Source organism: Tetrahymena thermophila, assembly GCF_000189635.1.
Source record: "Tetrahymena thermophila SB210 genomic scaffold scf_8254617, whole genome shotgun sequence".
In the NCBI taxonomy this organism is placed as follows: Eukaryota; Ciliophora; class Oligohymenophorea; order Hymenostomatida; family Tetrahymenidae; genus Tetrahymena; species Tetrahymena thermophila.
Genome location: NW_002476387.1, coordinates 322497 through 606413, shown reverse-complemented (window position 1 = coordinate 606413; position 283917 = coordinate 322497). Strand labels below are relative to the sequence as shown.

The following is a 283917-nucleotide window of genomic DNA, read 5'->3' as shown; positions in this document are numbered from 1 at the left end:
ATTAAAAGTAATCATAATTACCAATTCATCTGGTTAGCAGCTTAGAGACTCTGCTAATAAAATAAGCTTTTTAGTAGATTCTATAACCCTTGGAATTCTCTACTCATCTTGCGGAGTATCCTATTATTTATTAATGAAAAGATATATTATATATACTTTACGGGTTAGAAGCTTAGTGATTACAATTAAATGTAAAGTATGAGGGCTAAATGATATGCTAAATTATTTATTTTTTTACTTTTTATAACTATTTATCCAAGTCCCTATTTATTTAGCCTATTTATAGATTCAATAAAAAAATAAATTAAAATGGAATTTAATTTAGTATTCTATGATTCAAAATAGTTAATTTTACAATGTCTTCATGATAATTTGTAATCAACTCTTTTTGTAGCTACTCTATAATATCAACTGCTTTCTAATTCAGGGAAACATTAAGAGTATTCTGGATGCTAAATTCGCAAGTACTCTTATTTTTTGGCTAAAATAGAGGATTTCTACTTGTTCTATCTTACTTATCTATTACGAAATTTTAAGATGAATGAGTTATTTCAGGCCAGAACTAAATAGGATATTTTAATCAATATAATTACCTAGGCCAGTTAAAGATTAAATAGTGTAAACTTTAATGTTTCTTCTCTTTCTCTACATGTTATTAACCTATTCTTTAGTTGCAAATACTTTTAAAAAATAACTCTTGCTTTGAGAAATATAGATATATATAAATTGAAATAATGTTTCTCAAAATTGCTTTATAATATAAAAACCTAAAAAGTTTATAAGAAATTATAAATGTTACTATTAGCTTTAAAAAGTATGTAGCAGGCTTTTTAATTGAATATTAAAATTATTGATGGTAAATATTTTAAGGTTGATAAAAATTCCTCATAAAAATTTGAATTATTTTTATTCTTGAACTTAATTAAGCTTATTAATGATTTACTAATCAATAATAAACGCCATATTCTTATTAAAAATATCTAGTATCTTTATTATTTTCGAATTTTGATGATAATTAAAAACTATTAAGTCCTCTTTAAAAATTATTAAATCATATAAAAAAACTACTTCTTTTTACATCTATTTTTTAAATTTTATAAATTAAAATTTTAGTTAGCTAATTGATTCAAACTATTTATATAATGAAATATACCTTTCAATAAAATATTAATTTATGTTAACTTCTAACTATAACAAAAATATGAAAAGTGATTCTTTCATCCAATAGGCTCCAACCAATAAAGTAAGACTATCACATAGAATATTTATGGCAACTTTATTTAAACATAAGATTAAAATATCGCTTGTTTCTGATATTATTTTATAATTAAAAATTGCTTTATAGTTTCATAAAAAATATTATGATTCTTTATATTAATATTTCATGTATAATTAAAAAGTAGCCACAAAAAAAATTTAATTTCATACGAAAATTTTATATTTCAATATTTAATGTATCAAGTAATTAATATACTTAACAAATAGCTTCATAAAGTAATATTTTAATTTTATTAATTAAATCTTCTTTTATAATGGCTTCATATGTAAAAAATAGTCGCATGTGGTTTTTTTTTATCAAATAAAATTTAGTTAATGTATTTTTAAGCAAATAATTTTAGATAGTTATATTATTGTGTAAATTCTTATTTAAGACCTAATAGATGTAATTTTTAACTATTTAAATAATAATATAAAACTTCCCAAAAAGATTAATAATGATTAATTAATTTTAAAAAGTAAATTTGAAAAATTTTTAATTGATAAAAATAACTTGTAAGTTGTAAATTTTTTAATATTTTATTTTAATATATCTTTTAAAACAAAAACTTAAAAAGCATATAAATTACAATTTACTCAAAAAAATATAAAACACTATACTATTATGCCATATTATTGAATCTTCATTCATGCCTCCATTGAAGAATGCTAGTTTATGGAGTCTTGAAGATAATTTTATGAATACTCATTTTGATTGGGATATGAGTTATTGTTATTATTTTATAAGTTAGGATTATTATAGTTGCTATTGTTATAAGTGTTGTTATAATACTGGCCATTATTTGGTATGCTTTTATTGTATTGATAATTATTGCTTTGATTAAATCCATTATTGTAATTATTACTCTAATTATAGTTACCATAGGTATCTTGATAATAAGGACTGTAAGTATTTTATTAAGATGGAGAGTATTGATACTTTTGGTTTTTCATTTCTTCTTCTTGTTATTACTACTCAAATTATTAGTTAAGCTTATTTTAAAAGTCTCTGTATTTCTCTTCTTCAGTTCTTCTAATAAATTCTTCATTTTACTTCAATATTCTTTTGTATTGCTCAGATTAAGCGAATTCTTATTATTTAAACTCTAAATCTTGCTAAAGTTCTCTTTAAGCTTTTCTATCTTTTTATATTTGCTCTATTTCTTTTTATAATTTCTTCTCTTCATCTAATTAGTTTTGCAACATAGTATTTCTAAACACCTAGATTTAATCCTCTGCTTCTGCTCTCTTTAAATGAGAAGTAATATCCTTAATTTTACTTCTGTGTTCCTCAAGCTCATATAGCTTTTATCTATTTTCTTATTCTATGATTCTTAACCTTTCTTCTTATCTAGCTTTGTTAGCATCTAGGTCTTTGTCTTAAAGAGTTTTAACTAGTTAATTTTATTGTTAATTTAAAACATCATCCTGCAATTTATAAAGTTGCAAGAATTCTTATTATTTAATTTTTTCATTATCCTCAATTCTTTAGATGCGTCTGTCTCTTTCAATTTCAGCTAATTTTAATTCTCTTTCAAACTCTTCAGCTAAAAGTTGTCCCTTTATCTCTCTTTATTTTGAAACGTCATCCTCAATTTCCCTTTAAAGCTATTTATTTTTAAAATTTTAACAATTTAGATTTTATTTTTTTAAGCAAAAATTATTATTAAATATTTTAATTAAATGAAATTTTCATAAATTTTTTCACAGAATAATTTATTTTTTTATTTTAAATCTAAAGAGAAAATATGCGTTAAAATCAGCTTTTAGCATTTTTATTTAAGCAATTGAAAAATTTATTTTCAAGCTTTTAAAAGCTTTTGATTTTTTTAAAAATTTATTTATTTTTTAAACATTTTTAGATAAAATTTGATAATGTAAAATTTTACAGCTTTTCTTTAAAGAATGTGGTCTTATCTGATGTTCTCTTCCTCGATTTACTAATCAATTTATTGTTCCATTTATTTGTATTTCATATCTAATCTTTTTTGAGCTATCTCTGCTTGCAGAGTTATTGATTAAATATTTTAGTCTTTGGTTTTTGTGTTTAAAACTTCATTGATTCTTCCTGCTGTTTTTAACTCTAAGTTCAAAATAGCTTCTTCCTCCATTTTGGAAGCTATAAACTTATTGTCGTTTGCTCTCTTCTTTTACAATTCTTAATCTATAAAATCTAGATCAGCTTTTCTTGAATTCTCAGCTATTTATATTGCTTTTCTTGATTCTTCTTCTAGTTTTTTCATTTATTGCAATCTTTCTTCTCTTACTTGTCTTTCTGCATCAACTAGTTTTGAGTATCTCATTTCTTATTCATATGTTATAATTTCTCTTCTTTCTCTTTCATGCCTCATTAATGCATCTTATTTTTCTTCATACAGCTTTTCAAGATCATTTAATTATTACTAAAGTGTATTAAGTTCTTTCAAAGTTCTCTTCTTTTCTGTTGCCTTTAATTCTTCTTGTATAATTTATTCTCTTATTTCTTTATGTTAGTCAAGTGAAAACTTTGGGTAAAAGTTAAAAATAGGGTATTGTTCACTAGTTAAAGGAAGATTATCCTAAAGAACAACTGCTTAAGGAATTCTTGGTGGGGTTCTATTGCGGTATTCAAGAGCATCTTAAAGTAAATTTTAAATTCTAATTTAATGATCTTGCTAAAAGAAACGAAGCAGTTATGATCCTGTTGTGAAAGAAATGATATGTCTTTTAAAATATGTAAAGTATGCTACTAGTATATGTAATAATAAATCAGGTTTTTCACTGTGAGCTACTAAGAAATCAATAAAGCAAAGCCAGTCTTCACGCTTTAGGACGTCAGTTAAAACAACTTGTAATGAGCTCCAAATAGTATTGAAGAGCTAAGTGTGAGGTATATTTTGATTAAGCTGAGCGTGAAGTTGAGGTTCATGATACTCCAGCAGTTCCATAAATGCTTTAAGATAGCTAACAGGAGGATTTGGAGCGAATTCAAAGAAAAATTATCCCCACTGAACTAAAAAGCTCAGGATAACTTCAAAACAAAATGCTTCATTTGTTCCTAATAGTTTAACAAAAGGAAAAACAAAAGCTGGCATGTAATCTAATTAAGCAAAGACAGGACAATAGTGTGCAAGGCAAGATAAAATTCTTTGTGTCCTATAGTATAATTTGTCAGATTGTATTGGGAAAGTACTTTTCAAATTTAAGTAGTTTGGATGCAAACCCTTACGTGCTAAGTTATCAAAAGCTTCATAGTTAGAAGGCAGCTTTAACAAGTAATTCCATACAACAACTCTATGCTTTTCAGGAAAGTACCCAAATCTGCTCAAAAATTCTCTCAATTTTTCTCTATCCAAGAAAGAAGATTTTTAATTTTGAATATCATACTAATCCTAGCGTTTTCCATTTACAAAGATCTCTACTTCGGGAGTAGCTCCGCCTACTCTATCAAGCATAATCATATTTGTCTCTCCATTAATTTTTCCTTCATGCTTTTATTTTTTAGAATTTGCATATTTCATTTAATTCTCTTTAGTTTAGTAAAAGAGAGTTTATTTGAGTTCATCTAAATCCATTCTTGTTAGAGTCTATCTGCTAAATGATCCTTTCTTCATCGTGACATCTTATTGATGCCTATTAATTTAAAAAAATTCATTATTCTTTTAACAGGATTTATAAATTAATTGGCTTACTTCTTTTAATTAGCTATCAACTAATGAAAATCATAGACATACTTTTCTCCTAAAGTGCTGATTACAACTAAATATTTAGCATCAATATTTAAATCATAGTCAACTATTCCCTATTTTAATATTGAATTATGATTTTTAAATATTTGTTAATTGTTTAATAATTTGTTTACTTTACGACTAGGCAACTCAAAGCATAATACAATTTCCATATTATTTTCAGCTGAGAGAACATATATTTTTTCATCGCTTCCCAAGAGTGTTAGCAAGCTATTCCTTATAAATTTTATTTTTTTAACAGATTAAATATTATTTGGTAACTCATAGAGTTCAAAATCAAATCCTTATTAGCAGTCCAATCTTCCAATTAAGCAATAATTCGAATCTCCACAAATAGCAATATATACTCCTTCAGCTGAAATATCTAAGTGAGCTTACTTTAATTTCAGACCAATTTCTTCTTTTTTTTCTATTTTCAAAGTGTCTGTATTATGACACTCAACTAATCCATTCTATATTTAATAAAATAATCAATGAGTTTAGCCTACTTAGAATTCGAATTTACTTAAGACAATGTAATAAGGTGTTCACCTGCAGGAGTAAGACAACCTTGAGCGTATCTTGTGTTTTTAACAAAAAATGATTTTCTTCTTTCATATGTATTTATATTCCATATAGTACAGTTATCAGAGCTTACAGAAAGTAGATATCCGCTCATATGATTAACTTGTAGCTCTTTTAAATAAAAGACAAAGGTTAATATCAAAAAATATCTTAAAATTTATAAATAATAAAGTAAATAGAGTTTAATTACTTTTAATCTTAAATGTGTGCCATTTTAATTGCTAGATGAGCTTTCCACCTAAAATAATTAAACAAAATAAATTAAAACAGATTAAATTTTTGTTTAAATTACTAAGAATGCTGTAAATCGAAATTGAACAATCTGCATTTGAAACAGCTAAGTATCCAGTTGGTTTTTCTTATAAAAATAATATTTATTTATAAAGCGATATTCTAAGCTAATAATTAATTACCTATGAATGTCAAATTAGAAGAATCTACTTAAACGTCAACATTAGTGTATCTGTTTTTATCCAGATAAAACAATGTAACATTACCTGCTTAATCTAAGCATCCATATGTTGCTCCTTTTTTTTAAACAAATTTGAATTTAAATCACTATCTCTCTTAATCTCAACTTAATAGTTTTCATACCTTTAGAATCAAACTGTAATTTAAATGAATGCCAATTTCCTTTCTTTAAAGTTTTGAAATTAATCACATCACAAAGCCCATCTTAACCTTTAAAATTTGAAAAAAATATTGAAAACTACTAGCCTTTTTAATTTATATTATTATATCTATTTTGCAATTTGAAAAAAAAGCAAAGCCATTAAGCTATTTTAAAAGTAAATTATATACCTGATTCTTTTTTTGCCTCAAGCTTGCCTGTTCTATTTACTAAAGATAATTTCTGTTGTTAGCTAATCTTCATTTGTTAGTTTATAAGAAAGATTTACTCTAAATAAATGAATGATTTGATAATTTAAAAATAATATCTATCAATTCTAATTGGATATATTTTTTATTTTAATTAAAGACTCTTTTTCAAATAATGATAACGTTTGATCTTTTAGTCATTAATTTTTTTTGCTGACAAAATCAAATTCAAAAATCTGAATGATATTTAATAAGCTATTTCTTATAATTATTATCATTCAGTGAATAAATAAATAAAAATAATTTATAATCAACTTATTTAAAATTACCCTCTTTCAACTATTTCAAATAAATTTAAAATATTTTAATTTTGATTATTTTGATGTGCCAAATAATTTTTTATCAAAAAAATGTTAATTTCAAAAAAAAAATAAAAAATCTACATTTAAAATTTATTATATTTTTTATTAAATGTTTAAGAATAAGTTGAATATCAATGAAAATATTTGACATGCTAAATAACAAATAGAATTTAAATTGATACAAATAAATTATTTACCATTCACAAAAAAATATTTCTGAATTAAAAAATATTTTAGATATGAAATATTTCTAACATTTTAAAAAATCAATTATTTAAGAATGAATCTTGGTGATGATATTTATAATAATAAGATTTTTATGCAATGCTACCTTTAATATATTTAAAGTATGAATATTTCTTAAGCTTTAATTTTATATTATTTTCTTCTGTGTTGTGTATGCATATGAAAATTATAGTATTTTTAAAGCTATTAGTTCATAAAAATCAATTTAAATTTAAATTATTTCATATACATTCAAAGTTAAAATATTTTAAATTTATTCATAAATTAACTTAGAATAAAAAAAAACTAATTAAATAATAATTTTTTACTGAAACTACTTATATAAATTCTGGGTAAAATATTGCTAAAATATAATTTATGGTATATGATTGCAAAATTTTTATACAAATAAGTAATTAATTGATTAAATGAAAATAATTGTTTTAAAATTATAATTTCATTTTTTTGAAAAGAAATGATAATAATTTTTGAATATAAAGTAAGTTAAGTGTCATTCAAATAAAATGATGTCATTGATAATTATACTGATTAATTTTGAAATGATAAGTACTTGTTTAAGTAATACAAAAAATTAGGAAAAAAATTAATCAGAATTACTACTCATTTAGAAATAAATTTTTTAATTACACAGAAATTTGTGAATTATTTTGATTAATTAGTAAAAGTAAAATTGAATCTAGTGTTTTCCAAATTAAAAAACAAAAAAATACCATCGTTTCTAATTTTTTTGAGTAACAACAAACTTTTTACCATCAAACGAATTTTAAATACCAGCTAAGACATGCTATTTTCATTATAAAAATAGTTTGATTTTATAGCAAGTCACATATGATTACGAAATTTAAAGATTATTTACAATATTTGTTGAGATTCTGTTTAGTTTTACTCTTTCTCTTTGCAAATTTCTCATTTCACTGCATATACACAGACAAACAGATAATATTATTAAATAAAAAATTCAAGAAACCAACTAATTAAAGGAAGATTCTCAAATCAAAAATATCTTTGATGAAATTAAAAGTGACTATTTAAAGTTAAAAGAATACAAATATATATATATATATAGATTCAATTCATTTTATACAATAAAATATCTGCTTATCTTGTAATTTTATATACATATTTTCAAAGCTTTAAGAAGCTGTCAACAACAGCGTCAAGAACTCTGTCAAGAGTTTTAATATCAGGCACCTTAACGGATGCACCATACATAGATGCACTTGAGCTATCCTTATACTTTTCTGGATTTTCTGCAACCTATTTATTTTATTATATAAATTTTTATTTATATTTGTGATAAAAAAGATGTTTTTTTACGTCTTTGACGCAGTTCTTCAAATCCTTGATTAATTCCTTTGTACGATTAGCAATACCGTGGTTCATGGAAATTTATATAGCAGGAGGAAGTTAAATACCAGAGAATTTCCATCCTAACTTTGATAAAGCTCCTTCAAGGTGATAAATATTACGCTTAGTTTCTTTCTTGTAAATAATAGCAAGAGAGCAGGTACAAGGATTACCAATAACATCCAACTCTTATAATTCAGGTAATTCTCTTATAGCTTTAACGATAGCTTAAGTAGCAGTAGAAATAGCTTTGGATTTTTCGACATAACTATAGATTAAAGTAAAAATAGATTAATTAAGGTATATATGGATAGATTGAAAGAATTAAAATAAATTAAAATATCTACCCTTCACGTCCATGATACATCATAGCATACCAAGCACCTGCAATAGGAGCACCAGGCTTTGAACCACAAACAGAAGGAGTGGCATAGAAACCACCAGGCCAGTCACTTACAGAGGTGTATGTTTGATGTCTCAATTCCTTAGTTTTGAACATAACCACTGAAATTCCCTTTGGTGCTAAGGCATATTTATGGTGATCACAACTGATAGATGTAACTCCTTTTTTTATTAATTAAAAAATTTAACCATTTCAATTTTTTACAAAATATATTTAATATACCATCAACTGTAAAGTCGAAAGGCTTAATTTAAAGACCATAATCTTTGGCAAAGGCTACAACAAAACCACCAAGACAGCAATCAACGTGAAGTCCAATTTTGTGGGCTTTTGCAATCTTAGCTAAAGCGGGAATATCATCAATTACTCCATAGGGATAGCTTGGAACTGAACCAACAATCTAATAAAATTAAAGAAAATGATCAAAGTTCGCTACTTAAATATTTAATTTATTATTACCATAATAGTGTTTGAGTCAATTCTACTTTCAAGTTACTTGAGGTCAACTTCGGCCTTATCATTGGTACCAACTCTAATACACTTAATTTTGAAGTATTTGCAAGCTTTATTGAATGCAGGGTGAGCAGTTCTAGACATAACTCTATATTAATGATCAAAATTTATTATATTATTTAAAATTCAAACTTAAAATTGAAATTACAAATTGGGTTCTGTGACATTTCTGAACTTAGCGGCATAATTTCTGTGAGCTAAAACAGCCATTAAAATACTTTCAGTACCTCCAGAAGTAGTGTAGCCATAACCATCGTCTGAACCGAACATATTACAAGTCATTTTAATAATTTCTGCTTCCATTTGTCTAGTAGCAGGGAAGATTTCGTAATGCAAAGGGTTGTGATATAAGAAATCCTCTATTTTATAATATTTTGTTTTTTAAATTCATTTATATTTACAATTTATTTATATATTATTACTTGTGAAGTTCTTGATTTCATTTTCGTATTCTGTATCATCGCAGTAACGAGATCCTGATATCTTACCAGTTCCTGAAATTTATTCATCTCTTTAAACCCATTCTTAAATACGCTTTTGCAAAGTTGAAGACTTCATACCCTTTGCTGGTAATTTTGGGCATCTTTTTTCAGTATTCTTGCAGCATGCTTCATAAAATTAGGTTTCAACCTTAGCCAAATCAGCTTCAAGTTTCTTTTTGGCAAAAGGAAGATAAGTAACAAGAAGGTAGAAAATGTAAGCCTTAAAGGATCTTTCTTTATCTTTATTTAAATTAATAAAGATTTAATAATTCATTGAAATGATTAGGTCTTAGTAAATGTTTTTGGTTTAATAATTTAAGACTTTTAATTGACATTTTTTATCTTTAAAAAATAATCGAAAATGAAAACCAAAAAGAATAACTAAATCAATTCTTTTAATATGATTAAATACCTGAAAATATGAACTCTACAAATCTTTAGATAGATTTAACGATTTTGTAAAGAACTAATACTGCGAAGAGACTCAAGACAACTTGGTCAAAAGTATCAAGATGATACTAATTAACTAAATTTTAATATTTTGTTTCGTATTAATGGACAAAAGGGTGGATCATGTTATATATATGAGCCTTGCTTGTATGGTAAAGATCCACATAGTCTTCACATTTCATATCTAAAACGGCCTTAAATCCATTCAAAAGCTTGTTAGGCAAATCTTAAAGGATCTCCATCTCCTAAAATATCTTTTTTTTCTCTACTTTAATACTTTAAGTATATTTATTAACTTATTTTTTATCTGGGAGATAGCTATCTTAATCTCTATTTTAATAGCCACAAGCGATAAGATTTGATGTAATGTTTGTAATTTATCATAAGAAATGTAAAATCACATGAAAAGTATATTAATTTCTGACAACTTGTATAAAGAAAAGATTAAGCTTGAAAAAAAAAATCTTTTGAAAGTAAATTGCATCATTCTTGTTTGGTTTATAAGATTAAATGCTCATATATTTAACTTTAATGCAAAAGTAAAAATCAATAAATTAATATCATACTTTATCAAATATAAATTACATATTATTTTTTTCAATTATAAAAGCTATTTTAAAATTAAATTTCAAATTATTTTATATTGTTTTAAAAAATAAAAATAACATTATAAACACTTTTCAAAGGAATATTCTATCATAATTTTAAATATTTAAAACCAAATAATATTCATCACCACATTATTTGACTAATACAATTTATTTACCTAATTGTAAGAGAAGTAAAAAAAATTAATAATAAAGAATAGTAATAAAATAGTTTAGTGAATAGATTTTTGTTAAAAAGTAAAATTATCTTAATAAAAAATAATTCATAGATATTAAAATGGTAGATTGAAAAGATATTTGTTAAATTAAATATAATTTGAATATCTAATTTCATTAAAATCAAAATAATTAAATTTTTAAAAATAAAAAGATATTTAAAAAAAATAGTTATTGATAATTTTATAAAATTTTGCTATTATTTCTAATTTTAGTTTTTTTTTGCAGATCAGTTAATAATATTGATTTTAATTAGATTATTAAGCAAATCCGATTATTGTTTTAAATTATTTATGAAATATTTAAACTTGTTGTAAAATTTTTTATCTAATTAAAGAAACATTTTATTCAAGTTTATTTTAGAAAATTTTTTTACTGTTTATAGCATCAATTAAAAAAATAAAGATTAAACTAGATTAATTAATATCATTTTTTTATCAGTTTTGCAATTCTTGCTAAATTAAGATTTCTTTTATTTTAATAATATTTATCAAATTACCCTTAAAAATCTAATAAATAAAAACACAAAATTTTAATATAAGCCTTAACTTATAAAAATTTAAGGTATTTTGTTTCTCAAATAGAATTAAGTTCCTATTTTAGATTTTTTTAAATAATATACTTATTGATGCATTCATCTTCTTTTCCATTTATTGATATAATTATAAAAACGCTAAAATTCAAAATACTTTGTTATACTTTCTTAAAAATTTGTTCTAAAAGTAAGAAACTAAACAAATTTAAATCTAATACTTATATTATTTTTATTTATGATAAATAAATGCTTTAATTCACTAAATTGCATCAATAACTATGTTTAAATTACAGTAAGGTAAATTAATTAAGTTGACAGAATCATATTTAAAACAAAATAAATAGAATTAATTCAAGCAATTGTTCTCGTATTTAGTATCTCTTTTTTATTTTTATCAGCTTTTTTTACATTTTCTATTCAGAAAAGAATAAATTTGAATATTTTAACATTTATACATTTAGAAAAAGATAAGCTTAAAAATTTGTATTGGATTGATAAAGATTTTGACAAAACAATAAGAAAAATCAATTTAAAAATTTTAATTATGATTAAAATTAATCATATAAACACTTTAGTGGACTTTTTTTTATAAATACACTCATCTATATTTCCCCAATATATAAATATTTCACCAACTTTTATTTTAAGTTAAAGTACTTTAGGTATATTATAAAGATATTACTTTAAATTTTAAAAAATAATGAAATAACTTAAATAAAATTAATAAAAAATTAACTTTGTTAACATAAAAATTATATATCTATTGTTACTTTTTATAAAATCAAATAATAAATTAAAAATTAATTAATAAACTTTGAAATAAAAATGCAATTTGCAAAAGCCTTTTGTGTAAATAACATTCAAACATTGACAATTATATCTTATGAAGTAGCACAATAGTTTAAAAATAATCATCAACAACCTAATAAAAAATCAAACAAAAACAACTTTATCTCTTAAAAATTAAGGGAAGCTATCCTAATACTTTGATACTTGCCATCAATAAAAAGTAAAAAAAATATTAATTCTTATTTTTTCTCAATTACTTTTGTCTCTAGAATGTTTTTTTGCTTATAACCAAATTTACTGATTTTTAAAATTCTTTATTTTAAAATATTTGAGTTATTATAAGGAAACAAAAATTAATTTTTAGTAATAAATAAAAATAAAATTTTAATGATATTAAATTTTGTAAATAAAATTATCCAATAAAATTCAAATCAAAATTTTTGTTAAATTTCTAATATTTTAAATATTAATTATCTAACTCATTAAAAATTCTTTTTTATTAGGTATTAAAATATTAAATAAAATATATTTGATGTAATCAGAATAATTTAATTATAACAGAAATTCAAAATTTATGTTTTTGAGAGGATCTATAGGTTGTTAAATAAATTTTAAATATTACACTTTTTTTTAAAGTTACAAAATTATATAATTAATTGTAGCTTTAATACCTTTCAATCTATATATATAGCAAAATCTCATGATTTACTTTTTGAAATAAAGTAAATAAAATTAACTATAAGAAATTTATTGCTGATAGTTTATCAAAAAATATTTAGAGCTTTTTTTACAGCTATTTGTTAAATGTGTCATTTGAGTAAAAATTAATCAATTTTAATTTTTTTTTTTATTTATTCAAGCAAATATTAAAATTGAAAATCAAATATTTTAAAATAAAAATATTTTTATAAAAAAAAAAATATAGAAAATAATTTTTAAAATTAAAAATTGAAAAACAGAATTTAGAAACGAAAAAAATTTTATGAACGATATTTAAGTTGCGCATTTTTTAATGAGTTTATTGCTATTAAGATCACAAAGAATTAATGTTTATAATTTATCGTATTTATTTTGAGGATTTAAGATATTGTTCATAGAAAGAAATTTTATAAAAAAGAAAAATAATAATAAATATAATTTATAATAAATACAATCATCAACAAGAAGTATCTTTTTCAATATACAAGCAATCAGAGATCAGATAGAAAAAGAGTAGGACAGGAAGAAAAAATAATAACAAAACTAAATTAAGAAGCTAATAAATTAGTAAAGCAATCAAGGACCCAATTTGATAAAATAGTATTAGAGCAAGCTAAAATATAGATTATAAGATGAGTTTGCCAAATCATATATAATTAGGAGACGACAATTTCTTAAATTTATAAAATTATGGTAGTGATCCTGATTTCTTATACTTCTCCTCATTAAAAGAAACAATCGGAGTATGTGAGAAGTCTATTTAGCATGACGTTAAAGAATTAAATTTGAGCACTCCATTCGAATCTTTAAACCAAACAGTAGAGTTTTCAGAGAGTGCTTTGGAAAAGTTGAGAGAGAAAAGCATCAAATAAATAGATTAGTAAACAAATATATTCACTAAAAGCTTAAAGAATTAAATTTCAGAATACCATTTCAGAAATTCCATATAAATTAACTAAAATCTTAAGAATAAAAGCTAAAATTCTTTTGGATTAGTTGAAGGTAAGTTTTCATTCAATAATTCATTTAGTTTAACATTTTATGTAAAATATTTAAATGAAAAATGGAAACATTTTTTCATTGAATAAAGCTGTGCAATTGATCTTCGAAATTACTTAAAAGTGTGTATTAAAAGTGGAATTCAATATTTGTTTTAATAAAATAAAAGATTTTGACAGTGAAATACAAAAAATCAAAGACTGTGCACTAGATTAGTGGAATTTTAATAAGTTAAAAGGAAACAATCCTAGCAAATGGCCCTTTGATTTAAGTGATTTTATTAAAGACATTAAAAAACAACCATTGCTATCATAGTTTAATGAGCCAGAGTTTTTCAACCAAGAATTTATAAATAAGGTGAAATAGGTAATAAAGTAAAATTTAGCTGTATTGCAATAAAGCTAGGTAGAACAAAAAAATAGAAAGTCTGCTTTAGATTTAATTATAGATTCAACTATTGCTATTTTCTACGTTAATTTCAATAGAGGTAGCTTTGAAGATTTGGTAAGCTTTTATTACTTTTTTTTTAAGTATTACTGAAGTGTACTTTAATCAAGAAAAATCTGCTGTTCAAATCCTTCTTCTGATCAATAAAATTAAAATTTTCCTGATTTTATGTCAAATTGCATAAAACTAAATAAAAATGAAATACCAAATAAATTTTACATACATTTTTAGCTGATTAGGTTATAGAAGGCTTATTATGATAACTTTTTTGTTCATTTTGTCGATTTTTCTCATTTTTTATGTTTAGATTCTAATTTTTCTTAAAAATGAAAGCAGATTAGAACAGAAAAGGCAAAATATAAAAATTAAAATCGTCAGATAATATCTTTAAGCACATATTTTCAATAAAATTAAATTGTCTACTTCTGAGATACTTTAAAAGCTGAAATTAATTAATAACTATTAACTTCACTTTTTAATTTTTAACTACTTAATTTTAATTAAAATTTGATATAAAAATAGATTTAAATTTTAGATATTATTGAGGAGAGTAAACAGCTATTAAATGAAGCTGAATAGGATATTTTTATTTAAAGATTTAGTGCAGTTGTAAATCCATGTTTTGATAAAATTGAGAAACAAATAAAAATGGGAAGTAAATTACATTATATGAGAAATCTATGTGATTAGGGAGGGTTTAAAGTATCTAGTTTTCAATAATTCTATAAATAATCCTTCTTTACAACTTCAATGACAACAGATGGAACTTATTTGTATATTTACATAAGCTCAGCCGATGGTGGCATTTACAAAGTAGGTACGGGAAACAATAATACTATTCCAGGAAAAGTATATGCAAGCTAGTAAGTCAGCAAACAAGAAGAAATATGCTGGACATATTTAAAAGGAAGCTTATATTTAAGAACTTCAACTAAGGAGGTAATGCACTCATTAATTTATTTTTAAAATATTGTTCCTAAATGCCACCTATTAATTAATAATAGCAGTCTGGACTAATAGATATATATAATTGTGATACATTAGAATAAGTAGATACAATTTAGCTAAAAAATGAAGATATATTTGAAGGAGCTTAGTAGCAGTAGCTCAATAAGAACTTCCCTTTATTAAGTGATGGGGATTATCTTTATATAATTGGAAAGAAGATAGTTGTTTAAAACTTGAAAGATACTAAAGCACCAGAAGCCAAAGATTTAATACCAGTTCCACCACCTCCCAATTTGACTTAAATAAATGAGGATAAGAAGAAGGAGAAGATTAAAGCACCAGAATAGCCTTAAGCTGAAGAATAGGCATCCTAAAAATTAGTAAAAAAAATTAAAGCAAAGGCAACAAAAAGTAGTACTTCAGCAGTTACTTAAACTCAGCCTCCAGAAGATAATGAATAAATTCGCATGATAGAATTCTATCTTTACAAGTATGACATAGAGTCTCCTATGATAGAGAAAAAGAAAGAAAAAGTAGAAGAAGAATTTATTTAAATTGATGAATACTAACTTCTTGGAATTTAAGAGTAGTACCAACCTGAATTAAATAAGCAACCATCTTAGGTTTAGTAATAGCAACCACAATAACAGCCTTAAGATTTAAATTAGGAAAAATAACAACCTGAGTAAGAAAAGAATTAGTAGTAGCCAGATTAGAAAAATGAGGAAGAGCAATAAAAGTAAAGCAGTATTTAATTACTTGAGAAAGAAAGTAAGAAAATTGATGTAAATAAAATACAAGAGGAATAAAAGAAAGATGGTAGCAAAACTACAATTCCTTAGACTCCAAGCTCTAAATAAGATGTAAAAAAAGAGTAGAAAAAAACAAAATTTGGAATAATTTAAAAGACTTTATTAGCACAATCAGAAATAGCACAAGAGACATAAAAAAATATCAAAAATACATCTGATATTGTTGTCAAAGAACATTCTATAATACTTCCTTTAAATGTTTCATGTTCTTTGTGGACAATGAATAAGGATTAAATTACTCTTTATAGTGAACAGGGTATTAAAATATTTTCTAAAAACCCAAAAGATATTCATGAAATAGATCCTTAAGCATATTTTAAGTTCATGAACAGTATTAAAAATAACGAGAATTTATCTGAAGCAAATAATTAGTTTCTTAATAAAATATTTTAAGGAGATGAGTAGTCATTAAACAGTTTAAAGGAAAGCAATGACTTTTTAGCTAAATTCAATCATACTATTCGCTTTACATCTAAAGATAAATCAGCTACTATGTATTAGGAAATATAAAAGTCCTTTTAACAAAATATTTAGTAGATGTAGTAGCTTAATGGCTAAGCTTCTTTATAAATTGAAGGCAAAAAGTAAATCATTTAAATTAATAATCAACTTTTATTAAATAATTATTATTAGGTTAAGCATGAAGAAAGAAGAATCGATAAGAAAAGATAGTGGAACATAGCCTTTAGTGGCTACTGCTACTGACAAAAAAGCTTAGAGCAGTTCTGGAAAAAGATTAATGAAAACAACTCTTATAACAAAATTAGATAGTAACAAAAAGATTCATCAAAATAATCCAAGTTATCATGTTTGTTATGATATTAAAAATGGAGTCTATTATGTATTAAATTGGTTACTTAATCCTTATACTAATGTATTCCCTTCTTTAATTACATTAGTGTTTGATCAAAATAAGTACATAGATCAAAAATTACACTCTTATATTGATAAAGTTGACACCTTAAATAACTTTTCTTCAAATATAGCAAGCTAAAGTGAAAATTAAACTTCAAACTCTCATATTTTTGAAGAATTCTCTATTCATTTTATGAAAAAACTTTTAATTTTATAGAGGTATCGCTTAGAATTTCCATGGAAATTAAATAGATGGGATTATACATACGGTTATTCTTTAAGCGAATTAAATTCTAAAAAATCTAATTCAACTGCCAGTTCAAGCGTTATTGCAGCAGAAGAAAAGAAATTATTAAGCAGACAAAAAACAAAGCTATTATAGCGCTTAAATAAACAACTTGAATACTAAAAACCTCTGATATAAAAAGAGAGAGAATAATTAAAAAGCTAGTAGAAGGCTTTAAGAGAAATTCAAAAAATTTATGCCTTTTGTATTAATGGGTCTGTTGAAACATTTAATTATATTTATTAAAAAATAGTTAGCTTTTTAGATTCTTTTGATAAATCTTCAAATTTAGCCTAAAGAAAAGCTATTTTATTACTTACTTCTCTGCTTTACTGGCTAAAGCATTGCTAGCTCTTAACCATCAGAGAGTAATAAATGGATGAAAAATTTTCTCTCTTAATTTAAAAATTCTTTAACTTATTATAAGATTAATAAGTTTCTGTAGATATAAAGCAATTAATGATTACGATTATCTAGGAAAGCTGGAGTTTTTTAACTAAAAATCATTAAAACTAAATAAATATTTTAAATCAAATAAAAAATATTCAAAGCAGCATAAAAGTAAGTTATTAGATTTAACAAAAAAATGAATTTTAAATTATTTAAATTTAATAGGATACAAATTTATCTGATAACCTTAATTGGATTGAAATATTGTATAAGAATTAAGTTGATGTATGCTAATCAATTTTAAAAGACTTCCCTTTAAAAGAATACATGGTTGAATAAATAAAAGAATCAGATGTAGTTGATGAAGTTGACTAGAACACTAATATTAATAATATTTATAGAAGAAACAGATATTTAAAGGTCACTCAAAAAACTTTTTGCGAACCTATTGCCCGTCTCCTTTTCGATGATATCACTTATTGCAAAGAAATTTTGATTTATCATAGCAGCTTTGAAGATTTATATGATCAGCTTTTTGTATATCCTGAAAAATCTCCTAAAACATTAGAAAACTCTTAGTTAGATGCTAAAAAGAAGGAAATTGAAGAAGATGAGGAAGACATCTACATATCTTAAAGTTAAATTGAAAAGCACAAGGAATACAGTTAGACTTTTTGGAAGATGATAGAAGATGAGGCAATAAGCTCATGCTAAATAAGCGATATTACTTTATAATAAAATTTTAAGAGTGGCTTATTATTATGGAAATTAGTAAGATATCTTTTGGAAGAGTTCTAAATATAGCTCTTAAAAATAAAGAATGGCTAAATTGAATGGGAATAAAGATACAAAATTAGCAAAAGGTTCATCAATTTAATTGAAAGTGCATTAGAATGTCTAGCTCAAAATATAAAAAATATCTAAACTGCTGCATCAAAAGACTATCTCAGATAACTTATATAGGAAATTAATGGATGTCTTGCTTTGTACTTACAATTGAGCTTTGCTTCTTCTATTTCTGTTTATCCTAAGAGCATTGATATTTTTTACACACTCAAAAAGATATTTGCTCATATGAAAAAAATTTTGATGGTAGAAAAAGGATCTGTTTAGCAAAATGAAGGCACAACTAATTCAGATTAAAATGACAATTTACCATCCGAATTATGTTTCGCTGAACAGATTTACGCTAATCACTCTGAAGGTCTTGATTAAACTATTGAAAAAGTATTTGAAACAAATCATCCTTACGAGAGAGGCAAAGTAATTTAGTTTGAGCAAAATATGTTCCCTGGCGCTATTGCAATAGCTATCCACTTTGATAAGAGGTGTTAATCCGATGCTAGCAATGATTTCCTACAAATTAGTGGATGGTATGACTACTAAAAAGGCACACAAACAGGATACAATATTTAAAGTAGAGAAGGATTAGGAAAGACATTCAAACTTTCAGGTAAAGCTGTTCCTAAAAGGTAGCTCATTCTTCTAGGAAATACTATTCAAGTGGAGTTCCATTCCTCTGGTCATGCAAAAGACGAAAAATCTCTCAGCAGGTATTTTTTTTTGATTTATTTATTTATTTAATTAATAAAAAAATGATAAAAAAGATGGGGATACAAAATAAGTGCAAGACCTATTTATGGTATGAATAAAAAAATGTGGTCTGAGGAAGAAGCATCTGAAGAGTTTAAAAAAATTATTGACAGATTTGGCAATGAAGATTTACTAACAGAATGGCTTAATACTATGAAATTATGCATTATTTCTATATCTGAAGCAATTAAAAATATTAGTTAGAATTCAATTGTTTCAGCAAAAGAAAAAAATTTGAATAACTTTTTGAAGTTAGCTATTTTAAAAAATGGCTATAGCTCTAAGAACAGAGAAGATTATCTTGTAAGATTTGAAGATTTCTCAACTAATCCAGCTCAAGGTTTATGGGATATCTCAAATGTAGTAGCAACTTAAGGATTTGAACAAGCCCTAGCTATTTTCTAAAAGTTTTAAGTACCTACTACACATGAAAACACACATTCTTCTTTAAAATAAGATTTGTACTTTAAACTCTATAGAGTAAATTAATTTTCAATTAATTTTATCTTTGAATTATTAATTTAATATTTTAGTAATTAAGTGATGACTATGTTGAAAGATGTTTTAAATATAACTTCTGCAAAGAAAAATAAGAATAAAATCAAGATACAGAACCTACTATTGCTTCTATTAACTGGAATGTTTAAGTTACTAACTCAATTTTATCTAGCTACATCAAATAAATTCAGGAAAAGCAAGGAGAATTCTATAATTTTTATTAAGAGGTCAGCTCTAAATTAAAAGATCCTACATAATACACTCATGAAAAGATTAGGTTTGACACTTTATCAATTTACTTATTTATCTATATATTTATTAAATAAACACTTTTAATTTAAATACAAATAGACCTACTTTTAAAAAGGAGTTCAAAGAGCTTTGGTTCTAGTGTGAAGCCTTACTGTTTTTGGCATGTTTGTATCACTGCGGTCTGATTTAGATAGGCCTTTCATAAAGTAAAGAATATATCATAGACCATTTGCAAGGTTTGTAAACTACTCGTAATGAAATTATTGCTAAAATGCTTAATCTAGTCTAGTAAGAGAAAGAATTTTAACACACCATTGAGAGTCTCTATGAGGCTAAAGTAGAATTTGATGATGAATAAAATAAAATACTCTAGGAAAAGAAGGCTTAGTTAGAATAAATAGAAAAAGAAGAGTAGCTAAAGAAAAAATAATAAGAAGAGGCTGCTCAAAAACCAGCTATCTAAAGCAAACCTACTGAGAAAATAGTAAAATAAGGTAAAAAAATTAAATTTATCAGGTAGGGAGCTCCAATATCAAGTTCAAATAAACCAAAATCTTCATAGCCTTAAAAAGAAGTAGGTAATTAGTAAACTAATTAAACATCTGCATCAAACACTGAAAAAAATAATGAAAAAGAATCTTAAAAGCTACAAAATGGAGAAAAAAGAGTACCAAGAAGAGTGGAAAGGATTGAGGATGAAAACGAAGAAGAGAAGGAATAAATAGAAAGCGATGAAGAAATCTAAGAGGATATCGACTTTAATCGTTAGCTCAGAAGAACTGCTTCACGCAAAGTTCTTAATAAGTAAATGAGTTAGAAAGAAGAAGAGTTTTAATTTTAACCAGAACTTGAATCATTCTTATGGGAAAAATTCTAAAAAAGATATGGAGGTGGTAATAATGATGCTCTGAAATAACTTTGTGAATCTCGAAACATTTCTTATGATGAAGATGATATATTAACTACAACAAAAAGAATTTACAATATTTGCAAATAAACCTTAATTAAATTAGTAAAAAGTTAAAAGGATGCAAGCAAAAAGTAAGGTGAATCTTCATTTTAATTGCAAATTTTAGAATAGAGATCTGCGTATGAAATTATTGGAGTTTAAATAGCATAAAAGTGTCTCTTTTTATTGTCTCTTAACTATAAGCAAGCTTATGCTTAAAGTACATCAAGCCAAACAAATCAATCGATTGATGGTAGTGTAACAGATATGATGGATGATTTACCTGATTTAGCTGGAGGATTGTCAAGAGGAGATTCAACTTTCTCTGATTTGGACATAAAGCCAGTTGGAGTTAATAGATCTATATCTTAGCCTATAAATGAAAAAACTATTGATAAAGATAAACTTAGAAGTTTTAGAGCTTGGGTTGATTCTTACTAAAAATGGAAGCAATACAGAAAGTAAGATGAAATACCTGAAATTTTCGAATAAACAGAAGAGTACAATGAACTTTATTCTATCCATAACTATAACCCACTAAAATCAATAGCGTTTTTCCTTTGTTCTAATGTCAAGTGTGATGATATCAAAACAATACTAGATCACTAAGACTATCGTTGCTCAAGAAGAATTGCATCAATTTCTTTGTTAAATTCTGTTTACTCTCTTACCTCAAACACCTGCTTCGAAAGGTAAATAGCTAACTTTAAAAATTATAAAAGTATTGTATAAATTTTATTTTTATTTCAAAAGGTATGTGATAGGCATTGTAAACGATTTACTTGGCTGCGATTTACACTAAGATGTCACTTGTGCAGGTAGAAATCTAAAAGAACTTTACGTAGAAGAGCTAAAAACCAGTTTTACAAAGTCAATTGAGGTTATAAACAAAAAAGTTGAGAAGATGATGAAAATTCGTCTACAAGATATGATAATCCAAGTCTAAAAAGTGAAATTTGAGAATAAAATGAATATTGGTTTAAATGGAATTCTCTAGGAATAGCTGAAAACAATCAACTTAGCATTGGCAGATATTTTGACAATGGTCAGCGGAACCAGCGATTTGCTTTGGAAAATTCGTAGATTAACTTCATAAGGAAACTCTCAATCTTCATCAGCATCAAACAATACTTAGAATAATGACTAATACTGGGCAGGCTTGAATACATTCTTCTCAAATTTACTCAGTGTTGGATTAATTTCTACATCTTTTTCATAAATGTATAATAAATTTGAAGACATAGTGTTATTAGTAAATTATATGAACCATCTAGTTGAAAATATTTTAAATAAAGTAATTCAGTCTGCACCTTACAGATATGTAGAAGTATTGATAGAAGTTATTCACAACCATATTATGAAAGAGTATGGCTTATAAAAGATAGCAGGTGCAGAAGAAAATAAAAAAGAAAACTATGAAATAAATGCTCGTGTTTTCTTAAGAATATTTGACCCAGTAGGGCAGTTAAGACTTTCATTTTTACTTTAGACTCTAGATTATTGTCTTTCAAAGAGATATTCACCAATGAGAGAAAAATAGAAACAAGCAAAGAAGAATGTCACAAGTGACTTGCCAGTTTTTTATGAGCTCACTCAAAGCTTACTTTTCTATGCTTACCAAAGTGAAACACCTGTTTAAGTAAGACTAGTATTAAGGTGTTTAAAGAAACTTTCTCATTTGTTTATTATTAATGATGACTAAGCTAAAAATAATAATATATTATCATCACCATTTAATCCTAAATATTTCTTTTACGAAGTTTAAAACCTTTAAGAGATAAGTGTTCACTGTTCAAAGGAATTAACTTAAAATTACATGCAAATCCTCCAAACAATTCCTAAGCCTGTTTTAAAAAAGACCTATCTTGAATTCAATAAGCCATCAAGCAAAATTTTCCCACTCCATTATATTAATTTGCTGTTTGAAAAAATCGGAAATTATATTCTGAATGAAAAGGGTGAATAAAGTGAGCCTACTTTAAGATAATCTCTAACCAAACTTTTGACAAAAGTTCAAATTTCTAATTAATTTAAGAATAGAAACAGCTCCCTTTATTTGACTTTTAACTCAGAATAAAATAAAAAAAGAGATAAAAATGCTTCTGTTGTTGAAAAGAGTGATAATTCTTCTAATACTTATATTGTTCTTGGATAGCTTAGTGAAGAAGAAGATTTAACATTCTTGCTTAAAGTTCTTTATTATTGGGAAGAACTCTATCCAACCTCTACTTCATTATCTCTTCCAAAAACAGTTGAATCCTATCTAGAACAGAAAAAGATTCTTGATCAAAAAAAGGAGACCCTTTAAAAGGTTTTATTTTTTTATTTTTTAATTTTACATATTTAATTATTATCAATTATCTCTAAAGACTACTGCAGCTAGTTAGAGTCAAACTGAGAAGGTTGATGCTGATGCAAACAGTTCTCATTCTCAAAGACTTCATAAATTAATGGATAAAATATTTATTGCCCTCCCTGAAATTAATGGTATTTCTGAAAAAGAAGAAGAATTACCAGTTGGATGGTAGTTTAACTATATTGGGTTATTCAGTGATCTTACTGTATTTTAAAGTGATACAAAAAGAGGAAAAATCAAAAAGAAAGTTAAATAAGTTTGGTAAAATCTTGGTATAGCTACTTTGATGAAAAAAATGGATCAAGCTGACAAGGATATTAAAGAATTTGAAGAAACTGATACAATTGAAACAAAAATGGAAATAATCAAGGCTAAGAATTTTATCCATCGCATACAAGCTCATCTCAAAGATATTTAGACTATTGCCTCTCTATTTAACATTTTTGGATATGGACCTATGTTTGATTTCCTTCCTTAGGATAAGGCTTAAGAATTAGCATCACTTGTTAATTTTGGTATAAAAAATTAATTAAAGCCTATACCTCTTGATGGAATTAAGGAATAATATAAAAAAATAATTGACCCTAATGATATTTGCCTTCCCCGCGCTGAAAAGAAATCAGTAGTATCAAAAGATCCAGAACCTGAAAAATAGTCACAGATGGTAGTTTAAATTTGTAGCGGATCTATCTTCCCTCAGTATGAAATAGGCATAGATATAATTACTTCTCTTTCTTCCAAAGTAAATTAATCAGTTTAAACTTAACTTATTTAAATATTTTTGTTAATTTAAGGAATCATTTTTCACTGAAGCAAATGCATAAAGTATAATTCAAACTCACTGTAAGGGAGGATAATCAACAAATAATATAGTTAGTGATTTAATTGAATTTTTCAGATATCTTTGTGTAAACGATGAGAACTAGTTTAATTTATAGCAGACTAACCTTAAGTTGAGTCTAGAATCGATTATAACAAAGAACTGGGAATCGGAATTCTCCCCATTAGATAGAAGTGTGATAACAGGTATCCTTAATGTTGTTGGTGGATGGCCACAATCTGTCAGATAAACAGCTAAGTGTATTTTGAATAATGTAGATTACGAATAAGATACTGAATGTGTCTTGTCAGGAGGTATAGGAAGTGGATAGAAGAAATGTAATATTATTTCTACATGCAGCCCAACAGTCGCTGTCTAAACCGTTTAACTTAGAAATATAACTCCTATGTATGAAGAAGAATGGGCTATAGATAAATTTGATTGTTTTTCTGAATTGTTTTAGGCAATTCAAAAGTGTGCCACTTTAATGAATGGAGCTAATATTGGGTAACCCATAAAACAAAAAACACCAGAGCCTAAAAAAGCGGATGAGTAAAAGGATCAAAAAGCAGATGAGTAAAAGGATCAAAAACCATCAGAAGAATCTGAAAAACCTAAATCTGGTAGTGAAGGGGAAAAATAAGAATAAGAAATACCTGATTCTAAAGAGCCAGCTTAAAATTAATAAACTGCAGCCACAGAGACTTCAAAGTAAGAAAGTGAATCACAAATAGCAACAGAAGAAGAGGAAAAAAATATACAATAATAATATTAATGGAGAATTAGAGTAGGATTATTGATGAGATTTTTACTTTAAATTGCAAACAAGCTAGAATGGAATAGAGCAGTTGAGAAAAATTTATTAACCAAGGAACAAGGTCTAAAACTTCTAGAAATCATTGATTCTATGTGCAAGCAAGGATTATCTTAGGAGAAAATGAATTCTATAGCTTGTGAAGAGGAATTTATTAGCTCATGGGAACAATACATTGATAAAAACTAATCTGCTCTCGAATGGATTAAATTCCCTAAAATGTTCAACCGTTCTAAGAAGAAATACACTTTCTTGAAAGATTCTTCTGAAAACTTCCCCTCTTTGAAAAAATTAACATCATCTTAAGCCGCTGATGAAACAGGAGATCTCAGAGACTTCATCTTTTCTCCATCACCTTATATTGAGTAACTTCCATAAGATTAACCTGAAATAAGTGAAAATAAATTACTTAAATATTGGGAAAAATTCGTTATTCCTAAAATTTATGATTTTGTTAAATCAACATTAAAGCCTTATGAGCTTGAAGATTTCTTCGAGCAAATTCGTTATCCTCTACGTAAAGGAGACCAAACTAGAGCTATGAACGTTGCTTATATTATTTGTGAAAAGAACCTACCTTCAGGTGTAGTTCTTCCTGATGCAAATCATGACTGGTCAACTATTTCAATTGAAGATGTGCGTGTTGGATAGTGGCTCTTAGCATCTATTATTAATAAAAAAACTAATTCTTTACTTACTCCTTTCTTTTCTCGCGAAAAATTACTTGCTGGAGGTAATACTAATATCCCAGTTTTGGCTATAGGAATAGATGCTCGTAATTCAGCTGTACTCTGTCTCTACCAAGACCATGATCGTTCTCATCTCATCTCTGTTTGGATTCCTGTAACTTGCCTAAAAAATCCTGAATAGCCTATTCGCCCTCCTGCCTCTAGCTATTCATTAAATTATATAAGCGAGTCTTTCCTTTAATCTATGATTAGAAGTATCACAGTTCTATCAAGATAAGTTCTGCTTTAGTTCTTTTCTTTAGGAACTAACGCGCTTACTTAATTGCCTACAGTTGACGTTCTTGTAAAGGAAAACAATCTATTAAATGATTTAAGATTATCATTTTTGGAAATAATTAGATCCTCCATTATTGAAGAAATAGTAGATGACCCATTATTTGGGTGGATAAAGACTAATGGATCAATTCTTTATCTATAGAGCGATCTTTATAAACAAATTAAATAGTAACATTCACATATCTCGTTTGTTCCTAAGTAAGAAAATGACTAGTTCGCTTAGCTTAGAAGTCATATAAAACATGATACTTCAGCTCACCATGACCATTAGGCCCACTTATATCCATTTAAAAAATTACGTTAGATTCAACACTTCATAGACTGGGCTGGCTTAGAAAATAAAACCACTATCAATTTATTATTTGATTTTATCATGCAAAGCTTCAAACCACAAATAACTTTAATCAATAGATATGTGTAAGATATAAATATAGTTAACTTAGCTTAATCAAACTCTCCAGATGGACAAGTATAGAATTCATCAAATTCAAAACCTTTCCGTCTTTGCTAATTTGAAGGACCTGACTCAGAACAAATTGGTGCAATAATTCTTTCATTCCGTAAAGATGCTTTCCTTGGGGTTTATTCAGGTAAATTTTAAATTTGTTATTTTCATTCTACTAATTATTTAAATTATATAAAGGCCTTAAATTCTTTGAAGATGAGCTGGGAATCAATAAAATTTCATAGTTAAATGCAGGAAAGCAATCTAAAAAAAGTATAGAACCTATGATGTTCAAGGGTCGTGATGTATACTGTAGTTACTATTTCAATAAACACTAGTTATCTCCTTTGGAACAAGATTCAAATTAAAGCACACTTCCCTGCGTAATTTATGGAATTCCAAAAGACTGGAATATGGTATGCTGGTTAATAGATTCTGTTTCAAGCTCTTTGATGAAAAACAAAGATGATAAAGAATCTCTTGAGAAGTTAGGAAAAATAATGACTCTCTTAACAGAAAGCTTCGATTATCTTAAAGGTCCTTGCATAGTTAAATAGCTACTTGCTAAACTTATTATAAGAACTGCTAGAAAGCTTAGATTCTTAGTAAGAAGCTAGATCTATAGTGGAGTTCTCATTCCGAATTCAAATGAATAGATCAAATAACATTGGTAAATACTTGGAGTAAAACAAGAATTTGTTAAGAATAATATTACTAAAGCCAATGAAATCAAATCAAGGTTTAGTTAAGAAACCAATCTTTATTCATCTTTCACACAAGATTATATTGAAATGCTTTAAACTTTAACTGTCCCAATTATTCATTTAAAAGAAGATCTCTTCACCATAAACCCTAAATAGCTATTGTCTGAGAACTAAGATAGCTAAAGTTTACCTAAATGGTTAGAAGTTGGTGCTAATTTACAAATTTTAATGAACTTTTTTGAAGATTAAGGACTCTTATCAAATGAAATTTATAATAAATTTTAAAATATTTAAATGGAGTTCGAGAATTTGTAATAAGAAGGTATTATTATGATTAAAAACTTACCTTCTGAATGGACTATTGAGGAGACACGCTCTCATATCTTATTTGTTTTAGAAAAAAGCAAATTGAGAGTACTAAATCCTAGTTCAGACATATTTGTTCTCTCTGAAGATTAATACAAGCATTTATAATCAAAGTAAAAATAATCTGATGAACTAGAAGTTCCTCAAAGCCAACAATAGACTTAAAACAAATCTTAGAAATTGTGTATAGTTTTAACAGATGGGTCAGCAGTGTTAGACTTAGAAGAAGTAGCTCAAGAAAAGAAAAGAGAGTAAGAAGAAAAGGAAAAGCTTGAAGCATAATAAAATGGTACAGACAAAGAAGCAGAAGGTAATTAAGCTCAACAACCTTAAGCACCAGCACATCCTGAATTCTGGTCATGCGACACCTGTACTTTATAAAATGCATGGGAGTCTTAAATATGTGATGCTTGCGAATCACCTAAACCAGAAAATATTCCCCTTGAAAATGATGATAAAGGTGGCGATGAGAAAAAAGAAAATGAAAATCAACAAGATTAAGAAGCAAACGAAATACCTCTTGATGAAATATTAGAAAATGAGAGGAAGGAAGAAATAGAAAAAGTTAACAAATTCCTTGAAAATATGAAGTCTTTTGTTAATGATTATTATAAGACTAAGAAATAAACCCTAAGTAATTAAATCACTGAGTTAATTAATCAAAAAAAGGAGCTTGAAGAGACATTCAACAAAGAAAAAGAATAATTAGAGTAAGAGATAAAAAAAAAATCTTTGAAGGACTAAAAGAAATAAGAAAAATTAAAATTATTAGAAGAGTCTAAGAAACGTAAGGAAGATAAGAGGAAAAGCAGCTCTAAAAAGCAATCAAAGGATTCTTCTGTCAGCAATACAACTATAGCATCTAATAGTGCTGCAAATAGTAATTTGCAAGATTAAATTACACTTTAATAGTTAGAAGAATAACTGAAAAATGAGGAAACAAAATACACCTCTAAAACTTAAGAGATTGATTAGAAGAAACAACAATTTGACTCAGAAATTTAAGAAATTGAGCAGTTATAAGATAGTTGCTTAACTTTCTAAGGATAAAATTCAGTTATCCTAAACTCATATACATAATTATTAGAGAGATTCTTATGCCTTAGATTCCTTGATGAATCTCAAGTTAAGGTAAAATAATGCGTCCTAAATAAATTTGATTAAAGATGCCAAAATCTTTCAAGTAAATTCCTTGAAGAACTAGCAAGCTAAATGAACATTAGTGAGTATAGAAATCATAAAAATATTCAAAATAAATTTGTTTCTTTGATTTTAGATGGTAAGGCCTTGGAAGCTATAAAGATACTAAGTAAGTTAGGTCTTGATATTCACCTAGATTATGTTGCCCACACTAAGGCAGATCAAAAATTAGTATTACCTGCCTAACTTTTATCATAGCTTGTTTAATTTGTAGAAATCGAAGTTTGCAAGGAAACTAAAATGGTTCTTAAATATAACTCTACTAATATTCGTTTCCATTTATCCTCTTATAATATTTCTGAACATGAAAATCCTATTGGCTACTCATCTGAATCTAGTGTACTCCCATACAAGAAGTTAACAGAACAGCCTCTTGCTGATTTAAGGTAAATAATACTTTTGTTTATTAAATTCAGCAGCTTTTAATTTGTTTTAATTTATTAATTTTATTTTAAAGATTTTCATGGGCACTCTTGAAGTTAATTAACAAGTTTTTGCAAAAGAATGTGTCTCTGCTGAACATGAGTTCAAAGGAAGAACCATTAGATTCACATACTCAATCTCAAAAATACAAAAATGGTGGAAAACTTGATTTGTCTGTTTCTGATTAGCTATCTGAGAATAGATCATTTTGGTTGAGTCCAATTAAAATTGATTTATCCTAAAAGGTATTAAATATGACATCTATCAAGAGAGATTCTGTGCCAAAAGTATAAGTAGAAAGACTTAAGTTATAAAGAGCTTCAGATGCTGCTGCCCAAGCTGCATCTTCTTAAGGATAGAACTAAATGAATGACATATTTTCTCACCATAGCACAAAGACTCAAAACTTCAAAAATATTGTTTCGAGTCATCACAAAGAAGATTTCTTGTTTACAAAGGCATTTGATTAAATTAAAGATTTCTCTGTTACCCTTTTAAGGTAAATTTTATTTGAATAATTAAAATGAAAAGATTTAAATTTACTTTTAAAAAATAAATAGACCTGTAAAACCTACAGGAACAGATCCATTTATTGCCTTCGAAACTATTTTTAAGGGAGAATTAGTTATGGGTGAATCTGGTCCTTATAGATAATTTTTCGCAGATATTTCATCCGAGTTACAACCAAATGTTCTTTCAGCACATCAAAGATAGCTTAATTTATTATTACCATCAACTAATAACCTTTCTAAGCTAGGAGACGCCAGAGATAAGTATGTCGTTAATCCATCAGCTAAGAGCTCATATCAATTGCAATTATTTGAGTTTTTGGGTGTTTTGATGGGTACATGCGTACGCACAGGAACTCATTTAACTCTTGATTTACCTTAAATTTTATGGAAACAATTGGTTGGAGAAGAAATTACTCTTGAAGACCTTGAAGAAGTAGATCGTCCAGTCTTTGATATGATTAAATTTATAGATTCTTGCGAAAAGACAGTGTTTTAAGAGTCATTCTTTGAAACATATACTACAACTTTAAGTGATTTAAGTACTGTAGAATTAAAGAAAAATGGTTCTAAAATAAATGTGACATATGAGGATCGCCAAGATTATATAGCTAGGGTTGTTGAAGCAAAGATTAGAGAAAGTTCACTGTAAATACAAGCCATTAAAAATGGTCTTACACAAATTATTCCTTAATCATTACTTAATACAGTTCGCTCAGCAGATTTAGAAATGTGGGTTTGTGGGCGTAAAAAGGTTGACTTTGATCTACTTAAGCGTCACACAATTTATAGTCCATCAATAAATGAAAATACTCCACACATTAAATACTTGTGGGAGGTTTTGCACGAACTATCTCATACTGAGTCTTTGAGATTTGTCAAATTCTGTTGGGGATAAGAGCGTCTACCTGCAAATGATGAAGAATTTGAGAGAAATTAGATAAGATTTATGATAAAACCTGCTACCTACTAAACTTATTAACCAGATAAAGCTCTTCCAAAGGCTGACACATGTTTCTTCAACTTAGAACTTCCAGCATATACTACAAAATAAGCTTTGAAGACTCAATTACTTATAGCAATAAATACAGATTGCGATTCTATGAACGCAGAAGACCCAATCGCACTAGACCCAGAGCCTAATTATGGAGGAGATCCTGGAAATTACTCATCAGATGAAGAATGTGAATGATTAAAATAAAATAATTCAATTCTACTATTTAACAATAATTTTTTGATATTAATTTAGTTATATATTACTAATATTTACTTTTGTATTTTTATAAATTGTATGATTTTAATTTAATGTTTTATTCAAATCTATAATATTTTATTACTAATTTATTAAATAATTAAGATATCATAGCTTTTTTAGAGAGTATTTTTTTGAAGTCGAAATGAATGAAATATAAAGAGGTTTTTGAATATGATTTAATTAAAATATATTAAAATAGTTTGTTTCCACTCTTTTAAAACTTTTAAAAAATTTTAGCTTTAATATGGAATTTTTTATTTTTTGAGAATAAATTAATTTGAGAAATAAATAGCTAATTAATTGATAACTACTCTTTGTATTATAAATTTTTATCACAAAATATATATTGTTATGAACATATTTAAAATATAATATAATTTGATTGATAATTTAGGAAAACTCAATATATTTAATCTATTTTAACTCTGTTTGGAGAAAAATACTTCTTATTAATTTGAGGAGTAAAATAAATATATTGATTTATTTTTTTTGATTTGCTCTGCATTCTAAGTTCTTCAAGCTATTGCATTTTCATCATTAAATCTTTTTATATGTTTGCTATTTTTTCTTGATGTATTTAATTTTATGGAGATGAAATGAGGCTCTGGTTTTGTGGTATTAGGCTTTATATTTTTTCTTTTTAGCTTTATTCTTTGAGCATATTCACTTTTTTAATTTCTTACTAGCTTTTTTTAGAGCTAATCGCTTAGAGCATTTCTTTTTATTTTTATCTTCTTTGAACCATATCATATACCTCTTTTTCTCTTTATTTCTATCTTATTTAGTATTCATGAGAGGATTTGGCTTCTACATCTTTATATTTCTTTTTTATTTCTTCAAATTGTTTTACATAAAATTCAGTTCTCTAAACAGTAGAGTGGATTCGTTATTTCAATTAACTAAATTCTCTTTCTTTTCTTGCATTCTTGAGTATTTATAATTCCATTTGCTTGCGTTTTTCAATCCTCTAAGTGATTTCTTTATATTCTTCAATATATTTTTACTTTTATTCCATAAGAAGCTTGTACTAATTGTATGAATTTATGTGATCAAGCAATTATTTATCAGTATAGAATTGTAAAACAGAAATATTAGCATCACAGAGAGCCTCTTTTGTTCTTAAACCATTATTACCATACTTTTTCATAAGGTATAGGAAGCTCCTATGGTCCTATTCACTCCAGCCGCAATTAGAACCTCCCAAATCTTCTATCAAACCATCTATTCTCTTAACAAAATCTTTAATTTACTGCATATCTTTTTGATCTTCTTCTATGTTACTTATGTTATTAAGAGATTTATCAAGTAGAGAGATATTTTATTTGCTATTCTACCCTTGAGGACTATAGCTTCTACTTGCTTGATTATTCTATTGTTAAGAATTCAAGTTTATTCTCTAGTGATTTTATCTATAGTTTTCTATTGAGCTCTCTTCGCTTATTTTATTTGGAGAATTACTGTGCTTCCTTGTAGGTTTAGGTGTGTTGTATTAATTTAGATATTGCTGATGAGTTAGCTATTTATTTTTGTTTTTCTGAGGAGAGTAGAAATAATTATTCTTTTATTGATTTTAATATTTATGTTCCATTTCATCTTGTGAATCTTAAAGTTATTGTACTTCTTCAGCATCTACAAATTCACTATTAGCATGATTTAATATGCTATCAATTGCTGCTTTATTATTTTTTTCGCTTCTTGGGGAAACAAAATTTGATTTCCCTTTCGAGTGATTTGAAGCCAAAATATTAGAATTTAGCTTTTAAGTCATTTACTTACTCTCTTCTTCTGGTAATTCAGAGACCTTACTAAGGTATTAATTAGGATTTTCTTTTTTTAATTTATCCTATGTAACAAAAATATCTGCTTAAGTAGGTCTATCATCATTATTTTTATCTAAATCTTCATCTTCTTCTTGATCATCAAAATTTTGATCTTGTTCAATACTTAATTATCTATGTTTTTTTTTCCTTTAATTAGGTGACATACTCTTTTATAATAAAGTATCGTCTTCTTCATTATCTGAACTTGATTTTTTGGATGTATCCTAACCTAACATCATGTCACTTAATCCTTCCTATGATTTGAATTCTTTTCTTTTTCTCTTGCTTTTATTTTTGCTTTTCTTAATATAATCGCTTTCTAGTTTCTTTCTATCATCAATTTATTATGGAGAGGCAGATTAATTTTGACTTTATCTGCTTTGAGGTTGCTAGTAATTTATATCACCATAAGCATCTATATTAAACTAGTTTAATTCATTAATTAATGCTTCTTTTTCTTCTTCAATGAAATTAAAATTTTATCCATGAAAGTTTTTGAAATCATTCTACTTTTCAATTAATTTGGCTGATTCTCCCCTTAAGTAATTCATCATCTTTGGGTTTTACCAATTTTCATCCATTTTTCTTAATATTCTACCCTATTCTCTTTTAATCACTTATATCTAAGTCAGCATTTCATTTTTTTCTAAGTCCCTATTAAAATTATCTTCATTAAATTCTATCTACAACCTCCTAATTATTCCTTTGTACTTTAAGTCCTTCGAATTAAGCTTGAATAAGCTAAAAACATCTTCATCTTCATCAAAGCAAAATATCTATCTTCTTATCTATAGATATTCTTCTCTCCATTCTATTAATAATTTTTAATAAATTAGATTTATGAGAAAAAAAAGAGAAATTTAAAATACTTTCTAGTTTTTTTATCTTAGTAGAATTCATTTATCAATATTTAATGCTAAGATAAAAATTATATTTTATTAATTTATTGCTTCTTAATGATTGGATTAAGTTTTATCTTAATTTTATAATTTTTAATAAGTTCTCTTTACATTCAGAAGATAGAAAGAACAAGATAATAAATATTCACAAAAATTGTTTTTGTTTTAATCAATTAAAAAAAAAATTTTTTAAGCCACTAATAAGTGATTATCAAATAGATTTATTTTTAATATAAATAATATTTAAGCTAAAAAAAAATTTTTTATTTTTAATATTTTAATTTTTTAAAAGGAATTTAAATTTTATTTTATCTAATTTTGTTAATATTGCTAAAATATTTTTGAATTATTTCTATAATATTCAAATATCTTTCTTTAATATTTACTCAAATTTTAATTAAATATCAAACACAATTTTTTAATAAATATTTACAAAAGAATAAGCAAGCAGAATAATTATTGATTAAAGAAAAAAAAAATTGTGAGCAATTAAAATATAAAAAATCAGATTTATTTTTAATAATGAACTGCGCATATCGATTTACTTCAACACTTAAAGAAACTAATTCATCTGGGAATTTGAATTATGATTTTGTCTATAAAACTGACACAAATTCCAATAGAGAAAACTACTCTGTTTTTATTTAAGAGTTATTTGATAAAAAAAACTCTTAAACAGAAAAGCTTAAATCAGAAAGCACTTAGAACAATAACTTTATAGCTGGAATAATTTTATCAAAATCTTTTAAATTTTTATCTGAAAATTTATAGGTTAAGATTATTGAAGAATTTAAAAATAATATTTATACTCTAATAGGCTAACCTGTTGAAGGTTTTATAAACTTAAATAGTTTAATTTTCTAAAAATATTATTCTCTTGAGAATTTAGCTAATGAATATACAGATTAATATCCTTTTTATGAACTAAATAAATAATATATTGATAAATAAATGAAAATGATTAACTTGTTATTTTGTTTTAATGGAAATTTATATGTATCTCAACCAATATTAGGATAATAAAATATTTGGATAATTAAACTTAAAAATAGTAATGAATATAAATAAATATAGGAAACAGATTTAATTTAAATTTCTTAAGTGTGTTACTAAATTAATGTTAACTACAATGATATATAAGAAATAATTCTAAGTGATTCCAACAATGAATGGTGTTAATTAATAAAAGAAAGAGAAAAAGACGTTTTGCATGAAATGGAATGGTTTACAAAAAAAAAAATTCCTAAGTTATATTATCTCAAAATAAAAAAATGATTAGATAGGTATTCATAGAATAAAAAGTATAAAATAAGTTTTTTTATTTTTTATGAATTGTTTTAAACATTTCCAATTATGATTTAAATTAAATTTTTATTTTTTATGTATTTTTTATAATAACATTTTTAAATTAATTTTCTAATAAAATTAATATTCTCATTAAAAATAATTAAAACAAATTTAAAGTTATTAAATAAAAAAATCAACTTTAATTATTCTTTATTGTTAAATAATATTTTTTTGAAGTTATTTCTAATAAAAGAAAATAAAAGTTGGATTATTATATTTATTTTTAATAATAAATCATATTACATACATTTTTCTAATGTTAACCTATTTGAAGATTAATTTATATATAGCTTTCTTAAATTATAATTTAAATTGTAGCCGAATTAACATATTTCTTTAATTGATAATATCAATAATTTTCAAATATATTTTAAAATTTATTTTATGTTTGAATATAACTGTTAATATTAAAAAATTTTTAGAGAAATTCATAAACTATAACATTTCTATGCATGTTGAACAAAATATTATTTAAATAGTTTTATTTACAACTACTGGCTATTCATTCCCATTTCGTTTTATATATTAGAATCAATTCAATACTAAAAAAATTAGTGAATAGATTCTAAATTTTTATATCCAAATTATATTAATCATGGAGCTCTCTTACATTCAAGATACAATTCTTAAACTTATTAGACAAGCTTTTCGAAGTTAAGTTCTGGTTCAGTGTATTAATCGCAAATGAGAGTAAAATAGTCATTACACATAAATCTATTTTTAATAAAATAATTTAATTACACCCAAAGTAGATCTTTATTTAAAACAGTGAATCTTTTTAATTTATTTTTTATGCATAATAATATATAATTATTCCTATTACCTGTTTCCAAGTAAAAGAGAAAGTCTATCTTTTTGAGAATGAGTGAGCTTCCAATTTTTCAAATGAACATTCATTTTAACCTGTAATTATTTTTTATTAAATGATTAAAATCTTTATTTAAAATAATTCTTAGCAGCTATTTAGCAAAGCGCTTTTATAAAAAAAGAATTTTCTTTTCTTAATAATAAATTTTCTTTTTTTCAATGAATAAGGAAGGGAGTTTTTTCACAATTCTTTTAGGAAAAATAATAATTTATACTTTTTTATTCATTGCTGATTCATGGAATTTGGCATCGTTATAATCCTTATAAAAAATGTCAATTCTGGCAACAAATTTTCCATCAGTATCTTTTAAATCATCTTTAATTTGCTACATAGATCTTAATTTATATTCATGAGGATCTCTCAAAGTTTATTTCATATAGTGAGGAATAGCTTCATATTTAGTCAAATGCTTAACAGTAGCTATATATGATTAAAAAATACATTCAAAAAGCTATTTTAACGCTTCAATCTTATTAATTACCTTATCTGCTAAAAAAGAATTTAGAAATATTTGTTGAAATCATGCTTTATATTCTAAACTAATTTATGAATATTGAATTTGATTGTTTGAATATATTTAATAAATTAGAAAGATCTAAGTAATTTTATCTTTATTATTGAAATTAATTAATTTTTAACAAGTCCTTTCACTTTTAATAGAATTATTGTTCCTTTCTTTATTTGTTTGCTAGATTATTTGTTAATATCTCAATTATTTAATTGCCATTTTTTGATATATCTTGTGAAGAGTTAAAATGATATTATACTATACGCTATAAACAAATGTAAATATAAAAATTAAATATATTCTAATATAATTACTAATATATTTTATTAATATTTAAAATTTAATATTATATATATACTCCATTAAAATTTTATTAAAAATTTATAAATATTTTAATCTAATATGTTATCAGTTTTAGGCTAAATCATCTCCTTAAACCACTGTATTATCAGGATAAACTGTTTTCTTATTTATAAGTTTAAATTAATTCATAAAATATTTTAATCTAAATATTTACTGATGTTCCGTCAGGGTATTTAATTGTCTTTATTTTATTAGCATTAATTGTCTCAACTATTCCATTTGGATAAATTAATTTTTCATCACCATTTTATTCATTAATTTTCATAATACCTTCAGGATACCTTTATTAATAAAATTAATAATAATAAAAAATATGAATTATTAGAGCAAAAAAAAAATACCTAATCTGTTTTTATCCATTCTATAGTGTAAGTTCAATTTAATTATTAGAAAATAACACAATCTGTTAAAAATAAAATATATTCATTATTAAATTAGCAATTTCAATAATTTTTTTTACTGTTTATCCTTCTAAAAGTGTAGTCTATGTAGCCTCATTACTGCTGAAGAAATACTACTCTATGTTATTTGGAAATACCTTTTTTATAATAATTATTATAAATATAAATATCAAATAAAGAATATATTTAAATTTATTATTTATTTACTTATTTTATATCTCCAGTTGGAAAAATTACAATTTAGTAGCCATCAATAAAACTTACTTATTTTGTTTTATTTTTATAAATGATCTCTTTAATACCTTTTTCATAAGTGCTTACAACCTTTTATATTAAAAATAATAAAAATTTAAAAGAAATTAATAAATATAAACATATCATGAATTAATTAATTAATTAATTTACAGATCCATCTTTGTTACTTTCTACATGCTAAGCTTTCTTGGTTTAATCTTAAAACTGTTAATATTTAATATAATATTTATTGGTTGAGTATTTAAATTCTGAAATATCAATGTTTTTTCCAATCTCTTCAATTGTGAATTATTTCAGAGATTAATAACGAGATAAGGGAATTTTCTTTATTTAGCTAGGTTTAGTGTTGACAGTAGTACTATTGTTTTTTTCTTATTAAGCATTTTATAGGGTTTGCAAACCATTTGCGGATGATTTCACTTCATTTTTACTTCCAGACGATGGCTACTATCTAGGAATATTCTTTTTTTGCTCTTTTACATCATTTTATTCTTAAGGGAGATTTTATTATTTTTACTCTTCATTTAATTTAGGCGTTTTATAGCTATTGCTTTTTGGATTTATCAAACTTTTAAGTTTACTAGTTTGCTCTTTTAAATTTTCTGATAATTTTTAGCCTTTTTTAGCTGATATTTCACTTTGTTTACCATTTTGTGTTTATTTTAAATCAGTTGTTGTTTACTTTTCTACTTCTTTTTTTGCTTAATTAGACAGCCTTTCTACACTCTCATTTATTTTTTCAGATTACTTTTTTTAAGCGGGAATATTGATGATACTGCTTTTAGGTGATGGTTAACGATTTTTCAAATTTTTTTTCTCTACTTTTCCATTCTGATGGGTTTGCTCTTTTATTCCATTAATTTCTTGTATTTTGTTTTAATCTTAACTTGTACTTTTCCTTTCTTAACTCTTTTCTCTTTCCTATTTTGAATGAATTTAAGTTAAAAAAATTTTAATGTATGAAAATTTACATTTGAAGATTTATCTTGGTCTTCAGAGGGGTCTTCTTTGATAGTTTAAGCTGGACTAACAATGTATTTAAGATCTTCACATTACTCAAGCTGCTTTTTTAAAACATTTAATTCTTTTCTAAGTTTTCTGTTATCTTTGATTGTGTTATTTAATGATAGGTGCAATTCTTCGATTTTCTTTTTAGAATCGAATTAAAGCCTACCTAATTTATCTCTTAAGCTTTTCACTTCTTCTTTATACCTAAGTAGCGATTTCATTGTGCCTTCTTCATCCCTGTCTGCAGATTAATCTTTAGGTTTTTAATTAGCACTAGCTTAAGTTAATTTTTCTTATTAAAGCTTTTTAAGCAAGCGATATTCAGCTTCTATTAACTTTTTTTATTCAGCTTTGTAATCCTCAAACTCAGATCTTTCTTTTTTCATCTTTTCCTCATAATTCTATTTCATTAAATCAAACTTTTTGATATTTTCCTCATAGTTTTACTTAAAAACTCTAGCTTTTTGGTAATTGGCTTAAAACTTTTATATGTAAAAATTTAAATCATCTATTTTGTTATTGACATATTTAGTAATTAGAACTTTTTCTAGTTATTCACTTATTTCTATATTGTCTAATCTCACCTTCTCTCCCCTTATTTCAATAATATTTTACTCCTCTTACTAAATCTTTAAAATATCGTCAGTAGAAATGTCTGTTTTCTTTTCAGAAATCTCCTATAAAATCTCCTCAAATTTTTAGAATTAAAGGCTTTCATCAATTGAATCTTATTTTCTTTTCTTTGAACCTGACTTTTTATTATTCTTGTCTTTGATAGAAACACTTGTAGTTCTACCTCCTTTACCTTCTCCTTACTTTAAAAACCTTTAGGGAGATTCAGTTTTATTTCTTTTTGATGTATTACCCACTGATCCTTCTCTAAACTAAGGAGTATCTCCTCTTTTTTTGGGGGGTTTATCTTATTCTGTATTCAAAAACCTGTCTTCATATTTAAGATTATTTTTTTTCATTTCTTCTTCGATCAGCTCTTCAAAATTTTTTGTTGCACCCATAGAATGTATAGGTTGATCATCGAAATCTCTTAAGCTTTGTCCTTATTCAACTTAAAGAGGATTTTAGTTTGCTTTTAAATTATCTTGATGATACTTTGTATTTATTTGCATATTGTCGTAATTTGTTGCCATATTTTATGTATTTGCCATGTTTTAAGTATTGGCTAAACTGTCTCCCTAATTAGAGCTAAGATTAAAAATTTCATCATAATCTAGCAATCTTCTCTATTTCTAATTCTGCTGTTATTATTCTTGCATTTACTAAATGAGATATTATTGATATCTTTACTATTCTTATTACTTGTATATATTTTTCTCTGCATCTCCTTCCTCAACAGTATTTAATCTTTATCCATTACTATTGATATAATCTTGACTTCTTTCGTTTTTATCAATATTAAGTACTTTGCCTTAATTATAATTGTAGTTATATATTTAATTGTTGCTTGTTGGTGAACCATTTTTCATGTAATTTTAATACTATAATTGCTATTCCAAAGAATTATTTAAATTGATATAATGTGGATTCTGGTAAACATTACTCCCATTTATATTATAATTCATTGGATTTGGAATAAAGTTATTACTTTATTCACCTCCACTTATAGAGCTTACGTTATCTAAACTTTAATTAGCTAAATTCTACCCGTACATTTGCTGTATTTACTGGTAGTAGTTTTAGTTCTTATTTGAAGAAGGTGACTGAATATTCTTTAAATAATAATTCATTTCATTACCTTGAAATTGCTATTGTTTTTATCCACTATGCTAATGCGGTTAATATAAATGAGGATATCTCTGTTATTGATTTACATCTTTTCTTGATGCTTGTTACTGATAATCTTGTGGATCATAGGTGTTTTAAGTATTCAACTGCTAATAGAAATTGTTAATAGACTGCATCTATTGCATAAAATAATTTTATTGCTCTTGTCTATACATTTATTCTATATTGTTTTTAGTACGAGGTGTCATTTAATTTAATTATTTAGGATCTACCATGCCTTTCTCGACAAAAAAATTCATCATATTATTAAACATTTACATCATTTATTAGTCTTATGAAACTAATTATCCAACAAAAAAAATATATTTGTGAGTAAATAAAGTTTTTGAGTAAAATATTACCTACGCTAGCATTACCAGAATTATTTGATTAATGTGAATTACGCTAAATAGGATAATTCTATTAATTCTAATTTAGATTTAATTATATATTTGGTATGTTTGGATTTCCAATTAAATATGGATTTGAAGTAGGAGACTAAAATATAGGTGCTTATTTAAAGGATTGATCATTTTAAGCCTAATTGTTTCTGGCAAAGCCTTATGCTTGGTCTATAAAATCTATTTTCAAGAAAATGCTTTAATTTATTATTAATTTTGAATAATATTTGATACTGTTTTAGCGATAATTAGAGTTCATATATCAACACTAACTAATATATATTATAAAAGCTTTCCTATTTATATTTAAAATCACTGATTATTTTAATATCTTTAAATGAAATTATAATAAATTATTTAATTAGGAATTATCTTTTTATTTTTTACATGATGGCAAACAACTTTCAAGATTCTAATTTGAATTATTATCAATTAACATTAATATTAAATGGTTTATTATAAAATTTACTAAAATAAATCTTCTCTCAGTTAAGCTATTTTAAATACAAAAATTAAAACGATAGATAAATAGATAGATCCATTAATTGATAGAAATATTCAAACAAATAAAGTAAGTATTTATTTATTTGTTCATTAAAATCTTTATAAAAAAATATTTCAAATATTTAATCCAATTTTAAACCTTCTAAATAATAAGAAATTTTTAAATTTAAGTTTGCAAGAATAAAATAATTAGGAGTAGAATTAATTATTTCTATTTCTTTCTTATTTTCTATCTATTTTAATTCAGACTCAATATTTAGCAACAAGATTTCATAAAATAAATAATTTGCAATAAATGTTACTCTTATTTAGGCTCATTAATGAATTAAATCAATTTTAAAATATTTAAACTTCGATGTACTTAAAATGATTACATAAAATAAAATAAAATTAAAATTTTGGCTAAAAAATTACAAAAATTGTTAGTATTATCTAATAGATATTAATTTATTTATTTTCAATTTATTTATTGAATTAAATCATCAATAAATAGCTCATTGATTTTTATACTTATTTGAATATAGATAGATATATTTGATTGATATGAATAATTAATGAATAAACAAACAATTGATTAGAAAAAATTGGATTCTTCTTTTTAATGAAATCATAGCTTAATTAGATACTCATAAAGGTAGAATATAAAAACAAACATTTATTAACATTTTTACTCTATTTTTATTAAATTTAATGATGCTTTTAACTTCCTTTTCTATACCTAACTTGCTACAATGAGTTGTTGTTATTAAGAGATATAAAGCAGGCTTATTACAATTAAATTAGATTGAAATCAGTTTCTAACTTTACTCCCAATTAATTTATCTTTATTATCATTCTCACATGTACTTGCTTCCGAAAAGGTTTCTAGTAATAGCAGGTTGAACCTATTTTTATATAATATATTTTAAAACTCTACAGATAAGTGATTTAATTTATCTATTATTTTTTTTAAGCTAATATCAATAATCATTTCATGACCTAAATTAAATAAACGTGCGTGCTTTGATAATGCTTTTAAAATAATAACTTTTTTATAAATTTAATATTTGTTTACGCAAGCTTCGATGCAAGTAACCCAATCTCTGAGAGGATACATGCAAGACATTTCAGGGTCAGCATTGACGAGAGATTTTAATTTAGCTTCGCATCTACCGAGCTTTTCTTTCCAAGCAGTGCATTAAGGAGCGCATTCCTTGAGTAAAAATTCCTTGGGATCTTCACCTCTTTTGATCCATTCTTGAATTTGGGCTATTAATATGAAAATTTTTCAATTGAGAATTGATTCTTTGACTAATTTTAATTTTATAAATTCTTCAAAATTCTACATACCGTCTGAAACGTTGCTCATCCTTTTTCTTCTTTTCTAATTTATAGATTGTGAATATATATGTATTTTTATTTTAATTTTCCTTTCTCTTTAATTTCTTTTTCTTTTTTTGTATTTTACAAATACTCTTCCTTTCTTTCAAAAGATAATTTTTTACCCTTACTTAAAATCTTTAAAGAGTTAAATGGTAAATTGGATTGCATTTTTCTTTTATTTCAAGATATTTCTTTAAACTTAATATTAAAACCTTTTGATTTTATTATTTATTTGGTTTTTCAATATTGCATGTATCAAAGCAGACCTATAATAACTTAAATGATTTTACAATATGTTCTCTCATAAGTCAGCCATAAACAGCTAAATTATATACTAGACTATGATAAAAATATTCAGATTCTTTAAATTCGTAAAATTAGTTTTATAATCATATCAAAACTTTCTCATACTCTATGCTTTGGTTGAATTTAAATTAATTTACAAGTATTGAACTACAATTAATTTTTTTATATTAGTAAATTTTCAGGTAAATTGTTTTATTCAAATAGTTAAAATGTATTTTATGTGAAAAAGGATATTCAAAAAATTACTGATTTTCTATTCTAAAGAAAAATTCTAGGATATTTAATTCATAATATCCTTTAATTAAAAAAGAAAAGTTGGTCTCAGTCAGAATCTATAATATTAATAATTCTATCGATAAAAATTTTTGATTAATTTAGCTTATTTTTGCAAAAAAAAAACTTAGTAAAATTATTGAAATTTTAAATTTAAAGCATATAAATGATTGAAGAAAAAATGGAAGAATAAAAAGAATTTGTTAAATGTATTGGGCAATTGAATGGTCATACTGATAAGATATGGTCAGTTTCATGGTAATAGAAAAATAGCTTAAAAATAACTAAATTCAAAATTTAATATAATATTTTTAGGCATCCTACTTTAGATATATTTGCAACTTGCAGTAGCGATAAGACCATTAAAATATGGGGATTAAAAGAAAATAGTGAAAATTAGTATGAACTGAAGGTAAAAAATTGGTCTTTTATTATTATGTTAACAAAAGCAATATAATTATTGAAAATATTTGCTGGATAATAAAATCTACATATTTTTTAGATCTAAATAAATTTTTGATTCAAAAATGAAGCCTCGTAAAAATATCAAAAAATTAGATAAACTCAAAGAGATATTCTTAAATTTTCATTTATGAATGCTAAATTTAGCTTTCTACTAAGAGAAATTGATGCAAATTTTTAATAAAATGATTTATTTGTTTTGAAAAACTTTTATTAAATTTATTAAATTAAATATAGTAAACTATCTCTGATACTCATGAGAGAACAATTAGAACATTAGCTTTTTCTCCTGATGGAATGATGCTTGCATGTGGAAGCTTCGATAGCACTATATCTATTTATGCTCTCAATAATGGTTCATTCGAATTTGTGTCAAAATTAGAAGGACACGAACACGAAGTAATAAAATTTACGATTAGAATCTTTTTTAAAAATCCTACTAATACTTTCTCAATATATTTAATCTACAAAAAGGTTAAATGTGTAGCTTGGGATTCTGAAGGTAAGTTTTTAGCATCTTGTTCGAGAGATAAGACCGTTTGGGTTTGGGATTACGAAAATGGCTTTGATTTTTCATGTTACTCTGTTATAGATGCACATACTTAAGATGTTAAGCACGTGAAATGGATTCCAGGTACTAATAATTTAGCAAGTACTTCGTTTGATGATAAGTTAAAATTATGGGAGTAGGAAGATGATGATTGGAAGTGCTCTGCAACCTATTCAAATCATTCTGCTACTGTATGGTGTGTAGAATTTTCCAAAACCGGATAATATATGGCCTCCTGTGGTGACGATAAATAAATTAAAGTTTACAAAAAAAATGAAAATGGAGCTTTTTCCTCCCCTTATATTGTTGAAACTACTATTAAAAATGCCCATGCAAGAACTATTTATAGTTTATCTTTTAGCGAAGATGCAACTTTCCTTGCTTCTGTATATAAATATTTATTTTAATAAAGAATATATATATAATTTTTTATTTTGAATTTAATAGGTAGGTGCTGATAATACATTAAATGTTTATTAAAAAAATATGTATGTAACAACATTTGAAGGTTAAGACAACAATTTATACGAATTACTAGAAAAGAAAGTAAAATTCATATTATAATTTAAATTTGTACTTAATAATTTCAAAAAATAGGTAAATTGCCATTTTGCAGATATAAATTGTGTTGCTTTCCATCCAAGTAAGGATATATTGGTTACTGTAAGTGATGATAGACAAATTAAGCTTTGGTCTGTAGAAATAAACTTATGATTTAACTCAATAAATTCATATATTAATTTGTCTTTAATATATAATAACCTCATAAATGTTAATAATAAAATTATAATAAATTGTTTGTAATAAAATACATTCTTTTTTATTATTCAACTATTTTTGTAAAATAAAAAAGTTTATTTTAAAAATGTTTATTAATTTTTATATTTTACATAATTAAACTCGTTTAAATATTTTTGGATGCTAAATAAAATTATAGAAACTTCAAAATTTATTGAATTCGAATTATGCTATATTTCTATTATAAATTTGGACATATTCTATGACGAGGATTTCATTTAAATCTTAAAACATAATTGACTTTTATTTTAAAATTAATATAAATAACTAAAAATATAAACAAAATTTTATCATAGAGAATGATCTAACCCTTTTATTACATTATGAGGGTAAACAGGATCTTTTTTATATTCTCTTACTTTTTTAAACCCTTCTACATCTTTAAGCAGTTTATTCTCTTTTTGTGTAACTCTACAAAATCCAGATTATGGTCTTTATAAAGCTTAGTTTTTGAGATTAGATGAAAATTTATCAAGTTCTTAAACTATTTCCTTTTATTTGAAATTAATAATAAATAAATAATTATTTATTTGTTGATATAAAAACGCTTACTTTTTCTGTTTAGTTGTGCTCTATAAAATTCTTAGATCTTTATATTTATATATCATCAAAAGAAGATAAAGGTTCCATTATAAACCCTCTTTAAGAATTAGCTGTTTTAGGTCTTATAATTAACTAGTTAACTCTTTCGGGGCTATTTATATTTTTTGTTAATTCTTTAACAGAAGGGTTCTCCTTGAACTTTTTAACTATATTTTCTTACTTAGAGCACATTAGTTTATCAATTGTAGGTATAAGCATACCCTTAAACTCAGGGTAATCAAATACATTTTGAGGTTAGTATTCCTTTTATATATTTATTTAAGATAATAAATAAAATAAATAAATATCTTTGAAATTACTTTCTTTGGAGTAGCTAGTTTTTCACATAATTATTTATCTTTCTCAGAGAGAGGTTTTTCTTTAAGCTTTTAAATGTAAGGATCCATCTTATATTTAGTTGGAAATGCTCCATTATAAGTAGCAGGTGTTTATGCTATTCTAATAATCTTTGTCTTTGTTTTATCATAGCCGTTCTTACCAAATATGCCAATCCTTAAATCTTTTTCAAATTCTAAATTTTTTTAATGTTTTTCCTTGAAGGTACTTCTCAAAATTTCTCCTTGCTGCACATAACAACTTTTTATCATTTCCTTATTTTCATCAATTGATTCAAGCTTCTTTTTGATGTTTTCAATAGCCTAGTTCTCAAATTGAATAACTTTTGGTGTAAATATAATTTTTTAACTTTTTGAGCACTATTAAGTTAGATCGTTCCATTTATTTTCAGCTTATCCATTTAAATATTATCTCCCTTATGATTTAACTTTAGATTTGTTTATTTCAAAGGGACTTAGAGGATTATTAAGCAATATATTTGATTATCTTTCATCGACAATTTAATGACTTTACTACTACAAAAGAGCTATTTCTAACAATTTTTTACTCATCCTTTGCTAGCACTCTTGCTTATTTATAATTATTTTAGATTATTTTAACTATTCCCTTTCTTTCCTATCTTATTATTCTAAATCTTTTGCATGTTTTTCTATTTATTCATTCCTCTCTTTAGAAAGAAACGTTTTATTTTTTTCAATTAACTTCCCATAATCATCCCAAAGGTTTTTTGAAAGACCGCTAAAATATTACGAATCTTTCACTCTAACACTTTTTTAAGATCCATGAACAGCGAATTCAGGTATTATAGACCTTTTGTAATCTGTAGCTGTTTAAGGTCCTACTTTTAATTTCTAATTCATCATGAAAATTGTAATGAAAAATTTAGCTTATTTTACAATTATAATTATAATAAGGATTGATTTAAATTAAATCCTATTTATGCAAATTAATTAAAAAAAGCAAATAACAAATAAGCAATTAAATAATAATCAAATTTACTCATTAAGTAACAGCTTTAAATACCTATTTCATCAAAAATAGTAATTATATAAGCAATTTTTATCAAGAAAACAAAAGTAATAATATAGATTAAAATACATTTTGTAAAACATTTAAATGAAAAACAAACTACTTTTATAATTAAAAATATAACAGGAGATGTTTAAAATTAAGACAATAGATATATAGATAGATAGATTGATGATTATAGAAAGTTAACATAAATCCATATAATAGATAGGTGTAGATGATGAGCAAATTTATCTTTTAATTAGGAAAATTTAATTAAATTATTAATTACTCTATTATTATATTAAGGTATTTGTAGGAAAATAATTAGGATGTTCCATCCAATATCATATCTAATTTAAAAAAGTTAGGGCTTTTCAATGCCATAAATTCACTCAATTTTTGTTTTATGCTTATCTAGTCCCTTAACTAGATAGAAGTAAATTTCTAGCTGGAACTTAATTTGATTAAAGCTTCACTTTATTAGGATTTTATTTATTTTATGATGGATTTTAAACTAAATTTTTTTTATTAAATTGCTATGTGTCAATGGCATCTTCAAATTCATTAAAGTTGTTTGGATTAATTGTGCTATTGTAAATAGCATTTTATATTTAATTGTGCTAATAATTGCTGTTACTATTGTTGAGAGAAAAATTATCATCAGACCCAATATTTGTACTTATTTCATGCTAGTCAAGTAGCTCATTCATTTCCTTAATAAACAAGCTTACACTTCCTTCTGTATTTTAGGATTTTTCTCTCATTTCATTGTTTTCAATCTCTAAATCTTTAAGCTTTTTAGTTTAAAACAGATAAAAAAATGAATATTTTGTTAATTAAAAGTTATTTATTTATATTTTTTATGAATAATTTCAAACGATTTACCTTCTTTTCTAAGATCTTTGTTGATAAAGCCAAATCCTAAGGATTAAGCTTTTTCTGTCTCTTGACTTCAAGTTCTTATTCCAAAGAAGAAATTAATTAGTCTTTTTATTTAATCATAATTAAGTTATCTGTTTCCTTTGACTTAAGAAGATTTATATTAGAGTTTTACTCTTCTTTTTAGTTAACTAAATTTTAAATTTCATCCTCTTTTTATTATAGTATATTAGCAAATTCTTTTTTAATCTTTTCATGCTCAATTTTCAATTTGTTATCATAATTTTTAAGCCTAGATACTAGCATTATTTTCTAAAAACTATTAAACATATTTTGAGTAACTACTTTTTATAATATATTGTTCAGTCTCGTTGTTCTTTTTTCCATTACAAAATATATTAATTTTGCTTGGTGATTATTGTTCACTTTTTTATTTTATAAGGCTATTTGAAGCTATCTAAATGCGAGAGTCTTAAAAGTAGTTTATCTTTTAAAAACATTTAAATTTAAATAAATAATAGTATAATAATTATATTTAATACCTCATATTTACTAAATTAGCGAGTTTATTTAATGAAGATTCTAATTTTATAAACACCAACTGATACTTGGTCATCATTCCTATTGTCTCAAGATGCATAATTTATTGTCTTTATATTTTAAATATTATTTTTTAATATCATTTTCATTAAATTGGAATAATTTACCTGTGATTTTCTTCCTGCTCTCTCATCTGCTACTCTAACTAATTCAGCTAATCCTTTAACTTCATTAAAAACAGATAAGATATTACTCTATGACGAATGTTAATCAAATTATCAAAGCTTGATTAAACTAAATTAAATTACTTAAGGAATATCATTTTAAAGACTCAGCTGATAAAAATTAGCTTAATCCACCTATTAATTCGGACTTGATTCTTAATTGTAGTACTGTTAGTTCTAACTGCTATTATTGGACATTTGTTATTAATCCATTTAAGACAATAAGTTATTGTTGTCTTCATTTTTAATATTTATCCTACATTCATATAAAAAATCAATTTATACTTTTCAAGATTTAAATTATTTATAATGCTAAATCTATGCATAAAAACCATAACTATCTTTTTTTTCATGATAAAGCATTTATAAATTATAAAGCAAATATTTACAATTGCTTGTTGTATTCCATTTTTCCTTATTTTCAAATGATCAACTCGAGCTGCTATCCTTTAGTTAATAACAAAAATTATAAGTTAATAATCAACTTCATACATGTTTCATAAATATTTATAAATAAAATGCCTTCTTTAACTAATGAATACCTAGATAACAAAAGAAATTACTTTTTAAACTTCTTTCTTGTTTAGATTCAAATTTTGTACTTGCCCTTATTTTATGATTATAATTGAGATATTGTTTATTGATTGTATACTAAATTCAAAACTACTTCTTTTGATAATATAATATTAAATTAAATTTTCTGAATAAAGACAATCAATAAACAAGTAAATAAATAAATAGCTTTTTAGAGATTTTTCAATTGTAATGTTTTTTTTTTTAAATTATTGAAATCTTAAATTAAATCTTGATTTTTCAAAAGGGAAACATTGAATTAATAAAAAATTAATTATTTTTTGCTTTGATTTTTTTGCTCACTCTCAATTTATAACTCAAACAAATCAAATGTAGGTGGCCATTAATTATTTCTTAAAAAAAACTGAAAAGAAATAAATAAATAATTCAATACAAAAATTTTAACTAACTTTATGAAATCAAATATTCAACTGACTTAAATAAAAGCCAAACAATTAAATATAAATAGCAAAATAATTTTTTCAAATTGTTTTTAAAATATGTTTTAAAATTATTTTATTTTTCCTTTAATCAAATTAATTTTTTTTTATTTTTCCAAAATTTTTAGTTTTGTTTTAACTTAAATCTACAATTTTAATTATTTTCCAGCTCAAATCATATTTTAGAAATTTGATTTGCTTAAAATTTAAAATATTCAAAAATAAATTATTATATTGCAATTATCTTAAATAATATCAAGTTTAAATTATTTAATAGCTTTGTTAAAAATATCAAATATTTTAAACAGTCATTTTTTTTACAGATTTTTACATGATAAAGCAGCTTTTTGGCAAAAAGTAAGAATATTGGAATTGAAAATTGGGGTAGAAGAATTATAAGTTTGAGGTTTGATGGATTATTTCAAATGATATCTTGTTTTGATTTTGATAATTAAAATCATTAAAATGCAAATGCTCTCCAAGAGAATTAGAAACTCTAAATGATAAAATTTAATTTTAATATATATTTTAAAATATAAAATAATATTGACTATAATTGTATTTTTTGTAATAGTAATGTTCTATTTAGTTAGATAACATCGTACATTTATTCATTTCCCTCTAAATTCAATCTAGAAATTTCTTGCATGATTAAATCATAAACAATTGCTAACAAAAATTAAATATATTAGACAACCACAAATAAGAAAATTAATTAATATTTCTAAGCAAATTATATTTAAAACAAAGGAAAAAAGTAAAGAAGAAAGATTTAATAAATTGAACCTATCAGTATTTTCTTTAAAAACTTGAAGAAGATTAGCAGGGTATAAGAATTCTTCAGAAATTTTATAATTTTTATTAGCGCATTTCAAGGCTTTTAAATGTGGTCTTAACTGTATTATGCCAAATTTTCTATTTTAAATTTTCAAAAATCGTGTGAGGAATAAAAGATTTTTTGGGATGTAATTTTTTGATTGTGAAGAAATAATAAACTAATTCAAAGTTATTAATGTTATCAGTATTGAAATTTTTTAATACATAAGCAAGTTAATAGATTGAGGTGGGAAAACAATAAATCAATCAATCTAACAAATAACTAACTAGCTATAAAATAAATAAATATAATTATATATTAAAAGAGTTAGTCGTTATAATGTCTACTAACTAAATAGTGCGATTGTAATTAAAATAAATATAATATCTTAGTAGATAACTCCCATTCAAAATACGAAATATCCCAAATAGAATAGAGTAATTAGTAGATAACCATTAGTTTTATCTTTATTTTAGAATGATGAAATCCGTCAAAAGCTACTTTACAATTGTAATCAATCTCATCTTTTTTTATATATTTCTAATTAAAATATAAGCTGCGTAATAAGAATAGTAATATAGACTACACATTTATATCTGGGGAAGAAGATACGCTATCAAATACATATTTAAATAATGTTAATTAAATAAATTGCAAACTATTACTTAAGGAGACCTTAATCCGCAAGATATTTTACGAGTACCAGAAAACTAGCTAAATTATCGTTTAATTCATAGAACTTTTTTCATCAGCAAAATAATTTAGAAAATAACTTCTTAGAAGAAAAAATAGAACATTGTCATTAAGTAGCAAATAGAATCATGACTGACTTAGGAACTAAAACCAAATTCACTGAAGGTAGCATTTAAGAGCCTAACCAAGGTAAGATTGGTGGCGAATTCGTTAAGCAATAAAACCCTGCCTTCCTTGACGAAAGACTTAAGTACTTCGATGCCATCTATGCTGAATAGCAATAAATTCTTGCCAAGGCCGAAAAGCCTGAAATTACCGTCACTCTTAAGGATGGCAAGACTATTCCTGGTAAGGCTTTTGAAACTACTCCTTCCCATATTGCAAAGTCAATCTTCAAGAAGGTCCCTGAAAAGTTTGTAGGTGCAAAGATTGTCTACAGCAAGAAATACGAAAGTGAATTGACCAAGATTGGTGAATACGTTGATGCTGAAGCTGAAGAAGTAGCTGAAGAAGGTGGAGATTGCTGCGGTGGCCACGGCGAATAAAAGTTTGAAGTTTACGATCTTGAAAGACCTCTCGAAGGTGACTGTACTCTTGAGCTCATCGACTTCGAATGCCAAGAAGGAAGAGAAGTAATACAAACAAACATTATTTTTGAAAACAATTTAGACACTTTTTCTCCATTCTAAATTAGTATTTTTGAAAGACACAAAAAGCAAATAAAATAAACAAAAATATAAGAAATTATTTAATAATAGCATTTATAAATATGCCCGAAAGCTGGCCTTTCCTAGTTGAACCAGTTTAGTTCAATAAAAAAAATAATTTTAGTTTAGACAAAAAAAAAATTTATTTAACTCAGATAAATAAACAAACAAACAAACATCTACAACAGAATGTTATTAATTTAAAAAAATAAACCAAAAATTAATAATTAATACAATCCTTAAATGATTTCAAAAGATGCTTATTAATTTGACTTTTATTCTCTTTTAATAATTTTAATCTAAATGGGTTTGTTTCTTTGAATTTAACAAAAAATAATGTAAACAAAATATATTTTCGTAAATCCCAAGTAAAATATTTTAATTCAAATTAGTGAAAAGGGCGTTTTAATAACTTCAAAGCTTTCTTTCTTTGAAAATATCTTTTAATTTTTTTGCATCTTTAACCTAAATTTTGCATCACTCTTTAATTTTTAACAGATGCTACGTCACTCACTTAATACTTATTATAGATTTTTACATCTTATTTTCTAAAAATTCTCCTTTTCTTCTTTTTAAATTTTCTTTTAATTATTTGAAAGGTTTTCTGGCACAGCTCTGCTCACATGTTAGGTCAAGCTTTAGAATTAAATTACGGTGTTCACTTATGTATTGGACCTCCTTTGGCTAATGGTTTCTTCTATGATTCTTACATGGGTAACGAAAAGATTTCCCAAGATAACTTTGCTGAAATCGAAAAGACCTTCGCTAAGGTAGCTTCTGAAAAGCAACCCTTCTAAAGAGTTATTTTAACCAAGAAGTAAGCTTTAGAATTATTCAAGCATAACCCCTTCAAGGTTTAATTGATCACCAACAAGATTCCTGATAACGCTATCACCACTGCTTACAAGTGTGGTAAGTTGATCGATTTATGTACTGGTCCTCACTTACCCCACACTGGTTATGTTAAGGCCTTTAAGGTTGAAAAGAACTCTGCTGCTTACTGGCTCGGTAAGAACACTAACGATGGTTTACAAAGAGTTTATGGTATTGCTTTCCCTTCAAAGAAAGAACTCGATGCTCACGTCTTAAGACAAGAAGAACTTGCTAAGAGAGATCACAGAAATATCGGTAAGCAATAAGAATTGTTCACTTTCCACCAATTCTCTCCTGGTTGTGCTTTCTTCTATCCTAATGGTGCTCACATCTACAACAAGTTGATGGAAGTCTTACGTAAATAATACAAAATTAGAGGATACTCTGAGGTTATTACTCCTAACCTCTTCGATGCCTAACTTTGGAAAATCTCTGGTCATTGGGACAAGTATAAAGAAAATATGTTCCTTCTCAAGAATGATAATGAAGAACACGGATTCAAGCCTATGAACTGTCCTGCTCACTGTCTTATGTTCGATTCTATTCAAAGATCTTACAGAGATCTTCCCTTGAGATATGCTGACTTTGGTGTCCTTCACAGAAACGAAGTCCACGGTGCCCTCTCTGGTCTCACCAGAGTTAGACGTTTCTAACAAGATGATGCTCACATCTTCTGTACTATGGATCAAATTATGGTAAATATTGAATTAAACTTACTTGATAAAACAAAAAATAAAAAATATTTTTTTTTATCAAAAATTTTAGGAAGAAATCAAGAATGCTTTAGATTTTATCGATTACATGTACAGCTTATTTGGTTTCAAGTACAGCCTTGCTCTCTCCACCAGACCTGATAACTATATTGGTGAAATCGAAATGTGGGATTAAGCTGAAAATGCTCTTAAGAAAGGTCTTGAAGCTTTTGGAAAACCCTGGGCTATTAAGGCCAAGGATGGTGCTTTCTATGGTCCTAAAATTGATATCTAATTATATGATGCCTTTGACAGAGGTCACTAATGCGGAACCATTCAATTAGATTTCAACTTACCTATCAGATTTAACCTCTAATACAGAGCCCCTGAAAACAAGGATGACATTGAAAAGTAAAGAAAGAAACAAGAATCTACTGAAGAAAGCGTTCCTCTTTCATAAGAAGAAAAGAAAAAATTAGAATAACAAATTTCTGAAGGTGAATCTGCTGACTCTCTTTCTCACAAGAAGTCAAAGAAATCCACTGACTCCTCAGCTTAATCCTAAGCTTCTGGTATTTAAAATTTATAGTTAACAAAATTTTAACAAACTAAATTTAACCAATTTTATAGAAAAGAAATACGTTGTTGCTCCTCATCACTTGAAGCTTGGTTTCTAAAGACCTGTTATCTTGCACAGAGCTGTCATCGGTTCTTTCGAAAGATTCTTGGCTATTTTGTGTGAATAAACTGCTGGTAAGTGGCCTTTCTGGTTATCTCCCAAGCAATTAATTATCTGCCCTATTACTGCTAAGGTTAACGATTTCGCCCAAGATGTTGCTGATCGTTTGAAAGTTGAAGGTTACAAGGTTGCTGTCGACCTTTCTGAAAGCACCATCCAAAAGAAGGTTAGAAACGCTCAATTAGAACAATATAACTACATTGCTGTTGTTGGTGAAGAAGAAAAGAGAGGAGGCTATGTTGATTTAAGAGCCAGAGATACCACCAAGGATCAAGAAAGAATGGTAATTTATTTCTTTTTCCCATTTTAATTTAATATTTAAAAATATTTTTTTGTTTATTTTAGGGTAAATTCACTATTCACTAACTCTTTGCTCTCTTCTAATCCTAAGAACCCCACAAATCTTCAGCTGAAGTCAAGCTTATGGAAAGAATCCAACACATTAATGTAATTAAAATCTCCATCATATTTATATTTAAATAAAAATAAAATATAGGGTAATCCTTAACATGCTGCTCTTGAAGAAGAATTAAAGACCAAGATGTTCTTAGAAGGAGATGGTTTTGCTTTAGGTGCTAGAGATAAAGAAGTTTATGAAAGCCTTAAGAGCTCTCACATTGATAATGTATCTTATCCTAATCTCCACAAGTGGTTCTAATATTTATCAAAGCAAGCTTGATATATAAAAAATTGAATTTATTCATAAAAAATAATAAAATTACTTATTCTTATACCTATATGAAATATATAATGTAGTTCACAATTTAGATTTCTTAATATTTAATTTACACTTTTAACTCTAATTGTTTGTTACTTATTATTCTAATTTATTTTTAATTCTATTTCATGATAATTTATTTTTTGTTGAAAATAAAAGAGTTATCTTGGATTGTTCAAATTTTTAATTAATTTATGTTAATTTTTTAATTATTCATACATGCTAATTTTATTATTTTAATTTATATTTTCATTTTTAAATCTAAAAAATTAATTAAATTTTTATTTTTTTAAATTCCATTTCTGAACAATATAAAATAATTATCAATATGTAAAACAAACAAGTTATTCGATATATTTTATAGTCTTATTCATTCATTTATTTATTTATTTATTCATTTAATCTAAAATATTCTTGATTTTGTCCTTGTTTCATTTTTCCCTTTTTTAAATATTTTTTTTAGAAAAAATATATTTAAATAAAAGAATGTATTAATTTACTTTAACCATGAAGCTACTGAGTCATTGTAAAATATTTTTGATGCAGCTTTTTTGGATTTTGACCAAGTAACTGGAGGTCTTTAGATTATATCTCTTGTATAGAAATACTAAATACCATTAAATATTAATTAAAATAACCCTATGTCAAAGCAAATAGCATATAAGTAAAGGAACGACCAATTCCTATCTTGTGAATAGTTTATTGCTGATAACTCAGGTAGGAAAAACCAAAATAACTTATACATAATTAAAATGACAACCAAAGTAAAAACTATTGCTGCTGCTCTTGGTAAATATTTAGAGATATATCTTGAAGCACTAGATAGTACACATGAAACTATTTACAAGAGAGTAACTAAGCTAAAAACTACATAAAGCTGATTCTATTAAATATTGAAAAATTTTTTAAATTAAATTTTACTAACAAAAATTTTACAGGCATGAGTCTTGATGTAAACCATAAAATAAGCATCGTCTTTGCATAGAAAATTAATGCTCTAAGTGGCCTAATCAAATATCTATCATATCTGATTATGATATTGAGTATCTGGAAGAAATTCTTTAAATATATTATTAATTTAATTTATTTTAAATCATTTAAATTTATTTACCAAGTAGAAAAAGAATAAATTTTTATTGCCACTAAATTCAAAACCCTCATTATCTTTCTTAGCAGTAGGAATTATCATAGCAGTTTGAATAGTTCCTGCAATTGTGGATTTCTTTTTTAATTTTCTAATTGAAGGTATATTTGTATTACTTTAGTAGAAACTAACTAACTAATTTTGTCCTAAAGTACTATTTCTAATCAAATTAGAATCCTTTCTAGAGCGAGGTGAGTTCTAAATTTGTAGTGTATGAATTGAAGATTTATCGTCATATTAAGTGTGCTTGTTATCATCTTTATGAATTTAAGTGTTTTGATGTGTATTTTAAGGTGAATTATTATCTTTAGGAGATATTTCTTGCATGATTATTGTATTTGGTCTTTTTCTTCTTATTTATGATTTTTAAAAGCTATTTTTCATTGGCATATGGGAATTATTTGTTGTAATATTATTCTCTCTATGAATATTTTCAGGAGATGGAGTTTCATTCAAATGTCTCTCATCTTCTTTATCTTCTTATGCTTCTGTTAATATATCTTCTAATTGCTTGCGTTTATAATCTCTATAGAATCCAAAAAAGAAAGCTATCGTTGAATAAATGCTTTATCCTACAAAAATCCAATAAATTATTTTTGATTCTTGATGATAAACTTCAACTGAATCCCAAACTTAGCAGCTTATATCAGTTTCACCTTCAAAAAATTTAATTAATAATTAATTTTATTTAATAATAAAATAATTATAATTACCATTGCAAAGTTTACATCCATAGTAACAGTTTTTACAAATTTTTATGACCTGTTAAGAAGACGAAGAATCTTATGATTATGCAATTGCTGTGCTTTCAAATGTTCCGTCGGGACACTGCTTCAGACATGTTCCTTGATATAAATAAAAATTATTTATACAAGAAAAGCATGTACTAGGATTTGTCTTGTCACATGTAGCACAAGTTGGGTCACATTATAAACATTATCCTTTTAAATCTGATCCAAAATATCCAGTTGGACAAATTTTAACACATGTACCATTGTATAAATACATACCAATAACACATTTTGTGCAACTACTGTTTGTTCCTCCGTTGCAAAGGAAGCAATTTGGGTCACATTATTTACATTAATTAGAAGTAGGATCACCATAATAATTATCAGGACATATTTCTAGACAAATATATCCTAGTTAATATCTCCCATTGCTACAAGAGAAGCACTAATTCTCGAGTGCACCAGTGCAAGTTCCACAAGATTTATGACAAGGGCTACATATATTAGGTTAAGTTACGGGGAAATAACCAGCCTTGCAAGTAGAATAGCATTAACCATTTAATAAATACGTACCATTCGGACAATCTGTACATTAATTAGGTAATGTCCCATAACAATTGAGACAAGATGAGTCGCAAGCAATGCATTTGTGATTAGTTAAATCTGCATAAAATGATTGAGGGCAGTATGAAACGCATGTCAAATCTATGGGATCTAAATATCTATATTTAAATATTAATTATAAATTAAATTAAAGGGGGAAATAAATCAAAATTCGGCTATGTTGCCTAAAAAAATGATTAATTCTAACCAAAAATTTATTTTGAAAAATTATTTAAATTTTTTTAGAAATTACTCTACCTAAATAAAAAAGAATTTACCTGTTTCCTGCGCAAGTTTAACAATTATCTGGCATAGGTCCATAACATGTTTTACATGTTGCTTAGCAAATTTCACATTAATTGGAGTTATTATCCATATAGTATCCATCAAGACAAGTAGGAACACATAAATTATTGTTCAAGTATTTTCCAGATCCACATGATAGACACATATTATTACCTGGACCTGCACATGTTTTGCATGTTGAGTCACAAGGTTTACAGCTTAAACTTAATATATCATTATAATATCCATCTGGGCACTTTAAAAAGCAAGAACCACCATAAAAAAACCTACCTATTATTTTTACAAATATATTTCAATAATTTAATTAATTTTCTTTCTTTAACTTACCATTTTAACATGTCACACAAGCTGTAGATACACTATCAGAGCATTAGGCACAAGTGTAATAACAATTGTTACAAATTTAATTTACATTATCTGGATATGTTCCATCAGGACACTTTAACAAACACTGCCCACTACTTAAATATCTTCCTACATCACATTTAATGCAAGATGTACTGTTACCATCAGTGCATTATAGGCAAGTTGGGTGACAAGGTTTACAAACTAAATTAGATTTATCACCATAAAACTAATTAGGGCAAGTAGGCTTACATTAACCAAGATTATTTAAAAAATTAGGTGCAAAGCATTTTGTGCAGCTTGTACTGTCGCCAGGAGCTTAGCAAGCATAACAAGATGTATCACATTGCTTGCAAGTATAAGTATTTGTATCACCATAAGTACCAATAGCACATTAGCTAACACATGTTGAATTTTATAAAAATCCAGTATTTGCATCACAAGATGTGCATTAATTAGAATTAGGACCATTGCAATTTACACAGAGCATATTGCATGGATCACATGTATTTGTTATTGAATTTGGGAAAAATCTGTTGCTACAAGTAGTCAAGCATTAATTACCATTTTAAAGATAGTAATTTGTTACACAAGTAACACAATTTGTTGCTGTGTTAACACATGTTTAACAGGGTGATTAGCAGGGTGTGCAAACTTAATTTGCAGTATTTCCAAAATATCCTGCCTAAAATAAATTACAAATTTTTATTAAATAAAATTTTTATAATATAAATTTACTGCACATCCTGGGCCACAAGAATTTACAGTAAGAAACATTTTAGGAGGTTCACAAGTAAGGCATTCATTAGCACTAGGGCCTTGACAGGTATAGCATTAAGCATTACAAGGAGAGCACACATTCTTAGAGGCATCATTATAAAATCCAGGTGGGCAATTTAAAAGGCACTAATGTGTTGAAACTAAATAAAATCTACCAGATGAGCAGCTTGTGCATTGGCTACTTGAAGGTCCCGAACAATCAAAGCAGGTAGTATCGCATGGAAGACAGCTAGTTGTTCCAGGATAAAATTAGTCCCCACAATCTACAACACATTAATTTTATTTAAATAAACGAGGAGGAGTTGAACAAGTAACACATTTCAGAGGACCAGCATCACTACACGTCAAACACGTATTATCACAATCAGCACAAACAAGTAAAGGTAATTTAGTTTTGTCTTAATATGAACCATCTGGACATTTATTTAAATAGCACTATGCTCTGTACAAGTAATAATTAGGATCACATTAAATACAGCCATCATAATCAGTACATTTAGTGCAATTATCTACACACTAAAATTTTATATAAAAAATATAAAATAAAAAAACAAAAAATTTTTAAATTAATTTATGTAAATAATTAAAAAATTTTACTTTTGATACTAAAATCATTAGTTCTCTAAACGCATATCCTTCATACCAAGCAGGATCTCCAAAATTGTTTGTTATTGTTAATTTTAAAAATCCATCTTACACAGTTTTAGTTGTATTGGCAGACAACCATCCAATACTTTCACCTTAATCTAATCTTCCACAACCTAAATCTGTACCTCCATTTACTAAAAACGCCTGTTCTTAATTATTTAAGTTAATACTCAACTTTTCTGGCACTCCTCCATTCATTTCATAATTTTCTACTTAAACATATTTCATTTTTACCAAAACAGAACTATGCTTCCATGGTATTGGCCATTAGTTGCTGATTACTACACTTTTACCATAAATTCCAAACCCTGCATAAACTCGAATCCCGTAACAATCGGAATACTAAGCCATATCTGATTAAGGTACTAAACTATATGGATCAAAATAGTTAGCAGTAAATCCATAATTTTCAAATGATATAGAAGAGAAATCAGATTCGAAAAATCCTTTGAATAGATAGTATCCATCTATTAAAAAAAGTAAATATTAAATTTTTTATTCTAAATAATAAAAAAACACAATTTACTCCAATAATTTGAAATCATGTCAACACACACACCATTAATATTATCAGTGAATGAAGGACATTAAGCGATGCAATTACCATTAAATAATCTATTACTCCCTGTACATTTAGTACATTATCTCGGTGTATTTGAGCTGCAAACAGAACAATTTATTTAGCAAGGATCATCAACACATATACTTCCATTAGCCATTTAAGGTGGGGCACAACTTGATACGCAGCTTCCATTTTACATTAGTTAAGATGCAGGACATGTGCAAGTTCCAGCAGATAATGTTTGACCAGAAGCGCAACCAGTACAATTATTTGAATCTGGTCCATTGCATGTTTGGCAAAAAGGATGACAAGTATCTAAGAATATTTATAAATCTGTAATACCAAGCATGCTGCCAGAACCAAGGTTATTTTTAAGAGTTACCGTTAAAGTAGAAGAAGTATGAGTCCGTTTATATTAAACTTTATATATGTGCAAATTTATTAAAATATAAGAAATGATTAAAAAATGAATAAACATAAATAGTAATACCATAAATTTATTAAATAATTTATTCATAAAAAAAAAATAAACATATTTTATCTATTTTTTATTTACAGATATTTAATTAAATTTTATTAATATCTATTTACTTACTTACTAACCTTGGCTTTTTTTTATATAAATTTTTAAATGTAAACTTTTATACCTCTTTCGAATATATCTTAAGTTGATGCATCACCACATATTGCTAAATCCGATCCAGGTGAGTTAAAATTATATGATGCTAAATTTGATCCATCAGCTTAGAAGGTAACAGATCCATTAGGGTTGTCAACGACTAAAAAATCTATTCTAATTTCAAATCTATAATGGCTTGGAAGATTTGTATAGGTCTTTGAAGATGTTTTCTAACTACTACTTAGCATATATACCATTTTATTTGCTTCAATCAGTTATCCTTGACATTGTACTTTATTAGTATAGGTCCAACCAGTTACTGTGTCACCACTATTCAAAAACTCTCTTGCAAATAGCATGTTTTCTGATAAAAAATATTGTAAGAATTCGAAAATTTAGCTAATTAAGTAGAATTATTACTAGAATAGACTTATACTATCTATTAGAGAACAAGTATCAAAGGTAAATAAAATAATTATTTCATCTTTCAGTTGTTCTTTAAAAATTTTAATTTACTTTTAAAAAAATACTTATTTTCTTTTAATAATCAATTTTTTTACTTTTTTTTTACTTTAAAATATTTGCTCAGTAAAGCATAAGCTTATTTTGTATTAATTATTTCTTCTTTTTAACCAAAATTTTTTTCCTCCCTATTAATTTTTGCTTAATTACCCATATTAATAAATATTATATTAAATTGTGGTTAAAATACAATTCAAAATGTTTGTCACAATCTATTTATTGGCCTAAAATTACATAAAAATTGAGATAATAAAATCTCTTAAATTTTACAATTTGTTCTATCAAATTCTTCAAAAGTATTACACAACATAAATTCACTCAATTTTAAACTACAAATAATTGATTATGATGATATATGATTAATATTGAGAAACATAATTTATTAATCATTAAAAATTTTGGTTTTTCCACAAATTTATATTTTTGCAACAAGGAAAGATATTTATTCAAAAAAATTTGTTTTCAATAAATCAAATTAAATAAAATCAATAAATTATAAATAGTTTAATTTAAAACATTTAATGTATTTATATGAATATCAAGTTAATAATTCATAACATATGGAAAAATTGTTGTCATTATCATAATATAACTTTTATTTCATATTTTTATTTAAAAAAATAAATTAATTTTAAATATTAATTTTGTTAAATTAATAATAAAAACCATCTAAAAATAGTTAAAATATATCCATTATATATTATAAATTACTGTTCCTACATTTTAATCAGCTTTTCACTTAGAAGATATAATTTTATATCCATTTTTAATATAATTTGATAATAGTAAAATCAGAAACTTAAAATCTTTTTTATTCTAATATTTAGTTTTGTTTTAAAAGAATAATAATGTAAAATATCTTTATAAGCTCACTAACCAGTTACTAATTTAAGACCCTTTTTTTAATATAAGATCCTAAAATTTAATTTAAAGGTTTAAGCTAGAAATTAAAAATAATATTTTCTAAGCTCAAAATATTAAAAAATATAGATCGATCGATCTATCGATCAATAGATAGATAGATAGATAGATAGATAGATAGAAAGATAGATAGATAGATAGATAGATAGATAGATAGATAGATAGATAGATAGATAGATAGATAGATAGATAGATAGATAGATAGATGGATGGATAGATACTGTAGAAATGTATTAAATCAAATTGTATCAAATTATTTTTTAAATTTACAGTCAGTTATATAAATAATTTTTCAAAAATTAGTACCTCTTTAACTAGATTAAATTATTTACACCTTAATTCAAGCTAAAAATTTGGATTAATATTATTAAAAATTGCTTTAAAACTGAGCATTAAATACTAGATACTAGATTTTCTTATAAAAATATAAAATATAATAATCAAGTTTATTATTCAGTAAACTAAATTAATACTTCATTGATAATAAACTTTTTCAAAACTTTTTTTTATGACTTTTAAATTTTCTTTTAGTTTATAAAAAAATACATTATTCTTGTAAAAATATATTTCATATTGGCAAAATAAATATTCTAGAATAGTGAGAGTTCTTTTCTATATATAGATATGGTTTAACCTCGTTAGGCCTTATATGGTATTTACCCATAGATTTAGAGCTATTTTTTAACCCTTTAGTTTAGTAAAAATTCAAAACTTAGTTTTATAAAAAATATATTACCTTTAAAACAGAGCTTTATCAATAAAAAATATTATTATGAATTCTATTTAAATAATAAATTCATATAAAAATAATATTAATACATGATAACAGCTAATTATCAAAAGTAAAGTAGTTGCTTTAAGAATTTTTTATTTATTTTAAAATATAAAAATGAGATAAATTCTGAAATATGATTGGTTGTTTAACCTTCCTTCCAAAACAAACCGTAATCATGCAAAAAAAACTATATGATCATATCCAAGAGTAGATTTTTTAGGATATAAACTATGACCATCTGTGTATACATGAATTTTCAAGCTTTTATATCCAGGATTTGTTTCTATATTTACTCTAAAGAACTAATGAATGATCTATTCTTTTCTTTGAGTACCTATAGTTTTAAATCTGGAGTCTCTTTTATTATATAGTTATTAGATATACAATTTATTTCGGATCTTATTTTTTTTAAAATTAGAGAAACAGTGTGGTGATATATTTTTTATTTGATCTAATATTAACTATTTATTGTCAAAAAGTACATTTTCCATATAATTAAAAGCAGGGAAAATATTATAGAGTCAAAAATCTTTAGATTTGGAAAGATTAGAGAATGAATATTTAAAATTATTCAAAAAAATACACTTTTTCTTTGTAAATTATAACATGGAATAATGCATACATTAATTTCATGCTTTTAACAATAAAAACTAGATTTTTTACTTTAATTTTTTGTATAACAAACAAAACATTTTTTTAAAGATCCTTTTTATAATGAATATTCTTCACCAATCTCTCTACTTTGTGCTTTAGATAAACTTTATTCGATTGGTAATAGTTCTTATTATTTTTGATTATTTTATAACTCCTCAATTAGTGAGAAAATAAGCCTTTAATTATATTCTAGTAATATTATCCTCTCTTTAGTTTTTTCTATATAAATAATATAGCTATAAAATATTTTTATGAAAAGTAAATTATGTAATATTTTAAATTTCAATTTTTTGACCTTCTATTTTATATGTTATATGTTATATGAAATTATTTAATCCATCAAGTCCCGTCCACACCTTTGGCATATTTTTAATAATGAATTATACTTTAAGGGCAATCAACTTACTTAAATTGTTATAATTTCTTTGTTCTTACTATTTGACCAATTTCATTTGAGCCACAGTTAGAAAATATCTACTTATGATTCTATTTTTTTTACAAATAGTAATTATGAGTTTCTTCACAAAAACTATTATAATACTATTCATCACAATAAATAAAGAAAATGAACCAGTAGGTTCTTTAATTTTGTTCATTTTTTTATCAACTCCACTAGTCTACTTGAATTTATGGTGTATTATTCCTAATTTATTCTATCTGTTATATTTAGACCATGAGAAATCATTATCTTCTCCTAAATCATCTTCAGACTGAGAAGATTGGCTATTTTCTGATAAATGAGAATTAGAATCATTTGATTCTGTTATTAATTGATCCGGAATAAGATCTATCTTCATCGCTGCTATCATTCTCTTTCAAGTAGTATCTTTATTTCTTCATCTTTTTTATATAAATATTTGATAAAATATAGAATTATTTTCTAAAAAACTCGTTTAATTTTGCTAATAATAAATAAGTGAAATCTTATTAATTAAAGGGAATTATGAACCATCGAATATATGAATTTATAGAGCAGGAAAAAAATTATGTATGTATAATATTTTTGACTAATATATGATAACATCCCTTAAAAGTTTGGATCCCCAACTTAAGGGGTTAATTATCTTATTACCAACTCATTGGTTTATAGTAAGCTCTACACATCTCTACATCACAGAAAAATTCCTCTTCTTTCTTTAACAATCTCCACTCTTTTAACTACTCTAAAGTGTATTGATTCGAGTGAGAAATTAATTTTATTTCGTCAATTTCTTTTTATGCTGCCTCTGTTAATCTAATTCTTTCAGCTATTCCTTAAAAGGTCTTTTCTTTTATATTAAAACCTCTTCGTGAGTTTTTTATTGAAATTTATTTTCTTTTATTATTTAATAACTCAATTTCTGTGATTTGAGTGTATTTATTAAAATTTTTAGTATAATATTTTATTTTCTTTTATTATTCAATCCAAATACATTTTAAATTTTATTTCTTCTATTCTTCAAAACTTTTTACCTTCTAATTAAAAACCAATAAAAGAAATTAATATTTCATATAATTCTTGATAGGAAAATATATTATAATTAATATTTTAAAAATACCCCACACAAATATAATTTAGGTAATATATATGGGAATAATTTACTATATTTCTACCACTACCAAAATGTATTATTTTTAATTTGAGAACCATAAATCTTTTTAGAAAGCTAATACTAAATTAATAAGCTAAAGGAGCTGCCATTTATCCAATTTAAATCAATAAGCTACTTCATAAATCTTTTCAAACAAATAATATAACTTATGATGCTTTACTTTTTTCAATTATTTAATTAAAAGTAATTTTTATTTAAGTCTTTTATTCTATTTATAAAAAATAAAGATATTAAAAAAATGACTCATAAATAATTTAATTTTCAAAATTATTGTAATAGATGCTTTAGGTGATTTTTTTAAGTTTACATAAAAATAAATTAAAGAAGTGTTAAGAAATATTAATTCAAGATAATAAGATACTTTAAACATTTTATTTATTTTATTATCAATAAACTTGCCAAAATTATGATATTGTTTTAGATAAAGATAATCATAGAGCTAACAATAATATAGATTAAATTATTCATTCACAAAATTTTATAAAAAAAAATATCAAATAAAACATAATATAATATACTTTTATTAAAATATTTTTATTATTTATTCTCCATATCTTCATCATTTATTTATTATCATTAATTCATTTAAAAGACAAAGACAATTAAACTTTTAGATTTAAGAAAACTGTTCTTTATTTTCAATTATTGTTATTGATTGGTTTAATTTTGACTATTTATATAAATTTGTGCAAAATTAAAATTAAAATAATTTTTTTAAAAGAGTTTAAATTAAAAATAATATTTTAAATTAAGAAAAAAAACCTAAAATCAAAGTAAGAATACTGAAAATAAATAATTAATTAAATAACAAATTAAAAGATTATTATTGTTTTTTTATTCATTTTTACATTTAAAAATATCCCAATTCAAAACTAATAAACTATTTTTACCAAATATCAAGTGTCAAACTTAGGATTTTAGTGCAGTTTACTAAAGTAGAAGCTAAGTCTAATACACTTTTTTCACCAATGGAATATCCACTTTTTAAATATTTAAGAAAGTATAATAAGTTAATAAAAAGTAAAAAAGAAGAAAATATGAAATAATTAGGAATTAATTAATATGTAAAGAAATAGTTAAAAACAAAAAATCATTAGAGAATAAAAAGGTATTAATTATCATAGTACAAAAGTTAATAAATCAAATAAAAAGCTAATAAATGAATAAAAAAGTTAAAAGAGTTTTATTGTTTTAAATTCATTTTTATATTAAAAAATATCTCAATCCAAAAAAAATTGCTTTTACTTGAGATGAAGTGCTAAATGTTAGAGACGGATACACTTTGTTAAAGAATAACTTAAGCATGATACACCATTATGACTAATTTCATTATAACTTTTTAAAAATTTAAGAAAATATAATTATTTTGAAGGAAAAAGTGAAGAAATATTATTAAATCATAATTATTTTATTAATAATCTATAAATTATATGAAATTATAATAAATTAATTAATTAATAATATAAATAAAAGTTTTAAATTAAAAAGTGATTTAAATTTAGTGAAGAGTTAAGAATAATCAGAATAAAAATAAAAAGCTAATAAATAAATAAATTAAAAGTGTTTTATTATTTTAAATTCATTTTTATATTAAACTGTTTTTACTCAAGATTAAGTGTCAAACTTGATAGGTTAGTGCACTTTGCTAAATAAGAACCTAAGCCAGATACTGATTCATCACCAATTTTATTGTAGCTTTTTAAATATTAAAAAAAATAAAATTAATTATATAGAAGAAAAAAATGAACAAAATTATGAAATAATAAGAAACAAATAAAAAATGAGTTAAATTAAAAGAAAAAAGTAAAATTAGAAAAAAAAAGTAAATTAATCAACAAAAAAGCTTTGATTGTTTTAAGTTCATTTTATATTATTAAAAATCACAATCCAAAACAAATAAGCTGTGCTTACTCAAGAAAAAGTTACAAACTTGTGAGATTATAACACTTTGTTAAAGCAGAACCTAAACATAATACAGTTTTATCATCAATTTGATCACCACTTTTAAAAATTTGAAGAAAATATAATTAATTATTTAGAAAAAAATAATGAAGAAAATTATGATATATAGTCTGTAAAGTTGATTATTTCTTATACAACTTTTTCAAATACTTTGAGAATATGTAATAATATACTGTAAAATCTAGTTATCTCCGATTTCGGATATTCGGATTTCCTAAATCCGAAATGTAAAAAAAAGTATGTTTAAAATATAAATATTTATATTTTTTACATTTGTAAAAAGAATAAAATACAATAAGAGTTTTATTGTTTTAAATTCATTTTTATACTAAAAAATATCATAATCAAAAACATATAAACTCTTTTTACCCAATATTAAGTGTCAAATATGAGAGATTAGAGCACTATTCTAAAGCATAACCTAAACTTTAACCTATTGCACCAATTTAATTATACCTTTTTAAATGTTGAAAATAATGTAATTTAATTTGTTATTTACAAGGAAAAATTGAAGAAAAAATGCAAATAAATCAAGTAAAAAAATAAAAAGAAGTTAATTATTTTAAATTCATTTTTATATTAAATAATTTCACAATCCTTAACAAGTAAACTGTTTTTACTTAAGGCCAAGCTTCAAATTTGAGATATTAACGCATTTTGCTAAAGCAGAACATAAGGCCTATGCACCTATTGAACCAATTTCATTTTGACTATTTAATTAAAAAAAAATATTAGTTTGTTAGAAGGAAAAAATTAAATTATAAGAAATTAATCAATTTTTAAATTAAAGCTAAAAATAAAAAATTGAGTTAAATTAAGAGAGAGAAAAAAACAACCAAAATATAAAAGTAAATAAATCAAATAATAGGCTAATAAATAAAATTAAAAGAATTTTATCGTTTTAAATTCACTTTTATATTAAAAAATAAATTAATCCAAAACAAATAAAGTGTATTTACTCAAGATTAAGTGCCAAATTTTAAAGATTAGTGGAGTATGCTAAAGCAGAATGTAAGGCTAATGCACCAGCATCACCAATTTAATTGTTACTTTATTAAATTAGAAAAAAATATAATTAGTTAGCTGTTAAGAAAAGATTATAAAAAATATAAAATAATAGTTATAAAGAAAAAAACAGTTAAATATAAGGGGAAAAATAAAAATCAGAATAATAAATAAATAAAAAGATGATAAATTAATTAAAAGATTTTTATAATATTTTAAATTCATTTTTATATTAAATACATATTTCAATTAAAAGCATAAACTATTTTTACTCAAGGATAAGTGTAAAATTTTAGAGATTACTGAAGTTTGCTAAAGTAGAACTTAAGCTTGATAATCCATTTGGGCCAATATTATTGTAACTATTTAAATATTTAGAAAATATAATTAGTGGCAAGGTAAAAATGAAGAAAAAAATATGAAATCTTAAGAAGTAAATTAATAGTAAAAGCAAAAGTTGAAAATTAAAAAATTATTTAAATTAAGGGAAAAAAAAATTAATTTAAAAATTTTTTAAATAAATAAATTTAAGATTTTTACTCAAGAATAAGTGTCAAATTTAAGAGATTTGTGCAATCCAAAGTAGAACCTAAGCCTAAAACACCTACATTATCGATTTTATTCCAACTTTTAAAGATAAAGTAAATATAATTAGTTATTTTGAGGGATTAAATGAAGAAATATGATGAAATTAACAAATAAGTAAAATCAAAGTTTAAACTTTAAGTCAAATAAAATTAAGAGAAAAATAAGTAAAAGAAAAAAAAAAACATTGTTTTTAACTCACATTTTAAAAAAAATAGCTTATAAAATAAATTCTTTTTACCCTAGATTAAGTGTCAAATTTAAGAGATTAGTACACTTTGCTAAATTAGAACCTAAGCACGAGGCACCAGTGGTACCAATTTTATTCATACTTTTTATATTTGATGAAAATAAAATAAGTTTTTAAAAACTAAAAATGAAGAAAAACAGTGTAATGATAAAATATTATTAATAATCAAAATAAAAGTTGAATATTAAAAAATGAGTAAGAAAATAAAAAAGTATAATCACAATAAAAAAGTATCAGAATACAAAATAAATAAATTATTTTTACCAAAGGTGAAGTGATAAATTTGAGAGATTAGTTATCTTTGCTAAAGCAGAGCCTAAACCTGGTACACCATAATCATCAATTTCATTTTTACTTTTTAAGCACAGAAAAAAATACAATTATGTAACAATTAAGAAAAATATGAAATAATAAGAATAGTTTTTTATCTAATCAAAAGCTGAAAATTAAAAAAATGAGTTAAATTAATGAAGAAAAAAAAAAGCATTGTCAGAATAAAAAAGCAAACAAATGAGATTAAGATCTAAATAAAAAGATTTTTATTATTTTAAATTCATTTTTCAAAAATCAGAATCCAAGTAAGACTAATTAACTATTTTTACCCTAGATTAAGTGTTAAATTTGTGAGATTAGTACACTTTGCCAAATTAGAACATAAGCCTAATACTCCTTCATTATCAATTCGATTCCAGCTTTTTAAATATTGAAGAAATTAAAATAGTTGCTTAGTTAGAAAGAAAAAATGGTGAAAAAAATGAAATGAAATGCAATTAATCAATAAATAAATAATAAAACATAAGTTCAAAATTAAAAATTGAGTTAAATTAAGAGAGAAAAGTATAAACACAATAAAATTAAATAAATAATATAAAAGAATTTTATTATTTTTAACTCATTTTTATATTAAAAAATATCATAATCCAAAACAAATAAACTGTTTTACAAAAGATCAAGATCCAAATTTGAGAGATTAACACACTTTGCTAAAGCAGAACCTAAGCCTGAAGCATCAATTGTACCAATTTAACAGTTACTATTTAAAAATAGAAGAAAAAATAATAAATTTAAAGGTAAAATTAAGAAAAATAAAAATATAAAAAATAAATGTAATCAAAGTGAAAATTGAAAATTAAAAAATGAGTTATATTTAGGGGTAAAAAAATATAATCATCATAAAATAGAAAATAATTCAAAAAAAACATTAGATATATTATGAGTAGCGCAAACTTGGCCACTTAAAATTGTGCATAAATTAGTTGCAGTTGGAGCCATCTACAATCATTCTTTAAATATTAAGGTTAAGTTATATTTAGCCATTTTTAAAAGTTAAAAAAGTTATTAATTTATAGGATTTTTTTAAGAATTCCATTTAAAAAAATTATAAAATTATTACAAATTTTTCAAAAATTAACATGTGCGCTGTTTACAAAATTTAATCCACCGCATTTGTACGCATATTATATATAATTTTCTATGAAAATAAAATATAAAAAAAAACTAATTCATAATTATAAAAGTTGAAAATTAAAAAATAATATCAGAATATAAAAAAATTCAAATAAAAAGCTAATAAATAAATTAAAATATTTTTATTGTTTTAAATTTATATTTTGAAAAAAATATCACAACCAAAACAAATAAACTGTTTTTACTTGAGATTAAGTGTCAAATTTGAGAGATTAGTGCATTTTGTTAAAGTAGAACCTAATCTTAACACATCTTCATCATTAATACTACTTGAACTTTTAAAAATTAAAGAAAATATAATTAGAGAGTAAGATATAAAAAAAGAAAAAATATGAAGTTATAAGAAATAACCAAAAGTTGAAATTAAAAAATAGTTAAAATAATTAAAATGTAAATTATTCTAAGTAAAATTGAGGATAGATGAAAACATTTATTTATAAAACAATATTTTAAAAAATTAGATAAATAATGGTAAACAAAAAAAGATTAATTTACCGAAGATTAATATGGAGAGCTGTATGAGATTAAAGAGAAGAGTTTATTAACTTTTTTAAATAATAAAAATGATATAATATTCGTAATAAAATAAATTATCACATTTTCTAAATTGTCGAAATATTATTTAAATTGTATCATTTATCTTTTTTTTTTCAAGAAAATTGAATATTTATTTATTTATGCAAATTTAATTAATTATAAATATAATAAGAAATTTATTTAATTTTAACTAAAGTTTATTAGGATGAAAAGAGCTAATAAATTCTATTGATAAAATATCAATTAAAAATTTGCTTTCATGAAAAAGATAAAATAAAATGGTTAGATAATTGTAATATTTATTATTTAATTTTGGTAGTAAATCAAATTCTATACTTGTAAATATAATAGGTACCAAAAATTAGTATTGATCTAAAAAATTCAAATAATTAAATACTTAAATCTTTAAAAATATTTTTGGAATAAAATTTTAATCATTACACAGTCACACTGTGCTAGAATCCAATCTATCTATATATATGAAGAATTTAATAAATTTTTTAGTTCTGTATTTATATAATTTATAATATCAATAAAAGAAAATATCTTTTTCAAATTTAAATTAAAACTGATAAAAAATAAGGAGCTAAAAATAAAAATGATGTAAATACAAATAAAATAATTAAAAATTATTGCTAAATCCTGCTTGAAACAGTTTATAAAAACAAAATAATTTCAATTTTTATATGTAAATACTCGAATCAATAGAAAATGAATACCAAATTCAAAATTCTTGCATTCAAGATAGCTAAAAAAATTTTTACTTACATTTTGAAATTTAATTTTGAGAAACTAATAAAATTTGAGAGGGAAAAGCAAATTTTATTTAACAATACTAAATTTTATTGGTTAATGAAATCAATCAATTTATATGGAGAATTAAATATATTTTTTTTAATTGTTTCTAAAATATAAAATAAACTTTAAAAAGAATTAGTGTCTATATATTTATAATTTATTTATTGATTAGTGAATATTCAAACTAAGTTTATATTTTTCTACTATTGAAATATTTAATATCTTATAATAATTTTATTTAGCTCAAAGTTGATTTATCTATATAAGTAAAAGGAAATATATTTCTAATTAATTAAATAAATCTGATAAATAACAAAACACAATATAAAAAAATATAGAAATAAAAATTAATTAAAAAGACGAAAACTCAATCTACATTTATTTATTCACTAATTTAAATTAAACCTGATAAATTACTAGAGCGCTAAATAATATATAAAATATTAAACTAAACAAAATAAAGAGTGAAAATTATACTCTACCGTTTTAAAAAAATGAATTTTTTTATAATATTTCTTACATTTCCACATAAAATATAGGAAGTTCAATATTTAAATTTTTAATAACACTAAATAATTTATTTCATATTATTTCAAAATTAATCATAAAGTAAAATTTATCATATATTTTACAATTTAAATTATTATGAAGAATAACAAATTAATCAAGATACATAAAAATTTAATTAAATTTTTAATTATTTAATAATATTTTTAACAAATTAAAATAAAGATTTTAAAATATTTTTACGATTAAATATAATGTTATTTTTAATACAAGCAAAGAAAAACTAATTTATATGAGTATCTATTAAGAATAATTATAAAATTTATCTCAAATCATTGTCATCTTTTTTCTTTCATTTTTCCCTTTTTTAATTATAAATATTTTTAGAATGAATTTTAAATTAAAAAAACATAATAATTACTTCAACCATTGAGCTACTGAGTCATTGTAAAATATTTTTGATGCAGCCTTTTTGGATTTTGACCAAGTAATTGGAGGTCTTTTAATTATATCCCTTGTATAGAAATATTAAATTCCATTAAATATTAGTTAAAATAACCCTAAATCAAAACTAATTGCATATAAGTAAAGGAAAGACCAATTTCTATCCTGTGAGTAGTTAATTATTGATAGCTCAGGAAGGAAAAACCAAAATAACTTATACATAATTACAATGACAACCAAAGTAAAAAGTATTGCTGCTGCTCTAGGCAAGTTTTTAGAAATAAATCTGGAAAAGCTAGATAATATACATTAAATTATCTAAAGAAGAGTAACTAAACTAAAAACTACATAAAGCTGATTCTATTTAAATTATAAAAATTATTAATTAACTGAATATGAAATATTTTTTTGTTTTTACTGGCATTAGTCTTGATGTAAACCAAAGTATAAGCATTGTTTTTGCATAGAAAATTAATGCTCTAAGAGGTCTGATCAAATATTTATCATATCTGATTAGAATATTGAGTATCTAAAAGAAATTCTTTATTTTATGAAACATTATTAAATTAAATTATTTTAAACAATTAAATTTTATTTACTAAATAGAAAAAGAACAAATTTTTATTGCCACTTATTTCAAAACCTTCTTTTTCCTTTTTATTTTAAGGGATAATCATTGCAGTTTTAACAGTTCCTCCTATGGTAGGTTATCTCTACAATTTTCTGATTGAAGGTATATTTGTATTACTCTGGTAAAAACTAACAAACTAATTAGTTCCTAAAGTACCATTTTTCACTAATTTAGAGTCATTTTTACTAAAAGATTAGCTTTAAAGTTATATTGTATGAATTGAAGATTTATCATCATATAAAGTATGTTTGTTTTCGTCATTATTATATGGAGTATTTTGCTACGTAATTTAAGGTGAATTATTTTCTTAAGGGTTTAGTTCTTGCAATATTATTGTGTTAGGTCTTTTTCTTCTTTATGTTCTTTAGAAGTTATTTTTCATTGGAATATGAGAATTATTTGTTGTTATATTTAAGTTATCCCTCTATCTATTATCAGGAGAAGAAATTTCATTAAATGGTTAAGCATCTTCTCTATCTTCATATGCTTATTCTAATATATCTTCCTATTATTTACATTTGTAATCTCTGTAAAATCCAAAAAAGAAAGCAAAAGTTGAATAAATGCTTTGTCCAACAAAAATCCAATAAATTATTTTGGACTCTTAATAATAAACTTCAACTGTGTCCCAAACTAAACAGCTTTTATCAAGTTCTCCTAAAATTTTATAGATTAAAAATAAAAAATGTAACTTAAAATCAATTTTAAAAAACTAAATACCATTGCAAGTTTTACATCCATAGTAGCAATTCTTGCAAATGTTTATTATTTATTAAGAAGATGAAGGATCTTATGATTATGCAACTGCTGTACTTTCAAATGTTCCTGTTGGGCATTGCTAGAGACATTTGCTTTAATACAAGTAAAAATTATTTATACACGAAAAGCATGTGCTAGGATTTGTCTTGTCACAAGTAGCACAAGTTGGATCACATTACAAGCACTTTCCTTTTAAGTCTGATCCAAAATAACCAGTTGGGCAAATTTTAACACAAGTTCCATTGTACAAATACATACCAATAACACATTTTGTGCAGCTACTATTTGTTCCTCCGTTGCAAAGGAAGCAACTTGAGTGACATTACTTACACTAATTAGAAGTGGATTCACCATAATAGTTATCAGGACACTGTTCTAGACATACATATCCGAGTTGGTATCTTCCACTGTTGCATGAAAAGCATTAATTTTCAAGAGCACCTGTACAAGTTCCACAAGATTTATGGCATGGACTACATATATTAGGTTGAGTTACAGGGAAATAACCAGCCTTACATACAGTATAGCATTTTCCATCTAATAAATATGTACCATTAGGGCATTCTGAGCATTAATCAGATAAAGTTCCATAGCAATTGAGGCAAGATGGGTCACAAGAAATGCATTTGTGATTCGTCAAATCTGCAAAAAAAGATTAAGGACAATATGAAACACATGTTAAATTTATAGGATCTAAATATCTATATGAAAGAAGTTATTAATATTATGTTTATTTAATAGTTTGAAAAAAAAAGTGTAAATTTTTACAAAGTTTAATTAAAAAAATTATTTGTGAAAGAAATTCTCTTATTATCTATAAAATTTACCTATTTCCTGCACATGTTTAACAATTATCAGGAAGGGGACCATAACAAGTTTTGCATGTTGCATAGCAAATTTCGCATTAATTTGAATTATTATCCATGTAGTATCCATCAAGACAAGTAGGAACACAAAAATTATTATTTAAATATTTTCCTGATTTGCATGATAAACACATATTATTACCAGGACCAGCACAAGTTTTACATGTAGAATCACAAACTTTGCAGCTTAAACTCATTATATCATTATAATATCCATCTGGACACTTCAAAAAACAAGAACCACCATAAAAAAACCTACCTATTTAATAAATTTATCAATTAATTGCTAAATGTAACTCCAATTTTAATTTACCATTTTAACACGTCACACAAGCTGTAGATACGCTATCTGTGCATTGTGCACAAGTGTAATAACAATTGTTACAAATTTAATTTACATTATCTGGGTATGTTCCATCAGGGCACTTTAGCAAACACTGCCCACTGCTTAAATATCTTCCAACATCACATTTAGTGCAAGATGTACTGTTACCATCAGTGCATTATAGGCAAGTTGGGTGACAAGGTTTACAAACCAAATTAGATTTATCACCATAAAACTAATTAGGGCAAGTAGGCTTACACTAACCAAGATTATTTAAAAAATTAGGTGCAAAGCATTTTGTGCAGCTTGTACTGTCACCAGGAGCTTAGCAAGCATAGCAAGATGTATCACATTGCTTGCAAGTATAAGTATTTGTATCACCATAAGTACCAATAGCACATTAGCTAACACATGTTGAATTTTATAAAAATCCAGTATTTGCATCACAAGATGTGCATTAATTAGAATTAGGACCATTGCAATTCACACAAAGAACATTGCATGGATCACATGTATTTGTTACTGAGTTAGGGAAGAATCTGTTATTACAGGTAGTTAAACATTTATTACCGTTTTAAAGATAATAATTTGTAACACAAGTTACACAGTTTGTTGCAGTATTTACACATGTTTAACAAGGTGACTAGCAGGGAGTGCAAACTTAATTTGCAGTATTTCCAAAATATCCTGCCTAAAATAAATTTCAAATATTTATTAAATAAAATTTTTATAAAATAAATTTACTGCACATCCAGGGCCACAAGAATTTACAGTAAGAAACATTTTTGGAGGTTCACAAGTAAGGCATTCATTAGCACTAGGACCTTGACAGGTATAGCATTAAGCATTACAAGGAGAGCAAACATTCTTAGAGGCATCATTGTAAAATCCAGGTGGACAATTCAAAAGGCACTAATGCGTTGAAACTAAATAAAATCTACCAGATGAACAACTTGTGCATTGACTACTTGAAGGTCCAGAACAATTAAAGCAAGTGGAATCACATGGTAAACACTTAGTTGTTCCAGGATAAAATTAGTTTCCACAATCTACAACACATTAATTTGATTTAAATAAACGAGGAGGAGTTGAACAAGTAACACATTTCAGAGGCCCAGAGTCACTACATGTCAAACATGTATTATCACAATCAGCACAAACTAGTAAAGGTAATTTGGTTTTGTCTTAATATGAACCATCTGGACATTTATTTGCATAGCATTAAGCTCTGTATAAGTAAAATCCAGGATCACATTAAATACAGCCATCATAATCAGTGCATTTTGTACAGTTGTCAACACACTAGAATAAGTTTAAAATAAAAATTGATAAAATATTTTATTTATGTTTAATTATTGTGAATAATTTTTTTCAAATATAATAGAAGTTATGATAAATTAAAGCTAAAATAAATATTTTAAATAATAAAGAGAAAAATTATTATGATAAATTATTAATCGGCTATTTTACTTTCATTAAATCAAAGATTTACCCTAACGAGAAAATTACAAAATTTTAGATAAAAAAATTACTAAAAGAATTTTTTTACACTTAAAATTTGAAAAAAGTTTTCTGTATTTTGATTAATTTTTTTAAACATTTTAAAATTAAATATAAAGAAAGAAAATAATTAAGATTTAGAAGAAAAAAAATTTATAATTAATATTCTAATTATTTGAAATATCACAAATCATGATATTATTAATGTTGGTGATATTTCAAATGCAGGAAAAATTATATCTTGTATTTAATATAATAAATAATACCTTTGCTACTATAATAGTTAGCTCTCTAAATGCATACCCTTCATACCAAGCAGGGTCTCCAAAATTATTGGTTATTGTTAGTTTCAAAAATCCATCTTATACAGTTTAAGTGGTATTAGCGGTCAACCATCCCATACTTTCACCTTAATCTAATCTACCACAACCTAAATCTGTACCTCCATTTATTAAAAAAGCTTCCTCTTAATCATTTAAGTTAATACTCAATTTTTCTGGTACACCTCCATTAAATTCATAATTCTCGACTTAAACGTATTTCATTTTTACTAAAACAGAACTATGTTTCCATGGTATAGGCCATTAGTTACTTATTTACACATTCTTTCCATAAATTCCAAATCCTGCATAAACTCTAATCCCATAACAATCAGTGTATAATGCCATTTCTGAATCAGGTACAATTCCACTTGGATCAAAATAGTTAGCAGTAAATCCATAATTTTCAAATGAAATGGATGAGAAGTCTGGTTCAAAGAAACCTTTGAACAAATAGTATCCATCTTTTAAATAAAATATCATTTTTAACTAAAATTAAATAAATAAATAAAAATAATTATTTACTCCAATAATTTTAAAGCATATCAATACATACACCATTTATGTTGTCAGTAAATGAAGGGCACTAAGCGATGCAATTCCCATTAAATAATCTATTGCTACCTGAGCATTTAGTGCATTATCTAGGTCCACTTGCGCTACAAGCAGAGCAATTTATTTAACAAGGATCGTCAACACATGTATTTCCACTAGCCATTTAAGGTGGAGCACAACTTGATACGCAACTTCCATTTTACATTAGCTATGATCCAGGACATGTGCAAGTTCCAGCAGATAATGTTTGGCCAGATGCACAGCCAGTGCAATTGTTTTAATCTGGTCCATTACATGACTTGCAAAAAGGATGACAAGTATCTAAGTATAATTATAAATCTGTAATACCAAGCTTACTACCAGAACCGAGGTTATGATTTATAGTAACTGTTAAGGAGGAAGAAGAATGAAGTCTTTTATATTAAACTAAATAAAAAAGAAAAGTTAATTTACTTATCCAATATTTAATAAATAGAAATTTAAAAATTTTTATAAATCAAATTTGTTTAATTTCTATCTAAATTAAGCTTGCTTAATTATTAATATCACCTACTATCTTATTAATAAATACGTATGTTAAAATATGGCAAGCAAATAAAAAATTTATTAATGTATAACCTCTTTCATATGTATCTTTGGTTGATTAATTTCCACAAATAGTCAAAGCTGACCCAGGAGAATAAAAATTATATGACGCTAAGGTTTGTCCATCAACTTAGAAAGATACAGGTCCATAAGGACTATCAACTACTAAAAAATCAATTCTAATTTCAAATCTATAATGATTTGGAAGATTAGTGTATGTCTTTGACGAAGATTTCTAACTACTACTTAGCATATATACCATTTTATTTGCTTCTATAAGTTATCCTTGGCATTGTTCTTTATTTGTATATGTCCAGCCAACTACAGGATCTCCACTATTCAAAAATTCTCTAGCAATTAGTAGATTTTCTGATAAAATAATATTTAAAAGGTTATTATTATTTTATTTAAATTTAAAATAATTACTTGAATAAACATATATGAACTATTACAGGATCCAAATAAGAGTTAGATGAAAAAAGTATTTCATTTTTAACCTTTACTTGATATTATTTCAATTGCCTTTTTAGATATTCGCTATTTTGTGATTTATTAAATTTTCTACTTTGTTTGTTTGTTTGTTATTATTATGAAGTTATTAATCAGTAATCTACACTAATTTTTTTTAGTTATTATAAATACTTTACAATATTTCTTATATTATAAAATCAATTATTATTTATAACTAGTAATTTAATTTAGAAGTTTGAAATTGAGATATCAATACTTTTTAAAAGTTTTGATTGCAGCCATATATTCATTATATATTAAGTTTTTTAAAAAGCGTTAAGTATAATATATTAAATTTTTATAAAGTCTCTTAATATTTCGAAATTTATTACATCATTTAGATTTGCTCAATAAATAACCACAATTTCCCTTATTTAAAATAAGATTTACCTTCAAAAGAGTCTTTGAAATACCATTAGAATTTACATTATACAAAATTCTTATACTTTTTGATTTCACTTCAATTATCAAATTATTCTTCTTTTCTTATCAATTAAAATTCCATTTAATCCTATTTTAAAACTTAATGTATTTATTTACTTAGCTTTCCTCAAAATACCTTAAATAATTTTATTTAATTTTTGATAAAAGCAAAAAAATAAAAAAATGATTTATTATAAAAGTACTCTCTACTAAAATTAGTCTTAATATAAGTTGGTGTTTATTTTAGAAATTAGAGTATATTATCTTTCTTAAAATTTAAACTGCTTATATCTTATTAAAAATCTACAAAAGTCTTTTATCATTTTTATTACAATACCAAAAGCAAGAGTTATTGTAAAATAAATTATAAATAAAAGCAATAAATTAAATATAAATTTTATTTTTATTTATTTATTTTTAAAATATTTTTAGTTTTATAAAAAATACTATTAACAAATTTAAATTTTAATAATTGAGTTTACATAATTTAGTTTTGAAAAATATAGAAATTATTAGCTCTTTTATCTTTTTATCAAAATCAATTTTACATTTTTTAAATTTATATTATATTTAGGTGCTTCATCATTTTTCCCTTTATTTATAAAATTTTCAATTAAAACTACTTTTAAAATATTATCAAACAAATTACTTTAACCATGAAGCAATAGAATCATTATAAAATATTTTTGAAGCAGCTTTTTTAGATTTAGACCAAGTAACTGGAGGCCTTTAGATAATATCTCTAGTATAAAAATACTAAATTCCATTAAATATCAATTAAAATAGCCCAATATCAAAGCAAACAGCAAATAAGTAAAGGAATGACCAATGTCTATCTTGTGAGTAGTTAATTATTGATAATTCTGGAAGGAAAAACCAAAATAGCTTATACAATATTAAAATCACCACTAATGTAAAAACTATTGCAGCTGCTCTTGGTAAATTTTTAGAAACAAATCTAGATGTATTTAATAATATACATGAAACTATCTAGAGCAGAGTCACTAAACTAAAAGTAACATAAAATTCATTCTATTTATTTTTTAAAAAGTAATTTTAATTATTTTTATAAATTTTATTTTATCTTTTTATTACTGGTAATAGTCTTGATGTAAACCAAAGGATGAGCATTGTTTTAGCATAGTAAATTAATGCTCTTAAAGGTCTTATCAGATATTTATCATATCTGATTAATATATTGAATATCTAAAAGAAATTCTATATTTAAAAAAATAAAATTAGAAAATAATTAGAAAATTAAAATAATTTACCAAATAGAAAAAGAATAGATTTTTATTGCCACTAAAATCAAAACCCTTTTTTTCTTTATTAGTTTAAGGAATCACCATTCCAGTTTGAATGGTACCTCCAATGGTAGATTATTTTTTCAATTTTTTGATAGAAGATATATTAGTGTTACTTTAATAGAAGCTAACAAATTAATTAGTCCCTAAAGTATTACTTTTTAATAATTTAGAATCTTTCATAGAACGAGGAGAATTTTAAATTTATAGTGTATGGATAGAAGTTTTATCATCTGATTGAGTGTGCTTATTATCATCTTATTTATAGGGAGTACTTTGAAGAGTAATTTAAGGCGAATTGTTATCTTATGGTATTAATTCTTACAAAACTATAGTATTAGGTCTTTTTCTTCTAGTTTACTATCTTTAGAAGTTGTTTTTCAAAGGCATATGGGAATTGTTTGAAAAAATTGTATTAGTATGATTATCACTATTATTCTTCATTTCATGAGATTGAGTTTCATTTAATGGCTTAGCATCTTCTTTATCATCAGTTGCTTCTGCTAATATATCTTCTAATTACTTACACTTATAGTCTCTATAGAACCCAAAAAAGAAAGCAAATGTTGAATAAATGCTTTATCCTACAAAAATCCAATAAATTATTTTAGATTCTTAATAATAAACTTCAACTGTATCCCAAGCTAAACAACTCTTATCAGTTTCTCCTACAATAATATCAGTTAAAAATTTAGAAAATTATTAAAAGAAAATTATGAAAATGAATTACCATTGCAAAGTTTGCATCCATAATAACAATTTTTACAAATATTTATAACTTGTTAAGAAGATGAAGGATCTTATGTCTATGAAACTGCTGTGCTTTCAAATGTTCCTGTAGGACACTACGAAAGGCATTTACCTTGATATAAATAGTAATTATTGATGCAAGAAAAACAGACGTTAGGGTTTGTCTTATCGCATGTAGCACAAGTTGAATAGCATTACATGCATTTTCCTTTTAAATCTGATCCAAAATAACCCGTAGGACAAATTTTAACACAAGTACCATTATATAAATACATACCAATAACACATTTTGTGCAGCTACTACTTGTCCCCCCATCACAAAGAAAGCAGCTAGAATCACACTACTTACATAAATTAGAAGTAGTATCACCATAATAATTATCAGGGCATTGCTCAAGACAAACGTAACCAAGCTGATATCTACCACTATTACATGAAAAACATTAATTTTCTAGTGCACCTGTACATGTACCACAAGATCTGTGACAAGGACTGCATATATTAGGTTAAGTTACAGGGAAATAACCAGCCTTACATACAGCTATACACTATCCATCTAATAAATATGTGCCATTAGGACATTCTGTACACTAATTAGGTTATGTCCCACTGCAATTAAGGCAAGTTTGGTCACACTAAATACATTTATGATTTGCTAAGTCTGCAAAAAAAGATGAAGGACAATAAGATACACATGTTAAATTTATGGGGTCTAAAAATCTATTTTAATTTAATTTTTTAAGTATCAATGAGTTATTAAATGGAATAAAATTTTCAATCATTCATTAATTATTTATTAAAAGTTTTAAAAACTTTATAATCAAACTTTATTAGGTTAATCAAAATTTTAATTAACATTAATAAAGCTTAAAGTAAAAATATTTCAAAAAGCAAACAAATAAATCATTAAACTGCCTCAAATCTTTTAATATTTACCTATTTCCTGCACAAGTTTTACAGTTATCTGGCATAGGTCCATAACATGTTTTACATGTTGCTTAACAAACTTCGCATTAATTTGAGTTATTATCCATATAGTATCCATCAAGACATGTTGGTACACATAAATTGTTGTTTAAATATTTTCCAGTTCCACAAGATAAACACATGTTGTTTCCTGGACCGGCACATGTTTTACATGATGCATCACATTTTTTACAGCTTAAACTTGTAATTTCATTATAAAATCCATCTGGACACTTCAAAAAGCAAGAACCACCATAAAAAAACCTACCTATTTAAAAAATTTATTTTTAATTTGCAAAATTTAATTTCAATTTTAATTTACCATTTTAGCATGTCACACATGCTGTTGATACACTATCAGTGCACTGGGCACAAGTGTAATAACAATTATTACAAATTTAATTTACATCATCTGGATAAGTTCCATCAGGACATTTTAATAGGCACTACCCACTACTTAAATATCTTCCAACAGCACATTTAGTGCAAGAAGTACTGTTACCATCAGTACATTATAGACAAGTTGGATGGCAAGGCTTACATACCAAATTAGATTTATCACCATAAAATTAATTAGGGCAAGTAGGCTTACACTAACCAAGATTATTTAAAAAATTAGGTGCAAAGCACTTTGTGCAGCTTGTACTATCACCAGGAGCTTAGCAAGCATAACAAGATGTATCACATTGCTTGCAAGTATAAGTATTTGTATCTCCATAAGTACCAATAGCACATTAGCTAACACATGTTGAATTTTACAAAAATCCAGTATTTGCGTCACATGATGTGCATTAATTTGAGTTTGGTCCATTACAATTAACACAGAGTATATTGCATGGATCACATGTATTTGTTATTGAGTTAGGGAAGAATCTGTTATTACAGGTAGTCAAACATTAATTACCGTTTTGAAGATAGTAATTTGTAACACAGGTTACACAGTTTGTTGCAGTACTTACACATGTTTAACATGGTGATTAACAAGGTGTGCAAACTTAATTTGCAGTATTTCCAAAATATCCTGCCTAAGTAAATTAAAAAATATTAGTTGTAAATACAAAATAAATTAAGTTACTGCACATCCTGGGCCACAAGAATGACCAGTTAAAAACATTTTAGGAGGTTCACAAGTGAGACATTCAGTAGCACTTGGGCCTGAGCAAGTGTAGCATTAAGGATTACAAGGAGTACAAACATTTTTAGAGGCATCATTATAAAATCCAGGAGGACAATTCAAAAGACATTGATGTATAGAAACCAAATAAAATCTACCTGTTGAACAACTAGTGCACTAATTACTATTAGGTCCAGAGCAATCAAAACAAGTTTGATCACATGGAAGACATGTGGTTGTCCCTGGATAAAATTAGTCCCCACAATTTACTACACATTGATTTTATTTAAATAAACGTGGAGGAGTTGAACAAGTAACACATTTCTGAGGTCCTGCATCACTGCATGTCAAACATGTATTATCACAATCAGTACAAACAAGTAAAGGTAATTTTGTTTTATCTTAATAGGAACCATCAGGGCACTTATTTAAATAGCACTATGCTCTGTACAGGTAATAATTAGGATCGCATTAAACACAACCGTCGTAATCAGTACATTAAGTGCAATTATCTACACACTAAATTTATTTTTTAAATAAATATTTTATTGATATTGAAATAAATTTTTTTATCATTAATATATTTATAATATTATATTTTAAAGTATACTTAAGTTTATAATTATTGATTAGAATGTGTTTTTAAAGAAAATTAATAGAAAAAATATTAATAAAATTTTTAAATAATGAATAATAGAGCTAAGTTATTAAATTTTGAAAAAGTTGCTAGTTTTAAAACTTAAAATTAAGTTTAAAAACTCAAACCACTTTAAATGGGATAAATATTTTTTAATTTTTCAAAATTTAAAATTAATGAATTTTGAAATCAAAATCAAAAATAATTTAATTTGAGAATGAATAATATTCTGAAAAAGAATATCAAAAGAATTTAAAAAATGGATCAATTAAATTTATATAAATTATGATAATATCAAGATAAATGATCATAAAAAATAAATTCAAATAGGTAAATTTTTTCATTTGTATAAATGAAATAAACAATTTTTCAATTTAAAGAATCACCTAAAATTAGAATTAGGCAGTAAGAATTTTAAAAATTTATTTTTAATTTAATATAGATTAATTAATTAATTACTTTTGATACTATAATCACAAGTTCTCTAAACGCAATTCCTTCATACCAAGTAGGGTTATAAAAATTATTTGTAATTGTAATAGTCAACTATCCATCTTAAACAGTTTTAGTTGTATTAGCCGTTAGCCATCCCAAAGTTTCACCTTAATCTAACCTACCACAACCTAAATCAGTACCACCACTGAGAAGAAAAGCTTACTCTTAGCCATTTAAATTTATACTTAGTCTCTCTAATTAATTAGTATCGTAATTTGTTTCGTAATTCTCTACTTAAACATATTTCATTTTAACTAAAACTGAACTATGTTTCCATGGGATATTCCACTAATTCGATATTTAAACAAATTAACCATAAATACCAAAACCTGAGTATAGTCTTACTCCATAGCAATCAGAGTATGTAGCCATATCAGAGTTAGGTATATCTCCATAGGGATCAAAATAATTGCCTTAAAAACCATAATTTTCAAATGAAATTGATGAAAAATCATCTTCAAAGAATCCTTTGAATAAGTAGTATCCATCTTTAAATAAAAATAATATTTTATACTAAATTTAAGTAATAAAATAAATAATTTACTCCAGTATTATGTAATCATATCAATGCATACCCCATTTATATTGCTTGTATATGAGGGACACTAAACAATGCAATTTCCATTAAATAATCTATAGCTTCCTGAACATTTTGTACATAATCTTGGCCCACTCGAACTACAAGTAGTACAATTTATTTAACAGGGATCATCTATACATATGCTTCCACTAGCCATTTAAGGTGCAGCACAGCTTGATACACAACTTCCATTTTACATTAGTTATGGGTTAGGGCATGTGCAAGTTCCTGCAGATAATGTTTATCCAGGACCACAGCCTGTACAATTATTTGAATCAGGTCCATTACAAGATTTGCAAAAAGGGTGACAAGTATCTAAGAATATTTATAAATCTGTTATCCCAAGCATACTGTTCCAACCGAGATCATGTTAAATAGTCATTGTTAAAGTAGAAGAAGTGTGGGGTTTTTTATATTATACTAAGGAAGAAAAAAAAAAATTATTTTCGTCATTTACTAAACAAATAACACAAAAAATTTTCAAATTAAATAAATATTTGATAAATAACCTCTTTCAAATTTATCTTTGACTAATGGATCACCGCAAATAGACATATCTTTTCCATGTGAATTAAATTAATAAGTTGCTAAATTTTATGAATCAACAAAAAAGGAAACAGGGCCACTAGGGTTGTCAACTACTAAAAAATCGATTCTAACTTCATATCTATAGTGATTTGGAAGATTAGTGTATGTTTTTGAGGACTGTTTTTATCCACTATTAAGCATATATACTAACTTGTTTGCTTCAATAAGTTAACCTTGACATTAAACTTTATTGTTATATGTCCAACCTGTCACTGTATCACCGCTATTTAAAAATTCTCTAACAAATAGCAAGTTTTCTAATAAAAATATTTAACAAATAACTTAAAGCTAGCCTAAAATTTAAAATAATTACTCGACTAGACTTGTATTATCCTAAAAATTGCCCATATTAGAGTTATGAAAAAAATATTATGTGTTTAAAAATTCATATTTCAATTTATTTTTTTTTTCAGAGATTTGATGTTTAATCAATTTTTTATTGTTTTTTTTATTATAAATTATCTATTCAGTAATGGAAAGACTTTTTTTGTAATGATTCAATAATGAGTCAAATCTCCTGTTTGCCTGAGAATTAAATAGGATAAATTATTATTATTTAGAGTAATAAAAATTTTTTGATAAATTAAAAACCCCGCTATTAAAAAATTTTACCTGAATTAATTATTGATTAACATACTTTGAAAGTAAGTAATCATTATATCATTTATTTTTTTTCCAATAAGTCTAACGTTTGGAAATTAATTATAAATAAACACATTTTCCTCAATAAATAGCCATAAAATATTACAATTTTGATCAGACTAAGGTTTAAAAGTGTTTTTAAATTACCATTCAATTTTTTTAAAAAAGGTATTTGCGTAAACAAGAAAAATAATGGTTTAAGATGAAAATGATAAATTGCTAAATTATTGATTTTGATACTTTCAATTCAAAATAATATCTGTACCGTTTATTAATAATGCAAATAAGGTTAAAATATTCATCCTCATTAATATTTTAATGTTATTTTTATTAGGGTCTATTGAGTAAATAAAAAAAATGTGTTATGTATTTTTTTATTCATTGATAAATTTGGTTACAAATTTATTGAAAAATATATCATAATTTATTAAGAGAGATATTAAATCATCAAATTTAGCTCAGATTTACTGTATATTATTAAAATATTTTGAAAAATTTAATCATGATAGCTTTTTTTAAATAATGACAAATGGAAAATAATATTTAAATCCTGATATCGTTAACTAAATAAGATTTAAAAATTTTCAAAAATTGGCAGATTAAAATTATTTATATGTGAATTTGAGTTAAATAACATATAATTGTATTATGTATTTTTTAATTTATTGTAAACGAATATATTACTAAATTATTAAAGAGGTTTTCTTTTATTTATTACAGAAAATTAAAAATTAATAGCTTATAATAAGTTTCAATGTAAATTTGACAAATAAAAGGATATGATATGATTTGTGGGTATTTACTCTATAAAAATTAGTAAAAAAATTAAATTAAAAAATTTTACAACTAAAATTCTTATTATCAATATTCAGCTAATTTTGTTAATAAAATATGATTTGTAATATGAATATTTTAAAAAAAATTAATTATAAGTAATTACAAACTTCATTTAGAATATTTATTAAATTTTAATATATGGAGAGTTAATTTATGATATAAATATTGATAATAGCGTATATTTTCTTCTCAAAAATATTATTAAAAATAAATTTAAAAATATTATAATTTAAATTCTAATTATAAAAATTTTCTAAGTACTATTTAAATGTTTGATTTATACAAGAAAATTGATCAATAGCAATCACTAATTTCATTATAAATATCTCTAATTTTTTTTATCACTAAGCTAAATATACAATTTCAATAAATTTTATAAAGCTATAGAGTAAATTTATGATATTAATATTGATAATTAAAGTCTATCATTTCCTGCTCAAAAAATGATTAAAAAAATAAATTTAAAAATATTATAATAGTAACTAGATTTAAATATAAAATTTATATTTCTACTCTTTATATTTAGGATAAATAAAAATAATCATTACTAAATTCTAAAGTAGTATCTCTTATTTTTTATCAGAAATTAAATTTTATCAGCAAGATAATTAATTTAAGACATAAATATACATAATTTAAAAATATCTTCCTCTAATTAAAAAAGTAATAAAAAAATAAATTTAATAATATTAACTTTCTAAAATTCACTCATATTCTTGTTTGTTTGTTTTAGTGATAATATTAACATTTTATTATATATTTTTAAGATAGATTATTAATAAATAATTCTTTAAAAATCCCTAAATATTTTAATAATAAAATATATTTATTAAAATATAAATCACCTGTTTATTAAAATTATAATATAATATAAATGTATTTAATTTAAGGATATCTTCTTCTACTCAAAAAATTATTAAAACAATAAATAGTAAGTAAAAATAAATTTAAAGATTTTTTATTTTAATCCTTAAAAGAATATCTTAGCTATTTTTTGTAAAAAATTAATATTCCGACTCCCCATATTTTTGTAAATTAAAAAAAAAAAGAAATATTTATTAAAAACCTTAAATTAAATTTAATAAACATTTAATCGGAAGATATTTTTGTCCATTAAAATTGAGTAAAAATAATAATTTTAACTTTAAAAATATTACAATTTAATTAATAAATTAAAAAGTTTATTCAACAAGTCAGAAATAACTTAATTAAAAAATCACTTCATAATTATTTTGTAAAATAAATTTTTAAAATCTTTAAACAGTCTATGACTTCTCAAAAATTATTTTGAGAGCATTAGCTTAAAGCTTACATTAAAAAATAAGAAAAGATACTACCTAATTTATAAAAGATTTATTGAATATGATAAACAAATTCCTATTACAAGCACTTATATTTTTTGGAATAAAATTAAACAAAAATAATTAAGCTATTAGCAAATTATCTTAATAAATATGAAAACAAAATATCTGCTATTAGGAATAGCTATTGTTACTCTTTTTTTAGTTAGCGGAAGCTTACTAGTATATAAAAGAGTAGTAGACGAATAGTATGAAGTAGAATTTTCACAAAGAGCATCTATATTTGCTTGGGCAACTAGATGCTCTATCGATGGCTTATAGAGTTGGACTTGTGGTTAGCCTTGTGAAATAAACAAAGGTGTATAAGATGTAAAAGCTTTCTATAACTCAACTCATCAGATTCAAGGTTATACGGCCTATGACTCCATGGAAAATAATATAATCGTTGCCTTTAGAGCAACAACTACTAACTTAAACTGGTTGTTGGATTTTGATTTCTTTAAAATCAAATACCCAACATGTGTAGGATGTTAAGTTCATAGAGGTTTTTTAATAGCCTGGAGAGATCTTTAAAACTCTGGTAATCACTTGTTTTTCTGTTATTAAAATCAATATATTAGTTAATCAAAGAAATTTTATTTTGATAATAGCAATTACATATTCTCAATCAAAAAATTCATTTAACAATTTGTATTTTCTTTTATCTTACATTTTGAATAAAAGATTTCCTTAATTTAGAAATTTAAGTTAACTTTTTTCAATCACTCACTTTAATTAATATCATTCATTTAAAAACTAAGTTTTGAAATCCACAAGTGATTTGGTTTAGAAATACCCTAATGCAACACTTTCTGTGATTGGCCACTCTCTAGGAGGAGCTCTTGCTATCCTTGGTGCAATTGATATTCATTTAAGTGTCAAAGCAGTTGATTTCGTTTACACTTTTGGTTAGCCAAGAGTCGGAAATAAAGAATTCGCTGCTTTCTTTGATCTCAATATAGGAAACTCTTATAGATTAATACATGATAGAGATCTTGTACCTCACTTACCTCTTCAAAAGTAAGGTTTTTATCATCAAGGAACAGAAGTTTGGTATAATCAAAATTCTACAAGTTATACTGTTTGCGAAAAATACTTAGAAGATAAATCTTGCAGTGATAGGCTTAAGTCATACACTATGGACGACCACGATTTATATTTAGGAAGAGATATTAGCGCAGACTGTAACTGAGTTAAATATGTATTGGCTATGATTTACTTATTAACTACGAATATATAATATAAATTTAATAAAATCCACATAAATCAAATTATATTTATAATAAATTCTATTGTCTATTTTTTAGTTACTTTCATTTTATAAGAAATTTTAACAAAAAAAAACAAATCTTTATAATAAGCTTTTTTCATTTTCATTTAAAATTTGGAATAAAAAATGTATTTTGATAGATTAGAAAGTTTAATAAAAGATTTTTAATTGAGATAATTGTTAGTCGAAATAAAGTTAAGTGCTATTATTATGATTTTTAAAGAAGTGTTTGATTAAATAAATTTCATAGAAGTTAAATACAATAAAGAATGAGTGGTAATTCGTTTAATTTTTGGAAAAATTTATTATTTTTTTTTGCAAGAAATTAAATGATGCAAATTATTTATTTATTTGATCATTTTGATCTTCACGTGAAAATCTTCTTTTAAATTAATATTTCACCAAATAATCTTTTTTACTATTATAAATAAAAAAGATTGCCAAATTTCATTTAAAAATGAATATTAAAGTATCTTCAACAATTATTCTGGCTTCATTGTTGTTTTTAGGAGCAAGCTTATATTGTATAACTTTTTTAAATGTAGACTAATATGATGAGGAATTTGCTTACGAAGCCTCTGGATATGCCCAAGCATCTAGATGCTCATTACAAAATATATAAAACTGGAGCTGTGGAACAGCTTGCTAAATAAATCCAGGTGTAACTGACATTAAAGCCTTTTACAACTCAACTCATCAAATCTAAGGATATACTGCTTATGACTAGAATAAAAATATGATTATAGCTGCTTTCAGACCAACAGTCACCGATTTAAACACCTTAATTGATTTAGACTACTTTTAAATTAAGTATGCTTCTTGTAACGGTTGCGAAGTTCATAGAGGTTTCCTTCTTGCTTGGAAAGATCTTTAAAATTAAGGTGAAATAATTTATTTAGAATTTATTTTTATCTTTTAAAGCTATTAAAATTATTTAAAAATATTGTTGCTTATATTGATTTGTTTAATTTTTAAAAAGTGTAATTTTGGGACTTTTTTTCTATGTTACATTTAATTAAAATTTATATTCATAGAAAAAAGAAAATATTAATAAATTCATATTTAAATAATAGTTTTAACATCAATAAGTGAACTTGCTAATACATACCCAAACGCTAAGGTTGGTGTATTTGGTCATTCTCTTGGTGGTGCTCTCGCTGTTTTGGCATCAATCGATATTAACAATGATGTTAAGCATGTAGATTACTTGTACACTTTTGGATAGCCAAGAGTTGGTAACAAAAAATTTGCTAAGTATTTCAATGAAAGAATAGGAAATATTTATAGATTAATTCATAACAGAGATTTGATCCCTCATGTTCCCTTAAGAGTTATGGGATTTTATCACGAAGGAACTGAAGTTTGGTATGATGAACCAAATACTAGCTATGAAGTGTGTGATTTTGAAAAAGACAACAATAAGTGTAGTGATAAATTACATTCTTTCACCATGAAAGACCACTGTTATTATATGGGCAGAGATATATGTGAAGATTGTTGAAAAATTTTATAATTTATAAATTATTAAATAGATTTTTTAGAATTGACTTATATATATAATTTAAAAAAAACAATCTAAATATTTATAAAAAATAATAGTCCGTCCTTTATATAAAATTATAATTATAAATTGAAATCCAACTTCACTGGTAAAGATTAAAATTTTTAAAATATACTGAATTTTCTAAGTAATCAATTAATAGTCATAAATTTATAATAAAATATGATTTTATAGCAATTATTAATATCTAAAATATTGATTTGATAAATATTATATTTATTGATTTTATAAATAATCATAAATTTGGCTTTGCAGTAAGAAGAGGTAAAATCTCATTTTAAATCTCAGCTACTAGCTCTGGGTTATTTCTATTGTTTCTGTTTTTACTCCAATCTTTTAATTACCTATTTTAAAAAACAAAATAAATTTATTAATATATTTTTAAATTTAAATTACAAGTAAAAATCTTCCTAATCTTCTCTGCCTACAATAACATTTTTAAATATCCCATCAAATTAAAATGATTGTAAATAAGTGGGATATAATTATTTTATTTCTTCTTCGCATGAATTCTTTTTCTTCAAGAATAAATTATATAATTAGCTCCTTGATAATTAAGAATTAAGTTCGTTCATAATCTAAAAATTGTCCTATATTTTTTAATAAAATTTGTGATATTCATCTAAAGAAATTTAATTAATCTTTACCATTAGTTTTTCCATGTAGAATCTTACATAAACCAAATTCATTGCTTTTGAAGCAAGTCTGTAGAGCTTGAAAAAGTGAACTTCGTAAAATTTAGATAAGCAAAAACAATCAGCCAACTCATATCCGAGTTCCAATAATTATCTTTATGATTTAATAACGTTTCTTTCATTTTCAAGGAATATTTTTTCACATAACAATTTTTTTTAAATGATGCTTTTGATAGTTTAAATATACGTTAAGTTTAATAAATAAGACTATTATTTACGAGCACTGAGTTACTTTTAGGAGGGCGATATCGTCGCTTATTTGCTTCTCTGAAAAATTTTGGTATTCTTAAAGTCTTTTTTTTAGTGTGGGCTCATTCATGGCGATATTGAAATAGTGAACTCTATATTTTTCTGTCTATTTTTGAGAAAATTTATAAATAAATAATAATAATAAATTTAATTTTTGATTACATCTAATTCCAAAAGCATGTGTTGCTCATCGAGGAAGCTAATTGTTTATTTGCCAAGATAAGTTAAAGCCATTTCAATTATGTCTTTTTTATAATTATTATTACAAGTAATACGAGTAGTTACTCTTTCATAGAGATTTGGAAATCCTGAGAATCTTTAAAATCCAAAACCTCCACAGCACTCACGAATAGTCTCAATTTATTCCAAAATTTTTTCTTCAGCTCTTCCCCTAAAACCCTTAAAGAATACAATTGACATAGCAAGCTTTCTATCTTTCTATATTTTTATATAATAATATTTACAAATTAAATCAATTAAAATTTAAAATACAATATTGTCTCTAAGCATTAAATAAGAGGATAAGTATCTATTTAAAACAACTGAGTAAATAATGCCAATACTAAGTGCATTTGTAATTCTCTGATTAACAACTTGGAAATCTATAATAGGCTTTTCTTCTCTATTTTATTAATAGCTATTAAATATTTTAAGTTAAAGTCAGTAAATTATGTACTTTTAGTCTTTTGTGTCTTTAAACTAAGTTCTCATTTAAGTGTATTTAATACTTAAATAAACAGCCTTTAACAAATCTTTACAGCTATGAGATAATTAGGCTATTTCTCCTTTTAGAAGAAAGTTAAACAATGCTATGTATTCTTAGCTCTCTAGATGGATAGTTGAAATCTAATAAAAATAATCAAATTAAAATATTTAGATACTTTTTAAAATTAAATCATTTACAATTTAATCTTCAGGTATTTAGTAATTTTAGAAAGCCACTCCAACCTTATAGCTGTCATGAACAGATCTTCCTAGGTATTTAATGTTGACTCCTTATACTGGTTTAAGATTTTTATCTCTAATCTAAACAAGAACTGGCACCACAACTGTTATACCATTTTCTTTAGAAAATTTTGCAAGTACTATAGCATAATTTGAAACGTAACTAAAATTAGCACAATATTTTACTACATTTTCTTTACTATTTAAATAATATTTATTATTAATATAAATGTCTGTTTCTATTTAAAAATCTTTATTTTATATTAAATAAGCTTAATATTTACGTATTTAAAATATATGAACAACTTCTCCTATCATAAGTAAGTTCAGTAGTAATATCCTTTCATTTTTATATTAAAATGATCAATTAATAATCTTTGAAATTGAAAGTATTTACTTTCACATGGGTGGCTTTAAAGTAGCTTTGAGTATGAAATTCGCCCATCAAAACACTCCCAATCTATGAATAAGAAACAAATTCTTTAACTAATTTAAGAGCTTATGCCTATTATGGTTTTTTATCATTTTTCATAATTAAATATTTAAAGTAAGGCAGAAAGACGTTGGTATGAATTTCTAATGGCTATGTGCTTTCAGGTAATAAATCATAAAGAAGGTGAATATCTTCTGCCTTAATGATTCCCTGCTTGATTAATTTTACGACTTACAATAGTTGTTAAGTTTGATATTTAATTTTATCTTCAATTGTCATTGAATAATATTCAGGCTAATCATGTAATTCAGGTATTAAATCAATTATTTCTTTTAGCTAAAGATGTTTTTCGAGCTATTGCTATCCCCCATATATTAAATAACTTAGGGTTTTTATTATTTACTACGCTTCCATTTGTAATAAAAATCTCTAATGTGTTAAATGGTATGATCAAAAAACTTGTATTATATAATCTTTTGTTTTATTAATCTTTATTTATATTTATTAGGATTACATAATCATTAAATATGCATAAAGACTTTGAGCATCAAATATGACGTCAAACTATCAATAATTATTTACAAAAAATCTGATAAACAAATTTTAAAAGATTTAAACTGTATACTTACACACAGTTTAATTTTTATTATTGAGTAATTTCTCATAATAAGTAGAAATAATAAATGAATGAGTAGTGTAGGTTATAGTAATTAGAATTTTCTTAGAATAGAAATATGATTTTATCTAATGATGCATTTTGATAAATCAAAAAAATACTTCTGCCAATTTTTTTATATCCAAGTTTTTATTTTTCATTAATAGGAAACCATTAAATTTTTAAAAAGAATTTGCTTATTAATTCTGATTTTATTGAATTTTATTTGTTTATTATGAATAATTTAAAAATAAATATTACTTTTTATACAAATTAACAAAAGATTTTTAAAACTTATAAACAATAGAACATGCATGAAATGAATCAAAGACCAGTCAGTTTGTTTAAAAAATTTAAACTCGCTTCATATTTATGATAGGAAATGATTCTAATATTTAATTTAATTTAAAAATATCTTCAAACGTTCTTCAATCTCAATTTTTTGTTAGTTTTATGTATGTAAGTATGTAAGTAAGTAGGTTTTAGGGAAGAACTTAGACTATTATCGATTTAAAAAGGAAGGACTTTATTTCATCAATAAGGCAATGACATCAATCAATAAGGAGTTGCTTTTTCAGATTTAATACTTTACATCAAACTTTTAAGTTAAGTAACAAACGGTATTGATTACTTTATTGATGAAATCTAAAGGAGAAAACGCAAAAAACCTGAAAGAAACACCCATCAACCAACCAACCAACCACTAACTAACCAACTAATCACAAGAAAAATCAGGTTTTTTTTTGTAGTATCTAAAGTTGACAACTAAAAGAAATGAGAAAGATAGATTGAAAGCATCTCCAAAACAACGAAAATATTAAGGAGAGGAGTTGTAACGTTATTCTGTTTGATTGACCTAACTACTTATTGATTAACTAACTATAATGAAATATTTAACTAACCAACTAACCAATATCACCAAGTTTCGGATTGCCAAATGTTCTCAAGATAACTGATTTATGACTTTTGTTTAGTGTCTTATGATACTTGATGACTTAAAATTAGTGGTTCAGTTTTTAATTAAATTTGGAAAATTAAAAGGAGTTATCTTTATTCTTCAAAAATTTATTTTTCATGCTTAGACCATTAAAAATAAATTTCATAGATAATATTCGGAGTTTTTATTGTTTATTTACTTGATTATTTTTGGAGAAATAGGTTGAAATGGAAAAGGAAGAGGGGGAAAAAATGAGGAATAGTTCTTTAGCTTGTTCTGTTATTTGTTTATTTGTATTTATTTCATTATAATTTAGTGATATAATGGTTAAATTTTTAGGATTTAAAAGATATTTCTTCTATTATTTCAAAATCACTTTTTTTATCTTTGTTTGTTGAAGTTGTTTTTTTGCTTATTAGAAGAATTAGTATTATTATTAACTTTTTAGTGAATGTTTTAATTATTATAATTTTATTAATTCATTTGATAGCTATTATTTATACTATTATTTTCTGTGCTGCCGAGCTGAATACTAGTTTAAGAGTAAGACTAGTTTAAATTCAGTTAATTATTATTTACTCCAAACTATTCTTGTTTTTTTGGTTAGTGAGGCTCGTTTGCGTATGAAATTTTCAGTCCTTGTGTGTCTTTTTTATCAAATCTGTATCCCTTTTTATAATTTTTAATCATATTTCAATAAGTTTAAACAAATCCTATTAATTACTTGTAAAGTTCTTAATGCTATTGTTGATTAAAGAGCACTTTCAAAGTCGACAAAACAAAAATAAAATTCTCTTCCTGCTTATGTGCGCTTTCTTATTAATCTTACAGCTTAGAATCCAGGGAAAGGCCTAAAAATGTCTAATTTTAAAAATAAAATAAATAAAGTGTAACTATGATATAATTTGAATGTACGTGAAACTTCCCTTTCGTTTGAATCTATAGGTACTCCTAATTTAATTTAATATTAAAAGTTAAATAAAATGAATTATTTAAAAATTAAGAAATTACCATCCACATATAGTGAATTTGTTGCTTCTACAACTTTATTGCAAGTATTGAGTTCTAACTAATTTACTTAGTTTAAAACATTAATTAACTAGTTTGCTACATAGTTATTATTCATGCTGCTGAAAGATTGATTCGTATATTAAGTATGCTACTGAGTTTAAGGAGGTGGTGGAGGTTAAGTTTGTGGAACCTGAATGTGATGCGATTATTAGTTGTAATTTTATTAGTAAAGAATACCACTGTTGCTCTAATTGCTATTCAGTTATTACATTTATGGGAGCTAAGGAGGCTGTTAGTATATTTATTAAGGAGTTTAAATAGAACGAGCTGCACTTAGTGGAGTCTATTGTTATAGATGAGGATTCTAAATAGGATTGATATTAGGAGACAGAAGCATATTTTAGGATGGAGGAGGAGGTGGCTATGACTATGGAATATGTGGTTGCTATTGTTATTACTATTATTGGGGTTATTACTACTATTATTGATATCCTTGTTGATTTATTAAATGCTGATTTTAATGTTGTGGCTGTTGCTGTTAATTATACCTTTTTTATTTATCATAAATTATTTAGATAAATGAAGATAGATTTACAAGAAAAGTTAAAAATACATAGAAGAATTATTTATAACAATTCCAGAATGATGGGGTTATTAATCTAAAATGTGTTAATGAGCAGGAGGCTAAGCCTGTTATGGCTATACTGCCTAAGATGGGTGTTAATGGCCTAGGTGATTCTAGTTAGAGAAAACTGAATTTCTATTTTGGAAATTTAAGAATTAAAATAAAATTAAGCATTTCAAAAGTAAGTATTGATACTATTGGTAGTGATTAGGAGTAAGTGGTTATTGCTATTATTATTGCTATAAGATAGCACCACTATGAGGAGTTTGTTGTTGAGGTTGTTACTGATTCTAAAGTTAACTTTGTGTGTACTGCTAATATTACTGGACTTGTGAATGCTATTAATTCACGAGAGGATCTAATTTTTAAGGTTTAATTAAAATTGTAAGCAGATAGATATTTTTAATATTGTAATAATAAAGTTAAATAAAGAGTAAATTACTTTGGTATTATTACTGGTGATGTTGGTAATCAGCAGCTGAATATTGTTAATTCTAATGAGAAATTGGAAGCTGCTGCGACTGTTATTATTAAGAAGGCTAAGATAAATAAGACATTCCCATCTTTTATTTTTTTAAGTGTTAAAATAAATCGAGTTTGAAAATTAAGATTTTGCTAAAATTTAAATTGCAAAATAGAAGAATTAAAAAGATTAATACATTTATTTGTTAATTTGAAGTGACTAATTGATTAGAATATTAATGGTATTCACCATGATACTGATTTTGATATGAATGTTCTTTATATTCTATACCTATATTTTAAAAGCTTTGTAAATATTTAGATTATCTAAATATTCATACTAATTCTTAGAGATGGATTGGTGATTAAATAACTATTAAATGAGTTTTTAGCTATTTCTGCAGATTCATAATTATTAAATTCATATTCGGCAACTAAGCTAATATATTTATAATAGAAAATAAATAAATCAAATATTTTAATTTAAAAAATTAAGTTTTAATGAATTCAAATGTTTCTCAAAACATAAATTTTAAAACATTCAAATTAATGTTTTACCTATGCTTTTCATTATAAAAAACTCTTGAAGTTAAAAATCCTTTATAATCTCTAAACCGCTCTTTGATTTCTTCTTAGTTTGTAGAATATGGCAAATTGCTAACAATAAGCATTTAGCTCATTTTATGAATATTGATAGATATTTTTCTAAATTCTAAAATATTTATTTATTGCTAAGAATTTTACCTAAGAAAAAATTAATTGTTATTTTAATTAATAAATATTTTTTGGTTTTGTAAGAAAGATTTCTATTTTTCTTTGCTAAATCAATTAATTATTATTATAAAAATAAATAGTTAATGTTAGTTAGTCAATTATTTAGTAGAATCATTCTATTATTTTTATTTAATTACATAATATGAGTATTTCAAATATTTAATCCAATAATTTTTATTTTACTCACAAAATTTTGTTTAAATTTTCTTTTTCTTATAGAAAATCAACATTTTTTATGAGATATATTTTAGTCTAAAATTTAATTAAGCGTTTTGTAACTTTCAATTTATTAGAATTATTAATTTACAGAAAAAAATTATATCTATACTATTTTAAATTTAACTTTAAAATTAATTTAATTTTTAATTTGGATTTAGTAGACTCTTTTTTTTAAATGCTCAAATTAGTAAGAATTTTTATAAATATTAAAACAGCAGCTTAGAAGTTTGGTTAGAATTTGTAGATGCTAGGAAAATAGCCAAGATTAATCATAATGATTCTATTAAAAATAAAAATTCAAATATATCTTTATTTTTTTTTTTGAGATCGGATAGGATCGGAAATGATCTGATATAAATGGATAGAAAGGAAAAAAGGAAAGAATCCGCTAATAATTATCAAAGGATATGTCTTAACGCTATTATTTTGGTTGCCACTTTGATTTAATCTGAGAATGATTAATAGAAGATATTCTTTCTTTGATTAAAAGATTATATAAGGTTTCTAAAATCATTTGTTTAATTAAAGCTGCAAGTATGCATACTTGCAAATTTTGATTGTATTTTTTTTGCTTATATAAATAAGAATCAAACAATAAAATATCAATAAACAAATAAAAAAATAATAATTTTCATCAAGAAGAAAATATAAAAAGTATAGTTAAAAAAGAGAAACAGTACACTAGACAGATTAAATGCAATCCGCTCAATAATAACAACAACAACTTTTAGATTAAAAGAGATTTGATGAACTAGTTTAAGATGCCAAGGATTTCGATCCTGATAAAAAGTTCATGGCTGCTAATGATTTATCCAATGCTCTATCCAATGGCTAATTGAAGGATACAGATTACGACACTGTTGTCAAAATTCTTCTTAATTAGCTTAATGATGACTCTAATGAAGTTCAAGGTACACTTTTCATGAAAATAAATCTATTTATATTTGATTCCATCAAATAAAAATAATACTAATTTCTTAAAAACATAATATTTCTTATTTTACAAAGCTTATAAAATGACTTACATTGATTGATTCATATAAATGATTAATTTATTAAAAATTACTAAATATATGCTATTAATTTCTAACAGGTAACTCAATTAGATGTCTCTCTAAGATCATTAATAAGCTCTAAGAAACTTAAGTCGAAAATGTTTCTAAGACTATGATAGTTAAGGTTATTGAAGATAAAGGAGAATATAGAGATGTTTATGCTACTTGCTTGAAAACTTTGATTAATGGTGTGCCTTCTAACTATGCTAAGGCTGTCTAACCTATCCTTTTACATGCAATTTAAGGTAATAGTTTTGACAAAATATTTGTTTATTAAATTAGTTAATTATTTGATCTTTGTCTGGCAAATAGGAGATATTTCTTTCAGATTTTGAATCATTAAAAACAATAAAATAATATTTATATACTTAAAAAATTGAAAAGGTATGGAACAAAAGCTCAATAATAAGGAATTCGATGTTTAAGAAGAACTATGTGATATTCTCAACAATCTCTTTAAGAAATGGGGTTAGTCTTTAAGCACAACTAATGCTAATGTTAAGAATTTGACAAATATATTAATGAGTAAATACATTTTATGTAGAATAAGTCATAAAAAAATCCGTTTTATTAAATAAAGGCAACATTTCAAAGGGTGAAAGAAATTCTCTTAAGAAGAAATCTTGCAGCTGCTTAGGAAGTTTAGGTCTTATTTTACACAAGGATGACATCGGAAGAGTTGTCAAGGAACTCTTGTAAAATATTAAAAAACCTGATAACCAAAAGCAAATTGTAAAAAAACAAATACTGATACAAAGGATAATAAAAATTTATTCATATATTTCTTATAAAAATAGCAATAGCATTTAAGAGAAAAGCAGATTTATGTTGTCTATGCTTTAAGTGCCATATCCAAAACTGTTGCTAAAAAACTCGGCTCAAATTTGAAGGATTTAATTAACATCATACTCAAAGATATTAACTAGTATGTTGAAGAAGTTGATGACTACGATTTAATCATCACAATCTCTGAAATGTTCGAATCATACTTAAGTATTTTGGAAAGTCTCATTAAGGGATGTCCTGATGAAATCAAGGAATATTTCCCTCAAATAGTTGACCTTTCTTCATAATTGATTAACTATGATCCTAATGGTCAAGCTCGTATCAGCAACGGAGGCGAAATGGAAATAGAAGGTATTCTATTTAAAACTTTATTTAATAATTTATTTTTTTGATGAAATTGATAAAGTATCATTAAATTATTCTCTATTTTAAAGCCACCTTATCATAGTTTATTATATCCATAAATATTACTAAATTTTTCAAGAATTAAAGATGAAAAATAAAATTAAGAACTAAATATAAAAAGCATGATTTGTTGTTTTAATTAATTAATTACATTTGCATTACTAATATCTAAATTAAAATTTATTAATTAAAATATAGATGGAGGTGAAGAAGATGAATACGATTATCTTTCAGATGATCAAGATGGCGATGATTCTTCATGGAGAGTTAGAAGAGCTGCCTTAAATATTATTGAAACTCTTGTTAAGAGTGATAGCGAAATGATTCGTCCTATTTTTGAAAAGTGTGTTTCTTCTCAAAGTGAATAAAGCACCATCGTCTATAGATTAGGAGAAAGAAATGAAAACATCCGTTTTGCTACTTTCTCTTGCCTTTAGACTATCATCCGTGCTATAGTCATTTCAGATGTATCACATGATAAGGGAGATGATGATTTCGATTAAGAATTGAACTCTGGTCCCCAATTAGTTCGTGTTAAATCTGCTGTCAAAGAATTTAACATTTCTGAAATTATTAGTGAAATATTCAACACTCTCACTTTCATTCTTGAAAAGGTAAACAAATTAATATTGCTTATTTATTTAGTTACTTTAAAGGTTAATTGCAAAAACATAAAAAAATAAATTAAAAAATAGGAAAAAAAAGTTACATAAGCTATCTTAACAGGTGCATACAAGTTAATTGAAAGCATTTCAAGAAATTTAAGCAGATAGGTAGTTAGCGATCCTAGCATTTGGCGTTTGGCTTTTGATTTGATTAAAAGAACTATTGAAAACAAGGCCTCTCCCAATGAATTGAAGGTTACTGCTTTTTCAAGTTTACGTAAGCTTTTGAAGAACTACCATGAAAGCAGTGAAATTGCTCATCTTTAAAATGATATTCCCAACATTTTTAAACTTGCCAGTGTAGGTCTTGTTTAAGATTACTTTAAGATTGTTGCAGAATCCTTCCGTTGCTTAAATAGCTTGTTCAACATGATCAACAAATAATTTAACTCTGCTATACCTACATTCAGCGCTAGTATCTAATAAATATTCCCTTAGATTAGCGTTAAGTTAAATAGCTCCGATATCGATTAAGAAATTAAGCAATCAGTTCTCAGCTGCACAACTTCATTACTCGTTAGTCTCCCTCAAACCATTTAAGCCTAACAAATTAAAGATATCATTAATGCTATTTCTGAAAAAATTAAATCTGAAACCAAGAAGATTCCTGTTCTTAAACTTTTAAAGAAAATCCCTCTTTCAGTTCATCCCCATATAACTGCTGATAGCATTAAACTCTTGAATTCATCAGCTGAAAGTATTTGTGATTTGCTTGCTAAGCAAGATCGTTCACTTCGTGTTGCTAGTCTTGAAGCTTTAGACAAGACTTTAGTTCTTTTAAGCGAAAAGAAGTCTCCTCTAAGTGCTAAAGCCAGAGATAACTTCATCGCTTTAGCTTATGATTTCTTAAACGATAAAGATACTTGGGTTGCTTAACTCTATTTATCGGTTCTCAAGAAATCCATTGAAAATGCTCCTCAAAGTCCTCAATATTATACAAAAATTATTGAATCCATTACCAAGTTCTCAAATTCTTCTATTGTTTCCAGTGCTCACTTTAGCTCTCTTTATGAAGTTTTCGCTACCTTATCCAAGCTTAATCTCTCTAACAGAAGCTAAATGATTTAAAATTTGATAGCTACTGGTAGTAAAGATAGCATCAATTCAGTTTCTCGTGCTATTTCTTCTATTATCATTGAGCTTCCTGCTGGAGAACAACAAACTTTCATTAATTAAATCTTTTCAACTGTAATTTTTTTTTTTAAATTTTTGTAATCAAAATTAATATCAAATTAAAAATAAATAGGCCTCTTCTGATAAAGAAGTTGTTTTGAAGAGACAAATATGCTTGGTCACACTTGGTGAAATCGGAAGACATGTAAACTTGTGCTCAGGAAATATCCTCCAAGAAGTTTAAAAGATCTTAAACAATAAATAAAATAACGAAGAAATAAGAACTGCTGCCTCTATTTCTTTGGGTGGTATTGCTATTGGAAACTTAAATATGGTTCTTCCTCAAGTTATCTAAACAATCAACTCAGGTTCTGAAGGCCAATACCTTATGCTTAACTCTTTGAAGTAAATCATTGAGCATTCTCAACAACTTTCATAGAGCATCATCTAAATCATTCCTAACCTCTTCAAAGCAACTGAAAACGGTGATGAATCTCTCTGCAACATTATTTCCTACATCATTGGTAAATAAAATTAATTAATTTATAATATTATCAATATATACTAAATATCTTTTTTGATAACTTTAAACAGGTAAGGTTACTCACTTAAACTTAAAGGAAATGAAACCTCTAATCTTATAAAATTTATCCTCCAAGAACTAAAATACTAAGTACACTACTGCTAGTTCATTTAAGTATTTCTGCTTGAAGACTTTGAAAATTGATAACGATTTACGTGAGTTAGTTTACGCTCTTATGAATAATATCAATGAAAAAGATATCCGCACTCGTACTGCTATTCTTAAATCCTTAAATATGATATCATACAATCTTCCAAATGCTATAATTTAACACATTAATAAAAATGAATTCTTCTTACCAGTAAGAGAAGCTCTCAGATTCACCTAGATAAGAGAAATAGATTTCGGTCCTTTCAAGTAAAAGAATGATGATGGTGAACCTGTACGTAATGCTGCATTCACTCTTCTTGACACTGCTATCGATCATCTCCACTACAGAGGTGTCGAAAATTTCGAAAGAGAAATTCTTGAAGAAGTTCTCTATGAATTTGGTAAAATAATTTGTAAAAGAAAAAACATAAGTATTTATAAATTTTTAAATAAATAGCAAATGAATCATCTGAAGACATTAAAATTCTTCGTTTCTAAATTTGCACAAAGTTTGCTCATAAGGTTCCTCTCAAAGTTACTCCCTTCCTTGATTAAATTTCAGAAGTATTCCTTAATGTTTTGAAACCTTATGCTTCCAAGGCTGATGGTGATCGTGCAGCTGATATGGTTAGAACTGGTTTAATCTGTTGCTTAACTCTCAAATCTATAGCTGAAGATGAATCCAATACTAAATATCTCAACTTCTGGGAGTTAGTTATGAAAACTGAAAAATATAGAAATATTATTAATTCAATGACTAATTGAAACATATTTTTTATTATTCTAAAATACTTTGAATATTTGTCTTATTTTTAATTTTATCTTTTTTTACTCATATAAAATTGAAATTCTAATATGTTCAAATACTTACTTTCAAAAATAAAAATAAATATAATTTTAAATTCATTTAGATATTTAATGTAATAATTATATATATAAAATAAATTAATTTAGTCATTAAAAAAGATTTCTTATTGATTTTATCAAAAATTTCAATAAAATGGTGAAAATTAACTGGGAAGAAAATTAATGAGGATTTATGGTTTTTCTTCATTTATATAAAAATTACATAATTCCTAAATTTGCTAATGTGCTGTATTGCACAAAATATTGAAAATAATGTTTTCTAAATTTAAAAACGCAAATTTATAAATATTCTGTATGAAAAAACTTAAATGCAATTTAATTTTATAGAAAAATTACTTAAAGCGATAATGAATATTAATTCAAACAATATATATAGTAGGCATTAACAACTTTTCAATACATATCATATAAATCATAAATTATTAAGTTTGGGTTGTATTTCATTTCATTTGATAGATGTTTGTAAAAGCTTATTATTTAAAGGCTTGAGGATATTTTTTAATATAACTTATCTTTTAATCCTGAAGGTTCCATCTTTTGTATTAACTTTTGAGTTGAGGCATTTAAAAAAAATCCTTTTTATTCTCTGTCCAATATTATCTATAATAATTTTTCTTTAATTTGATTAGATTCAGATATTTTTACCAATAATTCAGTCTGAATATTTTTAAAATCTATTGCAATTTCTTCGTAAAATAATTCTAAATATTCATAAAATTTGATTTTATTATAGAAAAAGATTTTTTAACTATTTTCAAACTGATCAACGTATCTTAAAAGAGTCAATATTTCATTTTTAAGATTCAATTTATTAAATTTTTGTTCCTCTTTCTAATTTTATATATTTGAATTTTGAAGTTTTAAATAAATAGCAAGCTACACTTTGCTTTCCTAAGTTAGTATATTATTAACTAATTGAATTTGCTCTTCTTTTTTTATTTTGATAATTTTTGTTTTAAATGAAAGTTGGTATATTTTTTTAAAATCAAGAACTAATTGTAATATAGTTAAAATAATAGTTAAATACGTTAATGTTAATTTTACTTAGCTTGAAGAATATTTTTGATGGCCAAATATTTCTTCATAGCCAAAGCTTATTAATATTATACATCTAATAAGTTAACTAAAATAGGTTGATATTTCAAGGTAAATTTTCTTTTTTGATATAACTTCCCTCACTATTAAAAAGTTATTTATTAAAACAAGACCAATAATTTAAAAGAAGTGTTTGCACTTCAATTTTGGATGTTTAATAATTAAAAGACCCATGAATATTAGCATGACAATGAATATCTAATATATAGCTAGATTTGATCCCAAAGGATCCACATAGTAGGTTAAAGTTGCGATGCTTATGTAGTAAGGAAACAGATTATTGAATATATAGAAAGATAATGAAGGTTTCTTTTTTATTTCTAAAAATGCTAAAGTTAAGATTATAGTAATAATATTCAACGCAAAGAACATGTAGCTGACCATCATACATATTTTCAAATATTAGCTTATTTAATTATCTCTAATAATACCTATATAAAAGAAGAAAATAAGCTCTATTAATAACTAAGGTAACACTCTACATATATAAAACTTCCCCAAGTAATCATAATTAGGCATTTTAAATGGATAATATAAAAAACCAACTGAAAATATGTCTAAAATCCACTAGATTCTCTAATTGTTACTAGATATTAGTCTAATTAAACAAACGAGCTTATCTATACCAAAGATAATCAAATATACAATAGAATAAGCAAGCGCACTCTTACTTTTGTTATCTTATAAAATTATTAGTATAGAAACATACGTGCTAAGTAGACTATTTAAATAATATATCAACAAGCTAAAAAAAGCCAATTTTTTTTGACACATTTTAATATTTATTTTTTACTGGAATTTAATCAGTTTTTTCTTTCTTTTTTTAAAATTTATTATAAAAATATTAAACAAATAATACATTGTATATACTTAAAATTAATATTCTTTTGATTAAAAAATTTATTTTCAGTTATATGAAAAAAAAAAACTTAATTTATATGAGAATGATATTTTTTTGGATATTAATTATTTGCTTTTTTAACTCAGCAATATTAATCACAGTTGGAAACGCTTAAGTGCTGTCTTCGAATCGTCAAAAATAATAAGATTATTTTTATATAAAATAAAATTATTAATTTAATAATATTTATTTTTTTAGAGAGCTTGATTTGAAGCCTATTTATTTTTCATTATTTTAGAAAATTTATAGAATTTTTAGAAAATCAGTAATCATAAAAACTAAATAAATATTTTAGATAAAAAACTTTTGAGAGAAATAAAGATATTTGAGAGAAAATTTCCTGAAATCATTTTTATGTTTAAATTAAAATTTAGAATATTCTAATTTATTTGAATTTTATTAAAATTTAATTTACGGAAATTAATGCATTCAAATTGGTAAATATATCTTAAAATAAATATATAAAGGATATTGATATTAATCAAATATATTTTTATATTTTAATTAAGCAACTAAGATAGCTTGATTATATTTTAAGTGAAGAGAGAAATTAAAAGAAAAATAAAGAAAAACATGATATCATATTGGCTAAAGCATTTAAAAAGAAAGTAATTAATAATTTGATTCATCCATCGTTCATTCATTTGGTAAAGCTAACAAACATAATACTAAAAATCTAAAATACAAGATAAATAAGAGTCTATAGATTTTAATTAAAGAAAAAGAAAAGAGAATCTTTAATATAAAGTTAAAGAGTGAGAATTAAGTTTGTAAATAAATAAGTAAGGTCTCCTTTCTGAAAAAATTATTATAGTAGAAATAAAGTATTATTAGCATGCAAGTTTTTATTAATAAAAATCTCAACTTACAATAAGTAAGCCGTCTCTTTAAATTAAGAGCCCATTCCTTTTCTACTTCTGAACAACTCAGAATTAAAAACTTAAATGCTTTGAAGCATGAGTTAAAGAATAACCCACTTTTTGATAGAGCTTTCCCAGAATATAAGGGAAAGAAGCCTGAAACTACTGTTGTCAAAAAGCAAGAAGAATTAGATTTTATTAGATCCTTGGGACTTAAGGAGCGTATTAATAAAAATATTTCTTTAGAAGAGGCTGAACATCAAAACGTAATTTTGATAATTAAAATATTTAATTAAATATCTATCATGATTTATTATTACTACCATTATGTCTCCTTATTTTTAGATCGTTACCTATATACCTTTTATTTGAATAAAAAAATAGTTTAAGCAATTTGTTGAAGGTTTCAGATCACCTAGTGGACCTCTTAAATATATGGATCATGAAGAAAAGTAAAAGGTAATTCAATCAATTTATAGCACTGGTTGATGAATTTGATGCAATTCAGAAAGTCAAAATTAAATTTAATACAATGAAGAATCTTAGTGAAAAATAAAATGGAAAGAAATATATAACAATGAATTATCTGATTTGAGATCAATTGAAATAAATAAAATCTTTTTTTAATATTTGACTAAAAGTAGCAGTTAATATTTATGTTTATTTTAAAATTATTTGTATTAAATAGATCAATTTCTTGATAGATTAAAAGCTTGAAGAGCTTGAAGCTACTGGCCTTACTAGAGAAGAAATTCTTTATGATAATCCAACTGTAAGATATATTTATTTTTAAATTAGAAATAGGATTTTTAAAAAATAAATTTAATCATTTTAATTCATAATAGCACACTGGTCTTCCTCTCAATTAAGATCCTTTCTTCTAATATATTAAAAATAACTATACTGCTAGAGAAGTCCTCCTGAAACCTGGTGAAGAATACACTGTATAAAAAATTATTGACTTAGCTCTTAGATAAGACATAGGTGCTGACCCTTCATAATCTGCAGCTAAACTTAAAAACTAAAAAGTTTATCATGCTTCCAAGATGGGTTTACCTAGCTCAAGAAAGAATCCTAATGCTTTTGACAACACATCTTACTTAGGAGCTACCTCTTCAACTTCTGAACATTATATCAAAGAATTAGTTAGTAATATAAAGTATGTTATTTATTTAGTTAACAATTCTCAACCTAACTATTAAAGGACCTGATAGAAAGAATCACGAAATCCCCTTAACAAAGGCATAAACAAGAAAGTAAAGCATCAGAAAAATCAACTACTTTGATATCCATTGGAGAAATACTGAATTGATTACTCAATTCGTCAATAATTCTGGTTGCATTAAGAATAAGATATAAAACAGATTGACAAGACCTTAATAAAAGAAGATTGCTCGTACAATCAGACTCAGCAGAGAAATGCGTAAGAAAAAGAAAATTAATATAAAAAAATTTGCTGATTAATTGTTCTAATTAAAAAGTTTTGATGCCTTTTAGAGGTTACATCAAGCCTTCAGATAAAAAGAGTTTAACCACTTTGTAAGAAGATGTTGAAAACACCGTTAGAACTGCTATTAATATTGAAACTGGTCATATCTACATTAAGGGTTCTGTAAAAATTAACTATTAATTTATTTTTATATGCTATTTTCTATTAAAATATTAAGTGTTTTTTAATATTATTATTATTAGGTTAATGAATACAGAAACGTTACTAAGGAATTCGAAAATTTAAATGATAACTTTGAGTAAAAATTAATTAACAAATTTAATAAAATTAAAACTCTTTGTATTTTAATATTAGTGCTAAGCGTGCAGAATAGTCTAAAGATTATGTTATTGATGGAAATAGTTAAAAGTTAGAAACCACAGAAGAATTAACTCTTTTAGAAGCTAGAATGCACTCAGCTTAATTAAAGGAGAAACAACTTAAAGATTTGGGTGTGGACACTTAAGCCATCAGAGAAAAATACTAAGCATCTCCCAAAAATCCTCAACTTACTATTGATAATATTTTATCTATCTAGACTAAGTAGTATATTTATCCTCCTGAGTTTGAATAGCTTGATAAGAAAAATCAAGATCAATTCAAGGAATCTTTCTCTAAATTCCAAGTAAAATTTTTATTTTAGGATCTTAAAATTTTATTTATTTATTTGCTTAATATTTTTAATTAGGAAAAAATTAACTAAGTACCAGTTGATAAATTTGCTTCCCTTCTCGTTCATGAAAAGGCCACTGATGCTACTGAAGTAATAAATAATAAAATAATTATTATTATTTTTATTAATTTATTATATAAAAATAGTTCTCAAATAAGATTCAAGAAAGTGATATTAGCTTACAAGAAAGTTTAGAATATGTTAACCAAATCAGATCAAGAGGTGGTCTTAGTACACCTCTTAAGATTTGAGAGGCTAGAAAAAGCTTTGAATTAAAATTTTATCAATTGTATTATTACTAATTATCTATTGTATTATTATTTAAAAATATTTCTATTGAATGTATGTAATTGTATTTATTTTTTTATTTTAAAAGCTCAGCATTTATCAAACTTTTTAAAAATGAGAAACAAAATTAAATTTTTTCCTTATTTAAATTTTAAATATGAAAATTGTTTTGCATTTCCTTTTAAAATTCTTTATTTTTGTATTTAAATTTCATATTTTAAAAATTTAATAAATCTTTTTATCATAAATATGATTTTTTACATCTTTAAATTATTAGCAATTAATATAATAATGTTATGTTTGTGATATTAATTTCACATAAATCAATAACTTTTAATTCTAAAGGCTTTTATGTTTAGGTAATGATTATACTCTTGTTTTTTCTACTATAGAAATTAATAAATGATTTGGGAGGCTTTTTTGTAAATATCTATTTCGAATGAGCTTTCTTAATTTATAAACAATTTTTTACATCTTATATTTACATTTTTAAGCAGCAAAGATATATTATGAAAAAATTTTGTAAAAATTGATCTTTTCTGATTCAAACATATGTTGTTTTCTTTTGAGAATATTTACCACACTTTTAATTGAAATGATATTGTTTGTGATAATGTTATAAATTTTTGTAAAAAAATTAAAAATCTTTTAAAAATTTTTTAATTAAAATCAAAATAGAAGGATATTAATTATTTGTAAACTAGAAGAATAACAATTAGAAACATGAGCCTTAAGATATATAGATATGAAGTTGATGAAGTTGGAAAATACATAAAAAAGTATGTCATACAAAAAATTAGTATAGTTCGTATTTTAGTTTATTATTTTGTTAATTTTATAGCTCTAAGTTAAAGTATTTATGGGATTTCGAAATAAACGGGAGAAGGCATTTAGTCATATTAGAGTACTCAAATTTTTCTTCAAAAAGAAGAATAATGGTTGATGGCTTTTTGAAATACGAAGATGATAAGTAATAAATAATTTGAGTAGAAATTTATTTTTCTAACTTACTATTATAACTAAAAGTGCAAATTCATCAATATTTTAGCATTAGTTCTTTTTAGAATAAAATGATTGCAACATCATACAACAAGGAAATACATATGAATTTAGAATAAACAACAAAGTTTTTTCTCATGAATACAACACATGTAAGAATTACTCAATTATTTTTAGAAAGATGTTAAATTAAGCATTTTTATTTTTATTTTTAGAGAAGTAGAAAAGTTAGTTTAAGTGGGATAACAAAGAGTAAATTTGACTTTAAAATCATAAAAAGAAAAGAAATTTTTTGATAATATTTAATTTATAATTTAATTTTAGTGAATTTGAAGAGTTTAGAATAGATAATGTCGATAAGAATGAATTCCAAAATAAGTAGAATTATTTATTCGATAATATCATTTAATAAAATATTTTAATTTATGAAAACGAAATAGCTAACTTCAACAACAAAAAGTTAAAATGAATTTGAATTTGGGAAAGTCCAGCGTAATTACTTTTCTAAAATTATCAAAATTAATTTCATTTTTAATTAAAGGGCAATAATAACAGCAACTTGAACACTAAAAATACAAGTAATAACAGTAGTGCAAATAATGATTTTAGCAAATTCTCCTTTAGCGATTTCGGAAATAAATCAACAAACAATAGCAATAACAATAGTAATAACAATAACAACAATTCTTTTGGAGCATTTGGAACTTTACCTCAAAAAAATACAAGCAATTCAAATATCAATTTTGATGAGGGCTTTAGCAATTTTGGAGGATCTTAAAAGAAAATTAATGCTACAAATTAAAATGATTAAAAAGGCTTTGATTTCTATTCAAATTAGTCAAATTAAAATGAAAAAAATTCTTAAAATAATTAGAATAGCTCAAATGAATTTAACTTTTTCCCTTCTCAAACAAACATCACTTCAGCTTCTTAAAAAAAAATAGAAATCTCTCCTCCTAAATCATAAGGTTAGATTTAATAGCCTTCCTCTACTTAGGTTTAAACTTAATAAGGTATACTTTTTTATTTAAGGATAGACAATTAATTATTTTTATAAATAACTAAAAATAGCTAAATAATTAAATTTACTTGACATGGATGATGATGAACCAACTACCAATTCTACTAATGTAACAAACTAAGTAGAATAAAAAACTAACTTTGACTTCTTTGCTTAGCCTTAAAATTAAAATATATCCTAACCATAGACTTCAATGCTCCCTTAGAATTAAGTAAATATTTTAAATTATAAAAAATAATATATTTATTTATTTATTTTTATCTAAAATTTAAGACAAGCAACTTATATTAATAAAATATCTAGCAGCAATAACCTTAGTAATTTAATGGATTTAACAATAATTTCTAATAATAGCCTCAATAACAAATTAATACTTAAAACTAACAATACTAATAGTAAGGATTTTACAATAATTAATTTGGATAAAACTATTAGCAATAATAGGCAGCTTACTCTTAATAAGCATAGCAATTTTAATAATTTAACTAATTTTAATAGAATTTCACTGCAACTCAACCCGCATAACAATAATTCTAGTAGCCAAATGTAGCACAATCTAACTAATTTACATAAAATAGTAATAAACAAGCTAATGCTATTGATTTACTGGATTTCTGATGAATAAATGGCGCATGCATGCAAAGAAATATTTCAATCTTAATTAAATTTAGCAAAAATAAATAAGATAAGATATGTAATTTTATGTTTTTATAATTTAATAGCAGTAAAACTAATTTTAAAAATAAATTTTTTCATAGTAAAAGTAAAGCAAGTAAACAAACAAATTTTTGTTATAGTTATCAGATTAAAAATATTACACATTTATTATTATTGTATGGGTAAAAACTTCTTTTTCGCAAATATTAAAACTAATAAAATACTTCGATAAAAACATTAATTTGTTAATTTTCATCGCAAACATAAACAGATGGCTAATATAAAATATTTAGCATAGACAAATTTAAGGTAAGAGAGATAATTAAAGTAAAATTAACAAAATATGAAAATTTCTTGATAAAAAGTTATTATTATAATTATTTGTTTAAATTTGATCTATCAAATTATGAAATGATGATATGTGTTTCAGAAATTTCTATGATTATCACTTCTATTTCATTAAGAACTTTCTGTGAGTGCTAGATGAGATAAACTGTAGATATTCTTTGAATATATAAAATCGAGATATTCCTGATGGTCAATTATTCTCCATACATACATAGAGAAAATCTATTTGATAAATAATTATTAGTAGTCATAGTCTTTACTTTTTTTTTGTATGTATATAAATATTAATCAAGGATAAGCAAAAATCAAAATAATAAAAAAAATTAAATTATATCAAACTAAATAAATCATAAGTCTTAAAAATTAATTTTTACTCTCACAAAAATGTTAGCTTTCAGAAACGCCTTCAAAAAAATAGGATTATTTGCTTAATACGAACAAAGAGGCCTTAACTAAATCCTCAAGATGAGAATGTCAAATTCCGTAGAAGAAGCTAAGAGATAAAAAGAAAATTAAATAGCAGATCTTCTTAAGCAAGAATTGAGTGCAACTTATGTTAAAGTTGAAGATACATCTGTTGGTGGAAGTGCTTGTAATTAGCTTTAATTTATAACTTTTATGAATATTTAAATAATTTAAGCTATGTTGTTTCAGATATTTTATTTAATCAATTCACATTTCAACATTCTATACTTTAAATTAAAAAATTTCATTTTAATCAAAAGGTGGCTAAATGTATAAAATGGTAGTATAATCACCTCTCTTTAATGAAAAATCTAGAGTTGAGTAGCACTAAATGGTTAATAATGTTTTAAGTGATATTTTTAAAGACGTTCACGGCTATAATCTTAAAACATTAGGAGTAGAAGCTAAAAAGTAAGAAGAAGCTAAATAGTGAAACATTATTAATTAAATATTTTATTATTATAAACTAATTATATACAAACAAAAAAACAAATAAATTTGCGTTTTATCTACTTACTGTTATAGTATAATCCAGACAAATTTTAAAATATTGCACAAAATCTATTTAATCTCTATTATATTTATTTAATATAGTGATTTATTTTTTTTGTTGTTGAGTACTCAACCAATCAATTATTATAATATAATTTATTCACATTTCAAATCATTTAATTAGAAAAGTAAAGCAAATAAATTTCTCAACAAATATATTTTTTTTAAAATTTCAAAACTATGCACAAAGAATAAGAGAGAAAAAAAAAGTTAATTAATTTTTTAAACTTACACTTTTGCAAAGCACCTTAAGCTTTAAGTATAATTTAAACCTAAGTTTTAAAATATTTTACTAAAATAATAAAGTAATTATTTGAAAGTCTAAATGTTAATTTCATTCTTAAATTAAAATAAAAAATAAATTAATTAAATAATAAAATTCAAATTTTAAAAACTTCTTTAAATAAAATAAAATTAAAATTATTTCTAAAGTATTTTTTTTACTTTCTTTCAATTAAAAAATATTATTATTATTTAATATTTGTTTTTTATTATGCTTATTATAAATTGAATATAAATAACTTTAGTTAATTTTTAAAAATGATTAAAAATTAAAAATTTGCCTTACAATTTTTTATTCGTTAATTTCCTTTCTAAAATTTATTATGATTTTTTTGCTTTTAATTTTATGCTTAAGATGAAATTTTTTAATTTTAAGACTTATCATATCAATTGAAAGATTCAATTTGGAGTATTTGTTTTAATTTTTTAAAATATAAAAACATAAACAAAAGTAATTTTAATTTACACTTTAAAATTCTAAACAAATTAATCGTTTTTTTTCAAAATTTTTAACTAAAAAAATATACATACACAAGAAATAAATATTTAATTGTTATTTTTTATTCAAAATAATTTATTTATTTATTTATTAATTAACTTTTTTCATCTTTAAAATCATTCGATATTCATTTTTTAAATCTTTTCTTCAGCTTTTTTGATTTCTATTTTTTATCATAATAAATTTTATATTTTTGTTTTTTGGTTTTATTTTATTTTATTACCTTTCTCTTCATCATCTTTTTTAGATTTAGTTGGTCCAACATGGCTAACTTAAACATTTAAAGGAGCTTCTGGTTTTTTCTTTTTATTTTACTCTTCAGTTTTCTTATAATCTTTCATAAACTTCTTTAATTCTTTTTATTACTTTTCTTATTCTTCAGCCATCCTTCTATTGTAGTTTTTAACGAGATCTTTGTATTAAACACTGTAAATATTTTTTTTTAATTTCACTCTTTAATATTAATTAAATTTACTCCATAAATTCTTATTTTGCACTAGCTATTGCTTCTTTTAACTAATCAAATCCTGTCATTTTAAGGGAGCTTACTGCGACAACCTTTCAAATAAAAGCAAATAATTAATGAATTTTAATAAAAGTCTAATACTTACTCTCAATTAGTTATAAAATTCATCCAAACTTAAGACCATAGATTTGCTAAAGGTAGAAAGATATGAATCATAATTTTAAAATTCTTCCTATTTATTTAATAAATATATACTTCTAAATTTATTTTTAAATTGTGAATTACAAGAAGTTTTTAGTAATCTCTAATCCAACCCAAAACTTTTTCTTTATCAGCAGCGTCTTCTTTATTTAAGACTATGATCATTGGAAGCTTCATTTTATAAAATATACTACAGCAGAACATCATATTGCTCATAAAACTGTTTGGATTTTAACATCTAGCTAAATCAAGAACATATAAAAGAACCTATAATTTTATAAAATATTAAAATTTTTTAGATAAATAAATACTTATGCTAGTAAATAATAAAATTTAAATGCCACTCTATCTATAATATTCCCTCTTTAAAATGGTGTTAATAAACAAATTCATTTTTTATATATATTACAGTAGGCATAGATGTAAGGAGAGTTTGAGTAATTATAGAACCTGATGCGCTCCAGGTAAAAACTTCGATTTATCCTGGAGTATCAACTACTACATGCTTAGAAGTATGACTAGTAGCCTCTATATTGTTAATAGTTTCATCAATTTATGCACAAAAGAGATTTAATGCTGTCATAATTGCACCGTTTGGACCAAGTTAATGTTCTTTCATTAATTTTTTATAATCTATTGTTTGTCTAATGTCACCATTTGGAGTATATGGTAAAAATTAAACAGCTGGATCTAAATTTAAAACGTAGGCAGGGTCTTATTGAGAGAATAATAAATACTATACTAAAGACTATTTAATTATTTATAAAGTAAATAAGCTAGCTTTTCAAATTCTACTCTTTTTAAACTATAATTCTAAAATTTATTTTATAAAAATTTTACTCTAACGAATGTTGTTTTTCCACTTCCTGCCATACCTATTGTTAATAAAGAAACTCTCTCAGTGTTAATATTTAATCCTCCTGGTACTTTCTAGGTCTACTCAGTCTAAGGAGTGCTAGTTTGTTGACTTTTTTCTTCTTCCATTTCTAATAAATTTGTTTCTACTAATCTTTTAAAATTGCTAATAATTGAGCTAAATTTTTAATTTTTATAATTTATAATTTTATAGGTATCTATTAGCTACTTATTATAATTACCATCGTAAACTCAAGTAGCAAAAAGATATTTATTTTTAATAAGCTTAGCTAAATGTATAAATAAGTTAATACAAACTATTATTTTTGCAATAATACTAATCTTAGCTTTATATTATTTCTTTTATCTCAAAAAAAATAAATTAATTTTATAATAATAAAAAAAAACAAAAATTTCCAAACTTAAATTGGAAAATAAATTTGTAAAAATAAAATTTTTGTCTTTTATCTAAAAAAATTCTAATTTAATAAGATTCATGATACTGCTTATGATCTAGCTGATCGTATTGAATACATTAGGAATAAATATTTTAATTTTAATTTATTTTACCTATTCTTATTGAATATTATATATAAATAAATTATCAATTGTTAAAAAACAACAACAATTTAAAAATATTAAACACAAAAATGTTAAATAAATATTTTAGAAGAAAAAAATTTTTTGTCAGTCAGTTTTTATTTTTTTAAAGATCCTGGATTTTAAAAGGAAGTATATAAAATACATTTAATTCATAGATCTACAGTAAATTTAATATTGAAGTATTTTAGTTTATATTCATTCAAAATATAAAATTTATTTATCTTTTTTTATTTATTTCATGTTTTTCAGATCTTCCTTCCTCAAAGATTGGATCTCATTTTTAAAACTAAATTTGACTTTTAAGCCTTTCAGTCTCTGATAGACATGTCATCGATAAAAGGACTGTTAGAAGCAACTATGAGTTTCTTACCTTAAAAGACTCCTTCACCTTTAGGAGATTACCAGGGAGCTCTACTTCTATCTCTTTATGCAGTTCTATGTTTTAAAAGGGTTAATATTTTTTAAAATTATAATACCAACTCTATATTGAAATTACATAAATCTCATTCTATTAAGATTTTGAGGAGCACCCTAAGGAACGTGATTAAGAGGAGTGTTGGAAAGATTTGCAGTGTGTTATTTAAGGTAATGGTGTTTCACGAATGCGGAGTTTCCTGTACGGGTAGGGAAATCATCGTATTGGTGAGACAACCAACCGTGCCATCCGACGGGAACTTTATCACCATTAGACCACATTTACATGAAATAATCACTGAATTCAACCCATCTTCTTTGGTTCTTGTCTATTTTATTAAGATAAAATGTTTTAATTATCTTTTTTGCATAAGAGTATATAAATTTATGCCATCTATACTATTATTGTTCTCTCAATAAATATTATAAGATATACAAAAATAAATAATTAAAGATTTTGTAGGCTATTTAGATTTTTATTATATTGTAAATTATTTTCAAAATGTATTTTATATTTTCAATTTTAATAAATATTTTATTCATCCATCATTAATTCAAAAATGCTAGGAGAAACTAATTTTATGTAAAAATTTTATCTAATTTATCTTACGATCAACATCAAAATCTTCATAATATCTATTGCCAAATTCATCTTCTCCAACTTGCTTTGTATATCCATCAGTTCTGTTACCACCAACGTAGTGAGCATGTCTAGAAGCCTTGTGACCTCTAGTCCATGTTTTTATAAAACCTTCTCTTCTTAAATGTACCCAGAACTTAGGGGTTAACATTTGGTTAATTGTCCAAGACCACAAACCCTATATGAAAATAGAATTGCATTAGATTAGATTTTATATCAATTATCAATTTGCATTAATTTCTCTTTCTACTTAAACAAAATAAATATGCTGAATTTAATTCCTTGTCTTCAGTTTTTAATACAAGATCAAAATATTTAATTAGTTTATATTTCTACAAGTTATTTGATATTATCAGAGCTAAAATGATTTTTATAATATCATAAAAGTAAATTCTTATTTCTTAGTGTTAGATCTTTATTACTAATGCATTTGTTTTTTCTAATTTAAAACTAAAAAATTGTCATATTTTTTATAAATTATATAATTTCATCGATGACCCGTAGATGCAGGAATTATTTTTATTAGACATCGCATTAAAATGATTTTATTTTTTAAGAGAAATCTGCAAATGATTGTATCTTAATCTAAAAATATGAAACATACCATTTCTTAACTATTGATTTTGCTGCTTTTTTATCCTAAATTTCTTATTTTAATATAAAATCAATAATAAAAAGACAATCAATCTCTTCTTATCTTTCTTCCTCAAATAAACAATAACACTATTTATTAATTATTTACTATTAATTTTCAATTTTATTTGCTGCATGCATATCTATTTAATATAAAAGAAGAAAAATAATCTGATTTCACATAAAGGCATTTTTTGTTTGAGTTACAAGTCAAGTATTAACAAGTTTGAATACATTCATTCATCTGCTTAAATATTTTAATATTAACAAAAAATAAACCAAAATAAATTATTTTTTTTATCCTATCAATTTTTTCAATAATTATTTTATTTTATTTCAAACATAAAATTTATTTTAAAATTAAATTTTTTAATGAATTTGCTTATTTAAAAGTTAAAGCAATATAAATAAAAATTACTTTTATTTCAATATTTTTAAAATTTTATAAAAAATGCTTATTAATTTGAGTATTTAAGTTTGATCAGCTTAGCATCAAAAAACCATTGCTAAAAATCTATTTTTGTAGGTATTATCACTTAAGGTTGAATATATAAAATTAAATATTTTAATTTAAAAAAACAAACAAATTAAATTAAATAGCATATGGTTATGTAGTATGAATTAAGTAAATTTTATATATTAATTAAGAATCAAACTGACTCTTTAATTTCTGCTAAGATTTTAGTTTTTATCATGAAAATTAAGCAAATGAACAGTAATTTTACATTTAAAATACAAATTTATTACATTATAATCAAATTATTGTGTTTAAATGTGAGCGAGTTTAATTTCTATCAATAAGTGTCTAATTTATCTATTTTAATTTATTAAAAAAACTATGAGCTTCAATTTTTTTTATTTAAATTTAAAATGTTATATTTTATTTTGTTTTACATATTATTTAACATCCTTGAACCATTGTTTGTGTGATGAAACTTCAGATTTAAAACGCTCTACATTTTCTGTCATTTTAGCATATTCTCTTCTTTGTAAAAATCCATTTAGCTTAACAGACATAATTTGCTAGGAGTACTTTGCATCTTTTAATAAAGTTTCTACACGATTAACATCATACTAGTTTTGTTCTTATCTCTGTTGCATCAAACCTTTTACGAAAGGAGTATTTAATCCTTCATATAATTCTTTTAGTTAATGAGGAGGTTTGTTGATTTCTGTGTCTACAAATTAGAATTTATCATAGAGTTAAGGAGTATATTGATGATCATTTTGTTAATCGTCTCCTGTTACATCAAGATAGCTTGATACATCTTGATAATTATTAATCTTAGTCTTAATATCAAGTTCCTAAATTTTATTTTGATTATAATTTAAACTAATAAAATTAAAATTAAAAATTTACATTATTAGGAACTAACTTTAATTCTCTTAATTATTGGTTATTTAATTACTTAAGCTTAACATATTATTCAATCAAACTATCTTCATCCAACCCTAAATTCATGGCTTTATTAAATGCCTTTTCAACTTAAAGCATTTATTCATCTCTTTTTCTCATAAGTTCTTCATTTCTACGAACTGTTTTAACATCTTCATTAAATTTTTACACAAGGTTTTAACTTTGAGTTTGCAAACTCTTAATTTGGAATTCTTTTTCAGCTTCTTTTATGTCTGATAATTTCTTTATCTTTTCTATTTCTTATTTTTATTTCTCCTTTTCTCTTTAAATGTCTACATATACAGTTTTCAAATATATCTTCTAGTATTTAAGCTTTTGTTTTGCTTATTCTATTATTTAGTTTTCACGTTTTATACACTCTGTCCACAATTTACTGTTTGATTTAATAGATTATATTTATTTAATCAAAATTATTTTCCCAAAAAAAAAAAAAACAAATAAAATTAATTACCTCCTCTTTTTATTTTAGTAGAGCTTTTCGTTAGTTAAGGGAAAATTAATTAGGATATTTTAGATATCAGTTAAACTTTGATCTAATAATCCATTAGTTAGATTTTATTACTAAGCTGGTTATTTTTGTTTTTTAATTGATTTGAAATCCTTCTCTTTCTATTTTTATCTTTCCTTTAAATGATTGATAGAATTATTTTTGTTATCAAGTAATTATTAAAGATATTAATACAAATTTGATTAATTTTTGTGAATATTTAACACAAAATTCAATTCATCTTAATCCTTTTGGAATTTTTTGTTTTCTTATTTTAAAATGATAAGTTCTTGTTTTTTGAGATGAATTATATTATTTATTTCTGCTATCTATAATTATGTATCTTACTCAGTTAGATTTTATCTCTCAGTAATATATCTATAATTATTTTTTAATCCTTTTTATTATCTCAACTACTCCTCTAATTAGTTTAGTCTTCTAGAATGCTCAATTTCTAATAGCTTTATTTTTATTTTAAATATGATTAACATAATTAATAGATTTCTAAAATATTTTTCCTGAAAAATGAGAAATTTTAATAAAAATCAAATTAATTCAAAAATAAATATTCATTTTTAGTATATTACTTTTATCTTATGATCACATTCTTTCATAGTAAGTTTTTCAAAATCATAAAGTTTTTATTAATTCATCTGGCTTAGAAATTCAATTTCTTGCTCATTTATTTTTTACTTTTTGAACAGATGTTAATTTAATTCCTGCTAAAATTTATCCAAGTAAATCTAATCTAAATTCTCCTTTTCCTTTAAGAACATATTATCTAGTTACTTTTTCATGTCTAGCTCTCTTTCTGATCTTTCAAGGTAGTATTTTTTTATGAATATCTCCTTTATGTCTATTTGCTTTACTGTTATGTTTATTTTTTGTTTCTATAATTCATCCGCTTCAAGCTGTTTATAAAATTATCAATATTTAAAGTTTAATTAGCTTTTTTTGTTAAAAAATTACTTGTTTTGTCCTCTCAAATTCATTTTCAAAATAGTTTACAGCATCTTATTTATCTGTTTCAAAATCTTTTTCAAGCAAAGCTAATTCTTATTAATGCTTTGCTGAAGCTTATTAAAAAAGAGCAGCTCTATATGCAGAATCAAATTTCTCTTTTAATTAATTTCTCTACTGTGAGTAAATAATCTCATTTTTAGAAATTATTCCTTTTAGATTTTTAATAATTCTTTCATGTTACTCAAGTTTTTTAAAATATTTATCTTTAAAAATATTGTTGAATTCACTCACTTTCAACTCTACTTTGAAATTTTCTTCTTCTTTCCATATTTTTCCAGCTTCATCTAGCTTAGATTACATTTTTCTAAGTTCTTCATCTTCTTTAGCTTGCATTTCGTTTAAAATCTTCTCTCTAATTCTTGTTTTTTCTTTTTGTTGAAGATAGTCAACTCTTTTTCTAGCAACATCAACACTATCAAAATTAGAAAATCTTTACTACTAAATTAAATTATTAAAACTGATCTATTTTTCTCTATAATCTCTTTCATAAAAAGCTAGCTTTTTGTTTAGCTCATTTTCTTTTTCTTCTATGTATGCTTAGATATTTAATTACTCTTCAAACTATAAGCTTTATATGTCTATTTCCACTGTTTCATTCTCATTTTCTTCTTCTTAAAAATCTTAGAAATCTTACGCCTCGATATTAAAATCTCTTTTTACCTGTTATTTGTCTTAGAACAAATCAGATTCATTTTCATTTAGGTTTTCTTCTATCTTTATCAATTTTTTATTCTAAGAATTCTTATCTTTAGAAGCACTCTATGAGGGAATATAATTTATGTTTGGGCTAAATTCTTAATTTCGAATATTTTTGTTGTCAATGTCATCCTAACTTAAGCTTTCCTCTTTACTATAAGTGTAAGTATTATTTTCAGCATCTTCAAATTCTTTGGTTAAATTGTATTCGTTGCTTTTTGAATTATCTGTCTTTTTTTATGATTCTACTGACTGGTATTTCTGACTAGAAGAAAAGTAGTTTTTATCAAAATCCTCTTTTTCTTTATGTTCTATATTTTTAGATTAACTTTTTTAAATATTTTAATTATCAATTTCTTATATTTCTTTTTTGACTTCATTTTTTATTTCCTTAGATTTTTCTAATAAAAATAAATAAATTCAACAAGAACTAAAATAAAAAATAAATACATTGATTTTCTATCATATTAAAATTCTTTCCTTCTAATTTTTAGCTTGATTCCAATATTTTTTAGTCAGATACCTCTAAAATGCTTGGTATGTCTTTTAATGTATTTTTTTTAGATGTACTTTCTTTTTAAGATGTGACTATTTCTTTTGATGGTTTTTTCTCTAAAGGTTTAATAAGAGAAGGAGGTTTCTTATCAGATAATGGATTTAATTTTTATGCATTCAAGTTTTTAGAAATATCCTGCTTCTAAATTTCTTCAAGATTAACCTCTTCTAGTTCTTCAACAATATTATTTTAAAGAATTTTAGATGAACTTTCTTTCTTGGTTAAAGTTTTATCACTATTTAATATTTTAGACTGTGGTTTTTCTGTTACAACTTAACTGGCTGCTTTACTGACTTGTTTGCTTTTATCTTATTAAGCTGAAGGTGGTCTGCTATTTTGGCTTTTAGTATCAAGTATAGAAACCTTTTCATTAGGTAGATTTGATGACTGCTTACTTTTTTTATCTTCTTCTTCTTATTCATCATCGTCAGACTATAAAAAAGCATGCTCATCTTCATCAAAATCATACTCACTTTCTTTCTTTCCTAAATTAATATTAGAAGAAGGTCTACTCTAAGACATTTCTTTTGAAAGTTTTTCATTTAAGGGTTCAAGTGGTGTTAATTTGTTTTTAGTATTCACAGTTTTAGCATTCGTCAAACTTTCAAGGTTATTGCTTTAAGATTAGCTTATTTCTAAAGCACTATTTTGCTTTGACTACAGGTTCTTAGACGTTTACTATCCTACTATGTTATTTAATGAATTTAATTCATTCTTAGTTTTTCCTGTTTGTCCAATCACGCTATTTTTATTACTTGTTATGGCAGAAGAATCCAAGTTACTTATATTCACATTTGTAATTTATTATGATTTCATATTTTATTTTCCAGCATCTGTTTTACCCTCCTCATCGTTATTTGAGTATTGATCGATTAAGTTTTAAAGTTTAGAGCGCTTTTTTGAAGCAGCTGCTGGTGGGTTTTCTCTTTACTTTTTAATTTCCTTTAATCTCTTTGCATCTTAAAACTTCTATTTAAATAATTCATCATTAGGATTTTCTTCAAAAAGTTCTTCTGTTTATCTGCAATAAAAATAAGTTGCATCTTCTCCATCAACTTATGCAAAACACCAACCTTCTGGTAAAGGTGCTATCAATCCCTCTCTTGCTATATCAAAAAATTCTTAATCTTCTTCTAAATTCATTCCTAAAAATTCAGCGTACGCATGTATTTCTTTTGTTTAAAAAAGTTGTGATGAATCTCATTAAAAAATGAGTTATTTTAGTTTGATTGTAAAATTAAATGAACCAGCAATTTTTATAAAAGATTAATTTTTATTGAATACCTTCTTCTGTAGGTTCATAATCAGGGCCCTATTCAACTAAATGAATTCCTTATTGAGCTAATTCATATTCTCTCATAGCCTAATATCTCAAATATTCTTCTTCATTTTCGAATACATATTCGCCTTCCTCATCTTCACCATATCCTTCCTAATCATCCATATCATCATCATCTTCTTATTCATATTCATAGTCATACTAATTCTATTAACCTTTTATTTATTGGTTCATATTTCTTTGCATCTATTGTTATGGTTATTGGTTATTTTACCGTCTCATTTATTTAAAATGTTTTGAATTGTTTAAATTTATTTTTAAAAGATAACTATAAAAAAATGCTAGATGATATTAAAAGGTTATAATTTATTTTTGAATTTAAGCAGTATCTATTATCAATTATTACGTTTGTATAATTTGATATTGTTAATTGCAAAGTTCAAAACAAAACAAAATAAACATTAAATATTTATTGGATACTAATCGTTTAATTTATTTCAAATTTTGAGTGTATTTAAATTTAATTTAAAGGATTTATACACTAGAATATTAAATTAAAATATTTAGCACTCAATTAATTCATTTTATTATTATTATTTTATAAAATAATGAATTAAAACTATTAAGTTTTTCTTGATTAACATATAAAAATTGATTTTTTATAATAATTTCTCATGTTTTATTTTTAAAAGTATTTAAAAATTATTTACTTGATTGCAAAATAATTTTTTTTCTTTTAAATTATTTAAAATTAATGTAGAAAAAAAATCAGAATTGAATATTTATTTATAGAATCTAACAAGCTTTTATTAAATAATTAAATAGATTTGAATAGTTTAAAAAATTTATATCTAACCACAATCATATATTATGTTTTTTTGATATTTTTATTAAATTGTTAAAAGAAAGTTGTAGATAATTTAGATTAAATTAAAAAATGAACAAATAAACTGAAAATTAAGAATAACCCACTATAGCCCAGCAAGTTGAAAAGGCTTTAGATGAAAAAGCACTTCACATTTTAGTAATTTAAGTTATGTTAAGATTTTCTAATCTAAAATTATTTTTAGTTTTTATCAGAAATTAGGTTAAAAAATTATGAAAAAGCTTTATAAATAGCTTAATAAAGTAAAATATTTCTTAAAAAGAGTAAACATTTTATATTAAGAGCAATTTAGTTATTAAAAAAGAACCAAATAATGAGAAAATAAAATAATTTATTGAATTTTTGAAGGAAAACAGCAAAGAATGTAAATTTTCTTTTTAATTTATGATAATATGAATTATTTTTTAGTAAAGGAAATGGAAGAAGAGGAAGAATAAGAAAAATTAGAAAAAAGAGAAGAAGAATTGGAGAATGGAGTAGACTATGATAGTGATGATACCAGTGATGAAGAAGAAGATGACTAATTTGACGATGAGCATAATAAAAGTAATTTTAGTGCAGCCTCTACTAATGTTTCTCTTTCAGTACCTAAAAAAGTAGTCGAAAATAAAGCCTAGATTACTAAAACTGAAATTAAATAAAATTCTTTAAATAAGTCAACTTCTAGCAAAACAATTAGCACTGCATCATCTTCAGCCCTTAATAAAAATTCAACAATTCCTTCTTCAACAAAATCAACAACTTCTTCTAAAACTATCTCAAGCGGTAATACTATTTAAAATAAATAAAGTAGTAGTTCTACATCAAAGACATTAACGAATACCGCTTCAAGTAAAACCTTAACAAAATCTGGTGGAACATCTGCTTCAACATCAACATTAAAAAAATGAAAGAGTTGGTTTCTGAATTTTGATTATAAAATACAATATGTACTTATATATGTGAATAATTTAATAATAAGAATTAACTGTATAATACAATTCAACAAAAGTTTTCAAAATGATTTATCATTTAATTGCTTAAGTTATTTAATCTTGTTTATAAAATATTTATTTTAGTTTTGTTACTATTATTCACTATGTAGGAATTGAGTAAAAATAATGGAAACATTTATAACGAAATAAAGTTTTATATTATTTATATTATGTTTTTAATTGCTAATTTAGTGAAAGAAGTATGATAAAAGCTTACTTATCTTTAGATTTCTATAGGTAGTCAAATATAGCATCTTATACACATAAAATATGAGATAAAAAAAATTCTTAAAAGTTTATTAAAAGAAAATTATTTTATTATAGAGAGGAAAGTAAGTATGTTTAATAATTTATCTACTTGATAAAAATATTTAAAACATAAAAGTAGTTTTCTTATTATTAGATTACATTATTAAAAAAGTTTAAATGATAAAGAGTGATGGATGGATGGATGGATGGATAGGGATAGGTGGATGGTTGGATGAATTATGATATTTTATTTATTTATTTATTTATTTGTTTTTTTTGTTAAGTATTAAAGTAATTTAGAATTTTTAGTCAGTGCTAGTTAATTTAATTATATTAATTAGCAAAATTCTGTTTAGATGGAGAATAGTTAATTTAATCTTTAGTAAAGTTAGTGTTATTATTTGAATTTGCTTGCATATATATTTATCCCTACACTGCTTAAATAGGGAATTATTAAGGCTGCTACACCATACTATTTGCGTTATTCATAAAGAAGTTTGAGTATTACTGCATTTAATTTATGCTTCTAATGTCTGTTTAATTATTGTTATTATTACTATTGTTTGGTGTGTTATAACCTGAGGCAGCTGGAGACATATTTTGCATAATATTAAACAGATTTGTTTAAGGCGATATAGGAGTACCAATTATGCCCATAAGTTATTGCTGCTGTTGCTAAGAAAGGGTAGTACCTGTCTGACTGTTGATTATTCCAGCATTTAAAGTAGGACTATTTCCTTTGTTGTACAGCTAATACTACTGAGGTGAATTGCTTCCAGCTTAGCCTACCATCTAATTTTATAATTAATGAAACATAATTTAAAAAGTAGGTTATGGAGTTTGTTAAGGAGTTTGAACTGGTGTCTATAGCTAAGATGTTGAGCTCTTAATGTTTTATGCATATTATTACAATTGTATTCTGACTTAATTTTTGGTATACTCTTCAAGCAGCTAATGGTCTATTTCTACAAGTTCTTAAGTTTGAGGATTAAAAAAGGCTAAGCTCATGTTGGATACTGCATCGTTTTAATTAATTAAGTCCATAGCATTTCTAATTTTGTAGCTTGAAGGGCTTTCTGTTAATTATTTTTGTTATTAAGACTAAGAGAAAAATTGAGATTATTAGGGTTGTTATTATTGATAAGATTGTTATTACCCCTGCTATTGAGGTTAATTTAAATATGGCTGCATTATTTAAGTTTATACATTTGCAGGATTAGCTGCAATATATCCTCCATTAGCAGAAAATAGCTGAAGTAGGCCTTAATTATGGTGCTATTAAAGAGGTGTATTTTATTAGGAATTACCTGGACTCATAGAGCATTAGCTGATTTGTTCAGCTTCTGTTTTTAAATTTATAAATTTATTAAAATAACTTTCTAAAGTTAATAATCAAAATAAATAAATAAATTCTTACGTGCCAAGAAAGCTTTGTTCAAAGTATTTGGAGAGTAATGTTCTGGATTTACAACCTGATTTGTCAGTTATTAGTTAATATATTGTTAATATTATTATTAGTATTATTACTATTGTTGCTGTTGTTATAATTGTTATTATTACTAGTTAGCAACCACTTCAGAAGAATTTTGTCCTCCATCATTAAATTAAAAAAAGCTTCCTATTTAATTTTAGGATATTTTTTATTAATTAAGCTGATTTTAATCTTCCAAAATCATACTATTTATTTATTATCCAGCTATTTATGTTTAATTTTCTTTTGTTTTTATTTCTTTTTAAACTAAATCTTTAAGCTTATTTTTTTGCTTTTCAATTTTACCTAAAGGAGATTCGCTTTTTTAATTATTATCTTAAGTCTACTAATCCTATTTAATTAAAATTAATTTGAAAACATATTTTTTTGAAATTGCTAAAAGATTTTACTTTAGATTATTCTTCTTCCTTACAATTTAAAGTGAATCCTTGAGAAATCCTTGTCGTATATTTTTTTATTAAGATGTGAATTAAATCGTTTTCTGGCATATTTGATTCAGCTTTTCCTTTAGTTTCTTCTAAATTTTGCTTTTCTTTTTTAATGATACTGTTAAATCTATTTTTTACATTATTCTCAGTTCTATTGCTTTTCAATTCTTTAGAAACGTCAGACCACTTTTTACCTTTCTCTAAAATTAGCTTTAGTAGCTACAAATCTTCTTTATCGTGCCAAGGTCCTCTTTATTTTAATAAAAATTTTTTTATATAAAAAATAGGCACAATTATTATACCTATTGATATTTGGGTCTAAGTGATTATTCCATCTCTCTCTGCACTATTTACCCTACCTAAATACATTTTTTTTAGACCTAGAGTTAAGCTCTTTACTGATTTCACTCCATTTATTACCCTTGTTGCTTGCATTATAATCTCTATATAAAATACAATTTAATATATTTATTCATATTAATCATGTTAAATTAAATTCTTTATATTCTTACTTTATAATAGAAAGCAGTAAAGCATCTTCTTCAGCGCTCCAAGGAATTTATTATAAGTTTAACTTTGATAAAGAAAGCCACTTAAATTTACAACTTTCTGATGTTCTACCTATCATCATTTTAGCAATATCATCCCAAATTTTATCCTCCTATTATATGTAAAAATTTGATTAACCCTCAAATTTACTAATAATCTTTTGATGAGAATGTTTGGTTTAATTTGATTACAGAAGATACATATAAATTAAATATTAAAAGTTAAAATAAATAATAGTTTTACTATATGTCTGCAATCTAAATTTTATAGAACACATGCTTTAATCACTATCCAACATAATATCTTTGTTTCGTTATCATTCCAATTTTTTTTTTATCCTTTTTACGAGCTTGAGCTTTTAGAATAATTTTTAATTTAATTTGTTTAGGTAAAAACCAAAAATAATACTTGTATTTTTATAGCATTCTATTGAATTCAGCTTTCATTTCTTCATCATTTGGCATACTTTTGAAACTGATATTATACTATTCTATCACAGTACTAAGTTGGATATTTGAGGGATCAACTTGCTATGTTAATTTCAGGAAATCGTCAAAGTATTATTTAGCAGTTTCTGGGTTATTAGCTAATTTATAAAAATAAAATCGCATTATCAATAGATGACTTTTATAATTTGTTTATATGTTCATATGTTGAGTTATGAACTTATTTAAGCAATCTTTTGCAGCTAATTAATAGCTATTTTAAAATATTAGATTGCAAAAACATAAATATTTAAATTACTTAAAACTTAAGATTCTCCATCTGAATTACTTCCTGAATCGCAATCATCCAATGCTGATGCAGACACCAAATTGTTGATCTACTACTGTAATTATTATTGCTACTGATGCTATTAATTTTAATGGATAGCAAACATTTACTGTTATCCACTTGGGTCTATCATAAACTGCTATTGCTATTATAATACTATTATATATTTATAACAAAATTGACTATTTCAAAAATCAATTGCTTTTTAAGATAAATAATTTTTTTATTTGAATTTTTGTATTCTCCTTTTTTGAATTGTGTATTACCAATACATGAAAGTTAGTTAATTCATTTGCTAGTTGTAAAAAGTTACTTCATTTACAAATTCAAAACATTTAAATAAATAAGCGAAAAATTACTTGGCATCTAAATGAAGGGATTATTGGGAGCGGGAGCTACCATTTTGAAAGGAATACCTGGATTTATCATAATATTACAAACTTGGTGTTTTATGATATTTTGTAAATCTTATCAAAAAATAGTAAATTTTTGGTAAATTTTAAAGTTTTTTTCTACAAAATTGATTGATCGATTAATTTACTTTCTAATTTAAAGAAATAAGTTATTGTATTCTTTTAATTTTTTACAGCAAATTATTGTTCTTAAGGATTTTTATCATATCAATAACAGATACCATATAAATAAATAAATCAGTCAACTCTTCTACTTCTTTCTTTTTATTACTTTTTTCCCTTTATCATCTTTTAGAATTCATCAATATAAATATCATTAAACGCAGATTACTTGCTTTTATAATTTCTACGCAAATAGCTTCTTATTTTTATCATATCATTTTTATTTTAAAATCTTGGATTTTAGTTTTTGGTGATTGGCTGGCTCTCCCAGTTAAAATTATTTATAATAGTGCTATTTTGTTAAAAAAGAGCTTAATTTTAGTAATAAATTTTCTTCAAATAAAGTGAAATTTCTTTTTAAATTAAAATATTTTTGTTAAGTTTCTATTTTTTTAATTAATTTGAATTTGTAGTTTCATAAAATAAATTATAAATATCACAAATTTTCTTTCCTCAAATAATACTCTTAATCTATTATAAAACAGAAGATCTATAATAACAAACATTAGTTACATATTATTTTAAATATTTTATTTAAAATGATTTTTGTCTTTACTTATCAAATATAATTATAAAAGAAAAAAAGACAAGCAAATATTAAATATCATTTCTTTTATTTTAAGTAAGGTTTATTGTATGTATCTTGAGTGAGTAATATTTCATTTAACCTTGTCTAGAAAGTTATATCACTTTTATTAGGAATTTAATTACTTTTATTTTTACTATTAAAATCTTCTTTGTCTATTAATCCACTGTAATTTGAGTTTATTTATTCTAAGCTTTGCTTCCACAATTCTTAGTTTTCTCTTTTTATATTTTCTAATACTTACTGAAGTTTTCTTTCATACTTTTCTTGCATTTCATTTCTTAATTAATTTATTTCTTCTTCTTTCTTTTAATTATTATTTTGATGATTTTCCTTATCTTATTTTGAATTGACTTTTTCAAATATATTTAAAAGATCATTAATATCTTATTTAAGATTTTTGAATTCTGTCTTATTCATTGTTTTTTCTAAAGTCATTTCTGCCTATAAACTTATAATATTCTCATCGAAAGTAGACTAGAGTGACTATAAAATTAGCATTAATATTTACAAATTCAAAAAATTTTAAAGTGTGCAAAAACTTACTTCAATTGTTTGAATCGTCTGATTTATTATTTTTAAGTTATTTAAAATTGACTCTTCCAATGATTGAATTTTTACCACCATTTCTCCTTTTTTAAGCAAGTTTGAATAAATTAATCATTTTATATTAAAATATTTAAAATTTAATAATTTGATTAAGAAGTAGAAAAAAAGAAAGAAACCTTCGAAATTGCTATTGTATTCGACCAGCTCTTACATTTAATTTTATCTATTTTAATCAGCTGTATTTATATTTTGAGTTAGTTGATCTAGATCAACCTAAAATTAAGTATTTATACTATTTTAGTTTTAAACTATTAAATTTATCTCAGATTATAATTGACTAATAGAATAGCTTGCACCAGTGACATTCTATTCTTGCATTTAATTTATTCTTTCATCAAAAATTTGAATTTAGTCTTTTATTTTTTATGTGTTAATAAGCACTTCCTAAAGTTTATCATCATTATTCTACAGAATCAAATCATTTTACTTTTATGTTTTATCGATTTTATCATTCAAAGTTCCGGTTAAATCTTGTATAGCTTCTTTAATTAATTCTATATCTTTCAATTATTCTTATTCGATTTTGATGCATCTATCTTAAGTTTGTATTTTGACTCCATTTATCTCTTCATCCATTAACTTTATCTCAGATTCAACTTTTTCCTAGAAATTTTTTTATTAGTCTTACAATGCCAAAAGTAAATCAGACCCTAAGTTACTATATTTAGAATCAACGAAATCTATTTTTTGCAATATGGAATTTCTGTTTGTATCGTAGTGAATCAAGTGTGACTTAAACTATTCTGCTAATTTAGTAAACATATCCTTCAATTTATCAAACTTTTTGATAAATTCAGTACCTAAATTAGAGCATTCTTGTTCAGTAAAGATACTCAATTTGGAGCACCTCTGAGCACATTCAGAATTCATGTTTTTAATTTCATCATATACTTCCTTGAACTATTATTCTATTCCATCTTTTAGTTTATTAATATCAGAAACTATATCTTGAGCAATGTCGCTTGTTAAATTTTTTAAGTCTCTAAATTTAAAAAAAATGCATATTAACCAAAAAATAAAAAACAAACTTTGAATTTCGTTACATATCTGAATTTATTCTAGTTTTTATTTCTTGTTGCATCATCTCTGTTATTTTTTCAGTTAGTCCATTTTGATAGTTTTTAAATTGCAAATAGTCCTTAAATAAAAATAAAATATAATCTCAATTATAAATGTAAAAACAAATATTTTACTCTGTTAAACTATTCTTGAATTTTAATAATGTCTTATTTGAGTTTATTTTCTGAATTTATTTAGTTGTTTTCAAACGCTTTGAGTTGCTCCTGCAAGTACTTAAGCTGCTAGTCTTATTGCCCTTAAATTTATAAGAGACCTTCAGAGTTTTTAATTGATTCCTACTTAAGTAGTTGCTCAACATATGCTACCTTTTCTTTTAATTCTTGTTTATCATAATTAACTTTATCAGCCATAATCCTTTATTTTTAGTCAATTGACATTTGAATTTCATCTAGAATTTTGTTTCTTTCCTCTCTTTCTTAGTATAATTTTTAAGATATTTAGCTAAAGTAATTCTCATTCATATCAGTAATATCAGATTTCATTAACTTTAGCTAATTTCTTATCTCTTAGTCTGTTCTGCTATTACTTTCTTCGATATTTCTTATATTTTATTTTTCTTTAACTAGCTCTCTTTAAAGGTTTTGCAAGCCGTTTTCAAAATCTCTAATTCTAATTTTAAGAAAATAATTTACTATAAAATTGAATCTTGATGGATAGATAATTATCACCTTTATGCTGTGACTTCTCCCCATTCACCCATTTGATTTATGTTTTTATCGCCCTTTTCTGCAAGATGAGACACTGCTTTTTCCCCATTCATTATTTTAGATTCCAAAAACCTGATCTTTTCTTCCAGATCTTGCTGAGTTTACTTGAAACTGTTTGACTATCTTTCTTAATTTTCACCTAACCTCACAACTTCCATAAATAATGCTTTTGTTTTTGCTTTTTCTTTGGAAAGATTATTATTTTCCTCTGTTAACTTGTCTTGTATTAATCCTTTCATATTCATTATTTAGTTAGATTCCTTTATATTTTTGTACAACAAAAATAATTTTATAAGCAGCTAAATTATAAAAATACCTCTTTTTGCATATTTCTTATAAAATTTAATATTTCTTTTTGATTTTGATCATTTTGTTACAAGTTCTTTTTTATATCATCATATTGTCTCTAATCAGATTAAATTTTTAGCTCAAGATCCCTTATTTTTTGCTCGTAAGTATTTAACTTTATTTAATTATATAAACAGTAAATAAAATAAATTAAATCGACATCTTATTTTAAATTTTTACTTAAGATTTATTGGCAGTTAAAATTTATTGAATATCAGAATCTTGTAATTGTTATCTTGTTTACAATTTGATTTCCAAACTTTTCACTAAATCATTCATTGTGCCCATGTTCCTTTCTTATCTATAAAGCTTCTCCCTAAGTTCTTGTCTATATAAATTATTCCAAGTTACTTGTTTCATAATTGCATCAAAAATTTGTATTTATAATTTAAGTTACAAAGGAATTTTAAATTTAATTCTTAAAAAAAACTATTTCTTTAAGCTCAATAAACTAAATTATACATATCATTTTCAAGCATGGCTTTTTCTAATAAACTATTATTATCTTTGGATTAAGGTACATGAAAACTCATAGAATTTTTATTCATTCTATCGTTGTCTCCCATTATGCTGTTTTGGTCCAAAGATAAATTATTTGTCCTATCATTTAAGTGCTTTTTGCTTTAACTTCTGGGTCTACGTATAGGTGGATCTTTTGGAATTTCTTCAATCAAAGGACCTCCTAAAATGTCTGTCATTAGTTTACTGTCCAAATTTTTAGGGTATTTTTAAACATACTTAAAAAAATCAAATTTAATAAATTTATAAAGACTAAAATTAAACTAAATTTACAAGCTTTCGTCTGTTATTTACACTATTTTGATTCAGTTTATCATCTTGCAAATTGATGATATTGTGTTAGCCTTAAATTGGTATGTTCCTTGAGCTTCCGATCTATTTATAATACATATTAAAGGAAATGATATTTTTAATCATTAAGTACGTATGGCAAATTTGTATTCATTTATTAATTCATTAGTTAATCTATTTTTTATGTTTATATTTGACTTTAAATTTTATAAATCTACAATTTCAAAAGTGATAAATCTTTTTCTTTTTTTGCACTTTCTAAATTAAAGTTTTTTTAATACATAAATGAAATAAATGGCTATTGATTAAAAAGCAAATATTCTTTAAAAAGATTAAAATAACTAATTATTGGTCATTAAATTCTAAAAGTTTTTGAGCATTCAATAAACAAAAATTCAAATTATATATAATTTTTTATTTATTTTTTTAAGATTTTATTTTATAAAAATATCATTACAATTTATACAATGTAAATAATCATCCAGTCATCAAACAACAAATATATAATTTTTAAAATAAAAATAATTTTTAATGATATGACTTTGGAAATAGGGGATATTGATAGTGTATGGAACATGATTGAGGTTTTAGAGTAATTTAATTAATAAAGATATTCTATTTATTTTATTTTGTTTTAATGTTAAAAATAAATTTATAAAAAAAAATATAAATTCTTTATAAATCTGATAAAAGTTCATAAATTGAAATGTAATATGAGTTGTAAATTTTTTATCATTATTTACTCAAATTCATTTGCTTTTTTTTAAAATTAAAGATTTAATTAGTATTTATCTGATATTTCTAATGAATCAACTCTAAAATTTTATAATTATATTTTAATAAAGATTAGGCTTTAAGCTTCTTGTTAAGTAACTTATATAATGGATTTAAAAAAGTCTATATGTGTATCTTTTCAATTTGAAAATGTTTCAACTGCATAATCTAAGATAGCTAACTCTACATAGTAGTGGAGTAAGAGCAATTAAATTATAATTTAAGCTTGTAAAATATTGAGAATAAGTAATGCCAAAAACTAAAAATGCATGAAATATTTGATATTAAGCCATACACAGATGTAAAATGAAATTTCATAATAAAGAAATTTAAGAAAATAAATAAGTTTATAATATTAGAAGGAAGGAAATAAGAAAATAATTAAATTATTACGATCAATAATATTAAGTAGTAAGATAGAAATCTAATTGGATAGATAGTTGATTAATTGATTGTTCTTATACGAATGAGCAATACAGATGATTAGGAGACTGCTATAATAAAGGCTTTTAATGCAAGCATAGAATTTATTTTAGATAAAGATAAAAAAACAAAGCATAGATTTTAGTAGTTAGTGGATGTTTATAAACAAATCAGGGATGAAGGAGAGCAATAAAATACTAGCAAGGATGAATAAGCAGATAGTCAGAATTAGTAAAATCAACACTCAAGCAACCAGCCAGTTAATTAGTCATAGTTGAATTAGTCAGCTAATAACTCATCAGGAGTGCTTAATATTAACGGAATATCTATGATGAAATTGCAGCATAGAATAATAAAGAATATCAAACTCAATCATATATGGCACTAGTCCTTGAATCAAAATTACAGGGTCGTTTATGAACTGATTTAAGATCATCTTAATAAAATTAATCCAGGCTTTTTTTAAAAGCTAATTAATCAGAATAATTAATGTAGAGATATCCTTTAAACATTAAAGTTACTATATTTTTTCTTTGACAGTTTAGAAAATGTAAATATTCAAGAATTATTGAAAGGAGTCTTTCGCTTGCAAATCATTCAAACCATTTACTGCTGTCTCGATTATTAAAATAAAGAAGAAGCAAGAATTTTAGGTTTTATTCTCCTTTTTAAGATTATTTCTAGCTATGATTTCAATCAGCTATTTAGGCTACAAGAACTATCCGTTCTTACGCTATTCAATTATATAATAGATTTTTAGTCATTTAGCAAACCATACTCTTAAAACTCTATTAAAGATGTCTGCGTTTTTAACAGTCCGAGCAATGGAATGCCTGTTTGGACAAATTATATTAAAGATGTAAGCCACGAAAAATCAGAAAAGCAATATCTAGATGTAATTATGTTGATTCATTAGTTTTAGTTTCAAATTATCTATCAATATTGAACAAGCAATTAAACAAATATTAAGATATTTATCATGCTAAGCATTATCAAAAATTAGGAAAAAAAATTATTTTAGATGAATAATGGATATTGAAATGTTAATTTACACTTTAAATAGGAAAACACATAAAATTTATTTCCAAAACTATGATATTTTTATCTCAAATTTGTAATTACGCAATAGTTTTTTTAATGATTTGCTATATTATTGTAATTTATTGGCTCTCAAAAAATACCACTAATTTTATGATATAGTAGTATTAAGTTGAATCAATAATAAATTATGTTAACGATACCGAAATCAAAATCTAAATTTTATGAAATCTCAATAAGCAATACAATATGAAATTAAAATATATAAAAAACTAAGATAAAAATTTAATATTTTTGTTTTAATTTACTAAAAAATTAAATATTTATTTATTCATTCATTTAAAAATTTACTTTTAATTAGGAAATATGGAAATACATGCAATTGGATGTTAAAAATGTGAGAAAGTGGTTGCTTATATTTTCTTAGACATGGTTTTAACTTTGTTTTGATAAAAGTTACCTTAAATGGTCCGAAGAATATTTTAAGAGATAAGATACTGTTACCAAGCAATATTAAATGATCTATGGTTTATCTACTGATTAAATTTTACTAGACTAAAATACTAAAATAAATTTAACATCAAGCTTTCTTAAATAAATCAACTTTTTCTTTGTTATTCTTAGTAATTATTAGCATTTTTCTGTTACGAAATTAAAAAATTTATTTTGTAAAAATTAGGCACTAATAAGAAGGAAAAGTAAAAAGAAAGAAGAAGCACAGCAGTTATTGCAGATTTAAGACACAAATTACTTAGTGAAAAAGAGTATATGCACTATATAGATCTCCTACACAGCTATTTTGACAAAGAAGAATATTATAAAATAGCAAATGATATAATAAGTACTTTTTCTGATCAAATGGCCAATTTTGGAGATCTTTTTCCTGTTTATTATGAAAATGACAACATTGTCTTAATATCTTCTATTCTAATGAAAATCGAAGAGAGTATAATACATGAGATGACTATCAGACAAAATCATTAGAAAAAGAAATAAAATTTTAAAAAGGAAAATTATTAAGAATCCCATCTTTAAAGTCATACTAAGATTACTCCAAAAAGAGCAGAAATTTACATAAACTGTTTATAAAAGTTAAATCATGATCAAATACGCTCTACTCCTTACTTCAAAACATTCTGCACAAAAGTTATTAAAATAGGAGAGGACTTGTAAAATTTATTTTAATTTAAATGGGATTAAAAATTTTAACTTTATAATAAATAGATTAAATGAATGGATGTAAAATAAAGACTAGGACTAAGAATAAAACTCTAAAGTGCTGATTGACTTGTTTTTCCTCTTGATGAGTTATTAGGAAAGAATCTTTTTAGCATAGCTTGAAAAATCATTCAGAAAAGAAGATTCTCATAAGCTGTTGGAAGAGAATAAGCTAAACAGCGAAGATATCATTCTCTTGAGAGAGAAAATGCATCAAATGTCAATTGAATTATTAAACAGATACAACGTTTTAAAAAATTTAAGTGACTATGTTAAAAATATTGCTTTTAAATTTATTGATACACTCTATTCTTAAGAGAATTTAGATATATTTTAAGGAGAAGTTGTTTATTTAGGAAATGTTTTGAAAAAGGAAAATTAGCCATATTAGTTAGAAAATACTTTACAAATGATTTTAGATGTAATTAAAATAAGGCAAAAACTTTAGAAAGAGTAAAGATAAAGTGAAAGTGTCAACAATTAAATAAATTTACATACAATGGTTGTGAAGGAGAGAAATTTATCTTAATCTCAAAAAAGTTCTGCTTCAATAGAATCAGAAAATAATTCTAATCCTCTATAAAAAATTAATTATTCAAATATAGAGCCTCAATACAAAGAAAAGCAAGATTAAAAAATACTGTAAGGAGTTTTAAAAAATTATCTAAACATGGGAAAATTACTTAATATGGAAGATGTTATTCTACTTGATGAGTATATAGGTAATTACAGTGAGACAAATACAGAAAATAAACAGGAAGGCACAAATCCTAGGAATAATAACCAATAAAACTTGTCCTTTAATAGGAAACGAGATAATTCAAATTAACAAAACCTTCCAAAATCGGATTTTTCAGAGGTTGAACAAAGCGAATAAAATTCTAACAGCAGCTTCGTATTTGTGAATGCAAGCAATGAAAACAGTGAAACTTTATTTGCCTAAAAAAAGAATATTTAATTTAGTGAATAAATCAATAATGTTTTGTAGTAAGAAGGAAATAACTCTGATAGTAATGAAGGGAGCGATTTTTTTCGCTTAGGCAGCTAATTCTTGACAAAATAAGAAATTGATAGAAATATATCAAGGTTCATTCATTCAAAAAAAAGTGAAGCAGAGGAATCTAACGATATATTGGAGGGTGCTTTAAGCTGTTCGAAAGAAGAGTCACTAAATTCTTCTCCAAAGAAAAACAAATCATAGAATTCAAAAGAAAAAGGATAAACTTCTAAAATAAATGATTTGAAAAATCGAAGATCATCTTTGTATTTAAAAGATGAATAACAAAATAAATTAGAGTATCTTGTTATTTAATTCAATAATTTGATGTATAAAATAGATATAATTTGTAATAACTCAAATTTCGTAGATTTATAAAATCAGAACTTATCATGTAAATATACTCAGTAAATAATCTATTGCTTCTTGACTCCTCACTAGAGCTAAAAGCATTCTAATTTCTTAAATACTAGTTAAAGTCAAGCTTCTAGTTCTTTTAATATCTAAAATAAATAAAAACAATCATAAATAATAAGATATCCTCCATCAATAAATACTTTATTTTTTATATTTTACAGTTATTTAAATATACAAAGTAAGTTAGAAACTTATTAGATCTTGTAAGATTTAGGTAACAAGCAATCAAAAATATAAAAATTTGCTACAATCACAAATACAGCTTTTATTATGAAATCCTTTTTTCAAATATACAACAAAGCTCATTCTTAACAAAACGAAACCTTAGGAGAGATAGTTAATCAATGGGAATAACTCTTTAATTATTGTCTTAACGAAGACACAGATCCAATCGTAAATTATCCAATTAAATATAAAAATATAATTAATAATTTATATTATTTAAAAACAGTTTAGCGTGGCAGCAATTGTAGTGAATAAAGATATTTTTTCAACTTATCCTGAATTAATGAAACATCACAGCTTGATTCATAAATTTTTAGAGAAATCAAAGTAAATTTTAGGATATTTGATAGACCCTGTTTCAGCACCTGAAGATTTTAGTTATATGCTAGCTATATTTCTAGCTGGTTAAGATTTTAATACTGCTTGCCATTCTTCTTCATTTATCATTTCGTCTCTTTCTTCTATATTTCCTTCCTCTTCAAATTAACATAGTTAAATACTTCTTTAAAATTATTTGTTGGAATCAACAACTATTTGGAACCATTCTGCAATTAATGATGAATTCAGTAAATAAAGTCGATCAATAGTTATTAGGTCAATAATTATCTTGTTAAAAAATTTGTATTAAATTTAAGAGATAAAGAAAACATCATTTCCACTTATTAATTATTTCATCACTACTCTAGTAAACCACTTTATTTCGCTATTTTAACCTAATATCAATATTGAAACTCTCTTTACAATCGATGTGATATTTCATTTATAATCTCTCTTTTTTACAGTTCTTTTAGATTAGCTCCAAAATCAAGAAATAAAAGTATAAAATTTTTTATTAATTATTTTAAAACTAATTTTTTGAATTATTTTAAAACAGCTGCTTATATGGGATTTCATCTTAAAAAATATTAATTCTTAATACAATTCATGTAAATAAATCTAATACCACTCCATATAATTTATAAACTCGTTCGCTCTTGCTGATTAAATGTCATTAATACAAAAAACTACCATAAACAGGATTATGAGAACTATAACACAAATTTTATAAGAAAAAGTGTAAAAGGATGTATTAGTTTCTAGATAGCTTCTTCATTGTTTGCAGGTAAATTTATTAAATATAAGATTACAATTATAGTAAATTTATTTAATTAAAAGAACTGGATTTTCAATTTTAGATATTTTGAAATTAACTGCAGAAAACATTTTAAAGATGCAAAAAGGTTTTTAGAAAATTTAATTAAGGCTTTACATAATATATCTTAAATTAGTGACTTATAGTATGATGTATAATTCTTTTTGTCATAGTTGATGAAAAATTACCTTGATTAAAGGTAAGATGATATGTTTAGCTTTTAACTTGAAGATTTAGTTGAGCCTTAAAGTGATTTGCTTAGCCTAAAGAGTCGCGAATCTGTTTATCATACTATTAGCTGCCATGAATCAATGAAGCAATAGCAAAAAATAATTTTTGAAATTTCTAAAATAGAAAAAGATGTTCTCAAGTAAAAAACGCATTAAGCAACTTCTTTTGACTGCAGTGCATAGAGCCAATTAAATAACTCAAGCGTTTTAAAAAAGAGTTAACAAAATCAAGGAGTTGTATCATAAATTAAAAAATACATAAAAAAGAACAGTAACCATTAATTTTAAGATATCAGCGAATATATACCTGAATTTATAGAAAACAAGTATTTAAGCTTTTGTTTAGATAGTGAGAAACTTGTTTCTTTTTTACTTGATAGCAAATCCTAAATATATGCAATTATCAGGGACCTTAATGGAAAATTTATTTGGAAAGTAAGAGAAAAATTAGTTGAATCTCCTCTTTAAAAAGCTTTGAGATCAAACGATAAGTTAGATGATAATTAAATAAATCTAAATCAATAATAAAATCATTTTACACAATAAATAAATTTAAACAATCATAATGAATTAGCCTAAAAGTAAAGTAAATCAGAAATTAAAGATAAAAAGCCCTAACCAAATAATTAAAACTTGACTTAATATTTATAAGAAACTCACAAGTCAGAAGGAAGTTTGATACATATGATTAAAAATCCACCTATTAATTGTGAAGAAAAACGTAAAGTAAGTAAAGAAATTCCTAAACAAACTAAAAATGATTAATTATCAAAAATAATTGAATAAATAATCTACTTTATTCACGAACAAATTGTTTAAACTGAAAATGAAGTAATTTATTTTTTTATTTGATAAACATTCCAAAAATTCAATAAAAATTTTGTTAAAAAACCTTTCTATCAAATTAAATAATTAAATTGATTAAAATTGCTCATTGGTTCATATTATTATAACATTTTCAACAATATAATTAGAGCTAATTTGGTGATGATGATGATCAAGAGTAAGAAGAAGAAAATATGCCTAGAAGCCCTTAAAAGAATGGAAACTTTAAGTAAATTAGAAAATTTGTATTTTATTAATTAGTTTGAAATTTTTTTTTTCAGTAAATAATTTACTTTAGCAAATAAACATGACCCAGTTTATCAAGAAACTGTAACAAGAAGTTTAAAGTCTTTCATTTAAGAAGTTCCTTTCATGATAAAAGATAATAATAAATGCAATTTTATAGATCATCAATAGGATTCTTATTTAAACATAATAAGCTAGATTGATTAATATTCAAGTAAATATTTTTTAAAATACTTAACAATTTTACATTTTAAATCTAAAAAATTAGCAAGCGACAAGGTTAAAATTGGGGTCTTATTCATGGGTAAGGACTAAGATAATGAATAATAAATATTATAAGCTTAATGTGGTAGCTAAAGATATGAGAGATTCTTAGAAAATCTAGGTGAAAAAGTGAAATTGAGTGAGCATTAGGGCTTTTTAGGAGGATTAAGTCCAGATAGAGACGGTGAATACACAATATATAATCATTTTTATAACTGTGAGGTAGTTTACCATGTAGTCACTATGATGCCAATAAAAAATAAAGAAGATAAGCAATTTGTATCTAAGAAAAGACATATTGGAAACGATTTTGTAAATATCATCTGGTGTGAAAATATCAGAAAATACTAGTAAAAATAATTTATAAATTTTTATAATTCAATCAAATTAAACATTTATATAGGTAATACATCATACCAAGTTAGCTGACTACAGCATATATAGTAATACACCCTTTGACTAATAATTACTATAGAATTAATCTTATAAGAAAGGATAAAGTAATTTGCTTTTTGAATGAAACTAACCAATAATAAATAATTTTTACTAAACAAATTAAAAATAGTTAGGAGATTTCTTCTTTCCTTGGATAGATAAATCAGTTATTCATGAGTAATTCTTAGATACTTTAGTAAAGATAGTATCTCTTTAAGCAAGTTATTGCGTTCAGCAGTATTGTAAGCATTCATTCATATTTATTTTAACAATTAAACATTAATTTTTTATACCTTTACCAATTTTAGAAGCAAGATATCACCAAAATCTACCTTAAAATATATTACGTCCTTATAAGTCTCGTTAAAGTTTGATATTTTAGATACAAGAACAGCTTTCTATCCCATAAAAAAGCAACATTCCAATTTCAGAATTATTTTCAATAAATTAGCCTTAACCATATATAGGGAATACAAATTAAAATTAAAACTAAAAAAATACTAACTCCATAATACAGAATTAATCTTAAATTAAAGTATCTAGCAATACAAATATCTCAAATAATATTGCTAATCGTTTAAAAATTTGAATAAAATAACACAATAATTTACTTAAAGTTAACAAAAATAAAATAATAAATGAATAAATAAATCAATAACGAAATAAATAATAAAATGTAAAAACCATCTTTCTTTGTCTTCAATCTTACCTATATAATATTAAAATAATTTATCTTGTTTTATGTATTTCAATTTATGTTAAATCTTAATAAAACCTTTGATTTATTTTTGGCAATTTCAATTTTTAAAAATTTAATTTCATTGATATAGTTCTTTTATCAAAATCGTTAAAACTGATTATTCATTCGATTTAAAATTTATTTATTTATATCTATCTATCTTATAATACTAAATATTTCTAAGGAAAGTTCATAAAATTGATTATACTATTTATAAAAATTAATTTAAAGAATAAGTAGATCATTTTAATAAAGATTTTATCATTTTAAAAGTCTTTTTTTTTAATATCCGTTTAAAAGCAATATGCAAATTTCAATTCTTATCTTTATATTTTATAATTTTGGTAAAAACAACATATTAAGATAGATAAATAGATAAAAATTATTTATAATATGGTTGTTAGTAGATTATGAATAGATTATGTTTATTGCAGAAATTAAAAAAAATATTCAAAAATAGCAAGAAAAAACTTAAAAAGATTTAAAATAATACCTTATATGTTTGTTAAATTAATTCAATTCTGATTTTTAAAAATCAATTAAAAGAAATAGAAAAAATATTTGCTTATTGATTAATTAATTAACAGTAATATAATTGGGATAATTAATTATATCATTTATATAAATATATCAATCAATCAATCATTCATACATTATTAATAAGCAAAATCTAATTATTACTACATAAGCATACATAATAAGAAATGGAAGAGCGTGATATTGATAACTTATTTAATTAAATTTAGTAAATAAAGTAGCAGGCATCAACCTTAAATGTAATAAATTACTTTTCTTACAATTGGAATATTCATTCTTCTTTCTAAATTTTGCTAGCATAATTTTTACATTTGCTTAATTAACCACAAATTAATTTATGCATAATATGCTTATCAATCTACTAAATAACATTTTTATAAATTAAAATATATTAGCAATCGGTTGAGAATTCAAAGATCTAAAAAACAAAGCAAATTAGATAACTTAGTAATATGGAGAGCAATGAAAATAATGCTGATCAATTTTCTCTAATGGGTACTCTGAATAATAGTAACTTTTTTTCTAATAACATAGAAAGAGCAAAAGTAAAAAGTAATAATAATTATGGATCAAACAGTGAAATGGAAACACCCTCACTTACTCCTTAATAATCAGGAAATTTAAATTTATAAAATTAACAATAAAATTTCTAATAAATATGGTCTTAATAGCTTTATAATAGTAATATCCCATAAAAATCACCTAACAATTCTGCATTTCACTCTAAATCACCTAGCTCTATTAGTACAACGAATAGGCAACCTAGCTAATCAATACATTACACTCCGAACTAACAACAAGTGACTACTCCATACAATAATAAAAGATAAATGCAGCAATAAGGAAACACTTAGTTATAAAAATAAATTTTAAATTCAAACTCTAAGGATAAGCTTGCAAAAAGAATAGAATTTAACAACTAAAATGATTCATCAATTATTTCTAGTTTAACTCCTCATTCTTATTCTCCAATAAATGCTTCAAGGAGACTTCCGCTAATGAACGACTAAGTTAACCTTCAGTAAAATAATTTTTTGAATCTGCATCAATCCTAATCTTAACAAATTAGTCCACATGTTTAACAATAGTAACAGTTTAAATAACACAACTAGATGCAGTTATAACAAAATTTAAAGATGCAAATTTAGTAGTAGTAATAATAATAATAATAGTAGCAGCAGCCTTTATAATAATATTAATCGTAACCCTCATAATAAAGAGCTAAAATGTTTAACCAAGCTAACATGGTCTAAAATATAAATTAATAATAATAGTAAATAAATTAAAACTAAGCTAAAACACAATAAAAAAAGTAATAGATTCCACAATAATCCCAAATAAATAATCAGCAAATGAGATAAATGCCTTTTTTGTAACAACAACAGTAATTTTAATAGTAACTTTAAAATTAAAGATAAAACCAAATGAGTTTAAAATAGTACCAAGAACAGTACAATTTTGATATGATCGATCCTAATTTAATAAGTAACTAGCATTATTTGAGTGATGGGATACTAGCTACTAATGAAGAAAACGACTACTAATAAGAATAAGATACATTCGAAGACCAAGGATATAATTAAGAAGATGAAATAGAGGAATAAGAAAATATGTATAGTGATTTCTTAACAAATTCGTAATAGAATCAGTTAAGTAGCAGCTACACCTCAAAAAATTAAGACATGAAAAATAATAAAAAACTTTAGTACTAATATTATCTTCAATAATAGCAACAAAACTAACCTGCTGAAATCCTTAGAACTCCTTAAAACAACTAATCATAATTTTAGCAATATATAAAAACTGTCAAGAATAACCCTTCAGTTCGCTCTAATCATCATCACGATTACTAAAGCTTGAATTCATTCAACACTCCTAAAATGTCTAAAGTTCCTTATACTTCTGAAAACCCATTTCCATTTAATTAGTAGATGGGTAACAGTTAGATTATGCCAAATTAAATATCTAATGTCATTCCTTAAAGTAATATGAATTAATATTATTTTGATCAAGGAAAATCAGAAGAAGATTACCCTTAACTCTAAAATCAGTCTCGCTAACAACAAAGTGTGAGTGCTAGAGATAACTCAAGGATAAGGATAACTCCTAATAATTAAGACTCTGATAGCAAATTCGCTCCACCAAGAGCAACTTCAAACAATAAGAACAGTTCAATTCAAAACTTTCAAAGTTAGCCAAACAAGTTAAAAAAAAATATACAAAACTTTTAGAATCAGTACCAACTACTTTAATCTCCAGATTAAGATGACACCGAAGAGGATTTCCTCTCAAATATAACAAATCAACCTTCACCAATTCTACCATAAAACAGCAACCAACTAAACTATTTTCCAAGCAGAGATTAATCGTTTTTAAACTTAGGAAATACAAATCCACAAATTTAGTAGATACAATAAAGCAATAACAATTTTATTCGTAGCAAGTTATAAAGAGATAGAAGCTCTAATCATAGTGTTTCAAGCTAATTGGCGAATTAAAATATTCCATTTTAATAAACTTTTTCATAATATTCTTAAGGTATTTAGCTTTAGCCCTAATATCACTCAGTAGGAGGAGGATCTATATAAGATCAGATGGCAAGCTAAAAGTAAAACTCACACAGGGTGTCCAAATATTCTAGACAGAACCTTGACAGTAGTATCATATCTGCTAGGAAAACTCCATCCAAAAGCTAAGGTCCTAGAAAATGTAATTTATAATCATTTAAAAATATTTTTTTGATGAAGTTTAAAATATTTTTTTAAATATAAACAGCGCCTACTCCTACAAGATAAGCTTACGATCAGCAAGAAGAAGAAAAAATAACACAACTGAAAAAGTAACTGTAAGAGAGCTAAGATTTGGTTTAGAAATTGTAAGATGAATTAAGGTCAACAAAAGAAGAGTTAGAGGATTACAAATTCGCTTTTTAAAAGACTGTTTAAAAATTTAAACAAGTGCAAAAGCACACAGATTAAAAGGGTGTGAAGGCTTAAATAACTTTTTACTAAAAATCTCTGATAAAAGAATAAGTAAAATTAAAAATTAGTTTAAATATTCATATTTAATCTATTTATAATTATAAAAAGAGCTTAAATAAAAACTTAAAAGAAGTTAATATCAATATTAAAAGAAAAATTTTGAAACTAAGGAGTGTAGTTTATGATTAGTACATCAAAGACAGTGAAGAATTTTTATCTCTTCAAGTAAATAAATACATAAATATAGTGTAAATTAAATAATTAATAAACTTTAAAATTAGAATGAGCTTAGATAGTATGAATTGCAGAATGAATTTTTGAGAGATATACTCTAAATTGGATCTTTGAATGATCAAAGATGTGAAAATGTTAATAAGATTCTTGAAAAAGCAGAAGAAGAGATTAACAAAAACTAAGAACCACCTAATTAAGACAAACTAATTGAGAGATAAAGAAACAAGAGATTAATTGAAAGGATTGCATGTGAAGAAGAAAGTCTATCTGATGAAAATGATGAAAATTACATTAAAAGACTTATTAAAAACTAAAAGGAGATAGAAGATCAAAAACGCTAAGAGGATAGCTCTAATTTTAATAATATATTCGGTTTAATTTTGGCCCAAGCAAGCAAACCCACAGACATGAGAGATGAGTACGAAGATAAAAATATGGAGTAAAACTAAAGCTAGTAGGGAAATTTTGCTATACATCCTGTCAGTCCTTCCTAAACATCTTCAGAAGATAAAGGCGAAATTGCAACAAACAGCAGTTTAAATAATAGTTTATCTTCAGATAGTAGTTAAATTTAATTAAATACTTCTTTAAATTCGTAACTTTCAGATGATTCTAAAAAATCTGGAATTAGCTCTACAAGTCTTATAAACTCAACTAGCATTCTAAATTCTTAAAATAAAGTACCTCCAATTAGTTCTCCACAACTAAATCCAGCTAACTAGTAAGCAGGATCTACAAGTATGATTAATAATTCTAGCCTTCTAACATCAACTACCCCTTCAAATAAATTGTCTATCGGTTCAACCAGTCTTGTGTCACCTATAACTACATAAGGTAGTAATTCAAATAACAACCTAGCTAATTCTAACCCTCCTAAGTTATAAACTTCTTTACGAGGAAAAAGTATTTTCAGTGATATAAGTTCTCGTGTAGGTGGAGTATTAGGAAGTAGCACTATTTCACCTTAAAACAGATTAAAGAGCCCTGATCCAATGTAAAGATCAAGCTCATTGCAATAAAAAACTTCCGAAAATGCTGCTGGTTAAAGTAATTTTTCAATCAAAAAAAGCTTAGAATCAACTTAAGACAAATAACCTTAATTATAAAACAATCAAACTACTTAATAATTATAAACATAATAAGAATAACCTAAATAAGCTAATTAGTAATAAGAAACTTAGGTAAAATAGAACCAAGGAGGCGATTCTGACAATATCCCAAAAAATAATAGCTTTGATATTATATAAAATGATAATAGAGAAGAACAAATTGGTAGCAACCAAGATGCATTTACTTTTGAAAATTGTGATGAAGACAACTTCAATATTTTAGATGATAATAACAGTGATGATGATGGTCCTATAAGTGAAGAAGATATTTTAGGTACTAATACAAATCCTTATTATTAACCTTCAAATAACACCTTTAATCCTAATCAACAAGAATAGATAAACAATAATAATTCTACAAAATAAGAGAGTACTTAATCCAATATTATTAATGATTAATAGAATAAACTTCAAAACAAATCATTCATAAATAACTCTAGCTTCTTTACCACTTCTAACGTATTCACAAATAATTCTTAAGTTGATTAAAATACAAATAACGTACCATCTTAAAGTAATAGCATAATAAACAACTCTAATTTATAAGCTACATAAAATTAAATATAAAATTAATAAAACTTATCTTAAAAATAAAGCATAATTAGTAATTAAAGCTTATTTACTCCTGCAAACAATAGCTTTGATACTGCTAATGCCAAAAATAATACAACAAACGCCATAAGCGATCCAGTAAGTACTAATTATAATAATAATAACAACAACAATAATAATAAACCATTGATTGCACAAAGTTCATTTATATCTTCAAGCTCGTTCTTTGGCTCTTCAGGCAATAACTTCGTTCCTTATGGAGGAGCGATATAAAAAAAGAACAAAGATGATGAGAATGTTGTGTTACTTCCAAACTATAAATATGAGCCTTTAAAGAATTAGTAGTATGATAATTAAGATGAAACATAGGAAGTAGAGAAACAAAATAATTAGTAGCAATAATAAAATAAAGAAGAAATAAATTTTGTAATACCATTTAGATGAAATTATACTAATATTATTATAAAATATAATTAATTCTATATATTACTGAAAAATAAAACAAACACACAGCAGCTATGTATTTATATTTACAAACGTTACTTTAAAAATTTATTAAATTATTTGATTTTTCTTTTTAAAATAATTCATAAATTCATGATTTTATTTATTAATTTTATCAGAAATGAAAGGAGAAAATTTAACAATTTAAAAAAATAAAATAGAACGAATCGAGCGAGGTTTTACATTTTTACAAAAATTTAAATTAATTTAAAATTTTTTGTAGCTTTTTTAAAAATCTGTGATTAATTTAATTTTTTTCATGATTAGTTAGTTTCTTAATTACTTTTGAAAGATTTATTTTTCATATAAATCAAAAATTTATTAAAAATCAAATTCAAATTTATGTTTTTTTCCTAAAATTTTTAACAAGTTTGTAAAACTTCAAATTTTAATTTATCTTTCTGAAAATTAATTTTAATATTGAAAAGCGAAAATAAATTGATTTAAGAATTGAAACTTATTGAGGGTAATTGAGTGATTTATGTAATAAATATAATGAATCGATTGATTAAAACATAAAATGAATGAGATAGATAGGATACTTACAATTAAGATATTATATAAAAAATAATCTACTTTAAAAATAATTCAAAAGATCAAAATGTATTTATTTATTATAGTATTTTAATATAAAATTATTAGTGATAATATAGGTTATCATTATAATTATTTTTATTTTTTTATATTATTGGTTAATTAATTAATTAATTCTGTCATTTTATAATTAAAAGCTTCATTTTTTAATATTTATTTATTTATTTGTTTTATTTAAACTTTCAATTTTAAAATATTTTTTATTAATGATTAGTTTGTTTTATTGTTATTAATTATTTTATTATTTATGTTCAGGGCAAAGGATACTCTAGGCAAAACAGAAATTTAGCAGGCTCTTTGAATTCAGCAAGAGAAAATTTACGGATAATTGCTACTAAGTTTTTATTATTGCATAGTAATTAGCCTTTGATTTCTTTGAATTTAGCTTCTATTTCTTTTCTCTTTTGGTCGTAGTCTATTTCTAATTATTCGTGATGATCTTAGACAAAATTCTATTCTTATTCTAGTCTAGACTTTTCAAGGTTATACCATTGTTTTAATTAAGCCATCTGTAGTTATTTTTAATTTTCATACTCTGCAACCTAAATCTGATACTTGTATTAGAACTCATTTGCCTTTTAAAGAAGAGCGTACATATCTTTAGCGCATTTTTTAAGAGAAGACTAATCATAGTGGGATTGGTTGCGAAGCTCTTCACTCCATGGTTAGTCAAATATTTTATTTACTAAATATAGTGCACTTGCAGCTTAGTTTGATGAAGAATACTCAGTCATTTTATACTCAATTAGAGAGAGCTCTAAAAGATATTGTGCACAATAGTATTATACTTCAGTGGATTCATTCAGGTAACTATATCTGTTAAGAAAACGTAAAGGACTGGTGTAAGTTAAATCAAAATTAATTGCTGTGATTAATTCACCCTCCATTTATAATATTTATTCCTTTGTATAGAGACTATCACATATAAACACAAAGTCATTAATCTCAGGTGGATAAATTTCTTCAAATTTACAAGCTATGAACATTGAAGTAGCACCTAGAAGTTGTAATCTATCTTTGGAAATTTACTTTCTTTCAATATATCTGTCGATCAAATTAATAGTCAAATATAGTGTGTCAGGTAAGAGCTTAAATTTGAGATGCACATCAACTATCCAGTCTACCATAATAGCTCTCATTCTAGCAGTTATTTCATCTTACACTTTGTTCATAGTCCCTTTAGCGCAATACGCTTCCTTTTGATAAATAAACCAAAAATATATAAAAATTCATTCTAAAATAAACAAACTTTTGAATAAAATAGTTTTAAAGAAATAATTTATTACTTCGTTGCTACGTAGATAATCAAAAATTGTCCTTGCGTATTAGTAAATAGGATCTTTTTGAAGTGTGTCTTTAGGGAAGGTGTATTCAACTACTTATTTTCTTTCCAAAGACCTGTAAGTGGTTGCATGAGATTGTTGAGAGTTTTCGACATCCATCACATTTTTTTATCTAAAAGTTATATTTTATTGAACTGACTAAGTTAATCCACTAAATCCAGTTGATATTTGATTGAAATTCTCTTTATCGTAAGAAGCTTTGCAAGTATTAGCTTTATAGGTGTTGTTGTTGTTGGAAAATCCATTTGAAGCCGCATGATAATTTTCATCTTACATTTATTAGCTTGCCATACTATTACGAGAATAGAAGTTGCTCTCACATTTTATATTTTGGTTGTCATCACCATTGATGCATTCAAGAGACATGTGACGTTTTAGTTAATTGAAGCAGTTACTTTATTGTTAGCTATTTTATTCTAATTGGTTATTGTTTTAAACGTTTTACTTATCTAATTTAGTATATCCAAGTGGCTTTGCAAAGTTCTAGTTTTGTTGAGACTTGAAATTATTCTTTAAATAAATAAATAAATTATTTAAATTTGTAAAAAAAAATATTTTTTGAATTAAAATGAATTAATTTTACTTGAATATTATTTTATTGTTGCAGTCTTTCTTGGTCAGAAATTGTTGTTTCTTTGGCATAAACGCGCTAACTGTTGGGATTAGCAAGTTTTTATTGATTTTAACCATCATATTCAACATACATATTGTTCTTAGTATGATTAGCGTAGATTTAATTTTCATCTTTATTTTGAACTTACATATAATTCTGCTTTTCTATCTTTGTGTACCCCATAGGTTTTGCATAATTCTGACTTTACTGAATTTTGCAACTATTCTGTAAAACAAAATAAATTTGATTAGTAAATGATTTGGCTTATGATTTTTAATGAAATTTTACTTGCATATTATTTTATGAAAATGTTCTTTCTTGATCGACGTTCGCAATATCTCTACCAAAGACTCTTTAATTATTAACATCAATTAATTTTTATTAATTTTCTCCTTTTAAATTTTGACCATCACATTCTACAGACATGTTACATTTTATTTGATTAAGATTATTTTATTATTGTAAATTATTTTAATCACTCAATTATTTGTTATTGTTGTTGCATGTTTAGGCGTAATTTTATTTCTCAATTTATGAATATCCAGTAGGCTTAGAATAATTCTAGCTCTATTGATTCTTGCTATTATTCTGTAAAATAAAATTGTATTAATAAAATGATTAAATACTTACTCAATTTAAAATAATGTATAAATGTGAAATTTATTTTACTTATATGTTATTTTATGCAAAGGTCCTTTCTTGATCAATATTTATGAGTTCTCTTCCAAAGACTCTTTAGTTATTTACATCAAGAAGCTTTTGTTAATTCTTTAAGTTATTATTAGTGAAACCTACTATTCCTTTTTGATTTTAGTTAGATCCATTCAACAACAGGGTTTATGTAGATGATTCATCCTGCATTGGATACTAGTTTTAATTAAAATTAGAATTTATTGTTGTCCTACTAGTATAGTTTGATAAGGTATTAGCCTGAGACATATCGTAATCAACTTCATCTTATTTCATATTGTCACATGCTTTCTATATTTGCTATTAGCGCAAATAGTTAGCATAGAAGTCTTAAAAATCCATAATTTATCTTGTATAAGAGTTTTATAAATTTGAGCAAGCTGTTTAAAATATATTTGAAAATGGTGGATAAAATGAGAAAGAAAATCCTGACTCCCGATAATCTCTATTATACTTTTTTAAGAGTGTTTTTTTTCTAATTTTTTAATATTTTTTGTTTTCAAAAACAAATCTAATTAGAGAGATAAAAAACCTTCTTTTTCTTTTTCTTAACTTTAAAGATTTTTTATTCGTTGATTTTTAAAATTAAATTTCAAAACAAATCAAAAATAAAATAGAAGTTGATAACCAGAATTTCGTTAAATTGACAACCTTTTAATCTAAGCAAATGTATCTATTATAACTCAGTTTTATTCTAAAAATAAATCCAACATATTCTACTTTAACAATTTTAAAAGTCTATTTTATTTATTTAAAAAAATAAAAGATTTATTAAAAAAATATTAATAAAATTTCATAAACTGAAAATATGTTTTTTATTCATTTTATATTATTTTACTATTTTTTTTTAATAAAAATTTACGAAATTAACTTGTTAATAGATAAATATTAATGGTTTTTAATATAAATGAAAGAAATAAAATAGCAAAAATATTTTATGCAATATATTTTCATAAAATAACTATTGTAAAATAAATTATTTTCAAGATATAAAAAAAAGATAAATGATTTTTAATTTATTTTTTTTAATTTTTAAATACATATTTTTTAATTTTGTCTTAATTTTATTTATTTTTTTCTAAAATTAGAAAATAAAATAATAAATTTAATAATGAGAAATATTTATTTTTTGAATACAAAAATGCATTTTTATAAAAAATTAGTGAATATTTTATGATTAAAAAATATTTTAATTAAATTATTTTTGATAAATAAATTATACATAAATCATTTAGTAGACAGTAAAAATTTACATTTAAAGATACTTACTTAATATAGATAGATATATAAGGCTCAAAGCATAAATTCCATAAAGTTAAATTGAAAATTTTTCATTATATGATTATAAATATCTTAATGAATTTGCTCATTTTTAATATTTAGCAATGAAATGTTTAATATTAATTGCTTTCCGTAAAATGGTGAAACAAAAGTATAAGGATCAGGTCTTTCTAGTTGAAGTTATTTTACCATAAACTCAAATATTCTTTGTTTGTTATAAAATAAGTCTATTATACTTCTAGCTATCAACTCGTAAAGTTCTATGTCTCTTTAACCAAAGAGTGTTTTAACTTCATAAATTTTATCATCATTTGTCATATCATCAATATTTTCTGAGTAAGCTTCAATCTTTAAAACAATAAATATATTAGCTTTAAAATAAACTTAAAATATTTGCTTTTACTATATTTCCTATTTTGTTTGTTTAGGTGATTGTGACATTCACTACGTTTGAAAAAATACTAATGCATACTTAAGTTTCAGGAATTTCAAAAGACTCTACTTTTTAAGAGTCATCTTTTGATGCTTTTTCTACCTTTGAGCTTTAAATTGTAAAAGATGTAGTTTTAATTGGGTTTTTATTTTTAAGATCCATTTCAGCTTTAGATTTTTAGTAGCAACGCAAATCTTTTTTTGATATAATTTAATTTTTTTTTTTAAAGTGAACAAAAATCCTTAAAGATGCTTATAAATTTTCTAAAATCAATAAGTAAAATTAAAGCTAATATTTATAAAATAAAAGAAAATGAATAGATCTGCTTTTAATTATCAGGTTTTAATTAATTTGTAAAAAATATTAATATTTTTTCTTTATTTATTTATAAACACTAAAGAATTTGGGATTTATGGACATATATTATATACATTAGCAACAAGCTTGTTACTATTTTAATATAGTTGATATTGTAACATAGTGTAACTGGATTTGTACAGCATACTCTCTTTTATATATTAGCATTTATAAAAGACTATTATTTATTATTTCTTAATTAAATGCTATTTGGATAGCTTTACTCTTTTCATATTTCAATATGTGCATCAGATATGTCTTCTTACTTTATTTCATTGTGCTAATTCTAAAAAAACAAATAAAAAATTTTTTTAAATATCAAATAAAGATATTAATTAATTACTAATTCTTCATAGTCATCTTGCTCCTCGTCTTCATAGTAATTATTATCTCCGTCTTAATATCCCTTTGATTCTAGAAGAGGATCACTTCCATCTAATAAAAATAAAATAAAATTTTATAATTAATTAATTAAAACCTATTAAATTTACTTTGCTTTGAAGATTAATTAGACTAAAATTAATTGTTATTATCTATTTTTTATAAATGTTAGCTATTTTCTTTCAAATCATTGTGATTTTATGACATCTTAGAGCTAGAAGCTTAATTATAATTATCATTTTTATGCTTAGACGGCTAATCCAAAAATTCTGATTTTTGTTATAGCTTCTAACTATTAGTTTCAGTGTGCTCAAATTAATGAGACTTTTGTTAGAAATCCTAATTATGATCATGTTTATTTTATATACCTGCCTATTCATCTGTGTTATTTTAATTTGCAACTAATTCATCGTGTCTACGCATAGCGTCTCTTTCAGCTTCAGTCAGGTCCTTAAAATCGTCGTCACTCTCTTCATCGTCTTGTTAATTTTTTATATTTCCTTTGTTTTTTAATTTATAGAGATTATCCATGTTTTATTTATTGTATATGCAGTATTGAGGTGGCTCTTAATTAGGCTAAAATATATCAAATATTTTTTAATATTAAAGCTTCTGGAGATCTTCTGAATGAACTATTATGCTTGTAATTATGTAATCTATTTGATCTTTATTTAAGTCAGCCTCACACATAGTGAAAACCTCAATAATTTCTTCCTTTTTGAGATAGCCTCTCTTGTATCCTTTCTCCTTCATAAATCCATTTAAAGGAGCTTTCTTAGCTGTTATAACCTTTTGAAATAGTTTTTAATTATTCACAATATTTTTTAATTAACTTACATCAGTGATATGGTCAAACATTTTTTATGATTCTTCTTAAGTTAGCAATCTATAAGGACCTACTATCTACCTTAAAATACTTTTAATGATGTGATTGCTGCATTTTTTGCTTAAATCTAAAAACATCCAATTTCCAAAGGTATTATTTTCTATACAATATCTAGAAATAAATTCACTCATTTTTTCATCTTTAATATTAAAGGGTTCTCTTTTTATATTTCAAAACAAATGTCAATTAATTAACATTATTTAAATTTAATTACTCTTGAACTATTTTCTTCAAAGTAGGTATATCACTTTCTTCGTCTATGTTAGGGAATATAATTGAGATAATTTCATCCCAATCTAAACCTTAAGATCTAAAACGATAGTTTAGTTCCTCTCCTGTTTCTTTAATTACCTCAAGAGTAACGATTTCTACCCTTTTTTTAGATTCTTTTTTTTCTTAATTTTGTTCCTTCTCTACATGTTTAGCTTTAATATGAGAAGGAAGGGTTCTCTCTTAAAGCTTTTTAGAAGTAAAATCAACAGGATTATCTTATAGCAAATAAGACTCACTTTTTATAAAATACAATTTTTAAATTTAAACAATAATTTATTACATTAAAATAGAAATAATTTGAGTTAAAATTTAATTAATTATCTAAATATAAAATTAATATATGTATTATGTGATTGATAATTTTTACAAAATTTAATAAGAACTAAAATAATAGCTTTTATAAAATATTATGAGTTAGTAAGTTAAAATTTGTTACTTTTTATTCTTTTCAGAAGCTTTAAGTCTTTCTCTCAAATTTTAGTTTAATTTTAATTCTTTTTCTAATTCTTATTTCAACACATTATTCTCATCTTTCTCTTTGTCTAGTAAATCTCTGTACTGTAATTAGGTTTCTTACATTTTTTTTTCTAAATCTCCAATAGTTCTTTGCTTTTGATTGATTTAATCCCTTAAATTCTTATTTTCCTAATTCATTTTGCTTATTAAATTTAATTAATTAATGGTTAAATTATATAAAAAAAAATATAAAAAAGAGCTTCCTTCTCTTGAAAATTATTTCTGAAGAATAAAAAATAATTTAAAAAATAGAATTTAATTTTGAAATAAATAAACTTAATATTGATAACAATAAATAAATACCTATTTTCTTCTCTTTTCTATGAAATATTTTTAGAAAAATTCTTTTAGTTTGGACTTGACTAATATTTATCAATGTCTCCTCTTTATTCATTAAGCTCTTTCTCTTTTTCTTTCAAAATTTTTTTAAGCATTTAGACTTCTTTTTAGTTTTTTCTTTCTACATCCTAGTAAGATTGCTTTATGTATAATTATATTTTGAAAAATGAATTTATTGCTTTCAGAAGAAGAGAAAAAATGTACTTAAAGATGATAATTTTAATCTTCAAGATTTTTAATAGCTTAAGCTAATTCTGCATTTTCTTTTCTTAGCTGTGTTATGAGATTATTTTACTAATAATATTTTTCTTCTACAGCTTTTATTTCTCCATCTGGACTAAAAAATATTATTTTGTTGATATTTTAAAATATATATTTATTGAATTAGTTATTACATGTTTAAATTCATTCTTTGATATAAAGCCTAATCTAAAAGGTGTTTTAATCTTATTGTCTCATCGGAGAATGCTTTTTTTTCAGCTTCAAGCTCTTATATTCTAGTAAATTTAACACTCTTTTTTAATTTATTTATTTCTTCTTACTTAAATTCTAACTCCATTTTGTTTTATTTTAAGTTTTTCTTTAAATTGGCTATAAGATAAGCTTGCTAAAAATAAAAAAAATGCATTAATTAACATTTAAGTGATATATCTAAAAAAATACATCATTTGAATTTTTTGAGAAATGATTTTTATAGGTACCATTTAACTCCATTTCCTCAATTAACCTTTCCATTTTTGCTGTTTCTTTCTTTAGATAAAACATTTATTTAAGAAAAATATGCAAAAAAGCTTACTTCTAAAGCATTTAATCTTGTTTTTAATTTCAAGTTCTCTTATGAAACATCATTTATTTTGCTTTTGAGCTAAAGGGTTTCTTGATAAAGTTTTTCTTTATCATAAAATATCTATTTAGGCAAATGCTTATTATATTCAGTATAACCTAATTCATTTCCGTTATTAAATGAGCTATTGTTGTTGACACTAAGAATATTTTGCAAATTATTATTTTATATACTTTTTTGTTAAATAGCTTTACTTATAATTATTCATAATCGGCTTTTTTGGTACTGATCTATTTGCAGATCCGCTTCTATTACTATGAATATAATAAAAAATATAATCTGTTAATAAAAGTATGTTCCAATAATCTTTTTATATACGTGTATGCAATTTTTGGACTTGGCTTAAACACCCTACTTGATTGAGTTTCAGGATCTTCTACTTCATAATTAGAAGAATACCCTTAAGAAATTTATTATTATGGGTTATATGGTATTGCTCGTTAGCCATATATCTTAGCACTTTATGGTCTCAGCTACTGAGAAGGTACCTATCGATCAGACTTTTGATAAACAAATATAGATAGATATATTAAAAAATAGATAAAATAATTAGAGTACGAGTATCTGGTTGCTAATGATATGTGTCCTCATTATTTTCTATATCTATCTCTAAAAATCAAATACTATAAAATAAATTAATGGTAATTGTTTATTTTTATTTATTGTAAAGTTTTTTGAAAGTTTTAGTTTTTGTATAAAAATTAACTATTCCAATCAATACTTTATTATATTTTGATTAATTTAATGAATACTCATTCACTCTCACTCATATACACACTTATAAATTTTATGCAGAAAAAAAATTACAGTATTTCTCTTGAATTTAATTTTAATTTTACTTACAAAACAAAATACATATGAATTTATTCCGAAAATGAGTGACTATTAGCAAGTAGTTCAGTTTAGCTAAACTAAAATTTACCATTAAATAAAAATATCTATAAGAAGGCTTAGAATTGATATAATTTGATGTAAGCAGTTCCTCTTAACTACTATGGAACCTAAATTTTAAATAGAATAAAAACTATTTTAATTAAAATTCTAATTTATAAAATGTTTTTTGTTTTTTATATTTATTTAAAAAAGAAATTTTAATATATTTTTTTTAATCTTTAAAGCTGATAAAAACAAAATAGATAAAAATATTTTATATAAATAAAAACTATAATTGATTCCTTTAATTAATCTAATAAAGTACTAAATAAATAAAATCTATTAAAAATAAACTTTTAATTAGAATTATTTTTCTAAAGACTAACATTTAAATTCTACTAAAAAAATATTGATATATCAATTAGGTTATTCTAAACCAGCCTCTCTTCTAGCTAATTCTTAGCTAAATTTAAATAGCTATGGGTAGTGGTTATTAATACTAAGAGTTTTTTTGAAATATTCCTCTGCTTCTTCGTCAAATCCTAATTCTTGTATTAATATTCCATATTCATAATACAAATCAGGATTTGAAGGTTCTAACTCTATGGCTTTTTTCATGAACTAAGCAGCTAATTCAGCATTACCATCTTAGTGATGTAATTAAGATAATCTGATTATAATATCTAAGTCATTAGGTGTAATTTCCATGACTTAGTAAGAATACTATATTGCTTCAAATATTTGGCCTTAAGCCTCATAAATTTTACTTATTTTTAAATAAATATCTCTATTATCAGGATCTATATCGCTTGCGTTTTCTAAGTATTAAATAGCCTATTAATATTTTTTTTTAACTACACAAACTTCTGCTAGACCAATATAAAAATATTCAGGTGATAGCATCAGTCCTTCGCTATACATATTCTCTGCCAAATCAAACTAGCCCATTTTTAAATAGCAATTTCCCAAACTTAAATAAAATTTGTAATCTTTTTAAAATTTTTCACCAAATTATTCATAATAAGCAGCTGCTTCTTCATACTTACCATCTTATTCAAGCATATAACCAGTTGCTGATAAAAAATCGAAATCATCTTATAGCTATTTAGGTACTTTACTTAAATATTTGTTTGCTTTATCAAATTTTTTCAGCTCTATGTAAGCCATTGTAATATTTTTATATGCTTTATAATTATTAGGATTATATTCTAAAGCTTTTTTGTAACATTTGATAGCATCTCTTAATTCGTTTTGATCTTCATAAGTAAGGGCCAGCTGGTAATGAGCTTCAGATTTGTCGGATGTTAAATTCAAATACTAATTCAGGTATTAGATTGATTTTGAGTAATTTTTAATTTTACGATAACCTATCCCTAGTTGAAGGTAGCTTTCTGTATGATCAGGATTAAGATTTATGCATTCGTATAACTTCTTAATTCCAAAGTCATATTTTTATTGTTTTAAATCAATTAATCCCAATAAGAAAATAGTTTCAATACTTTATTTATTGTAAGAAATATTTTTATTGAGTAGTTCTACTGCTAAATCAATTTAATTCTACTCTATATAAATCCTAGCTAAATGTGTATAAGCAGAAGAAAAGGTAGGATCTACTTCAATACATTTTTCAAAAAGTGTATGAGCCTCTGTGTAGCATTAATGGTTAAAATAAAGAGTTGCTAAGTTATTTAAAGTAGTTAAATCTCTTTCGTCATGCTATAGAATATCTTTATAGTTTTAAATACACTCTAAAAAATCCAATTTATCATGAATTTCTTCAGAAATTCTAAATTTATTCACCTAAAATAAGCACACCTGCTAATTTTATTTGTAATTAAAAATCTTTGGATACAATATTTTTTAAGCTTTAAAATTTAATGTCTTCTATAAGAATCTGCTAATGATCATTTTAAATTAGTAATTAGAATTATATTATATTATATTTTTTTTTGAGTTATCTTTTTTGTTTTTTGTAAATTTTTGATTTATTTATTTTATTATAATTTATTTGTTTCTATTTATTTTTATTTCAAGTTTAAAAAAGTTAATTAGTTTTATTTAATTGCGTTATACAGTTATCAGATTAGGTTTAGTGATTATGCACTATTCATTAGTAGAAAAAGCGTAGATTATAATTTATTCTTTTCCTTCGTCATTTTCAATATTAAGTAGTAAACCAATAGAAATTTATTCACATTACCATCACAAATGCTATATGATTCCATAGTATTTTTAAAAAGCAATTAATTATTGAAATTACTATGTATGTTTATTAAATTTATTCTAATAAATATTTAGAAAAAAGCTAGAACTTTAATTACAAATGATTTTACACTCTAAAGAGATAAAAATAGAATTGATTTTTAGAATGTTAATTTGTTATTTTGTGTAAATAAAAGTAATCATTAAATAGGTTATAGTTATAGTTGTAAGAAAAAATGCTTTACAAATTAAAATCTTAAAATAAAAATAAAGAGATTATAAAATATATTGTCTTAGAAGTGTCTTTCCAAAAAAAAATAATTTCAATAAAAATTAAATCTTTTATAAACTAAAAAATAAATTAATTTATAAAAAATTTTTATAATCAGTAGTAGTAGTAGTATCAGTTTAAATTTTAGTTTCTCGAAAGAATGCAGAATTTATTATGATAATAATATTACAATTTATATTTAGTAATACAAGTAAGTATGTATTATGGTTTTTAATAAAATCAAATAAGCAGATGTCAAATAAAAATATAATAATTATTATTTTAAACTAACAAATTCGGTATACTAATAAAATATTTAGATTCTAAAAAAAAACTTTGTAGGATAGTTATTAAAATTAAATTTAGCTTCCAATAAAATATGATCTATTATGCTGTCTATTCAAAATAATAAAATTTCATTTTAGTTTAGTTTTACTTCTATGAAAAATAAATTTTTTTAATATTTGTTAAGTATTAATTAAGTATAAAACAAAAGTGTGCTTTCAATTTAATTAATACTAAGAAATTTAACTTTACATTACAACATTTTTTTATTTTAATTGGGTTAGATTTCTCATTTTTATAAAATAAACAAAATGTATTTTGTTTTATTATTAGAATGATAAGGAGCTACAGTTAGTTAATATATTTTTAAATACTATTTTAATAAATAAAACCTTATTTCCTCAATTTCCACAGTAATATTTACTCAATTGAATAAAAAGGAATACAAATTTTTTTTATTATTAAAACTAATTAATTACAATTGCATGTTACATTTGAATGAATCGAGGAATTATAGTATGAAATAATATTCATTTTTAAAATAAATTCTAATTTTAGAATGATAATAAAGTTAAAATAAATCAAATTTATATATTAAAAAATAGATTTTTTAAAATTTTAAATGAAAATATTTTAATAAAAACGAAAAATTTATTTAATGATTTAATAAATATATTATTTAATAGCAAATTCTATTTTTTATTTCAAGTATTATTTTACTTTAAATTATTTTTAGCTAAAAATCTAGTTTATTTTAAAAATAAAAATGAAAAATAATTAACAGATTAAATATTTAAAAGATATTGAATGTTTGGCTGGCTGGTTAAATTGATTGATTTGGTCAATCGATATATATTTACATTTAAAAATTTCTTATGTTTAACAAATTAAAACTTCATTCATTTTAATTTAAATATTCTCTTTTTGCATTATTTTATAAATATTGATCAAATAGATGGATGAATCAATGAATAAATATGAAGAGGATTTATAAATTTCAAAAATAATTCATTTAATTTTTTCTAAATAGGAATATTTATTATTTAACTTATTGAATTCTATCTCATCAAACTATATAGAAAAAAATATAAAACAGAAGTATTAAATAATATTTATTATTTGAATCTGTTCAGTTGAGATTATGAGTAACAATGAAGTATTCAGGCTCAGGAAAGAGCTTGAGCTTATGAAGGAAAAGTATGAGGAAATCAAATAGTAAAATATTGCTCTCGAAGATGCAAATATCAAGCTTAGCAAAGTAATTTAATTCAAATATATTATCTCTCATAATTTTCACTTTAATATTACACATAAAATTAAAAAAATGATAAATCCTCTTTTATTTAATTTAAATTGAATGCTATTTACAGGAGTGCGATGAATTCTAAGAGGCTGCACTTTAAGGTGAGAGAATAAAATAGAAAACAAAAGCCCTTATAGAAGAAGCTGAAAAAAAAGTCAGTGAATTTGAAAAGGCAAAATATGATCAAACAATCCAAGAGCTTAATATACTAAAAAACCAAAACGTTAATTACAACAACCAAATAAAAGCTTATTTGGAAGAAATTAATAGCAAGGACTAGCAAATTTTAAATTTAAGAAGAGAATTGAAAAATTTGAAGAGGAGATAGGAAGGCCCTGAGTTTAATGAAAATAAATGGGAATAAGATTAAAAGGAATAAAATGAAACTGAGAATTCATACAAAAAGAAATTAGAAGCTGAGAGACAAAAGTTCTCACAACTCAGTGAAAAGATGGATAACATCTTGGCTGAAAATAGAGTTTTGAGAAGACTTGCACAAGTCCCTGAGAATTATGGTTTTAACTTGGAAGAAATTAAAATCGCTGAAATGCATCAAATCGAAGATTATAAGGCTTAAAATAGAACCTTAGAAAAACTTAATGAGGAGCTTGAAGCGGAGCGTCTTCAATTGAGAAATAGATTGAGAACTCTCTCTAACCTCTATGATCAACGTCCTAAAGGTGAACGTTATAAAAATCTCACCAAGGAATAATTGTAATTATAAGATTTGGCTTTTATTTATTTTTTAAATTTAAAAAGATTTTCATAGATTATATTTTTGAAATCCAAAATGAAATTATTTAGCAAATTCAACAACAAAATTAAATCAAAATTATAGGGAGAAGTTAGATCAGTATGTAGCAGATCATATTATTAATTAGCTTCCTAATACAAAAATGCATGGAGATTCTTCTAAGATGCACGAAAAGGATATGATTATTAAGGACTTACAAGAAAGACTAAAATAATACGAAAGGGATTCCAACTTTAGAAATGATAGTACATACATGGCTTCTCATATTCCAGCTTCTCACTATGTAAATTAATTGCGTTAATTAAATGGACTTATAAAAAAGAAATGAATTATGATTATTTATCATATTTAATTCAATACTTTTTATGTTATTTGTAAAATAATTCTAATTAAATATTATTGATAGAAAGAAGTTGTTATATTAATATTTTAATTTTGTTTGATTTTTTATGGTTAATTTTTTTTTTTTTTGCATTTTTAAAAGAATGCTGATGATATTAAGAATCTTACATTTTAGAATGAGTAGCTCAAATAGATGCTAGCTAAAGTTAACGAACTACTCGAAGAAATAAAAAAGAATGGAGGAAGATATCCTGCTGATAAGTAGTAACAAGGAAATCCTGAATAAATTGCTAGATTATAAGGAAACTAGTCTAACTTAGCCAGACCACCTTAACCTATGCCTGGATCTTTTGGTGATTGGGAAGATATTTCACAAGTTAAGAGCTTCAAATTCAAACAAATGATACCTGCTGATATCTTTGAGTTGTACTCTGGAGTAGGTTTCGATACAGTTTTGGCTAAATATTAAATTGCATAACTTTAAGTTATGAATTTAGAAAGTATGAAAATGCTTAAAGTAAAGGAAGAAGAATATAAAAATATGGAAATGGAGGTTGAAGAAATGAAAAGACAACTATAAAATTGTCTGCGTGTTTAAGATAATTTATATGAAAAATACTATGAAGAAACAACAAAGTTAAAAGAAAATATTAAAATTTATGACTCGTAATTAGGAGATAAAACTGCGGAAGTTTAAAAATTAAAAGAAGAACTGAATGAATATAAAAAAATGAATGAACTTCATATGAAAAATGATAAAAATTTGTAACTATAAAAAATAGCAGAATTAACACATAAAATTTCAAAATTAGACGTGACTTTAATTAAGTAATTTATTATTTTCGTTATTAAAAATTCTTATTTAAATTTTTAAATTGATAGGATATCAAGAAAGTATTCATGTTTGTAGGACGAATACAACGAGCTCAGTGAGTCATATAAAAATATGAATGTTGACTTTAGAAATAAAGAAGAACAGCTTATATAAAAAATTCATAGTTTATTAGACTGGAAGAAGAAGGCTTCCCATTACCTTAAGGTACTGCTTTAAGAATGTTAAAACTCCGTCTCTAAGTCTAAGCACAACATTTTAAGAAATAAGTTTGAAAAATCATAAGATGATCTTGCCAATATAAAGGAAAAGAATACTGCTCTTCTCTCCTAAATATAAAAATTAAAAAGTAAGATTAATCAATCAAAAACGTATTAATTTTGTATTTATTAATTAATTATTTTAGATTATGAAAGAGAATTAGATGAGAGAAACACTAAGATAAGAATTATGGAAGATGAAATGGTTGAGTTACAACTAGAAACTGAATTAATCAAGAAAATGCTTGAAATGTCAGACTAAAGCTTTAGGAGATATCAGTAAGCAATGCAAAAATTAGTTTAGAAAATGTAACAAAAAAATATTTCTCCTATGCAAGTATTTGCTTAAATTGATGATAATAGAGATGGTGAACTCAATCCATCAGAATTTTAGCTAGCTATGAGAAAACTTAAGGTAGATTTCAGCAATCAAGAGATAGAAATTCTGTTTAGGTATGAGATATTATTAATTTTAATAAATGAAAATTATTGATCTTCCTTTTATAATAATAGATTTATGGACTTCGATGGTAACAACAAAATTGATTTAAAAGAATTTTCAAGAAAAATGAGGAGATAAGGACTAACAATAAGAAAATCATAGGAATAAGTAATTTTCACTTTGTGGGAAAAAATGTAGCAAGCAGGTTTAAGCATTAGTGATGCTTTCTAAGCTTTTGATAAAGATCGCAGCGGTGAAGTTACTAAGGATGAAATGCTAGTTACTCTGCAATCTCTTATTAAAGACATAGAAGCTGATACAGTAGATTATGTTTTTAAGATTGCTGATACTTCTGGAGACGGAAAAATCACATATAGTGAATTCCACGCACTCTTTGAAAATATAATATAAGATGTCATGAGGTAAATAAATAAATTAATGATATTTGAAGAATTAATTTATAACCATTTAATATAAAAATAGATAATAAATATTAATGAATGTAGAGGAGTTGAGCTGGTAAAAGCAATTAGTTTTAAAAATTGATGAAGCTATACATTAGCAAGGCTAATATATTAAAGATTTATACAATTACATTGATAACAGTGGAGATGAAAAAATATCTTTAAAAGAATTTAAAGGTAAAATAAGAATTTATTTGCTTGTTTTAAATTTGAATTTCATGTTTTATTTTAATAAGGCTTATTTGAAAACCTCAAAGTTGATATAAGTGATGAATAAATTAAGTAATTGTTCCGTGATATAGATAATGATAGCAATGGCTACATTGAATACAATGAGCTTTTGAACTACATTAAATAAGCAACAGTTGAGAAAAATAAAATATAAAAAATGAAGAAAATCAGTGATAAAATTAAAGAAATGCAAAAGTAGCATACAAGCTATGATAATGTTGAAAACTAAGATATACAAGCACTACCTAAAGAGGCTCGTCTGGAAATGAAGATAAGTTTAATGGAAATCAAAGAAAAGAACCTTCTTAATAGATGCGACACTTTGATGTATTCTCTCAACTTGTCAAAGAAAGAAAATGCAAGAATTCAACTTCAGTAAATAAAATTTTTAATAAAAATTGAATAATTAAATAAATATTGTATTAAAAGATTAAATGAGAGAGAAGGTGAAATTCTCAGTATTATGAAAAAATACAATGAAGCTCAAAGATTGAATTATAAATATTTAAATATCATTTAAGGAAGTGAAACCAAATTTAGAGCTAAATAAATTCATAATTTAAATAAGAGAGTTCTCAAGGAAAATGTTGAATTGAGAAGCTAAAATAGAATTCTTAAAGATTTGCATGAGTTCTCAAGTAACTAAGTCAAGGATTTATTGATTACCTTAGAGAGAAAGAAATTCGAAACCGAGCATCTACATGAAACAATTAAAGATCTTCAATCTTTATCTGACGAGAAGGCTGTTGTTGGTAAACTTTAACACTCTCTTATGGTTTCAAGGTTTAATTAGGCTTAAACCAATATTAAATACGATAATCTTATCCATGACTATGAAAAGTAATAATATGAAGTGCAAATATTGGAACATGAATTAGCTGAAAGCAAAGATGATGCCATTGAAACTCGTGAAATTTTACGTTAAAAGATTACTGAGTATGAGGACTTAATTACAGATTTAAGATCTAGAATACTTCCAACTATCAACATGAGTAAAATAGATGAAATGTACTCTCGTATTAATGAATTATCATCAATGAAAATGAATTTAGAAATATAAAATAAGAAACTTAGAGATGAAAATCATGAATTAGCTAGTAATAATTTATTTTTTCCATAATCTATCTTTATTTATCTTTTCACTTTTATTTCAGTTAAGTGTGATTATTTCGAAGCTCTTGAATAACAATTCGACACACTCAAAAGAGATCTTTAAAATGAATATCCTGATGAACTCCACTAAAGAATTATAGAATTATCTATGCAGGTTTCTGAATAGAGACTTCTAGAAATGAAGTAAGTTACTTTAAAAACGTTAATTTTAATTTGATTTTAATACAATAATTTAATAGGGCTAAGAGAGACTAAGAATTAGCTAAAGAAAAGGAAGAATATTTCTCAAGAATAACTAGGTAACATTTAGAGCATGTTAAGTAATTAGAAAACGAACTTGAATAAGTCAACAAAAAATTCAATGACAGAGAATAGTTCTGGCGTTAAAAACATTAAGAAGCTATGGAAATGGTTATGAATGACAAAGTGGCTAAAGACAAAGAGGAGGAAACCTTACTAAAATTGAGAAGAGATGCAGGCAAAACAAATAAACTGGTTGGTGTCGTTAGAATGAACAAGGACACACCATAACCAAAGACACCAGGTCAAAAGATTGAAAGTGGAGAGGAAACAGAGGTTATTTCAGAATTAAAACAATAATTGCAATTAGCTAAGGATATTGAAATGAAGTTAAAAGATGAAAACGATAGGTTAAGCAAATAGCTTAAAGAGCTTAATTATTAGATTAAGAGGTAATTTAAAATAGTTATAAAATTTGTTAATAATTTATTTAAAAAATATAATTTAGATCTAATAACGAATATCAACCATCACGTGTCTAATAAGCTTAAATTTTCAATGAAGAAGGAGAAAAATTAGCTTAGGCTGCTTAAAAGACTATAAGCACTCTACAAAGTATAATAGATGATAAAAATCATGAAATAGAAAGAAAAGATTTACTTATTGAAAAGATGAAGAGAGACTATCGTATCGAAAAAGAAAAAGATTCTTAAGAAATTCGCCGTTTGATTGCTTAAATTAATCTTGCACCTAATTCTATTTCAGCACAAAATCCAAGTATGGTTGTTTAAAGCAGCTCCCATTTCAATAATAATTAATATTGGGATGATGTTGGAAATACTTTAGACCAAAAAGATAGACAAATAGAATAGTTGAATAATATGAAGGACAACCTTGAAGTAAAGCAAAAAACATTAGAAGCTAAAATAGTTGAAGTAAAATTATCTATTTACAATACAGAATATTTTATTAAAATTTCTTTAAGCTTGAGTAAAAGATTAGATAATTAGAAGATGAGCTCATTTTAGAAAGAAGAAACAATCAAACACAAGAACTTGAGGCTAAAGTAGCAAGCTTAGACAAACTCTTGAAGAAGAGAGATAAAGATATTTTGGAGATCAAGAGATAACAAACTGATTTAGCAAATGACTATAAGAAGGCAATAGAACAAAATTTGGAAAAGGAAGATTAATATAGAGACAAAGTTTTGTAAGTTAAAAAAGACAATAAAGAGTTAAGCAATAAAGTAGACCAATAAAAGAAAGATAATGAGAAACTTGAATTGGAAATGAAAGAAGCTATAAAAACAATCAGACAATTAAAGCAATAGCTATCATCTACAAGAAGCGATGTCGATTAACTCCAGATATAAGAATCTAAGTCAATCAAGGAATCTTAAAAAGAAAAAATTAAATTAGGAGGAAGGGTAGAATCAGAGAGTTAAAATATTGCTGTGATAGATATGAAAAAGCTTTTAAATAAAGAGAAGGCTGAAAAAGAAAAAGTACTTGAAACTCTTAAAAAGTTAGAAGTTGAAAAGAAAGAACTCTTAGAAAAGATTGAATTTATCAAAAAGCAGGGATTAAAATCTGATGACTTATTTGATGAAGAAAACTTCCTTAAGCCATATAAAAAATCTGATTTCTAAAATGCAGAAGATGTTGCCTTCCAAATAAGAAGATTTGTAAAGGAAAATCCATCATTTAATTTAATCTAAGAATTAAAGAATAGCTAAGAAAAATAAAGTGGAAATATTACAGTTGGAAATTTAAAAAAGCTATTCGATAAATATGATTTAAAGATAAGACAAGAAGATTATAATTTATTGACAAAGCCTGTTTAAGCAACAACCTCCCAAGGAATGAAGTCAACTCTAAGTGGAGACTAGTAGCCTCTGAATATAATTAAATTGTTTTATTTAATTAACAATGTCAATTCAACTGAGATCTAATCAGAGTAGCAAATAGATGTTGACGTTAAAGGTAAAAAAAAATTATCTAAATTATTCAACTTTTTATTAATTAAATTATTTTTATATTTATAGGAAAGGGAGATATTCCTAATATTGACAGAAGCGATGGATTCAAGCCATAAGCTACTAAAGAGAAGTTCGGACCAGCTTCTACTATACAAGCCTCTAATAAAATTTAAGAAGATCTTTAGAAGAGAAATGATATGCTTAAAGCTTAATTAAGCAATATCAAGGATGAAAAAGATAAGATTTAGAAATAATTGAATCTAAAGTCTGAACAATGCAAGTCTCTTGAAACATAACTTAAGAAGTAAATGAATAAAACAGGTTTAGAAATGACTCCTTTACACAGACAAAGTTCTGGACAGAATCAAAGTCAATAAGTAATTTTTTATTTGTTTTTTTATTAAAAAATTTTATAAATTGAATGCTTTTTTATAAAAAATAGGCAGAAGCCGTGAGTGAGCTTAAAGATATGATATTCGAACTTGAAGATGAAAAGAATACTCTAAATCAACATTTAAGAACTAAAGAATTAGAATTAAAGAAAGTCAAAGAAGAAAAGACTAAGTTAGAAGAATAATTAAAGGAGCTTAAGATCCATAACTTAAAATTAAATAATCAAATTGATTCCCTTTCTCAAACTAAGATTCATCCAGATGACTTAAAGCAAAACATTATACTAGAAAAAGATCTTTTAATTAAAGACTTAAAAGACAAGTTAGATAAATAGAGAAGAGAAGAATAAAATCTCATCGATTAATTATATAACATTGAAAGAGATAATAAAGTAATCATTAATAATTAATTATCATTTAATTTATTAAGCAATTATTTTTCTTATAGGAATTAAAATTCGCTAAAGAGCAATTCGATGTTCAAGTGCAAAGACTTAACAGAAGAATAGGAGAACTTGAAGAAAGTAAAAGATCTGGTTCTCTAAACAAATTCCAAGCTGCTGGATAGGGAAATAGCACTCTAAAGAAAGTGCCAAGCAGAAAATGAAAAAAATTTTTCTGAAACTTTTGTTATTCACAATAAAGAAACAAAATAAAATAATAAATTTTTGAAACAACAAAATTAATTAACTCATAAATATAAATACAGCTAATTAATATTTTAAAATACAAAACTGTGTACTTATAAACTTAACTTGTATATTACTTCTGTATGTATGATAGTCAAATCTATATAGAATTAATTTTAACTAGTTAGTCAACCTCGAAATATATTTAAAAAATATATAATTTTAATCAAACTAAAAAAAAAAGCAAACTCTATTCAAAATAAAATTATTTACTTTGGAGATATTAGTCAAGAAACTATTATTAAATATAAGATCAAATTAAAAAAGAAAATAGTTTTTAAAAACTGAAAACAAAAATAAAAATGAACGAAATAAAAAATTATTTAAAGCTTAAAATTAAGTAATTAATTACAAAAATTCTTACTATTAAAATATAAAATAATTTGTTTTGAAATGATTATTTAAAAAATAAACTAAATTCTTTAATACTTAATTAATCAATAATTTAATAATTATCAATTTATTAAATCAAAAAGTATCGCTTTGGTTGGAATTATATTTACAAAGTAATTTCTTAATAGCATTAACATAAAAAGATTGATATTAAATTATTAACTTTTTAAATAGATAGAAAACAATAATTAAAATTTCTTTAAAATTTTTAAATCTATTATAATCTTAGATTAATTAATGTAAAACCATTTTTAATAATTTTTTATTTTTTAGTTGATTGATTATTCCATAATTATGATATGATTAATTAATCTAATGTTTTTTTCCATTATGAATTATATTTCTTTTTAGTGCAATTTGGAAAGCATTCGTAAATATCGGTAAAAATCAGAAGATTTATTTTTTATATGATCTATCAAAGGATAAAGAAGTTTAACAAAATAGAAATGAGTGAATAAATAAATAATTTATTTAGGAGTGAAAGTAAAAAAACAATGAATCAATGACTTAAATGAATTACGCATAGGTAAAATATAGAAAATATTTACAAGATTTATTAAGAATATTTCATTTTTTCTAAATTTTTCATATTAAAGAATCATCGAAATCATCATTTATGGCACGATTAACTATTTTATTTGAAAAAAATATGAAAAATAAAGAGAAAAATCATATGAAAATAATTTTACTATTTGTATTGTACTTAGAGGATTTCTTGATATATTCAGAGTATCTTTCTAAAACTAAATTTAATGATTGCAAGTTATCTAAAATTCATAAAAAACAAATTTGCTTTTAGTTGCTATTAAATTATTGTATATAGTTATTTTTACCAATTTTTTCATTGAACTCTAACTCTTCTTCCATCTTTTAGAGACGGTTAACTTTGGTTTGCTTGGTTTTAATTTTATCAATACCTAGTTGAGATAAAAAATATTTAGCCTTTAATTTTTTGCATTTTTTAATAGTTACCTAATCTTTCAATGTCCATTTTAACGAGGATTTATTATGTTTTTTTTTGATTTATCTAAATAAAATTTGAAGCAATTAATTGATTATTAAGCTCTTAAATTCTTCAAGAATATCTTTTATTTTCATCAAGTATTAAAAAGAGTCTCTAAGCAACTAATTAATTATTCTCAAAATATATAATCATATATTTATAAGAATGATAGAAGAAAGCTGTTCAAACAATACTTTTCTGATCTGTAGCCCATATTTTTCCTGATAACTTAATAGAAAATAATATTTTACTTTCAAAATATTTTTCCAATTTAATTTTTCTTAATATTTAATAATAAATTTGATTAAAAATTAAATTTTATAAAACAAATATTTCTAACCTCATAAAAGAAATTATATGAAATATATCCATCCATTTTATTATTTAAATAATCACAAAAATATTTTGTGAAAATATAAAAAATTTTTGAATTTTTTAATTATTAACAAATATTATTTTTTATAAAAAGTTAATGATTATTTAATGCTAATTTTTTAAATATCCCTCATTAAATTTTTTATTATATGATAATACAAATTAACTTTCACTCAATTCGTTGAATATTATAATCCGAGTCACGAATAAAAATAAATAATGCGTTTTTTTATTATCTTGATTGTAAACCTAATCTTCAGTTTATTTTTTTTGAATTAATTTAACATGAATTTAATTAATATATAAATTGCAGAATATATTCTTATTATAAAAGTTCTAGTTGGTTACAAGAATATTTTTTAATATTAGCTATCTATCAATCTATATGGTATTTTTTATAATAAGAATAAATTAATACAGTAATTAATTAAAGAGTTAAAGAAAGTAAAATCGTAGTAGATTTTTCAAAATTAGACAAAAGCAGAGATGAACATCGAATATCCTAATTTAGAAGACTAAAAGTAGCAACAAGCAATAGTTGCAAAAGAATAATAAAAACAAATAGATGAATACGATATTTTTTTTTAGAAAAATGAAGACACATTTACTATTTAATATGGCATAAAAATTATAAAAGTAGTTTAATATCTGAGCATGATTTTTTCATTATTAGTAATTATAATTTCGATATACATACTAGAATATGGTGGAAGAGGCTGGAGAGGGCATCTCCCTAATTTTATTGAAAATCAATTTCACATTTAGATTTTTTTGTCATCTTTAATTATATTAATAAGTACATTTTAAATAAGAAAACTTGATAAAATACCACTTATGCTTTTTCATACAATCTCATTAATAGTAATTGTATGCTTGATCGTATTATCTTCAGTATCTGCAGGAGTATTTGAGAGTATTATTTCTGTCAATAAGTCTTCTTCCAAGCTAGATTAAACGCTAAAGTGTGAAAATAATTTTAGTTTATTTTGGAGTTAAGATCTTTTAAAAGATTATAATCTAGCCTCTACTTTATTTTGCAGTTCGTAGTGCCCATGTTAAATTTAATTAGAAAATGTAGATTCATTTTAAAAATAATATCCTTTCGCAGTAATTAGTTCTTAGGGATTTAAAAGTCTTCTTTAATGTGATTATGCAATAAAATAGGTCAATTCGCAATCAATATAAACAATTCAATTCTTAGAAAACAACTGGGAATGCTCAAACATTTGCTCCTCTTCAAATTTCTATTTATTTCGCAAGGTATTAATTTTTTTGTTAATTAAAATATAAATTTTCTGAAAAATTCAACTTAATTTAAATTAATTACTTTTTCTGTAAGCATAAAATTATTGTTTAAAATAAAGGTAGATGAATAAAATATTTTGTAAAATGAGAGCTGCTACAATTTGCTTTCTAATAAAATAAATAATTTTTTATATTTAATTTTGATGCCTGGATTATTTTTAGGGATCATCCTACTTGTCGGATGGGTATTTTAACTTTACTCTATTAATGAAATTTAAAAATATACAAACTACTAAAATTTGATTTCTGATGCTTTGAAAACATAAGAATCTCTAACAAATATTTCATTTTAATCACAAAGAAATGTATCTTCATCAAAATCTAAGTCACCTGTGATATAGGATAATGGAGTTCATAATTCCAAGTCTTGTGATATGCTACAATGCAATAATAAGAATCAAATTTAGCTTTTAAATACATTTGAAAAGCAGCAACTTTCTCTAATGAACGAAGAAAAAGTAAATAACATTTACTCTAGAATAATATCACCTAAACCTGTGAACCTTTCAAGTATTATTAAAGACTACAATTAAAAATATTCTAAACAAGATAAAAAATTATAGGATAAATCAAATTAATTTCAACAAGAACTTTATGAAGAGTTTTGAAACATCTTTTAAAATAATAAAATTTTTTGAGCTTTTAAAAATGTATTTGAATAAATAAAATACAAACTAATTATTTTCACTAAAAATATAATGAATGTCAATTTTTTATAAAAAAGTTCATAAAAACTTTTATTGTTGATTGCAACAAAGTTTTATTTATATTTATATAAATCTGTCAGATATATATATCTTTAGAGATTTTCTTAACATTATACTTAATTTTTCATTTTATTTGAGAATTATATTAAAAATAATTAGAAAATTTACTTATTTTTTGATAAAATTAAATAATTAATGTGATGTAATCAAAAAACAACTAAAAATTTAATTTTTATACAATTTCAATCATTTGTTCTCCTTTTTTACATTCTAAGTTATTATTTTAAACATGCAGTTTGACTATAAAAGATTGCTTCCATACTTTCCTAGATTTATGAGAACCTATTATGAAGAAAATTTGTATCTACTTCAAAGAGATATAAAATAATTAGCTTCATTTGGGAGAATAGGAGCAAAGACAATTTTTATAATTTTGACATTTAGCTACTTTGATCAGAATTACTTTAAATTCGGAAATATAAATATGAAAACTCCCAATATTGTAGAATATTTAGTTCTATTTAACAAGAAAATCGCATAAATTTGTTTTTTTTAAATTATTTTAAATACTAAATATAAAATAGATATCAAGAATACATCCTATTCACATAAGTTTTCCAGTATATGACGCTCCTTTACCAAAAGAATTTGATGTAAATTTTGATGAATGTTTGCAAAGAAAAAAAAATAATGTTTTATAAATGATATGAAGGAATTTGAAGAATATAGAGACTTTATTTAAAAATTGAATTATTCTATTAAAGGAAGTACAATAAATTTAGCTTTAAAATACTAAGATGATCCAAAATAAGAAGAAGGAAGACTAGTAGATGAATTTTTGTTTGATAACGAGTATATTCGTGTGAGAGATCTTTCTAGATTTTAAGCTTTAAAATAAATGGTATGTATATTTTTGACTTTGATTTAAAAATCAATTTTTTTTCTAAAATATTATTTTAAAGTAAGTATTGGGTTTTAAGGAAATAAAAAATGAAAATGAGCTAAATATGAGAAAGACTTAATTAAAAAATTTCAAGGCTAAGATCAAGCCATGTGCAGAGTGAGTGAGTGAATAAATTAAATTAATGAGAGACAAATTCTATATAATTTATAATACATTAACTAAGGCAATTGGATTAGTTTTTAGATTTAACTTAATATTATTATAAATATGAATTTCGCATACATGCATATAACTTATTTATAGAATTCATTTTTATCATGATTTATAATATAAATTCAAAATCAACCAACAAAAATTATTTGTATTTAATTCGCTTTGAAATATTTATTGTATTAAGCACACAATTAGTAGAAATTGTTTAAATTAAAATTTATTATTATTTTATTTCTACTTATTTATATAGTCTTGAATAATAATATTTATTTTAATTCCTTACAATAGAGATAAAAAATAAAGAGCTAGTAAATTTTTTACTTGAAAAAATAATTTAAATTCGAATGGTCTTTAATTATAAATAAAAAACCTTTCTATAATTTTTACTACTTAAAATTAATAGGAATCATATAATTTCTTTAATTAATCCGAACTTTGTTACAAATCTTTCTATTTTATAAAACATGAGAAAATCAATTGAAAAATTATAAAAATTAATTAAATTGATTGATGAAGTCGTAAAAATTAGTTTCAATTTTCAATTATAAAAAAGATAATTCGAATTTAATCACAAATATAATAATAATAAATAAATATGAAATATATCTTTTTTTGATAGAAAAGAAGTTACAAAATACTTATTTATAACAAAAATACCATTATATTACTTTATAAAAACATAAATCCTTAATTAAAATGGTTTATTTATTTGTTAATTGTCTAGCTTAATAGAGTAAAATGCTTTAAATTTATTTTTAAAAATATTAAAATTTTGAAAGAACATATTGATAAACGTTAAAATAATTTGTCTCAAATATTTTTGTTTAATAAGAATATGTTACACATATTAAAGTGTGATACTAATTTGTAGTATTTATTTGCCAATATTATTTGGTATTATCAAAAATTAAATTATTTGTGGTGGATATCAAAAATTTTTACATTAACTTTAAGTCTATAATTATCATTCAAATAGTCCATAAAATATTTGATTACTTTATTATTGTAAAAAATATAAGAATCTGATTAAAAAATACAAAATATTACAAAGAAGGAGTTGTTAAATAAATTATCAAAATAAATTTAAGTGCTAAATCCTATTTCAATTATCAATACTGTTTATTATATCTAACTAGAAACTACATACGAGTATAGTTTAAAACATAGATTTTTCGTATGAGCTAAGTTAAATTTGGAGACTATATTACAATTTAGGGCACCCTCTTGGATAAAAATAATACTAATGGAGCTCACTATGGCTATATGTGTACAACGGGGTTTACAAATAACGAAATCTACTTAGAAAAATAATCAAAATCCATATTTGCCAATACCAGTAATTAAGATCAGCAAATCAGCCAAAAGCCAGAAGATAATGTCTTCTCAATCAAGAATTATAGAGAATATGTTTTTTAAATATGGCCCAAGCTCGATTACGATGCCCATAAAAAGTATAGCAAGCTTTTGGAAGAAAAAAACCAAATATAAAAAAAGTTAAAGAGCAGCAAGGATAATATAGACATTAGCGAAGAAGACTAAGAAAGAATGAAGGAGTATTTGAAGTAAAAATTTGCAAAATAAAATCAAACTTGTTTAATTTAAAACAAACATATTTGTTTTCAAATCTAATAATTAAACAAATTTGAATGAAGTATATGAATAATTTTAACATTTTTTTTAAAATAGTGAAGTAAGAGAAAAGATTAAGATTGCGAAAATTGCAAAAGAATCTGAAAAGGCAAATAATCTGAAATAATTGGAATCAGTTAAAGGAAATTTTGTTTGCTATGGTTAGGAAATATTTTTAATGCATGCAGATTCATAGTCTTTTTTAAATGGTCTTTTGCAGGCTTCAGTCAGTGAAAAATCAGCTTTTATGCTGCAAGTTACTAAATTTTTTTAGAGAGGGATGGTTTTTAAATTTCAACCTAAATATAAGCTACGTAAGGAAGGAGAAATTATATAATATAAAGATTAAATATCAATTTTTAATGTGAAATAATAATGTTGGGCTAACTTTGTGCCATCAAATATAACTTAGTAAGATAAGATCATCTAAGGTCCTACTCCTACAAACTACTACTAAAGTATAGACTTTTAAAAATACTAAAATCGTTAAAGGTAAAGACATACTTATTTGTATCTAAGTTTCTCATGATAATTACATTTATAAATCGTTAATTTATGTTTTAGCTTAAACTTTATTCAATTCTTTTCTCTAGAAAAAAATTTTTTAAATTAAACTTCGCTTTAATAGAAAGAGGTTTGCTGATTTTTATCGAACTTTAATTAATAATTAATAGAGTAGAAGTATTTTTGACAAAAGTAAAAGAAGCCTTTTGGCAAATTCATATTCATAGTGACTATATTCAAAATCAGGAGACCAGTATTAAAGGAGGAGATTTAATTTATTTATATCATACTGAATTGCAAGGTGCACTCACTGCAGATATTTCTTATGATAATGTAAATTTTTATTTAATAAAATAACATTTATTGTATTTTACATAAATATTTTTAGAAAAAAGGATATTCAGAAGCATATATTAGAAAGTATTAGGGAGAATATGAATTAGAAAAGTATTCAGTAGCTTCTATTTGGGAAATTGAAAAAGACTCCTGCTTTGATAGAGGTAGCAATATACCTGTGAGCAGTCTTAGTAACCAAGATAAGAAGAGTACCTAATCTTTTAAAATTAGACATTTTTTAACTGGTAAGGTTTTAAGCATACAGCAAGTAAATCAAGGATAATACATTCCCTGCTTGGCTAAAGATGACTTAACTACGCTAGAAAATTCTAGTAAAATCTAGTTTGTATCTACTTAAAATGATGAAAATGAGTAAAAAGCTAAAAAAAATTAAAAGCATTTTAAATTATTTATTAATTAATTAGAATAATGGAGGATAATCACTGCTATCTTATAAAAATCAATGATTAATTTATTTAGGCCAATTCATCCATCCAATATACTGTTTAAAAGCATGAAAAAAATTCTGAGAACAAGTTAAATGTTACTGATTTTAAAGATGTAACTGAAAATATGATTTACAAGCCTATTGATGATAGTGAATTTGAAGTTTATAGAAATGGGCTAACTTGTGTTGATAAGGGAAGCACTGAAGAAAATGCATTTTAAGTAATAAAGTTAACAGAAGAAGAGAAGCAAAATATTTTATATGTAAACTCCTCATTGAATATACTCCATAAGTTTTTATAGAAGTTAAGAAACGTTCCTTACAGAGAACCCTTACCTAAAAAAGTAAATTTTTAAATTGAAATAAATAAAAACAAAAGTAAATCATATTTATCATTATGACTATTAGGAATATATTAAAAAAGTTGGATAAATACTTTCTGATTTAGTTTTATTTGTTGTCAAAACAGAGAGCAAAAATCCTTTGGAATGTGAAGGTATACCCATTCCAAAACGCCAAAAAATAATGAAAGATTATAAATTCATTGAATTACTAGTTGATTTGCTTTATTATCCATTCAAAACAGAGGTTTATAAAATGAAAGAGCTTGATTAGATAGATCCTGATACAGTCAAAATCTTTAAGTTATGCAATGTTTTGATTAATAATTCTATAAAGGAATATAGACCTAATGAAATTTATGCTTCTTAATGGATCAATTTACTCATTTTCTAATCTGAAATGACAGAAGGCTATTGTGATATTGGATCAGAGGTATTTTTTTATATATCTATATTATATTGGTAGATATTTATGATTGTTTAATTTTTTTTAATTTATCTTAAAATATTAGGAAACTCTAACTGAGCTAATTGATAACAATAAAAAAATTTTAGAAACCATCGATGAGGTGACTGTGAATAAATTCTTGTAAATGTTAATGGAGAACTAAAACAAGAAATATGTTAAACTCATAAGGGCACTAATACTCTGCAATGGTCAACCTGTTCATAATTAAGAGTTAATTTCAAATTATTTGCTTAGTGGGATGGACGCTATATCTAACGATGAAGATGAAACAGGACAAGTAAGTTAAAATAAAGTTAGCTAAGTTCTATAGCGTTAAGTGGATATAAACAAACCTTTGATCATTTAAGCAGTGAAGTATATTAATGGAGAAGTTTGGGTTTAGAGCCCTTTTAAAGAAAACTATGGAAAATTTATGCTGCTTTCAAAATTTTAAGTAGTTAATAATAAAGATAAACATCATTTTTAATGGGTTTTATTTATAAAAAGGAAATGTCTACAGAGTCTCAAGAAAATTTAGATAAATTTGAATATTTTTCAGAGATGATAGGAATGTTAAGTGACCTATGTAAATCTAGAAATTATACAGCTATCAATTAGTTGGTCCATGTTTATAAAAGAAGAGTGTGCTTCGAAATAGTTTAAAATAGTCTCTTTGATCCCTACTTAAGAAGAAGCTTCGTCATGCTTATACACACAATGTATTTGGATATTTCAGATTTCAAAAAGTTTTCATTACCTAACAATATAAGAGTTTGGACTGAAATTGAAAAAGCTAAATCAATAGTAAGTGTCTATGATCAATAACAAAACTTAGAAAAGGTTATGGGGTTAAATAGTTTTGTATCACCATTACTTTATGCTTCAAACCATTTGAAAGTATTCTCTATAGAGTATATTATTGGTATCGCAAAATCAAAATACATGAGCTCATTGAAGGAACCAGAAAATCTTTTGACTTACAGCATTCTTTAAATGATTTAAGATCTAGTTGATTTTGGTTTCTTCGATAACAGTGACGAACTCGAGAGTTTGGTGAAGAATATTATTAAAATTTTGGATTCTTCATTAGATGTTGGAAATTAAAATGAAGAAGAAGCTGCAGAAGAAGTAGTGAAATTATTATCTTGCCGCACTACAATTAGTAAAGGAAATATTCCTTAAGCCTTAAAAAAGTTAAATCATATTTAAATTTCAAGGTAATTATTTAGGATTATAAAAAATTTTAGCTATTTTTAAATTTTTATTTTAGGTTTACAGGGAGATACGAGCACACTGAAGATAATCTAATTGTGCACGAATGCAAAACAATCTGTTGTGAAATCTTAAAAAAAGTAATTCTAATCAGAAATGATATGAGAATCACTTAATTTATGAAGAAGTTTAAGAATGAATTTGACTTGATTACTACTTTTAAGCCAATGAATAAAAATTCTAAAAAAAAACCGTCTATGAAACCTTTAGAAATAGAAAATCCTATATAACAATTTTAAAGAAAAAGGAATCCATCTGATACTCCTAATTCTGTAAACTAAAGCCATATACAAGGAGATAAAAGTCCATTGATTAATGAAGTATTTTCTAATTAATTGAAAATTGAAGAAGGAATATAGGATGTTTCTGAATAAGAAAGGAGGTAAATAAGTTAAGCACTAGCTAAAAGATCTTAGGAGATGTTAGATGAAGTAATTAATTAATTAATTTTAATAAAATGATAACAATTTTAGCTACATTTGTTTAAGTTTTAAAAAATTATTTTTAATAAAATAAGATATTCTTTCAGAACACAATTAAATTAAGAGGATGCTTAAAAGTAGATGTAGTTGCTATATTTTAAGATTTAACTCTTTATTAAAATTCAGATTTAGTTAATAATTCTTTTGAGATTCTTAACATGCTATTCACAGAAAGATAAGAAATTTTGAATTTGCTGTAAAATCTATAACTACTAGAAGACCACGAATAAATTCAGAGCTACTTCAGCATGAAGTAAATTTAAGATAATTTGTCTGAATAAGTTGAAAAAAGCGAAAATTGGCTTTTCAAATATGAAGAAGCAAACATAAAAGAAGCTGTGAAGGTAGAGATCAATCTTTAGTAGATTGTTCAAATTTAAGCCTAGAAGTTGCAGGGTTTACCCTTACCTGTGATTGGAATAGAGTAGGGCGAAGATACAGGTCGTTTATTGAATTAAAAATAAGATTACAATTAAGGAATAAGATAAGAAGCAATTAATTTTATAGAATAGCTATTTGAAGAAGATGAGGTAAAAAATTAGTACTCATAGGAACTGATTAGAAACAGCTACTTATATCAATAGATAATAGATTTGCTTAACTATGATGCGAATACCTTCACTCGTAAGCGTTAAGAAGAGGGAATAAATAAGCTTAATTTTAATGATACCTCTGTTTTTATTCGTATTTTACGCTTATGCTATAAAATTTTGGGAAGATTGGTTATTGGAAACAAATAAAATCAAATTTTGCTTACTGATTAAGTAACTGATTTTATTTTTAAGCACATGAAGTATTTACCATAATCATATCCCCATCTTCTTTTAGATCCCTTAATAGAACAGAATTCTCTCCTTATTATGCACGAAGAAATTTGTCGTAAGTTCGTAAAGGAAATCTTTAATTGCATCAATATTTTGAAATCACATAACATATTGAATTTAGTTTCTTGCTATCTAGATATATTGAAGAAAATTCCTTATGTTAACGATATAATTGTAAAAGAAAACTAAACAATTATTATGGATCTTCTAACTAGTAAAGAGAATTAGAATCTTCTCTCTTTTATTAATTTTGATGATCCTTCATACAAATAACTTATACATTCTAGTTAATAATTTTAAAACTTTGTCGATTCAGGCTAAGAAGAAGTAATTTCAATTTACATTTTAAAAATAATTTTTCTATTTATTTTACTCTTTAAAAGATTATTGATGTACCATAAGAATTAGATTACTTTGATAGCTTGCTCAGTTTAATGGCTGCTGTATGTGATTCAAAAAATAATGCCACTGAAAGTAAAGCACAAAGTTACATTTCCCTATACTAATTAAAGGAACTCCTCATTAAATTCAAAAATTGCTTCTACGTTAAGAGAAGTTTATATTTCTTCTTTTTCCACGTATATCTTGACACTGAAAAAGAAATGTCTGATTAACTTCTCGAAATTAAAAAGTTTATCATCTAATCTATTGAAGATGATCTAATTTTAATTACCAATAACTTGGATGTCCAAGATATTTAATTATTGTAATTTATTTCTTTACTTCGAAATATTAATTTTTATAATTTTATATTAGAAACTATAAAGGAAAAATATCTCTTTAGAAAATAAAATTGGAATATATATTTGAATCTCTATTCCTATGTGTCGACACTATTTTATGTAAAAAGCTACTTGATACAAGCTCAGAAAAATAATTTTTAACTCAATTGCTTGAGTCAATTATTAAAGTTTCTTAGCTTTCTGTGCTCAAGCAAACTCATAAAAGAAAATTAAAAGGAATCCTCATTTAGTTAGTTGTAAGAGGATTTACATCAATTTAGAAACTCAAATAGCATAAGTAAATTTTTAACATAATATGTAAAAAAAGGCGATATTGTTTTATTATCAAATAGTATCAATAGCTAAATAATTCCAAATCTACTAGAGGTTCGTTAAACATAAAAAAATTTACAAGATTATTTTTCTACTACGATCTAAATATCTCATGAAAGCACTGTTTAACTTTCATAAAAGCAAGCCACTTTATTAGATGTTATTAAGAAATTGAAAAAATCAGAAATTTTACAAGAAGAAATAAGAAAAGAATTCAAGAATTTTGTTGATTATTTCACAGGTAAATATAAAATATTTATTTTTTATTTTTAAATTAATGCTAAAATAATTATTTAGATATCAAATACATTAGTTTAAAGGCGTTCCAGGGATTATGTACCATAGAGTTTTCAGAACTAACTACAGCTATGATTAAGTTAATGGTTCAAAATAGATTCGTTAATGACTACGACAACACATAAAATGAATTAGAGAAAAAGAGACTTCAAGTTCTTAGGTAAATTATAGAGCTTGAAAACCCAGAAAGTAATGATTCTATTGATTTATGGGACTCACTTGAAGGCTTTGAAGAAGAAATTATAAAAAGATAAAATTAACTAATTCAATAAGGAGTGGCTGAAATGATAGTTGAAGTAATTTTACTTACCTCTTTTTGTTAATATACTAAATACATTTATTTTATTAGATTATTAAAGATCCCCAGGCTTCAAGTGATATAAAAGAAGAAGCTATATTACTAGGTATAGCTTTATTGATTGGTGGAAATGCTAAAACTCAGGATGAATTTCTTAAAGCTTTGTCTAGCGATTCAAATAATTAATTTTTAGGAGTTCTCTACGATATGATTACTAGAGGTTTGCTTCTAATTAAAAAAAATATGTCAAAGCTCAATAAATAAGTTGAATTTAAGCTTATTGAAGAATAAAAGCAAGCTCTTGATTAACAAATTAATTTAAATGATGAAGATTTTGATGATAAATTATCTGACGACGAGGCAGCAGATGTGATGGATAGCTAAGATGATGACGAAGAATCATAAATTCCTTAGAATGTAGAATGCTTATTAATTAATATAATATTTTAATTTATTAAATAAAACATTAAGGTAATTCAAGAAATAAGGAGAATCAGAAGAGTTTATAGATTACTCTAGCTTTTCTGTGAAGGCCACAATAATCAATTCTAGAATCACTTGAGATAGTAGATCATCGATTAACAAGAATCAGGAAAATCCATCGATTTTATTATGAACACAACTATCTTATTTTCAAGTGCAGTTAAATATTTGAATATTCACTGCATAGATCTTATTGATTAGATATTGGATTTCTTAATAGAATCCATATAAGGGCCTTGTGTAGAAAATTAAATAACAATGTGCAGAGGTAAAATAAATGAAACTTGCAAAGACCTCCTTTAAAAATTCCAAGGTAATCAAGAATAAAATAAATAATATTACATTCTCGGTTTTGACACAGAAGAAAATAAGGAAGAGTTAGAGAGTTTGATAAGCAAGTCATTTAAATTACTTTACTCTTTGATTGAAGGTGATCCCTCCAAAGACATACTTCAATAAATGTGCTAAACTTTGGATTTCAATCACTTATTCCAAATCTTAGATGATAAATTTAAGAAGATTTTGTAGCAATTGAATATTTCATTTGTCTAAACATTAAATTTTTCAGATGAAAAAATCAGAAAGATCGTAGATAGATTGGATAGCCATTTTGATGAGGTAAATTTTAAGCTCAAAATAATTTAATAATAAATTTATTTTTTCAAATTTAAAAGAGTCTAGAAGGAGTGTTTGACATTTACCTATTAATTTCAACACTTTCAGATAAAGACGAGAATGTAAAGCAATTGCTTGAAAATCCTCCAGATGAATACGTATCAGCCTTGAAGTTCTTTAAATATAACACAGCTTCAATAGAAGTTGTTTTTAAGAATAATTTGATTAGAGTTTATTTCCCAATTCAGCCTATCTGTAGGCTTTTGAGCAAAAATAGTCGTGCAACTTTAATGGAAGAAATTCCTCGTAGCACAACTAGTGAAAAAATAGAAGGTTTAGTTGAGGCAACAATTGACTTATTTGATGAAATGGAACATCTTGCTTTCTTGAAGAAATAGATTTTTAACTTTTCAAGTAACAGGTTACAAGCACTTATGCTTATATCTTACACTTTTGCTCTTGCTATTAATTTAACAATATTATTTACATATAAACTAACTTTCGAAGAGTTTTAGAAAGCTAAGAACTACATTAATCCTGGAGCTTTAACAACTACTGTAGTTTTTGGAATAATTCAATTTATAACTGTACTAATCATCATTCTTTTCTATATCATTATTCATGGTCCATTAATTATTAAACGCTCTTGGCATGCAATATAAGAAGAAAACGAAGTAAAATGTTATTAAACTTAGAATTTTATTTAAATAAAATCTTTAAAAAAATAGAAATTTAAGAAACCTTAAGAGGAAGAAAGAATTATTGAAGCTAAATACCTAAGTCTAAGAGATGCTGTTAGTGTCTTAATGACAAAAGGTCCAAATGCAGAGGAGTTTTGGAAAAGTGGTAAAAGAGATTTTGGCCACTTTTTTGTTGCATTTTTTTATTACTGGAGAAACTTCTAAACTATGATGCGCTAAGGAAGTTTTATATATTTATTATTCTATGTTATTGTTTCTGCTATGGGTTTATTTGTATCTGACATAACCTATTGTTTATTATTGTTAGATATTATAGCTAGATTCCCTACTCTTCAAAATGTTGTTAAGGCAGTTACAACTAATATTAGACAAATAGGTTTAACAACTCTATTGGGAGCTGTGCTTATTTATATTTATTCTATTTTTGCTTTTTACTTCTCTGATCAAACCTACAAAACTACAGAAGTCTATGGATTAGATGGTGAAAAGGGTGATTAAAATACTTGCACGACGCTCTTCTAGTGCTATTTGTATACATTAAACTAGGTAAATTTAATGAATTCTTAGTTAGTTTTAGAAAGTAAATGCTCTTTTAATTAAAATAGGGTCTTCTTCATGCAGCAGGTATTGGTGAAGCTATTGCTAAGCCTAGTTACGAAGATCCAAGCACATTTATATTTAGATATTTCTTTGACTTAAGTTTCTTCATGATTATTAATATTATGTTCTTAAACTTCATCTTTGGTATCATCATAGACACTTTTGCATGTAATACTTTTATTTATGTTAAAAATAATCATTTTAAGCATCTATTATAAATTTTGATAGAATTAAGAGATGAAAAGCAAAAAAAGGAGGAAGACAAAAATAACGTTTGCTTTATATGTGGCTTATCAAGAAACGAAGTAAATTTCTAAAAAAAGTTCCAAATTATAAACAATATTTTATAAATAAAAGTTTGACAAAGTACCTGGAGGATTTACTATACATATTGAGAAGTAGCATTAACTCTGGTATTATGTATACTATATTTATCACCTAAAATGTAAAGATAGCACTGAATATAATGGTGTTGAGTCTTACATATAAGACTTAGTAATATTATTTAATGATTATTGACAATTTTATTAAATATATATTTTTATTAAATAGCTTAATAAGTAATAAACAACATGGTTCCCATTACTAAAGGCTTTATCACTAAGTAAATCAGAGGATTAAAATTAGGAATCATAAATTGAAAATAAATTTGAGAAACTAAAATCAGGATTAAAGGATGTCACATCTAAAGTAGAAAAGATTTCCTCTAAAAAAATCGAAAAGAAAAAAAATAAATGAAAAATTTAAAAACTCTTTTGATAAAACAAACACAATTATAAATTTTTAAAAATTAATAATTTATATACAATTGTAATTAAATTAACTTAATTATTTTACTACTACTTAAAAATAATTGCTTCATATATGTGAATTTCTAATTTTTATATTTAATTAAAAATAAATTTTATTTTTAAAACTAATATTAAAAAAAATTTTTAATGCTAAAATAATAAATATTTTAAAGCATTTTTGATAAAAAAGAAAAGTTAACAAGTACTTATTCCTGCCTTGATCTGAATTTAATCATTTTTGTTCTTACCAAGATTAGATTTTATTCTGTTTAACTCATTTATTCTTAATTATAAAAAAAAGTATTAATATTTAAATGATAAATTTCGATTATCAATTGATTAAGGAAAAAAAATCCTTTTGTTGTTAAATTTTTAAATTTTTAGAAAAAATTCACAATTTATTTTGATAATAAAATAGAAAATAATTAAAAAAATTAAAAATAGACAAATTTTATTGAATGCTTGATTTATATTTAGGAACAAATATTTTACATTTAAGCATATTTTATGAATAAAACAGTTTATAAATTCATAAGCTTATCCTATAGAAAGCAAAAATTAAAAATTCTGCAAGAAAGATTAAAATGAATTGAAAAATAGTATTAATTTTTGTGAATTTAAAATTATTTAGATTGAAATATTCTAATTTTAAATAAATTAAATTCATTAATTAGAACTCTTTAAATTTCTACTTCATTTATTTATTTTGATTTTGTTTAACTCAATAGAATATATGGGAATCAATTTGATTGATTTCTATTTGTGTCTAATTTGCATATATTAATTTATTTTTTTTTACCAATTAATTAATTATAAATAGTTAAAAATTTTTTATTTTTTAGAGAATATTTGTATTATTCTGTCATAATTCAAGTTTACTATTGTTTTATCTGATTAATTATTTTTTCTTTCTTTTTACAGAATTTAGAAAAGAATAAGGTTAGTAATTAAAGGAAAAAATTAATCAAATATTATACAAATTTTTTATATTCTAAAAATTTCAAATAGTATTTATTTTGAATAGTAAAATGTTAGAGGATATTTTAAGCGGAATTCCGCCAATAACTAGGACTATGTGTGGCATGATACTTCTACTATCAGTCATGACATATACAGAAATAGTTTAACCATACAATCTATACTTTAATTTAAAGCTGATAGTTTTTAAGTTTCAAGTATTTTTTTAGTTTTTAAAATAAGCAACTCTGGAAATAATAGCTAAACTAAAAATAAAAATATAAAATAGGGATGGAGATTATTGACTGACTTATTTTACTTCGGAGAAATGAAGCTCATTACACTCTTTAAGATTACTTTATTGTAAATAAAATTACACAAATTATAAAAATATATTCAAGCAAGATAATCTTAAAAATTTAAGAATCTTGCAATAGCTATAAATTTACAATGACCTTTTAAATTTAAATAGTTGCAGATTTTCAAGCAAATTAGAAGATCAGACATTTAGGGGAAATACAGCAAATTATTGTTACTTTTTATTGATTGGAGTACTACAATTAACAGTAAATTTATCCTTAAAATATTTCTACTAGAATATAAAATATTTAAATTCTTAAATATTAAGGTTATAGCTTCATTATTTGGATTATTTAATTTATCTGGCTCTTTTGAAACAATGATTTTGTATTTATGGTGCAGAAGAAATAAAAATGCAATGTTTCACGTTTTTGGTTTGATACCAATATAAGCTCCTTATTTAGCTTGGTATCTATTTATTATAAATATTTGCTAACTTTTCAATCAAAAAATTTAATCAAAAATTTTAGCTAGTTATTCAACACGTAATTGTTAATTAATAGGTTTTTTATTCTCATGCAGTTATTTTTGAACCAAAGTGTTGTTAGTGATTTAGCAGGAATAGTCGTTGGACATGTATATTATTTCTTCTATGATGTCTATCCTAAGTTACCACTTAGTACTGGTGCTAACATCATGAAGACTCCTCGCTATTTGTAATAATTGAATAATCAAGATTTTTATATTAAATATATTTTTAAATAGTGTTAAGCTTTGCAAGTTGTTAAAAATAACAGACGAAAAGATTCCAGATGATGAAGATGCAAATGAAGAAAATGTAGGTGATGATTATTTTGCCGCAGAAGATATTTAAAATTAAAATGCTTAAGATGAGTTCCTATTTTGATAAAACAAAACACTAAACACAAATAACTTATTACTAATTTCAAATTGAAACATTGATGGAATAAAAACTAAAAATTAAGTAAGATAATCTTAAATATCCTAAAATCGAATTAATAAATAAATAAATAAAAAATTACTTTATAAATATACTAACATTATTTTAATTAAGTATTTATATGTATTTCCCAATTAGTATTAAAGAAAATTATTCTAAAGAATAAATCTGAATCTCTCTTCAGAAAAATAACATCACTAATATTCCAAATTAAGCAATAAAATTACTATAAGGAATTTATTTTTTATCATGCAAATAACATCACTAATATTTTTATTTAAGAAAATCATTATTTTTAATCTTAAATATTTATCAAAATTCAAATAAAATATTTAAAATTAATTTAAAGCAATAAATTGTTAAAAAAGCTATCCAATTAATTTTACAAATCAGAATAATTCTACCAGGTTTAAGAGAAACACTGTAAAGAATAATTTTGAAATAAAATAAAAAATAATTAAAACATCTACTTATGAAAGTAAATATTAAAAAATTTTGTTTTTTCATATTTTTTACTATCTTTAAATCAGCTATTGCAGAATTTTTTAAACTTGAATGAGAAATTAGTAAATATTTAAATAATCTATAGATTTTACATTCCTTACTTTGATAGAATATTTTGGAATATATTATGAGAGATCACTGTTTTAAATAGATAAAAAAATAAAATTGATTTTGTTTTTAATTGTAATTTTAATAAGATTATATCTATTTTAGAATCATACATGAAATAAATTGTCTTTTTATTCAAAAAATACAGTGAGTAACAAATATATATTTGTTTATTTCTGATATTTATTTTATAAATGATTGGATTTAATTAAAAGAACACAGTTGATGTTATTGATAGCAATAAATAAAACATTGGTTTCAATAAAATATCAAATCCATTTGAATTTTATTACAAAAAAGGAAGTCTTCCTTATGATCTATGGAAATTTTAGCAAAGATGTGATTAGTTAGAGGAATTAGGCATTTTATAACCATAAAATGATGGAGATAAAACACAATTAAGATACGAAGATTTAAAATTACCAGAATTAATGCCATACAGGAATCACACTCCTCCTTATTAGAAAGAAAGGTATAAATAGAATATGAAAATGAAATCGCTTGATACAATTTTAAAGTACAAGCGAGAACATGAGAAAGTATCTTCATTTCAAATGAAATAGTATGAAAAACCAATAAGATTTTATAAAGATTATTTTAATGGAGATTCAAAAATAGGAAAACAATAATTAATTCAGCAATCGTATAAAAGTTAACATGACACTCCTAAAAGTTAAATTTAATTCATGAATAATATTCCTAATTATTATGCTTCTAAAGAATCTAGTAGTCCTTTAAAAAATTTACAAGTATCAAGCTTACATTAATATAAAGTAACAGCTAGTGAGAATGAAAATTATATTAATTACAATATTTACAATAATGATTTTCCTTAAGTTGTTAATTCCATCAAAAAATAATATGAAGATTATAAAGAGCTCATTTCAAGTGAACCATCCTTTTTTTAGAGAAGGAATGGTGGAAATTACAAATCTGTACCTCTTGCTGCCTAGCAATATGATCCACCCTCTATTCCTAAAATTGAAGAGCCTTAATTGAAACTTATAGCGCCAATAATGCCTGTATTTGTTCCTATTAATGAAAAATTACCTTAAAATTATATGATAAATATGCCATTAATGCCTAGTCAAGAAACTTAAAATTTTGAAAGTTAACCCACTACTAATAATTCCACAGTTTACACGGATGCTAAAAAATTATAAAATGGTAAATTTGCTAATGGATAAAATTAAAACCGGTTTGTTGAACCTATAGCAAGTAGGTATTCTTAATAAAATAGATTTGAATCTCTAAATAAAAAATACAAACCTGATTTACTGCCAAAAGGAGATAAGGCAGGCTATAACATGAATCCACATTCAACAGCTGTTAACGTTGTATATTAAAAGTAAATAAATAACTAATTAAAATCTATGCAAGAAATAGAGGATAAAAAGTAGAAAGAAGAGCAAAAGAAAATAAGCTAACAATAGCTAGAGGAGTAATATGCTAAAAATCTATCAAGAATATTTAAATGATAATTAATAAGTAACGCAAATGCATACATTATCTTTATGGTTTAGAAAATTAAAATAGAATAACAACAATAACTAAGCTAAAAAAAGTTGTAAAAAAAATAAAATTAATAAAAATGCCAGGACATGCTATATGATATTCATGTTTACTATTAAAATTAAATTGAAAATCAACACTTGTTAAATGAAGTTAAAAATGAGCACACTTTCTCTATCTCTTTAAAACCAAAAAATATAATTAATATAAAAAATTAATCAAATTTAGGTGAAAGAAAATTTAGAAAGAAGAACTATAATTGAGTTGTCGAAATGTGATATCATAAATAGATATTACGCATCATGACTCTCTATTTTATCTTTTAGTTTTTAAGTTTACAAACACTTAAATTTTTAATTGTACTAATATATACCTATTTATTATTAATTAACTTTCTAATATTCTTTTCATTTTTATTTAATATAATTTCAAAACTCATCATCAATCATCATAATTAATTAAAAACAAACAAACAAATAAATAAATAACAATATATTCCTATTTATTTTTTTCTTTAATCAAAACTATAAATCTATATTCATTTCATTCCCACAAAAATCCGTATAAAGAATAATAATATAAAAAATATTATAAACTAACAAATTAAATAAGGATTCATCAATTCCTAATTTATTCTAAAAACCATTTTTAACTTATTTTATAATTCATCTTTGAAATGATTTCCAAGCCTTGGGAAAAGAGAAGTAATTAATTCATTATTTATTTATAAAGCTTCTAAGCAAATCAATATATTTATTCATGAATTATGTAAGCTTGTTTGACTTACTTGTAGAAGTTTGCTAGAAATATTTATTAATTATTTTTATCACTGCGATTTATTTAAATATTTTTGTTAATTTAGGATAAGTAGATTCCAATTTAACAGCTGCTATCCAATCAAACGCTACTAATTTACCTCCTGTACCTGCTGCAGATTAGCTAGCCACTGATACTACATCTGCATTAGTACCAACAAATAATACTCTTGGAACTGACTCAAGTCAATTAGCAACAACTTCTGCAACTAATGGATTAAACTCAAGTTTAGGTACTTCAAGTATGGGAACTATGGGTGGATATGGCATGGGAAGTAGCTACGGAGGAATGGGAAGTAGCTATGGAGGTTATGGAAGCTCTATGTATGGCGGTGGATACGGAAGTAGTATGTATGGTGGCTACGGCAGCAGTATGTATGGAGGATTAGGAAGTAGTATGTACGGAGGAGGCTATGGTAGATATGGCATGGGAATGGGTATGGGAATGGACCCTAATTAATAAGGTTTTATGCAAAACAGTATGATGTTCTTGAATTCTTTTGGTTTTGTAATCTAAGCTATGGGAGAAATAGCACGTACAGTTGAAATGAATGCATAAGGATTAGTTCATCTATTTTAATCAATGTTTAATCTTGGACTTAGAATGAAAGGATGGGGAATAGACTTCTTTTAATTTATGAAAAGAATGTTCAAGAAAGTATATGAAAAGGTTGTAGAATTTGTTCAGTAAAAAGGAAAATTCCTGTTTATGGGAAACTCAAACAATAATGTAAAAATGAGAATGAGATTAGTAAGTACTGCCATAAGAGTTGTTTTAGTTATGTTCATCGTTTCTATGATTCCTCTGCTTAAAAATATGCTTAAATAAGATTCAAATGAAATACTTTTTAACAACATAAAAAACTAAATGTGATTAATCAATCACACTAATGTGATGATTGAAAAGCGAAAGATACTAATTAACACATACATACATGCATTTCAAAAAAGATACTATAATTATTTATAAAATTATATTAAAATTTATCAAAAATATAAAAATTCTTTATTTAGAATAATTCAGCACTCTTATATAAATATATTATATATTATTTATACTTACAATGTAAATAATTAATAATCTTAAATTTGTTAATATTTTATTTTTATATAAAGGACCATAAAATAAATACAATTTTATTTCAATTAAATAAAAAAAGATATACTAGCTTAAATTAGTTTTTTGTTTTATACAGATACAATTCAAAAAAAACATTATTTTTTTATTTATAATTCTAATAATTAGTAACTGATTAAATTTTTTTTTCATTCAAAAGTTTTTGTAATATCATAAATCAGATAAATATATAAAAACTAATTAGAATATTTTATTTATTTTTAACTATTTATTTTCATACTGCTTTTTTTTAATTGGCTTAATTATTATATTATAAAATTAATTAGAATATTTTATTTTACCATATTTTAAAACTATTTATCTTTTTATTTTAATAGTCGTGTAAATGATATACTGCCTAACTCTTGCATTTGTTTAAGCTTAAAATTATTATTTGACATCTCAGGAATAGGTTTCTTTTCTTTTTTTAAATTTATTTAACTTTTTAATAAATATAAAGTTAACATATAATTTTATATGCTTGTAAAGCTATTATTTAAAAAGATATTTAATTTTTATCAAAGAATGCTTTTAATTTTAGGCTTAATTACAAAAAAAAGTTGGATCATTAAAATATTAAGTTTGAAATAGTTGTATCTTTTATAACTTTAAATAATTGCAAACAATAATAAAATTGAATTGTAATTTAAAACTATTATTTTCCAAGCTAGATTTGTAGAATAGAAGATTTTCCAGTAAAAAACATTTGATTTGAGACTTTGTTTAATAAAATCATAACCTTATATGCAAATAAATATTTTTCTAATCTCTAAATTATAAATTTTTAAGATATATATATATATGTATAATGTATCTTATTTTAGAAATTCAAATAAAAAGTTTTAATAACTAATTTTATTAATATTTTATAAGATTTAGAAAACAAAATTAATTACATTGCATTTAAATCATATAAAAATAAGTTAATAAATAAAGTTATTTTCACTCAAGATCACTATCATAATCATCCAAAGGATCTTCTCTCTTTTTCATTATTCTATAAAACTCATTAAAATTTAAACACCCATCTCCATCTCTATCTGCTTCTTCAATCATTTCATATAATTCTTCATCACTAATTTCCTCTCCTATTGTAAATAAATTTATTAGAAAATACTAGTCAAATAACTTTTATATTTACCTATTTCAGAAGCTATTTTTTTAAGATTTTAAAATGAAATTCTACCCTATCTTTCTTCGTCAAACAATTAAAATATTCTTTCAATTTCTTCTTTTGTATCTTTTGAACCCTAATTATTTTTGAATTTAAGTTACATTTAATATTTCTCTAATTTTAAATGATAGGTTTATTTACAAGTTTTGGTGCCATTATATTTGTGAATTCTTAAAAATTAATGCCTTCATTTATATCTTTATTTAATTCCTTATATATCAGAGTAATTTAATCTTTCTTAACATCTAATCCAAATGCTCTCATTATGGCTTTCAACTCTCTCGAATCTATTTCTCCTGAATGTTAGGTATCAAATAAGTTAAATGCTTCCCTAAGTTCATTTAGGGTTTCTTCGTCTAATTACCTAACATTCTTTGTTTTTAAAAACTTCTAAGTGTTTAATATGTTTCCGCTCTTCTTATAATTGTTTATCATTTGTAGTGATTTTTAAATTTGCAATTTTAATTGTTTTTATATTTGAAATTTATTAAATAATTGATTAAATGATTGATTAATAAATTGATAATAAGCACACAAATAAAATTACATAGTTATAATTTGATTTTTGTTAATCAAAATCTTTCCAGTTGATTAATATAAATTCAAAATAATTTAAAAATAAATTCATAATTTAAGTGATTATAAATAATTTGAAATAGCATATCAATTATTATCTAAAATATATTATTCTTTCTTTATTATCTATCATAACTAAAATACATTTATTGCTTTTCTTAATTAACCATAGCTTAAAAAGATTTAATCTCTTATATTATGATCAAATTATGAATTAAATTCTTAATTATCTTACACAATAATATAAATTATATTCAAAAATAATAATAATAATTTAAAATTAATTTAGGTTATTAAGCAAATTTTGGTAATTTATTACATTTAAATTTATTTTTAAATTAAGTAAAACCCTAAAATTTTTATTATTTTGTTTCTTTATTTATAAAATTTTAAATTAACATTTTTAATTTAAATATTTATTGTGTATTTTTGTTTTAAAGCAATATTTTTTTAGCTCCTTCCCACCAATCACTCAGCATAGAAAATTAAATTTAAAAAAAAATAAATTGGAATAGGTTATAAGCTTTAACAATTACCGAGACTATATTTTATTTCTTAATTTTAATTTTTTTAAATTAAAGTTAATTCTTTAAAATAAAATTTTTTTGTAGCTTGGTTAATCTCTATATTTTTTATAATAACTTATCTGTTTTAAAGTATTGATAGCTTTTTGAATATTTTGAATGCTTAAAATTTATATTTAAACCACTTGTAATTCAATAAAACTTTTATTTTTTTTCAACTGAAATAGACTTCATCATTTGTAGATTTAATACTCATGCAATTTTTTACACGTTTGTAAAATATAGGTAATTGTTAGTTTGTACGTATATATGCATAATGAAATAATTTAATGTGTATATAAATTTTGATTATTTTAATACCAGAAATGATAATAAAACAATTAAAGCTGTTTCTACTACAATATGCTCTTTTAATGAATATAAATATTATGCAAAATGCAATATATTGGTTAAAAGAACTTTTATAAAAAAATAATAAATTATAAAAGCTTAAAAATATCTTTTAGCTATCAATTTAATATAAATAAATAAACTTAGCAAATCATTAAAATAAATTATAGATTCTAAATTTTAAAATTTCAAATAAGATAAAATGGTAATCATTTTGCATTCAAATTATATAAGTAGAATCTTATTTTATAAAATTTAATAATATAAAGTCAGGATAATAAGCCATGATGCCAATGAAAACTCTAAATTTGCATGCAAATCATGAAGGAATGATAGTAATATATTTATTATATTTCAAATCATAAAAATGTAGCAAATGCCATTAATCAAATATGAAATTTGCTTTTAATTGATAAGTATATTTTCCAGTAAAAATAAATATATGTAAAATTTATAAAAAAGCACGATGCTTAATACGATTACTACGGAAAGAGATTAGCTACCTGCTCTAATGATGGAAAAATTCATATTTTTGATACTTCTGGTAGAAATGATGGAAATAAAGTTACTATCACTACTGAAAAACACGAAAATCCGTAATAAAAAATCCATTTTAATTTTATTATTAAAGTTAAAATTAAAAAATAGCCATAGTGGTCCCATTTGGAAAATAGCTTGGGCTCACCCTCGTTTCGGAACACTTTTAGCATCTTGCTCATTTGATAAAAGCGTAAAACTATTATTTAATTAAAGGATAACAAGAATTTAAAATATTTAACAGGTCGCTATTCATAGAGATATGCTTTCATAAAGTTAATAAGGAAGTTGGACTAATGTTTGGAAAAAATAATTTGATGGATCTATGAATTATCTTTAATTTAGTCCTTGGGAATGTGGTCTTCACCTCGCTGCTGCATCTTCAAGTAAACAAATATATTAAAAATAAATAAAGCTTATATGCAAACACGTTTATTCAATTTAAATGTAAAAAATATATATAAATAATTAAATGAAAAGGTGGCAAAGTATGTATTATAAGCTAAAGATAAAAAGACAACACTTTCTCCTCTTCTGACTGGTAAGCTCATGATTTAGGTGTTAATAGTTTATCATGGTAACCATACCAACTTAGTGAAGAAATGACTGTATATTTTAGCAAATTTTTTATTATAACAAGGTACATATATTATTCTTAAAAAAAGGTTGATTAAATTGATAAAAGCTTGGTCGTTTTCCCAAAAATAGTAACTGGTAGCTGTGATAAAACATTAAAAGTCTGGAGTATTTCAATTGAAAATGATAAATTAAACTACAAAAAAATAATTGAGTTGAAGGATATCCATTAAGATTGGATTAGAGACGTTGCTTGGTGCCCAGCTATCGGAAATTCTTATGATTTAATTGCAAGTTGCTCAGAAGTAATAAAAAAACTATTTTCAAGTTAATCTGAGTTTTAATTAATTTAAATAGGATTCTAAGGTTGTACTTTGGAAATTGTATCCTAACTAAACTGAAGATGGTTATGATAGAGTTGAACCAACAATTTTAAAAGGTAATTTTGAAGGACCTGTATGGAGATTAAGCTGGTCTCTTACAGGAAATATGTTAGCAGTATCTGCAGCTACTTAAAATAACGATAATTAAGTTGTTGTATATCAAGTAAAAATTATTTTTATCATTTGAATATTTAATTTATTTAACAATTTGTGACAAATTAATAGGAAAATGATAGAGGAGAATGGGAAATAATCAACAGTATTGACTAAGATGAAGATAATGGTGCTAATTGAGTGATTTGTGCATTAAATATAATTTTAAAATTCAATTTATAATAAAAATAAAATTAAATAATTTTTCTTAATTTAGTTATTTATAAATATTAATTCTACATAATAAATCAAATTAGTCTTAATTTTCATTTAAAAAAGCACTTTAAAATTATTTTAATTGTTTTATTTTTAGTTTCAACTAAAGTGAGTGTTTATTCAGTAATTATACCCGTTTTAAATTACTGATTTTAAAAACTCCTTAATTAATTAATTAAAAATATTTAATCTTAATTTTTTAATTATTTTTTGAGACAATTATTACTATGTAAAAAAATATGAAATCAATCAAATCTTTACTTTATTTGTTACTTATTTGTATTTTATTAACTCGCTCTATCCACTAATGTAGAAAAATTACAAAAAATCAGAGTTAGTCAGCTATACAAATGCTAGATGAAGAAACTGATGAAGATTAAAGCAGTAATTCTGACAGTGATAGCAGCGAAGAAAATGGTATTATAATTTAATTATTATTAAATTGATTATTTCATTAAAAATTCAATTAAAAATATCTTAAAATTTACAAGAATAAGAAAAAGATGGTGGTGATGATGATGGTGAAGCAGATTAAAGTAGTAAAGAGGATTCTGCTGAAAAAGAAGATGAAGATGTAAAAGAAGAAGAGGAACAAGAGAAGGATGAAAATGATAATGATGATAATTAAAATGAAGAATAAGAAGACGAATAAGAAGAGGAAGAAGAAGAAGAAAATGAAGATGATGAAGAGGATGAAGAAGAAGAAGAAAAAAATGAAGATGAAGAAGAAGAAAATGATGATGAAGAAGAAGAAAATGATGATGATGAAGAAGAAGAAGAAAATGACTATGATGAAGAAGAAGATAATGATGATGATGAAGATGAAGAAAGTGATGAAGAAGAAGAAGATGATGAAAATGAAAATGAAGATAAAGAATTAGAATAAGAATAAAAAGAAGATGATGAAGCTGAAAATGCAGAATAAGATAGTAAAAAGAATTCAGAAGAAGAAGATGAAAAAGATAATGATAATGATAATGATGAAAAAGATTAAACAGATCATGATATTAAAGATATAGAAGAAAATGAGGATGATGAAAGTGAAAATTAAGATGATATATTAAAAGAAAAAATATAGAATTGGTGTAATGAAAATAAAAATTATGAAGAATAGGGCAAGTTTGATGATATTATTATAAAAGCAGATTTTTGTTTGAAATAAATAGACTTTTAAGTAGAAGATTAAGATCAAAACAAAAAGTAGTTTAACAATGCTAGAATTTGTATTAACTAAATATAATATGATGACAATTTAATAAAAGAAGATTTTATGAGATTAACTTTCTGCTTTTAGTATGATTATCTTAAGTTGTAAGAATATGAATCATAAGAAATCTCTCCAGTTGTTAAAACTTGTTTTGAAAAGTATTAAATGGAGTATGATTAAATGCATTTAGCTTTTATAGAGTAAATACAAGAGATGTGTGAAGGAAGCACTAAATATTCCAGTATAGAGTAGTGTGTTTTCTCTATCTCAGGTTTAGACTCAGCTGAATAATAATAAGGTATTTCAGTTTATAATTGCATAAAAAATCGTAGTGATCAGCATAATGATATTTATCCAACATGCTATCAAATGCATTACAATTCTTTTGATGAAGTTCATGAGTAATTTAATGAGTTAGTAGAATTAAATTGTAGTGATGAGTTAGACGAAGTTATTTAAACAAAAATAGCTTCTGCTGAATTAAGCTAAAAAGTAACAAAACTAAAATAATGCATAAATGATATATAAACTGAGAATCAATTACCTAAAGATTAATATCTAGAAGTAGCTGATTGTTATTAAAGAGGATTAGAAGAATTATAATTCAATTTTTTATCTAAAAATTTAAAAAATGAAAATAAAGTTTAGTAAAAGACAAAAAGACATTTTTAAAAATGATAATTTTAACTGTATTCTATTATTTATTAAGCCCTATTTATATTTTTAAAAATTTAAAATACATTTAAAAAATTAATTTATGTATTCTAAAAAAAAAGATAAAATATAAAATATTTCTTATTAAAAGTGAAATAGATTAAACTAAAAAGTTTAAATAATTAATTTAACAACTCTAAAATATAATCACTATAATTTTTTGGAAGTTTTTAAATTTTTAGAAATAAAAAGAAAGCTTAAGAAAGTTTTTTATTTAAAATTATTTTTTTTAAAATATTATAAAGAGTAAATAAGAAAATTCAAAAATATTATTTAAATTAAATTAATATCTCAAAAATATATTAAGACAAATTAAAAAATGTTTTTAAAAAGTAATTTTACAATAGAAATTTGATTAAATGATTTGGAATGCATAGAAAAAACAATTTTGCATTTTAAATCTAAAAAAATTAGTTTTCAAATTAAATATTTTATTTTATGAATCAAATAAGGTATATCATAAATCTACCATGTAATTAAATACTAAATAATAATTAAAAAATGGGGGGCACTATAGGAGTTGAACCTATTAAATATTAAGGAGGAATTATTACTGCTCACCGGAGCTAGCGCCCTTAAATTAGAATTTCCTATTAAATCTTAAAATAAGATCAACTTATAGTGACTTTTATTTTTATAGACACTTATAAGAAAACCACAATAAATCATAATCAAAATAATAGTAAAATGATAATATTAAAAATTAAAAATATATTTTTTTTTTAGATTGAGGATTATACTTATTATTTTTTAAAAGTTTTCATATAGAAATAAAAGAATTAAATCTATTTATCATTTTATGGTTTAATTTATAACAATAGTCATTATAGTAATACAATTACTGTATATTAATTATTATATTTTTTCAAAAAATGGGGGGCACTATAGGAGTTGAACCTATTAAATATTAAGGAGGAATTATTACTGCTCACCGGAGCTAGCGCCCTTAAATTAGCATTTCCTATTAAATCTTAAAATAAGATCAACTTAAAGTGACTTTTATATTAGTAGACACTTATTAGAAAAATACTTTTTTATAATAATCAAAATAATATTTTTTAAATAAATTGATAATATTAAAAATATATTTTGTTTTTTAGATTGAGGATTATACTTTTATTTTAATATTTTTCAAATATAAATGTTAAATTGAAATAAAAATAAATATTTATTTAAAAAATAAAACATGTTGTTTTATCATTTTAAGTTTTAATTTTTAATTTTATTAATTATTTTAATATAATTACTACAGATTAATTATCATTCAAAATATAAATTTTTAAAAAATGGGGGGCACTATAGGAGTTGAACCTATTAAATATTAAGGAGGAATTATTACTGCTCACCGGAGCTAGCGCCCTTAAATTAGCATTTCCTATTAAATCTTAAAATAAGATCAACTTATAGTGACTTTTATTTTTATAGACACTTATAAGAAAAACACATTAAATCTTAATCAAAATAATAGTAAAATGATAATATTAAAAAATATATTTTGTTTCTTAATTTATTATTTTTTTAAAATGTTTTCTTTTTTAAAGATTAAATACAAAAAATAAATAAATTTTATAAATGAATGATGTTTTTTTTACTAAAAATAATAACACTTATTGTAATACAATTACTGTAGATTAATTATTATTAGAATTATAAAATTTAAAAAATGGGGGGCACTATAGGAGTTGAACCTATTAAATATTAAGGAGGAATTATTACTGCTCACCGGAGCTAGCGCCCTTAAATTAGCATTTCCTATCAAATCTTAAAATAAGATCAACTTAAAGTGGCTTTTCTTTTTATAGACACTTATCAGAAGAACACTTTTTAACTAATAATCAAAATAATAGTTTGTAAATTAATTTAAAATGTTAAAAATTAGAATTTAAAAATATATTTTGTTTTTTAAATTGAGGATTATACTTATTATTTATTTTTTAAAAGTTATCTAATATAAATATTAAATTCAATAAAAGTATTTATGTTATCGAATCAAGTCACTTAATCATTTTTTCATTTTATGTTTTAATTACTAAAAAAAATAATAATTATAGTAATACAGTTACTGTATATTAAATATTATTCAAAATATAAATTTTAAAAAAATGGGGGGCACTATAGGAGTTGAACCTATTAAATATTAAGGAGGAATTATTACTGCTCACCGGAGCTAGCGCCCTTAAATTAGCATTTCCTATCAAATCTTAAAATAAGATCAACATATAGTGGCTTTTATTTTAATAGACACTTATAAGAAAAACACATTAAACCATAATTAAAATAATAGTTTATAAATAAAATGATAATATTAAAAATTAAAATTAAGAAATATAATTTGTTTTTTAATTGATGATTTTTTAAAAAGTTTTCTGATATAAATATTAAATTCAATAAAAAAATATATTTAAAAAATGAATTATGTTTTTTTTACTAAAAATAATAACAATTATAGTAAAACAATTACTGTAGATTAATTATTATTAGAATTATAAATTTCAAAAAATGGGGGGCACTATAGGAGTTGAACCTATTAAATATTAAGGAGGAATTATTACTGCTCACCGGAGCTAGCGCCCTTAAATTAGCATTTCCTATCAAATCTTAAAATAAGATCAACATATAGTGACTTTTATTTTTATAGACACTATGAAGAAAAACAAATTAAATCATAATAAAAATAATAGTTTAAAATTAGTAAATATATTTTGTTTTTTAATTGATGATTTTTTAATAAGTTTTCTAATATAAATGTTAAATTCAATAAAAAAATATATTTAAAAAATGAATATGTTTTTTTTACTAAAAATAATAACAATTATAGTAATAAAATTACTGTAGATTAATTATTATTAGAATTATAAAATTTAAAAAATGGGGGGCACTATAGGAGTTGAACCTATTAAATATTAAGGAGGAATTATTACTGCTCACCGGAGCTAGCGCCCTTAAATTAACATTTCCTATCAAATCCTAAAATAAGATCAACTTAAAGTGGCTTTTATGTTAATAGACACTTATATGAAAAAAACAGTTAATCTCAAAACTATTAATTTTAAAATAATATATTTGTTATTTAACTACAAATTCTGAATATAAAATTTTTTTTCAATTTTTTAATATACCTACTCTTATTTATTTATTTTGTTACTATAATTTAATGATGAAAATCTTAAAGTTACTTGATTTATTTGTAAAGTAAATATGTTTAAATATTTTAATACAATTTATTACTGTAAACTTTTAAATTTATTTTTATTTTTAATTTAATTATGTAATCAAAAAATGGGGGGCACTATAGGAGTTGAACCTATTAAATATTAAGGAGGAATTATTACTGCTCACCGGAGCTAGCGCCCTTAAATTAACATTTCCTATAAAATCTTAACATAAGATCAACTTATAGTGGCTTTTATTATATTAGACACTCTAAATTAATTAAAAATATTTAATCTATATTGATAAAAATAATAAAAAAAGTTTGGATATAAATTTATTTTAATAATCAGTTTAAATTTTAGCAAGATAAATATGATTTAAGTGGTATAAAATGTGATAATACTTATTTTTTTTTAGTTACCATTAAGAAAATGAAAAAATAAATATATTTGAATTCCTTTTAAAACATTTACTTACTTATTTTGATTGTTTAATTAAAGATTTTTTTATGTTTGAATTACAAATTTAAAAAATGGGGGGCGCTATAGGAGTTGAACCTATTAAACATTAAGGAGGAATTATTATTGCTCACCGGAGCTAGCGCCCTTAAATTAGAATTTCCAATAAAATCTTAATATAAGATCAAAATATTGTGACTTTGATTTTAGTAGACACTTATGATTGATTTTAATTAATTAAATTAAAATACAAATTTAAATTTATTTTTTTAAATATTTAAAGCTTATTTTTCTTATAATTTAATCTAATTTTGTAGATATGCTTGTATACCGTATTATCTCATAACTTGCCCCGACCGAATACCTAGGAAGCTCAAAAAATCAATCATTTTAGTCTTTTAAGTTTAAATTAAAAATTTTTTAAAAATGGGGGGCACTATAGGAGTTGAACCTATTAAATATTAAGGAGGAATTATTACTGCTCACCGGAGCTAGCGCCCTTAAATTAGCTTTTCCTGTAAAATCTTAAAATAAGATTAACTTAAAGTGGATTTTATTTTGGTAGACAATGTTAATTAAATATAAATATTTCAATCATTTAATTAATATTCAAAATAATTTATGGCTTTCTAAAAAATGTATTTTCTTGCTTTATCATATATTTTTTATTAATTTTAGGAATCAGAGAAATATTTTTTATTTTAAAAAAAGAATTCGTCAAGATATAGTTTTATTTTATAAATAAATCAGGTTGTCAAAATTAGACTTAATAAGAAATAAATGTTTCAAAAATAGTTTCATATTTTTAATTTTTACTTTATTTTGTCAAAAATTAAAAAAAATTAGTTTACATTTGAGTTAATTTTTATATTTATTTTATTATCAAAGCTACGAATAGCATAAAAATAAAAATGGGGGGCACTATAGGAGTTGAACCTATTAAATATTAAGGAGGAATTATTACTGCTCACCGGAGCTAGCGCCCTTAAATTAGCATTTCCTATCAAATCCTAATATAAGATTATATTAAAGCAACTACAAAACTAGAAGACACGTTAATAATTTTATTAGATATTTTGAATTAATTAATACCAATAAAAATTATTTTTCTAAATATAATAACAAAATAAACAATTAAAAGTTTTAAATATTTGGCTTTAACAAAATAAAATTTGAGACTAAATTACTTCATAATAAATATGTCATATAAGCATTTGCATAATTTATGATACTAAATTATTTTGAAAATCCTATTAATATTTATTACCTCATATGAAGTATATGATTTTCAGTATTTTTAGAAATATTTTTTTCTCTATTTTTAATATGAATTAGTTCATTTAGTATTTTTTTTATTAAAAAAATGGGGGGCACTATAGGAGTTGAACCTATTAAATATTAAGGAGGAATTATTACTGCTCACCGGAGCTAGCGCCCTTAAATTAGCTTTTCCTATAAAATCTTAAAATAAGATCAACTTAAAGTGACTTTTATTTTAGTAGACTGTTTAGTTGATATTGAAATTTAAATGATTTTGATTAGCAAATTTTTTTGAAATATAAGTAAGCATTACATTATTTTGAATATTTAATAATATAAAGAATTTTATGTAAATAATTTAAATGCTTAAAAAATAAATAAACTAATTTATCACTAATTAAAATAAAATGTTAGTTTTTAGTTATCATATATTTAATTTAAATTAATTAAATTTTATTTACTTTTTAGTTCTATTTCAACTATAAAATAATTTTAATTGACATAAAGAACATAAGTAAATATTTAATAAAATAAATAAAAACATAATTAGCTTATTGAAATAGCATTTTTTTGAATCTTTTTACATTTGTAATGATCAATATCGATTTAAAAATAAATTATTCCAAAAATTTAGAGATTATAAAAAAATATATATTAAACAAGATATCACAAAATATTTCTAATTTGAATGGGAATATTAGATTATATTATAATATTTTTAATATTAATTATCATTTTTTGTATAGAATGTTTTAGAATATATTCCAAATGGTTACTATCTATAATTATTTCTATATAAACATCCAACAAAAAATATTTTAATATTATATAAATTTTTGCATTAAAAATTTAATATAGAGGTGCTAATTGTTTGGATTAAATTAAAAGGATTTCCTGAATCTATTATTCTAAAATTTTAATTCTATTTGTTTATAAAATGCTCTAATAAGTAAAAACAATATCTTATTCCTTAGTTTTGTTATAAATTTAAATAATTTATTGAATTTAAATCAGGATATAATTTTTTATATTTTTCAAAATTAAAATAAGTAGTTATTTAATATAACTTTGTGATTAATAGGAATAAGAAAATTTATGATTTATTCTCAATGATTTTTCTCAAAAATGAAATTTAGTTATTAATAACATATTAAAAAAATTAAAGAAAGATTTCTATAAAAGAATCTAAAAAATATTTTTTAAAATTATAAAAATATAATTTTATGATATGGTAGTTTTTATGATTTAAGTTTACAAAAAAATTTAATTTTAATTAACCACAAATTTTTTTAGATTTATTAGAAAGTTTATTTTTTTTAAATATTTTTGATTTATGCATTCGTATTAAAAATAAAAAATCATAAAATTGATATCCTAAAGCATCAATCAATTGATCATTTTTACAATACTATAGTTTTTAAACAATAGTGTTACAATTTTTTTATTAAATAATGATATTTTAATTAAATATTTTTGAAAAAAAAATAATTTTTAAATTAAATGCTTTATGCCTTTGAAATATTTATTATTAAAGATTAAAATAATTTTTAAAAGCAATAGCAAATAAATTTAGTTAAAAAGATAAAAATGAATTTAAATTATTAGTACTCCTGCCTGTCTGTCATTATGGTAATAGGATTAATAATAAATAGAAATGGCCATATTAGATAAAAAAGAAAAATTAATAGAAAAGATACTTTATGCTTGTTTGTTTGCAAATATCATATAAAGAGAAGTAGTTTTTGCTTGAATATATAAGAAGCCATATTACAAAAATATAAACAAACTATTTATTTTGATATAAAAAATAAAAATAAACAAAAATAGAGGATATACTTATTTAGTTAATATTAAAATATATAAAAAGCAAAGCAATGAAATTAATTGAATTAAGAGGTCACGAAAAGCCTGTTAACTTTGTTAAGTTTAATTAGGATGGAGATTTGCTCTTCTCTGGTGCAGCTGAAAAAAGAGTAAATGTATGGCGTAATCACACTTTTGAAAGAATTGGTTCATATAAGACTTAATCTGCCGTTAAGGCTCTTGATGTTACCGATGATTCTTAATATCTCATAACAGGTTCCCTCGAAGGTACTTTACAAGTTTTCTTAGTAGATGGCGGTTAATCCATAGGTTTTTACAAGACAAAGTATAAATGTAAGTATCTTGAACTTAGTTAAGGAAACGAATACCTCCTTGTGGTAATAATTTAGTTCTGCATTTCAACATTTTAGTGACTTTCTTTAGCTTAATAGATAGATTGCCATTTCAAATATATTTATTTGATTGCTTGAAATCAAAAAAATTAAGATATTAAAACATTTTTGAAATAAAAATAGCTTTTTGAAAGTTACGACAGCTAAGCTAATAACTTGGTAGGTATATACAAGTTCAAAGATTTCCTTCAAGCTTTGAAAAATGCTAATTAAAAAAAAATTCCTGATGATTCTATCCCTATGTATAAAACTTTCAACCTTAATTACACTACTAACAAAATTAGATACGGTTATTTAAATAAATGTCTCTACGTTGGTACAACAAATGGCAAATTGATAAAGTTAGATCCTGAAGGTAAATAAAATTTCTTTGTATTCCAATTTTGAAAATTTAATGTAAACTGAGTGTTTTAAAAATGACAAATAAATAGACAGAAAGACTTTTATATAAATAAATCAATACATATATATATCTTTTAGAATTAACTTAATTTTATCTTGCGAGCATAAAAGACTAAATTTAAAAACATTTTTTAAAATGGAATCACATAAAAATTTAGCAGTTTTAGAAAAACTAGATATATTATTCTCTAATATTATTTTTAAATGATACTATCTATTATGAAATAACTTATTCATTCTTAAAAATACAAATAAACAGGTAAAGTTATCTTAGAGATAGACGCTCACTAGGGTGAAACTTTATCTATTAGCTACTCTAAAGATTACTCTTTAATAGCTACTTCTGGTAATGATGGTGCCAAATTCTGGGATCCTTCCACTCTCAAATGTATCAGATTTATTAAATAATAAGTTTAAATGAACTCTGTTGCTATTAGTCCTTTGATCACTGGTGAAACTGAAGATGTTAAATATCACTGTATCATGGGTGGTGGTTTACCTGCTAGAGAATCTGCTGGAAGCAAAGTAATTTATCGTTACTCTCTTACTTTATATTTATAAAATATTAAAATAACCTTTAATTTTTAATTTAAAATTAAAGGTATTTGATTTACAAATTAATTATAATTGATAATAAATTTGATTAATCGTTTTGAGCTTCAAAATTAAATTATATACTGTTATTAAAAGCAAATAAATAATTATTAATTTTAAAATAGGCTGGTGGTTACGTTATCCATTTATGCAATATTATGTATGGTGAAGATTTAGGTACTATTTCTGGTTGTTTCGGTCCTATTAACCATCTCGTCTTCTAACCTGATGGTAGAGGTTTTGTTAGTGCTGGTGAAGAAGGTATTATTAGATGCTACAGATTCGATGGTACTTATTGGGAAAGTGAAACCTTTTAATGAAGAACGAAAGAACAAGTGATTATATTTAAACAAAAACATGCAGTCAAATGCAAATATTAAAAAATAATCTATCATAAAATAAAATGAATAATATTATGTGAAAAACCACTTTAAACAGTACATTAACAAAATAAAATCTTAGGATTTATTGCAATCAAGCTATTGAGTATATTTAGTACTCTCCTAATAAGTTAGCCAAAATAATCTTTTAAGATATTTAACAATCAATATGATTTAATATAATATATAATAAAAAAATCAACTATCCAGATAAAAGATAATAAATAACTCTCTGTGTTATATTTGCTATTTCCGATGATGAAAATGTTTTGTTTTTAATACTGCATTTTGATTCAAGAATTTATTTTTTCTTTGTATTTAATACTTATAATATATATTGTGAAGTATTGTTTATTGTTTCATATAATCTTAATTTAAATTAATATTTTCTCTAAATTTATCTTCAAATAATTATTTAATTATCAATAAATCTATCTCTATTTCTCAAACACAATCAATTATTGAAGATTTAATTTAATTTTCTAAAAAATAATTTGGTGTGTTCAATTTTTTTTGAACAAAAAGTTATATTTAATTTTTTTATAAAAAATTGAATTTCAACTAAAATATTAATAAATATAAAAAAATAATTTTTATGAATTTTTTAGAAATGTTTAATAGTTAATTAGCAGTCAGTCAGTCAATCAGTTGTAATTTAATAACTTTATCTAATCACAAACAAAGTTATATGAAAAATCAACATAAATTAAATTAATTTGTAAAATCAAACTAAGATTTTTGAAAATGATAATGTCTTGACAGCTGAACACATTACAATGACAACTAAAATATTTTAGATTATAAGTAAGTTTATATGCGCGAAAGCACTTTTTAATTTATATATTTTAGTCATGCATCTTCATGTGGAACGATCAAGAATTTTTGTGTATTTATTTGGTGTTAGTTAAGTTTCATAATCATTTAGCGAGATTTTTGAAGTTGCTGAATTTTTCATGGTTGAAAGCGGTTGAGCACTTTGCCATAGTAACTGAGGCTCTTGAGATAGCATCAGTCATATAGAAGTTCTAGTTTTATTAATTAATTCATAAATATATCAATAAAAAATGCACAATTAAATGTTAATTACATCAATATAATCAGTAATAGGGGTAGGTGAAAGAGTAGTCTTAACTCCTTATTAAGCAGAGAGAGCAACCTTACCAAAAATAGTAGGTTCAATATAATCATATTTTAATAAATGAGGAGCCAATTCAGCGACTCTGTATCTTAACTATTTAATTATTTTAAAGTTTACTCAAAAATTATTTTTTTAAATAAATATTTGTTTATTTACTTCTTCGAGACTGTCATAAGGAAGAGGAACACCAGCTTCTTCAGACAAAGCTCTAATAATTTACCAGTCTTCTCTGGCATCACCAGGAGGCATGACAACGAGTCTACCTTATTAAACTCTACCTTCAGTGTTGACCCAAGTGGCATTCTTTTCAGTATAGGCAGCAGTGGGAAGGATGATATCAGCATAGTAAGCACCTTCGTCACCATGAGTACCGAAATAAACTACAAAAGCATCAGCAGGGATGTCTTCAGGTCTCAAGTTGTTATCAGCTCCCAAAATGAAAACTAACTTAGCATTCTTGTTGACTGAAGTAGGGTTAATACCTAATTCTAAAGCATTAATTCTACCCATTTCCTTGTGAAGAATATTGAAACCGTTCCAGCTCTTTTCTTCAGAAATAACACCAGTCTTATTGGAAATAACCTTGAGGGTGTTGTATAATTCAGCACCGTCTTCTCTTTCTAAGGCACTAGCACCAACCATAATCATAGGAAGCTTAGCCTTTTTAAGTCTTTCAGCAAAAGGATGAGTACCATCAGCAATTTCTTTCAAAACCTTAGTGGAGTTACCCAAATGAACATTCTTGTAGTTCAAATCTTAGTTTGTACCAATGTTAAACACTTTAAGATTTTTACGAGTAGATTTAAGGATACGAGCATTAAGAACAGGAGCTTCGTATCTGGGGTTGCAGCCAACTAAAAGTAAAACGTCAGCATCTTCGACACCAGTAATTTTGCTGTTCATTAAATAGTTAGCTCTGAAGTCAGGAGAGACCTTTAAGTTACCCTGATTTAATTAAATGTTAAATTTTGATACAATTTCATTTAACAATTTTTAATAAAAATAAAAGTGAAAATTGTTTTTTATGATTAATAATTAATTACATGTTGACGGACTTCAAAGTTATCAACATCAAGACGATTGAGGAAGTCTTTAAGAGCAGTAATTGATTCAATATCAGCGAATTCACCAATAATGGCACCGATTTAATCACTAGGAGTGTTTAGGCACTTCTTAGAAATAGTTTAGATGGCTTCTTCCCAGAAAATGTCTTCGTAATTACCATCTTTACTTCTCTTCATGGGGCTGTTGATTCTTTATCTCTTTAAACCATCGAAGGCGTGTCTTGTCTTATCAGAAATCCATTCTTCGTTAATTTCTTCATGGATACGAGGTAAGACTCTCATGATTTCAGGACCTCTGGTATCAACTTGGATAGCACTTCCCAAAGTATCGAAAACATCACTAGTGTAGAAAGACTTGAGTTCCCAAGGTCTTGAAGTAAAGGCGTAAGGCTTTTTAAATATAATTAATTATATTTCTTAATATTGAGATATTTATATTCAAAATATTTACAGCATTAGTAAGAGCACCGACAGGGCAAACATCAACGACATTACCTGATAATTCGGTGTTGAAAGTCTTTTCAACATAAGTACCAATTTCAGCAGCTTTACCTCTACCAGTTTTACCTAAATCTTCAACACCAGCAATCTTATATATTCATAAAAATATTTAATTTTTTGATAAAGAATGAATTATTCAATAAATTATTATTCCTTCCTTCCTCACTTGATTTAATTTTCATTATTTAATTCTCAATTTTAAAAACCAATATCAAAAATAATTTTTTTCTTTTATGAAAAACTAATTAACTAAGTTTATTTAATCCTGTAAATAATTATATGGAATGTATATGTATTATTCATTATGCTATTTCCCAAACCTAAAAGTTCAATCGCTATTTGCTTTAAAATCATTATCTTGCTGTTACTCTAATCAATAATTTATAATAAATATTGAATTTTTTATTTTATTTTATTTGTTAATGTATTAATTAATTTATTTGTGCCTGATAACAAAAATTAAGTATTGATTGATTGATTCAATAATAATTATCATTATTTATTTATTTAAATCTATATTTATCCTCACAAATTTTAATATTATTTTAAATCTAACTAGGAAATATTCTACTATTGATTTTACTTATTTAGTCAAACTACAATTTTATTTGTTTATTTTTTAAACTAGTTAATACTATCTATCAAGATTTAGAAGGAAAATAAATTATTGAATTGCTTGTTTCTTTCTTTCTTTATTTATATATTTGTAAGATATGCAATATATTTAAGTAATGAGTTTTACTTAAGTAGCGAATCTAACACAACGAGTGCAGTGAATGCATCTGTTCATAGATGTAGCGACAAGAGGACCGTAATTCTTATCTTCAACGGCACGCTTGTATTCGTTGTAACGACTGATACCATAACCATATACTGAAGAAATATCTTATAAATCACATTCACCACCTTAATCGCAAATGGGGCAATCTAAAGGATGGTTAGCCAATAAAAATTCCATAACGTTTCCTCTGTGAATTCTAGTTTTTTCACTCTTAGTTTTAATCTTCATACCAGGGACAACTTAAGATGCGCAAGCTGCAACTGGCTTGGGGACGTTTTCGACTTCTACTAAACACATTCTGCAGTTACCGGCGACGGATACTTTATAAAAATAATGGATAATTAATTTGAAGTTAAAAAAACTAATTAAAAGTGGATAGCAAATCTTCAAAATCGAACTTCTTGTGTAAATGTTTTAAAACGATTTGATTGATTATATAATCAAACAAAGCCTATTTACGCTTAAGAGGTTTGCTATGAACTACTAAAGCTAGTAACTAACTAATATAAATAAAATATTTAAATTAAAAATAACATACATCTTTCATGATAGCAGAAACGAGGTACAATAACTCCGTTTTCGTAGCAAGCTTAGAAAATAGTATAGGAATCATCAACCTAAATAGCAATTAAAAACAGATTTAGAGTTAATCAAACATATTTTAGTATTTAAACAAAAATAAAAAAATGATTTTATTTCTAAAGCAACAAATATTAGTCTGTTTTCCATATAAATCAAAGTGCAAAATAAACAAATTGTATTACTTTAGCAGGCTTTCCATCAATAAAGATTTCAATCTATTTATTCAAAACTTAAGTGGATCTGAATTCTATTATTATAAATTCAAGATATTTTAATATGTGTGCCTCGATACAATATACTTAGATCTTAATTCAATCATTACATTTTTTTTAAATGTGGGTCAGACCATAAAATTGTTTGCCGTACTTTTGTAAAACCTTCATCATTTCCTTTTTATTTCTTAATCTATCTAATTAATGATTTTGATTTTTTTTCCTATCTTTTCTTATTATTTTTTAGATTAATCAAATAATTTTTTATTAATTGTATTTAGTCTTTTATTATTAATCTTTGATTATTATTTTTTATTCTTTTTAATTATTTATTCATTCATTTCTTTGTTACTACTATCAAATCTTCTCTTATTTTCAGATATTTATTTATTTCACTATCAATCAAGCAAGCAAGCAATCATTTTTAAATAAGATTCTGCTTTAACACTTCTTTAAAACAAGAGAACTTCACAAACATCACTTTTATGAGTAATTATTCAACTTCTTTATTTAATAAATTAACAACACAAATGTTTAATTATAAATAAATTTCATAGAGAAATTCTAATTCACATTTTCTAAAATTAATAATAAATTAAATAAATTAATTTTAATAAAAATAAGATAACATTTTTATTTAATTTGATATCAATCTAATTACAAAGAGATTTAATTTAGCAAAAATTGTTACTTTTAAAGAGATTTTATTACTTGCTTTTTAATTTTGATTTATAATTTCTAAATTTTAATTTCACTATTTAAAAAGTTTTAAAATATTTTTATTTAGTTTTCAATTAGATATTAAAATTAAATTTATATTCAAGTTTTTTATTTATTGTTAAATATTTAAGAAAGATGCCGCCAACTAATTGATTTTATTTAAAAGAATTATCGAATTTATTACTTTAAAAAACTAGCTATATGTAATAACTTATAATTTAGCAAATATTAAATTACAAGTAATATAAATATTTCAATTTAAAATAATTTGTAGAAATTAATAATTACTGGGTTAACTAATTTAATTTGCACCAAAAAGTTTTTCTTTTTATAGATTTCTACTTTAATCTGAGTTTTTTAGAAAATTTAATTAGTTTTTTAGAATATTATATTAGAGATTATAATCAAGAAATTCTAAAAATTTTTTTACTAGTATTTGAGTTTAATAGGTGATAAACTTATTTATTGATTTTAGATATAAAAATTTTTCAGTTATTTTTATTGTAATTTTTCTTTATTTTTTGAAAAATTTAAGCTCAAAAAATAAAATTTTTTTGCTATTAAGAAATAATTTATTGTTAAATTTTGCTGAATAATAAATAATTGGTTGATTTTTCACATAAACAAATAAATGAATAAATGCATTTTAAATTATGTATTGAATATATTTGAAATTAAAAAAATTATGAAGAATATAAAAATAGAATAAATTTTGAAATTGTCTATTTTATAAAAATTTAAAATTTGCGTGAACTGATCAGAAAATAGTTAATTACAGAGCTTTTAATATGAATTATTTTTTGTCATAAGTCTTTATAATTAATAAATTTATTAGATTTATTGCCTTATCAAGAATAGCTATTTATGAATAAAAATAATAATAGCTTCTTAACTCTCAGAAAAACTTAATAAGTGCAAAATCAATTTAAAGAAATATCTTATAATAATTTATCTAAAAAAATTTAGCCAAAGCAAAGAAATAAATAAATAAAAAAATTCTAATAAGTAAAAATGGGATAAAAGAAAAGTGTTCCTCAACCTCCTCCCCCTCCACCTAAAACCGTCAAAGGTGAGCTTAAAATACATCAATCGCATGAAGGAATTGTTAATAATATTTATTCTTTTATCTAAATTAGAAATGGTCAAGGAATTTACTCGTTCAATCAATAGACTTAGAAGAGATTTCTCAAGAGAAATTATGAAGCTTGAAGCAAACCAAAGAAAAATTAAGCAAGATATGGAAAATTTAATTAAAAAGAAAGAACCTAGAGTACATAATTATATTCTTTTATTTTATTTTCAAGTGCGATGAATAGCAAATAACATTTTACTTACTTTAACAAAAGGCAACAGTTAGAATCTTGGCTCAACAATTAATTAAAACACAAGGAATGATTACTAAATATAAGAGATTAGATGCTTAGTTAGGTGATGTATAATTCCAGTAATAAATAAGCATTAAAAATAATTTCATTTAGGCAACTTATATTAACTATTTATTACTTTTTAATTAGATTAAATACTGCCGCTACTACTGAAACATTAGTATCAATAATGAAAGGTATGGGATAAGTAATGAAAGCAGGTAACGATGCTATTGATGTTAAGAATGTTTAAATGGCTATCGAAACCTTCAATTAGGAATGCGAAAAATAAAATATTATGCAAGGTAATAATAAATTAACTATCACTTTAATTGGCTTTATTTTTGAAAAAACTATGCACTAATAAAATATATTTTGTAAATATAGAATAAATTTAAGATATCATGGCTCAAGATGAAGATGATATGGGAGATGAAGCTTGCGATTAACTTATCGATTAAATGGAAAAGAATGTCGGAGGCGGAAGCGGCGGATAAGTAAATATATTTAAGAAATATAAATAAATAAGCTTAAAAAATATTTTTATAAAATAGAAAAATATTATTCCATAATAAAATCTAAATAATTAAGTTGAAGATGACTTTGAAAATAGATTAAATGCTCTTAAATGAGAGGTTTGTTTTAATCTAATAAACTGCAAACAAACCATAAATAGTATAAATTAAAATTATAAATAATTATCCTTAACTTCATATTATATATCAAAAATAATTAAGTTATTAACTAATGTTTTCAAAGATGACTATAATTCTTTAATAACTTCAATTTATATTATTGTTCAATTATTTTTAATACTTTATGAAATGAAAATAACTATTTTAATTTTGCAATTAGAATACTATGTAAATTTAAATAAAAATAATTATTAAAATTTTAGAGTTTATTATAATTGTTTGTGTTTAACAATTAATTATATACTTTATTCAATTTTATGCAAATTAAAAACAATAACGATATTTATCACATTTTATGTAAGAATATTATTTATAAGGATAACTAGTCTTAGTAGTGCTTTGATAGTTAAAAGCGATAATAAAAATTATCATTAATTTCATTTTTATATATCATCAATAATTAAGTAATAAACTAATATTTTGAAAGATTACTAAAATTATTTAAAAAATTAAAGTAATATCTTTTTCTTCATGTATTTCGTAATTTATGAGAAAAAAATTATTGAAATTTTAATTGTATAATTTCTAAAATTCACCATATCTGTTTTTATAATAATTACTTTTGTTTAAATTTATATAATTATAATTCATTTTACTTATTATAGAATAGAATTGTTGGTAATTAAAAATAATTGTATACTTTAATAATTTTTTAAAACAGAAATATGATAAAAAGAGTATTTTACATAAAAATATTTATTTATTTATCTAAAATAGCTCTTAAATGAGTTTAAATAGTAAAAATAAAATAAATAAATAATTATATTTAACTTCATTTTTCAAATCAACAATAATTAGTTTTGCTATTTTGAAAAACAACTAAAATTGAAAAAGTTATATTTATGTTTTTCTTCCATTTTTTTTAACTCATAAAATATTGAAAAATAAATTAATATTTGAAGTAATATAACAAATTCACCATATTCATGTATTGTGATATATATTATTCTAACCTATATTAAATGTTAAAATAGAATTATTGTCTTTCTAAATTTAGTTGTTTAGTTTAATAAGTTTTGATTAACTAAAAATATATCAAAAACTAGCAAATTTTACATAAAAATATTTATTTATTATTTGAATTATATTAAAATATTCATATTACGTTTATCTTCTAAATTAAATCTAACTTTATATTAAGGTGATACATTTTAAAAATTAACTTATACTGGTTTTTTTTTTTGAAAAATTAACTTTTTAAAGCACCAGCTTAAAAAAAATATTCTGTAATAAAATTTAAAAAATAGAAAAATAATAAAAAGAATTTTTTTAATCTAAATATTTTAGGATAATATTTAAAAATTAGTAAACAAGCTAAAAAAGAATTATTTTTTATTAGAGAGAGAAGCACAAATATGTATTTTATATTTTTTTGATATTTAATTAATTTTTTGATTATTAAAATTTTTAATACGTAAGTTTGTTTGCAAGAAAACTCGCTCAAACTTATTTTCAAGAATATTGGAGTATTTAAATTAGCTGAAATATTTCTTTTCTTAAAATTTATTAAAATTATCTTTTTTTTTGTTTTGTTTTATTAAAATATTGATTGAAAAATAGATATCAATTTAAATAAAGTAGAAGTGGATATTTAATGTTTGAATCAACAAGAAGGTAGATTGTGTAAAATTTATATAATATAATGATGACATGTAAAGAACAAGACAATATTATTTTGAGAAGAATATTTATAAGAAAGTGAATAGATTAAGAGACAAAACGTGTAATATAAAATATCTATAGCATTGATTTTTGGATGCTAAATATAGTTTAGGTTTTTAAAAAGTTAAAAGAATCAAAGAGGAATTATTAGTTATATGTGATTTGCATAAGCGAAATTCAAAAATTTGTTAGGATTGATTGATTGACTTTAAGTAAATGATCAAATAGATGGATAGTTAAGGGAGTTTTTTTGAGAAATTTTTGTATATTAATTAATATTAGATAATAATTCAAAACTCTTAAAAATACAAATTTTGTTTAAAAAGCACAATATTCCAATAAAATCAAGAAATAAATAAATTAATTAACACTTATTTAATACAAAAAAAGAAAATAAATGAATAACAATAAAGGCAAAACCTACCAAGGGGAAAAAAAGTTCCACTCTAACAACTACAAATAAGGAGATGGTCAAAGTAGAATTTTAGTCAACTATATTTCCTTATTATTTAACTTAGCTTTTATTTTAAAAAGGAGTAAACACTTAGCAAACTTAGTAGAAATCAGGTGCTAACCCAAATTACAAGCCATACATTAGCTCCTACAATGATAAAAGGAAGGAGAGAAATGACAATTTTAAACCAAAGCCTATGACTAATATTAGAAGTAATAATAGATAAGATGACGAAGATGATTGTATTATGTTGCCAACCAAAGAAACTCTCAACTAAATTAACTCAAACAATCAAATTAAGACAGAAACATAAGTAAATTGCTGGGAAGATTGGGACTCTCATGCAGGTAAACTATATAACACAAATATATATTATTAAGAAAAGCATTATAAATTTAAAATTTTTAAATCATCATATAAGTAAGTTGGTTTTATTTTAAATTATTATAGTACAACCTACAAAAGTTGTTGAACCTCCTAAACCAGAGGAAACAATTGGCGGCATAACTAATTTTACTGTGAATACTGGTAGAATGAAAAACATCGAAAAAGAAAATGACGTTTATGAGCCTTCTTCTGATGATGAGGCTCCTAACTTAAATGAGATAGCAAGAATAGAAGAAGAAAGTAAATAAAAATCATTTTATTTTTTAGATTAACCTATTTTTTTTTTAGAAAAAAATAGAAAGGCAACTGAACCTAAAAGAGAAAAAGTTGATGATGAGAGGTAATTCAATTTTTAAAATAGCTAACTTGAAAAATAATAATTACTTACCTAATTTTTATTGAATATAAAGTCCAAACTAAGATAAAAGATAAACCAATGAGAGAGATCGCTAGTAATATTCATAATAAGAGTAAAGACATAAAAACTACAATAACAACAAGTATGGTGGCAACTATTAAAACTAGGATAATTATAGATAAAATAATAACGGAAGGTATTAGCATGATAGAGATGAGAATCACAGATTTAATAACAAAGAAGATAAATTTTATAACAAGAATGACAAATTTAACAACAAACAAGATAGATTCAATAGCAATGGCAGCTAAAACAAAGAAGAAGGCAATAAATTTAACAATAGGGATGAAAACAACAAATAAAATTACAATAGGAACAGACAATAGGGTAATTTCAAGAATAATTACAATAATAATGATAATGAACGTCCTTTTAAGCATGAAGGACACAGGTTTAACAATAAATACAATGATAGAAAAAATGAAACAACCGATTAAGAAAACTAAAAAAGCAGCCACGATCAAAATATTGAAAAGAATCAAATGCATATTAGACAAAATGACGAATAAAATCAAAGAACTGATGTTTAAAAGAATCAGTAATAAGATAAAGTAGAAAATCAATAATAAGAAGAAAAGGCCCTCTACAAAGTTAATAAAAATAGATAAATTGAAGAAGATAACGAAGATAGAGAACAAAATGAGTAGTAAACTTAAGAAAGACCTTACAGAAATAATAATTATAGAAATAACAATGGATACAGAAACAATGGCGAAAACTTTAACAAAAATAGATAATAAGGAGGCAATTATAACTATTAAAACAAAGAACGTTAGGGAAATTTAAGTAATTAACATAACGAAGGTGAAGAGAAAGTCAATTAAAACCCAGAATAGCGCCAAAACTATAGAGAGAGAAATTAACAATTTAATGAAGAAAAAGGATAACATTAAAACAGTAACAGAAACTTCAATAGGGATGAAAACAACTCCGGAAGCTATTAAAATAAAAAGCCTTATAACAAGAACTATAATCACAATAATAATTACAAAGGAAATTAAAGATTCAATAACGAATCAAACACTAACGATGAAAATGGTAATTCCTAAAAGCAATATTAAGACTAAAGAAACAATAGACGTAAAAAATTAGTTTAATTATTTCATATTACTTACCTTTTTAGTTAGGCATTTTTTATTTAATTACATAATTATTTTTACAAATATTATAATATAATTTATCATATTAATTTTAAAATTTTATTTATTTAATTAATTAATTATACTTTTTATGTATAGCAAAAAAATAAGATGTCGTTTATGTCCCTAAGGCTTAAGATGAGTGAAAGAATAAATAATGATAGATTCACAATGAGATGAGATGAGAATTGAATCTTTAAACTAAATTTAGATAAAGTTTGCCTGTTGCTAATACTTTTAATGGCGAGTAGGATATTTCAAAAATAAATATATAAATTATCTATAATGATTGATTGATTAACAATGCTAATCAATAATTAATTGTCTATAGACTTAAAATAATGTTAACAATATCAATAAGTGATCTAATCTTTTTCTATTTAAATATTTAATTCTTACTTACTTTCTTACTTACTTATTAAATAAAATACTTGAATTAAATTAATTTAGGCTAAATTTATATAGTTAATTAATTAATTAGTGAGTTAGTTATCTTTGTAAAGTTGAATTCTAAGTTTAATTCTTTTAATCTTAAATTGATCTATTCATCAAATAAATTAATAAGGATTATATCCTTCATTTTCATATTTAATCGTTTCCTCTATTGGATTAACTATTTTAACTTTTATATCTGTTGTAATTTATTTATTCTCTTATAATATTTACAATTTTCTATTTAAATTCTTTGCAATCATTAATGTGATTTTCTATTACTTTTAACATAATTCTTTCACTTTCTTCATGATTTTACTCTAATACATCTAAGAATTACCTATAAACCTCTCTATTTTATTTTTTAAACATTAAATTTGGAAATTGCTAAATAAATAATTTTACTAATTTGACATCGGTTTATTTTCTATTTAATCAACATCATTTTAATTAGGAATTCCTTTTGTATATGAATAAGACGATATTCTGCTTCTTTCAGATTTTAACTATTTATTTGATTAAGTATTTACTATTGATAATTTTTTTTTAGATTTGCTGTTTGATCTCTTTCTAACACTTTCTAATTTATCCTTACTGCAATCTTTCTATATTAAATTACTCTAGTTCACTAAATTAGAAACAAATAGGGAAGTTGAACGTGCTTTCTTTAATTTTGAATCTGATTTTTTATTTGAAGATTATTTGTAAAGTGAGTTATTTTTAATGAGTATTTCATCTTTTTTAGCATTCATTTTAGAGTTTTATTCTTAGCCAAGTATCAAAGATTTATTTTTTTACATTTATGAAGGAGTTTTGTTGACTTTATTGCTTGAAATTTAATGTTCTTATTGATTAACAAATGAATTATTTTTAATTGATTTTTATTAATTTCTAGAGCTTTGAGGACGAGAAGTATTTATTTTCTACATTTACTTTTTATCAGAATTGTTATTTACTTTCTTTTATGATGTCTGCTAATCTCCTAATTATTTATTTTTTTTAACTGAAAAATCTTTTTTAGAGCTATTTTTAAACTTCTTATCTTCATTTTTAACAATTATATCTTAATTTACTTTTTTTTATTTATCTTTAGATTTTATAGATGTAGGTGGTTTAAATGTAAAAGTATTTAAGTCTCCCTATTATGATTTATAATTCTCTAAAACATTTTTGCTATTTTGAAGACTTGTATTGTTTTACAAATAATGGCTGTAGAATATTTGATCATTAGAAGGCTAATTTAAATACTATTATGCTAACTACTATTTTTAAGCTGGTCCTTGCCTATGATTATTATAATACTGCTTATTATGCTGAGAAGAGTTAAATGAAGAATTAGTTCTTGTATTATTAGAATTATTTTCAGCGTGGTTACTGCTATTATCATCACCTAAAATAAAAATAAATTTACTTTTGAAGTTATATTAAAATAGCTAATATACCATTAAATATGACTGCATTTAGATTTTTCTAAGGTTATTTGTAATAAATCTAGAATCTCTACTCATTTTTTGCATCATTTTCTTAGTTTTCATAAAGATTTACATATTGATTTCTATTCTTAGAATTTTATTCTAAGTTCTCTTAATTTTCATTTTAAATGTTTCCAAACATTTAAGAATATCTTTAAAATGAGTTCTAATTTCTGCTTTCATTTTCTCTAATCAACTAATCATCATTTGTTTAACCTAATCGCTATCTACTATCACTTTGATTAATATTGCTTTCATTTTATACTTTTTTCTCAAAAAATTTGATAAGTTATTTTTCTTCTTCTGACAATAAATCCATCTTATTTCAATAAGCAAATCAATAAATAATAATTTGAATTTTCAAAAATTTGTTATGTCCACTATTTTAAATTAATAATATCAAAAAAATTACAAAATTTAAACAATTTTCAATATTTAATGAAATGTTCATATCTATTAAATTATAAAGAGTTTAATTGACTTTTTAGAAAATAAATTTTTGTTAATAGTACCTTTTCAATATAAAGTAAAGATTACTCATTTATTACTTATTATAAATTATTATTTCATAATCATTTTATAACTTAATATTGGCTTTAAGTATATTTATTATTTAATCTTGATTGAAAAAAAAGTAAGCATATAATAAAATTCATTAAATTAATTAATTTATTATACTATCTATTTATAATTCATTTAAAAATATTACTTTTCTCAAAATAATAAATATTTTTAATAGATTACTCTATTTGCTAATTTTTTAGCTAATAAACTTTAGAATTTATTATTTGTTATTAATAAAAATATACTTTAAAATTTTAAAGTTTTATGTAAATATTATTTATTTTATTTAAGGGTTTTTCTTAGAATTTAAGATTATTAAAAGTGATTAATTATGGCTTTGAGTATATTATGAGATAATTAAGTAAAATAAATAATAACTCCTTACTTACCAAATTATTGATAAAATTAAAAATTTATTATCACAACAGCCTATAAAAACAATAATTTCATAAAACAATATTTTAAAATAATTTTGTTTTTTGAATTATTTTATGGAAATAAAACTTATATTTTTTTATATATTTTAAAGAAATTTTTAGTTTAATCTATCAATATTTTTTAAAACTACTTAAATATATAGAAAATGTTTTTAAAATTTATTAGCCTACAGATTATTTTTTATTGAAAATTGTTAATAACATAGTGTTTCATTACTATTTTTACTTTTCGCTTTTATCTTATTTTTACGTTTATGAATCATAAATCTAAGTGTCTTTAGAATTACCACCTTTGTGCTTTATTGTTGTTTCAAATACGCAATTAGAAAATTTTATTAGTGCTTCAAATTCTTCTGAATAATTTTAGAATTAAGTTAAACATCCTGTCAATTCATCAAAAACGCTACCTCTATCTTCAATGCCATGTGGAATTTTTAATCCCTCAATGCAGTTTTCTTATCCACTTTTATAAATTTTATCATCAAATGAATCACTAGAATTCTCTTTTGATTTTTTGGAGCAGTATTCTGCTGTGTTATTGTCAATGTCATATGGTTCATCATTAGGTACAGTAACATCATCATTTAACTTTATTTTTTTACTTATTTTAATACAACAGACATTTATTATTAACAGAATTAAAACTAGAAGAATTTGCCTCATTTTTCTAAATCAAAAAACTTTATAGAATTAATTTTTTTGAACCAATTTGTTTGGTTAACTAATCTAATTAAATTATAACAAAAATCTTTACTAAAAACGGTACGTTTAAGATACTATGAAATCAATATAAAAACAATAGCTTATTTGATGTAAAAAAATTAAACTATTATTTGCTCTCAAAAGCCCAAACATACTTTTCTGCAAAATATTAAATTAATATTTAAAATAAAATATTTTCTTAACAAATTGGATATTAATTTATCATTGAATATACTCCTACATTGAAGAAATATAAAAATTTTACTGATAAAGTTATAATATAATTTTTAATTTATTCAATATTAACACTAATTACCTGAGTGTTTAGACCTACAAGAATTTTATTAACTATTTAATTAGTTAAAATGAAAATATCAAAACTAATTAATATCTTAAAAAAGAAAGCAAGAATTTTGCTTTCAAATAAAGTACTGAGTAGATATTCTTTTTGTATTTGGAACGTAACTTTCTTATTAGCAAGTAATGTATTCTCTAATTAATTGTTTTCCTTCAGTATTCTTAGATTAAATTTAATCTATACAATCCAATAATATATCAAATTCTTTTGATGCCTCTTCTAATACTCTCATTCTTATATAAACTTCCTTTTTTTAGATTAGACAGTTTTTATCAAGCTCTTCAAAAAATCCAATAACTTTTTCATTATCAAAACTGAGTAGTTCGCTTGAGCACTCATCTTGGATTTGCTAGTATCCCTTCTTTTAATTTTTCTTTCCATCACTTGAACTTTCAGCGTTATTTGCAATCCTATCAATGTTATATTTTTTAACTGTATCATTTACTAGGCAATCTACATACTAGTTAAGAGCGACATACTCTTTAGTTTGTTAGTCTTAAAATAATTTTTTAAAACATACTTTCATTTTACCTTAAGCAATATTTCTTTACTCTTTATTTTCACTAATTGAGTGTAGCATATCGCATTCTTTTAAACTTTATTCAATAACTTCTTATGACAATTATTTATTGTTATTAGAGATCTCATCTTGGCACTGGAATATAGTACCGAAATCTATAGCGTATATTTCATCTTACTTGATTATTTAGCTAGGTTAAACAGATTCCTCAATTATATATATTGGCCTATGAATATCAGTAGCAGCTACTAAAGAGAATGCTATTAATAAAAATGTTATTAGTTTCTTCATAAATTTTAAAAAAATTGTATTGATTTATTTTTTTTTTTAATTATTTATATTTTATCTTAATCTTCTTTCTTTTCTACTTAAAAATTGTTAAAAAAAATCTATATTGTGATCAGAAGTATTTTCTTTCTATTCCTACATAGTTTATTTTTTATTGTAAAACATCAACATTTTGAATTAAAAAAACCAGTAAAAATAGAAAATGTTTCTATTTTTGTTAAATTTCTTCAATAAATGTATTATTTAAAAGATAAAAATTAATAAGTGAAATTTAATGATTTTTTGAATAATTTAATGTAAATTTTTAACTAATAAACCTAACAAATAAAGAAAGAATATTATAATTTTACTATCAAAAAGTTTTATATAAATACATAATTAATTTAAAAGGATTTTGATTAAATTAAATTTTACAATACATGGATTTTAATTTATTAGATAAAAATATATTTTTTAGTGATAATTAATATTTTCTAAATTATATCACAGTATTAATTAGTATACACTATTTTTTTTAGTAGGATAATTAGATAAGGATGAGTTGGTTGATAAAATGAAAATATTAAAAGATAAAAATTATAGAATTTTAAACAGGGATTACTCAAGAAAGAATGAATGCTAAATTCATATTTCATATTTATTTACTTCAACTATTTTTTCATGGGATCTTACTTGTCGATATTCAAAATATGATTTGATTTCACAACCATTTAAGCTTCTTTTTTTTTTCAGTTTAATTTTACTTGGATAATTATTAAGCTTGAAATAACTAGATATATTAATTTTTTTTTTTGAAAATAGTTATTATTAATACATAAAATTTGAGTAAAACATAAAAAATAGATAAGTTAAATGGATGTGGAATTAACTAGATAAAAAACTTTTAAATAAAGCACAAATTCTATCAACGAAGTGTTGTAATCATAAAATATGAATCCCCTTGAAACTAGTATAATCAAACATAACAATAATATAAGATAAGACAGCGTAACATCAAATGTAAATGTGATAAATTTGCAAATTTAGCATTAAATAAATACGAAGTCATTAATACTGAATGATAATGAATAAATTGAAGATCTTAAATAAACTGATTCAGAAAGAAAAAAAATTTTAAATAATTTATCTCTTAAAAGATCATCTCTTTTGAGGAAGGAGTGCATAATAAAAGATGAAAAGACTGTTTTAACGTTTTCTACTCTATATGTTGCCAAATTTATTCGGAGAATCAAAGCGATGAGCTCTTTGATGAGATTTAAAGAAATGGGGTATTCCCAATTCAAAATTATAAAAGACAAATCAACTGATTACAAATACTATTTTATAAAAGAAATGTTTTCTGGAGATGTAAATACTATTTCTTTATTTACAATTAATAATTATTTACAAAAATAAATATTTATAATTTTAACTAATTTATAGGCTCCATCTATCATAGATAAATTTTTCCACAAACTAACAAGTAAGTATCTATTATAGTTAATTTTATTGTTAAATACTGGTTTTAAAAATATAAAATAGATTCTCAATTATGGAAAAGGTGTAACAAATTAATAGGTACATTAAAGTTAAATCATTTGACCTTACTGATATATCCTGTAAGTTAATTACACTTTATGAAATTATTTTGAATGAATTATTAAATTATACAAAGAATTCGTTAATAAGACTCATTTGGATTAGCTTTCTCCTATCAATAATTACAATAAATTTAGTATATGTGCCTTTTAAATATTCATTTGATATTTATGAAACATCAAATTTAATATGGTTTGTTTACTTCTTGCCTTAGATAGCTTTTATCTCAGAAATATTTTTGACTTTTTTTACAGGTTACATTTATATTAAATATAGTTCTCTTAGATTATAATATTTTCTATAATTTTCAAATAGCAATTTATAGAAAAGGTCTTATTATCACTAAAAAAAGAATAATTTTTGTTGATTATACAAAAGGGAAGTTGATGTAAATATACAGCATTTAGATTTAATAAGTATTTTTAATTTAAAATTAATATAAAGAAAAGATATTCTATTTGTCATTCTTTATCTGATTGGATTGCATACGAATCATTATACTGATCTAGTAATATTGTTAAGAACTTATGATATATTTTAAATACTACGAGAAATAGACGAAAGATTTTAATTTCGTGGGAAAATTGCTAGTTGTATGGAGTTATTCAAGCTTATATTTTTTATCATCATATTTGCACATTATATTGCTTGCGTTTGGCATAAAATAGGCGTACTTGGCAAACAGGAGGGTGAGAAAGTTACATGGATGACTGCAATAGATATTTAACCAGCAACAGTTGCAGATTACTATATAACAAGTCTTTACTGGGCGGTTGTTACAATGATTACTTTAGGATATGGAGATATTGTTCCTAAAAATTAATGTAATAGATAAGATTCGAAAATTTTTCATAAATTTACCAAACAAAATTAAGAAGAAAAAAAATTTCTTAATTTATTTACCATGAATTTTATTAATAAAAATTTAATTATTTAATTAGAAGAAAAGCTGTTTGTTATACTGATAACATAAATTAGCTGTATATTATTTGCTTACACCATGAATTCGATTGGTGAGATTTTAAAAGAAATGGGCAAAAAGTAACAGCTATTTAAGTAATAGATGAGCTTAATTGATACTTACATGAGGAAAAGAGGTTTAAACTAGTTAACTCAAGTAAAAGTTAGAAAATACTTTGAATACTTGAATAAAGAGTCTATGGAAGATAACGAGTAAAGTAGTTAGCTCATTTAAAATCTACCTTAATCATTAAAAGAGGAAGTATACTCAGATGTTTATGGGCGAGTTTTGAACTAAAAAAAAATTTTTAATTTACATTTTTCTCCATAGTTTCTAAAGGAACTTTCGCTTGTTATCAGAGAAAGAAGACTTGGTCCTGAAGAAGTTCTCTTTAAAGAGAAAGAGCGATCAGATTCTTTATTTTTTGTTATGAAAGGGAAAGGTAGATATTATTAATTGTAAACATTAAACAGAATTTTCCTAGAACTTAAAATATTTAAAATGAATAAATCACTCGTTTACAATTTTTTTAATTTATATGAAAAGTATAAATGAAACAGAGAAATCTCGAAGTTCTAAAAACTTTCACAAAAGGAGATTTATTTGGAGAAATTCAATTTTTTGGAGATTGTGAATCAGAGTACACAGCTGTTACTGCTAATGTTACATCTTTAGCAGTTCTCAAAAAAAAAGATTTTTTGGATGTGATTATGCGTTTTCCTAAAGACTATGTAATTTTTTATTTTTTTTCAAAATATATGAAAATAAAACACATACTTACTTATATTACTAAGGAATAATTTTGCTTCATGAAGGATAACATAAACTTGTACCAAAATATAGAGGGGTTAGATCATAAATGTGTAAGCTGTAACAGCTTCACTCATACATTGAAGAATTGTTAATATGTTAATTATGTGAGAAATAAGTAAAAGGTTTTAAATTCCTTCACTAAGTATCAAGATTAAAAAAGAACAATTTTCATAAGATAGAGATAAAGAAGAAAATAAAATGCCCTAAAAAGCTAAAAGCAAGTGTACGATTCTGTAGTCAAGTAAATATTTTTAGCATCAAAGTATGCAAAAGCATAAGATCTATAGGAAGAATTATCTGGTATTTGTTTATTTTACTTTGGTAATATTTTTTTGCAAATCTTATTTAATAAAAAGATATGGACTCTTAGGATTTATCGATTAGTTATAGTGAAGAGAATGTTCAAGGGGATAATTTAAATGACGAAGCAGAAATCTCTCGCGCTGCAGTTAGTATGATAAGTTCAATATCCCCTTAGTTTACTAATGATTTCTTTTAAAGGACGAAAGTTAAGAAGCTATCCTAAATAAATCAAGCAAAAAAACCTTAAAAAGTTTCTAAATTTGCAAGGTATATGAAGGAAGATGATTTTAACATTAGGCGGGTGGAAAGTGATGTAGAAGAAAATAAATCTGAATCAGAGGAACCACTATAAAATTAACTAAGTGAGTCAAATCAAATGCTTAAATCCTAAGCTATTTTAACAAATACAGCTAGAAGAATACTCATAAACTCAAAAGAGATCAATAAAGTTAATGGTTTTAACTAAAGCAATAATACACTACATAAAAACGATTTTAACATTTCAGATAACTAATATCAAATAACTTAATTTACTGACAAAGATTTTAATGATGAATAGTCTCTACAATATAATAAATCAAATTATGCTCACTAAGGTATCCTTTCAACTGAAGATAACTTAATTTCTCCTACTTCTAATTATAAAAATTTTATTATTTCACCAAAGGCAATGTTTTTAGATTTAAAAAGACCAAGAGATATTCGATTTGAAAAGAAAAAGGAAAAAATTATTACTAAATTTTTATAAAAAAGTCATGAATTAGACTTTATAAACGAAATTAAATCTCCTAAAAGCGATACAGATAAACCTTAAGCACAAATTAAAAACGGAAATAGTATTTAGGAATCCTTATAAGATTCATATGAATTAAATATTACCAATGAAACACCGATAAACAGTGATGATAAAAAATAAAATAAAAAAGGGAAGGCATTTAAAATATTCACATAGTAACTCCACCAAGCATCGATGCAAAAATTAAAAAATGGGAATTTAACTCCTCCAAATAGAACTCATCAAAATTTAATAATGAGTGATGAAAAAAATTCTACACTAACTTCTGGTAAAAAGAAGTTAAGTTTGTAAGATATTCCTAAAATAAATATTTCTTAAATAAATTAATACAATTCTGATAATTAAAATGGAAATAATTTAAAAATATCTCCTATATAATAAAATTAAACAAAAAATAATGAAAGTGCTATCGTAAGTGATAACGATTTGGCTGGATACTTGAGTCCAATACCTCATACATAAGATAAAAGTTAAACTTCTTTTTATCAATTGTCAGAAGGATTTAGTTCAGGAAAAAATATTTAAAATAAACCAAAAGTGTGGAATAAGTTAAATCCATCTAATTCTTTGAAAAAGCACTTGAGAACCTTTAAAGTAGTGTAGATTTAAGAAGAGCAATATGAATCAAGTCAAAATAATGTTAGTAAATCACCTAATAAAGAGCGAAATGGATAAATTAGTGATGAAGAATCAATTCATAAGGCAAATAGTAATTCTAATAACTCTAAGAATTCTTCAGATAGCGAGTAAAATTCAAAAAAATAACAAATGTATGATAACTAAGATTACATTAAATTTAACACTGAATTAGATTTAAACGAAAGAGATCTGTTTATTTCTAGCTTTGATAAAATGAAACTTTTCGAAATTTATTTTCCTTCAAATAATTACAGTGTATCTATCAATAAATATAATCTCTTCAGAAGAAAAACACTAGGATACAAAAATATGATCATAAGGAAAAAAGCTCAAGTAAAGAAAAAATTAGCTATATTTAATAAGCTTCATTTTTGATAAAATATGATTAATGATATAAATTTTCCAAAGATTTTGACAACCATTATATAAATATAAATATGTATATATAATTTAATAAAATAATAAAACATTTGTTATTTAAATTTTGTAGATGTAAAAATAAGAATAAATAAAAAGTAAGTATATATTTATTTTCTGTAAATTTGATATTTAGATTTAAAAACTAAATTTTTAACAAAGGAATCAAGCTAAATATAAATCATAACTATCATAGTGTATTTGTAACACGTTTTAAAAATTATAAATATAAATTGTTTTTTATAATTAGAATTATTAATTCTTTATATTTTTGTTGCATCAAATTTATTTTATGATATTTTTAAATTTTTATAATTTGCAATTATTCATTTAAATTAAGTAGAATTGATTGATAATTTATTTGATTTTGTGTTTTATATTTTCTCTTTTATAGGCTAGATCTTTTTTAATTCAAGCTTAACAAGAAATTCAATCAAAACAATACTTTAATCAAATTTTATATTAAGATTAATTTATAAATATTATGAGCAAAAATCTGATATTCATAATATTTAGAATTTAAATAATACCCTAAAAGAAAAATAAGTTTGTAGATAAAATAAATGTAAGTAAATTGTAAATTTTCATTTTTTTAAATTATAGAAATAGTTTTTGATGTTCTTCAAAACAAAATTATTATTAGATTAATTATTTACTTAGTAGAAAATAAGATTTTAAAAAAGCTTATCTTAATTAACTAATGTGATTAATACACTTAAAAAAGTCAAGATATCAAATGTGTTTATTTGATATAGTATAGATAAAGAAAAATATTTGCGTTATAAAAGTTTTCATTGATTGACAAATTTTAGAATTTGAAAATTAATAAATTAACATATATATTCCTATTATATCAAGTAAAAAGAAGAAGAAACATTAAATATAATATAAAGTTTTAAATTAGTTTGAAATAAAAATATGGCAGAAGAGAACTACTTAAGTAGTAACCCAGATTTTAAAGGCTAGTAAAAGTTTGTATAAACTTCTCTGTTTAGTATGAACCCGATTATAAATTAAAGTGTGAGCTAAAATTTAAGTTAAAATGTGGGTTCGAATGGATCAGCTAATAAATCAAATAATGAGTAGAATTTATAAGTTAGAGTAAATTAGCTTCAAAAGTAAAATGACATAAGTCCAAAAAATATAAGAGATCACCCTTATTAGAGGCAATAAACAAAATAAAGAGAACTTTCTTTTTTGTAAGTAAAGGAACCTATTTCTGGAATATTAAAACACTCTTAAACTCATAATTTTGCCTCATAAAACTTTTCATCGAGTTCTATTTACTTTAAACTGAAAGGGTTTTTCATTTCAATCTATACAAAAAAATTTGTAAACATTCTTAAGCAAAGCAGCTCTTTGCTGAGATTTAAACAAATGGAATTGCAGTAGTTCAATATCATTTCAGATCAAGCTTCAGATTACTATTATTATTATTTTTAAGACTGCTTAAATGCCTAAGTACTTTCTTTTTACATACAATTTTGCATCAGAAATTTTTGAAATAAATGTTACTAAATTACATTTTATAAACAAACACGTTAGATTAGTGTTAAATTTATAAAATAAAAATTTCGCAGTATTTTAGTTTTTTGTATTAATGTTTTTTAAATAATAAAACATAGCCATCAATATTTTAGAGATCAACGAATAAACTAAACAGTAATAAATAAATTTGATTATTAAACATACAAAATATACAATTAAATCATTCTGAAAAATTCTACTTCTTAAAAAATAATTTATTAATTATTTATTTAAAAGGATAAGTGTCAAAAGTATTCAATAAAGGAAATTCCTTTTTTAGAAAAAAGTTGTTAAATCTCTTTAGAGTGAATTTATTAATATAGCCAGTAAATAAATAAACAAACAAATATATTAATTAATTAATTAACAAATCAATCTTAACAGAATTTTTCTTTTCTAATTTTTTTATATTTTAAATAATAGAATTCTCTCATTAAGATCTGTATTGATGTTGCTTTGTTATTTTTTATAATTTTAAACCTTCTTTATATTCCTATCGAGCTGTCCTTCTAAATAAATAGCTAAAAGTATCTTCCTCTTTATCTATTTACCTATCACTTTTCACTTCTTGTATTTACTTTTGAAATATTGCTGCGTATGAATACAGGTATTGACTTAATTAATTAATTAATTTTTAGTATAATATTTAACTGTTAAAAAATAAACAGCAATTTATATAAATGGACTAATTATTAATGATAGAAAAGAAATCACAAAAAATTATCTCTAAAAACTATTTTGGTAAATTTAAAAGCATTTTTTAATTTGATTTAATTTTATTTAAATTAAACTAATTAGGTAGGACTTATTTATTATAATACCTTTTATGGCTGGAATATACTTTTAGATTGCATTACTAAAACTCTTTGTAATCTTAAGGTTTTTTGACATTCTTCAATTAATTTAAGATATTGAAGATAGAATTTAATTTAAAAATCTCTAAAGAGGTTTGTTTTAACTCTTTAAGTTAATGGCCTTTATTATGTGCTTGGCTCATTTAATTGCATGTGCATGGAATAAAATAGCTATTTTTGAATATAGCGTTGGATATTAAACTACATGGATTGGTAATGTTGAAGAAGGATAAAATTTATAGGCACTTAAATAATATATTAAATGTATTTATTGGACAATAGTTACTATGACTACTCTAGGGTATGGTGATATTACACCCAAAACAGAGAGTAATTAATCAAATATTATTTTGTTTTGATAATATTAATAATTTGTTTTAAAATTAGTTGAATAAGTTTTTGCTACTTCAGTTGGTCTCCTTAGTACAGTAATATTTGCGTTTTCAGTAAGTTTAATAGGTGAAATTCTAAAAGACATTTCTAAAAGAAGTAGCGAATTCAGATCGTAAATGGGAAAAATTGAAACTTATTTAAATAAGAGAAAGCTTAATTAAAAACTCAAAGTTAAAGTAAGAAAATATTTTGGGTATTTAAATAAAGAATAACAAGAAGACACTAATGAAGGAGTTTAATTGCTGTAGAAATTAGCCTCTTCTTTAAAAGAAGAAGTGTTTATTGACATGTACGGAAGATTGCTAAAATCAAAAAAACTCTTCGACCTGCACTTCAGCTAAAGATTTTTAAACCAACTAGCTTTAAAAATGAAAGAGATGAGATTCGGTCCTGAAGAAATAATTTTTAGAGAAAGTGATCCAGGAAATAAAATGTATTTCATTTTAAAAGGAGAAGGTAAATTTTAAATAATAAGTATTAATTTATTTAATTATATATTAATAAATTAGTTTAAATGATGCTTAACATGAAGTAAGAGAGCCAAAGTTATCATAATCTTTGTAATTTAAAGGTAATTAGTTATTATATTTTAGTTTATGTAAAATTAATATTTTTTTATTTAGGAAGGTTAAATTTTTGGAGAAATTGAGTTTTTCAGTGGTTAAACAAGGGAAAATTGTGCTCGAGCTGTTAATGTTACAGATTTGGTTTATGTAGAATATGATGATTTTATTGAAACCGTTAAACTATTCCCAGAAGATTATGAATAGGTTTTATAAACTAAAGATAATCTTAATTTGTATCAAAAATCTAAGGGTTTAGATCATAAATGCTTTAGTTGCTCTAGCTACGATCATAGATTAAAATAATGTCCTCTTGTCAATTTTATACCAAATAAAGTCAAGATTTTACACAACTTTAACCTAGATCACTATTAGGAAAGGAGTAACTAACAGCAAAGAAAGGACTTTAGATCTCATAAAACTTTAAAGCAAGCTCAATACTTAAAATAATGTGTTATGAGATTGCATTTTAAATTGTATAATGAACAATTGTAAAATGAATTTGAAAATTCACGTAAAATAGATTGAAATATACTAAATTAACCTTTCATATAATAAATTTATTATATTTAATAGAATTTGATTTTGAGGGTTATTCCGATGAAAACTCGATCGATTCTTATCCTAGTGTCTATCAATAAAATTCTCAATAAGTTGTTTAAAAATAAAAAAGTACAGCTATTGAGAAGGGATTTATTTTAAATAACAGCTTTATTGCAGCAGAAACACCAAAGCACCAACAAAGACTATCTAAATTAAACACTCTTTTATTGAGAGGGGCAAGCAAGCATTTTAGCAGAAGTAGTACTAATAAAGCTGGAATTTCCTGGTCTTAGAATGAGCATAACAGTAATGGTACTCATGCTTGTTTAAAATAAGATAGTAAGTCTAAATTTTACAAATAGACAAATTTCAATACAAAAGTTAACTCTGATGATTACTAATTTAATTAATCCCCTTAATAAAAATCAATAAAGCTACAAAATGATTAAAAGGAAAATCATTAATCTCAAAAAAATGAGTATGTTATGACAAAAACGGAAATGCCATTTATTGCATCTCCTCCAATCAGCAATATACACAATAAATCTATGAAAGAAGAATTTCAAAATGATGATTACAACAATCTTAATCCTTAAATGAATATATTGAGTAACTAATTTAATGAAAATTTTCATAAATAAAATTTAAGTAGTGAAGATATAAATGATATTACTCAAAAATCTCATAGATAAATTCAAAGAGATTAAAGAAAACTAAATGTTGAATCTTATTAAAATTCATTTAAGGAAGAAAACAAATCAAGTATTAAAGATTCAGATTACAATTTTAAACAAGAAACAAATTATTTTTAAAATTCATAAAAATACTTGAACACCAACCAAATTAAAGATAACTTGAATTCATTCCAAGATACAGATGAAAAGTTAGACGCAGTAAAATCGTTGAGTTAAATTCAGTCACAGGGTTCATGGAGAAACATCAAAAATGTAAACTTTTAAAAGATAAAACCAAATGTTTTGAATATGCAGAAGATGTATATCTTGCAACAGTAGAAGAATAATGCAAATAAATAAAAAAATGATATATTTGAAAGTCCAGAAAGAGGTAATTCATAACATATTAAAGAAATGCTTTAAAACAATTATTAGCTCTTAAAGAAAAAACAAAACTATTATGACAATTAGTTTAAGAATGTTTTAGATGACTATAGCTAAAAAGAAAACATCACTTCTATTGAGGAGATTTTATCATTAGCAAACTCACCTTAAAAGTTTAACTACTCTTAAATTATTTGTGCAAAAGACCAGTAGACTTATAACTTAGACTATAATAAAGACTCAGTTTAAAATAAAAAAGACTAAATCTTTTTTAATAAGTAATGTGATGAAGATTCAAAAGAATATGTTAAACCTCAACTAAGTTTTATTGCTGAATAATAATAGTAACTAAGATAAATTTAAGAAGAAGGAAATATTATTTCAAGTGACATTAATTAATAGTTCAAATTATAATCTTAGCAATCTCAATAATCTTCTTTTGTTGATCAACCATACAATAATCTTAAAATAGACATCAAAGCTCCAGAATCCCCACCTCCAGCACAAGAAAACCATATGAGATAAAAACAAATATCTTCTGATTTTAATGGATAAGTAGCTGCTCCTGCTCTTAGATTACTTAAAGTTCCAGTTTTTAGCTAAGATTGCAACACTAATAATAGCTAGATGACAAATTATCCTGAAAACCAAACAACTTAAATGACTTCAGATAAATATGGATTACCTTATGATAATAATTCTTAAAATGGGACAACAAATTTTAATGAAAGTCATATTCAAGATTAAACTAACACATTTAGAGCGAAGAGGCCTAGTCATTTTTAAATTAATTCTACTGTAATTAATAAAATAAAGCAATAAGGTAAGCATGATATGTAAAATAGTGATGTTGATATAAGCGAATCATAGGATTCCTCAGATGGCAACTCTTCTATATCTTCAAATTGTTAAAAAAGCTATGATCAATAAGTTTAATGTAATAATAAAAATGAGAATATACTTTAAGATGAACAAAATATAAAAGCTAAAGTCTCCGATATAAAGCCTTAAATAAACATTATAAGAGATGATGAAGAAATCATAACTGATTATAGATAATTTAAAAAAAATCTTCAATAAAAATCAAAAGATATATTCAACTTGCAAACCCCTAAAAACAGCGGATAAAGTTCTTTAAACATAAATAAATCACAAGCTAGCATTCATAACATAAATAAAGAAGATAATGAAAATTTGTAATCTGAAATGTAAATAAACAAATTTCATAAGAACATTCATTTGCAACTATCTAGCATAGCATCTATCAGCCAATCAGAAGAAAAGAGAATTAATAGATCCTATTAAGATTAAAATAGCCCATTTAAATATCCACACTAAAATATTAATATGAATTCCTTTTAAAATAGCCCTAAAAAACCGGCTTCAAGTTATGGTTAAAGATCAAATAATCCCTCTCTCACAAACCTAAAACTTGATTAATTAAAATCTTCTCCATGTATTCTACCTGAATATAATAACTAAAACTAAAATTAAATAGCTTAAAACTAATTGATTTAACAGCAACCTTAGTAGCAATTCTATAATGCTCCAACTGGTACATTAAATTAGGTTAATTTGTTTAGATAAAACAGTAGAAATAATATGGAATTGTCTGTAAGATAACAGATAGGTAAATAACTTATCAAGCTAAAAAGAACTGACACAATAACGACTAATAACTCGCCTGGAATGCCAGTCAAGATACTCTTAGAAAATCATAGAAAATCTTAAGAAAGCATTCCTGCTGCTCCTGGTAGTAATCACTTTATTACTCATTAAAACATTCAAAATCCAAGCTAAAATGGAAACTAACATGATCTAAACTCTGCTCCTATTGATATTATAGAAAAAGATTACTTCCATATAAAAGCAATCAGAGAGTCTGTGGAAGATTTTGATAAGTTTAAATTATTTAAAAACTATTTTGTGTATAATAACCTAAATGTAGTTATTAATTAAATTAACAAAAAGCGAAAATCAAAAGCGATAGTGTAGAGAATACATTAATCAAACATCCGTAAAAAGAAAACATTAATGGCTGTCAGTAAACTAAATTTGAAGAGAAGTGGAGCTGTCACAGATAATTTAAATATGGCAAACAACATGAATAGGAACTCAAATCAAAATAATTCAAAGCTGAATCCTACTTATTAAATAATATACTCTTCTCCTGTAAGTGATCTAAAAATGAGCTAAAACTATGACACTCACTCAACTAACCAAAATGAATAAAAAGCTTAATAAACAATACCCAGAATAGAATTAGCTCCTCAATCTGAAAACCAACTTCCTATATTTAACTCTGAAAAAAATCTTTTATCTTAAAAAAATGCACAAAGAAAAAGTATATTTTTCACTGACAAATTTGAAAAAATTACTGATGAAAATCAATTAGAAGATTAAATGAACTTACTGACCCCAAAAGCTAATTCCAATTTCCTTCACCCAAATCTAAATGCAGATTTTTAAAAATTTATTTCAAAAAGCGCAGAATTAGGAAAAACTAAATTTGAAAACAATACCGATTAATGATCAAAAAAGAATTTACATTAATTTAATTAATAAATTATTTAAAAAAACTTTTAATTTTGATGTATATTACATTACATGCATACTGTTAATTATTCTATACTAAAAATTAAGTATTTATTTCATCCAAAAATGTCTTCCTATTAAACAACTAAAAAATTTAAAAAAGAAAAATTCATTTTTGATTTGATTTTGTGGAAAATAATAATTTTATCAGTTTTTTAAAAATCAACTCAACTTTAATAAAGAAACTATAAAAACCTGTAATTTCTTCACTAAATTTTATAAAAAAAATATATTTTAATTAATTATTTATTTATTAACATTTAAATTTTATGTAATTTGCTTATTTTAAAATTATTTATTTATTTTAAAATCAAAAAACTATTCACATTAAATTAAAAATGTTGATTATAATAAATAAAAAAAAAGAGAAGAACTTTAAAATATTTAGTTTATTGATAAATAGTAAAAATTCAAATAATAATTTTGCAATGATTTAATTTAGACAAATCAGATTAAAATTTTTTGATTTAAAAATTTAATTTTAAAGTTAATAAAAAGAAATCTTTATATAAACAGGTAAGAAAATCATCTTTTTTTAGTATTATTTTATTTAATATATTAGTTTTTGTTATTTAAGTTTTCTTGTTCCTATTATTAAATTTTATTTAGTCTATTTAACTAATACAAACCCTTAGCAAATATTCTAAATTGCAATAATTCTTGATTATTCATTTTAGATAGTTATTAGTAAATAGAATTTTTAATGTTTATTTCTTACTAAAATTTATTCTTTTTAGTTTCTATATTGTTGTTTAAATTTTTTGTTTCTTAACTCAATGCAATTAATTCAAGTAGTGTTTTGCTGGCAGCTGGTTTGTTATCACTTTTAAATATTAATTAGGAATTTTTAAATTATTTTATAAATATTTTATTTAATTACTCCATTAGTAAAGGATTCTTTAAAGATTATCTATTAGTAGAAGCTTCATTAAATCTTGGACTTATAAACTGTCCTATTTCATTCCCATTATTCTTAATTATATTATTAAATAAAAATAAATTTGAAAGCTTTCAATATGATTTTACCTAAGATAAATTCAGTTTAAAAGGAGAACTTGTATTTGTACCACCATCGCCTGTGTATTAAGAACCTCTTCTTGAATCTAGTATATGATTTAGCATTTACTAATTTAAATGAGTTGCAACACCGCCTTCTTCTGACATATTATCAAAAGAAAAGTTTCCTTACTCTCTTTCTGGTGTAGGTGCATCAGAGTATAATTTCAACCTTTAAAATTCTCTTGTTTCTTCTTCCTCATTCTAAAAAAAGACTATATTGATAAATTATTATTTTATAAGCTATTTAAAAATATTTTAGATTACTTTCAGCTTAAGTTTATTCATTATATATAGATGCTGTTTCAGAATCAAAATCTTTAGAAACTTTGATAACAATGTCTTGATTACATTAACCTTCTTCTTAATTTTCAAAGCAAATTATATCTAAATACTCAAGTAATAAATAGTTTGAGCTATCTTTTATTCAAAAAATAAACAATTATTATTTGAAACTTTATAATATTTATTAAATTTACTTTCTAAACCTCTCAATCTTTCCCTTAATCTGATCTCTCTTTTTTCTAATTTCTTGATTATATTTTGATAAGTTTCCTATCTTAATGCTAGCTTCTCCTCATTGAATGTGTACTTTAAATAAATTTTAGAAATTTTTAAAACAATACAGAATATTTTATTTGAAATAGAAATTTTAATTTCCATAATTATTAATTTTATTTACTGAATTATATTAGTAAAATATTCTTGTATGTATATCGTATTGCAATTCTTTGAATTTCTTCTGAGGTTTTAAGTGATAAATTCTTTTATGTATTTTCTAATCTTTGAAGTCATTAAGTTTTAATTGCATTGCAGCTTTTACCTCTGAATACCTTGAGATATTTCAAATTTTAAGATTTATTAACAAACTAATGATTGCAAAATAATATATTTACTCATGCTCAACAACTTTTAAGTATATTCTTTCATATCCTGTAGTAATTGGTCTTTTTATTTAATTATTAAATAAATTTCACACTAATTTTCAAAATTTTTTTAAAGATTATTACAAAGTAAAAATATTATTTTAAAATTAGCAAATTCCCTGATCGAAGACCCTCTCTTCTGTTGAATAGGAAGCGTCATCAATATCAATTTATATTCTAAGTAATTCATTTTTATTAGATAAAGTAGAATTATTTGTATTTGGATTGTTTTTCTCAACACAAACAACTTTAACGAAAAATCTAGCTTCTGGCATGATGTAATTTTCATCTTCAAAATTATGCTTCTGTTATTAAGGCATCAGCTACGTCCTTAATTGCCACCTAATAAAAACAAAATATTTGCAATTCTTTGGCTTTATACTAATAGATTATTACCAGGTTTTTTTTTCTTCAATTATTCTCTATGCTTACTCTCTTTTTTCTTGAATCTCCTGTAATTCATTGTGAATGCTTTCTACTTCATTATAAATTCCTTTTTCAAAAGACTCCCTTTTATTCAAGGCATAAATTATCATAGATTTTTCTTATTTACAAATTACTTAGTTATTAGCCCGCTTTGGTCATCAGTAAAATTCAGAATTTTATCTTGATCAAAAAATGCACCTAATTTATTAGATTTTTACTTATAAAACATAATTATGTCATCGTCTTCGATAAAATGCACATCTAAATCTCTATCGTGGTGAGCATTATAGCTAAATAGTTAATTTAAAAAGCTGTTTGGGTTAATTTTCATATTGCAAATTATCTATGTTAAAATCAAATAAATGTATTTTTATTTATTTAACAATTTATAATACCGTTAAAATTAAAAAAAAAATTTAATTTAATGATTAATAACAAAAGATATTTATTAATTTTAATTATTTTATAAATGATTACAATAAACATGGATTCTAGCCACATAAATTGAAGATAGGAACAAATGGTTTTAATCAAAAATCAATTAAAACAAATTAATGTTATGTGATTAATATATAATCCATTATAAAATTTTTAATTTTTTATAATTAATTAATAAATTGGTTTATACAAGAAAAATATACAAAATTTATAAGATTATATCAAAAGTATTTATTTGTTGTAAAAGTATCATAAACTGCTTTATTTAGATTTGATTGCACAGTTTCAGCTAATCTTTGGTATTCTCCTCTTAAGCGAGAGTTTTCAGTGTGGCTAGCTCTGAGGGCGCGCTCAAGCTCCTAAATATGACGAATTTATGCATCTCTTTCAGCATCCCAATGCAATTTTTCTTCTCTTTATTCTTTGATTGTTTTTTCTATTTATTCTCTTGCAAATTACTTTTTCATTTCTATTTATTCATTAACTGTATTTATTTCCTTTTATAGTTTTTCAACAATAGTATCTTTCAAGTCTAAATCGTTTTTCAATTTCTCACTTAAAATTTTGAACTCACTATTCTTCTAAGTAAATTCTTAATTTTATGCCTTCAAATTTTACAACTCTTCTTCCAAAACTCTAAGTTCATTAGAAGCTTTAATGTCCCTCTCTTCATACTCTCTTTTTGTTAAAATTTGTTGATATAAAATAAGTGAGTTACTAACTCAAAAAAAAAAAATTACCTAATCAATTCGTGATTTCTTTTGATAAGAAGTTCCTTACTGTTTTCAATGGCTTTTAATTTAGCTTCTAATGTGCTCAGATTTGATTGAGCTTTATTATATTCTTCTTCTTCGACTCTTGAAGCTAAATCTCTAAGTTCTTCTTCTTGTTTTATTTACATTTCTATTTTTTTATCTGAAATTTTCTTAAGTTCAGTTTCGAGTTCGATTCCTTCATTCTCAACCAATCTCACTCTTTCTTCTAAAAGCCTGCAACGACTTTCCCAATCCCTAGCCATTTCCTTTTTTTAAAAATAGACTTTAAATCAAACAATATAAAATGTACTTTATTTACTTTAACTCTAAAGTTATTTTCTTAAAGTATTCTATCTGTATTAGTGGCATGCTTTTTTTCCATTTCATTAATGATGAACTCATTGTTACGAATTCGTTCTTCGTGAGTTCTTATATGTTCGATATTATTTCTTTCAATGATTTAAAATTCTTCCCTAAGTCTGTCAATATCAAACTTGAGCATCCTATTCTAATTTTAAACATCGTTGCATTTACTTTCTAATTCTTAAATAGTCCTCAAATCATTTCTATCTTTTCTTTATAATTCCTCTAGTTCTACTTCTAAGCGCTATTTTATCTAGAATGTATGAGCTTTTTCTTGCTCTAAAATGTTTTCCAAGTGTGCAAGCATTGGTAAACCTTCTTTGTCTTGCTAAGGAGCTAAATTTTTTAATAAAAAAATAATTTATTTTAAATTTTATTAATGAAATTTCAGATTAATGCTTTCTAAATAAGCAAATAAAGAAATAAATACCTTAGAATTTAAATCCTGATTGTGTAAATTATGGATTATTCTATTGTTATTATTACTAAATATTTTAGTCTCCAGCCTAAACAGATGGCCCTCCTAGGATACGGTCTCTGGTGAGAGGATTTTTACGACGATTTTCTAAGATAATTTTGTCAAGAGCATCTTATAGGTCTTCATTTATATTATTTCCACCAATATCTAAATATATCAGAGTTTGGTTATTCATTATAGCAGATTTAAGTAGATTAGCACCACGAGGACCTAATTAATTCCATCTTAAATCTAATGAAAGGAGAGTCTTATTATTTCTTAGAGCATTAGCTATCATTTCAATATCATCTCCAACAATTTTATTTTAAGCAAGGGACAAGTGTTAAAGAGACTTATTTTATAATAAAAATGCTCCTAATGACTCTAATCCCCTAATATCTTAACCAATATTATTCCATTCTAAACTTAAAATTTTAATAACATCGTTGCTTCTTAAGGCTTCAATAATATCAATCAATCCATCAACACCAATATTATTTCCTTTCAATTCCAAAACCTAAACTTACTAATTTTGCATCAAAAAGTTAGCTAATATTCTAGAACCTTCATTACCAATATACTAATCAGCTAGGTTAATTCTTGTCTAACCTTTTAATGCTTCTATCATAGGACCTACAGAATTATTTGATCTTGTAGCCATTTTCTTTTAAATTTTTATTTATTTATTTTGTTTGTTAACTTGTAATTAAGTAAGTTATTCTTGGATATTGTTTATGCAAAAATAATATAATTAGATTTTTTTTTTTTAAATTTCAAAAATTATTAATGACTTTACATACTCCAATAATAATTATTTATGTTTAAATAAAATCACATTTTTTTTTAACTAATAATAAAAAGCAAGCAAAATCATCACTGGTACACAAAGATATATATAAAAATAAATATCCATAAATTATTTTTGTTTTTTGAAAAATGAGTTTTAATCTAAACAGTTTCTCTTTCTTTTAAGTTTGATTAAAAATTATTTGCATTAATTCTTTAAAGTATTATTTAATAATAGTAATTATTTTATTAATTAAAAATATAATATAAAGTTTAAAGTCTATCCAAAAATTAATTCCTTAGATTAAAATAATGTTTCATTTTTAATCTATCTAATACTTTATAAATTAATAACTAAATGTTAGATGAAAACCATAGCCCTGATCATAAGTATTTAAAAAAGAAAAATACAAATAATTAATTTCTCAATTTATTTTTACAGAAATAATATTGAAAAATTAAAATAATTATTAAAAAATATTTTTCATTTTATTCTTTTTCTAAAATTATTTATTTATTTATAAATAATCTCAAGTTTTAGCTAAAATAGCAAATTAATTTTAAAAGTTTTAAGTCTACTTACTTAATTTTATTTGATAAAGAAACTAGTTAGCCTTAATATCAAAAATTAGATATTTCTATTTTTAGAAAAATTAACTATCTAGATATTTGTTAAAAACAATACATAAATTTATAATAAATGGAAAAGCAAAACCAAAAAACAGCTATGGTATTACTTACAGGATATTTAGGTTCTGGTAAGACTACTCTGATATCATATATTTTAAAAGAATAAAACACATATAAAGTTGCTGTTGTTTAAAATGAATTCGCTGACGGTAATTATTTATTTATTTAATTACTAAATTACAAAAAAAAATGAGTAGAATTTATTATTCAAATCCATCTTTTTCTTAAGATGTCTTTTTGAATTTTAGACTTTGTAAGAAATTAAACATAAATATAATAGAAATGGGTATAGAAGCACCATTAATGCAAGATTCAGAAGGTAAGCCCTTTGATAAATTCTACGAACTTCCTAATGGTTGTATATGCTGTACTGCAAAGTATTTTAAACTTACTTTACTAATAAAGATATTAAAATTAACAATTAACAATTTTCATCATTTATAGAGATGATTTACTTACTGCTGTAGAGTATTTGATTTAGAATGAAAAGTCTAAACTAGATTTTATTTTAGTCGAAACAAATGGATTAGCTGATCCTTCTTCTGTAAATATATTTTTATTTTTAATAATTTATAAAATATTTATATAAAATAGACCATAAAAAGCTTTTGGGTTGATGAAAATATAGATTTTCCTGCAGAATTAAGGGCTATTCATACAGTTGTACCTGTGCATAGATATGAGTAACTTAAAAGCGATTAAATTTTCTAAAGATAAATTTTATATGCTGATAATATACTGTTAAATTAGATAGTAATTACTATTTATTCAATTAGCAATTATAAAGTTAAACTTACTATTAAAGGATAAATCTAATGAAGAAGAAATCTAGAATGTGGAAAAGTAAATTCGTCAACTCAATCCAATTGCCAAATTTGAAAGGTTATAATTATAGATAATATAATAACTAAAAATTTAATCTAAAAAATAATTCTTAGGTCTTCTTATTGCAAAATAGACTTAAATAGAATTTTTGAAATTGATGGGTTTAACTTGAGAAAGAGTAAATCAGAGGCAATCGAAATATTAAATAAAATTAGCTAGGAACATGAGCATGATCATGCTCATGCAGATGGAGATATTTAATATCAATTTTTTGAATATGCTGCAAACCCTTTTGATGAAAAGGAATTAGAAATCAAGTTAGGTGAATTACTTTGGGAGAATGAAAAAATAAAAGTTTTAAGAATGAAAGGTTTGATTCACATTAAAGACGATGATTTTATGTATTCTCTCTAAGGGTAATTAGATATTTTTAGCTGTTTTTATTCATTCAGAAATTTTAAAATATTTTTATTTTATATGTATGTATTGATCACTATAATTTATTTTTTTGACTTAATAGTGTAGAAGACATATTTGAAATCAAAAAAACAGATGTAATGTGGCCAGAAACCCAACAGAGGAAATCAAAATTTTTATTTATTTGCTAGAATGCTACAAAATAAGAATTGATAGATATCATTACAAATTGAAAAAACAAAACTAAAACAATAATTAAAATAATAGAATATTCATAAATCATTTTAATAAAAATATTCAAGTTAATCAAAGTATTTTATCTAATGTCAAAATTGAATTAAATAAAATGAAATGTTTTAGAAAAAAAATAGCAATGATTATTTATAAGAATATTATTAAAGAATTTAATATTTTTTTCTATATTTTTATGCTTAATAAATTTTACTGTATCGAGAAAATAAATAATTAAAAATTGAATTAAATTTATTTTTTTCTAAATTTATTTTTTAAAATTAAAAAATCTTTTGAAAATAGTTTATTTATTTACTATGAAGAATATTTTAATTAGATTTTCTTTTTAATATTATTATCTTAAAAAAATTATATTTACAAATTCTTAAATTAATTATAATTATAATTTTTTTAAAATAATTGATAGATAGAGAAAATAAATATTTTTAAATGATAATTAAAATTACCTTTTATATAATTTTTACAAAATACCTCTTTAAATGAAATTTGCTAATTTAATTATTAACATCTTTCCTTATACTATTTTATAAGCATAAACAAAAGAATTATATTTAGTGAATATTAATTAAATATCTCTGATTTCTATTATTTTATGTAAAATTAGGGAAACCCAAAAGAAAATATTTTTTAAAATAATTTTCCTCTAAAAATAGTTTTTATTTTGAATTTAGAATATCTTAAACTGAGGATAATTTTTACATAAAATAAGAATTATTAGAATTTATTAAGAATTTTTTGAACTAAGTTAGAATAATTTATCATCAGAAAATTAAAAATTAGAAAATTAGGAAAAAGAAAATATTGAAAATGGGATAACTAAATATTTTTAAATCAAATCCACCTACCAATTCATTTACAAAAGAAGAATTTGTAAATTTCTTAAAGGAAAGAAGATTTAAAAAAATCATTGTTTTGACAGGAGCTGGTATTAGTACAAATGCTGGAATTCCAGATTTTCGTAGTAAAGATACTGGCCTTTATGCAAGATTAAAAAAATCTGGTTAGTTTTCTTATCCAGAATAGATTTTTACTATCGATTACTATCAATAGAACCACAAGCCTTTTTATGAAATATGCAGAGAGTTTGTTTAAAAAGAGTATGAACCTTAATAATCCCATAAATTTATAACTGAACTTGCTAAATAAAATCTTCTTTACTTAAATATCACTTAAAATATTGATGGATTAGAGCTGAAGGCAGGACTTGATAAAAAATATTTGATTTAAGCACATGGTAATCTGGAAAAAAGTCACTGCATTGAGTGCCATAAAGAAGACACCATAGAATATTTCAAAGAGGGAGTGCTAAAATCTGATGATGCAGTTAATTGCAGAAAGACTAAGAATTGTTAAGGAAAATTAAAACCTTCGGTTACTTTCTTTGGAGAGAAATTACCATTTTACTTTTACAAAATACCTCTATAAATGAGATTTGCTGATTTAATTATTGTAATGGGTACATCTTTGAAAGTATAGCCTTTCGCAAGTCTCCTTTCCTACAAGTCAAAATCTACTCCATTAGTTGTTTTAAATAGTGAGAATGTAGTGAGTGATTGCTCACTTTTTATAGGTGGGGATATAGACAAAAATTTGGAAGAAATAATGTAAGAATTATTATAATAGCAAAATTAAGAGAAAGAATAATGAATAAATTCATCAAGAATAATCTAATAACAAAAATAAATAAATAACAACTAAAAACAAATTAAAAATCTCTTTATTAATTAATTTCAATAATTGAATTAAGTTTAGGGATTATCATGGAAATCTCTTTCGTTTCTATAAGTTGAAGTATAATTTTAGTATAATTGAGGAGACTAAGTTGAAAGAGTTCTTTAGAAGTCCATTTCATTTAAATATGGATTATTATTAAAATTGCTATATTCATTTTATTAATTGTTTTTTGAGTATTCTTGCTACTTTTAATTCTATTGTTATTCAAATTAATGGAACGATTCCTAGAGGTCATTGCCCTATTATTTTTTTACATTTGAGATTGATTTTTATGTACTCTCCTTCATGTAATTTATTTTCTCTATTAGCTATTCTCCATTTAACTCTACATTATCAACAAACCATTTATAATTTTACAAAATTTCTTTTTGATTCTAGTTTTTAAAGGCATTATTATTTATTTACTTAGTCATCTAAATTATATTCTCTCTAAATCTCAAAACTTCTTTTAATATTTTATCAAGCATCCAGACAGAACCTTCCATATAGTTTAATTTATCATACTTCATTCCTTGCACTTGCAACTCCTAAACTTTTAAATTAAGTTCCTCGATTTATATTTATTTTTCTTGCAATTGCCTTTCGTACTCTTCTTATAACTTAATGGCATCAGTCAAGAATAGTTAGTTTTCTTTATTCTATTCAGTCATTCTTGTTCTTTAATGTAAAAAATTAAAAACTATTTTAAATAAAATAAAAACTACTTACAAGTCATCTAGTTACTTTTCAATATTAGCATTCGATTTAGAAACAACACTGTTAGTACTTTTTCTTATTGTAGATGTTGCCTTTTTAGTTTATGAAGTAGCTTATTTGTAAGATGTTTTTTTTTCAAGTTGTAGTTTAAGACTTGTTATTTAGGTAGTATAGATCTTCTTATATCTTTCCATTTGCTTTTCTTCTCTTTCGCTGAATATTTTATTGTATCCAAAAAGAAATTCTTCTATGCATTTTTCATCCAACTTGCCATTATATTTTTACTTTAAATGTAAAGCAAATGAAAAAGCATCTCTAGGAACCCATAACATTTTTTAATTTATAGGAACCTTAATGACCTTATCATCAATATCTTATTTTACATTGGCAAGTTTAGGAATAAATTTTAAGTTAGTAATGTCTCTGCTGTCCTTAGCAAACTTAAAGAAGTCTTTAAACTGTATAAAAAATAATTTAAATTAAGCTTCTCAATTTTTAAAACTTTACTTCTGCTGTTTAGCCAAGTAGCTAAAGTAACTTCTCAATATCATTCTTTAGATAGTCTATTTCGAGCATTACCACACCTTTAGAATTTTTCTCTAAAATCATTTCATCTATAATTTTTTCAACCTTTAATAAATAAAATCTTTTGCTATCATTCTTTCAATTAAAAATAAAAATGTTTACTTCGCCTAATTTAGATTTTATTCTATTATTTTCTGAAATCTTACTATCAAGTTCCTAACATAAGTTTGCATTCTTCTCTTTAATCATATTATTCTCAGCAAGAAGCAGGTTACATTTTTCTTAATATTCTTCAAGAGAAAGTCTTAGTTGTTTGATTAATTTATCTTTTTCATCAAGATCTCCTTAAAGAAGATTTACTGTATACTATTTTTTTAAACATATGAAAATAAATCTACAAATTACTATTTTTTTATTACTTATTCTTAATATTTAGCATTTGATAGTTAAGAGTTTTTCATTTATTCCATTTATGATATTTTTGCTATCTTTTGGTGGCACTTATCTAACTCGTCTTCTGCTTCAGCTAGCTTTTTTACTAATGTTGAATTTTTTTCTTAAGCCTTAGTTAACAAATTATAAGATTCTTGTAATTTTTATTCCATGAAAACTGGGTCAAATTGAGGACTAAGAAATTCATCTTCGTTAGGCTAATCTTCCTTTTAGCTCTGCTAATATAATTTTTTTTGATAATCTGCAGTCTATTCTGGATGCCACTAATCTTCTCTTTCTTAGCTTAAATTGTAATTAAGCCTTTATCTGCCTTTATCTTTAAAATTCATACTGCTTGTAGACAAATTCATCAATTTCTTTTCCTTTTTTAATAAAATAGAAAGGCCTTATTAAGTTTTGTCTTATTTGGATTTATAAATAATTATGATTTTTATTTTAAAGTAATGCAATTTAATCATACTTCTTTCATATTCTTCCAAAGATTGTTTAATCTTTCAACATCTTTTTCTCCTAGTAAATCATCTTCTTCCTCTTCCTCATTCTAAAATTAATCTCTTACAATACTTCTTTGTGAAGATCTACTCATTGTATAAACGATTTGTTTGATAAATTTAATATTTTATTGGATTTATATATCTTATTTAAAATAAGTAGGTTTTTTTGATTAATAAACAACTATTATTTTAAGATATTAAAATTAACAATCACTTCAGTTTATAATTCATTCATTAATACACAATTCTAATTTATTAATTAGTAAATTAATCAATCAATCATTTTTTCAAATTAAAATCTTCAAAAATTCCAAAAATTTTGAACTTAAAATATATTGTTTTCAAATAATTAAGCGACCACAATATTCCATTAAAGATTTTTATTTTCTATTATCTACCAATTTAATACAAAATTTTTAATACTTTTTAAATAATATTTCATTTTAAATAATAAAGATATTTAAAAAATAAGATATTATTTTAAAAATAAAATTACTTTTATCCTTCATACTAATTATTATTTTTTTAAATAAATTCAAAATATTTATTAACAAGTCAATAAAATATATAAAAAAACTAAAATATTCTAATATAATAACTATTTAATTTAAAATTTAATTTATTTTAAATTCCAAAAATTTTATATGAAAAATAATTTAATTAAATATCAATAAAATTTTTTTATTTATGTCCATGATTAAAATGTTTCTGTACTTTTAAAAAGCATTTGATTAAATTGATTTATCATATTATATCACTAATAAAATAAATATGCAATAATATTTTAGTTAATCAAATTAATAGAAAAAAAAAATAATTATCAATAAAATTTTTTTATATATGTCCTTGATGAAAATGTTTCTGTACTTTTAAAAAGCATTTGATTAAATTGATTTATCATATTATATCACTAATAAAATAAATATTCAATAATATTTTAGTAAATCAAATTAATTGAAAAAAAATAATAATTATCAATAAAATTTTTTTTATACATGTCCTTGATTAAAATCTTTCAGTATTTTTGTAAAGCATTTGATTAAATTTATTTATCATATTATACCACTAAAAAAATAAATATGCAATAACAATAATATTTTAGTAAATCAAATTAATTGAAAAAAAATAATAATTATCAATAAAATTTTTTTTATACATGTCCTTGATTAAAATCTTTCAGTATTTTTGTAAAGCATTTGATTAAATTTATTTATCATATTATACCACTAAAAAAATAAATATGCAATAACAATAATATTTTAGTAAATCAAATTAATAGAAAAAAAAAATAATTATCAATATAAATTTCTTTAAATATGTCCTTGATGAAAATGTTTCTGTACTTTTAAAGAGCATTTGATTAAATTTATTTATCATATTATATCACTAATAAAATAAATATGAAATTATATTTTAGTCAATCAAATTAATCCAAAGAAAAAAATTTTGCAAAATATTTTTATAAGTTTTAGATATCTATTATCAAATCAATTTATTTTTATTATGCAATTTAATGTGATAAATTTTTGATCAAAATTTCAATTAGATTTTAGGTATTATCAAATCCTACTTATAGTTTCTTACATACCGCCAAATATATATAATTTTAGAATTATTAAGTAATTAATTATAATTTAGATAATTCTTTAAAGGTTCAAAAATTTTTAAATCTTTTAAGATTCTGATATTTATTTACATTTACAGAGATGAGGATATAAGTTACTAAAGGTAAAATTGAAGATGCTCTTCTGATTTTTGGTAAAGATTACTCTGAAATCGAAGAAATAGAAGAATTTTTGACAAATTGTGAATGTTCTTCTTTTTAGTTGGAAGTTTAACAAACTCTTGAGTAGAATCAAATTTAGATTTACACTGTTGATCGCAAAAAAGAATCTAAGAAACCGAAAAAAAAAACATTTAAAAATAAAGATTTTAATGTTTATGATATTGTAACCAAATATAATTAAAACTTTTCTATAGAAGGAGAGTTGTCTGATGACAACCATCTAGAAGATGGTTAAGTAAATAGCAATAAATATGGAGAAATAATTGATAAGTAAATACAAGCTAATTTATTTTACTTTAACAGATAAATGTTCAATATGTTCTCGAATTTAGATGAAATTACACAGTTCATTTTAAATAAAAAAGTGCAAGGCACTAAAAATGTATTAGTTTTAGAAGATATAAAAGATATATTTGTTTCAAGATAGATAAGAAAAGAGATATAAATGACTTAAAATGCTCCTAAAAGAAATCTAAGTTCAGATGAAGGAGAATAAGGGTTGGACTTTGAAGATTTATTTTAAAAAAGAGATTAAAATAAAAGTATTAAGGAAAAAAAAACTGGTTTTTCAACAAGTGATGATGAAAATGCTCCTCAATATTAAGGTAATAAATTCTGCAGTTAATAAAACAAAAAGAAATCTATTCAGGGTAGTGATGCTGCTATATAAGATTGGCTGTGCGAAATAGGTATAAAATACGATATTGACTATAGATTCACATTCAGTCCAAAAGAAACGAATGAATATTTGACTAATTGTTTACTGACAGCAATAAAATCAAAATATAAAAAAGATATTGGTTTGTTTGATCAAAAGAATAAAACTACTTCTGAATTAGCTACAGCCGAAGGTAAATCAATATATCATATAAAAATTTCTACATTTATCTATTATACATACAAATATAGGACTAACGGGATACTACGATTAGTAATGGGTATAAATTTTAATGTCAATAAATCAAATCAGTGAAAAGAAAGCAGTGGCAGTTGCCAAAGAATACAGAACTATAACTTAACTTATTAAAATATACAAATAATAAGGTAAAAATTAAATTAATTTTAGTTTATTCTTATTATGAATTAATTATATTTATTAAAATTATAGAAAGCTTAAAATAAAGAGAATTAGCTTTGCAATCTATACAATATAAAGGAGAAAAAGGTAAAAGTGAAAAAAGTTTAGGAAAAGTTATTTCTAAAAAAATATTTAATATATTTTCTAACGACGATCCAAATGATCTTATAAATTAATGAAAAATAATATTTCCATTTTAAATTATATAAAAAAATAAGTAAAACAGATAGTAAATAAATTATCTAATCTAGCTTTAATACATGAAAATAATTTAGATATGATATTTAATGATTCATAAAATATAAAATTTTATCAAATTCAGATTTATTTTTTAATTAAAATTATTATTTTACTCTCTAAGTATTACTCTTTGTTTGGCTATTATATATAGTGTAATCCTAATATCAAATAGTATTATGTATTCAAAAAAATATTCATTTATTTTTTATGATTAATTTTGTAAATTAACAATGTATGAGTTCATTTTTAACTCTTTCTAATACAGAATAATTCTCAATAATATATTATTAAAAAATCAAAATTAAAAATTTTTAATTATAATCAAAATAAATTTGTTGTTTTAAAGTAAATTTATGGTAAAATTACTACTTGATAAATGGAATATATATAATATTAAAATATTTTTTTGCATGTGATAGGTTTAATCTATAGTTTTATTTTGAAATTAAAATAAAGTTGAAAATTATGAAGATTGAAATTGTTTATTTGTGATTTTATTAGCTAATTGGCTACCAATTAGTTGTTTTTATAATTACAATACACTATGAATAAGTGTATTCTAATATGACTTAAAATTTTGCAGTTGATATTAAAAATAATTAAAGAACTTATAAAAATAAAATTGTATTATTTATTTATGCTTTTCGAAAGAAATAATTACTTAAATTTATGATAAAGAAATAATTATTATATTTTTTTTTACATTTATTAATTTTTTAAATTAAAAGAAAACAAAAATATTTAATTAGAAAAATAAAGAGAAATAATATTTTAGAAGTAAGGAATATAAAATTATATTCAAATTAAACTTGTAAAATATAAACATACATAAATAACATGACGATACTAGCTTATGATTAAATAATAATTACTCTTTTAAATATATTTGATTAACTTTGTATTATTTTTGAATTAAAAACTCTAGAAAACACATTTATTTATATATTTTGTTTTTTGGAATATAGAGAGAGATTAAGATAAATTTTTTTATCATGAAAATATGAGCAAAATTTATTTTCTTAGGAAAAAGTATTTGGAAAATTTTTTTGTTTTTGGATAATAATGAGAATATATTTTGTTTGTTTCAATTAATAAGCTACCTAAGTTAATTTTAGATCTGAAAGTAAAATGCGTGTAGGAATGTTACTTTATTTTTATAAACTTTTGCTTATATGATATTATAGTAAGATTATTATTACTTTTGTTTTTGTCAAAGGTTTAAGAAATAGATCAATAATTAGTTTTTATTATATTTATCATTATTTTTATTTGTTACTTATTTTTTTATGAATTATTAAATATTTATTGTAGGATTATTATTTAGATCATAGTAAACTAAAAAAATTAGATTTTCTTAATTATTTATTTGTTTTTTTTGCTTGTTTGTTTGGACTATATTTGATAAATATTTAATTAAATTAATTAATTAGTGTTTATTTTTTTTCTTGGTTATAACTTGTGTTATTTTTCTACGTATTTTTATTTTGAGCATATTTGTATTCAAGCGACTAATTAACTCAAATTATTTCGAATGAATTGCCAAATAAATTAAGAAAAATTCAACTTAATATTTACTTTATTTAACTATTAAGAAAGACTTCATTAGCTTTTTTAATTTATTTATTTATTTTAAATGTGCTCAACGTTCTGTAAAGACTTCATAGTTTATAGTTTTTTATATATATCATCAAGATTACCAGCTAAGGAGGAATAAGCATTAGATCTTTATCTACCTATACTTCTTTCTGTGTCAGTATTTTTTGTGCTTTCATTTGAAAATGCATTTGAAGTAAGTTAATTAGCTTTTACATATTCATCGTTTTATATAAGTTGGTAGGAATTGTCACGGTAATGATATTAAAACTAATTCTTTGGTATGCTAAATGGTGTTGAATCATGGTCAGTTTCACTTGGGAAGAAGTATTTTGAATTTTTCGATTTTTAATTTAAATCTAAATGGCAGACAGGAATATTAAGAGAATTTTTTCTTTAGTTAAAATTTTTAGCCTTGTTATTCGCTTTAAATAAAATATTTTATGAATCTTCACATTCTTCTTTAATCAATGTTGAAAATTTGCAACTCATAGGCTGTATATTTTCTTAGTTATTTTTTTACTTATTCTATTAAGGATTATTTTAATCTTGTGCTTAAAAAAAGGAAGGCTTTATAGATTGTCTTGGCTCACGTTTGGTATTAACATTTTATTCAATATTATTTTATATCTTGCTTAGCAGATTATAAAAGGAGTTTTACGATCTTTGATGAATTTTGCTTTTACTGAAAGAAGAAGGTTAAAATTCAGAGCTACTTTTTGTTGTTAAGAAAGGGTTGTTGGCACTTTTTGTGAGATTATTCTAGTTAGGTAAATAATGAATTCCATTATTAGAAATAGAGAGTGCTAATTCTTTGTTTTAATCCATTTGCTAGCTTTATAGAAGTGACATGACTATGTTTTTATAGTTGCTATTATTCTTAAAATAAAAAAGATCTTGAGTGTTAGTTCGATGTCTAAGATATTCTTAATTAATTTATTTATCAGTTGCTTCTGGGTTTTGTAAAGTTGCTTGTAGTTATTGTTTAATCTATTTTTGAGTTATCTAAACGGTGGCATTACTTTATATTTATTTATTAAACTCGTTTATATGATTAGAAGTTGACTTTTTAAGTATATTTGACAGAATTTTATTTTAAATTGAAATACTTTTCTTTTTTACATGCTATCCTTTGTTTCCATTTATCAAGTTATTTTCATGATGTAAGTCTTCTTCAGTTGTCAGAGTGGTGGGTTTTATCATTTAATTTATTTATTTTAAGTTAATTTTATCTAAATTTTGGTTCGAATCGTATGTTTATTAGCTACTGAATTAATGGCTTGTGGTTAAATTAGTAACTTGTTAATTTTTTTATGGAGGTAACTTTATAGGAGATATTTCCCATTCTAAAATAGCCTTCCTCTTAAAACCTTCATTCATTAAAGCTTAAGAACTATTAAACATTAAATCTGATTCGCTTGGAACTGTGTTCCTATCAGAAAAATTAACTGCCTTGTTAGATGTAAATAATGTAGAGGGACTTTTAGTAATGTCATCTCCACTATTAACTTAAGATCCTGTCATTTTACTAGGACTTACAAAGCTTTAAATATTTTTGTGTTTTTGTTTTGTTTTGTGCTTTTTGTGAAAGTGAAGTGATAGTAAATTTTGTTTGCTTTTTTGTTTGTGAGTAATTATTGGTTTACTTTTTATAAAATTAAATTACTATTGTATTTTGATTTCTTTACTGATATTCACTACTTTTGCTATTAAAAATAATTAATAAAATATCTATACATATTAACTACTATCAGCTTTCATTTTGGTTGAAAAATACCTTCTCATAGTAATAATTGTCTAATAATTCTTAATAATCAATACAGTAGGAACATCTAAATAAGCTGTTATTAATAAAGTAATAATAGCTAACTAATCGGAAGCAATTGAACTAAATAATTCTTAAAGTGCAAAAACAATTCTTTAATCTTAAGAGTTACTGAATCTATATAATAATTGGCTATTAAGTAAAACCAAATAGTAATATTTTTAGAAACAAAATTAAATAAATAAATAAAAATAGATTTTTGATTTAACAAAGTATTATTTATTTGAATGATAGATTTTAGTTACAATTCAATTTTATTACATTACTTTCCAAATCTAATAAATAATTATTAATAATTTTATTTCAAACTAATATTATGATTAGCTTCCTTTATTAGATAGTTGTGAAAATTCAAAATAAAAGTTAAACTAATATTTTTCTCTCAATTAAATTATCATTTTAATTAATTACGCTAAAATAAAAGTAATATCAAATATTGATAAAATAGCAAATACTAACTAACCTGCTAACCTAATAAATAATCACACTTATTGTTTTTCTTATTTAAATCAAACAACAAAAAATAAAAAATAAATCAAGAAATATTTTTCAAATAAAAGGTAAAAAGATACCAAGCAATAAGATAAAAATAAAATTTTATTTATTTTAAAAATAAAAAATTATTTTTTTTAGAATATGCTTTAATGGATTTGCCTGTTTTTCAAAATCAAAATTATTTTAATATTATAAAAAGTGTAAAAGAAGAAACAAGTATTTTGATTTTTAAATAAATTAAATTCAAAAAATAACTAAGATGGTATTTGAATATGCACTTCAAATTATTATGAATTAATAAAATCAAAGCTCTTTTTCATTTTAGAAAAAATTGTTTATTATAGTTTTTTATTTATTCTTTTTATTTTTTTATTGAGAAAAATATTTTATTTTAAAATAAATAATTTTTATTATTGTAAAAAATTGAAAATCATTTCTCATAAAAGAAATTAAAAAAATAAATTTATTTTGTTGACTTTATAAAACACATGAAATAAATTCTATTTATGTCTGCTTGAAAGATATGTATTTGGTTGGGAAAATTGAATCAATAAATAAATCAAAGACAAAGCAATTATTTTATTTTAATTAATATCAATCAGATATTTACTATCTATCTATCGAAAATCAAATCAATTTCAAAATTAAATTTTTCAAATATTTACTTTACAAAGGGTGGGAAAAATTTTTTTCGTTGACAAGAATCTAATAACATAAGAAAATTAACAATTTTTTATTAAGGAAAGATTTCTTTTTATTTTTTCGTAAGAGGAAATAGACTGAAGTCTTTTCAGAGACACAAATGGGCTAAGCAGAAAGGATTAATGCAATAAAAAAAAATGGACACTCTTTACAGCACACTGCTTTTTATCACTGTTTACTACCAAGATCCAAAGATCGCTTCAACTTCAACTTTTTCAAAGTAAATCGATTCCAACATCTTCCTCCTCCTCAATAGCTATTATCAATGACAGAAAAGTGGAGAGAGATCTAATGATGTTGAAGACTTAACGATTATACCTAATTGAACTCTAGCGTTAAGTACTCTACTACTGTACCTCATGTAGTAGCGCCCCGATAAAGCATCAAATGAATAATTCTATCTAAGAATAAGAATGTTAACTCATAAATACATTCATAAAAGTATTAGATCTGCCAGTTACTACTCAGTTTTCTTTCCCACAATTGATTGCTGAGGATGGTTGAAAAGAATTATTCATAAGAATAAGTATAATATTGTAATAGCTAACTTCGCTAGACAAGCATTCTTTTTCAAGGATGTAATGTTGCTTGAAACGAAGAATTAGCATTTCAAGAAAGTACTTTTCTAAATTGATGCTTGGTAGTATTGTAGGAAAAGAGTCCCGTAAATTGGTTAGTTATCGTCCCATCTAAATATGCTACCATATAAAATGAACTCATCAAATCTTAATTTTCTTCTACAGTCCAAAAAGGAAGAAATTAAAAATGAGTTTCATTCAATAGCCTCACGTCAAACATGGTAGCATAGTCCCGAATGTGATTAAAAAAGGTTCTCAAAAAGAGAAAAGGACTCTTACTTCCTCAAAAGAGTCGACTCTGGGATTGCACATAAAGGTTTCTAATTCAATGAAAACGACACTTACAGATACACATACTGGACTTAAGGATAATCTGAGTATTCCTAATTTCTGAGCTCAAAAGAATGAGTGATCAAGCTGAGGGTTAAATAGGTTATGGTTGAAGGAAGATAATATCGCCTACACTCTTATGATCAATGCGGCATCACAAGGGGCACCACTTTTGCAGCAATATGGTTGTTAGTTTTTAAAAATCCAACTTCATAAATTTTTTACCAACCCGAACAAATTCACACCACATCGTTTACAACCGCTGCGTTAGTTGGAGGGCCTTCTGTAATAGCTGTACATTATAAGAGAACCAAAGCCTTATTCATCTAATTATATATAAATCCTAATACCTTCCTATCATCTTAAGAACTACCAGACACCTTTTAACTTGAAGAAGAAAACTTTCAGAGAAATGTAGTTCTTACCCTCGTTGGCAATGAAGCTTAGAACACAAAAATTTGAGATGGAGTTTTTGTTTCTAAGGAAGTTATAAAATATGTTTGATAGAATAAAACTATCTTAATTATGAAGGCAAAGTTTTTAAACCCAACTTTAATCACCACACACCACATCGGCCATAGTAAACATATTTAGAAGCTTCCTTCTTTCCGAAATCCTCTCAATTGCTATAGATTGTATATTATTAAAATATGAACATAAGTTTCTTAAATTTTTAAATCGCGACACCACACACCACATCGAAATCCCACCAACAGTTTTTAAAAAAGGGAAAATCATCGAAACTTGTAGTATTTTAAATTTTATACAATGCTATGAAAAAACTTTCAAAATAAAAAAATCAAAAAATGATAAAAAAAATAAAAAAATGACTTAAAAAATAAAAAAAGATTTAAAAATATGAAAAATTATGAAAAATGAAAAATAAAACTAAAAATAAAATTAAAAAATATGAAAAAAAATTAAATAAAAAAAATTGAAAAATTGCTATGAAAGTCATTACTTATAAATACGACCTGATAAATTCTGAACTAGAGATTAGCTATTAAAATTAAATGATGCTTGCTAAATAATATAAGATAAAATGCTTTAAGATCTAAGATTAATTGAAATCTGAGTATAAAAAAACAAAGTAACAATTAAGATAAATGCTAAACAACTTTATGAACTTCTTAGTGGATACCTATGTTAAGACTTGCTATTATATGATTTAAAATAAATAAAAAATAAGATGTAAGTACTGTAGAATACCCATTCTTTTCCCCACATTTGATTAAAAGATTGATAACTTAAGTTTTTTAAACAAGTTTTTAAACCATTTACAACAAAACGTATTCACATCAATCCCCGTCGAATATCTTCAAAGATAAAGTTATCAATCTAATAATCAAATTTAAATTTGTTTCAAGGACCTCGGCCTACTCCGAGATGGACAGTCACTATTAAATTATATTCTACATGGAAAGAAACATCGCTTATAGTTTTATTCCCTTAGGTAATTAGCTCTACGATGAAGATGATAGATGAAACATTAATAGATAGATTCATAGATAAATAGATTTTTAAGATAAATAAATCAAATTTTTAATAAAAATGCCTAATTATCTCTCCCGAAACAAATGCTTTCTCCCTCTAAAATAAAATCAAACAACATCATAAAATCAAATAACATTAAATAAATACAAATAACATTAAAAAAATAAAATTAAATAAAAAAAACAAACAAATAAAAAATAAAAATAAATAAATAAATAAAATTAAACAAACAGCAAATAAATAAAACAAATAAAAATACAACAAACAAAAAAACAAAAACAAAACAAAAGAGATAAAAAAACAAAACAAAATAAAATAAAAGAAAAACAAAATCAAATAATATAAAAATAAAATTAATATTGCAGAACAGCATCACGCAAAAAAATTTTCATAAATTAATTAATTTTTAATATTTTTTTGAATTTTAATTTGATGTATTAAGTTTATCATTGAATATAACTGTAAATCTAACAAAGAGTATTTTTGGTAAAAGCAAAATAATTATTTACACAATTCATTTTTTATGTAAATTATTTTAAATACATATTAAATTAAATTATTTTTATGATTTTTTGTTTTTCTTAAAATTAATCTATTACATAGTAAAAAATTAAATTTCGTTTGTTGTTTTAAAGAAATTTTTAAACTTTTTCAAATTTTATAAGATTTACATTTGAGAATAATTGAAATAAATTGAAAGCATTTTAGTTATATTAAAATTGTTAAAATTAATATTTAATATAAATAATTAATTAATTTATTTACTGATAATTAGTAATTCAACTAATACTATTATTATATGACTGATTTATTTCCTAAAATTTCTATAGATGTAAATCAGCCGTTAAAGGCATTAAATAGAAAGGGTAACAGTAACGTAAGCTCAATAATAGATTATTCAAAATTTTAGATAAAAGAACCCATCATAGCTTAGTAATATAATGTAGCTATTGAAAAGAATTTTAGTTAGATTCAGACTTAAATTAATACGGAGTAATCAAAATTATTGTATAGTGATAACAAGTCATCACGAAGGTTGCTTAACAATAAACTCAATAACTCTATTGAGCTCTATTAAATATAAAAGTAGCCTAAATTAAGCAAAGAAAGATAAAACAAAACTCCAAAGTATAATGAATAATCTCCAAACACATAAAATTCTAATATAGGTGATAAAGATAATTTAGTAAATTGATTTCATATATTCGCAATAAATAACATTCAATGGATTTTTATTAATTTTAATTAGATAAAAATTTCGAAATATTTTACTTAGCTTAAGGAGCAAGAGTTATTAGGAGAAAATATAACCAAAAAAAAATCATATTTGTGTTAAAAGCTTATGGACTTAATTGAAAAGTAGTTTTTAAATTATGTAAATAAATGATTTTATAATAGATTTTTTAACGATCATATAGAGAATGCACTTAATTTTAAGATGTTATCGGATGTCTCAACAAAGTTATTAAAAGATACCTTATTTGCTCTGATAATGCTTTGATAGATAAACTAAGAAACTTTGAATCTTACTTCAAACAATAAAGTAAGAATGTATTCAATTTTTAATATCAATTTATCTCACTTTTAATTGAGTTTGTTTTTATGGATGGTTGGTTATTTAACCATAAAAAATAATTGCAAATCTGAAATACTGTGAACTTACTTATTTACTCTTAATTAAATTAGTTTGCTTCGATAAAGATTTTTTTACATATCCTTAGCTACTTAACAGAGTTATTGACCTTTCTTTTGTTCTAAGCGAAAAGATAGATTAGCTGACATACCAAAACAATGAATAATTGGAAGAATTTAGAATGAAGCAAGAAAAAAAAGAGACAGAATATATGAACCTAGAACAAAAATACGAAAAGCTTAAAGAGAACTTTTTCAATCAGTTGAATTCTCAAATCAACTAGTACAAATAAAAAGTAAAAATACATTTTTCAGCAGATAGAAAAAATAATTTCCTTGAACTCATTAAATGTATATTTTTATCGCTCTCACTTTATTATAACCACGAATTAAAATTTAGATGGATGACCTAGAAAAGTAGAATGAAATTCTAAAGTCAGAGAAGGAAAAACATACTGATTAACTCACAAGGATACATGAAAATTATGATAAAGTATTTTATGAGAAGTATTCTAATTACGATTAAACATTAAATGAGTATAAAGCAATTGAAAAGGTATTGTAAAATCATATTTCATCCTTTTAAAAATAAATGATCAATTTAATAAAATGATAGTGTCTTTCTTGTTTTAAACAAAATAAAATTAATAAAATATTTAAATTTTCAAAAATTGTTCAAATTAAAAATAAGTTTTAATGGGATAAAGTAATATTTGCTAATTAGATACAACATATATTAAGTATAAATAATAAATGAATTTATTAAGCAAATAGCTTATTCTTAATAATTATAAAAGTATTAATGAATATTTTATTGAAATATTTATTTATGAGAATTTTTTGAATAAAACAATAGTATTTACAAAAAAGGATTATATTTTAATCAGCTTTGATAGCATCAAAATAATTTTATGCATATAATTTCTTTATTGTTTTATTAATATTTTTTATTTTAAAAAGAGGTTCGAGCTGTAAAACAAAGATTTCAACGAATTAAAAACTTAATATACTAATATATATGACACTTATAGAAAAACTCTTAATGATTTAAAGATGTTCAAAGAAAGAAATGCTCTAAATGAAAATAAAATTTAATTATTATAGACAGAAATTCAAAGCATATAAGCTGACAATTAAATTTACAGATAGACTTATACACCTAGACCTAATTTGATAGAGGTAATATTATTAATTTAATTATTGTCTTACTTACTGAATACTATATAAAAGGTTCTTGAAGTTAGTAAGATAGAATACGAAAAAGAAAAAAAGCATTCAACATCTCAATTAGTTTTAATTTTAAAAAATGCTTTGAGCTAAAAGCAAAATTCCCTTTAGAATTATGGTAACACCAATAAGACATCTTTAGAAAATATCCAATAGAGTAGTATTCCAATAAGTCCTCTAAAACAACCCAACATTTATTGTAATTATATTTTTTAATTTATTTTATACTTTTGATTAAATGAAAATAATAATAAGAGGATAAAAAAAGAATGAATGCAATCAGTCTAAATTCAACAGTTGCTAATAATAATAACTTTACTGAAATTGAGAATTAAAATTTAGTGCAACAGCCTCCAATGAAAAATTAATCTAAAAAATTATCACCTACTGCCTAAAAATCAAAGTAAGATATATAGTTTTCAAAAGCTAATAAAGATGTGTATAAGACAGATAGCTCTAATATAAGTGCCACTGATATAAAAAAACAAAGGAAAAAGATTGCAATAGATTTAAGTGAAAATTTAAATGATTAGTCTAAAATTTAGATAGTAGATAATAAAAAAGTCACACTTCATGAAAATTTATAAAAGGAGAGTAAATCTCTTTAAATTGGAGACCATATAAAAAGAAGAGTTAAATCCACTCATTAAAAAGATTTTTAGAATAGAAGTACTATTAACATATCGAATATGCATGCTGGAGATCTAAGCCTTTAAAAATAATAAAGAATAGATGAAAATACATTAGATAGCTCTTTAGTAGACTACTCTAAACGCAAAACTAACTAGAATGAGCTTGAATTTGATTCTAAATATAATGTTAGGATATCATAATCATAAGTATATGTTGACGAACAAGTTACAAAATAATTTCAAGAAAACTTCACACCAAGAGATTAAAGTTTATTATTAGGAAACGAGTAATCTAATTAGTAAAATCAAATGAAACCTAAAGATAAATTTCTTTACTACATACAAAAAAGAAAGAAAATTATTTGAAAAACTTATATATTGTAATATATGTATATATATTAATCTAATTTATTTCAAATTAATTAATAAATAAATACAAATTTCTTAATTATTAATTGAAAAGAAAATTAATTTAAAAATGATTTATTAACTTAAATTACATTTAATATTTCTTAATTAATAAATTTAATTTTTTAAATAGAATAACATTTTTAATGTAAATATTTCTAAATTATTAAAAAATGAATTTAATTTAAGTAATAAAAATTTTGCAAGTTTTTTGATTGTTTAAATTTTATTTGTTTGTTATTGTGAAATTTGATTATTTTAAATTTCTCTAAAGAAGTTGATTCTTTTATTTTCTACAAATATAATAAGATTTTTTCTCGTTATTTTCAAAAATACCTGTAAAAGGTTTCTAATTAATTTTGAATTTTAATGGCAAACAAATTAATTTAAAAGTTATTACATACAAATCAAATCAATATCTTATAGTCAATAGAATTTGCTTTCAAATCAAAAGATTTAGTTAATTAAAATACAAAAACAACTTATAAATAAATAAATAGAATGATAGACCTTTCAAATAAAGAAAATTACTCCTCAGTTCATCACATAATTATACCTAAGCCAATCAGTACTTTTAAAAGATCTCATTCTAATATTGAAAGAAAAGATATAAAAAATGTTGGCTCTACACCTTCTAATTTAACCACTCCTGGATAGTCAAATAATCCATTTCTAAAAATATAAAAAGGAAGGTTAGATAATTTAATTAAAAATAACATGTAAAATATAGAGGCTGCTTTCTAGTAGCATTAAAGTGTACAATAAGGAATAAAATTTTCAGGGAATGACCTTGAGTAGTATGCTACTGAATAGAAATAAAATAAATTAACTTCTTAAGATTATTGCCATAATTATGTCTCTAATCCTTGCAGTAGCTAATAAAAAAATATGCAGGAAAAGCTGATTAATAACTAAGTTGATACAGAAATATCTTAAAATATTCTAAGTAACTTAAGCAATAAAATAACCTAAATATAAAACTCAAACAGCAAACTTAAAAAGGATTTACATATTCTTCCAATCACAAAAATTTAAAACTAATAATGCGCTAATAGTATTGAGAATTAAAGTGTAAAAGCTTAAGATTTAAATTTTAATAAATTCAAAAATATATAGTCAAGCAATTTTCATATAAATATCCCTCAGTAGATTTAAGCAAATAAATAATCACCAAGCTTTTTTGATAATTCTATTTAGTCAAAATCATATAAAAATTATAATAGCACTGGGAATTTGTTAAAGTAGGATGACTTTAAAGTAAAAAATAATATCTAAATATTTGAAAACTAATGTGATGTCACTGACGAATCTGGTATTAAGAAGAGTCCGCATGCTGCCGTTAATAGAAATAATTTAGACTAGCATGAACTATTTTCAAACTATTAATCAAACTAAGTTAGTAATATTCAAAATATTCTTTCTAGCACAAATGCATTTAATTTTACAAACAATAATTTAAATCTTAATAATAACAACAACAATAATAATAATTTGAGTGCGTTTTTTGAGTAGAGCACAGTTTGCTTTAATAGCACTGAAAATGAAGATTCTAACAATCTAATTAGAGTTTTTGATAAGCATATGCAAGAAAAGCAAGATTTATTTAAAATATAGATTGAAACTAGTGAGCTATTAGGAGAGACAAATCATAATTAAATTAGTAAGAATTCTTTTTATTTATTTTTTTAGGCTTATATTTTTTTGATTTTTAATAGCTAATTCTAGAAAGTTAAATGGAGAAAATACAATCATATTTGATGAGAAAGTGTTTATAGGAAACACTGGTGTTTATTAGTAAACTGAGTACATTATTTTCAAGAATGAAGACTTTAATAGATTGTTACTAAAATAAGAGGCCATATAGGAGTTGCTTGTGCAATAATAAATGAAGATAAAGCATCTTGAAAATTAAATTAATTAACAAAATTCTTTTGAAAAGTAAGAAATGAAGCAATAAATGCTTTAATAAATCTAACAAGATCTATAAAGTAACTAGAGACTAAGTAGATTTAACAACAAACAGTATGAGTAAAACAACAAATTAGGCCAATTTAATTTTACAGACACAGATTTTAGATAATTTAACTAAAAATAAAATATGAGTCAAAATTTTTTCTCAAATAAATTACAATCAGATAAGGATGATGAGTGTAAAACTATTAACAATATTACTGAAATTTTAAATCTTTAAACAGATGAAAGTCACAGTCAATTTGATGTAAGTCTAAATACTTTCAAAAGTTAAAATGTAACAAAATACAGCTCAAATCCTATGGATATTAATCAAGTAAACACTCAAAAATATAAAATTTTAACAAGCAATAATCTATAGAATCAAAATGTAAACATGATATCAACTTTTGGTTAGGATCAAATATAATAAATGAGTAAAGATGTTTAGTTTAGTAAACAAACTCCTTAATTTTTTTTGAAAAATATAAACCAAACAAATCTTGCTGTATAAGTAAATTAATTATTTAATTAATTATTTTTACCATTTTTAATGTTTAATTTAATAAAAGGAGTAATCAGCAGGATATAAATAAACGGATATGTAGAGTTTGCTAAAGTCTTCAATGTTTGATTAAAGTAGAATTATGGATGAGAACGAAGAAGGTTAAGTGAGGCAAAGTATTAAAGAAACATGTAGAAATAAAAATGTATAAGGAAATACTCAAGAATTAAATTTTAATTGCTTTATAGATGGTGTTGAAACATTTAGAGGAAATTAAACTACTACTGCAAGTGTCTTATAGAATAATATGTAATCCTAGCAGTCTTAAAATATTAAAGTGCTAGAAAACAATCCTAAACCTCCTAAAATCCCATAAAAGAAAATATTCTCAGAACGTTCAGAATATTCCTCCATACAAAGCAATACAAGTACTATAGCAGGTCATACTTCAGGAAATATATCAAACTTTGTTAGCACAGATCGTTCTCACAGCATTATTCCATAAAGATCAAAGAGCATCAACATAACAAATTCTTAAAACAATTAAATATAAAATAATTTTGAAAAATGTAAAATTAATACTTAGTAAAGTGATGATATAAAATAAAATAGCGAAAAATATAACTCTTCCTACTCCACATTACCCAGCGTAAATTATTTATATATTAAAAATACTTAATATTGATAATTTATCTTATTATAAAGAATAATACACATCATTTTAGATCACAAGGTGATTATGAATACAATATTTTACTAAATGGACAAAACGGTTAAGAACATATAAAATAAGACTAAAATTGTAATATTTTTTGAAAATTTTGTAATTAATATATCTAAATAAATAAATAAAAAAGAAAATACACCAATTATTATTAATTTTTGTAGATAGAGTACTTTAATATTTTTATATTTTCTTATTAGTAAATGGATTATAAATTCATTAATTTTACTCAATATTTTTATATTTTAATATTAAAGGTTAGTTTATAGATGTAAATAAGCAATTTAAATTATTGTTCAACATATTATAAAAATCAAAAAGACCTTTTTCAAATATTATAATCAAACTTCAATATTTTCTTTCAATTTTTTCTAAGATAAATTGAATTTGTTATCAAAATAAATTATTTAACAATTTTCTAAAGTAAAATAAAAAGAAGTAATATAAAACTTTTTAATTTTTATAGACCTTAAGTTAACTTTTTCAACAATTAATTAAAATTTTTTCGAAAATTTTAAATTCTAATTTTTATTAAAAATGAATTTTGCAATTAAAATATTTATTTAAAAAAGTTTGTTAATTAACATTATGGTATTTATTTTATTTGAAGTATAAATTGTTAATTTGAATTATAATATATTAATTATTTTTGTAAATAAATATGAATGAATTAATTTTTATAAAATATAATTAATAATTTAATTAAAAAGTGATCCATCCATCATTCATTTATGAAAAATAATCTAATCAAATGATATTAAAGTAATTTTTAATTAAATTAATTCATTTATTTAAAATTTTAATTAATTATTTCATAGCAGATTTTCATATAAATTGCATGACCTGTTAGTTTGGTCTATATTACTTGTGTCATTTTAAGCTTCTTGTAACTATTTATTTAGATTTATCTTTGATTCTTAAAATAATTTTTAATCATTCTTTTAAATGTTATTAATTAATTTATTTTGGCCACTTGAATATTATGAGTTAGGAGAGTTATCAAAATATTCTTCACTTCCTCTATTAATATTAGCTGAATAATTTGGTATTTAAGGTTCATTTTAGTATGTGCTTTAATTTTTAACAGGAGTGATTAAATTTCCATTTCTCACATTTTTTTAAGTCTTTTGTGATTATTATTTTTTACAATCATTAGATGAGTATTATTGCATTTCGATTACAATAGTATCATCGTTAACTTTATCAATCATATTTATTGGTACTTATGAATTATCTGATTTTTGATCTTGATTAGAATTTTTCGAATCATAAACAGTTTTTTCATTTGAATTATTTAGCAAATTTTCATTAGTTTAAAAGCAATTTCTATCTTCTTAGATATTATCATTATCTAATTCTTCAAGAGTTTAGCAATACGATTTAATGTTGTAGTATATATTCAAAGCATACTAAGAAAATATTTGATAAATATTTTATTCTGTATACAAAACAAGTGATTAGGAATAAAAATTAATGCTAAAATCTTTTATATCTCTATAAGAAATTTCTAACAATTACTTGTATGTTTGCTATTCAATAATGTACACATAGCCTAATTTAGTCAAGCAAATAGCTTCCTTTTATTCTAAAAAGTTTGGGTGCTAACTAAATTTACAGAAAAATTTTTAAGAAAAGTAGTACTTCCCTTAGTACTCTTTCATCCTATTCAAGAAATAAGTCCTTGCTTGTCTTTAAGTTTTTATAATTTGTTATAACTTACATATTTAATCTTCGATTTTGACCTTCCACACTTCATGTCTTATGAAAATAATTTTTGAATTTGGGATGCAATTTTGTAAGATAATATTTTCCTTTTTATAGATTTTATAATCAGCTAGCACCTTAGCTGCAGACATCTCAACAATAAAATCAATTTCTGTAATTTCTTTTGGGTAGTCAATTAATTTATTTTATATTTAATCTTTGTTTGTGTTAAAATCAAAGAAATACAATCCATGCAAATACTCGTTTACATATGTTAGATATGTCATAAGATTAGTGTCAATATTTTAAGATTTTGGGCTGTGAAAAATGATACATTGGTAATATAGTTTTATTTCAAAAGTCTTACCTGGATTTTTTTGTAAATATTGTTATCTATCACGATACCTCTTGGCTTTCCAATCAAGTATTCTCATTCCAAAATCTAAAATTTAAACTTTAGTAACTGCATCAACAGTTATGTATTCGACTAATCCATAACTGTTTTTATCATAAAGAATTTCTAAATCTAAGCCAATTTGGCTCACCATGTTACAAATTTTGGTATATGATTCTACCTTAAAGTATTTTTAGCGGTCTCCATAAAAGTGAATTGGAATTTGAATAGAAAACATATTCTCTAAGGCAATAAACTCTTCTTTTAATGGCATCTCTTCTCTTTTAAATATATAGCATGGAAATTACATATTTTCATCAAAGTTATAGCTATTTCCGATCCTGGACAATATAAATTTGCACCATTCCATCAATTTCTCTTTACCACTTTTTTCATAATGCCTTGCTTATTCCAAGAAAAAATTCATTGATGGAAATACTATGCGACAAGATAAAACAACGCAACTAGCTATCAAAGCTGCAATTTTAAAATATTACTCTATGTTTTCTTCTGAATTATTAGTTAGCTATTTTATAACCTACAAGAATATTTCATCAGTAACTTCTTGTACATCCTAATCAAGAATTAGTTGAGCAAGCTTCCAAGCAATGATTCTGGGATGAATTTCTTCGCAAGGTTTATCTCCAGCATATCTATATAAAATTAATTAAAAAATTATAAATTTATTTAATTTAAGCTAAATGATTACTTTAACATATAAGAAAAAGCTTTCGTTGCTATAGGTTCATAATGCTTATCGATACTTGTGAGAGGTTTTTTTAATTGCCTCTTTTAATAAGAAAGCATTTTTTGTAATGGATTTTGATCAGTAGAATTATATTTTCTAATAACCACAATAGTACTAATTATTTCAAAATAATTACTTTATTCAATTTTTTAGATCATTTCTTGATTGCATTCATTGAAATCAATTAAGCAATCTTTGCTCTTTTCATTAGGACCTGGGCGGATCATATTAGGATTATCTAAATTTAAAAATGATTCGACCTTTGATTTCAACTTTATTTTTTAAGGCAGTCCATCTTCTAATTGGGCATCTTAAAGAATTTCCTTGTTCTTTTACTAAATTTATTCAAATTCTTATTTCATCTTCTCATTCATGTCAGCTTCTCCTTTTGATGATAAGTAATTTTCTTACAAATCTTTATAGTTTTGCTTCATTTCTATATTATTCTAGTTATTGTTGACAGCATTAAATGTATTGTAATTACTTATAGTAGCATACTCTTATGATAAATTTGTATTGTAGTTATCTTTTCTATCTATTGTGTTACATAAAATAGAATTTTAATCAATTTATTGATCTATTTCATCTTTATTCATCTCATTTTATTATTATTTTACTTCCAGCTTTTATTTTGCTAATAATTCAGCTTATTCTCTTTCTTTCTATTTTTATGCGACTATAATTTATTTTGTTTTAATATTCCACTATTTTATAAATTGTTTTTTAAAGTTCTTACACATTAAGCTATAAATTAATGCTGTTGATTTTTTAACTTGTAAAAATCTCTTTCTTTGACATTTCATTTTAAATACAGCAGAAATTTTTTGAAAAGTTTTGATAGCTTTCATTAGAATTTTCATATTAGCTTTTAGATTTTTTTTAAATTAGTAAACTTAAAATTGTTTAATTATTTTGAATATTAATGATTTCTTCTATTCATACCATTTAAACAGCATCTCATCTAAGATTTTACCAAAATCATCCTTTGCAAATATTTTTGTTTTTCCAACTAAAACATGTTTTAAAACATCTTTATTATTCTTGAAAAGCTCTTAGAGGATATCTTGGGATATATTTTTTAAATCCAAATTCTGGCTCTCAATCTTTTAAAGGCTTAAAGTTCTATACTTTTCAATCATGCCACTAAATTGCTAAAATAGTACTTTGAAGTCTTTTCTGTAAATTGGTTAAAATTAAATTTTGAATTATTTTTTAATTAGTCAAGTATATATTTACCTATAAGGAAATCCTTCTTTTCTAGCTAAAATGGCTTACAAAACTCCTAAATATTTTATTTGAATCAATACATATCCTTGAATCAAATTATTTGCTCTTTTTGTCTCATTTGGTTTTATACATCTTATAAAATGGCAGTCTGATTAGATTAATTCATCCATGAGCTACTTCATTTAGGCTCTAAACTTACTTCCTAAAAATTTGTTCTCCTTTGTACTTTTAGTCTAATACTACTACTAATTAATGGCTGCAATTTTATCATTCTTACTAGTTTTGATATCCTAAATTCCTTTTTGAATATGAATTAGCTTAAATAAAAGATTGATGATCAAAATCAAATTTTTAATTAAATTTGAGAAAATTGATTTCTGATGATTGTAATCTAAAAAAAAATTGAGAAAAAAGTAAATCTAAATCTTTTTAATAAATTTGAAAATTATAATTCACATCATCAGCTTATTATCTATTTTATATAAATATTCGAATTTAATTAAATACCTAAAAATATTGAGGAAACTATAGGATCATCACTTTAAGCTATAGTCAACTAAAGCTCTTAGCTTATTTCAGCTTTATTTTTATCTCTAAATCCTTCTATTGAATAATCTACAGGTTTTGCTGTGTGGACAATCTAAAAAATTTTTTTATTTCCTTTATTTACAAACTTCACTTCAGGTTTTCCATTATTTATTCTATAGATGCTTTCATATAGCTTTTTATCATCAGACTGTGCGAGAGCTGACGACTCATCGATAAGCTAAAATATACCAATAGGATGATTATCAAGTACTTCAATGATATTTTAATTATCTTTGTACCCTAGTTAATTTATGTATTTTTCTAGTCCTTCAATAATAAATTCCTATTCTTCAGATTTAAATACGTATTGTATGTACAATTATTATAGTTTTTCGTTGGTATAATTAATACAGAATTACTCAAAAGAGTTTTCTTCGAATACCTCGAAGCCAAAAATATCAAGTAAACCTATGCAGAGTTAAGCTTCATTTTCATTTTCTTTGCCATTTTCTCCTTTTATATTAATTGAATTATTCAAACGAGTAACTATCCACGAAAACATTCTATCATACATATTACGAGCAATAGAATCCCTTGAGGAAATTACTTCATCTATTTTTTTGGGTGAATATATTACAGAGGATCCTATTTTTCTTGTAACAGTGTTAATTGTTCTCAAGAGAGATGAAAAATCCAGCTTTAACAGATCTGAAATTGTTTTGAGAAGCTTTTCATCCTTAACAGTACATGGTTGTGTGTCAGTTAAAGTGGATTAGTCAAATTAGACATTACCCAACAATAGGATTGAACTTATAATCCTAAAAATAGTATCCTATTCTTCTTAATTAATACCCATAGTATGAAAGGCCTCAACAACTTCTTTAAACAGAGCATTGTCATTTATAGTTGATACTTCATAACAATTACTAACTTTTAAGTAATTTAGATTTTGTGGTTTTGAATATTAACCTACCAATTATAAATTTTCTAAAAGTTAGTTTTATCCGCAGTAGAGTAAGTGATAAAATATGTGGTAACCGCGCTCTCCAGGACCAGGAGTGGTAACACGACTCTTTTCTAGTAAATAGTTCTAAATTGTAGCACCTTTAATTTTTCTTGATTTTTTCCCTACTTAAATCGATACAAATTTTCCAAAACGAGAGCTGTTATCATTTCTAACAGTTTTTGCATTTCCAAACGCCTCTAATATAGGGTTGCATCCCAAAATTCTATCTTCAATATTATTTTTATTTTTATTAGCTGGAGAAGTACTATTTTATATACTAGGTCTTCTTTCAGCATCTTATCCGCTTAATCCTGTAAGAAAACACATGCATATTTTGGCATTTTCAGTCTTTCCTGCACCTGACTCACCTGATATTACTATGGCTTGATTTTTATTTTACTCAAAAAGCTTACAATATGATTAAGCAGCTACAGCATAAGTATGTGGATCATTTTTTTTATAATCGATGTAGCCTTGGTGTTTTGCTTATTATGAAAAAATATTACGAGTTTCATTTGAAAAATGCTTTGGAATTAACTTGTAAGGATTCATCACTACAAGTGTAGGACCTATAAATGTAAATATTAAATCTTAATCGTATCTTCTTTATAAATTAATAAGAATTTCTGCTTAATTCAAGTGATCCATTTCTACCATATCATTATAACCTTAAGGTACTTCTTAGTTTACTTAATAAACTGAATTTATTTTAACTTTTGTTATATTAGCATATCGATTATCTTCTACATCTTTTATGTCAGCAAAACATTGTTAAACATTATTCTTATTAATGTTTGAAAGACTGGGTTTTTATTTTATTTTAGCTTTCACAAACATTGTTTATGTTTATGCATCTTCTTCTCCTACTTAAATCCAGCACTCACTGTCCGGAATCATCCATGTAGTATTTATATCTAGCATCTCCTTCTACTTAAGTATCTCTTCTAGGTTTAAATACTTTTACTTACTATTTAACAACTATTTAATTAATTCTGATATTACAAGAGATTAGCTTTAAAATAAGTAATATCAAAATTTAATTTTTAGCAAGACAATTTATTGTCCGCAAGCTGGTATTATAAATAAATTACCAATATTTTAACTAAATTATTTTATGAAATAAATATTGTTTTGTTTGTTTCTCAAAATTTCATGCTTTATTTTTAATTTTAAATTCGAGTAAAATAATATTTTTGTAATTGATTACACAAAACACCAACACATATTTATTTCTTACATATTATAAAATTAAATTTATTTTATTTTATTCATCTAATTCCAAATCTAACATTACGAGTAAATAAATTATCGTCTTTTTTCAAGTCTTTGTCTGTGTGGAACAAGCTCTTAAATACTATTTTAATTAATTAAAAAATTGAATTTATTTTTGTCTTTGCTTCTTAATATAGAGATAATTATTTCATTACTAATTAATTTAAAAATGAATTTTATATACCTTAAGACTACTCTTTTTAGGTTTCAGTTAATTATTCAATCAAGGCTGCCTTGTGTGATCCAAGGGTAGAAACACCTGAACTTGTCAAAGATGAATTCTTCTCTGTTTTAACTTTCTTTTCAACCTTTTCTCCTGAAGCATGATTTTTCTTCTCGTCTTTTTGAGAACTTTTCTTATCCTATTATAAATATTTATAATATAATAAAAATTAGTAATAGAAAAAAATTTTTAGGGATTAATATCACAAAAAACTTCTTTATCAAATATTTACTTTTTTAGAAGATTCAGAAAGTATTTCTATTTTTTTTTTCTCTTACTCTTCTACGCTCATATTTAATTATACGACATCTTTAGATGAATAGGATTTGGAGCAAACAGGGCATTTTTTACTGTCTCCTTTTAAATTTTAAATTAACTTTTCACTGAAAACGCATCCACAATCCCATAAACCAACAAATTTATTTAATCCATTAAATTCAATTTAACTAAGAGGACAAATATATGGATATTCAGATTTTTAATCTGGATTAGGTTCTAATTTAACTTCTTTTACATCTTTAGCTTTTTTAATATGTGCAAATGAAGAGGGCATTGATTTTTCCATCAAATTCTTCAATATTTCTTCAAAATTGTAAAAATTTCCTAACCTACACATTACAATAGGCTTTTTCAATCTCTGCTTTGACAATGTACATAGTCTCGCTCTAATTAAAATATTTCAAAATGATTTAACTATATTCACTATCTTCGAATGAAATTATCATTAAAATTACCTAAATTTTGCTAATATTGTATTATCGATTTTAACCTCTTTTGGTTTTTCTTTCACTAAATCAGTTCTGGCTTTATTATAAAGAAATTTGTTTATATAATTGGCAATTTAATAAAATATTTTTAATTAAAATAAGCTAAAAGAAGACAAATAAATAAAAAGCAAAATATTATTTATTACTTTAGAAACTTCCACCATCATTTCCCATTTTTTACTTAATTTTTATAAACCTTATTATGTAGACACAAGTTTTTGTCTAAATTCTCCTTTTAACAATTAATTATTTAGCAATGAAATTAATAATTAAAAATTATAATATAGGTTTAGAATTAATTTATAGATAAAAAAACAAGCAATTTATCTATCTTCTATTTCAAATAGAATTATCAAAAATTCAACAAAAAGAATTTTTAAGAATTTAAAATATTTCACTAAAAAAATAAATTAAAATTAAAATTTTTTATTCAGTATTAACTATTATTAAATTTAATGAAAATACTTTGTTGTTAATGGTAGAAATTTAAAAAAGGCTCTTAAACCAATGGAAGAGAAAAAAGCAATTATTTTTATTAATATAAATAAAAAGAATTGTATATTTATTTCTTAAGCGTGTTTTTTAATCAAAATAATAATTATTACCAAGTTACAAATTACTAGATAAATAAAAAACTCGATAGAAAAAGATTCATCAATCTCATAAAAGTTTATAAAATGTCTTCTAAATTGCCATACCCTAGAATAGAAGGAAAAGTTATTCATTATGTTAGTAACGGATCAGGTAAATTTAAGCAAGCATTTCATGTTTTGTATATTTTGCTATTAACCTCTAAATATGCAGGAAAATGAATATTAATTTATCGTTAATTATAAATTTAGGTAGAGATAGCTATATATGGAAAGTAAATGGTGGTCTGTTTAAAGAAAAGTTAGAAGATCCTAAAGGATTTGAAATAGGTAATTTAATTAAAGCTTTGATTTAAAAATTTAACATGACTAACATAATAAAAAGGAACTTTTAATGGAAAAAGACATTATAAATAACCAAATAATTATTTACCAGCTAAACATATACACTATCGTACTGACGGAACTGGTCGTGATAGCTATATAAAGTAATTCATAATAAAAATATAATTGATATAATGAATTTGATAAATTAAATAAATTAGCGTCGATGAAGGAGGTTTGAGCTAATACAGCTGGAAGAGACATAATTTTATTAGAAATCTTAGAGGTTATGATAAAATTAACTATTCTACAAGTGAAGACTTCTTCACAAAATTATAATTTTCAAGACCCTAATCAGGTTAAGTTAGCAATCGCTAATTAATGGATAGTTAAATGAGAACTACATAAAGACTTTCTCAACCTAAAGTTAGAGAGGATCCTTACAAACATGCCAGAATTCAATCAGCTCATCCAGGCTTAAGAACTCTTTATGGCTGATAAATTTATTTAAAAAGTGCTAAACCCTTTATACCAATAATTTCTTCTACAAATATCATGTAAAAGATATTTAGGATTTATTAATTAGTAACAAAATTAAAATTTATTCCTATTTATCTCCTTTAAAAAATAATTTATAATTAATATTATATTTTTATAATTATTATTAAATTTATATTTTAGTAATGTTATTCATTTTATACTTAATTGTTGTTGATATTTTTGTATTAATAACAAACTAAATAACTTATTAACACATAAAATAAGATTATTTTAAATTATATTTATTTAACCATTAAAAAATATTTATTGTTCTCTAAATTATATTTACAATTACTTTCATCTCATATATATCAAGTATCATATTAATTTACTTATAAAGTATCTATGAAAATTGATAACTTAGCTTTTTTTAAAAATTAATAAATGCAGTAGTTTTTTATATTTAATGCTCAATTTCATTTTTTAAAAGGTGAAATTTTATCAAAAAATTCAGGAAAATGGTAAAATTAAAAGGTGTGAATTAGTTATTGTTTATTTATATAATACAAATATGAATACGATTTTTCATTTTAGTCTTAAATTATTAAAGTTATTTTGGAAAATATTAAAATAATCTCCTGAAAATTCTATAATATTATAATTTCTTAATCTATGAATTAAAATTAAAGAAATAGTTAATATTATTAAAAAAATGTAGAAAAGCCCTAATAATAACAGTACTCAGTAAGTTATATGAGTAGGACTACTAATATCATATCTAGAATAATAATTACCAATTTAACTCTTTGAGCAAAGTCAATTATCTATACCAACTATCTCTTGATTGATTTTTACAGCTTGAAGGATTAAGACTGTAACAATAAATTTAATAATTCTCACCAGTTAACTATTTTCTCCAAAATCTATTTCTTAAGTAGAGGCAAAAAAAATAAATGAATTTAATAATTCTTAAACAATCAATTTTAATTAATTTCATATTTTAACATTCTTAAAAAGAATAAATTTACCTTAAATCATATAACAAAATTTTGATAAAAATATTTATAATTCATTCTAGCCGCAATCATTAATTTAAATTTATGTACATCTTATAAGCCTACATTTTAAGCAATTGATTTTAATATTTTATTTAATTTTCTATTGGTATTTGATATTGATTAAAGTTTTTTTATATCTATTGCAGCATATTCTAACTCATTAAATTTTAAATTTGCTATATGATAATTATAAAAAATGATAGTATCTTATTCTAAAATTAAGTTTAACTCTCTGCATATTTTTTTGTAGTCATGAAATTTTTTACAAAATTCTTTATGTTCGTCTTTTTTTGTCAGGTGCAAAAAATAAAGATAAACATGATTAAATAATTTCAGCTAAAATATATTTAAGTTTTAGCTATTTTAGAGTTTTTCTAAAATGTTAAACAGTCTATTTATTTATAAAGCAATTAAAAAAATGTAAATAAAAGTAAAAAATAATTACATGAATGCAGTTTATTCATCAAAATCTTTTTATTTCTCTAAAATAATAGTTATTAAAAACTCATAAATTAAGCTGTGTTGTTATTATATTTCTATATCTAATAAATAAATTCTCTCAATAAGTTCTATTGGATTGACGCTTACTTCATCAGTAATTGATTGAAAGATATCTAATGCAATCTATAATATTTAATCGTTTTCCTAATTAAAATTTCTAACATTTTTAGTTTCTATTATTGTTTAAATAAGTTGTTGATAATAATCTCTTTCACTATTGCAGTAAAGGAAGCAAGCACACTAAATAAATAATAAATATTACTCTTTTGATAAAACAGAAAACGCTTGTTCAACTATTTTTAGAATTAAACTTAGCTACTCCTCAGTAAAATTTTAATATAAAACTATTATATCTACACATTTAAATAAAGTACTTATGTTTGCTATTTCATAAATTTCATTTTGAGATTTCTCTTAACTAAATATTTCATCAAGTTTGTTTATAAAAGCAAAGGCATTAAAAATTTAATATTCTACTGAGTCATTAATTGATGCACTTTTTATTTCAGAAATTTTTTACCATTATCCTACTTAATACGCATTTATAAAATTACATTTGAAACTTTTATTAAATTCACTTATTTTCCCTAAATACTTTTCTGTCAAATAAATAAGTTCATCTACTGATACCCCTACTTAAGACATCTTGATTTATGCTTCATTATCGCATAAGAACATTTGTAAGAAAAATAACAACTTATTTTCTTCTAATTCTTCTTATAATAAAATATTTTCTAATTAATTATCATAAGAAATAGTTCCCATCTTTTTCTATAATTATTCATCAAGCAAGAAGTAAATAGATTTACATGCGCTATATGTTTCTGCAAATAATATTTTTTTAAAATTCATATTTTAGTTCTAATATCCATAGTATTTATATTTAGGAGTTTAATATTCATAATAATAATCAGGATCATTTGAGCAGCTTGCAAAATCAATAAACTTTAATTAAATATTCTCAAAGTCTACTAACTTGAATCCAAATTAATACTGAGAAGATAACTCATTTTGATCTAGGTATAAGACCATATTTGATGGTTTAATATCACTATGATACAGACCAATTTTGTTCATTTAGATATTAAAAGATATTATTTTAATCAAAATATTCACAAAATAATTTATGCTAATTTATAAATTATTTTTTTTTTAAATTTTAAATGCATCTTATAAGCTGCAAAGACCAATTTCTAATAAGATCTGACAATTTTGATCATCAAAAGATACAAGTTGGCATACATATGAAGATAATTTTGGATTTTTATCTTCTAAAAGATAGTTGATATGAGTATTCTTTTCTTTTAAATACTCAAATTAATTTTTGAAATTTTTGAGAGCATATCTTTTCTTTTGTTTAAAATCATAATAGAATTCGACACCTGCCTGACCACCTTTTCCTAAATGGCCTATTTTATGCAAATCATTAGATTTTTTAAATATTAAGCTTTATATTTATGGGAAATTGTTTTCCTTAATTGAAGCCTATTCATTTAATGAATTATTTTAAATAGAAGATTAGGCTTAACTATAATTTACAATTTTTTATTCTTCTTCTTATTTATCATTCTGATTTAATTTAATTTTTAATTAAAAGTCAACGGTAGCATTTTAGATATCTAAATTATTTTATTTTTATGTATAAAAACTTGTTCTTATCTATTAATCTTCTAATTCAAAATTATATTTTTATTCTTAACTTAATATTTTTTATTTATTTAAGACTTTTTCTTACATATTTTCAATTTTATAGCTTATGGTTTATTCATCTTAATTTTTTAAGTTAGCATTTTTATTTGAAAATAAATTATTAAAACTTGAATCTTAAGATTTTATTAGATCCTTAAAAGCTTAAATTATAACAGTTTACTCGTTTAATTAATCACTATAGTTTGCTGAATATCTATTTTTAAACATTAATTTATACAGTTAAGTTTCTTATTCTTCCTAAATATACTTCAAAAATTGTTGAGTTTCTTGTTGTTTTAGTGTATGTTATTCAATTTGAGGAATTTCTTGTTTATAATTTTAAGTTTCTACTAATTAATTGTTTTATAAACTTAAATTTTCCTGAAATTTTTTTGAAGTAATAGGAATATCCTACCCTTCTGTTTATTGTAATTTTTAATATATAAGTTATTTATTTTATCTACTTTCTAAATTTTATTCTGTACATTAAAATTAATCAAAATTTAATTTATTTTTATTTTAATCTAAATTTAAAAAAAAATATTTAATTAAAAATAAATTAGTGAGATAAAAAAAAATACATTTTTAAAATTCTGTAAAGTACTGTCCTTCTTCATTAAATTATTGAAACTTTTGCACACTTGGTGTTAAATTAATTGACGAATAGTATTCTATTAATTTTTTATGTTTGCTTAATAAAAATTCTGCTATATTTATTGCATAGAATTTTAAATAAATTTAAGGTTCTTTGACTGGACAAAAATCATTAACTTCAAGCTAAATTTTATATTTGTATAAATTTTCAAGATTTTTAAGATTTTATTCAGCATCTTATTCTTTCAATATCTTATTCATACATATTAATTGTTATTTGAATAGTAAGCAGCTAAAATTTTTATAAGGCAGCTCTGAATCACACCATCTAAAAAGTTTTATATTTTCATCAAGCTTACATAATGCTAAAATATCCAAATTATGTTAATTAAAAAATTAATTTTTATTCAAACTCCTTTTGACCTATTCATTTTCTTTGTAATTATAAGATATTTAGATATTTTATTTTTATATTTAAAAAAAAAAACTTAAAAAATTATAGTTTACAAAACTAGGAAGTGAAAGTCTAATTAATGAATTGTAAAAATAATTGCAATTTAAAATTTATTTAGAATTTAAATTTTCATAACTTAGAAGATTTATAAATAGTAGTGCTTCGTTAATCAAATATTACTAATAATTCATATTTGATTTTACACATTCTTATTTTTCTTATTTATATAGCTCTTAAATTAAATTCAAGTAGAAAAGATGGTTTTCTTTTTCGATTGAATTTTAATCTAGTTGCTATTACTACGAGTTTTAAAAACTAAAGTATTAATATTAAAAATAATGATCTATTTTTTTGTTTCTCAAAAAATATTATTCAATATAATAAGAAATATAAAGATCTTTTTTTTCAGTTAGTTATGAAGAGTTATAAGAATATAAATTTTAAAGTAAACTCTCATCGATTAATGTATTGTTCAGGTAAAGGATTCTTATAATCGTAAGTAAAAGTTAATTTTAAAGATAAATAAGACATTATTATTTAATCAATTAATAGGGTTTCTGCTATTATGATATTGATGATTCCACCTTTTTAATTTTTTTAAGAACATCCTCTATATGCTATCTACTCATATAAGTATGTAAATATGCTTCTTCAATTTCATCATTTTCTTCATTTAAAATGCTTTATTCCATTTCTGATAAAGTTATTAATTATTTTTTTTCACTGAAATTCCAATTTGGTAATAGATTCTTTATCTCTTCATAGAGTTATTATTTTGTAAAATCATCAGTTCTATTTTTGCATTTCTCAAAGAATTCAATTAAATCAAAAGAATACATATTCCTCAATTAATCTATTTTTTTTTAATAGTCAATCTCAACTTAATTAATCCTTTCATATTAATTTAACATCATTTCTACCATTTATTAACATATTTAAAGAATTGATAATTTAAGATAAAATAATTCAGAAATTTAAAACTCCATATCATAATATTTCATGTGAGTAATATTATCATTTTTAGCAAGTTCTGATATAGAGTGAGCTAGGTTATTAGTGATAAAACGAATATCATTGTACTTCAAGTAAAATTTAGTTTTATATGACTTTGCCTCATAAAAACTAAAACAATCAAAATCAAATTTGTAGATATAATATTTATTCTCAAAAAGCATGAGAGTGATTTTCAATATTTAACTCAAAATTTCTTTTACTTTTTGTTCTGGAATTTGAATTTTATTTTTAGCATACAGGTAATCTAGTTTAAATAGAGTTGATTAACTATATGTACTATAAACTATCAGGTTTTAGAAATCTATATGTATAGGTTTATTTAAGTATCTCTCAACATATCTACATGAATTAATAGATAGCACAAAATTCAATATTTCATAAAATTACTAAATAGAAAGAAAAGCAAAAAGCAAGTAATGACTCTTATATTTTAAATCTATCACATAATATTTCATAATCTATTCTACATAAATTTTATTAATATATATATCTTTTTATATAATTCTAGAAATAGATACTTAATGATAAGAATTAATTTTATTAATGAAGTAATTATTAAAATATATTTATATCTCATTTTTATCTATTTATTTATCCATATTTATTAAAATATTTATTTTTTCTAAAAACTAATTTACATAATCATCTGTAAGATTTTTGATTATTTTTTCAATAAGACTTTAAGTTCTTTATAATAAATCTTGAAGCTCATTTAAATTAATTTCATTTTCATAGTATATTTCTGAGTTATTTCTAACTAAAGTTTAATCTAAATTTTCAAAATTTATGTTTAACTAAAAGTTTTTGCTAAATGGCTAAATAATATTTTCTTTAGTAAAGCCTAAATCCTATTTAATATGAAAAATTTGGATATATGTAATTAATATTTAAAAATTTTGATTACATCTAGTAATAATGGTACAATATCAATGTAAAGTAACTTAGAAACATTTTCCACAGCTAATTTATATTTTTCTCTTTCTTATTAATTTTTTTCAATTAGGATTCCTTCTATTTTTTTATCAATAACTAACATGCTTGATTGCTTAACTTCAATTTAATCTTTTAATTTTTCGCATAAATCAACTAATTCTTCATTAGCATATCTACTAATTAAATCGTAAAAATCAGGAAAAAGTTTTTATTAATAGATATCTACTTAACAAGTTTAATACTTTTGTTTAAGATAGCTAAGAATTTTATAGTTTTCTTCATCTTCAACTAATTTGTAGTTCATGTCATTATCTAACAATCTCAATTGGAGAAACAGCTGGCAAACACTTTGATTACATGAACAATTTATTTTATTTAAAACATCTAGTCTTTCTTAATTAAATTTATCTGAATATTTACTATTAGTTTAGTTAAAAAGAGAACAAACCTGTTAAGCAAACAAGAGAAAATGGCTTGTATTTTCCAATTAACTAAACTCTAATTGATTTTTAGGCTTATTTTTTTTCTCATAAATTTTATCAATTCTATTTTTTTAAAATTAATTTTATTTAATTATTAATTATTATAAAATCATAAATTAAGTTTATAATCCCAATTTTTGTTATTGATTTTTTTTCGAAATTAAAATATTTTTTTGAGTAACTAAAATTTTTTCAAACAAATTTTTCAGTTAAAAAATTAAATATTATTTTATTTTTTAATAATATCAAGAAGTTAGAATTTCTCCAATTTCATAAAATTTGCCATATTTCCATAAATATATACTTATTTTTCATTTTTTTTCAACTGCCCTACCTCTCAATTAAAGTTTGAACTAATATCTATCCATTGGTAAACAAATTTATTTGAATATTTTTGGTACTTTTTTTTTGAATGACTTTTAATTTATTTAAATAACTATATTTAAATTAAATATCTTGACTTAGATTACTTTACTAAAATAAAATTTTATAATTTAAATTATGTTTAATCTGGTCATTTTATTCTTTGATTAATTTAGTGTTGACGGTTTTTAAGAAAAAAAAAATTAATCTAAAATCAAAAAAATGTTTTTATTAAAATTTTTATTTTAACCTTTCGTAATATTTTTTTTTGTTAAAACTGCAAAATTATTTAAAAAATAAATGTGAAAAATTAATAAATTATAATGACTTGAATGAATAAAAAATTTGATTTGAAAAAATATAGAAATTAATTTAAATTTATTATAAAAATAAATTAAAGGTGTACTGCTTTATATAAAGCTTTAGACGAAGACTAATAAAATATTTGATGAAATTTACTTTTATAAATATTCCTCAAAAAAATAACCTTACATAAAACTCCAGTTTTGAATGTAAATAAAAGTCTTTTAAAATTTTTTCTTTTTTGAGCATTAATTAGATAGTATTAATTCAAAAGAAATAATAGTAAAAAATCTTATAAAATTATTTATTTTAAAATCCCTATTAAGGAGGCAATAAAGTAAAAGTAAAAATTAATTTAAAAAAAGAATTACATTTTATAGCATTTATAGTAATCTTTCTGTATGAGAAAAATAAGAATTTCTAAGTAATATGTAGGGATGAAGTAAAACAATTAATCAATTAATTGTATTTCTTCCTCTTTTTCTTAACTCATAAATTTGTTGTATTTTTAGTATTACTTTTATATAGTCTCTTCATCCTTTTTCTAAATTAAGTAAACCAGAAATCTAAATAAAATGATTTATTTTTTAATATCTTTTTAGTATCTATTAGGATCCTATTTAACATGACTAGCAATTTTTTCTAAAATTTCAATTAATTCATTGATTTGATTTCTTTTAAGATAAAAATAACTCAAATAGTCTACTAAATAGCCAATAATATTGATTTAATCATATTTTAAAGTGTATTCCAGGATTAATTTTAAAATCTACTCAATGATTTTAGGTTTATAGTCAGTAAGCATAAAAAATGTTAAATTAAATAACAATATTTGTGTATATTATTCATATTTTTAGCAAAAACTAGGAAAGCATAATTCAAGCTATGTTAAGTTGTCTTCTTTAGCGCCTATTATCCAAATTACGAGCATATTTGACAAACATAATTAATAATCGTCAATTCTTTCTCCAAACTTTATGAAACATAACATATAATTTTTGGCGCACTTATATTTAAGATCTTTCATGTAGAGTTCTAACTTATACATATTAATAGCTGGGTAATGCATGAGAACATTTTCCCCAAAAAAACTTTAAAAAAACTCAACAACTTATTTCTAACATACTCCATTTTTTTTAAATTCTTTGTTAAAAACAAACTTAGTGATAATATTTTCAATTATTGTATTTTCATCTATTATTAACTACTAAACTAATTCAAGCACTTTGCATATTTCATAATAAAGGACGTTCTATTTATCATAAGCAAAAGTAAATTCGTTTATAAATTTACTTGTAAGTAAATATTTCTAATAATCTTTTTTTAATGTAAAAATTTTTCTCAGCTTTACAAACATTTTTTAATTCTGATAAATAAACCCAACATTATTTTGATCAAATTGGTTGTAATAGACATCTAACTCATCAAAAACTAAGCATACATCTATTAGTTAGAGTAGAATACAAACTAAATTATGTTCTTCTAAACTATCTTTCATTAATGTTTTAAATTGATAAAAGTTGAAATCAAAGGGTTCTTCAAATATTAACTCTTATTATGTATCAAATAAAATAGTCTCACAAAATATTTAATCTATTAAACTTGAAGAAGACTTTACAGCTAATGCATTTACTTTAGAATTCTAAAAATCATTTCGATTTAAAAACTGATAGACATTAAGAAAAGCTTAGCTTTCCTTATCAAAATATCTTGAATAAAAGATTGTTTCATTTTCAAACTTAAACTGGCACAAATTAAAAGAATATTCCTAGCCCTCTTACCGCCTCGGTTGATTTTAAAAGATCAAATAATATTTTTAAATAAAACATTAAATGATATGAGAATAATTGAATTCTGTTCTATAGACTTTTTATTCATCAAAACTCTACTAAAGTTTTTTTATTAAGTAAGAATCATTTTAAGAAAGGTCGCTTATGATCTATATTTTATTTAAATATACATTTTACAATGAAAAATAAAAAAATATATATTAATTACCTCAATAGATTGATCTGTTAATTTTGTTGGAATTATCTTGTTTATAATAATAATAATTAATAGTAAGTCATTTAATATAATAAAAAAATGATTTACTAAATTGATGAAGTACATTTAAGGATTCAGTAAATCTTTTATAAATTTTTGACATTCTAATTTTTTTGAATTAGATATTTAAAGTTCTTCTTAATTTTGTGATTGATTGCTTTAATGTATTGAAGTAGAAATTTCATTTTTTTATTCAAAAATATTAGAATTTTTATGAAAACTTTTGCTATTCTAATTTAATTGGTTCTTTTGTGTTTTATCAAATACAGGTGGTTGATTTTTTTTGGTAAATGATATATTTTAATCCTAATCATCTTAACAATATATATATTAAAAAAAGAAATAAAATTTAACTTATCTTTAAAAAATGCAATTTACTTGTTATGTTTGTTTTTTATAAATTTAGACTTTCTGTCTAATTGTTAAACTCTGATTTATTTTAAAATTCTTGATTATTTTGATTCTAATCATTTGTTTTATCTTTAAATTATTTTAAAAATTCATTTAAATAAATTCAATTTAATTATAATTACTATCTTCAAAAATATTTTAATAGTATTGTTAGCGTTAAAGACGAACAAATTCATTGTTTAAATAAGTAGGCTTCTTAATATTTTTATCTTCTTAATCTTTACAACAACAATTTCCCATTTTAATAATCTTTTTTTCTAATTTTTATCTTTCTATTTTTTTTTTGTAAATTTTTTTAATTTATTTTTTGTTTTGTGTTTTGTGTTTTGTACCTTATAAAATGCATAAACATATTTTGAGTACAAATTTAATCCTTTGCTACTTTTTTAATTACATAATCATTTTTTAATAAGAGAATATAATCAAAAATGTTTGGTTAATTTGATATTTATTACAAATTCTTTCAAGCGTTTTTAATATTAATCCCATAGGATAGAATTGTAAAAATTATGATTAGTATTTACTCTATTTTTTATAATTTTACTCACAACAAAAATTATTAATTTAGGCTTAACTTCAACTAATCTTTATTTTTTGAAGATAAATACTATTTTATTTTTGAGAATGAAAGTATAAATAAATAGTTATAAATATTCATTTAGTCAATAGGAAGTAAATAAATATATAATAATGATTTTAAGAGAATTTAATTTATTACATTATTTAATTCAAGCATTTTTAATATTTATCCCATAGGATAGAATTGTAAAAATTATGATTAGTATTTACTCAATTTTTTTAAATGTTACTCAAAACAACAATTATTAATTTAGGCTTAACTTCAACTAATCTTAATTTTCTTAAGATAAGTACTATTTTATTTTTTAGAATGAAAGTATAAAATAGATAGGTATAAATATTAATTTAGTCAATAAGAAGTAAATAAATATATAATAATGATTTTAAGAGAATTTAATTTATTATATTATTTAAAATTAATTTATATATA

General features: G+C 23.5%; 77 protein-coding genes across 77 annotated transcripts in view; 36 read left to right on the top strand and 41 right to left on the bottom strand. All coding sequences in view use genetic code 6, as the record gives it.

Annotated features, from left to right (window-relative positions):
• Nucleotides 1–651, bottom strand: part of TTHERM_00194780 (tetratricopeptide repeat protein) — a gene marked incomplete at both ends in the record, with an annotated part of 6076 nt that extends 5425 nt beyond the window's left edge. The window contains 4 exons of the mRNA XM_001017231.3: nucleotides 22–120; nucleotides 184–276; nucleotides 356–519; nucleotides 594–651. Of these exons, the coding sequence (XP_001017231.2) occupies nucleotides 22–120; nucleotides 184–276; nucleotides 356–519; nucleotides 594–651 (414 nt within the window). The remainder of the gene's footprint in view (nucleotides 1–21; nucleotides 121–183; nucleotides 277–355; nucleotides 520–593) is intronic.
• A 1254-nt stretch (nucleotides 652–1905) lies between these two features.
• TTHERM_00194770 (hypothetical protein) lies at nucleotides 1906–6423 on the bottom strand (the record flags this gene model as incomplete). Its single annotated transcript, XM_001017230.3, has 10 exons — nucleotides 1906–2865; nucleotides 3147–4869; nucleotides 4929–5038; nucleotides 5099–5437; nucleotides 5491–5660; nucleotides 5740–5787; nucleotides 5842–5907; nucleotides 5963–6076; nucleotides 6144–6230; nucleotides 6351–6423. The coding sequence occupies 10 exons, from the start codon at nucleotides 6421–6423 to the stop codon at nucleotides 1906–1908; spliced, it is 3690 nt and encodes a 1229-aa protein (XP_001017230.2).
• Nucleotides 6424–8101: 1678 nt separating this feature from the next.
• Nucleotides 8102–10413, bottom strand: TTHERM_00194760 (pyridoxal-dependent decarboxylase domain protein; the record flags this gene model as incomplete). The annotated part of the gene is made up of 8 exons (XM_001017229.3): nucleotides 8102–8233; nucleotides 8294–8591; nucleotides 8671–8887; nucleotides 8949–9126; nucleotides 9186–9327; nucleotides 9388–9598; nucleotides 9662–9961; nucleotides 10134–10413. The coding sequence occupies 8 exons, from the start codon at nucleotides 10411–10413 to the stop codon at nucleotides 8102–8104; spliced, it is 1758 nt and encodes a 585-aa protein (XP_001017229.2).
• Nucleotides 10414–13650: 3237 nt separating this feature from the next.
• On the top strand, nucleotides 13651–30901 carry TTHERM_00194740 (HECT domain and RCC1-like domain protein; the record flags this gene model as incomplete). Its single annotated transcript, XM_001017227.2, has 15 exons — nucleotides 13651–14020; nucleotides 14187–14521; nucleotides 14987–15403; nucleotides 15469–16808; nucleotides 16858–17926; nucleotides 17981–19308; nucleotides 19363–19828; nucleotides 19882–20123; nucleotides 20198–21739; nucleotides 21801–23358; nucleotides 23417–24145; nucleotides 24198–26652; nucleotides 26706–29163; nucleotides 29235–29699; nucleotides 29761–30901. 15 exons carry the CDS (start codon nucleotides 13651–13653, stop codon nucleotides 30899–30901), a joined length of 15915 nt encoding a protein of 5304 aa, XP_001017227.2.
• A 463-nt stretch (nucleotides 30902–31364) lies between these two features.
• TTHERM_00194730 (hypothetical protein) lies at nucleotides 31365–33684 on the bottom strand (the record flags this gene model as incomplete). Its single annotated transcript, XM_001017226.3, has 2 exons — nucleotides 31365–33595; nucleotides 33654–33684. 2 exons carry the CDS (start codon nucleotides 33682–33684, stop codon nucleotides 31365–31367), a joined length of 2262 nt encoding a protein of 753 aa, XP_001017226.1.
• A 1939-nt stretch (nucleotides 33685–35623) lies between these two features.
• TTHERM_00194710 (ribosomal subunit protein) lies at nucleotides 35624–36422 on the bottom strand (the record flags this gene model as incomplete). Its single annotated transcript, XM_001017224.3, has 4 exons — nucleotides 35624–35744; nucleotides 35854–35933; nucleotides 36113–36318; nucleotides 36380–36422. 4 exons carry the CDS (start codon nucleotides 36420–36422, stop codon nucleotides 35624–35626), a joined length of 450 nt encoding a protein of 149 aa, XP_001017224.1.
• Nucleotides 36423–36606: 184 nt separating this feature from the next.
• TTHERM_00194700 (T-complex protein 10 carboxy-terminus containing protein) lies at nucleotides 36607–40872 on the bottom strand (the record flags this gene model as incomplete). Its single annotated transcript, XM_001017223.2, has 9 exons — nucleotides 36607–36864; nucleotides 36924–37050; nucleotides 37111–37172; nucleotides 37230–37307; nucleotides 37378–37494; nucleotides 37576–38346; nucleotides 38397–40513; nucleotides 40575–40793; nucleotides 40848–40872. 9 exons carry the CDS (start codon nucleotides 40870–40872, stop codon nucleotides 36607–36609), a joined length of 3774 nt encoding a protein of 1257 aa, XP_001017223.2.
• Nucleotides 40873–41953: 1081 nt separating this feature from the next.
• On the bottom strand, nucleotides 41954–42465 carry TTHERM_00194690 (ubiquinol-cytochrome C reductase hinge protein; the record flags this gene model as incomplete). Its single annotated transcript, XM_001017222.3, has 3 exons — nucleotides 41954–42001; nucleotides 42172–42365; nucleotides 42447–42465. The coding sequence occupies 3 exons, from the start codon at nucleotides 42463–42465 to the stop codon at nucleotides 41954–41956; spliced, it is 261 nt and encodes an 86-aa protein (XP_001017222.2).
• Nucleotides 42466–43224: 759 nt separating this feature from the next.
• TTHERM_00194680 (cytosolic iron-sulfur protein assembly protein CIAO1-B, putative) lies at nucleotides 43225–44784 on the top strand (the record flags this gene model as incomplete). Its single annotated transcript, XM_001017221.3, has 6 exons — nucleotides 43225–43316; nucleotides 43374–43470; nucleotides 43758–43919; nucleotides 43995–44456; nucleotides 44518–44616; nucleotides 44668–44784. 6 exons carry the CDS (start codon nucleotides 43225–43227, stop codon nucleotides 44782–44784), a joined length of 1029 nt encoding a protein of 342 aa, XP_001017221.2.
• A 185-nt stretch (nucleotides 44785–44969) lies between these two features.
• TTHERM_00194670 (hypothetical protein) lies at nucleotides 44970–46739 on the bottom strand. The gene is made up of 3 exons (XM_001017220.2): nucleotides 45771–46739; nucleotides 45421–45714; nucleotides 44970–45359 (listed from the first exon to the last, which is right to left on the bottom strand). Exons 1-3 carry the CDS (start codon nucleotides 46668–46670, stop codon nucleotides 45159–45161), a joined length of 1395 nt encoding a protein of 464 aa, XP_001017220.2. The 5' UTR covers nucleotides 46671–46739; the 3' UTR covers nucleotides 44970–45158.
• A 471-nt stretch (nucleotides 46740–47210) lies between these two features.
• TTHERM_00194660 (hypothetical protein) lies at nucleotides 47211–48870 on the bottom strand (the record flags this gene model as incomplete). Its single annotated transcript, XM_001017219.3, has 6 exons — nucleotides 47211–47612; nucleotides 47704–48184; nucleotides 48240–48347; nucleotides 48405–48463; nucleotides 48546–48717; nucleotides 48851–48870. The coding sequence occupies 6 exons, from the start codon at nucleotides 48868–48870 to the stop codon at nucleotides 47211–47213; spliced, it is 1242 nt and encodes a 413-aa protein (XP_001017219.2).
• A 2056-nt stretch (nucleotides 48871–50926) lies between these two features.
• Nucleotides 50927–55131, top strand: TTHERM_00194650 (threonyl-tRNA synthetase protein; the record flags this gene model as incomplete). The annotated part of the gene is made up of 5 exons (XM_001017218.3): nucleotides 50927–51616; nucleotides 52291–53259; nucleotides 53330–53828; nucleotides 53887–54442; nucleotides 54492–55131. The coding sequence occupies 5 exons, from the start codon at nucleotides 50927–50929 to the stop codon at nucleotides 55129–55131; spliced, it is 3354 nt and encodes a 1117-aa protein (XP_001017218.3).
• Nucleotides 55132–55144: 13 nt separating this feature from the next.
• TTHERM_00194630 (hypothetical protein) lies at nucleotides 55145–60810 on the bottom strand (the record flags this gene model as incomplete). Its single annotated transcript, XM_001017216.2, has 11 exons — nucleotides 55145–55154; nucleotides 55214–55596; nucleotides 55650–55772; nucleotides 55825–56513; nucleotides 56571–57310; nucleotides 57470–57767; nucleotides 57825–58527; nucleotides 58581–59138; nucleotides 59220–59737; nucleotides 59797–60252; nucleotides 60480–60810. The coding sequence occupies 11 exons, from the start codon at nucleotides 60808–60810 to the stop codon at nucleotides 55145–55147; spliced, it is 4809 nt and encodes a 1602-aa protein (XP_001017216.2).
• A 2430-nt stretch (nucleotides 60811–63240) lies between these two features.
• Nucleotides 63241–63663, bottom strand: TTHERM_000194629 (transmembrane protein, putative; the record flags this gene model as incomplete). Its single annotated transcript, XM_012797907.1, has 1 exon — nucleotides 63241–63663. One exon carries the CDS (start codon nucleotides 63661–63663, stop codon nucleotides 63241–63243), a length of 423 nt encoding a protein of 140 aa, XP_012653361.1.
• A 108-nt stretch (nucleotides 63664–63771) lies between these two features.
• Nucleotides 63772–64132, bottom strand: TTHERM_00194620 (hypothetical protein; the record flags this gene model as incomplete). The annotated part of the gene is made up of 2 exons (XM_001017215.2): nucleotides 63772–63809; nucleotides 63865–64132. 2 exons carry the CDS (start codon nucleotides 64130–64132, stop codon nucleotides 63772–63774), a joined length of 306 nt encoding a protein of 101 aa, XP_001017215.2.
• A 3089-nt stretch (nucleotides 64133–67221) lies between these two features.
• TTHERM_00194619 (hypothetical protein) lies at nucleotides 67222–70173 on the bottom strand (the record flags this gene model as incomplete). The annotated part of the gene is made up of 11 exons (XM_001471324.2): nucleotides 67222–67333; nucleotides 67498–67587; nucleotides 67837–67926; nucleotides 68155–68244; nucleotides 68423–68509; nucleotides 68709–68798; nucleotides 68982–69071; nucleotides 69320–69409; nucleotides 69661–69750; nucleotides 69918–70000; nucleotides 70111–70173. 11 exons carry the CDS (start codon nucleotides 70171–70173, stop codon nucleotides 67222–67224), a joined length of 975 nt encoding a protein of 324 aa, XP_001471374.2.
• Nucleotides 70174–72353: 2180 nt separating this feature from the next.
• TTHERM_000194618 (hypothetical protein) lies at nucleotides 72354–78501 on the bottom strand (the record flags this gene model as incomplete). Its single annotated transcript, XM_012797906.1, has 12 exons — nucleotides 72354–72388; nucleotides 72437–72830; nucleotides 72889–73011; nucleotides 73070–73758; nucleotides 73822–74561; nucleotides 74688–74985; nucleotides 75040–75742; nucleotides 75796–76353; nucleotides 76818–77335; nucleotides 77397–77852; nucleotides 78045–78380; nucleotides 78438–78501. 12 exons carry the CDS (start codon nucleotides 78499–78501, stop codon nucleotides 72354–72356), a joined length of 4914 nt encoding a protein of 1637 aa, XP_012653360.1.
• A 1079-nt stretch (nucleotides 78502–79580) lies between these two features.
• On the bottom strand, nucleotides 79581–85726 carry TTHERM_00194600 (hypothetical protein; the record flags this gene model as incomplete). The annotated part of the gene is made up of 11 exons (XM_001017213.2): nucleotides 79581–79976; nucleotides 80040–80162; nucleotides 80216–80916; nucleotides 80979–81718; nucleotides 81935–82232; nucleotides 82287–82989; nucleotides 83040–83597; nucleotides 84175–84698; nucleotides 84755–85210; nucleotides 85300–85601; nucleotides 85692–85726. 11 exons carry the CDS (start codon nucleotides 85724–85726, stop codon nucleotides 79581–79583), a joined length of 4836 nt encoding a protein of 1611 aa, XP_001017213.2.
• Nucleotides 85727–88311: 2585 nt separating this feature from the next.
• Nucleotides 88312–89389, top strand: TTHERM_00194590 (lipase family protein; the record flags this gene model as incomplete). Its single annotated transcript, XM_001017212.3, has 2 exons — nucleotides 88312–88738; nucleotides 88959–89389. The coding sequence occupies 2 exons, from the start codon at nucleotides 88312–88314 to the stop codon at nucleotides 89387–89389; spliced, it is 858 nt and encodes a 285-aa protein (XP_001017212.1).
• Nucleotides 89390–89924: 535 nt separating this feature from the next.
• Nucleotides 89925–90968, top strand: TTHERM_00194580 (lipase family protein; the record flags this gene model as incomplete). Its single annotated transcript, XM_001017211.3, has 2 exons — nucleotides 89925–90348; nucleotides 90541–90968. 2 exons carry the CDS (start codon nucleotides 89925–89927, stop codon nucleotides 90966–90968), a joined length of 852 nt encoding a protein of 283 aa, XP_001017211.1.
• Nucleotides 90969–91263: 295 nt separating this feature from the next.
• On the bottom strand, nucleotides 91264–93764 carry TTHERM_00194570 (acyl-coenzyme A oxidase, putative; the record flags this gene model as incomplete). The annotated part of the gene is made up of 10 exons (XM_001017210.3): nucleotides 91264–91372; nucleotides 91425–91618; nucleotides 91676–91889; nucleotides 91942–92078; nucleotides 92135–92410; nucleotides 92465–92594; nucleotides 92649–92818; nucleotides 92876–93116; nucleotides 93202–93257; nucleotides 93315–93764. 10 exons carry the CDS (start codon nucleotides 93762–93764, stop codon nucleotides 91264–91266), a joined length of 1977 nt encoding a protein of 658 aa, XP_001017210.3.
• Nucleotides 93765–95314: 1550 nt separating this feature from the next.
• TTHERM_00194550 (RNA recognition motif protein) lies at nucleotides 95315–97756 on the bottom strand (the record flags this gene model as incomplete). The annotated part of the gene is made up of 10 exons (XM_001017208.4): nucleotides 97599–97756; nucleotides 97382–97479; nucleotides 97238–97332; nucleotides 97021–97141; nucleotides 96774–96936; nucleotides 96567–96713; nucleotides 95954–96501; nucleotides 95858–95893; nucleotides 95667–95803; nucleotides 95315–95611 (listed from the first exon to the last, which is right to left on the bottom strand). Exons 1-10 carry the CDS (start codon nucleotides 97718–97720, stop codon nucleotides 95315–95317), a joined length of 1764 nt encoding a protein of 587 aa, XP_001017208.4. The 5' UTR covers nucleotides 97721–97756.
• A 971-nt stretch (nucleotides 97757–98727) lies between these two features.
• TTHERM_00194540 (TATA-binding protein interacting (TIP20) protein) lies at nucleotides 98728–103495 on the top strand (the record flags this gene model as incomplete). Its single annotated transcript, XM_001017207.3, has 10 exons — nucleotides 98728–98944; nucleotides 99127–99333; nucleotides 99473–99613; nucleotides 99669–99820; nucleotides 99886–100225; nucleotides 100478–100893; nucleotides 100975–102132; nucleotides 102191–102581; nucleotides 102652–103131; nucleotides 103188–103495. 10 exons carry the CDS (start codon nucleotides 98728–98730, stop codon nucleotides 103493–103495), a joined length of 3810 nt encoding a protein of 1269 aa, XP_001017207.2.
• Nucleotides 103496–104864: 1369 nt separating this feature from the next.
• TTHERM_000194539 (hypothetical protein) lies at nucleotides 104865–105461 on the top strand (the record flags this gene model as incomplete). Its single annotated transcript, XM_012797905.1, has 1 exon — nucleotides 104865–105461. One exon carries the CDS (start codon nucleotides 104865–104867, stop codon nucleotides 105459–105461), a length of 597 nt encoding a protein of 198 aa, XP_012653359.1.
• A 967-nt stretch (nucleotides 105462–106428) lies between these two features.
• On the top strand, nucleotides 106429–108866 carry TTHERM_00194530 (ribosomal protein S18; the record flags this gene model as incomplete). Its single annotated transcript, XM_001017206.3, has 10 exons — nucleotides 106429–106719; nucleotides 106838–106912; nucleotides 107142–107225; nucleotides 107299–107602; nucleotides 107658–107876; nucleotides 107935–108065; nucleotides 108146–108201; nucleotides 108258–108567; nucleotides 108631–108705; nucleotides 108762–108866. 10 exons carry the CDS (start codon nucleotides 106429–106431, stop codon nucleotides 108864–108866), a joined length of 1650 nt encoding a protein of 549 aa, XP_001017206.2.
• Nucleotides 108867–109533: 667 nt separating this feature from the next.
• On the top strand, nucleotides 109534–111541 carry TTHERM_00194520 (hypothetical protein; the record flags this gene model as incomplete). Its single annotated transcript, XM_001017205.2, has 9 exons — nucleotides 109534–109682; nucleotides 109745–109873; nucleotides 109930–110054; nucleotides 110118–110154; nucleotides 110227–110280; nucleotides 110343–110394; nucleotides 110444–110915; nucleotides 110974–111134; nucleotides 111197–111541. The coding sequence occupies exons 1-9, from the start codon at nucleotides 109627–109629 to the stop codon at nucleotides 111539–111541; spliced, it is 1431 nt and encodes a 476-aa protein (XP_001017205.2). The 5' UTR covers nucleotides 109534–109626.
• A 771-nt stretch (nucleotides 111542–112312) lies between these two features.
• Nucleotides 112313–112826, top strand: TTHERM_00194510 (BolA-like protein; the record flags this gene model as incomplete). The annotated part of the gene is made up of 2 exons (XM_001017204.1): nucleotides 112313–112520; nucleotides 112654–112826. The coding sequence occupies 2 exons, from the start codon at nucleotides 112313–112315 to the stop codon at nucleotides 112824–112826; spliced, it is 381 nt and encodes a 126-aa protein (XP_001017204.1).
• Nucleotides 112827–113842: 1016 nt separating this feature from the next.
• Nucleotides 113843–115377, bottom strand: TTHERM_00194500 (ATP-binding protein, putative; the record flags this gene model as incomplete). The annotated part of the gene is made up of 7 exons (XM_001017203.3): nucleotides 113843–113889; nucleotides 113950–114152; nucleotides 114202–114284; nucleotides 114338–114424; nucleotides 114478–114660; nucleotides 114803–115141; nucleotides 115234–115377. 7 exons carry the CDS (start codon nucleotides 115375–115377, stop codon nucleotides 113843–113845), a joined length of 1086 nt encoding a protein of 361 aa, XP_001017203.2.
• A 782-nt stretch (nucleotides 115378–116159) lies between these two features.
• On the bottom strand, nucleotides 116160–117512 carry TTHERM_00194499 (NADH:ubiquinone oxidoreductase 17.2 kDa subunit; the record flags this gene model as incomplete). The annotated part of the gene is made up of 4 exons (XM_001471322.2): nucleotides 116160–116286; nucleotides 116348–116594; nucleotides 116876–117083; nucleotides 117510–117512. 4 exons carry the CDS (start codon nucleotides 117510–117512, stop codon nucleotides 116160–116162), a joined length of 585 nt encoding a protein of 194 aa, XP_001471372.1.
• Nucleotides 117513–118193: 681 nt separating this feature from the next.
• On the bottom strand, nucleotides 118194–123431 carry TTHERM_00194490 (NADH:ubiquinone oxidoreductase 17.2 kDa subunit family protein). Its single transcript, XM_001017202.3, has 8 exons — nucleotides 123002–123431; nucleotides 121612–122889; nucleotides 120412–121562; nucleotides 120030–120353; nucleotides 119407–119903; nucleotides 118899–119328; nucleotides 118433–118843; nucleotides 118194–118352 (listed from the first exon to the last, which is right to left on the bottom strand). Exons 1-8 carry the CDS (start codon nucleotides 123276–123278, stop codon nucleotides 118293–118295), a joined length of 4428 nt encoding a protein of 1475 aa, XP_001017202.3. The 5' UTR covers nucleotides 123279–123431; the 3' UTR covers nucleotides 118194–118292.
• Nucleotides 123432–123933: 502 nt separating this feature from the next.
• On the top strand, nucleotides 123934–124772 carry TTHERM_00194480 (hypothetical protein; the record flags this gene model as incomplete). Its single annotated transcript, XM_001017201.3, has 4 exons — nucleotides 123934–124020; nucleotides 124067–124124; nucleotides 124175–124246; nucleotides 124291–124772. 4 exons carry the CDS (start codon nucleotides 123934–123936, stop codon nucleotides 124770–124772), a joined length of 699 nt encoding a protein of 232 aa, XP_001017201.2.
• Nucleotides 124773–125414: 642 nt separating this feature from the next.
• Nucleotides 125415–128777, bottom strand: TTHERM_000194479 (Myb-like DNA-binding domain protein; the record flags this gene model as incomplete). The annotated part of the gene is made up of 9 exons (XM_012797904.1): nucleotides 125415–126448; nucleotides 126523–126928; nucleotides 126987–127275; nucleotides 127328–127468; nucleotides 127538–127686; nucleotides 127818–127929; nucleotides 127983–128160; nucleotides 128319–128504; nucleotides 128708–128777. 9 exons carry the CDS (start codon nucleotides 128775–128777, stop codon nucleotides 125415–125417), a joined length of 2565 nt encoding a protein of 854 aa, XP_012653358.1.
• Nucleotides 128778–129527: 750 nt separating this feature from the next.
• On the bottom strand, nucleotides 129528–133229 carry TTHERM_00194470 (Myb-like DNA-binding domain protein; the record flags this gene model as incomplete). Its single annotated transcript, XM_001017200.3, has 10 exons — nucleotides 129528–130141; nucleotides 130235–131100; nucleotides 131162–131256; nucleotides 131312–131807; nucleotides 131867–132165; nucleotides 132222–132368; nucleotides 132434–132581; nucleotides 132716–132990; nucleotides 133046–133147; nucleotides 133197–133229. The coding sequence occupies 10 exons, from the start codon at nucleotides 133227–133229 to the stop codon at nucleotides 129528–129530; spliced, it is 3075 nt and encodes a 1024-aa protein (XP_001017200.2).
• A 1074-nt stretch (nucleotides 133230–134303) lies between these two features.
• On the top strand, nucleotides 134304–141876 carry TTHERM_00194460 (Rap/ran-GAP protein; the record flags this gene model as incomplete). The annotated part of the gene is made up of 13 exons (XM_001017199.2): nucleotides 134304–135155; nucleotides 135660–135921; nucleotides 135978–136467; nucleotides 136523–138323; nucleotides 138382–138972; nucleotides 139030–139257; nucleotides 139311–140348; nucleotides 140492–140571; nucleotides 140624–140802; nucleotides 140857–141202; nucleotides 141256–141352; nucleotides 141418–141529; nucleotides 141596–141876. 13 exons carry the CDS (start codon nucleotides 134304–134306, stop codon nucleotides 141874–141876), a joined length of 6357 nt encoding a protein of 2118 aa, XP_001017199.2.
• A 779-nt stretch (nucleotides 141877–142655) lies between these two features.
• TTHERM_00194450 (hypothetical protein) lies at nucleotides 142656–147883 on the top strand (the record flags this gene model as incomplete). Its single annotated transcript, XM_001017198.2, has 5 exons — nucleotides 142656–142802; nucleotides 142959–145272; nucleotides 145339–145595; nucleotides 145653–145769; nucleotides 145826–147883. The coding sequence occupies exons 1-5, from the start codon at nucleotides 142731–142733 to the stop codon at nucleotides 147881–147883; spliced, it is 4818 nt and encodes a 1605-aa protein (XP_001017198.2). The 5' UTR covers nucleotides 142656–142730.
• A 905-nt stretch (nucleotides 147884–148788) lies between these two features.
• Nucleotides 148789–151681, bottom strand: TTHERM_00194440 (amine-terminal domain cyclin; the record flags this gene model as incomplete). The annotated part of the gene is made up of 5 exons (XM_001017197.3): nucleotides 151163–151681; nucleotides 150782–151081; nucleotides 150464–150718; nucleotides 149824–150390; nucleotides 148789–149733 (listed from the first exon to the last, which is right to left on the bottom strand). The coding sequence occupies exons 1-5, from the start codon at nucleotides 151523–151525 to the stop codon at nucleotides 148789–148791; spliced, it is 2430 nt and encodes an 809-aa protein (XP_001017197.2). The 5' UTR covers nucleotides 151526–151681.
• Nucleotides 151682–152476: 795 nt separating this feature from the next.
• Nucleotides 152477–153059, bottom strand: TTHERM_000194439 (amine-terminal domain cyclin, putative; the record flags this gene model as incomplete). The annotated part of the gene is made up of 2 exons (XM_012797903.1): nucleotides 152477–152812; nucleotides 152868–153059. The coding sequence occupies 2 exons, from the start codon at nucleotides 153057–153059 to the stop codon at nucleotides 152477–152479; spliced, it is 528 nt and encodes a 175-aa protein (XP_012653357.1).
• Nucleotides 153060–153483: 424 nt separating this feature from the next.
• TTHERM_00194430 (hypothetical protein) lies at nucleotides 153484–157084 on the bottom strand (the record flags this gene model as incomplete). The annotated part of the gene is made up of 14 exons (XM_001017196.2): nucleotides 153484–153540; nucleotides 153598–153689; nucleotides 153746–154424; nucleotides 154473–154680; nucleotides 154736–155029; nucleotides 155231–155452; nucleotides 155614–155789; nucleotides 155854–155986; nucleotides 156045–156256; nucleotides 156313–156399; nucleotides 156446–156632; nucleotides 156688–156747; nucleotides 156812–156993; nucleotides 157052–157084. The coding sequence occupies 14 exons, from the start codon at nucleotides 157082–157084 to the stop codon at nucleotides 153484–153486; spliced, it is 2622 nt and encodes an 873-aa protein (XP_001017196.2).
• Nucleotides 157085–157783: 699 nt separating this feature from the next.
• Nucleotides 157784–159274, bottom strand: TTHERM_00194420 (tetratricopeptide repeat protein; the record flags this gene model as incomplete). Its single annotated transcript, XM_001017195.1, has 1 exon — nucleotides 157784–159274. The coding sequence occupies one exon, from the start codon at nucleotides 159272–159274 to the stop codon at nucleotides 157784–157786; it is 1491 nt and encodes a 496-aa protein (XP_001017195.1).
• Nucleotides 159275–161265: 1991 nt separating this feature from the next.
• TTHERM_00194410 (EF-hand pair protein) lies at nucleotides 161266–169082 on the top strand (the record flags this gene model as incomplete). The annotated part of the gene is made up of 17 exons (XM_001017194.2): nucleotides 161266–161382; nucleotides 161495–162141; nucleotides 162266–162464; nucleotides 162666–163351; nucleotides 163406–163704; nucleotides 163762–164068; nucleotides 164129–164479; nucleotides 164541–164698; nucleotides 164758–165127; nucleotides 165182–165849; nucleotides 165907–166048; nucleotides 166105–166557; nucleotides 166614–167040; nucleotides 167091–168087; nucleotides 168150–168460; nucleotides 168526–168867; nucleotides 168924–169082. The coding sequence occupies 17 exons, from the start codon at nucleotides 161266–161268 to the stop codon at nucleotides 169080–169082; spliced, it is 6633 nt and encodes a 2210-aa protein (XP_001017194.2).
• Nucleotides 169083–170142: 1060 nt separating this feature from the next.
• TTHERM_00194400 (hypothetical protein) lies at nucleotides 170143–170548 on the bottom strand (the record flags this gene model as incomplete). Its single annotated transcript, XM_001017193.2, has 4 exons — nucleotides 170143–170186; nucleotides 170247–170324; nucleotides 170391–170474; nucleotides 170530–170548. The coding sequence occupies 4 exons, from the start codon at nucleotides 170546–170548 to the stop codon at nucleotides 170143–170145; spliced, it is 225 nt and encodes a 74-aa protein (XP_001017193.2).
• Nucleotides 170549–171220: 672 nt separating this feature from the next.
• Nucleotides 171221–172848, top strand: TTHERM_00194390 (transmembrane protein, putative; the record flags this gene model as incomplete). The annotated part of the gene is made up of 2 exons (XM_001017192.3): nucleotides 171221–172195; nucleotides 172300–172848. The coding sequence occupies 2 exons, from the start codon at nucleotides 171221–171223 to the stop codon at nucleotides 172846–172848; spliced, it is 1524 nt and encodes a 507-aa protein (XP_001017192.2).
• A 266-nt stretch (nucleotides 172849–173114) lies between these two features.
• On the top strand, nucleotides 173115–174183 carry TTHERM_00194380 (hypothetical protein). Its single transcript, XM_001017191.2, has 4 exons — nucleotides 173115–173449; nucleotides 173532–173600; nucleotides 173660–173848; nucleotides 173910–174183. Exons 1-4 carry the CDS (start codon nucleotides 173237–173239, stop codon nucleotides 174009–174011), a joined length of 573 nt encoding a protein of 190 aa, XP_001017191.2. The 5' UTR covers nucleotides 173115–173236; the 3' UTR covers nucleotides 174012–174183.
• A 1057-nt stretch (nucleotides 174184–175240) lies between these two features.
• On the top strand, nucleotides 175241–185135 carry TTHERM_00194370 (cation channel family protein; the record flags this gene model as incomplete). Its single annotated transcript, XM_001017190.2, has 22 exons — nucleotides 175241–175626; nucleotides 175751–176185; nucleotides 176368–176530; nucleotides 176586–176905; nucleotides 176959–177325; nucleotides 177390–177755; nucleotides 177835–178224; nucleotides 178278–178987; nucleotides 179041–179473; nucleotides 179560–180675; nucleotides 180732–181054; nucleotides 181105–181368; nucleotides 181424–181644; nucleotides 181701–181996; nucleotides 182050–182415; nucleotides 182470–183099; nucleotides 183156–183770; nucleotides 183825–184343; nucleotides 184403–184565; nucleotides 184626–184702; nucleotides 184755–184892; nucleotides 184950–185135. 22 exons carry the CDS (start codon nucleotides 175241–175243, stop codon nucleotides 185133–185135), a joined length of 8484 nt encoding a protein of 2827 aa, XP_001017190.2.
• A 1081-nt stretch (nucleotides 185136–186216) lies between these two features.
• TTHERM_00194360 (derlin-2 protein) lies at nucleotides 186217–187352 on the top strand (the record flags this gene model as incomplete). The annotated part of the gene is made up of 6 exons (XM_001017189.3): nucleotides 186217–186363; nucleotides 186435–186508; nucleotides 186618–186711; nucleotides 186774–186913; nucleotides 187009–187161; nucleotides 187211–187352. 6 exons carry the CDS (start codon nucleotides 186217–186219, stop codon nucleotides 187350–187352), a joined length of 750 nt encoding a protein of 249 aa, XP_001017189.2.
• Nucleotides 187353–188206: 854 nt separating this feature from the next.
• TTHERM_00194350 (hypothetical protein) lies at nucleotides 188207–189496 on the top strand (the record flags this gene model as incomplete). Its single annotated transcript, XM_001017188.2, has 1 exon — nucleotides 188207–189496. Exon 1 carries the CDS (start codon nucleotides 188213–188215, stop codon nucleotides 189494–189496), a length of 1284 nt encoding a protein of 427 aa, XP_001017188.1. The 5' UTR covers nucleotides 188207–188212.
• A 710-nt stretch (nucleotides 189497–190206) lies between these two features.
• On the top strand, nucleotides 190207–191219 carry TTHERM_00194340 (transmembrane protein, putative; the record flags this gene model as incomplete). The annotated part of the gene is made up of 2 exons (XM_001017187.3): nucleotides 190207–190234; nucleotides 190393–191219. 2 exons carry the CDS (start codon nucleotides 190207–190209, stop codon nucleotides 191217–191219), a joined length of 855 nt encoding a protein of 284 aa, XP_001017187.2.
• Nucleotides 191220–192404: 1185 nt separating this feature from the next.
• Nucleotides 192405–193071, bottom strand: TTHERM_00194330 (EF-hand protein; the record flags this gene model as incomplete). The annotated part of the gene is made up of 3 exons (XM_001017186.3): nucleotides 192405–192550; nucleotides 192604–192712; nucleotides 192778–193071. The coding sequence occupies 3 exons, from the start codon at nucleotides 193069–193071 to the stop codon at nucleotides 192405–192407; spliced, it is 549 nt and encodes a 182-aa protein (XP_001017186.1).
• Nucleotides 193072–194328: 1257 nt separating this feature from the next.
• Nucleotides 194329–195916, top strand: TTHERM_00194320 (protein transporter SEC13; the record flags this gene model as incomplete). The annotated part of the gene is made up of 9 exons (XM_001017185.3): nucleotides 194329–194331; nucleotides 194396–194461; nucleotides 194589–194722; nucleotides 194775–194856; nucleotides 194908–195049; nucleotides 195144–195271; nucleotides 195329–195544; nucleotides 195597–195785; nucleotides 195848–195916. 9 exons carry the CDS (start codon nucleotides 194329–194331, stop codon nucleotides 195914–195916), a joined length of 1029 nt encoding a protein of 342 aa, XP_001017185.2.
• A 245-nt stretch (nucleotides 195917–196161) lies between these two features.
• On the top strand, nucleotides 196162–197876 carry TTHERM_00194310 (hypothetical protein; the record flags this gene model as incomplete). The annotated part of the gene is made up of 2 exons (XM_001017184.2): nucleotides 196162–196408; nucleotides 196483–197876. Exons 1-2 carry the CDS (start codon nucleotides 196219–196221, stop codon nucleotides 197874–197876), a joined length of 1584 nt encoding a protein of 527 aa, XP_001017184.2. The 5' UTR covers nucleotides 196162–196218.
• Nucleotides 197877–204657: 6781 nt separating this feature from the next.
• TTHERM_00194270 (eukaryotic translation initiation factor 3 subunit I) lies at nucleotides 204658–206315 on the top strand (the record flags this gene model as incomplete). Its single annotated transcript, XM_001017180.3, has 4 exons — nucleotides 204658–204984; nucleotides 205123–205354; nucleotides 205661–205926; nucleotides 206121–206315. The coding sequence occupies 4 exons, from the start codon at nucleotides 204658–204660 to the stop codon at nucleotides 206313–206315; spliced, it is 1020 nt and encodes a 339-aa protein (XP_001017180.1).
• A 977-nt stretch (nucleotides 206316–207292) lies between these two features.
• Nucleotides 207293–210827, bottom strand: TTHERM_00194260 (NADH-ubiquinone oxidoreductase 75 kDa subunit; the record flags this gene model as incomplete). The annotated part of the gene is made up of 9 exons (XM_001017179.4): nucleotides 207293–207400; nucleotides 207463–207606; nucleotides 207670–208458; nucleotides 208557–208967; nucleotides 209029–209166; nucleotides 209821–210179; nucleotides 210398–210476; nucleotides 210624–210688; nucleotides 210764–210827. 9 exons carry the CDS (start codon nucleotides 210825–210827, stop codon nucleotides 207293–207295), a joined length of 2157 nt encoding a protein of 718 aa, XP_001017179.2.
• A 1410-nt stretch (nucleotides 210828–212237) lies between these two features.
• On the top strand, nucleotides 212238–213369 carry TTHERM_00194250 (SNF7 family protein; the record flags this gene model as incomplete). Its single annotated transcript, XM_001017178.4, has 6 exons — nucleotides 212238–212442; nucleotides 212510–212643; nucleotides 212720–212817; nucleotides 212888–213042; nucleotides 213125–213234; nucleotides 213292–213369. The coding sequence occupies 6 exons, from the start codon at nucleotides 212238–212240 to the stop codon at nucleotides 213367–213369; spliced, it is 780 nt and encodes a 259-aa protein (XP_001017178.4).
• A 2014-nt stretch (nucleotides 213370–215383) lies between these two features.
• On the top strand, nucleotides 215384–217638 carry TTHERM_00194240 (homeobox protein, putative; the record flags this gene model as incomplete). The annotated part of the gene is made up of 6 exons (XM_001017177.2): nucleotides 215384–215570; nucleotides 215629–215895; nucleotides 215999–216175; nucleotides 216224–216275; nucleotides 216346–217433; nucleotides 217592–217638. The coding sequence occupies exons 1-6, from the start codon at nucleotides 215492–215494 to the stop codon at nucleotides 217636–217638; spliced, it is 1710 nt and encodes a 569-aa protein (XP_001017177.1). The 5' UTR covers nucleotides 215384–215491.
• A 436-nt stretch (nucleotides 217639–218074) lies between these two features.
• On the bottom strand, nucleotides 218075–219715 carry TTHERM_00194230 (hypothetical protein; the record flags this gene model as incomplete). Its single annotated transcript, XM_001017176.2, has 3 exons — nucleotides 218075–218276; nucleotides 218330–219314; nucleotides 219367–219715. 3 exons carry the CDS (start codon nucleotides 219713–219715, stop codon nucleotides 218075–218077), a joined length of 1536 nt encoding a protein of 511 aa, XP_001017176.2.
• Nucleotides 219716–220607: 892 nt separating this feature from the next.
• Nucleotides 220608–221060, bottom strand: TTHERM_00194220 (hypothetical protein; the record flags this gene model as incomplete). The annotated part of the gene is made up of 1 exon (XM_001017175.3): nucleotides 220608–221060. One exon carries the CDS (start codon nucleotides 221058–221060, stop codon nucleotides 220608–220610), a length of 453 nt encoding a protein of 150 aa, XP_001017175.1.
• A 458-nt stretch (nucleotides 221061–221518) lies between these two features.
• On the bottom strand, nucleotides 221519–222268 carry TTHERM_00194210 (hypothetical protein; the record flags this gene model as incomplete). Its single annotated transcript, XM_001017174.3, has 1 exon — nucleotides 221519–222268. One exon carries the CDS (start codon nucleotides 222266–222268, stop codon nucleotides 221519–221521), a length of 750 nt encoding a protein of 249 aa, XP_001017174.2.
• An 849-nt stretch (nucleotides 222269–223117) lies between these two features.
• Nucleotides 223118–227730, top strand: TTHERM_00194200 (cyclic nucleotide-binding domain protein; the record flags this gene model as incomplete). The annotated part of the gene is made up of 10 exons (XM_001017173.3): nucleotides 223118–223612; nucleotides 223688–223727; nucleotides 223787–223863; nucleotides 223920–224097; nucleotides 224159–224231; nucleotides 224288–224667; nucleotides 224785–225246; nucleotides 225351–225535; nucleotides 225599–225917; nucleotides 225974–227730. 10 exons carry the CDS (start codon nucleotides 223118–223120, stop codon nucleotides 227728–227730), a joined length of 3966 nt encoding a protein of 1321 aa, XP_001017173.3.
• Nucleotides 227731–228768: 1038 nt separating this feature from the next.
• On the top strand, nucleotides 228769–229748 carry TTHERM_00194190 (hypothetical protein; the record flags this gene model as incomplete). The annotated part of the gene is made up of 3 exons (XM_001017172.2): nucleotides 228769–229233; nucleotides 229398–229434; nucleotides 229537–229748. 3 exons carry the CDS (start codon nucleotides 228769–228771, stop codon nucleotides 229746–229748), a joined length of 714 nt encoding a protein of 237 aa, XP_001017172.2.
• A 692-nt stretch (nucleotides 229749–230440) lies between these two features.
• On the top strand, nucleotides 230441–232483 carry TTHERM_00194180 (cyclic nucleotide-binding domain protein; the record flags this gene model as incomplete). Its single annotated transcript, XM_001017171.2, has 6 exons — nucleotides 230441–230483; nucleotides 230541–231002; nucleotides 231056–231117; nucleotides 231170–231623; nucleotides 231686–232300; nucleotides 232353–232483. 6 exons carry the CDS (start codon nucleotides 230441–230443, stop codon nucleotides 232481–232483), a joined length of 1767 nt encoding a protein of 588 aa, XP_001017171.2.
• Nucleotides 232484–234111: 1628 nt separating this feature from the next.
• TTHERM_000194179 (transmembrane protein, putative) lies at nucleotides 234112–234573 on the bottom strand (the record flags this gene model as incomplete). The annotated part of the gene is made up of 1 exon (XM_012797902.1): nucleotides 234112–234573. The coding sequence occupies one exon, from the start codon at nucleotides 234571–234573 to the stop codon at nucleotides 234112–234114; it is 462 nt and encodes a 153-aa protein (XP_012653356.1).
• Nucleotides 234574–235830: 1257 nt separating this feature from the next.
• Nucleotides 235831–238044, bottom strand: TTHERM_00194170 (hypothetical protein; the record flags this gene model as incomplete). Its single annotated transcript, XM_001017170.2, has 10 exons — nucleotides 235831–236128; nucleotides 236186–236277; nucleotides 236332–236576; nucleotides 236629–236781; nucleotides 236841–236952; nucleotides 237044–237194; nucleotides 237258–237308; nucleotides 237372–237629; nucleotides 237684–237797; nucleotides 237848–238044. The coding sequence occupies 10 exons, from the start codon at nucleotides 238042–238044 to the stop codon at nucleotides 235831–235833; spliced, it is 1671 nt and encodes a 556-aa protein (XP_001017170.2).
• A 328-nt stretch (nucleotides 238045–238372) lies between these two features.
• On the bottom strand, nucleotides 238373–240387 carry TTHERM_00194160 (hypothetical protein; the record flags this gene model as incomplete). The annotated part of the gene is made up of 4 exons (XM_001017169.3): nucleotides 238373–238829; nucleotides 238892–239172; nucleotides 239226–239605; nucleotides 239700–240387. The coding sequence occupies 4 exons, from the start codon at nucleotides 240385–240387 to the stop codon at nucleotides 238373–238375; spliced, it is 1806 nt and encodes a 601-aa protein (XP_001017169.1).
• An 825-nt stretch (nucleotides 240388–241212) lies between these two features.
• On the top strand, nucleotides 241213–242677 carry TTHERM_00194150 (Sir2 family transcriptional regulator; the record flags this gene model as incomplete). The annotated part of the gene is made up of 7 exons (XM_001017168.3): nucleotides 241213–241351; nucleotides 241483–241579; nucleotides 241647–241746; nucleotides 241797–241955; nucleotides 242008–242084; nucleotides 242141–242443; nucleotides 242548–242677. The coding sequence occupies 7 exons, from the start codon at nucleotides 241213–241215 to the stop codon at nucleotides 242675–242677; spliced, it is 1005 nt and encodes a 334-aa protein (XP_001017168.3).
• An 826-nt stretch (nucleotides 242678–243503) lies between these two features.
• Nucleotides 243504–244343, top strand: TTHERM_00194149 (SIR2 family transcriptional regulator; the record flags this gene model as incomplete). The annotated part of the gene is made up of 1 exon (XM_001471320.1): nucleotides 243504–244343. One exon carries the CDS (start codon nucleotides 243504–243506, stop codon nucleotides 244341–244343), a length of 840 nt encoding a protein of 279 aa, XP_001471370.1.
• Nucleotides 244344–244426: 83 nt separating this feature from the next.
• On the bottom strand, nucleotides 244427–246690 carry TTHERM_00194140 (hypothetical protein; the record flags this gene model as incomplete). Its single annotated transcript, XM_001017167.3, has 6 exons — nucleotides 244427–245087; nucleotides 245139–245584; nucleotides 245634–245756; nucleotides 245814–246017; nucleotides 246071–246466; nucleotides 246565–246690. The coding sequence occupies 6 exons, from the start codon at nucleotides 246688–246690 to the stop codon at nucleotides 244427–244429; spliced, it is 1956 nt and encodes a 651-aa protein (XP_001017167.2).
• A 1614-nt stretch (nucleotides 246691–248304) lies between these two features.
• Nucleotides 248305–249641, top strand: TTHERM_00194130 (hypothetical protein; the record flags this gene model as incomplete). Its single annotated transcript, XM_001017166.1, has 3 exons — nucleotides 248305–249235; nucleotides 249294–249428; nucleotides 249493–249641. 3 exons carry the CDS (start codon nucleotides 248305–248307, stop codon nucleotides 249639–249641), a joined length of 1215 nt encoding a protein of 404 aa, XP_001017166.1.
• A 1660-nt stretch (nucleotides 249642–251301) lies between these two features.
• TTHERM_00194120 (hypothetical protein) lies at nucleotides 251302–252972 on the bottom strand (the record flags this gene model as incomplete). Its single annotated transcript, XM_001017165.2, has 1 exon — nucleotides 251302–252972. The coding sequence occupies exon 1, from the start codon at nucleotides 252817–252819 to the stop codon at nucleotides 251302–251304; it is 1518 nt and encodes a 505-aa protein (XP_001017165.1). The 5' UTR covers nucleotides 252820–252972.
• A 1636-nt stretch (nucleotides 252973–254608) lies between these two features.
• On the top strand, nucleotides 254609–255303 carry TTHERM_00194090 (hypothetical protein; the record flags this gene model as incomplete). The annotated part of the gene is made up of 2 exons (XM_001017162.2): nucleotides 254609–254732; nucleotides 254861–255303. The coding sequence occupies 2 exons, from the start codon at nucleotides 254609–254611 to the stop codon at nucleotides 255301–255303; spliced, it is 567 nt and encodes a 188-aa protein (XP_001017162.2).
• Nucleotides 255304–255330: 27 nt separating this feature from the next.
• On the top strand, nucleotides 255331–255687 carry TTHERM_00194080 (hypothetical protein; the record flags this gene model as incomplete). Its single annotated transcript, XM_001017161.1, has 1 exon — nucleotides 255331–255687. One exon carries the CDS (start codon nucleotides 255331–255333, stop codon nucleotides 255685–255687), a length of 357 nt encoding a protein of 118 aa, XP_001017161.1.
• Nucleotides 255688–256010: 323 nt separating this feature from the next.
• TTHERM_000194079 (transmembrane protein, putative) lies at nucleotides 256011–256502 on the bottom strand (the record flags this gene model as incomplete). The annotated part of the gene is made up of 1 exon (XM_012797901.1): nucleotides 256011–256502. The coding sequence occupies one exon, from the start codon at nucleotides 256500–256502 to the stop codon at nucleotides 256011–256013; it is 492 nt and encodes a 163-aa protein (XP_012653355.1).
• Nucleotides 256503–257518: 1016 nt separating this feature from the next.
• Nucleotides 257519–260576, top strand: TTHERM_000194078 (hypothetical protein; the record flags this gene model as incomplete). Its single annotated transcript, XM_012797900.1, has 8 exons — nucleotides 257519–257905; nucleotides 257969–258078; nucleotides 258138–258262; nucleotides 258406–258647; nucleotides 258752–258907; nucleotides 259312–259530; nucleotides 259582–259777; nucleotides 259834–260576. 8 exons carry the CDS (start codon nucleotides 257519–257521, stop codon nucleotides 260574–260576), a joined length of 2178 nt encoding a protein of 725 aa, XP_012653354.1.
• A 411-nt stretch (nucleotides 260577–260987) lies between these two features.
• On the top strand, nucleotides 260988–263889 carry TTHERM_00194060 (hypothetical protein; the record flags this gene model as incomplete). The annotated part of the gene is made up of 4 exons (XM_001017159.2): nucleotides 260988–262278; nucleotides 262334–263082; nucleotides 263141–263722; nucleotides 263779–263889. 4 exons carry the CDS (start codon nucleotides 260988–260990, stop codon nucleotides 263887–263889), a joined length of 2733 nt encoding a protein of 910 aa, XP_001017159.2.
• A 480-nt stretch (nucleotides 263890–264369) lies between these two features.
• TTHERM_00194050 (myosin head protein) lies at nucleotides 264370–270408 on the bottom strand. Its single transcript, XM_001017158.2, has 4 exons — nucleotides 268378–270408; nucleotides 267880–268168; nucleotides 266605–267819; nucleotides 264370–266548 (listed from the first exon to the last, which is right to left on the bottom strand). The coding sequence occupies exons 1-4, from the start codon at nucleotides 270323–270325 to the stop codon at nucleotides 264610–264612; spliced, it is 5391 nt and encodes a 1796-aa protein (XP_001017158.2). The 5' UTR covers nucleotides 270326–270408; the 3' UTR covers nucleotides 264370–264609.
• Nucleotides 270409–270672: 264 nt separating this feature from the next.
• On the bottom strand, nucleotides 270673–271840 carry TTHERM_00194040 (replication termination factor 2; the record flags this gene model as incomplete). The annotated part of the gene is made up of 5 exons (XM_001017157.3): nucleotides 270673–270758; nucleotides 270861–271038; nucleotides 271132–271564; nucleotides 271634–271703; nucleotides 271813–271840. The coding sequence occupies 5 exons, from the start codon at nucleotides 271838–271840 to the stop codon at nucleotides 270673–270675; spliced, it is 795 nt and encodes a 264-aa protein (XP_001017157.1).
• Nucleotides 271841–272343: 503 nt separating this feature from the next.
• Nucleotides 272344–273078, top strand: TTHERM_00194030 (hypothetical protein; the record flags this gene model as incomplete). Its single annotated transcript, XM_001017156.3, has 4 exons — nucleotides 272344–272410; nucleotides 272509–272586; nucleotides 272642–272744; nucleotides 272802–273078. The coding sequence occupies 4 exons, from the start codon at nucleotides 272344–272346 to the stop codon at nucleotides 273076–273078; spliced, it is 525 nt and encodes a 174-aa protein (XP_001017156.2).
• A 1197-nt stretch (nucleotides 273079–274275) lies between these two features.
• On the bottom strand, nucleotides 274276–279607 carry TTHERM_00194020 (hypothetical protein; the record flags this gene model as incomplete). The annotated part of the gene is made up of 6 exons (XM_001017155.2): nucleotides 274276–274294; nucleotides 274564–274792; nucleotides 274994–276727; nucleotides 277982–278462; nucleotides 279009–279218; nucleotides 279275–279607. The coding sequence occupies 6 exons, from the start codon at nucleotides 279605–279607 to the stop codon at nucleotides 274276–274278; spliced, it is 3006 nt and encodes a 1001-aa protein (XP_001017155.2).
• Nucleotides 279608–283917: the final 4310 nt, after the last annotated feature.